Here is a 286,308-nt window from a genome sequence, read left to right as displayed (position 1 = left end):
CATATCCAGGTGTGCAACAAAAGTACTACCTAGCAGCAAGCCCCCACCACCATTTTGCATGTTTTAATATAGGCCTTAATTTGGGGGGAGGGCCTTAATTTCATTTCATGCCTATAAAACATGCTGGGACTTCCTATTGGGGGAGGCCGTATTGTTGGAGAAACAGGGTAGTTATAGTGATGTGGAAAGCCGGGAAACTTTCAGTCCTGGCTTTCCACTAGTTAGTGGAAAGAATAATAAACTGATTCTTTGAGGAACTGAAATGCCTCAGAGTTTGTTTTAGGATGGTTGCATTACTTGGAACCTGACGGTGATTTTCCAGCAGTTCAACTGGCAGAGAATCTGATCTCGACCCAAGTCTAGATTGAGCCAAATGGAAGGGGAAGTGATCCAGGTGGGAAAGGGAGAGGCAGCTGTTGGGGAGGGGAAATGCCAATAAATGGCCGCCTACAAACATGAACACCGATGCCTGCAACCAAGCTGAAAAGTCTTTTCACAAAGTCTCTCTGGAAACAAGGAAGGCTTAATTGCATTTAGAAACGTGCCAGTCGCCAATGTCTCTCTTTGGCAGAGCATAAAAAGGGGAACAACTGACATGTGAAATCACAATAGATCTTTTAATAATAGCACACCTGGGGAATTGCTTGGAAGAGAAATGGCAATAATTAGCATGTAGCTTTCCCTCCGATGCAGAGCTCGCGCAGAGCTTAGGAAAACGTGGATGTACCTGAGGTTGGTACCATCCTGCAGAGCTGATTGGACATATTGTGGTCAAAAGAAAAGAAAAAAAAAAGAAACCTGCTTGATTCTTGGCTTGGGAGGCAGAAGGTAAGATAAATACGATGGGATTTTTCCCTACTGTATCAAGGGGGAGGAGAGGAGTGGGAGGACAAGGAGGAGAAGAAGGAGGAAGAAGAGAAGGAGGAAGAAGAGAAAGAGGAGGAGGAGGAAGAGATTAAGGAGGAGAAAAAGGTGGTAGAAGAGAAGGAGGAGGAGGAGGAGAAAGAGTAAGAGGAGAAGAAGGAGGAGGAAGAAGAGAAGGTGGAGGAGGAGGAGGAGGAGGAGGAGGAGGAGGAGGAGACATCTCAGATCAGGCATGCACAGTTGCCCCATTGTTCCTCAAATCGGCCAAGGCATCTTTGCTTACCACAATATTCATCATTTGGACATGTTCACTGTTTATACACTTTTATAGGTGTTTCCTGAAAACACTTTATTTTCTTACTGTTTCCCCCTTGTATATGGATTCTTCCTAAATAGATCCCCATTTCAAACACATGTACATTTTGGCTGCACCTGACTGGCACCAAGGAAAAGTACAAACAAACAAACAAATTAATTAATAAATAATAAATAAAGAAGGGAGGGGGGAGGGACGGAGGGAGGAAGGAAGGAAGGAAGGAAGGAAGGAAGGAAGGAAGGAAGGCAGTGTGATGCTTCTCTTTCAATTCATAAGGACGTAAGCCTAAGAACATTAGCAGTGCCCTGTTGGATCAGGATAACCCTGAAGGCAGGACAAGAAAGAAGGGAATGGAAAGTAATCAAGGACAGAAGCAACCTAGGACTAGGTTTTAAGGAGAGATTAGACAACCATTTGCCCGAAACACTATAGGATCATCTCCTGCTTGAGCAGAGGGGTTGGACTAGAAGTCCTCCAAGGTCCCTTCCAACTCTGTTACGTTGTTGTTCTGTTTCTTACACGATGTTGATGTAATAAGACCATCGCATATAGCATCCTCCAATGTCAGACTAAGAAACTGGCCATTCCTGCATCTAATTCAAAGTGTTGGGCGGCTCAGAAACCCAGGAGAAAATATATACCTGCAGATAAGCGCATCCCCCCCACGCCCCTAAATTATCAAAGGTGTAATGGACTATCTAGTAGGGAATATCCAGGCCTCTGCATTGTGCATGAGGATAATGGGGAAGCCTTTTGCTTCCTTCGCTGATTTTTCTCTCAGGGAGGAAAAAACAGCAACTTTACACCACGAACCTATTGCGTTAATCGAAAGAATATCTTTGTGGCTAACCAAAGTCATTAGCCGTAGTGCTTTCTTGCCTATTATCCTCTCCGTAGGACAACTTTTTACCTGCATTAAGGAGATAGCAAGGTTTAAGACAGAGAGAGTGAATCAAATAATTGCTCCCTGATGCATTGCTCCCTCCACCCCCCGACTGTGGCCTTGTTTTGCTATGGAAAGCATCATTCTGGGCAGAAACGTCACCAGGAAGCCAAAGGTTGGACCTGGCAATCTTTATTTATTTGTCCAAATAATGGTTCAGTGTTTCAAAGAAACTGGAAAACTTAAATCAGGTTATTGGGTGGAACAGATAAAAAAAAAAAATCCAGAACATCTTATATTAACAGTTTATATTAACTTGTTAACAGAACATATTAACAAGTGTTAACATCACTTTATAAGGCCTGAGTAAGGCCGCGCTTGGAATACTGCATTCAGTTTTGGTCGCCACAATGTAAAAAAGAGATTGAGACTCTAGAAAGAGTGCAGAAAAGAGCAACGAAGAGGATTGGGGGACCGGAGGCTAAAACATATGAAGAACAGTTGCAGGAACTGGGCATGTCTGGTTTAACAAAAAGAAGGACATGATTGCAATCTATCAGTTTCTAAGGGGCTGCCACAAAGAAGAGGGAGTCAAACTATTCTCCGAAGCACCTGAAGGCAAGACAAGAAGCAAAATGGGTGGAAACTAACCAAGGAGAAATTCAACCTAGAACTAAGGAGATTTTCCTGACAGTTAGAACAATTAACCAGTGGAATGACTTCCCTCCAGGAGTTGTGAATGCTCCAACACTGGAAGTTTTTAAGAAGAGATTGGATAGCCCTTTGTCTGAAGTGGTGTAGGGTTTCCTGCCTAGGCAGAGGGTTGGAGTAAAAGACCTTCAAAATCCCTTCCAACTCTATTATTCTATTCTATTCTATTCTATTCTATTCTATTCTATTCTATTCTATTCTATTCTATTCTATTCTATTCTATCTTCCTTCACTTGAAAGGAAAGGATGGTTTTGGTCTGTCCTGGTGTTACAAGTTGCCCTTGGATAGGACTCACGGGTCAAGTTTTAGCGAGCAAGTGAGTTAATTATATTTATGAGAAATCTAAATCAGTTTTGCAAAATTGAATTCTCTAACCCTTAATAAAAAAAACATCTCCACCCTGGAACAACTGGCAGTGGTTTATCGCAGGGTGCCCAGATATATGGGAGTTAATAACGGCTCTATCAAAATTAATTTCAAAGCACAAAAGGTCTAATTTATTACAATGTATCAGCCTGCATTCCTTTGTGATATGAAAATCCCCTGTCCTGTAAAAGGTCATAATTTAATCATCATTCTTTTCTTCGCATTCCCATTAATTAAAGCCTGCCCTTTAGTCTGGAATGGAAAGGTTGCAAAAAGTACCTAGCACAATATCATGCACAATTCTTCAAAGGAGGCATGTAAAAGTAGAACAAACAAGGGAAGATATACGAAAACCGAACAGATTTATTTTAGTTTTTATTTCTTTATTTTGATTTGACAATCGCTTACAAGATAATAGCTATAAGTATACACATAGTTATGAATACAAGTAGGCACGTTGGTGTGCTTATGCACGCCCCCTACAGACCCCTTAGGAAAGTGGGGAGGTCAATAGTAGAAAGTCTAAGGTTAAAGTTTTTGGGGTTTGGGGAAGAAACCACAGAGTCAGGTAGAGGATTCCAGACATTGACCACTCTGTTGCTGAAGTCGTATTTCCTGCAATCAAGTTTGGTGCAGTTAACCTTGAGTTTGTATCTATTGTTTATTCTTGTATTGTTATGGTTGAAGCTGAAGTATTCATTGACAGGTAAGTCATTGCAATGTATGATTTTATGTACTATATTTAGATCAGACTGGAGGCGGTATAGTTCTAGCTTTTTAGGTCTAGAGTATGTACCATTAACAACTCCCAAAACCAGGAAAAACAGATTACCCATAACAATAAGGAAGCTTCAATCCAAAAAGAAATCACTTTGGCAGAAAAACAAATCTGGTCACGTTGCCAACTTCAAAAGCCGACACAAAAATCTATGCCACCAGATAAAAACTGAATGCACTAATTATCACATTAAACAAGAGGAAAAACTTCTACACACAAATTCCACCCGTGCTTTCTACAATTTTGTAAACAACAAACTAAAAGACTCAAGATCCATCCCACCCCTGAAAGGACCTAACGGCAAAGACTGCAACGACAACACCATCAAAGCAAACCTCTTTAACACATTCTTTGGCTCAGTATTTGTAAACAGCAACGGATCAAGCCCAGTACTTCCTAGTTGAACCACAGACAACTACAATGATCTAAAACATATCAATTTTACAAAAGACAATATTGAAAAAGCACTATGCAATCTAAAACCATCTCTATCTATTGGACCGGATGGAATATGTGCCTACTTATTAAAAAAGCTATTCACTGCCACATCAGAACCTCTAAGCATAATCTTTGAAAAATCTTTCAGGACCAGCTCCTTGCTAAAACTATGGTCACAACCCACGGTCATCCCCATCTTCAAAAAGGGAGACCCCAACCTAGTTGAAAATTACAGACCAATCTCTTTATGTTGTGTCACCTCTAAAGTCATGGAATCAATTATTAACCAATCCGTTATCCTCCACTTAGAGACAAACAACCTACTCTCTAATAAACAATTTGGTTTCAGAAAAACAACGATCCTATAATCTGTAACTCTTACACTGCAAAAACATATGGACTACACAACTCGATCAGGGCAAAGCAATAGACGCAATCTACATAGACTTCTGTAAAGACTTTGATTCAGTGGTACATGAATATCTTTGGATACCTGCATAATTGGATAGAAGCATTCCTGTCAAACAGACAACAAATGGTCAAAATTGGGAGTGTCCTATCAAATTCTGTACCTGTCAACAGTGGTGTTCCCCAGGGCAGTGTTCTAGGACCAACTCTCTTCATAATCTACATAAATGACCTCTGTGATCATATTAAGAGCAACTGCGTTCTCTTCGCTGATGATGTAAAGCTATTCAACACCACAGACAATACTGCTACTCTCCAAAAGGACCTTAACTATGTATCAGAAAGGTCAAACAAATGGCAATTTCTTTTTTTTTTTAATAAAGTTTTATTTGGGTTTTCACACATACAACATACAAGTAAAACATCTTTTTTGAAAATAGCATGGTCCTGGGTTGAACTTCTTTATACAGACACAAACTCAATTTCATGCTCATTTTTGTGTTCTATTGCATATTTTATACTATTCTACATTTTCTATATAGTTTTTCCCCTCTTTTAATTTTCTAAATTTTATTTTGATTATCTCATCTCAATTCAAATCATTATATTTATACCTTTGTCTGTTCTGTTTCAATTTCATATTATCTTTTCTCATTAAACAAATTTTCTCCTGTAGTTACTAATTGGAGTATGACACCTTTATATCTTTTAATTATATCCATTCAACTCTTATTTAAACTTCAATATATACCTTAAGGTTATGACCTTCAATATAATACATAATACATAACTTCCAATTGAATTCTGCTTGGTATATTCTTATAATACACACTATATTCTTTTTTTAAAAAGGATTATAAATATATGTAATTATAAACCCTCATTCCATTCCAATTCAGTTCTATCATTAATAATCATTAAAATCTTAACTTCTTTAAAATTTCTTTTCAATTAAATATCATACTTCCTTAAAGACACATATAATCTTCATAATTAATTTTTCCTTTATTTCTCTTCACATATGTTTTATAAATCATTAAATATTCCTTTTGTTACATTTATTTATTGACAAGCATTCCACTGAATTACGATAGCTATTTTATCAGACATTTTAATCACACATTGTTTCATATTTTCTAAAATGAATATTTTCTGTTTCTAAAATAGAAATATTTTCTATTTCTGTTTCTAATATAACCATACTATCTTATGTATCTTTGCGGAATCCCTTTTTCCATTAAGTTTTTACCTATTATCTCTAAATAGACCCTGTTTCTCTATATTTTGCTTCTGTCCTTTATAACTTCTTTTCCTTTCTTTCTTCCCTCTCATCTTCTCCCTCCCCTTTTTACCCCCTTGTCTCTCTACTTCTAATTCTCTCTTCTGCATTTCCCTCTTCTGTTGCTTTCTGATTTTATACTTATTTTTCACTCTATTTTTTTTTTTTGGAGTTGTTTTTCCCAATATTAAACTTTCTATTCTCTTTCCTCCCCTTTCCTTTTTTTCCGCCACCTAAGATTACTTGTTCATTAAAGATGGCTTCTTCTTTGTTGCAATTTTCTTGTTCTGCAGGCATTTCTTGTTGTTTCTCATAGTTCCAAATCTCCATTTCTAAGAATTGAAATATGAAGCCAAAAGAACCTCTCTCTTCTTGTGCATCTACTTTTTAAGTTCCATTTTCAATTCTTCTAAAAGTGGAGCCATTTTAAACAGTTTTAAACAACCACCTGATTGATTTTAGTCATTCAAATACAATAACCAAGAATCCAGAGATCACCAAATAATCCAAATAGTCCCAAGCTGTTTCTTCTTATTTCTTTTTCCACTTTCTCTTCCTGGGGTTTTGATATTTTGTTGCGATGTTTCAGTTAAGATGTATCTTTTGGAAGTCTTGTTGAGATTTTGCTGTAAGTTCTTTTTAATTCCAGGCAATCTCCTCCCTTCCAGATCCTTCCCTTTTATTCTTTTGCTCTCCTTTCCTGTTTTCAAAAGCTTTTAATTATCCAGAAATCTTTATTATCTCTTTGACTTTTTATTTTCAGCATTAAATGCCTATTAATGTCAATTAATGTCAGTGAATTTTTTTTCCAATTTCTTGCTTAAGTCTCTTAGCTGTCAGTATAGGAAAAGGAGAAAAAAAAACCCAAATCTTTTCCCTTTCTCTCTCTTTCGCAGCTTAAAAATCTTCTTAGGGAACAATGTTATTGGTTTTTTTTAATAGTTTCAATTCCAGGGTACCTTATTTGTTACTTTTGCTGTTTGACCTGGTCAACCAAAACTTTCTCTTCTTATCTTCCTCCTGCACATTCTTTTCCGGTTGAGTTCTTCTTTGTGGTGGCCATTTCTGACAACCGCTACAACCGCCTTCAGGAAAGGGAATAATGGCCAGCTGGGGAGGAGAGATGTGGCTCTCCTCAACCCCATAGGCAGTCTCCCCCTACTTCACCACTTCTACGGGGTGGCTTAGCCCCGAAACCAGCCAGCTCGGGGCACTCCAGTGGCGAGCACGGATCGAAACTGCGCAGAGAAGCAGTTTCGGTCTGTCGCCAAAGAAGCTCAAACCGGAAGTCTAAACAAATGGCAATTTCAAATCTCAACAAATAAATGCTCTGTCTTACATATTGGCAAAAAAAAAAAATATATCAGAAAATAAAGTACAAGCTAGGCAAAGCTACAGCAGAGATTTGAACCGACAGCAATACTCCTCCACTGAACAGCTCTTAGGAGCCATCTCTCCTTGAAATCAAATTATGTTTTGATTGAAAAACCATTTGCCTCTAAACTGCTTATATTTGTTTTGTCCCCGTTATCCAGCCATTGTGGAGAGAAGGCAACCTTGTCCAAGTATATGTTCAATTTTACATGGCATGAAATACGCTGTAAAATTGGTTTTGCAGGTTAGGCTTGCCAGATTTATAAGACAAGTATAAAATAAAAGCATGAGTTTTACTACATCTTCGGGAGATAATAAAATTTGATAGTAAACTATGTGCTATGGCAGCCGAGAGGAGTGAAGGGTTGGGAAAGACTGCAGGGCAGCTGACACATTGTGACTTTTTTGACCTTCCTGGTGTGGGGCTGTTTGTAATGTTGTAGCCTAAAAACAGCAGATGTTACTTACAATCTCCCCATCCAGTTGATTCTCACATTAAAGCTTTGGTATGTTGATAGCTTTGGCTAATTATAGCACTTTATGTCAATTCATTTTTGCAGTTTCATCCTAATGACATATATATTTATCTTCGAGGCATAAATTGAAATCTTATTTTAGAATGCTGGAATATACTTTAAAAAAGGAAGAAAGAAATGCTGAGTCCCTTATAATGACAGAGAGGAATTTTATTACAATTGACATGAGAGAGAGAAAAACTTAAGCTTTCAGGATGGAGAAAGAGAGTTATATTTGTGATATGTATAATTGACATATTCTTGGCCAAACATCATTGCAAAACAATTTCTCCCATTCTTATGTATTTTCCCCTCACCTAACCAGCATTTCTATGGTGATTTAGGAATAGCCAAATCAAATGCAGCTTTATTTTTCTAGTTACCGAATCTGATCAGGTTTCTATTGAGGAACAACTGTTAGGAATAGTTCACTTGTCTTACAGAATTAAACAATGGAGTGCTTCTTAATGATTTTGTCCTAAGGGGTCACATTATGGTTCTTAAAATCTCCAGCTAATCTATCAAAGTATTTGTTACCATATTTAAATGATTGCTGTAACCTTCTTACATCTAATACTCTTTTTTCATTATTTCATCTTACAATCTTACTATACTACTGTTACTATTATTTTTTTCATTATGTTATATAACGTGATCTGTGTGGTTACTTACATCATTAAACTTAACTTACTGTATTCAAGCACATCATTTCTCTGGATCTAGAAATTTATTTCACCATTAAGACCAAACCAGGCCTTTCGATCTTTGATTATATAATTTTTAAAATGTACTTAAACCAAAGGTGATCGTAAGCTCTCCAGTCTATCAGCTTCATTGGGTCATCCTAAAGACTAATTTTAGGGCAAAGAAAAAGAACATTAAATGTTTGCAACCTATTTGTCTGTCCTCCTGAATAATACAGATTTCAGTGATGTTATCTACCATAGAACATAGAATAACAGGGTTGGATGGTCTCCTACCTGAGCAGCTGCATTCTACATACATACAGAATGGAGCTGGAAAGGACTTGGAGGTCTTCTAGTCCAACCCCCTGCTCAAGCAGGAGGCCCAATACCATTCTGAATAAATGGCTGTCCAATCTCTTCTTGAAAACCTCCAGTGATGGTGCATCCACACCTTCCAGAGGGAAGCCGTTCCATTGATTAACTGTTCTCATTATCAGAAAATTTCCCCTTAGTTCTAGATACTAAGAGAACCATCGCTCTTTAATTTTTTTGCTGGAATTGGGTATGTCTAGTTTGATGAAAAGAAGGACTAGGGGGTGACATGACAGCAGTCTTCTAATATCTCAGGGGCTGCCACAAAGAAGAGGGCGTCAAGCTATTCTCCAAAGCACCCGAAGGCAGGACAAGGAGAGAAGCAACCTGGAGCTAAAGAGGAATTTCCTTAAAGTGAGAAAAATAACAAGTTGCCTCCAGAAGTTGTAGATGCTCCATCACTGGAGGCTTTTAAGAAGAGACTGGACAGCCATTTTTTTCTAGAATGGTGTAGGGTCTCCTGAATGAGCAAGGGGTTGGACTATAAGACTTCCAAGGTCCCTTCCAACTCTGTTATTCTACTCTACTCTACTCTACTCTACTCTACTCTACTCTACTCTACTCTACTCTACTCTATTCTACTCTAATGATCTTCCACCATTATTTCTTGTCCTGCCATCAGTGTTTTGGAGAACGGCTTGACCTCTTTTTCTCTGTGACAGCCCCTCAAAGTACTTGAAGTCAGCGATCATATCACTCCTAGTTCTTCTGTTCATTATTAAATAAATGCAATTCACTATTTACCAAAATATAAGTCCTAGGATAAAACGTAAAGTCAGCTGGTCAAAAATCTTTGCAGTGACCAAATGCATATATTACTATTCATCATTTCCATTCTTGGTAAGCGAGCGGAACTTTTTTGCGATGTTTGAACCTCGTGTTTTGAGTTCATATTTGCAGAACAGATACTGCATTCTTTGCATCGTGGCTTACTTTGTGCTTTCTCAATCAGCAGTTTTGCATATCTTAAATTATGCAGCCGATTTTTGTTAATCCCTTTAAAAAAAAATAATAAATCCCCATTTTCCAAGAAAATGGCACGGATGCATTTATGAAGTCCTCAAGAGTGATGCTCAGCTGGAGACCATCTTCAATTGGCTTGCCTTGTCTACAATTAACATACATTAGGAACAAAATCTGATTGATTTTCCCTTCTTCGCTTCACTTCCTGCAGCTCCGTGGTTCAATTTCCTTTTATTTCCATGTCTTAAGATACTTTTGAGCTTAGCTCTGTGGTTCACATTCTCAAACATTGCACCTTTTTCTAGAGCCTTACAAAACAACACTTGGAGGATTTTGCTCAGTTCCCAATGATTTGTCTCCAAATTCTAAATCAAAACACAGAAATACCTTTTGATATTTTTTTCCCCACACAGTTTTCCATACTATTTGCTTGTAGTGAGCTGGCAAACCATAAAATCTGCAAATTTGCACGCCACTCTTCCCTTCCCTCTTCAAAATCAGATTGGACTTTGGTTGGTAGGATTGGTTGTCATGGTGTAGGGCTTAATAAAACACACTTATAACTTCGGGATTGTGGTATTGTTCCAAAAACGCACTTGAGTAAAAAAAAAAAGACCAGATTTCCACCATGTTTACAGGTTTTAGAAAGGTTGCTCATAATTAGAAGATAACGTATACTGTAAGCCAAGAGTTTTAAAGAGGGGAGATGAGAAAAAAGGGAGAAGCTGGAATGCTCATCAGAATAGGGAATAATTTGGCTCCTGCTGGGAATGGTTTCGAAACCAGATTTGGAAAGTCGAAGAGAAAGAAGGAAAATATTACAAGGAGGATAGAAATACCTTTGATCAATTTCACTGAGGCTGTTCCAGTCCCTCATCCCCAAGCCAGCTCTGCCTTCTGTTGGAAGAATGTTTGGATTCCCCTGCCTAGTCCAATTTTCAACCAAGTTTCACCTATGTGTAATGCTTTGCTGCCGCTCTTCAGAAATAATAACGCCGGTTGCATCAAGATACCTATATCACCAGGCTTGCAATTTTGGGCTTGGACAACCTTGAACTATGCCGCCTATGGTTGGAACAAGCATAGTACACAAAATTATCTGATACAATGTCCTACCAGTCAATGACTACTTCAGCTTCAACTGCAACAATACAAGAGCACACAACAGATACAAACTCAATGTAAACCGCTTCAAACTTTATTGCAGAAAGTACGACTTCAGAAACAGACTGGTCAATGCCTAGAATGCACTACCTGACTCTGTTGTTACATCCTCTAACCCACACTCCTTTATCCTCAAACTAACCACTATTGACCTCACCCCATTCCTAAGAGGTCTGTAAGGGGTGTGCATAAGTGCACCATTGTGCCTAGCGTCCCTCTCCTGTTGTCCCCATTTATTCATACCTATTTCCTGTATTCTTACTCATGTTTATACTTATACCTAGTATCTTGTAAGCGATTGATAAATCAAATAAATAAAAAAAAATAAGATCAGAGGGATGAAATTTTCCCTGTCACTTTAGCTCATCCGGGTCAAAGCTCAAACTTCTGTGCTGGGCTGAAAAAAAGACAGATTTCATAACAGATTAACAGAGTTGGAAGGGACCTTGTAGGTCTTCTAGTTCAACTCCCCCTGCCCAAGAGGAGACCCTACACCATTTCTGACAGAGGGCAGTCCAGTCTCTTCTTGAAAGATTCTAGGGATGAAGCTCCCACAACTTCTGAAGGCAAACTGTTCAAAACAAAACCGACTTTGCAAGGCAGAAGACGTGTGGATGAAATGCGGGCAGGAGACCTCTTCATGGAAATGACGGGATTTGTACTAAGTACACTGTTGAATGCCGGGATCCAGAAAGTTGGGTTTTGTCTTCATCCTAAAGGCCTTGAAATACAGAGCCTATATATAAGTGGTCACTGAAAGACCACCTAGTGACTTGAAATCTCTGCAACACGGAATATGACGGAAGCTTCACCAAACGGGACAAAAAGCAACGGGTGGAAACTAATCAAGGAGAGTGTCAGCTGGTGCTCCATTCAAAATCCAAGAAAGAAATACTTAGACTCTTTTAATTAGAGAAAAGATATCTTTTACTGGAAGACAAGTGGTAGCAACAAGAGAATTCTGAATCTGAGGAAATAGGCATGTACATCCCATATATCAAGGGATGGAAATGTTCCCACCCCCAATAGTTCAAACGGTTCTTCCAATTAACAGTTGTGAACCTCATCATGTGGACATCTTCAGGTGGTGATGATTAGTTGACCTTGGCTTACTCAGATAAAGGTTTGCAGCTGCGCAGAGAAGAGAAAGCTAAGCAAGAAATAGAAACCCTCCTCAGTTTATACAATATTAGTTTGTAACACCTCCAGCTCGCTTCCCACACTCCCCCTCCCCCCCCCATTACTCATGACAGCCAGAAAGAAGCAAAGCAAAGGAAGAAGATCTTGAAAGCTGACATTCTGGTTGGGACAACCCTGCCCCCACAATGAGATCCAGATGATTCAGTGAGAGGCTTCTAAGGAGTTTCCATAAAACACCTAAAGCTCTTTTGTTTTTTGTTTTATATTCCTGAACCTTTAATGTGTTGGCCGTTCTTTAAAGAGACGACTGTCTCATGAGGGACACGGAAAATACTAAACTGTGTAAGAATGATTTCAATAAAAGGTGCAATCCTATTTTCTGGCTTGTTATAGATTATAAATGAAATTTCCCCTATAAAGATAAAGAGATGTGCTTTAGGAGAGAGAAAGTGAGGGAATATAATATATCTTCCACTTTTCCTCTTGATGTATTCTCCCTTCTCTTTTGCACCCTTCCCTCTTTTCCCTTCCCTTCCCTTCCCTCTTTTTCCTTAACTTTCCTTCCCTTCCCTCTTTTTCCTTTCCTTTCTTCCCTTCCCTCCTTTTCTTTCCCTTCCCTTCCCCTCCCCTTCCCATAGTTGTCATAACTTCAGCTAAAAATATACCTTTTTCTGATTTTTTTTCCAGTAAGGGTACAAACTGATTTGAATTATCCCTAGAAATATGTCAAACATGTTTGTATTTGGAAAAGTAGCTTCAAGTGTTTTTTTCTTTAACTACTGTTTACTTTAGAGGATGAGAGGAAGGAAGGAAGGAGGGAGGGAGATGGAGAGAGAGAGGGAGAGAGAGACCTTAACTTGCAGCTTGTCTCTCATGTTTTTGTTTAGAGTTACCCATTAGTGGAGCCAGTTGTCTTTCGAAGTGCTGAGTTCTACAACAGTTAAATTGCATGTGAATTTGGCGTATAATGTGCATGGATTTGAACACACACACACACACACATATATACATGCGAAGCAAATCTCCCTTGCAAAACATGGCATGGAGTCATTGGCTAGATTACAAAGCTCTCTTGAGAGTTCAGCCCTCCTTCTTGGAGAGGAGGTGAGTGCCTAGATTAGATTGCTCATAAATATTCATCCCTTGGTGAGTACTGAGTTAAATGACCATTTATATGCGCAAATGAGCCTTTTCGGATTGAATGGTACAGATTGGCTTTGCAAGGTAGCATGTGCTGCTGCTTCAAAACCAATTTGGCTCCTCTGGACAGTTCACAAACGATACCTCAGTCCTAAGGACACGGTTCACCCAGGCATGAGTGATGCCCGGTTCAATTCCAAGTCGCGGGAAAGCTTGGCAAGCCGAATTTGTGTAATGAAATTGAAAATGGCCTCTGTGGTGATGCGAGAAAGACATTCTGTAAGATGGAATAGTTTGCTATTTCATTTCATCCATAATGGCAATTAACAGGGGAATGAATGCTGGACGGCAGGAAGAAAGAGAGAAGAGAGACTATAAATTGTGACACATTGGAAACTAATCCCACCTCAACAGAATAACAGAGTTGGAAGGGACCTTGGAGGTCTTCTAGTCCAACCCACAGCTCAAGCAGGAGATCCTAGACCATTTGAGATAAATGGTTGTCCAGTCTCTTCTTAAAAACCTCAAATAATGGAGCACCCACAACTTCTGAAGGCAACTTCCATTCCACCGGTTAATTGTTCTCCCTGTCAGGAAATTTCTCCTTAGTTCTAAGTTGGATCTTTGCTTGATAAGTTTTCATCCATTGCTTCTTGTCCTGCCTTCAGGTCCTTTGGAGAATAGCTTGACTCCTTCTTCCTTGTGGCAGCCTCCCAAATATTGAAAGACTGCTATCATGTCACCCCTAGTTCTTCTTTTCATTAAACTCAAGATACCAAATTTCTGTAACTATTCTTTGTATGTTTTAGCCTCCAACCTCTTAATCATCTTTGTTGCTCTTCTCTGCACTCTTTCTAGAGTCTCAACATCTTTTTTATATCATGATGACCAAAACTGGATGCAGTATTCCAAGCATGGTCTTATCAAGGCATTATAAAATGGTATTCATATTTTATGTGATCTTGATTCAGAGGTGGTCTTCCAGCAGGCTCTGACCAGTTCTGAAGAACCGGTAGTGGAAATTTTGAGTAGTTCAGAGAACCGGCCAATCCCACCTCTGAGTGTCCCCACCAATCCCTTCTCTTCTCTGCCTCCCATTGAGCCCCAGCTGATTGGCTGGGTCTTCTTTGGTTGCCCTGTACAGGAGAACGGAGCTGGAAAGCATGTTAGTGGGGTGGGGAGGCAATGGGGATTTTGCAGTAACCTTCCCCCAGGAGTGGGGAGGGAATTTTGCAGTATCCTTCCCCTGCCACACCCACCAAGCCACGCCCACATAACCGGTAGTAAAAAAAAAATTGAATCCCACCACTGTCTTGATTCTATTCCTCTGTTAATTGATGGTTTCTCATAACATCTGCTTGACAAAATGGGGTTCAGCCTTCAAAATGACATAGGAAGGGGGGCCCTGTCCCAATGCAAGGAGGGAGAGTCATATCCCCAATTGCTCCTATCCGTGCCACACCACGTATCCCTCTCCTTTTCTTTCATTGGTTTCTCAGGTTCCAATTCAGTAGCTCACCTGACATGTTGTAGCCGTGTGTGTAAGGAATTCCTAATGCAGTTGATTTTATTTTGAATAAACAGAATGCTTTCCAATAGAAGAGGAAATGTGTAGAAGCTCAGAGTTGGACTGTGGAGTCCTTGGTGCTCTCTGAGCTTGGTTGTTGGCATGCAGATATTTTATCTCCTAGGTAACATCATCGCTGCTGGTGAATGTGGGGTTGGCTCCCTATTTATATACAGTAGCTTGCCCTGCCGGTGTGGTTTTCTGCTTGATTGTTTCTCTGGTGTTAATCCCTGCTTCACTGGGTGTTGGTAGCCAGAGAGGATGCCTTTTGATCTTTACGTTTCCTTCTGACCGTTTTTATGACCTCTTCTGAATGGTGTGAAAACATAGTTTATCTCTATGTGGCTATTGATAGCTGATGTGTCTGAGTGCCAAATTCCCAGGAATTCCCAAACATTTTTGGATTTAGATTGGTCTAAAATCCTCACAGTTTCTCAGCTGAAGCTGTGGTTGAGTCTCTTCTTTCTCTAGAAAGGGGAGGCCTTAAGAATGTTAGCTTTCCACTCTGGGAAAGCAGAATAAAACAATGAGAGAAACCACAAGAATCCATTGAATGTTATCTCTTGTTCTTTTGGGGGGCATTTTGGGGGCATTCTTGGCACTTGAGCCAAATCTATACAACTTAGATTAGCAGGCACACTTAGAACAGAAAGATTCAATCATCAAGTTCTCCCCAAAGCATGGCACTCTTCCCTCCTTGTTGGGCCCTGCCAAGCCCCTGCACAATCCCTAAATTATTAAATTAGGGTTTCCATGATCATCTGGAGGTCATGAGGACTAATGCGTCTTAATGTGATGGAACTGTCAGCTACAATTATCACCGGCAGTAAAACATGGTTTTATAGCTCCAAGTGCAATAAATTCACGTGTGTGTGTGCCGCTCTAACTGCAGTGGTCAGCAATATTTCTGCATCATTAAGGTTTGATGAGAAAGCTGGGCCTTTGCTTGGGGGAGGTAGAAGGGGGCAGGATAAAGCAAAAAAGTGGTTGCTTTCACCTGATGCAACTGTTTGATGCATTAGATATGGGAGACCCTCTCAGATTTCATTGCATCTCTTGGGGAAAAAAATTAAAACAAGCTCCCATTTTAGTGTGTTGCTTACAGCTGTCATTTTCTGCTGCCATTGCTTTGCTAGCATTTCTGAAATGCTTGAAAATAGAATCCTAGTTGCTTCACTGCAGCCAAACAATTTCCCTTAGGTTTGCCAAGATGTTGACTTTTTTCTCAGACCTAACTGGATGGACAGCCAGCATTTCCAGGATATGTTCTGCAGCCCAACACACTTTTAAGATGAATCATTGTAGTAGATTCCAATGTTTTGCCACCTGTTACGGTAGACAAGGAACAAAGGGACAGGCCAAATGAAGGGATGTGGCTGTTCCATTCAAGAACATTACCTCTTCTACTGATAAGGTTTCTTCAGATGAGAAATGGCTTTTGCACTAACTCAAAGGTTTGGGGAAATCCATCTTGCAGAATGGATAGTTTAATATTTCTCCTTCCTTCCTTCCTTCCTTCCTTCCTTCCTTCCTTCCTTCCTTCCTTCCTTCCTTCCTTCCTTCCTTCCTTCCTTCCTTCCTTCCTTTAAATGGCCTTAAATGCTGAAACCAACAGTATCATGACAAACCTGTCCAGTTTCTTAGATCATAAAAAGAGGTCCTTTTGAAGACCCGCTACCACCAAGGCCAGAAGCTTGGCTATATGTTACACTAGCTGGATACCCATGCTTCGCGATGAAACTTTGTAATCGGTCTATGCAGGAGAAATCCAGTTCACAATCTGTTGGCTCAGGGGTGGGTCGGTGATTGAAACACATAAGGGAATATTGCTCCTGCCACCTTGAATCTGGAAGCGGTTCCATAGATGGAAGGCATAGACATTTTGGTGAGGTACCAACATTTAGTACTGTAAGGAGCCCCAGGCTGCTCCTGAGTGAAAGAGTAGAAGAACATCTGCCAGTTTGAACTGGGATAATGGAATGTGAGACAACTGGCACTCTTTTCAGCTGGTGAGGGGGAGTGGACCTCCTTAGCATCAGAGCGTGTTAATTGCTTTATTAAGAAATGCTAATAATGCTCTGATGGTCATTTTGAAAAATCCTTTCTTAGTGAGCACCTAGAAGCCAAGAGGAACATACGTGACAAATTTCAAGTTTGTAGGATTTACGGTTCTGGAGATTTCATGATGAGTGAGTGGTACTTGGCTTTTATACACAGTATATAGATTGAAGATGTCTGGTTTCCAAGTAGTGAAATATTCTTCAAAAGGAAGTAAACTTTGCTCCCACTCTCTCAGTATACTGAAGATGGCAAAAGTGCTTCTTTTACCAAGCTTTTAATAGTTTATTATTTTAATACCTACTTTTAATTCTCATTTAGATTTTAATGGTACTAATTCTGTTCTGTTTTAAACTTTGATTTAACCCCGCCCCCAAAAATCTCTAAGCCACTTGGAGTGGGATAAATACATTTGTGTATCAATAGTACTGTAAATTAATTTCACCACCAATGACAAATGTGCAAAATTCTAGAAAACCGGCCTTGCCATTTTATTATAATTCATAATTTCTACTGTGCAACATTTTCCAGAGGCTCAGCTGAGACACTTTGATGAGGAAACTGTGGTGCACTCAATCTGAATCTTTGCGTTGCTGTGTGTGAGACCACCGATTTTAATATTTCTGTGAAAGTCTGACTCTCTTTTCCACAGCCTTGGATTTTAAAATAGGCATTTGTGATGCTTTGCGATAAACTTTTCAAACAAAGGAAACAAAACAGAATGCTATCCAGGTCACTTTAGAAAGCAAAATCTAGTTCTTTTCATTACTTCCTTACAACTATGTTTTTCAAGATGGAGGGTTCGCCCCCACCCCCCAGCTCCTTATCTCTTTCTTTAGAAAAATAGAGGTTTGACAATATTATTTCTTCAAAAAAAAAAAAAAAAAAGGAGAATTCCCTCGTCTAATTGTCTTGGAGTAGACTACTGTTTTTAATTAATTAATTGCCCCTTGCCTTTGCTATACATCTTTTCTTTCTTTCTTTTTTGCACATTAGAAATATTTAATTCTGTAGCTTGCAGCAATCACTCTTATTATGAGCATCCTCATTGTAACCATGCATGTTAATTATACGTGAAACCTTTTGGACTTGAGAAGAATGCTTTATTAAGAGAGCTCTGTGCTCCGTATAATTTTTTTTGTCAGTATTTAAGTACAGCTATGGGGTCTCCTTGGACATCATGCCTCGATTTAGATCCTGGGCTAGTCCTCCAAACTATATCTACTACTCATCTCTAATGAACTAAATGCTAGAGCCCACTGTAACATCATTGCCAAAAAGTTGTTAACTTAATCTTGCATAGCTTCTTCTCTGGTAATATTGTACTGCTAACTAGAGCATACACAACATTTTCTAGACCAATTCTCAAATACAGCTCATTTGTCTGGAACCTGCACTGCATATCAGACATTAACACAATTGAGAGAGTCCAGAGATATTTCATGAGAAGAGTACTCCACTCCTCTATTTGCAACAGAATACCTTATGCCACCAGACTTGAAATTTTAGGCTTAGACAACTTAGAACTATGCTGCCTTCAGTCTGACCTAAGCGTAGTACATAAAATTATCTGCTACCTGTCAATGACCACTTCAGCTTCAACCATAACAACACAGAAGCACACAATAGATACAAACTTAAGGTAAACTGCTCCAAACTTGACTGCAGAAAATATGACTTCATCCACAGAGTGGTCAATGCCTGGAACGCATTCCCTGACTCTGTAGTTTCTTCTCCAAACCCCCAAAACTTTAACCTTAGACTGTCTACTGTTGACCTCACCCCATTCCTAAGAGGTCTGTAAGGGCAGTGTATAAGCATTAGGACAGGGACGGTAGGCACGTTGGTGCGTTTATACACTCCCCTTACAGACCTCTTAGGAATGAGGTGAGGTCAACAGTAGACAGTCTAAGGTTAAAGTTTTGGGGGTTTGGGGAAGAAACCACAGAGTCAGGTAAAGTATTCCAGACATTGATCACTCTGTTGCTGAAGTTTTCCCTTGAAGATGTTTCACTTCTAATCCAAGAAGCTTCTTCTGTTCGGTGCGGATGGAAGGATTTTATGTTCCTTGCAGTCGTCTTCCATTCCCCACCATTCAGTAAAAACAGAAGAAGCCTCTTGGATGAGAAGCGAGACGTCTTCAAGGAAAAACCAAGAAAGTCCAGTAAAAAGGACTACTAAAAGGACTACTAAGGTAAACTCTGAAGGAAGCTTCAGTGTATCCCACACACTATTTTCTCAAGTATGTGAATATTTACAGATCCCTCACATCCCGGACATAAACTATTTCAATTCCTTCCCTCAAAATGACGCTATAGAGCATTGCACACCAGAACAACTAGACACAAAGACAGTTTTTTTCCTGAACACCATCACTCTGCTACAAACAAATAATTCCCTCAACACTGTTCAACTATTTACAAAGTGTGCACTACTATTACTTCTTCTCATCACTCCTTATCACCCATCCCCTCCCACTTCTGATTGTAGGACTGTAACTTTGTCGCTTGTATCCTTACAATTTATATTGACTGTTTCCTAGTGTGATTTGATTGTTGATTGTACCCTATGACTATCATTAAGTGTTGTACGTCATGATTCTTGATTCTTAACGAATGTATCTTTTCTTTATGTATACCGAGAGTATTTACACCAAGACAAATTCCTTGTGTGTCCAATCCCACTTGGCCAATAAAGTATTCTATTCTATTCTATTCTATTCTATTCTATTCTATTCTATTCTATTCTATTCTATTCTATTCTATTCTATTCTCTCTCTCTCTCTCTCTCTCTGTGTGTGTGTGTGAAAGAGAGGGGAGTGTAATTTCCCAAAGCCATGTGACAAGGCAGTCGAACTAGTGGCATGGCAACTTGTCGCATGTGATGCTGTGCTCTGATGTAGAGAGTCTCCATCACCCTGGAAACCGTGTGTGCACCTGCAAATGAAGGAGTGAGTCATAATGCTGGGATCTGGCATTTTCCTTTAGAGAGCACACTATAAGCTATTCATAGCCAAGGTTGCGGAAAGTGCTCTCCTTCCCACTTCTCTTATTTTTCTTTTTTAAATTAAAACCTGCAGATTCTTCTTCAGACTAGGATAATAAGCTAGAGTAACTGCCAAGGACAGTTACACTTGCCCTTGTTAGATCGTATTCAGATCCTATTCAAGTTTTTTATTGACAAGTCTTAAATAAAAGCCATCTTCTTACCGCCTCGAGGAGTTTCATTGGCGTTGGGCTGGGTGCTACTCAACCTCTCTCCCTTCAGCCTTTCTCTCCCCTTGCAAAAAGGGGTCAGTTTTGATCCCGAGCCCTGGGAAGATATATCAATGAGCAAGGTTACCCATTCTTGAGATTCTGCAAATAGTTGTAAGATGTAGTCCTCAACTTACAACAGTTCAAAGTGACAACGGTATTGAAAAATGTGGCTTATGACCAGTAATGGGATTCAGGTTTTTTTACTACCAGTTCTGTGGGTGTGGCTTGATGGGCATGGTAGGGAAGGATACTGCAACATCTCCATTCCCTCCCCACTCCAGGGGAAGGATACTGCAAAATGACCCTTCCCTCCCCACCTCACTAACCTGCTTTCCAGCTCTGTCCTCCTGTGTAGGGCAACCAAAGAAGACCCAGCCAATCAGCTGGGACTCAGGAGGCAGAGAATAGATGGGGGCGGGGTCAGTCAGAGGCGGTATTTGCCAGTTCTCTGAACTACTCAAAATTTCCGCTACTGGTTCTCCGGAACCAGTCAGAACCGCTGAATGCCACCTCTGCTTATGGCTGTTTCTCACACCTATGTCCTTTGCAGCCTCCCCACAATCTTGTGATCCAAATTCAGATGCTTGGCAACCGGCTCATTTTATGATGGTTGCAACATCCCTGGGGTCATATGATGCCCTTTTGTGACCTTTTGACAAGCAGAGTCAACAGGGAAGCCAGATTTGCTTAACAACCAGGTGACTAACTTATCCCCTGCGGTGATTCACTTCAACAACTATGGCAAGAAAAGTCCTAAAATGGAGGCGAAACTCACTTAAGAAATGTGCCGCTTAGCAACAGACATTTTGGGCTCAATTGTGGTCATATATCAAGGACTGCCCATAGGTTGTTTTTTAGTATTCAGAGTCACACAGGTGTCAGAGATCTACCCTTCTATGGTGCCATATAGCTGCTTGTCAAAAAAGCACAACAAAGAATATTCTTCCTGTGCCAACTCAGGAAGCTCAAACTGCCCAAGGAGCTGCTGATCCAGTTCTACAGAGGAATCATTGATTCTCTCATCTGCACCCCGATAACTGTCTGGTTTGGCTCTGAAACCCAACAGGACAGACACAGACTCCAGAGAGTAATTAGGACTGCAGAAAAAACAATGGCTAGCAACCTGCCTTCCATGGAGGACCTGTATAAAATGCACGAGTCGAAAAGAGGACTGTGAAAATATCTACAGACCCTTCAAATCCTGGACATAAACTGTTTCAACTCCTACCCTCAAAACGACACTATAGAGGACTGCACACCAGAACAACTAGACACAAAAACTTTTTTTTCCAGAAGGCAATCACTCTGCTACACAAATAATTCCCTCAACACTGTCCAACTATTTACAAAGTTTGCATTACTATTATTCTTCTCATCTCTCCTATTATCTATCTCTTCCCCCTTATGACTATAACTGTGTTGCTTGTATCTTTAGAATTTATGTTGCTTTATTTGTTCCCTAGCATGATTTGATCGCTTGTTAGTAACCTATGACTATCACTAAGTGGTGTATCTTATGATTCTTGATGAATGTATTTTATTTTTTCTTATGTACACTGAGAGCTTCGGCACAAAAGACAAATTCCTTGTGTGTCCAACCACACTTGGCCAATAAAGAATTCTATTCTATTCTAATCTAATCTGCATTCTATTCCGCATTCTATTCTGCATTTTGTTCTGTTCTGTTCTGTTCCATTCTGTTCCGTTCCATTCCATTCTATTCTAAAACCTGGAGTGATGCCTGAGAAGGCTTCCTTTGTTTTGCTTTAATCCTTCCTCATCTGGTTCAGATCACTTCATCTTCTTAGTTACCCCTGTATTTTAAAAAGACCGTTTCTCACTTCTGCGAGAGCGTCATTTATCACCCTCCCTCTACAAGATGCTGACGATGCTCTCTCCTCTTGATAAAACATACTATCAGCTGCCCTCTTCTGAACTCCCAAATTGCACCAGCTGCTATCTTGGCCCAACAATCGTGGCTTCACTTCCTTGCTCTCTGCCTCCCTACTTCCGGGTGTGATCTTACAAATGAGTCAATTCCTCATCGTGTGAGTTCATAGTAGGCACAATACCCTTTCTTCGCTATTTGCAGGGGTAACGGTGAGAGGGGGCAGGATGGCCCTATCATTTTTAATCTCCTGAATCTCCGCTGCTTGAATGTCACCAGATTAATGTCGCAACCCAGGGCAAGAAGCAATTCCATAAGGGATTCTGGGCGATGTTTGAGGGACCCGTGTCAGGAATCAATTTTCTGAAAAGCAGGGCTGGTTTTTCAATCAGCTTAATTATCACACTGCCTCTTTAGTCTCCCTTGCCCTGTGCACAAATAGCCCAGGAAACTGACTATTTCATTAAACATTGAATGTTAGCGTTAATCAATAGGCCACGTCCAATAACTTTATCAAGATACAGAGCCTTGAAATAGTCACCTTCCATCTATTGGCATTGCAATGTCCGCTACAGCTGATGAGTACAGAACAGAGGTGGTATTCAGCTGGTTTGAACCGGTTCTGGAGAACCAGAAGTGGAAATTTTGAGTAGTTTCAAGAACCGGGAAATCCCACCTCTGATTGGCCCCACCCCATCTATTCTCTGCCTCCCGAGTCCCAGCTGATCGGCTGGGTCTCCTTTGGTTGTCCTACACAGGAGCAAGGAGCTGGAAAGCAGGTTAGTGGGGTGGGGAGGGAAGGGAAGAGGGATTTTACAGTATCCTTTCCCTGCCATGCCCACCAAGCCACACCCAATCAAGCCATGCCCACAGAACCAGTAGTAAAAAAAAAATGAATTCCACCACTGGTACAGAAATCTGCAATACATTCAGAGAATGCTATGGTACTTATTCCAGATCTTTCTTTTCTGTAGAAGTCCCTGATTTAGCAAGTTTAACCTACCTTCTTCAAGCAAAGGTGGTTCATTTGATGGTAATTCATACATTTCAGTATGTTGCCTTTTTCTTGAATAGCAATAGCACTTAGACTTATATATCGCTTCACAGTGATTTACAGCCCGCTCTGAGCAGTTTAGAAATGTTGGCATATTGCTCCCAACAATATGGGTCCTCGTTTTAGTGACCTCAGAAAGATGGAAAGCCAAGTCAACCTTTAGACAGGATTGAACTTCTAGCTGCGGGCAGAGTTAGCCTGCAATACTGTATCTTAACCATTGAGCCACCACGGTTCCGAATGAATGATTCACGGCTTCTTCAACTGCTGTGCGATTCCTATGCAATAGTGTACTTTGTGCTGTCACTGAGTTTTTGTCTAATCATTTAACATCTATCAGAACTAAATCGAGTAAAATGGCCTTGAGTATTTGAGGCCCAGACCAGCTGAAAAACGATGATCATGAACTTCCCACGGTTGTCTTCCTAATGGATGTGGCCTTGAGATGTTTTGTCAGCGTCATAATACAACTCATAGTCAAGAGGCAATTCTGGTTAATCAAGGATCCCAGAGGGAAAAACTTGTTGAATTGCTCCAGAGCAGCCTCTAGAATTGTTAATAAACTGGATAGGATGAGAAAAGGAAGGGAGGGAGGGAGGGAGAAAAGAAAGAAAGAAAGAAAGAAAGAAAGAAAGAAAGAAAGAAAGAAAGAAAGAAAGAAAGAAAGAAAGAAAGAAAGAAGAGGAGGGAGGAGGGAAGGAGGGAAGAAGAGAGGAAAGAAGGAAGGGGGGTAGGTAGGAAAGAAGGAAGGAAGGAAGGAAGGAAGGAAGGAAGGAAGGAAGGTTGGTTATCTAAATGCCTACATTGGTAATGCAGTTAAAATGAAAATAGGATTGCCATCTTTGGAGTCAGCACAGAAACCATCATTCTAATTCTTCTGGGTTTTCATCAATGCTGGTGATGCATCTCTGATTTGCAACCTTTCTTCAGAATCAGCTAAAAAGCAAGGCCCTGATGTCAGAGATCCAGAAATATCTGCATTCTCATCATGAATCTGAATATCCAGCTGGGATTTCAAATTGCACCCCCAGAGAGCCCAAGGTAATGCATTAGTGTACATATCTCATTAGCAACTTGGGCTTCTATATTCAGTACACGCTGAGTCTAAAAGGGTTGCAGCACTGGAAAACAATGTGAAGAATGGAATGTAGGGAAAAATGAATGAAGCTGGGATTGTTAGATCTTTTCTCTAGGGGTGGTTTTTTTTTTTTAATTTTGCAATTATTGTTGAGTATATTATCCATCTCATCTTGATCCTTGCTGGAACTAATGAGGTTTTCAGAGTTAATCAGCACAGAAAACCATCTAACTTTAAAGGAGTTAGATTAAAAGCCTTCTAGTGACATCTTGACTTTGTAACCTGATCACTTCGATCTGACATGGTGGAATACATCCAATCTGAGTTGGTCACTGGGACCAGACAATGGAATGGTATAGAAGGGAATGGCATGGCATGGCATGGAATGGCATAGCATAGCATAGCATAGCATAGCATAGCATAGCATAGCATAGCATAGCATAGCATAGCATAGAATGCACAATGCAGAATGGAATGTGGAATGTGGAATGTGGAATAAGAATGGAATGGATTGGAATGGAATGGAATAGAAAAATAGAGTTGGAAGGGACCTTGGAGATCTTCTAGTCCAACCCCTGCTTAGGCAGGAAACCCCATACCATTTCAGACAAATGCTTGTCCAATCTCTTCTTAAAAACTTCCAGTGTTGGAGGATTCACAACTTCTGGAGGCAACTCGTTCCACTGATTGAGGTGTTGTCTTTCGAGATTTGGGATTCATGCTGGAGCCCACCTTCAGGGAACTTCTCTCTAGCACAGTGTGTGCTTGTTCTGTGGGTGGTATTTATAGTGCTTTTTACATGTTGATTGCGGTGTGTTGATGGCTGGCTTTTAAGTCATAAGCTATCGTTTGCTTCCCAGTCCTGGCCTTCTAAGTACTCAGTAGGCTGGTAGTAAATCAGCATTCCTACTGACAAACATGGGCTCTGTGTCCTAGGCTTCAATCTCTTTCCTGACTGTTTTTGTGCCTGCTCATCCAACAATCTTAGCAGCTGCTAAATTAATTGTTGGACAAGCAGGCGCAAAAACAGCCAGGGAAGTGATTGAAGCCTGGGATACAGGCCCTTCATCAGTCAACAGGAGTGCTGATTGGACAACCATTGGTCTGAAATGGTGTCGGTTTTCCTGCTTGAGCAGGAAGTTGGACTAGAAGACTTCCGAGGTCCCTTCCAATTCTGTTACCCTGTTATTCCTTTTCCACATGAGACCCAATACTTTAATCCATAACCATTTATAAATAGTCCTCCATACCTATTGAAGGCAAATTTCATGCAAAGTTACGGTTTCTTTATCCCTCTGCCTTTTGCTGAGTTTTCTTAAGTGATTAAACTTTACAGGTAGAAACAAAGAAGGGGGCAATAAATTTGTGGGCCAAGGCATTTCTATATTACTATTTATATTTATTTCTATGTCAGACTTACGAACTTCTCCCTCACTGAAGTGCTCTGGGCTGCGTACAGTTTAATCGACACAATAAAACATAAAAACCAAATAATTCAAGATTAAAAAATTGTAAAATTGTAAAACAACATTATAAAATTGCAAGAGACAAAGAGATCCAAGACTGCATTCCTGAAAAAAGGGATTATCCCACATTTAGCACCTCTTTCCTCTCTCTCTATTTTTATTTTACTTTATTTGGTTTGTCAATTGCTTACAAGATAATAGGTATAAGTAAAACATAATCATGAATACATGGATACATATAAGAAAAATAAAAGAAACAATAGGACAGGGACAGTAGGCACGTTGGTGCGGTTATACACTCCCCTTACAGACCTCTTAAGAATGGGGTGAGGTCAACAGCAGACAGTCTAAGGTTAAAGTTTTTGGGGTTTGGGAAAGAAACCACAGAGTCAGGTAGAGTATTCTGGACAGTTACCACTCTGTTGCTGAAGTCGTATTTCCTGCAATCAAGTTTGGTGCGATTAACCTTGAGTTTGTATCTATTGTTTGCTCTTGTGTTGTGATGGTTGAAGCAGAAGTATTCATTGACTAGTAGGACATTGCAATGTATGATTTTATATATTATACTTAGATCGGACTGAAGGTGGCATAGTTCTAGCTTTTCTAGGTCTAGAATTTTAAGTCTGGTGGCATAAGGTATTCTACAACGAGTAGATGAGTGGAGAACTCTTCTTGTGAAATATTTCTGGACTTTCTCAACTGTGTTAATATCAGATACGTAATGTGGGTTCCAGACTGATGAGCTGTATTCGAGTATTGGTCTAGCAAATGTTTTGTATGCTCTTGTTAGTAGTGTGATATTACCAGACAAAAAGCTACATTAGATTAGTTTAACAACTCTTAATGCCTTTTTGGCTATGTAGTTACAGTGGGCTCTAGCACTTAGATCATTAGAGATGAGTACTTCAAGATCCTTGACAGAGTTTGGATCATCAACAAGGTCTTGACTATTCAGACTGTATTTTATTTTCTGATTTTTTTGCCAATGTGTAATACAGAGCATTTATTTGTTGAGATTTGAAGTTGCCATTTGTTTGACCATTTTGATAGATAGTCAAGGTCTTTTTGAAGGGTAGCAGTATTGTCTGTGGTGTTGAATAGCTTTACATCATCAGCGAAGAGAATGCAGTTCCTCTTAATATGATCACAGAGGTTATTTATGTAGATTATGAAGAGAGTTGGTCCTAGAACACTGCCTTGGAGGACACCACTATTGACAGGTAGAGAATTTGATAGGACGCTCCCAATTTTGACCATTTGTTGTCTGTCTGGCAGGAATGGCTTTATCCAGTTATGCAGGTGTCCAGAGATACCATAAGATTTTAGTTTTAGTAGTAGTTTGTCATGTACCACTGAATCAAAGGCTTTATGGAAGTCTATGTAGATTGCGTCTATTGCTTTGCCCTGATCAAGTTTTGTAGTCCATATGTTTTTGCAGTGTAAGAGTTGCAGATTGCAGGATATCTCTGTCTCTCTCTGTTTCCATCTCTGTCTCTCTCTGTTTCCATCTCTGTCTCTCTGTCTCTGTCACTGTCTCTGTCTCTGTCTCTCTCTCTCTCTCTCTCTGTCTCTCTCTCTCTCTCTTTCTGTCTCTCTCTCTCTCTCTCTCTCACACACACACACACACACACACACACACTCTTCATTTCAGGGCCATATCCATCTTTTGTGTGACCAAAATATAACAAGTTTGTGGATGGGAGAAGATAGATGGGTACTTCCCCGCCCACTTTTTACAATAGAGTTCTCTTGCAAACAGCGCAAATGCCTTCTCCTTGCCAGACCCAGTGGCAGCTTGCCATGAATGCTGTAGGGAGGCCAGGCGAAGCCACATGATGAGAGGCTAAGAGAACTGAGGATGTTTTGCCTTACTTGAAGAGCTGTCCCAAGGAGGGGAGGGTCTATTTGTTTTCCAAAGCACCTGTGGGCTGGGCAAAAAGCGATGCGCAGAAGCTCCTCAGAAGGAGATCTAACCTGGAAATAAGGAGAAACTTCCTGACCGTGAGAAGCAGAAGTGAAACAGCCTGGGCACTCCACCTTTGGAGACGGAAAGAAATAGTGTGGTTTAGCACTCATTTTGCTGATGCTTGCAAGGCATTATCAAGTGAGTTTGTCACAGATCTATTGCAAGATTGATTTCTGACTTTTTGGAGACGGTAATTGAAGAACCACCCCAGAAATAAGACTACAACTGAAATCCCAACACCGCTTGCAAGCCATCAGATAAGGCATTGAGATGAATGTGTGAGTCCTTGGGGCAATGCACAACCAACTGTGCTTCACCGATGTTGCCTCTGCTTCTGACCTTCCTTTGTTCCTCTTCTAAGCACGTTGTGCTGACTAGGCATGAAATCTTTTCGTGTGTGCTGAGTTTGCATGCTTAACCCAACTTATGGCCCCATCTTGTGTTTGTAGCAGATGCCCAGAGAAGGATGTTGAAAGTGCAAATTGTACACGTATTGCTGGTTAGGGGGAAATACAGCGTAAGAACTTCACATTTCTGAGCATTAGCATGATAGCAGTAGCTGTAGCAGTAGCAGTTCGACTTATCTACCACTTCACAGTGCTGTACAACCCTCTCTAAGAGGTTCATTTGCCCCCAACAATCTGAGTCCTCACTTTACCCAGCTTGGAAGGATGGAAAGCTGAGTCAACCTTGAGCCAGGGTGAGAGTCGAACTGCAGGCAGCCAGCAGCCAGCAGAAATAGTCTGCAATACTGCATTCTAAACACTACACCACCATGGCTCATAATATAGGTAGATGATTGATTGATTGATGATAGATAGATAGATAGATAGATAGATAGATAGATAGATAGATGATAGACAGACAGATAGACAGTGGATGGATGGATGCATGGATAATGGATGATTGATCATTGATACATGAAAGAAAACACAAGTCCTTAGACTTATATACCATTTTATAGTGCTTTACAGCCCTCTCTAAACAGTTTAGAGAGTCAGCCTCTGGCCCCCAACAATCCTCATTTTACCCACCTCAAAAGGATAGAATGCTGAGTCCACTGCAATAGCAATAGCACTTATATACTTATATAGCACTTCACTGTGTTATATACCACTTCACTGCCCTCTCTAAGCAGTTTACTTCATCAGGGGATCCATGGAAGAAACATGATCTATTTTATGTATTAATTTATGATTGGGAGTAATGCCTACTTGCAAGCTTCCGTTCTCCCCTTTATCCGCCTAACTGTATTCTTGGAACTGCAGAAGAATAGTCTAAAAATATACTCATCAGTGGAAGAACAATCCTCAAAGCAAGGGTGGGATACGACAGGGTTAACTACCGGTTCAGGATTTATGAGCTTCCCTGCCCGCTGTGTAAATTGTCATTAGCATGCTGCATGCTGAGAAACAGTCTGTGAAACAGCCCTCTTTTCTTGTTTTTTTAACTGCAGCTGTGCCTCATTCGGCATCTGAAGTTAAGAGCCCAGATGGGCGGGTGGCCCAAAACATCAGCAGACACAGAACCGTTTTCTATGTCTGCTGCTCTTCAGAGCTACCGGTTCTACAGAGGTGGACAGAACCGGTAGAAACCCACCCCTGCCTCAAAGGCTAGTAGAAATGGTCCTAAACTTACAACTGTTTATTTGGTGACTGTTCAATGTTGCAAAGCATCTAACATGTTGTGACTTTCCCAACCTTCAAAACAAATTTATTTTACTTGGAACAAGATGGCGGGCTATAGGCTCATTTGTGATAACAGATTTCACAGATTAACAGAGTTGGAAGGGGTCTTGCAGGTCATCCAGTCCAACCCCCCAGCCAAGCAGGAGACCCTGCACCATTTCTGACCGATGGCAGTCTAGTCTCTTCTTGAAAGTTTCCAGGGATGAAGCTCCCACAACTTCCGAAGGCAACTTCTGTTCCATTGGTTGATTGTTCTGTCAGAAAATCTCTCCTTATTTCCAGGTTGAATCTCTCCTTGTTCACATTCCATTCATTATTCCTTGTCTGGCCTTCAGGTGCTTTGGAAAATAGCTTGACCCCTTCCTCCTCTCTGTGGTAGCCCCTCAAATATTGGAAGATGCTATCATGTCTCCCCTGGTCCTTCTCTTCAATAGAATAGAATAGAATAGAATAGAATAGAATAGAATAGAATAGAATAGAATAGAATAGAATTCTTTATTGGCCAAGTGTGATTGAACACACAAGGAATTTGTCTTTGGTGCAAATGTACTCAGTGTACATAAAAGAAAAGATGCATTTGCCAAGAGTCACGAGTCATAAGTTACAATAAGCAATCACATAATAGATTAGCCATGCCCAGTTCCTGCAACCATTCCTCACAGTAAAGGCGGATGATTTTTGTAAAGAGAGAGGGAGAGAGAGAGAGATTCTTGTGTATGAACAATCTTGAAACCCGCTCTCCTTGAAAAAAAACCTTCCTGACTTGTCTGGAAAAGAGGCAATATAAATAATTTTGGGTGTTCCATTTGATTACAGTACTTGATTTTTTTCTTCATCTTCTGAGGATATATTGCAGAGAAGAATGAAGGCAAGCAATGGAACAATTAGTTTTGATGGACAGGAGAGGAAGTCCAGTCAAATGAATCACAGGGCTTGTAACGGCTCCTGGTTTTTCTTCTTCTTCTTTTTTTTAAAACCTGGACTGAACGTCTTTCATCTGGATGTGCTAATCCATTAAATAACAGCCTACCGCTTTGAAAATCCAGATAGCTCACTGCTTGCTTGCACCTTTCCCTTGCTGTTAATTCACTGGGAAGTGGAAATGCCTGGATGCAAGACTGGAAGAGAGGAAACAGATGGTGTTCAGGCAACCTGCAATTTCAAAGTTGAGAATCGCTTCCTTCTTTTCCTCCTTAAAAGTTGCACGTGAATATAGTGTGCCTTTGTTTTCTTTGTAAGCCTGCTGTTCTTTCTCTAGCTGTGACCTTCACCTGGGTTCTTCTGTTTAATATATTGACAGAGAGGAAAGAGGAGTAGCATTTCCACCCCCCTCCTCCAAATATTTACCAGGGAGTGGAAGGCCGGTGGGTTTATCTCACAATTGGGGAAAAGAAGAGAGGAAGCTTTTGAAAATGAGCAGAGCTGCAAATGTCAAAAAACGCACATAAAAAAAATGGAAAGAGAAGGCCAGTCACCAAGAAATGTTGCAGGGAATGCTGAGGTTGGTCAAGAATGCTGTGCAAAAGGTCCCCTTGATGTATCTTTGGAAGAAGAGGAAAAGAAAAGAATCTGTGTACCAGCTGGTCAATAAAAATAACAGAATAATGGAGTTGGAAGGGACCTTGGAGATCTTCTAGTCCAACCTTCTCCTCAAGACAAATGGTTGTCCAGTCTCTTATTGAAAGCCTCCAGTGTTGGAGCACCCGTGACTTCTGGAGGAAAGTTCATTCCGCTGATTGACTGTTCTCCCAGTCAGGAAATTCCTCCTTAGTTCTAGGTTGCTTCTCTCCTTGATTAGTTTCCATCCGTTGCTTCTTGTCCTGCCTTCTGGTGCTTTGGAGAATAGGTTGACCCTCTCTTCTTTGCAGAAGCCCCTCAAATATTGGAAGACTGCTTTCACGTCACCCCTAGTCCTTTTGTCTAGACATGACATACTCAAATCCTACAACTGTTCTTCATATATTTCAGCCTCCAGCCCTCTAAAAATACGAACCTCTTAACAGGAAACAAAGGCTGAGCTGCTCAGCTCTTAGATTGGTTCACCATTCTTCACCAAAAAGATAAAAGGAAATTGTGAAGAGAAGGATCAAATGGAAGATTAGAAATGAGAACCCAGAACTGACAGAACTCACATTGACTGGTTAATACCTCTTTAGTTTGAATGTGCTTAATCCCCGAAGTCATGTGAATTGCACTGGACAAATTAGAAAAATGGGAATGGGTTTAAAGAAGAGCAATGAAGACAATCAGCAAACTCAAAATAGATCTGGGTGTGTTGATCGATCGTGAAATACACAGGGGAGATAATTACATATCTGCTACATGCTTGAGACTTAACTACTGTCAATCAGAATGACAACAAAACAAAACAAAACTGGATAGTAGACATGGCAGTACCTGGAGACAGCAGAAGAGAAGAGAAAAACTAGAGAAGATAACAGAATACAAAGACCTGCAAAGAGAACTAGAATGACTGCAACAAAAAAAGCAAAGATAGTATCAGGGAGCACCCTTTCCACACCATTCACAATCCTCCTCTTTTAATGACCCCATAATTCCTTGCGGGGTGGACTCTGGGCAACTGAATGGAGCTGAGTGTTTACTGGCCAGATGCCCTTCCTGTTGCCAATGTGGAATTTTGTTCGGCAGATATATTCTCATTGTGCCCAGAGAAAGAAATATCTGCCTCTACCTAGGATCGAACTCACAGCCTTCTGATTGTGAGGCAAGAGCTTCACCTCTAGGCTACCATACCACTCACCCTGTGAACATCATTGGCATTGACAAATTCATCATCGGTCAATTGCAAGAGGTGATTTTGCATGGAACAGCTTACATCCTGCAATGATACCTGCAACACCATCAAATATGCACACCTACCTATTGGGAAGTGCTTGATAGGTGGGCAAAATTGCCAAATCCAGTCTAAACATCTGACTGACCCACCATAATATATCAAATTTATATTCTACTCAACTCCCATGGATGACCCCCACAGATAGCACTTTTCAATTGCAAAATTGAAAATTTTGGGAAAAGAATTGCTCTCCAGTCAATCCCAAAAGCAAGACATGGAATACCTGGTTTCATTTATATATTCCATCTGTAATTCATTAATTAGATGTAGTGTGGTACTGGCATAAGCTCATGTCTTTAACATGCATCCAGGGGGAAAATGAGAGGGCTCTAGAATTGATTTCAACAGGAGTTGGCAAGATGAAGTCTGTCATAACATGGCCCCCAAAATAAATATTAATTTTGAATGACTGATAACACAGAACAGGCAAAAGAGAACTAATTAGGAATAAGGCAGTAGTCGGAAGGAGAAAAAGAAAGGCAACAAAAACTATTGAAAATAACACAGGGAAGAAGAGGGATATTCTTTTCTTCTCATGTGTAAATCCATTCCTCCGATGCAAATTTGTTAATTCATCTCAAATTCCCTAGAAAATGTAATATTGTAAAGGAACACCTTGGAAGTTGTCATAGGTTGCAGACAAATGTTTCTCTGAGCATGTTTCAAATAATGGAAGGATGCTTGCAATGAATTTCTCCTAACCAAGGGGAGAGGCAACCTAGATCTAAGGAGAAAATGATTGATAGGGAGAACAATTAATCAGTGGAACAACTTGCCTCCAGAAGTCGTGGTTGCTCCAACACTGGAAGTTTTTAAGAAGAGACTGGATAACCATTTGTCTGAAATGGTGTAGGGTTTCCTGCCTAAGCAGAAGGTTAGACTAGATTCTAGAAAACCTCCAAGGTCCCTTCCAACTCTGTTTATTTTGTTTTGTTTTGTTCTGTTCTGTTCTATTCTATTCTATTTCTATTCTTCTCTCTTCTCTTCTCTTCTCTTCTCTTCTCTTCTCTTCTCTTCTCTCTTCTCTTCTCTTCTCTTCTCTTCTCTTCTCTTCTCTTCTCTTCTCCTCTCCTCTCCTCTCCTCTCCTCTCCTATTCTATTCTATTCTATTCTATTCTATTCTATTCTATTCTATTCTATTCTATTCTATTCTATTCTATTCTATTCTATTCTATTCTTCTTGTTTGTTTAGAAACAGAGTTAGCCCACTAGACAAAACCCATCTGCAGAAAAAGCAAAGCCAAACATTGTCAGCTCACCGAATAAAGTTTGTCTATTTTTCTAGCCTTACATTCCTTGCTCCCTAGACAGCCCCGCTGATTATTGTCATTGAGATAACATGATAGACTATTCAAACACCTGCTGGGCTTCCTTTATACAACTGTTTTTTTTTCCCCCTCCGTCTGTTCCTTCCCCAGGAGGAACTTAAAACATCTCTCCGTGATAAGAGAAATGACTGTGAAGCTCAGCCTGTCAAATTCTCCGGAGTTTTGAATCCAGGGGAAAGCATAATTGCCATTAATGAAAATTATGAATCATTGAAAAAGCACTTTGGTATTTTGCAGTGACTTTTGTTCCTCAAAGTCCTGATTTTTTTTTTTTAAGAGAATGCTTGGAATATGAAGCTTTCAATAAAAGAGATTATTTGTAGCTCGGGGTTGAAATGAGGGGTCCTTGGTGCTCCCTGGGCTAAGGTTGTTTTTTTGCAGACATTTCATGACCCAACTAGGTAACATCATCAGTGCTAGAGGGTTTGTGGAGAGGAGGAGGAGGAGGACTAAGGGGCCTCTCTGTGAGCTTGGTTATTTTCTTGCAGATGTTTCATTGCCAAACTAGGTAACATAATCAGTGCTAGCACAAGGTCAGGTCCAGCATCTTGGACAATGTCATCTTCCATTTGAGGCTGATGGGTTTTCTCAACCCAAAAGAATCTTTTGGATTACTATTCGGTTTTTGGAGAGCAATAAGCAAGACAGCCCACATTCTTTGGCTCATTCCCAACTCTTTTCCCTCCTAACCAATGTTCAGGAATCAGAATGAAACCACTGGGATTTCCCAAAGCAGTTTGACCACTAAACATTTCTTCTTTTTAACAGGAAGTGAGGTTGTTGCAATGGTTGCCTAAAAATCTCTTGCCAGTATGAAGGGGACAGAAGGCAGAACCTAAATCTTTGCAGCAAGATGAGCCTGCTGGAGAAGACTTGGTGGTGCCTTGTACTGCTGCTTAAGTTTCACAAAATCATATGGTTGGCAGTAACTTTAGAGGTAATCTAATCACGGACATGGTTTGGTGCAGGATTTGCTAAAGGATAAGCCAGGATTTCTTATTACCCTGACTTATTTATGTCGACACTTGCCTCTTTGCAAAAGGGTAAATGCTTGGGATATTTCTGCATTCAAATATCTATTTACATATATCTGGGTGCTTAAGAGACTGTTGGATGATTTGAATCAAGTTGAAAAATTAAGTTGGCACATTGAATCTAGCCCAATTTGACTGGATTTTTATTTATTTATTTATTTATTTGGTTCATACGATATTGTTGCCCCTGTCACTAATTGACTCTGGTTGGTTTGCAGAATTTTTTTTAAAAAAGCTTGAAATAAGGCAAAACAAAAGACATCAAAGCCACTTAAAACCAATTAAAACAGCTAATTAAAGCCATCAAACTCATTTGCAGAAGAGTGTAATAAATTACTAGCAAGGCAGTCAACCAGTATGGTCTATGTCACCAATGGACACCCCCCCAGCACAATGACAAATCCATGTTTTAAGAACTTTCTGGAAGACCAGCAGGCTACCAAATCAACTCCCCTCCAAAATGACTAAAAAGACATCAATCTCATTCAATCTGAACCATCAATCTGCTTTGAAAAGTCATTTTGATTCAGAGATGAAATTAAATGATTTATACAAAACTCCAGAATAACAGAATGACAACATTGGAAGGGACCTTGGAGGTCTTCTAGTCCAACCCACTGCCTAGGTAGGAAACCCTACACCACTTTAGACAAATGGTTGTCCAATCTCTTCTTTAAAAACTTCCAGTGTTGGAGCTTCCACAACTTCTGGAGGCAAGTTGTTCCACTGATTAATTGTTCTAGCTGTCAGGAAATATTTCCTTAGTTCTAGGTTGCTTCTCTCCTTGATTAGTTTCCACCCATTGCTTCTTGTCCTGCCTTTCAGGTGCTTTGGAGAATAGGTTGAGACCCACCCCGCTTCTTTCCAGTTCACAGCTTCTATGTATGCATGTATATACTTTTTATTTCACTTGATGTGAAAATATTTCAAATTTTTAAATGTTATGTATTATTTATTAGCTGGGAAAAGATACATTAGATGCCCCCTGATACACAGCATGTGCTGGAGAGGTGAATTCAGCCGACACTGAATTCATAATAGCAACCAAGTCTTGAAAGCTTTCTGAGGATTAGTGTGATGTATTCAGAAAACAGTGTTTGCATTTGATTACTCCCATCTATGACTGCATCAAAACAAAAGAATTTGTTATTGTTTTCATACAACATAAGGCTTGGAAGAGATCTTGCAGGTCATCTACCCTGATCTCTCTAGTGCAGGAATCCAATTTTCAATGGAAATTATTGTGAAACTGCTTCTTTTTGTTTCACAGGGATATTTATGCCCCTAATAGAAGAGAAGGTTTAACAGGTTCTCGATGCTGATATAAGATTTATCTTTTCACTGTTTGTTATGCTTTCCACTCTTTTTGCTTGGGTGAGGAACAGCATAGAAGCCACTTTTAAAGGCACTCAAAATCTGAATGACATCCAGAGTAAATTAATACTTAATTGGTTTTCTTTTACTGAAATCAACAGTCAAAGACTCCTTAGAGATGTTCATGTTGTTTGCCTTCAATCTCTGTCATAAAAAATGAATATCTTTCTGATTCTTTTGCACAGGTGAGATTAAAAATTCCCCAAGACCCTTGATGTTGGTTTGGGGATACAATAGCTGGTATGAACTAGGACCATGTACCTGAAACTTCCATAGAATAGATTCAGACTTCCTTTGTGTCACAAAAATGGTGATTCTATCTGCACAATGTCCCAAGTTGCCTACTTGGGCTCATTGTCGAATAAACTCTTACAGTGGCTCTTTTGAGACAGTTTGGATCCTATACACCTATGGCAGAGTTTCTTTATCTCATTTTTTTTATATATTGTGTTTTGAGACCATATGTTACTGCTTTAGAAGCTAGAATTGATCTATATCGTGCAACCTTAGCAACTTTAAGACTTGTGGACTTCAACTCCCAGAATTCCCCTGCCAGAATTGAAATCTACAAGTCATAAGTTTCTTGGATCAGAAGCAAAATCATCATCTTCTTCTTCTTCTTCTTCTTCTTCTTCTTCTTCTTCTTCTTCTTCTTCTTCTTCTTCTTCTTCTTCTTCTTCTTCTTCTTCTTCTTCTTCTTCTTCTTCTTCCTCCTCCTCCTCCTCCTCCTCCTCCTCCTCCTTCTCCTCTGCCTCCTCTCCTCTTCTGCCTCCTCCTTCTCCTCCTCGTCCACCTCTTCCTCCTCCTCCAGGAAAAAGAACCAGTCCAGTTGCCTTTTGAAAAAAGCACCTTTGATACCAGTCTTAAAGATACCAAGGTTGGACACCCCTGATTTACATTTTCCATCCATCCATCCAGTCATTCAATTATCCACCCATCCATCCAGTCATCCACTCAGTCATCCATTTTAGACTTTCCTACGTAAGAGTGATTTGAGGATGTGGTGATCATATCAAGGGCAAAATACAGGAATAAGCAAATTGGTTTCATTAAAGAAGGGAAAAATGGTAATTCATGGCCAAGTAACGAATGGCTCCTCAAAACTTCACCCAGCAGCACAGAAAGTTCCTGTTATTTTAGCTGACTACATACCAACCTTTTTAATCCATGCTTTGCAGAAACATAAATACAGATAGTCCTCCACTTACAATATTTAGTGATCATTCAAAGTTACAACGGCACTGAAAAAAGTGACTTTCGACCATTTTTCACACTTATGACCATTATAGCATCCCTGCAGTCATGTGATTAAAATTCAGATGCTTCTGACAGACCTTCTGACAAGAAAAGCCCATGGGGAAACTGGATTCACTCAACAACTGTGTCACTAATTTAACAATTGCAGTGGTTCACTAAGGGACTGTGGCAAAAAAGATCATAAAACAGGACAAAACTCACCTAACAACGGTCTCATTAAGCAACCAAAATTTGGGGCTCAATTGTCGTACATAGAGGTCTACCTGTAGGTAACTTCTAGTACATCCGTGTGGTTCAACTCAACACAAATATGTTACCTTGTTCATGCTTCAAAGAAACTCCTTCCTGCTCTTTCCTTCTTCATTCCTGACTGTGATGAGGCCAGAAATGGATTGATTAATGGCTGAAGGATTTACTTGGCTGATTGATGCAGCCTTAATTCTGTCTCCAGCACTGAATTATGCTGGAAAGTGTCACTGTGTATAGACACTACGATGCCCCTTTCTCAAGACAAATCCTACTTCCTCCTCACCTGTCTTTTGGAGAAGCAGACTGGAGAAAACCTGACTTTGGATTATTCTGCCCCCCTCCTCCCCCTGCCTGCAAGCAATGCACTGTGCTAAGTGAGTACATCCATTTCCCCATCACCACCAAAGCCCTATAATGAACCTCAAATAGACATTGATGGGGGAGGAAATCAATAGCATCGCCAGCCCTCAGTTTTCCTGCCACGACGTTTATTAAACATAATATTGAGGGAAAGGGTCGCCAAAGGGGGTGGCCTTGTGGGGGGGAAATCGATTCTTCAGGATGGAACAGATGCTGCTTGACAAGCTGAACTTCCTGTCAAATCTGAGCGTGCGGGGTCACGAACCGCAACTAATAGAAGATCGGCCCCTGGGGTTGGTGGTGGGTGGGATAGGGATGGCATTGCTTTCCCTTGATGGACAGGAGTTGAGAAAAGCAATTGGCCAGGGTGGAGGATCAGACAGGCTTAAGGGATTTTGAAGAAATGCTAAAAGGGTGGTGGAGGCAATTTGATGTGGAGCCCAGAAGAGTGAGTCAGCAAAATAGCTTTTCAAGTTTGCTGGCCAGCTCAAGGCAATAGTAACTGTAGTAATTCTCCAATTCTGGTGTGGAAAGAACCACTCCTGGAATAAAATTAAGGGCTGCAGGTCGAAGGTCAATTCTGCACCGGGTAGATGAGTAATCCAAGGCTGCTAAAGGCTAAAAGATACCAATTTCATATTCTATCTCTATCTCGATGCCCCAATTGACTGACGGCAATTCAGCCCTGGATTCTACATTCCAAAGTCCAATGGGTCTAATTCTGATTAGCCAAATTGATAGGCATTCTTTAAATGCCTATTTGTAGAAGACTATAAGCTTGTGGGGTCCTTGTTGCTCTCCGAGCTTAATTGTTTTCTTGCAGATGTTTAATTACCAAACTATGTAACATCATCAGTGCACCAGTGTACTCAGAGCGCCTCAACACAAATATCTACTCACACACCTTTGGGTGCTGAAAAGACTATTTGTTGATTGGAATCCATTTGAAAAATTAAGTTGGTGTGTTGAATCAAGTCAATTTGAGTTGGTTTTTTTTATTTATACATTCATTCATTCATTTAGTTTCTATTGCTCTGAGAAGAAATGAACTTCAGCTCGGAGCTGAAGAAACTTCTTGGATGAGAAGCGAAATGTCTTCAAAGAAAACCCAGTCCAGTGGCCTCTTGAAAAAGCATCGTTGGGCTTCCGTAGCAATATTAGCAAAGTCCAGTGGATCTAATTTTGATTGCCCCCTTAGCCAAATTCATTGCCATTCTTTTGGCAGAGAAAGAAAAGAAGAGGAGAAAAGACAAGGCTCAAATAATCACTCTCAACTTTTGAACCTTTGCCTCTCTGCCATCAATTTGGTGTCCTGACATAAACCGTGCTTTGATGACTTCAGCTTTTCTTTCAAAGCCTAATTGGACTAGTCACTGAATTTATTGCTCTGTCCCTGCTCACAACACCCCTGGTTATTCGAAGAGAAAGTGATCCCCTCAAGGTCATTCAGATGTTTTAAAAGGCGAGTGGGCTTCTTCATTCAATATTTGAATCTGCTTGGACTCACCGCCTGAATCGGCTGGGCTGAAGTCTCAGCATCATAAATTGAGTCTCTGAATTCATTCTTCTCCTTTCAAGCAAAAGATGCTGCTTAAGGCACTATAGCTAGGAAAAGAAGAAACAAAAAAACTATAGAAAGACCAGGAATTAATGCAGGGTTTTCTATCCTGGGTTGGATGGCCATCTTGGATAAATTTCAGGGTAGAAAACCTGAACTTGGATAGAAAAATAATTACAGCTTTATTTTCACTAAACTCTAAATGAAACATAGTTTGTCTTGTAATTGACTTAATGAGATAAGGAAGATGCATGTATCTATATGTTGCTCTTTAATATTTTGATATCTCTCTGAGCATAATTGGTTCCACGATAACACACCTATACCTCCGTAGTTTATTTATGCATTTTTAGTCTATTGTCTTTTCCTGACAAAGGGCCTGTCAGTTTCTCCAGACTCTCCAAGGTACACAAAAATTAAGAACTTCTGATTTAGTGGAGCTTCTCTGTAACCAGACCAGGCCAACATGAGCTAGAAATCAGGGGTCTTCAAACTTGAACAGCTTTAAGACTTGTGGACTTCAACCCCCAGAATTCCTCCTCCAGTCATGTTAGCTCAGGAATTCTGGGATTTGAAGTCCACAAGTCTTAAACTTGACAAGTTTGAAGACCCTTCAGCTAGATGAAGAACAGCTAATGCCTGGAATGCAAGGAAAAATGTGTTTAATCCTTGGGACCACTTTTCTCCATTTCCTTCCTGTTAAAAATAACCTTACCTTGTGCCTTTCCCCCATCCTTCCTCTTACTGCTACACATCCATTAGAAATGAGTCATCATGTAAGATGGTTTCTGGTCAGTTGCTTGCTTGGGAAAATTAATCCGGCTTGGATCTCTTTGCGGCCACTCATGGTTCAGCCAGATTTCCACTTCTGGTAGCAGGGGCTCCCTAGTGACTCAGGAGGCATAAGTCTTACCTCCACAATCAATCAGAATGGGAAGGGACCTTGGAGGTCTTCTAGTCCAACCACCTGCTCAAGCAATAGATCCTACACCATTTCAGACAACTGGCTGCCCAATCTCTTCTTGAAATCCTCCAGTGATGGAGGCAAGTTAATCATTCCACTGGTTAATTGTTCTCACTGTCAGGAAATTCCTCTTTAGTTTTCAGGTTGTTTCTCTCCTTGGTTAGTTTCCACCTGTTGCTTCTTGTCCTTCCCTCAGATCAGAGGTGGTAGATTCAGCAGGTTCTGACCAGTTCTGGAGAACCAGTAGCGGATATTTTGAGTAGTTCAGAGAACCAGCAAATCCCACCTCTGACTGGAGATTTTCCAGTATCCTTACCCTGCCACACCGACCAAGTCATGCCCATAGAACCAGTAGTAACAAAATTTGAATCCCACCACTGCCTCAGATGCTTTAGAGAATAGCTTGACCTCCTCTTGTTTGGGTCAGCCCCTCAAATATTGGAAGACTGTCACCCTGAGTCTTTCTTTTCTCCAGATTAGCCATACCCAGTTCCTGCAACTGTTCTTCATTTGGTTTTTTTTTTGTTTTTTTGTCTCCAGGCCTTGAATAGGCCTTGAACACAAAGTTGTTAAATAGAAAATAAGGGTGCACTTATTAGACTGTCCAAATCTTAGACATTGGCAGAACAGACAATTTAATAATCATAAACAGCAAAGACAAAGCAATTAAAATGCAACAAAGCACCATTTGCAAATATTTCTAAAACCTCTCTCCCCGTGGTCAAACAAGAGAGTACTGTATTGTTAATGCAAATATAAGAAAATGAATTGACCTTATTCACAAATGCCTTAAATAAACTAAGTTCCTTTCCTTCCTTCCCAAATTTTCCCAAGGTTGTGCTTTCTTAGGGAGGTAATTAAAAAAAAAAACATAATAAAAAGCACTGCAACAATCAACACATAGCAACATGTAGACAGAATAAAATCCAGGAGATTTTTATTGTAATGTTTTTTCCCCTGTAACTCGGGCCTTTATCGCAGGGAATTAATCCAAGTATACTGGATTTCTTTGAAAAAATAAAAATTTATCTCTCAGCGAGGTAGGGCTGTTTTACTTCATCGAGTGTTCCCTGCGTAAAGTAACACTTAGCCCTTGGTTCTTTTGATGTGGGTCTCTGGATCTATAATGATAGGGATCAAAGAAATCTCACAGTGCTCATTCCTCTTTAAAGTCCAAGAGCAGTTTCGGGTGAGCAGGAGTAGTAGAACTAGAACTCAATAGCATCCCTGCAATCAGATTTAAAGTTTTAAATCCCAACCTAAGTATATATAATCTGATTTAACCGAAACGTGAGTCGATATGGCTTAAATTTAAGCAATCACTTTGAACCGAACAATTGCCGTGTTTGCTATTTTTTTTTTTAACATAAAATCAACTTAAGAAAATTGAGCTACTGGTTGCTACTGAGACGGTCGTTTTCTTTTTCTAAACTGCTGGGATAAAAACAAAGTTTGGAAGGTAATTGATTTGCTTGGGAAAGTAGGTAAACTAGGATCTTCAGATCACGTGACCTCAGGACACTGCAATCGTCACAAATATGAGTCAGCTGCCAAGCATCCAAATTCTGACCATGTGATTATGGAGATACTACAAAAATCGTACGTGTGAATGACAGGCATAACTCTCTTTTTTTTTTAGTGCTGTTGTAGCTTTGAATGGTCACTAAATGAGCTGTTGGAAGTTGAGGACTACCTATATTGACTTTGTCCTGGATGCAGCCAGGGGCAGAGTTCTCAAAATGGGTCGCTCACCTAGGAGTGATCTTTTGAAACCTACATTGACCCAGTGTTGTGGTCAGCCTGCGGAGCTGGCAGCAGATTCAGACAGTGAGGAGGTTGGGGAGGAGCATGGACCAGTCCTGGAGTCTGACAAGGGCTCTGCATCAGAGGCAGAGATGGGACCAGGGCCATCTGACAGTTATTAGCTGCCTTCAGAGTCAGAGATCAGTGGGGCAGAAGAACATCTGGAGCCTGTTCCCAGTGGGTGCATGCACAGAGCTGCCAGGAGAAAGGAAGAGCTAAGGAACAAGGGTTGATTCGGGAGTAAAGACACAGGTGGATAGTGAATGGCCTCTCCCATAGAGAATAAAGAGGAGCAGAACAGGAGTGGGGTTTGCAAGAGACAATTAGTTCATTAGGGTGAAGATCTGTTCCTAACTCTCCTTGCCAAATATTGTCTGCCAGTGTGGCATTTGGAAGATATCAGCCTGGCAGCTCTCCAAACCTGATAAAGGTCTGTAGTTGTGAAATCTCTTGAAAGACTGTTGGCTGGGATATTGCTGGAGAAGGATTCAGTTCAACCTAAATAAAAGGGGTTTTTATTGGGACGAGGAGTCGGCTTCGTGCTTTGGGGTAGCCTAGGTCAGAAGAGTGAGCTGTTGTAAGTTGAGGACTATCTGTATTGATTTTGTCCTGGATGTAGCCAGGGGCTGAGTTCTCAAAATGGGTTGCTCACCTAGGAGTGATCTTTTGAAAGCTACATTGACCCAGCTAAGGTAAACGGAGGAACTTAACATTGGACCTGTTCAACGTACACAACATTTTCAGATGGAAAGAATGAAGAAGTGGCATTCATTTAACGCTAACTAAAATCAGAGTGTAGTGTCCTTTATAAAGCCAGAATCATCTAGATGTCGCCACCTGCTATGAATATGGTAAAAAAATCTCTCGAGTCTAACTTTCTGTGTGATTTCTGACTTGTTTTGGACTTCTCAATCTATCTTTCAGCCCTGATATTTCTGATGTTCTTCTAGTCAAATATTAAATAAATTTGATCTCACTTATATTCTGAGCCCAGAGAGGTTCAGCTATCTGCTGCTTTCTGCTGAGATAAGGAAAGCATCACAACTTGATATATATAGTTATCACTTTTTTAAAAAAACGCAGTAGAATCATTTGTTGAGCAGCACAAAAAACTGTCAGTTTTCAAATATTCATTAGTGTTTGTTAACAGATGCCTTACGTGCTGAAAGATTTAATTAGATGTTTGTTTAAGTCCCGAAGGATCACGCAGGGAGGAATTGTACAGATCATCTAGGTAAGCAAAAACAAAACAAAACAAAAAAGAACCCAACAACAACAACAACAACAACACAAGGGTATCCAAATTAAAAATGGAGGACCAGTGTTTTTTTTGTAGCGCTGTTCCAAGCCAAGTGAGTTGCCTCTTGTTAATCATGACAGATGAAGCTGTCACCACATAAATGCAAGTGATAAAAATCTAAATACAGATTGCAGTTTGGCGCATGTCACCAATAATCTCAGGAGGTAGGAGAAAAAAATATTTGAAGCGCTTGTCGGTGATGATGTGGAGTAGAACAGATGCATGTAAGCTGGTAATTGTGTTAGAAATCCCTCATTGCCTGATGTTCTAAAAAGAAGGAGAACATCTAGCTGAATGTTGGGAGAGGCACTTCAGAATGTGTTGTCGCAGCTTCTCAACTGGAGATGATTGACTTTAGCTTGTGGAAAATGTTCTTCAATGCCTTATGATTTCCTCTTTGACTCTCGTAGAGCCAAACAGGAAATTTTAAGAAGTTGAAGAGTATTTTCCATAAGAAGTTCCTCTAGCTGGTTAAACTGAGGATGTCAGTCTCCCCAAACCAAGAAAGATAGATTATGATTCTTTCAAGGAGAGTTCTTTATTGTTCCTCACCTATGGACAAACTCTTGCCAAACTAAAGCAAACTATCACCACCACCACCCCTCCCCCCCATAAATGATATACTTTGGGAACTATTAGGTAAGAATCATCTTCAACTTCTTTCTCTCTCACACAAACTATCTGAACGGAGTTGTCTCTTGCTCCTCTGGGATGCAGCCCCTCCTTCCTGGGAATCCAGACTACATTCCACCACAGATGGTCAACCATCCTTCTTTTTATCTTCTGGTTATGGAATAGATGGAAAACCAGCTTGATTGAGACGGTTACACCATGCTAGAAACCAAGACACTATGAGTTCTAATCCTGTTCATGTTTTAGGCATGATACCAACTAGATGACTTTAGACCAGTCATTAACAGTCTTAGCAAGAAGGCAATGCAACAAAGAAAACTAGAGAGGCATATCAAAAATGGTATCCAGAAGGCATATGGATATAAACACTCAAATTAAGTATACTGTGTTAAGCTGTTGGGTCATTATCCAACCATGATGACATTGACATGATGATATGTACATGACAATGTTGACATCAAAGCAGCACTGCAATGACCTTAGAGCATAATGGTGTCTGACAAATATGCAGCAAAGTCTTTGCACAATGTTATCATCCCTCCTGCATGTTTCACCCTTAGACTCACCTGATGCTAAACCGCATATGACTTTAGGGGACAGCTAGATCATTATTATTTTTTTGACTTTATGTAATATCATAACAATTTTTTTTTCATTATGTAAGAGAAGGATCAGTGTCCAGAAAGACTTGTGTGAAGAACAGTATTATTTTTATTTCTCTCAGCATACGTTTTCTGCTATATAAAGCTACTCCTACACAGATGCTGTAAAATAATGACAGGGGTGGAGGGAAATCAGAAAAAATAAAAAATAAACCCCAGCTACAGAACAATTGATTGTGTTTTGGGGGAGCTTTAAAAGTCCAGTGGGGGCTATTTGAAAGGACCTGATTTTTTTAGGAGCCCCAACCTTCCCCCAAAAGGACAAAGTTAGGAAGGCTTGGCAACAGAGGCACATGAATTTGTGTTTCATTTTCTGTATATGAAGACTTCTGGGAGCTTTGATCCTTAGTTTGACTTTTATCAGGCTGATCAGAAAAAGAAAAATTATCCCATGTGCAACCTGAACTTTCAATAGTCTGCCACCATTGAAAGATAAAACCTTCCATGAATTTAGCCCAATTTCTGATGATTACATGAGTTCCAAAATGTAACTCACTGATTTTTCTTCTTTTTTGCTAGAGGTATCTGTGAAAAAACAGTTATCTTTTCATTTTCTTCTACATTGGACTCTGTATGTATTCCTACCATGTTAAGCAAGAACTGAAGAATGCACACACCTATAGCTTTTTAATTATAGGACTAAGTAATTCTTTGGAAACTTTGCTCCAGTTGTAGGAGAAGAGTAGGCAGAGCCTGGAGTGGGGTCAAGAGAGGACTCAGCTCAGAATAATTACATGTCCATAAATGCTCCAAATCCAGCCACCTCCTCTCCCCAGTATTCATTAATTTATCTAGCATCAATTTAGTGCTGAAATTGTTAGTTGACCAGATTCTTGTGTATAGACTTGAGCAATAAATTTTCTGAACTGGTACAGGTGATCCTGATTCTTCACACCTGATACCTCTCTAAAGAGTTACAGTACGTGCCAGCAGTTTGGTGATGCAGCCATACTGTTTCCCAGGAAAAGACATGGCTGCTTTAAAGAGTTGCAGATAGATTCTATAGTCACTCCCCACTGCATTTCACACCTTCTAAAGTATTTCTGGAAATTGCACATCCCTGTAGCCCACATGCATTCTGTCAAGATAAGTTTTACTAAGAATATGTAACCCATCTGCTGTAATAAAGCAAAAAATAATTTTACTTAATGCAATACAGATAGATAGGATAGATAGATAGATAGATAGATAGATAGATAGATAGATAGATAGATAGATAGATAGATAGATAGATAGATAGATAGATAGATAATAGACAGACAGACTGATAGATAGATAGGGAGAGGGAGGAAGGGAGATGGGGGGTTAGAGTGCAGTACTGCAGGCTACTTCTGTGAATGCCAGCTGCCTGCAATTTGGCAGTTCGAATCTTATCAGGCTCAAAGTTAACTCAGCTGTATGGTATATGCAATCTCATTCTAATTATTTGCTGATTTAAATGTCCAATTAGTTTTAAGGAATGTAATAATATATTCAGGCAGCTTAAATTAATAGAGAAAATGAAAGAAGCATTCTCGAAACAAAATGGTATTGTACTTAAAATTTGTCACTCTGAGTCTTTCACAATTCTGCAAAAGTACTTTAAAAAAAAAGTTTTATTCTGTCCTTAGGCATACTAGCCAGATTGATCTGAAATCTGGTACAATTTAATGTAAGTTCTTCCCTTCCCAAAGTTTTCAATTATGGCACCATTTCACTTTTATTTCATAGGGATAAAGGCTTCACATATTGAGTTTTATCTAGAAAAATACACTAGCGTCCGCCTCGGGTCTCCGGGAAATAGTCTGAAAAATGCCTTTAGGAAATCTCGGGTATATTAGCTTGAACTGTATTTATAGACCCAATGAGAGATTCAGAATTTATCCTGAATATTATTTTCTGCAGTTTGGGGCCAGAAGACACATGGACTGAAATGAAATGGAGGAACAAATAAGTTTGGATGGAAGCTTGAAGCAAAATGAACTTGCTTCTGTGCAGAGTATTTTTTTTTGTTGTTGTTAAATGTTCTGGTAGGATATGAAAAGAAGTTATTGTAAAATTTCTCCCAGGTTTTCAGGGACATGAAGAAAGTTATTGATTTCTTCTTCAAACCAGCCATTAGATTTTTTTCCATAGGTATCCTCAAAGTGTTTGTTTATCTATTAATTTATTTATTGAATCTATATAGCTGTCCATTTGTGACTCTGGGCAGTGCATAGAATAAAAACACAAAGCTAAATGGTCAACATAATTCTTCTGCAACCATTAAAAGCCAGTTAAAACCAGTTAAAAACTACAATAACAAAGAGATAGGGCGGGTGCATTCTAAACCCATTCACAATGCAGCCCTTTCATGGGCTGCAGTCCTCAATGCGATCTGCAGGCCTGATGGTATGATCCAAAATCAAGATGGCAGTTGGGATGCTACAGTTGAATCTCCACCAATTTTGTTATGTACATTGCACATCTAGCAAAAGGCAGGTGGAGTTTTGATCTCATCCTTTGGCCTTTAAAAAAAATCTTTAAAAATCTCATAGCTCAGATTTTTGCCAATCCTGAAATTTTTCTTCCATGGACAACCTCAATGTGGATATCCCAGAGGTGTTTTTTTTTCAGGAGACAACTGAACTTTCTTGTTTTTTTGTTTTGAAGACATTTCACTTCTCATCCAAGAAGCTTCTTCAGCTTTGACTGAATGGTGGGGAATTGAAGGATTTATACTCCCTGCAGACAGTTGGCCATTTGCATCCTTTTAGAGGATGATTGAAACACTTGGAGGTTTATCTGTGTCTTCGGGGTCTCCTGAGTCGTGTCTCAGTAGTGATAAACCTAAGTAGTGGTTAAACTGAGTGATAAACTGAGTAATGATAAACCTCCATATTGCCCCCAACAATCTGGGCCCTCATTTTACCGACCTCAGAAGGATGGAAGGTTGAGTCAACATTGAGCTTGGTGAGATTTGAACTGCCAAATTGCAGGCAGCTGGCAGTCAACAGAAGTAGCCTGCAGTACTGCATTCTAACCAGTGCACCATCACAGCTCTTGTATATAGCACTACGGAGAAAACAAGAGCACAGTCACCATGTGCTTCACTGCTCAACTGTTTAAACTGTAGAAAGAAACAAGAAACTCTGCTTAGAATAAAAAAAGCATAGAGTGTATACCATAGATCCAAACTTGTAAACACTGTCATCTACTGGCTGAATACTACCGCAGTTGTTGCACAGCAATCCATCCCAACAATGAATTCCAACAGCAGGCCTGAATAGCATCAAATGTAAATGTGATCAGATGACTCAACTTGTTTATGGGGTAGCGCGATGCCTCATTAATTGCTGTAGACCTTTTTCGTGGAAAGTATTCAAAGTGTATTTTATGCTTTGGGGATTCTACAGGAGGGTTCATAACTTTTAAGGGAGCACATTTCCCTCACTTTGAAACTCATTAAGGCATGCAAGTCGTTTGTTCGTCCCATCCATCAACTGTCGAAAGGCTCTTTCTGAATCCCAGGCACAATTCTCTCTGCAATACATTATAATATCAGAGGTGAAGCATGAGTTTGCATTTCATTTCTGTGCCAGCGTGAACACTGAATCTATATTATGAATAATGATCTGAAGTACATAAATCTAGTTCCATGTATGATGCCTGCTCAGGATTGATGCTCTGACACACCACTCTCATCGTACTGTTAGTCCTGGGGACAATTTCAGAGAAAAAGTTGAAAAGTTCAGTATTGCAAAAAAAATTTCTTGAGCTGTGTGGGCAAGAAACTATCCTGCAACCCTATGTCTTTTCCCTCTGTCCTGGAGTCAGGTCATGAGGGGTCCTTGGTGCTTTCTAAACTTGACTGTTTTCTTGCAGATAGTTCATTACCCCTAAACTGGGTAACTTCATCATCTAGCACTGATGATGTTACCTCGTTTGGGTAAGGAAACGTCTGTGAGAAAACAACCAAGCTCAGAGAGTACCAAGGATCCTCCTTCCCATTTCAACCCTGAGCTACAAATATTCTTCTTTGTGAGTCAACTCGTGATTGTGCCTCCATCCTGCTGAACAGATCTGAAGGACAGCTCTGCTACCTCTGTGTATTGTCTTTTTTCCACCTTACCAGGAAATAAAAGACAGCAATACAATAGCAAGAATAGGTGAGCAAGAGGTTGGTTGTGCAACCAGTTTTAGGACCACTACACTAGCCATGTAGAACAAGCACCGTTTACACTTTTTAGCAATAATGGTGCGGAGGGTTATGGGAGGAACAAGCAAATGCAATTTTGAGGGTCCGCAACTGTGTGAAAGCATGGGGTATGGAGAAGGGCCTACACATCCAAACTACACAAGACTTGAAGATTGAAAAGATCTATATCTATGTAGGCTTTCTAACTTGCAAAAATCCATTACATTTGTCAATGTATATGTATGGAGACATCTTTTAAGCTTTCAAAAGGTATAGCTCAGTGATAAAACCCGGTCATTGTACTGTCTTGGTCCCCTAACTTCACGGACTAATTCATTCTTAAAATGTTTTAAAAATCTTAATAACACAATTGTCCAGAAAAGAAACAAGTTGGGCACCAAACCTTTTAGAAAAGAATGAATGAGCTGGAAGGGACCTTTAAGGTCTTCTAGTCAAGCTCCCTGCTCAAACAAGAGAACCTATACTATTTCAGATAAGTGATTGTCTGGACTCTTCTTAAAAACATCCATTGATGGAGTGCCCATGATTTATAAAGACAAGTTGTTCCACTGGTTAATTGTCCTCACTGTTAAGAAGTTTCTCCTTAATTCCAGGTTGCTTCTCTCTTTGATTAGTTTCCATCCATTGTTTCTTGCTTCGGGTGCTTTGGAGAATAGGTTGACACCCTATTTCTTTGTGGCAGACCCTCAAATACTGGAATATTGATATCATGTTACCCATAATCCTTTTCTTTAGACTAACCAAACCCAAATCCTGCAAACTGTTCGTCATATGTTTTGGTCTCCAGGCCTTTGACCATCTTAGTTGCTCTTCTCTGAACTTTTCTCAAAGTCTCAATACCATTTTTGTAGTATGGTGGCCAAAATTGGTTGCAGCATGCCAGGTGTGGTCTTACTAGGGGTTTAGAAAGCAGTATTAATACTTCATGTGATCTTGATTCTATCCCTCTGTTTATACCACTGAGGACTGTATTAGCTTTTTTGGTGGCGGCTGCTCACAGCTGGCTCTAACGCTAACCTCTGTGGAAGCACCATCTATCTCACCCATCTCTATTATAGGTAAGTGGAGAATATAGTTATAACCTCATTTAGCCCAATTTCAGCCTTAGATTTGTTCTTAAAATCCACACATATATCTTCTTAAATTTAGAAAAAAAAATCTTTGTATTTTAATGTGTCTTAATGGAGGAAGCAGGATTGTATAACTTAATCATTAAGATCTTTCTTCACTTCTGTTCTTTCTCTAGTGTGTTCTTTCTCTAGTGCCTTCTAGTGTGTTCAGGACAAACAACAGAAGAGCTTTTTAAAAAACATTTTGAGAGGAAGGAAAGATTTCATCAACAAGTTTTGGTGCAAACAGAATTCTTACTTTATGTAATTGGTACTCTTGAGACTTTATTTTATTTTTATTTTACTTTGAACTTGGCAAAACTTCACCTACTTCCAAAACGATGAGAGCCATGATGGGGCATTTGTTAAGACGATGAGGTTAATAGCTCTGAGATGCAGGAGGCTCAAGCACACTTAACATTTCAGAGATAATGCTATTCTTTTGATTTGGCAAAAATATGAAGATACATACATACATACATACATACATACATACATACATACATACAGCCTCTTTTGTTCAATTTCTGTAGTTTGCATGTTCTCACCGTTATACTTAATGTGCTGCTTGCACTTTCAGTTTTTCTTTATCTACTGGCTATACCTTTGCATTGTTTGTGCTGTTATGATTTTTTTTACTTTTGTTTTTAATCCACATTTTAAATATTTGTTTTATTCTGCATTTTAAATATTGGAAATGTGTGTATTGTCAACTGCTTGGCAAGAGAGAGAGAGAGAGAGAGAGAGAGAGAGAGAGAGAGAGAGAGAGAGAGAGAGACTTTATGAAATCTGTTGTGATTTACAAGGACTTAATTGAGGTTGAATCGTAAATATTGGAATTAATATTAAATACGGTGTGTTGACAGCTGAAAGTAGAAAATTTATCATACAAAGTTTATTTGTATGATGTTTCCTCTCTTATTACTCTATTTCTGAGAACGCTGATAAAGTTTCTAAGAAAAAAATATCCTAGGTAGGAGTTGCAATTCAGAGAGTACTTGCTAATATGATCCAAAGCAGAAAACTTGATATATGTAAATGCATATTCTATACTCTATATGTGTATATGTATTCCTAAAGGAAACCAACAAGGACTGTCCTTTGGAAGGACAGATCCTGAAACTGAAGCTGAAATAGTTTGGCCACCAAATGAGAAGACGAGGACTCCTTGGAGAAGACCCTGATGTTGGGAAAGATGGAAGGAGAAAGGAGAAAGGGATGGTGGAGGTGCAGATGAGTGTCATTGCCACAATGACTATGAGTTTGGGTTAACTCTGAGACAAACTGGAAAACAGGAGGGGCTTGGAATGCTATGATCCATGGGATCACAAAGAGTTGGACATGACTTAGCATCAGAACAACAATATGTATATGTGTATATAGGTATGTGTTCAGTTCTCTCTGAGATCTGACATCCCCACCCTTAAAGTTCCCTCAAATCACCTCAAATGGGTTGAAATCCACCTCCTATGTGGTGACTTGGGACACTGGATGAGTTAGAGATTTTAATCATGCTAATTTACTGCCTACTTCTTAACTACTTTCACTAAGAAATAAACTTTAAAATCACATTATCAACTTTAGAATAGAATAACAGAGTTGGAAGGGACCTTGGAAGTCTTCTAGTCCAACCCCCTGCCTAGGCAGGAAACCCTACACCACTTCAGACAAATGGCTATCCAATCTCTTCTTAAAAACTTCCAGTTTTGGAGCATTCACATCTCCTGGAGGGAAGTCATTCCACTGATTAATTGTTCTCCCTGTCAGGAAATTCCTCCTTAGTTCCATCAGTTGCTTCTTATCCTGCCTTCGGGTGCTTTGGAGAATAGCTTGACTCCCTCTTCTTTGTGGCAGCCCCTGAGATATTGGAAGACTGCTATCATGTCTCCCCTAGTTCTTCTTTCATCAACATGATCTCAGATGTGAGGCCAGCAGATAGCTATGATAGTGCCAAGCCCATATTTAACCATATTTTCTTAGAAAATATAAAGGATCCACCTAAAACAGGGACTAATGTGAACAAGGTTTCCAAGACTGAAAAAAAACAACGCAACCCACATATTCTTTACGTTTATAACTTTGCTTTAGCAAGGAAAAGTCAAAAGCAAAACCGAGAAGGAAAAAAAAACAAACTTTACAAAGATGCCTGTTCTAATTAAAATACATAAAATCAAAGAGTATCTGTAAATTCTTTTTGAAAAGACAATTCGGCATCATGAATATGAAAGACTTTGCCACAAATGCTGCATTTTGTACAGCAAATATTAAGGGACCAAAATAAAAGACAGGAGTGAGTTTCTGAAACACAAATAAATCTAAAGGACCAGTTTTCTGATATCAATGGCTGTCATTTATAATAAAGGATGGATGGACACTGAAAGTGACCCGTGGACCAGGATGTTCATCTATAATAATCCTGAAGGAGTTAAGTGGGACATGGAATTGCCATATGTGGTTATTAAATGTGAGTTTCCATTTTCACTCTTCAGCTGCGGAATTGGCTATTTCGTAGCTCTGGCAATCTCCAAACATAGCATGCATCACCAGTTCCCTCCAGGCTCCTTCCTGGGATGCAAACCACGTAGAAGCACCTCCATATAACCTTAATAAATTAAAAAATGGCTTATCAATATTCAGTAGGGCCACCTTATTTGCCCTGGTTTCTTTTCTTTTTCTTCTTCCCTTCCACATTTTCAAGTTGAAATTGGCACCGGCCAAAATAAATGGAATTAAAATGCCATATACTCCTTTTAAAAAAAGTGAAATTAAATCAGCCAGCTACTAATGACATCCTAAAACACCTTCCTGTAGCTGGGTTGGTGTAATATGTAGTGGCAGATGTAATACAAGCAAATGCTCCTTTTCATTACAATACTGTTCTTCATCATCTTATCAAAGGTCTGATTTAATATTTCATTATTTCATACTGAAGAGGTGAGGATTTGCAGATTGGGCAGTCCTTTGCTCTCTCTCTCTCTCTCTCTCTCTCTCTCTCTCTCTCTCTCTCTCTCTCTCACACACACACACACACACACACACACACACACACACACACACACACAAGTGTTACCAAATAGAAGGGGAATTTTTCTCAGAAATTAAGCTTAAAGCATGGCAGCAACTTTACCATTTCTCGTGTGAGTTTCAGATATCCCTTCTGTTCCAAGTTATTCCTCCCAAAAACCCATCCTAGATTACTAATTAAATTCAACCACCTAAAAGAGCATTTTTCAAAAAATAAAATACAAATGGACTTTGTTTTTCCTTGAAGACATTTCCCTTCTCATCCAAGAAGCTTCTTTATTTCCGAAGTTCTGAAGAAGCTTCTTGGATGAGAAGCGAAACACCTTCAAAGAAAACCAAAGAAAGTCTACTTTCTTCTTGAAAAAAAATGCACCTTTGGGACAGCCATGATCTGGATCAAAGGTCTTCAAACTTGGGAAGTTTAAGACTTGTGGACTTCAACTCTCAGAATTCTTGAGCTAACATGGCTGGAGGAGGAATTCTGGGAGTTGAAGTCCACAAGTCTTAAAGCTGTCAAGTTTGAATATCCCTGATCTGGATAATGGAGAATCTCCATAGATAAACCACCAACAAGCAAGCAAAATGGCTTTTTGGTAGAGAGGGGCTTCTAGTTCAACTTGACACTATTAGCCAAGGGGAAGAAAAATGCGAGTCCTGATTATATACTTGGAAGATAACTCTATGCATGCAGGGACATTTATGAGGATCAAAATCTGCATGTACAACATCATCTTCCATATTTTGATCTCCCATGAATGCCCCTGATTGCATTAGGAGGTCTAGCCATGGAAATAGGGAACCTCAAAGTATATCAGGCATTACTTTCAAGATTCAGTCTTTCTCTGAATTCCCTCTCCCTTGTTCTACTTCTTCCCTGCTCTGCTCAGCCAGACTTTGCCCTTCCCTAGTTTCCTCCACAGCCAATGGAGCCGCACTCCCACTCCCTGTCAGCTGTTGATCTTCCTCCTTGGATTCAGACTTTGACAGGGGCATGACAAGGTCTTTTTAAATGTAATACGACTGGCTTGATTTAAAAAGGAATAAAAGAACATACATTTATCTAGTTTGTCCTTCTCTAAATTATTTTGTGTGGAGGAGGGGGAGAAGAGGAGTCAACATGATTACTCTTAAAATGATTACTGATTATTCTTACAACATGATTACAACATGATTACTCTTAAAATTCTTCAGAAGTAACTTTTCCTGAATTTGCATTTGTCTTCTGCAAAGACAGATTGTCTTATGCAGAGATTGGACTGCGTACGAGAGAGGCAACCAGACCGTGTTCGTTGTACAATTGTGTTTTTGCTGGGTTGTGCCAACTGGTTTCCATAGAAATCCATGGCAGATTTTTTTCTTTCCCCCATTCCTCTTTCAACTCTAAATGTGCACACACATATTTCAAGAGCTGGATTACTCTGGAGTATATAATGATGATTCATCTATTCGCCAGGAACCATCTGGTACCTTAACAAAGTTATATGAACCATAAACAGGTTCCTGCATTGAAGATTATGACCAGTTGTTTTGAATAAATGGATGTATAAAAGATGCACTGCTTATGTTCTTTGAGTTGATTTGATATTTTATCTCATAATTAAGCTTTTTTTCCCTCCAGAAAGATCAAATTCCTCATTGTTTTTCCTTTCTGTTCATGGTGGGTATTTTTTCATAATAAACATGATATGGCATTTGTTTTCCGGATTGTACTTCGTAAACAACTAAGTAAGCCCTAAAAATCATTCCTTAGAAGCAGAGTTGTTGTCTTGATAAACAGATTTCTGGAGATTCTTCTGCATTGCCCTTTTTGGGAATAGTTACAGCTGAGAGATATAGTATGCTTGGACATGTGTTCATTTGACAGTCTGATCTTTCCCATGTCTTAATGCCAAACACTGCATACTAAAAAAAGTTGATTGAAGATATTAAAGATAGGATTAATTTACATTAGAGCATTCCCTTGCAGGATGTTCAGTACATTTTATTATTATTATTAAATCTTGATGGCAGCTTCAGGAACTTCATATTCGTCTTGAGTTTTATTTTATTGACCTATTAGCATCAGTAATTGAGAAATGCCAGTGATATTAATGAATGAGTTAATATTATGCAGATAACTTTAGAACATGAGCTTGAATATTCTGTCACTCTCAATGAGATGCTGAGTAGGGATAGAAATGTAAATGATTGGATGGGAACTACAGCCATTCGGTATCTTCTCCACTCATCCACTTTCCTTGATGGGAATGACATTATATATGTCAAAGACAATAAGTCATCAAAGTTTCCATAAAACTTTGATTGTTTATTCAACGTTTATTCACCTTTTAAAAAATGAAATATATTTAATTGTTTATTCATCTTTTTTAAAAAATGAAATAATGCAGGATGAGTTGGAAAGAACCTTATGCCATTCTAGACAAAAGGCCATGCAATCTCTTCTTAAAAACCTCCAGTGATGGAGCACCCACAGCTTCCTATGGCAAGCTGTTCCACTGGTTAATTGTTGTCACCACTCTCTGGCAAAAGACTTGTGCATGTTTGAGATGATCCATGTATGTCAGAAGTACCCAAATAAATATTTCTAAAAAAACTACTGTGAATTTATGCGGACAAAAATAATTGAATTCTGCAGTGGAATGATTTGGATCTATATCTTCTTAGGGCTAAATCACCCTTCTACTTGCTCACTAACCTTCTAGGCTGTGTAAATTTAGCACATTTGCCTGACAGGTACTTAATAGTTAACTCCGGGGATTCCCTGACTTCTGAAATTTTCCTAACGAAGTACTCTTAGGCATTTATCTGCAATGGGGATGTTTCCATAAAAATCCTTCTCTATCCTCACCTCCCCTTACAATTCTCATGAGAAATTTGTCTGTGGGCACTTTATGAAGAAAGACTCTAATATATAATAACTAGCTGGATACCTGTGCTTGGCGATGAAACTTTGTGATCGGGCTATGCAGGAGAAATCCAGTTCACAATCTATTGCCTCAGTGGTTGTTGGTGATTGAAACACATGAGGGAATATTGCTCCCACCACCTTGAGTCCAGAAGCAGTTTCATAGGTGGAAGGCATAAACACTTTGGTGAGGTACCAATGTTTAATACCGTAAGGAGCCCCAGGCTGCTTCTGAATGAAGGAGTGGAACCTCTGCCAGTTTGAACTGAGGTGACGGAATGTGAGGCAACTGGCAGTTGGAACAGAGTTCTTTTCAGGTGGGAAAGGGGAGTAGAACTCCTTAGCATCAGAGCGTGTTAATTGCTGTATTAAGAAATAATAATGATCCGATAGTCATTTTGAAAAATCCTTTCTTAGTGAGCACCTAGAAGCCAAGAGTGACATACATGCCAAATTTCAATTTTTTAGGCTTTATGGTTCTGGAGATTTCGTGATGAGTGAGTGGTACTTGCTTTTATATATAGAGAAATGATAATAAGAGAGTGGTGATAACTCCAAGATCATTTCAGCCCTGAAATTAAAAAAAAATGTTTGTTCTTTGGGAGGAAAGCCTGTGGCAAATCTAGACAGCTTATTGAAAAGCAGGACAGGATCTTGTCGACAAAGGTCCATATAGCCAAAACTATGGTTTTCCCAGTAATGATGTATGGCTGTGATCGTTGGACCATAAGGAAGACTGGGTGCCAAAGAATGGATGTTGTTGGAGTTATGGTGTTACAAGTTGATCCTAAAGGAAGTCAACCCTGACTGTTCTTTGGAAGGACAGATATTGAAGCCGAAGTTCAAATATTTTGGATACCAGATGAGAAGGGAGGACTCCTTGGAGAAGACCCCGATATTGGGAAAGATGGAAGGCAAAAGGAGAAGGGGACAATGGAGGATGAGATGGTGTCATTGACTTGATGGACATGGGTTTGGGTGGACTCCAAGAGACAGTGGGAGGACAGAAGGGCTTAGTATGCTATGGTCCATGGGGTCACAAAGAATCAGACAAAACTTAGCAACTGAACAACACAGAGTGGTGATAACAGATGATTAAATTGGATGTAAACTCAAAGTTTTGTCCTGCCGATGACCCTGGTCAAAAGAGTTTGAAAAATTCCAAAATGTATTTGGTTAAAAGTAGTCATTGTTTCCTCAAAAATTAGCAATGTTAAATTTTTCCTAGATTTATGGCATGAGTGTGTGTAAGAAAATAATTCATTTTTGTTGTTGGCTAACTAAAGTACATCTTTCTTAGGTTCGGTATTTAAAAAATTGGAATATAGCATTGGCTGAATAATTAATAGCTAACAGTATTAAAGAAACCTTTTTATTTTATTCGCATATTATCATATTAATATGGTAATTTCTTAATGGATTACCTGTATACGAAAAAATTTTAGAATCAAAAGCTTGAGAATGGATGTTTAAAATTGCAAATCTATTCTTAAGATTATAAGCGTACTTTTTAAATTCTTCCAGATTGTCTTGTTTTTCTTTAACTGTTTTGTTTTTGTTCATTATCACACTTTTTAATTTGTTCAGTGTTGCACTCTTTAAATAAAATCAGAATGGAAAAAAAAAAAAACCCGATCACGAGTGCATTTTAAAATGTAAAATATGCAAATGGGGAGATAAGAATATAGAGAGAGGACAAACCCAAAATAGACTTCAATGATCATCCTAAGAATAGCTGAAGCAGAAATAGCAAATTGTGGCATGAGTTGCATTTATGATGAATTACAAATGTATACAAATGTATGTATTCCCAGTTTTAATCAATCCGCATTTGTCATACAGGAAGAGCACGGTGTGGTTTCTCACCCTAATTATGGATATATTTTTTTCCCTGCAGCTCTTTTTCTGCTTCCTCTTTCTTTCTGCCTGTGCTTTGAAAATTAGGGAGTGCCCGGTGTAAAAAAAAAAAAAAATATGAAACATATACTGAGGTATGAAATACACACTGAATGTTTATTTTTAATACCCTCTGGAAACTTTGGATGTTACCTGCATTTCTTAGAAACCGGCTCAAGCATGTTTTTTTCTTCCCCCAGTGGAAAGCTCCCCTCATTAAATGTCGTTGGGTCTCGATCCTCTCAAAATGCTGTATCACACCTCATGCCGCCCGTTCTACCTTGTTGCCTAGCAATTATCGAAACCCAGCAAAACCAGAAAGTAAAACCTGAAGGCTGGCTGAAGAAAGAGAAAAGAGAAAATAAAAAAAAAAACAAAACAAGACTCCTAAAGCTGGTTTCCTTAAAGGAGAGGCTTAAATCTATTCTTATTGGGATTCAAAATGTCAAGGATAGTTCAACATGTTTTTCTCAATTCTGCCATTAAACTGGGGTGGGTGGGTGGGTGGGGGACTATCTTCATTAACCTGGAAGCAGATCTATGAAGAAAGCTAAGAGCTGCATCACAAATCTTGAGGTCACCAACAGGTCTCAGCTCAACGGCCTTATGTGTCTGCGTAGCAAATGCAGCACTAAGTAAACTTTCTGCTTCCATCTTTCTTTTCCTTCCTTCCTTCTACTTTTTAAGTAGAAGATCTTTTTCTCTCTGGTAATATCACACTACCAACTAGAGCATACAAAACATTTGCTAGACCTATACTTGAATACAGTTCATCAGTCTGGAACCCATATCATGTATCTGATATTAACACAGTTGATTTCCTTCTATTGATTTCCTTCTATTTCCTTCCCTCTTTCTTCTTTCCTTCCTTACTTCCTCCTTCCCTTCCTTCTTTCCTTCTACTTCCTTCCCTCCTTCTTTCCTCCCTCCATCTCTTCTTTCCTTCTACTTCCTTCCTTCTTTCTTTCCTTCCTTCTTCCCTCCCTTCCTTCTTTCCATCTACTTCCTCCTTTCTTTCCTTCTGCTGCTTTCCATCCTTCTTTCCTCCCTTCTTCTTCCCTTCTTTCCTTCTACTTTCTCCCTTCTTTCCTTCTACTTCCTTCCCTCCTTCTTTCCTCCCTCCATCTCTTCTTTCCTTCTACTTCCTTCCTTCTTTCCTTCTAATTCCTTCCCTCCTTCCTTCTTTCTTTCCTTCCTTCCTCCCTCCCTTCCTTCTTTCCATCTACTTCCTCCTTTCTTTCCTTCTACTGCCTTCCATCCTTCTTTCCTCCTTCCTTCTTCCCTTCTTCCCTTCTACCTCCTTCCTACCTCCTTTCCTTCTACTTCCTTCCTTCCTTCCTTCTTTCCTCCCTCCCTCCCTCCTTTCTACTTCCTCCCTCCCTCCCTTCTTTATATGCTCCCATGTCATTGTTGCTAAGCAACATCATTTTGAAAAATAGTAGAATATTAAAACCTTAAAAACAACAGCATTTAAAGTTGACAAAAACTGGGTAAAAGTTGGAACCGACAGATCGAGGGGCAGGAGGACTCTCTGGGTGAATATCATCCCATTTCTGATCCTCTTGAGCACTTCTGATACACATCGAATCAGCCTGTGACACCAACCCATGGTGAGAAGATCTTTAAGGCATTCAGCAAAGTGAAATGAAGATGGAATTGTATGGTTTGTTTTCCTCTCTGCTGATGTTAAGGCATCAATGGTTTGTGTTCTTTCCACCAGCTGGACATCTGCAGCCATCAATCAAGAACAATACTAGCTGACTGGAGACTAACAAATGTTCAAAAATGATCCTAGATTACTCATTTTTTATTCATTGTTCTATTCTTGAAGGGCATGTGATATTTTAGCACATTCTTCTCACTGCTTCACCCATTCCCACTGTTTGTTTCCCTTTTAAGTTGTGATTTTTATACTGTTACTTCTAAAAAGCTTAAGGATATGCTCTTCTTCTTGATCTTGGATACATACAGATAAGGTGTGTGTAATTACCTATCCCACCTGATTTAGATGTTATTGTGCCTACTTATTGGAAATATAATCCATCAGTCCTTCTGTGTTAAGTCCAGTGCTCACATTTTTAGTCCCAGTGTCTTCTCTTGGGTACTGATTGTCATTGTATAACCGCAACGTCTCAATCCCTCGACCGCAGCCAAAAGTCGTCAAACATAGAATAATAGAGTTGGAGGGGAACCTCTGAGGTCTTATAGCCCAACCTCCTGCTTGAACAGGAGACCCTATCCCATTTCAGGTAAATGGTTGAGCAGTCTCTTTTTGAAAGCTTCCCACAGCTTCTGAAGGCAAGTTGTTCCATTGGTTGATTACTCTCACCATTAGGGAATTTCTTCTTAGTTCTAGGTTGCTTCTCTCCTTGGTTAGTTTCCATCCATTCTCATTTGTTTCTCATCTTGCCTTTTGGTGCTTTGTGAAATAGTTTGACCTCCCTTGTCTTTGCGGGAGCCTCTCAAATATTGGAAGACTGCTATCGTGTCTCCCCTAGCCCTTCGTTTCACTAGACTACAGATGTTCAATTCCTGTAACAATTTGCTCATCATTAGTTTGCTTATAATAACATTTGTTTGTAATCTTTTCCCCTTCTTACTGGTTCACATTATGAAGATACTGTTACATCTGACCAACATACGTTTTATTAGCAATAACTGCCAAGAGACCAACATGGCAGTTTTTGATCTAGGGATGGATTTTCTGAAAATCCAGACTTTGGGACAGTGGTGAAATGTTGGACTTCCTGCAAATTTGAAACAGCCTTGTCCGTACCGAAGGAAACGGCAAATTGGATGACCTCCTGTTGCTTTCTGATCAAATTCACTATTGGCAAAAGAGAGTCAGGATCAATATTGCATATTTTCAAGGTCTTCTGTTCTTCCTCAGAAAAGTCATCAAACAGGAAGAAAAGAATTGTGCCTCCAGGAAACTGTTAAAGTCTCTTGGAATGGATGCTTTTTAAGTTGGCTTGTCTGATCCAGAGTATCAGCAGATTCAATTATAGGAAACTCAGTGTGTTTCTGTAGACATTTATTATATATCTTCCAGTCTCAATATATCTTTCAGAGGCAGCTGAACATTTTGAAATCTTTGCTTGCTGCCACCAGAAACATGCACTCTGCACCCCATTTTGATCACATCTTATCTTCTGCCTGTTGATATTCATTCCTCTTATTATTCACATGAATGCATGATTTGCTGTTGTTATTGGTAGTGCTATCATAGCCTCCACCAATTATGTACATTTTACATGATTTCCAAGCATCCCACCCAAAGAATATGCGCTGAATAATGTGCTACCTGAAGCCATTTAACATGAAATTTGAACTAGAATCATACTGAAAAATCATTGGAAGGATATGCCACCTTAGATGAATGAAAGAAGCAACAAATAGTTTCGGCACAATTTATGTTTTGGCATCATGCCAAATGATGCCTTTAAAGAAATGATTAATCATTTCTTAGTATATTAGTGGCATATTCAGCAGAGAGAGGAAGAGATGATGGCAGGTTGTGAGAAGGAAGGAAGAAAGGAAGGAAGGAAAGGAAGGAGGGAGGGAGGGAAGGGAGGGAAGGGAGGAAATAAGCACATAAGGATGGCCAAGAAAGATTAAGGAAAGAAGGAATGTAGGTCAAAGAAAGAAGGAAGGAAAGTCAAGGAAAGAACGAAGGATGGTCAAGGAAGATTAAGGAAAGAAGGAATGTAGGTCAAGGAAAGAAGGAAGGAAGGAAAGGAAGGAAGAAAAGGAAGGAAAGGAAGGAAGGAAAAGAAGGAAGGAAAGAAAGTTAAAGAAGGAAAGAAGGAAGGTCAAGGAAGGAAGATTAAGGAAAGAAGGAAGGGAAGGGAAGGGAAAGGAGGGGAGGGGAGGAAGGAAGGAAGGAACCAAGGAAGGAAGGAACCAAGGAACGAAGGAAGGAAGACTGGTTGGTCTCCCATCTGGTTGGGACCAAGAGTGTGACATTAAGGAGTCCTTACTATTAAAAAAACATGTTATTGATTTGCAGCTCGGGGTTGTATGTATTTGGTTTGAACTGTCTTGTTCTTTGAAAGAGAGAGAGACACGATAGAACATCTACAGCAGGTATGGGATTCTACCAGTTCCGTACAACCAGTAGTTCTGAAGAGCAGCAGACAGAGAGCATACATACTGTAGAACCGGTTCTATGTCTGCTGATGTTGTGGCCCACCCACCCCCACCCGGGCTCTTACCTGACCTTTATTTCCTGCTTTTTCAACTGCAACTGCTTTGTACGACACAGCTGAGGTTGAAAAAGCAGGAAAAGGGGGCTTTTCCAACCGCTCCGCACTTGCACACAGCACTGCTCAGCTGTCCGGGCAGCTCAGCAGGTTGTAAATTGCACTCGCATGACTTGTGCAACTTGCGCATGCACGTGTGACGCTAATAGACAGAAGCGGTAGTTCTACCAGTCGGATCCCATCCCTGATTTACACTGATTTTACAAGTTCTACTCTGGAGGACAGTTTGGTGTATTTTCTTGGTTTTCTTTTTTCCTTTGTTTGTTTTATGACTCTATTGCTTTACTTTTCTTTGTTTAAACTTCCTTTTTATTCCTCTGTGATTGTTTTTTTTACAGTTGTAAGTTGCACAGAGTAGCACCGTGGTGAGATAGGTAGCAAATAAATTTAATAATGGTAATAATGATTTGATGATTTCCATTTTTGACCCATTCATTTTCCCATCTATTTTTTTAAAATCTGGTCCTTGGCCCACAATACATTGGTTTCCCATTACTTAAGATATGAGGGGCCCTATACCCCTCCTCTTCCTCACCCCCTACAGATCACAGTCCCTGATGATGGTCCTAGTTTGCTAATGAAATGTTTGCAAGAAACTCACCAACTCCAAGAGTGCAAAGGACCCCACAGTTTTCCTTATCCTTCCTTCTTCCTTCTCCTTTTTCTCCTCCTCCTCCTCCTTCTCCTTTCCCTTCTCCTTCCTCTTCCTTTTCTCCTGCTATCACATCCTTTAATATGCTCCTGAAAACTATATTTTTTATATAAACAAACTATTTAGTAAAGAGCAGGGGGGAACTTTCCTTTAAAACATCTTTTGGTCTTTTCTTCTCCTTCGTTTCTTTAGTGAAAACTAAACAAATGGAGTATGAAGGCTATTATCCGGGCTCCTAAATGATTGCTTTTGAAAAAGGCATTTAGCTGAGAAAGATGGAGTCAGATAGCAGAACCAGGCATTAAAACCGCACAATAGGGATGACAAAGGAAGTTTGATCAGCTTGTCAACAGAAACTGATTCAGATACATTCAGGTAATAGAAACAGATAAAAAGCAATTTCTCTGTAAATGAAATCTCTGTAAAATGTTTGGTTTAAAATGCCCCCTAGTGGTTCCACGCTCGTTTCTTGGTTTCTTGTTACAAACTGCTTTCATACAACTGGCAAGAAAATGCATAATTGTCTCATATTCGATCTGAAGGAGACTTTACCTTTTTAACTGTAACATTACTGAATGGACTTCTCCTTCCCCTTCTCCTCTTGCTCCTTCTGCTGCTCCTTCTCCTCCTTCTCCCCATTATTCAGCTAAAAAATGCCAAACTATTTCTTTGCAAAAAAAAAAAATCAAGGGTTGTTAATTTCATGCATTGTTATTTTTAAAAGAAATATGTTGGCCATCCTTCAACCACAGGGGGCAGTAAGAGATACGCATCTCACTTGCTGGCACCATCGCTGAGTAGTTGGATTCTTCTCTTAGGAAAGTCGCCTTACAACTCCTCTCCCAAAGAAGCAACCGGAGTCTCTTTCCTAGAACCAGACTATAACTACCAATATTTGGGTGACCACTACATGACTTCACTCTGATTTCAGAATAATAACAGAATAACAGAGTTGGAAGGGACCTTGGAGGTCTTCTAGTCCTTCCCCCTGCCTCCGTAGGAAACCCTACACCACTTCAGACAAATGGTTATTCAACATCTTTTTTAAAAATTTCCAGTGTTGGAGTACTCACAACTTCTGGAGGCAAGCTGTTCCACTGGTTAATCATTCTAACTGTCAGGAAATTTCTCCTTAGTTCTAGGTTGCTTCCCTCCTGGATTAGTTTCTATCTGTTGCTTCTTGTCCTTCCCTCAGGGGAAGGAATAGCTTGACCCTCTCATCTTTGTGACAGCCTCTCAAATACTGGAAGACTGCTGTCATGTCCCTCCTTGTCCTTCTTCTAGTGGTCATACATTTGCAGCCTAGACCCAGTGACCCTACCTTAGGGTTATACTGACTCTGAGAAGGTCCTAGGAACATCCCACAAAAATGAGATCTCGCCTACTTCAGATTTGCCCACCATAATGTCCCCTGACATTACAACTCTTTGGAATTGTTTGTTCTTTTTCCTTTCTTTTCTCTCCATGGTGGGAAAAAGAGGACAAGAAGTGAAATGCCTTCTGGCGATCTTGGCAGCTCCATTCCAGTCCTTGTGCAGGATTGACAGAAGAGAGAAAAGGGAGGTTGCAATCGTTGCTATGTGTGTGCGAGAGAGAGTGTGCGTTGCAGAGTAAGGGAGAATGAAATGTGGGGTTCCGGTTTTGAGGCTCAGTGGATTGTGAATCATGGGGGTTACAACCCCTGTGCTGTCATTTTGCAAATATCATCTGCAGTAAACAACAATTTTACCATGAACCAATATAAAATGTTTTACAGATGGCATCTTCCTCCATCTTGATTGGCCAAAATTAGTAAAAGTCCAGCTTGTTGAAATAAAAGCAAAAAAAAATACTGGTCGAAAATAAAGGTTTGGATAGAAGAGATGGTTAACTAGAAAGTAGAGTTCATAGCAGAAACATTTTTACTGGGAATTATTAATGAGAAATACAGTAAAGGAACAATATATTTAATGATACACATAATAACAGCTGCGAGATTGGTATGTGCCAAAACCGGAAGAATGAAGATGCCCCTACAGAAAGTGAAATAATAAGGAAAATATTAGTCTGTGCAGAGACGGACAGAGTAACTTTAGAAATCAAAGACAAGCGTGACACAGAGTATTATGAAGTCTGGAGTAAAATGTATCAATGGCTAAAGTCAAGGAAAAAGAAATAAAGGGTTGACACTTTATAGGAATGAAAGTTAAAGTTTTGTAAACTAAAGAGAATGGAATATAATGGACAAATTTGGGATTATACGAATGCATAAGTATAAAAGACAGTTTAAATATGGATATAATTGTTTATAAATGTAAACAGAGATAACATGCAGCCAGTACTATACTAATAGCATAAGGGGGAAAAGGAAATTGACTGTTATATGTATTTCTATACTATAGCTTGTATGGCCAAAATGATTGCCAAAAAGTTGTACTGTGTTCAATTGTTTTTAGTGTTTATTCAATAAAATTTATTTTTTTTAAATGATTTTACAGTGATTTACAGTGAGAACAATTAATCAGTGGAACAACAGCACTGGAGGCTCTTAAGAAGAGACTGGACAGCCATTTGTCTGAAATGATATAGGGAAGTAGTGTTTTTGAATAAGGGGTTGGACTAGAAGACTTCCAAGTCTGTTATTTTGTTAAACAGAAAAACAAATAACTCAGGAGTTCTCAGATGGAAATGAAGTGATTTTTGCAAGATGTGGCCCTCCAATGAAATCTCAGCCCTTTTTAATGAAGAATAATATACATTTGTGAGTGTGAGAGGTTGTGTGGATAATTCTATTTATATACATTTTCATCTTTGGGTGTGAGTGCTGCCAGCAGCTTCGTGCAATCACGTCCAAAGCAAATCATATCAATGGACCCATAACATTTTTTGGGGGGGGGGGAGGGGGGGAGATAAGCAATTATATTAGTTTTAAGTCTTTTGGTTAAACGCAGTTTCTGAATTTGTTGCACTGTTCTAAATTGCGTATTTGCATTACATTTTTTTTTTAAAGGCTGCATTTAGGCGTATTCATTAACTCCGGCAATCTATTACAATACTCAATTAATCATTCTGCTTCAACAGCTTAATCAAAGTAATTAATTGCCATCAAAATGGGGCTCAATCAGTGGCTTATTCTGATGCCACTTAAAAGCATCCTAAATAAATTAAGCTACATTGAACTTTGTTCATTACAAATGTATTGCTGATCCATATTCCAGCTGGATTACTTTGCCAATGAAAGCAAACCCAACGATAATCCCTTGGAGTGTAAAAACAACAGAACTCATTTTATCCTAGTGGGCTTTTGCAAAATTCCTTTATATTCTTACCCATTTCCCTCCCCCGATATTGTTTTCATCCCCACTCCTCCCTCCCGCCTTAGTATTGACAGAAGACAAATTAATCTTTTCCTTCCTTGCCTTCTGAGAACCTGAATTCCAGATAAGAACCTGAGAATGGAACAAGGATGACCAATCAAGGTCATGGGAAGGACGTCAAGGGAAGGGAAGGGATGAAAGGAAAAATGAAAGGGAGGGGAAGGGAGAGGAGGGGAGGAAAGGAAAGAAAAGAAAGGGAGAAAGGAAACGAAATAAATGGATAAAGAAGGGAAGGGAAGGGAGGGGAAGGGAAGGGAAGGAAAGTAAGTAAATGAATGAATAAGTTAATGGAAGGGAAGGAAAATAAGTAGATGGAAGGGAAATCTGAGAACTAATATGCTTTTCTAAAAGAGGGAGTTATTTTGGGGCTCTCTTCTCTTTCCCCACCCCCCAAAAAGAAAAAAGAAAATAGATTCTATTGAATTCAACTGTACCTTGGATTTAATATTTTTTTGGAAACAGATGGTTTTGCATATTTTGCTGCTCTTGGTGTTTTTATTGATGCTTGAAGGAGATTCTTGTTTATGTTTTCTTCCGGAAAGACCTTGAAAGGGATCTTTTGGAGTAGTATTAAATCAAGGTATTAAAGAAATACATATGAATTTATTTCATTCATACGAATAAGAGCTTACGCACTGGGACAGTCAATACTGGCAGAGAATCCTTCTACTTTTTATTTTAATTATTGAATATTTGCTAAAGGGTTTATGGCTTCCCTGGAACTGCATTTTATTTATTTATGCAAACGGTTTTTAAAATATGTACTTTTGTTCCTATGAAGTCATAAAATAGCAGTGATAAAATTTGATCAGGAGTTCAGCTGCAAATTCGGAAGCTGTGTTTCTGACGGGATCCTTACATAAATCCTAAAACTTCTGTTTGTAGATCAATTAAGGAGAACGTGACTGTTAATTTTTGAAGGAATATAAACAAAGGTAGACACTCTTTTTCCAAGCTTGCAACTACAGAGATGCAATCAGTTTTGGTCACCACACTATAAAAAAGATGTTGAGATTTTGGAAAAAGTGCAAAGAAGAGCAACCAGGATGATTAAGGGACTGGAAGCTAAAACATACAATGAACGGTTGCAGGAACTGGGCCTGGCTAGTCTAGTGAAGAGAAGGGCCAGGGGAGACAGGAGAGCAGCCTTCCAATATTTGAGGGGCTGCCACAGAGAGGAGGAAGGGGGTCAAGCTATTTTCTAAAGCACCTGAAGGCCAGACAAGGAATAATGGATGAGAGCTGAACAAGGAGAGATTCAACATGGAAATAAGGAGGAATTTCCCGACAGTGAGAACAATCAACCAATGGAACAGAGGTTGTGGGAGCTTCATCCCTGAAAACTTTCAAGAAGAGATTGGACTTCCCTCTGTCAGAAATGTCTGTAGGGTCTCCTGCTTGGGCTGGGGGTTGGACTAGATGACCTACAAGGTCCCTTCCAACTCTGTTCATCTGTATAATCTGTATATCTATTCAATCACCCTGTTTCCTCGGCGATAATACAAAAATACATTTGTAATTGCCTACTTTTGTGCCTTTTTAAAAATGCCTCCATCTAATCTCTATGCCCTGATATGGCATCCAAGTACAGGTATTGCTTGACTTACGACCACAATTGAGCCCAAAATTTACGTTGCTAAATGAGACATTGGTTAAGTGAGTGTTGCCTCCATCTTAACCACCTTTTCTTGGCACATTTGTTAAGGGAATCACTGCAGTTGTTGAGTTAGTAACATGGTTGAATTAAGCAAATCTGGCTTCCCCCAGACTTGTACTTTGTCAAAAGGTGGCAAAAGGGGAACATGTGATACCAGGATGCTGAAACCATCATAAATATGATTCAGTTGCCGAGCGTCCGAATTTTGATCATGTGTTGTGTGAAAAGTGGTCACAAGTCACTTTTTTCAGGGTTGTGGTAACTTTGAATGGCCACTAAATGAACTCTTGTAAGTCGAGGACTGCCTGTATTCCTCGGGTGCAACCCAATAAACACACATTCTCCCCTCCTACCCCCCTCAAGATTTGCTAAGCATTTAAATCAGAGGTCCCCAAACTTGGCAACTTTAAGATAGTTTAACTTTAAGCATAGCTGGCTGGAGAATTCTGGGAGTTGAAGTCCACAAGTCTTCAAGTTGCCAAGTTTGGGGACCCCTGATTTAAATAATCATATCTTTTGGGGGGGAACGGAGAATGGAATGCATGGAAAACAACAAACTCGGCCTAGCTGAAATTGAGTTCCGCTTCCTTTATTTATTTATTTTTAGAATAGCCCGTATCAATTTTCTCCTTTTGCTGATCTTTTTGCAGATGTCAAAGGAACGAGTTCTCTAAAGCAGCAGTTTAATCCCTTGGCTTCAGAAGTAAATAGATTGCCTTGAGATAATCATCTATCCCCACACCTATTTTTGAAGCAAGAGCCTTTAATCTTAATTGGCTGTCACTACAATTAAGGAGGGGGCAGGCAGGTTGGCGAGGTCTCCCATAAGCCAGGATGGCAGGTATTTTAGGATAATGCCATCACTTTATCTCCCATTCCTATCTCCTGTTTCTACTGATGCAATGTAAAAAAAAATGAGGGAGGGAGGAGGAAAAAATAAAACCCAATATTTTTTGACGTATAACAGGGCTTGAGAAGTCATGGAACTGACTGTTGTTGTTTTGTTTTGTTTCGTTTTCTCCACTGTAGGAAGCTTAAGAAAGAAACCACCTACAGCCAAAGGGAACACAAAGAGGCCTTGTTCCTTGCACAAAAAAATGGGTTGGCTGCGGGTTCTTAGCAAACCAGCTTCTTCTTCTAAAAAGATGGAGGAACGGGGATCATGGCAGATATAAAATGTTGTAAAATTTTGGAGAGAGGGAGGAGGGAGAGAAGAATGAATGAATTAATGAAAGAAAGAATGAAGGAAGGAAGGAGGGAGGGAGAGAGGAATGAGGGAAGGAGAGGGGAGGGAGGGAGGGAGGGAGGATGGATGGAAGGAAGGAAGGAAGGAAGGAAGGAAGGAAGGAAGGAAGGAAGGAAGGAAGGAAGGAAGGAAGGAAGGAAGCTGGAAGGATTCATGGAAGGATCCATGGAAGGAAGGAGGGAAGAAGTTGGAAGAATGCATAGAAGGATCCATGGAAGGAAGGAAAGAAGCTGGAAGGAGACTGGAAGAATCCATGGAAGGATGGAAGGAAAGAACATAGGAAGGATGCATGGAAGGATGGAAGGAAGGGAGGATGGATGGATGCATAGAAGCATGGAAGGAAGGAAGGAGTTATCTTTAGTGTTGTGTCTTACAAGGACTTAATTGAGGCTGAATCATGAGGCTCCTTAACTTGGAATTAATATTAAATATTAATATTCATTAGCCAAGTTGCCACAGCCAACTCTGCATGGGAGAACTCACTGCAGGACAAGAGTTGTACTAATACCAAAGAAACGGTGGAATAAAACCACTAAAGAAAGGATGCAAAAGGAGAGAGATACATAGAATAATAAGGTTGGACAGATCCTTAAAGGTCTTCTAATCCAACCACCTGCTCAGTCAGGACACTCTAGACCAAGGGGGTCAAAGTCACGTCATCACGGTGGCATCATGTGACATATCGGGACTTTTTTCCTCTTCACTAAACTGTGCACGGGTGATGCTAGCAAAACAAACTCAAAACAAAACAAAAGGAGAAATGTTTCCCCTTTTGCATTTGAGCACAGAAGAAGGGACAGGAATGGAGAAAGGGAAAGAAGAAAGACAAAGAAAAAGAAGGAAAGAGGGGAAGAGAGCAAGGAAGGAAAAATAAGGAAGAAGAAAGGAGAAGGAAGAGGAAAGGAAGGAAGGAAGGAAGGAAGGAAGGAAGGAAGGAAGGAAGGAAGGAAGGAAGGAAGGAAGGAAGGAAGGAAGGAAGGAAGGAAGATAGATTATAATGAGAGTGAGGGAGGGACTGAAGGAAGCCCTTCCTTAGCATTTGGCCACCACAGGTGCCCACAATACAATTGGTGTCCAGCTGGCCACACCTACCATGGCCATGCCCCCACAGCCATGACCTCATTGCCTCTGAGGTCAAACACAACCCTGATGCGGCTTTCATTGAAATCAACTTTGACACCCTTCTCTTATACCATTCCAGACTTGATGGGATGATAGAAAGAATGACTGAATAACAGAGTTGGAAGGGACCTTAGAGGTCTTCTAGTCCAACCCCCTGCTCAAGCAGGGGACCCTGGAATTGTCCAGACAAGTGGATGTCCAATCTCTTCTTAAAAACCTCCAGCGATGGAGCCTCCACAACATCTGTAGGCAGTTCTTCTTAATGTCCCACTAACAGACAAAATCGATCAGGCTATATTGTTTCTTCATAAAATTCAGCCCTCAACCATAGAAACAAAAAGATGAAGAATGGTTAAGTGACCTTAGTAGTGTCTTCTTGAAAAGGCCATCCAAGAGTCCCTTTTATTATTATTTTTATCCATGGCTTGGCCAAGAGTGGTTATTTAATTCTTTATTGAATTACAGGATTTACTGTGTATTTCAATTTAGAAGGTATTTCAATTGCTGGTAACCTATCACAAAATAAAATACAGTATCCACTGTAAAACAAAAACAAAGGTGATGAAACTTCCATACTTTAAAAGAAGTAATTAAATTTCCCCCTTCGTTATCCTTGTATTCCCTCTATCTTATATAGATGAACAGGAGAACAAAAGATGTAAGAATTGAGATGGGGGGGGGAAATTGATATGAAGTAAGATATACAAATCTGTAGGCACTGAATACCCAGAATGTCTAGGGTAATTTGGGATTTTAAAAGAATGCTTTTTACATAAGTTCCTAGAAAAGAGGAATAATTAAACCTCTCTGAATAGTCTCCTTCTTCAATAGGTCTAAATAGGTCTAAGTTATAAAACGTCTCTTCCTCAATTCTTTTCAAATTCTATAATAATCCACAAATTATCCTGAGATTTGTATAGCTTTAAAATTCAAAACTTCAAGGCTGTTTTTTTTTCCCCATTAGAAGTTTATCTTCTTTTCATCCTATCTGAACTGGCACTTTGGATAGGCTCAAAAGTTAATGTTAGGTTCCTAAGGATTTAAAAAAAGAGGGGCTTTTATCTCAACCAAAAAACATAGAATGCCTTTTTTACGAATAGAAAAAAATGATGCTGATATTAGAAAAGAGAAGCTGAGCTAGCAATGTTGTAGGCAACTATAGAAGAGAATGTTGTTATTAGAAAAGCTTCTCTTTTCTAATAACAGCATCAGTTTTCTGTCGGTAAAAGGCATTCAATGTTTGTTGGGTGAGGTAAAACTCCGCCTTTTTATAAATCCTTGGGAACATAACATTAATTTTTGAGCGTACCCAAAGCGCCAGTTCAGAAAGAGTTGAACTGTGGGGTCCTTGGTTTCATCACCCAACTAGGTAACACCATCAGGGCTAAAAGGGAGTCTAGTTGGGTAATGAAATGCAAACAAACAAACAAACAAAAACCCAGAGAGCGTCAAGGATCCCAACGTTATAAGAATTTGGCCAGGGTGGTTTGGAAGGGAGAGAAGGATACTTCCCGAAAATCAAAATAATGGCTAGGTAAAAGAGGGTGGGTATTGAGAATTAAATCTCATTGTAATCTGGATGGTGTGTTGTTGTTTTTTACACAACACTGTATGTATATATATAATATAGATCTCTCTCTCTCTCTCTCTCTCTGTGTGTGTGATGGTGTTTTGCAAAATTCTGGATTTGTTTAGTGTAATCCTGAAGAGATCATTCCGCAAAGTTATGAAACCTCAAGGTTCTATGTTTTTACTGCAAAGTGTTATAAAATCTTTGGGGGGCATTCATTCACACACACACACACCCTGTATTCTCCAACATTTCCTCATATCTGGCCTCTCCCTTTTTTTGACTGGAGGAATTCCATTTTTTCTAAGCTTTCAATCGGAAAGTCTAGGCTGTTCTTAAATTGACCTGGGGAGGAGGAAAAGTAAAAGACTGGGATATCACCTTGAGCAATCAGTTTGCACAACCCTTCATGTTGCCCAATCCATGACTGATATAAAATAACTCTTACACTGGGAGGAAGGTAGTTTCTGGGTGCCACATCTATTGTAGAAGAGAATCCAGAGCGTAAGTGCAGAGAAACAATTTGCTTGCAATATATGATAACTAATTAAGAACTGTGTAGTTACTAAGAGCCATTCTGCTGGATAGTCTAATGAGTGGGCTAGAAAGTATGCTTAATGTATGCTTGTAGTTTGTTAAATTAGTGGTTTGTGCAGATGTGTATCAAATATTATTAGATTGAGCTAGGATTGTATCTTTGGCTATGCATTTTCTGAGCAAGCTAGAACGTGAATTTAAAAACCACATGCATGCTACAATAACTTTGTCTCTCTGAATTGTACAGGTTATATGGTCAAAAGATGCATTTGATCCTCCTGCTGTCCAGTCTTCTTCTTTTGGGAACATCTCTGGCCAACGGACATGACACGGATCCTGAAGGAAAATGTGATCATTTTAACCTATATTTGAGAATGGGGAGGGGGCTTAGCACATGGGCAGAAGTGGGAGTGCATGGGTGCCGTTCCTGTTATCTGAATGCAGCACAGAGGGCAGAGATGATTGGTGGGGTGGTTAGAGGCTAAAACATACAAAGAACGGTTACAGGAATTGAGTATGTCTCGTCTTGTGGAAAGAAGGACCAGGGGAGACATGATAGCAAGTGTTCCAATATTTGGGGGGCTCCTACAAAGATGAAGGGATCAACCTATTCTCCAAAGCACCTGAAGGCAGGACAAGAAGCGACAGATGGAAAGCAACCTTGAACTAAGGAAAAACTTTCCTTACAATTAACCAGTGGAACTGCTTGCCTTCAGAAGTTGTGGATGCTCCATCACTGGAGGCTTTTAAGAAGAGATTGGAGAGACATTTGTCTGACATGGCATAGTGTCTCCTATCTGAGAAGGGGGTTAGACTAGAAGACCTCCAAGGTCCCTTCCATTATTCCATTATTCTGTTATCTGAATGCAAAAGGGTTCTGGAGAGCAGAGTTAGTTAAAGAGCTCCTTCGAGATCTTTCACTGATGAAATGAACAAACCAACAATGAACAAATCATGGCTCTAGAAATAAGCACAGCAAGGCGTGTAATGCAAGGTTGCCTGTTCTTCAGAAGAACTTTCCAGTGTGTGAATTCCCATCTGGAACGGGGTAGTTAGGAAAGCAGTCTTGCTAAAGTCCTTCTTGTTCACGGAGGGAGAGGTTCAAGGAGGCTAGAAAACGAGGCAATGATCTAATTCCCCACCCAAAGCCATTTCATGCATTCTTCTGAGGACCAATATCTATTAAGGCAAGGGGCCCAGTGTTCACCTGAAGGATCAATAGGCAGGTCCAAGAAAGAGTAGCCGCTCGTTGTTTGAATGCCCACCAATTTGGTTCAACTTGGCTTGCCTTCTGGGACTCCAATAATGGGATGCTGTTTTCCTTTCTAGTGCTGAATTCTGTGGCTGCCGCTGTAGACAGGCTTGAAAAAAAGATAAAAGAGGTGGAAAATGCCTTTTTGACAGTCCATAGAGGTAAGAAAACCTGGCTTTTCTCCCAAAGGTTGTGGAGAGGCCACCATTTTGTCTTCTCTGGTGGAATTCTGGTGGATTGCTGGGTTGCTGTCTAATCAAATGAAAACAGCAGAAACAACCTAGGCATCTTTCCTTAGCCCAGTCTGAAGCTTCCAAACCCATAGAGAATGGCCCCAAACTGGAAGAATCTCCTGATTTCTTGAACTGATTTACAGACATTTGAGATCCAACCTTACTCAATGCTGAGAAGCAGTCAAAGCAAGGGATACCAGATCTGGCTTGCAAAAACTCTGACGATCATAAGAGACAGAAACGGGCTGCCATTTTTTTTAATCTTTTGGTTGCCATCTGTTAGACATCTGAAGTTCTTGGTGGTCCTATTCCATTTTTTTTGAGGCAGGATATTTTTCCAATTACTACTGAGCTTCTGTCCAATGAGCCCGCCTTACTGTGGTGAGATTCCCTCAGTTTTTAGGAAGAGAACTGGAGAACTCTGATGGAAGTTGATTGCTCCTCTTGAGAGAACTGCCTTGGTTTCTCCAGAATATGGGCAATGAAATAATATTCATCATTTGGAACAAATGCTGTCCATTATGGCCTTTTCCCATTTCTCTATAAAAAAAAATTGGGACTCTTTCAAGACCCATCTTCGGGTGACTGAATGCATCCCTAAAATCACAGGATTTTTTTTTGTTCTATATTCTGGCTGGGGTCAGTTTTTTTTCTAGCCATCGTGTATTTTGGCGCCTTGGTTTCCTTTTACCGCTAACTCTTCCAAACTATAATTGATTTCTCCAATGAATTCCCCTACATGACATGGCCAAATGACGTGAGATGCTGAAAGATATAGATTTTTTTTGTATCACTTTCTTTCCAGATGTATTCTGGAGTGTGACAAGTGCTGTTGTGCAGAGTCTCCTACTCTTTTAGGATGCATTTGATGGTAATTTGAAAGTCTTTGAAAGAGCTTTCTTTCTTTTTTTAAAAAAAATGTTTATTCAAAGTTTCAAAAAAAATATTTTAAAAAGAAAGCCATGTTCTCACATTTTGCAGCGTTTTCATAAGTGTGCATGTTTGTTAGTGTCAATTAAAGTCATTTGCTACAAATAGATCTATAACTTAATAACTTTATAACTTAATTCCTAAATCCTTACTTATTTATGTTATTAATACATTATAATACAATATTTATTTAATTTTATTACTATACATATATACACAGCTATATATACATTTATCTTTATTTCTATTGTTCCTTGGTATTTCTTAAATCATTTTCACTAGACATCTTTACTTCCTTTTCATTCAACCATTTGTACCATGTATTCCATATTGTAAAGATATCTCCCTCTTCCTTATTTTTGAATAGCATGGTTAATTTGAACATTTCTGCACACTGGTGGATTTTATTAATTACTGCCAGATCTGTGGGTACCATTGTTGATTTCCAGTTTTGGGCAAAAGCTATTCTTGCCACCGTGATGATGTGTAGTATTAGATGCTGGTGTTTTTTGCTCCATGTCAATTCTGACATTCCTAATAAGAAGGTCTCTGGGTTAAATTTAACCTTTAGTTTTGTCATCTCTTCTAACCACACCTGTACCTTAGACCAGTACTTTTGCACTTTAGGACATGTTCACCACATGTGAAAATACGTTCCCTGGCTATAGTTGCACTTCCAACATTTGGGTGACAAATTGAGAAACATTCTAGTTAATCTTGCTGGTGGGAGATGCCAGCGATAGAACGTTTTATAAATATTTTCTTTATATGAAACTGATAACATTAATTTATAGTTAGTTGGCCATATTCGTTCCCATTGTTCTAATTGAATGCTGTGGCCACAATTTTTAGCCCATGTTATCATGTTCTCCTTAACCATTTCCTCTTCCGTTTTGAATTCCAATAAGCAATTGTACATTTTGGTGATCATTTTTTTCACTTTCTTGTAATATATGGTCTAATTCCTGATCTCTATTGTAAAATCCAAACTGTTCCTTGTCTTTTTTATGTTTTGTTTGAATTTGAGAAAGAGCTTGCTTAAGCAACCCACAATTCTTTTGAAGTGATGCCAGATGGCTTTCCTGTCATCTTTTTGTCCACATACAGTTTACTTTAAATGGGTCTCCTGGGAGGAGGGATATTTTCAGCAGGAAACTAGAATAAAGTCCTATTTCAGATCAGAAGCAGAGCAGTTTGGTTGGAAGTCCAGAACTGTTGAGTGCTTCTCTTCCAAATAAAAAAAGAGGACCAGATTTTTTTTTTAACTTAAAAAAAAACCCCAGAAATTATTAATGCTGTTTGGCCCATTTGCAAGTCCCTGATTGTTCACTCTCTCTGCTGATCTTGGAGGCATTTCCTTTCAGGACTAAGTAAAAAATCACCCTTGCTTTCTCTTCTTGTCAAAATATGTTTGTTGCCCTATATCTAGTGAAGGGAACACAAAAAAATAACACGAGTTGTGGAGCGTTTTCTGCAGTCAAACATGTACTTCTTCATTGTGTTTCTAGCTCGATCCTTTGCAACTGGCAGTGAGAGATTATATGTGACTAACAAGGAAGTAGGGAACTTTGCAGCCGTCAGAAACATATGTGCCTGGGCCGGTGGCCGGATTCCTTCCCCTCAGCTCCAAAATGAGAATAAGGCCTTTGCAAATGTTTTGGAGAGGCACAACAAGGGAGCCTATCTTGTCGTCCATGACTCAGCGAAGTTCACCAATTGGGCTGCGGGAGAACTGAATATCGTGGGTGGGACCAAGGAGTGCGTGGTAGCAGATGCGCAGGGAGCCTGGCACGCTGGGTCCTGTGAGGAAGACCTCTTAGTGGTGTGTGAATTTTCTTTCATCTGAGAAGGAAGACCAGCATCCTGTCCTGAAGAGATGAGCTGCCAATGATATAACAAGCCAAAAACCACCCTACCACGACGTCAAAACATAGAACACCTAGAAATGATTCCCCCTTGTGTTTCAAGAATGTTCAATAAATGCATGAAACAAATGTTACCTTTTGATTGTTTGTCCACCCATTTATTTAAAAATGAATTAAAAAAAAAACATAGGCCTCCTTTAAGGTAGGCCTTTCTTAACAACTGCTCTGTTTTGCAGCCATTTGAAGTTAGGACAGCACTAAAAAAAAAAAAATGCTGCACAACCAGTCCTTATGACCTATTGCAGTGAGCCACAGTCACACAGTTCCTATTTGTGTGCTTCATAGCTGACTCCCAAAAAGCGGAGTCAATGGAGAATCCAGCAGTGAAATTCAAAAAGGGAAAGTCGTGGTTTGTATGTCTTGCTTATGGGAAGTAAGTGTCATAATGGCCACATGGTATTTTGATAAGAGTTGGCAGTCGCAGTGGTGGTCACTCTGCAAAGACTACCCGTGATCAATCACGTAATGAGTTTGAAATAGCAATAGAACTTAGACTTATTTGTTACTTCACAGTGCTTCACAGCCCTCTCTAAGTGGTTTACAAAGTCAGCCTCTTGCCCCTCAACAATCTGAGTCTTCATTTTACCCACCTGGGAAGGATAGAAGACTGAGTCAACCTGGAGCCTGGTGAGACTTGAACTGCCAAATTTCAGGCAGCCAGCAGTCAGCAGAAGTAGCCCTTCAATACTGCACTCTAACCACTGCGCTACTGTGGCTTATAATGCACCATTTATTTATGCTTTGAAAACAGCCATGTAGCCTTCTAGAGCAAATTAGGTTTCCTAGGGCTACTAATGCATTTTTGAACCAATCTGTACTGGTTAAAAGGCATCAGGCTAGAAACCATTGACCATGGTCCTTCCCTTCCCTTCCATCTGCATCTCCTCCCATCCTCCCTTTCCTTTCCTTCCTTCCTTTCTCTTCCTTCTCTTCCATTTCCTTCATCTCCATTTCTGCTTTCCCTCACCTTCCTTCTCTCCTTCCCCCCTTTCTTTCTTTCTTTCTTTCTTTCTTTCTTTCTTTCTTTCTTTCTTTCTTTCTTTTTCTTTCTTTCTTTCTTTTTCTTTATTTCTTCCTTCCTTCTTTCCATGTTTTGTCCTCATTGCCTTCAATGCCTTACCCCTTTTTATTCCAATGAACAGAACTGGGGATTTTGTGAATAGGAACACAGTTGGTCCTGATTTGAAGGCACCACAAATAGTCATTTGAACCTTTTATCATGGGAACCATTTGGATGGGACAAATGCAGTCCTTGAAAGGAGCTCAAAGACCACCATGTCAACCATATCAAAATGGTGTTCCTCAACTTTTAGTTGTCTTTATCTTGACTATGAAACTAAGCAGGTCCAGGCCTGATTACTACTTGAGGGGAAACATAAAGAAATGCCTGGAGTGTTGGCTAAACAAAGAAGTTCAAAGAAAAAAAATAACAGAAGACAGAATTAAACTAGTTTACAAAGGTTGCCCCCAAAAGTCCTAAATGGTCAATGGACTTTCTTCTCTGACTTACCACAGTCAACATGATTTAATCTGCTCCCTTGTATCAAATGTGCTATTTTTAATATGCAACTTTCAGTTACATTTGGTACAACTGCTTACATTTGGTAGAACCTCACTTCGTAGTGTGGAGATTTTCAAACAAAGCAAATCATTCCTTTTGTTCAATTTTATCATATGGGAAAATAAAAAAGCTGTACTTTATTTGCATTTACCAAGGTGTCATTTTTCTACTGCTTTATAGCAATATCTTCCATACTTTAGGCTTCCCCCAGAAAATGACTTACAACCATTTTATGCATCAGAAAAAGTCAACTAAGGAATTTGCATTATTTCCAATTAAGATAAAAGAGAGAGAGAGAGATTTGTATTAAAAAGTAATAGTCTCTGGAGAATGTCTAAATATTTGTTTTCTTATACCATATGCATTATTCAAGACCTTGGAACTGCCAGTTCTTTTTGCTTGACAGCTCAAGGAACAAGCTGATTTATTTATAACAACAACAAAAAAATGATTTACAATCTATACTGTTTTACTGTCAAATTTTGATGACAGCCCAGGAGAGAACCAGCCAGCACAGTTTAAATTTTTGAAAGTATGTGGGGAAAAAATAAAATCTTGCCAAGCCAGTTATTTCAAGGGCTGGGCAGTTCTCTGTGGGGATGCTACTACAGAAACATTGAAGGGGACCCTTTGGTAGAACAAACAACTCTGTTGCTTGTAAAAGTGAAGTGAAGTAGCCAGGTGGATTTACTCTTTTCTCTTCTGTAGTTTCCCCTTGGTTTCCTTGAGTGCCTGCTGGAATCTCTTCCAGATTTTGCAAGATACAAAGTACTAGTATGAATACTACACTCCTCTGTTCTCAACAGAATACTTGAAATTCTAGGCTTAGACAATCTTTGAACTACGCCGACTAAGATTGGACTTAAGCATAGTACATAAACTCATATGCTTCAACATCTTATCAGTTAATGAATATTTCAGCTTTAACCACAACAACACAAAAACACACAACAGATATAAACTAAATGTAAACCACTCCAAACTCAATTGCAGGAAGTACGATTTCAGGAACAGAGTGGTCAATGTCTGGAACTCACTACCTGATTCTGTTGTCACCTGCTCAAACCCCCACTCCTTTACCCTCAAACTAACCTCCATTGATCTCACCCCATTCCTAAGAGGTCTGTAAGGGATGTGCATAAGCGCACAATCGTGCCTACCATCCCTGTCTTATTGTCACCAATTATTAGTTCCTATTTCTTGTATTTAAACTTATTTTTATTCTTATTTCTATTGAATTGTAAGCTTTTGACAAATTTAAAAATGTGTCAGAAGTGGAAGAATAACAGAATAACAGAGTCAGAAGGGATCTTGGAGATCTTCTAGTCCAACCTCCTGCTCAAGCAGGAAACCCTATACCCTTTTAGACAAATTGGTTATCCAATCTCTTCTTAAAATTTCCAATGTTGGAACAACCAACTTCTGGAGACAAGTCGTTCCACCAATAAACCATTCTAACTATCAGGAAATTTCTTAATAGTTCTAAGTTGCTTCTCTCTTTGATTAGTTTCCATCTGTTACTTCTTGTCCTGCCTTCAGGTGATTTTTTGCTAGTAAATTGACCCCCTCTTCTTTGTGGCAGCCCCTGCTATCATGTCACTTCTAGTCACTCCTTCTTTCCATTAAACTAGACATATCCAATTTCTGCAACTGTTGCTCATATGTTTAGGAAGCAATGGAGCTCCATAATTATGAGGCTACAAATATTTCATTGGGGCAAATTTTACCTCCTGTTCACCTTAATAAGATGAATTGCTTTGCCTTCATGGAGCAAAAAATAAATAAATCCCAAGTGCCTATTTATTTTACTTATTTGGACACAAGAAGAAGCTGGGTGAGACTGCTCTAATATGTAGATAATGAGAAATCTACATATTTCTCATATTAATGAGTAAAAGTTGGTTTGAATATGAACATACAGATCAACATAATCCTTTGAATTTAACCCACATCTTTTTTTCTCTCCATTCTAAGCTATTGTACTTTCTTGGAGCATTATCTAGAGTCCAACTCATCTTAAATCTTAACCCAACCTTAACCCTTTACAAATTCTTCATTTACAAAACCAGGATGATTAGGGGACTGGAGACTAAAACATATGAAGAACAGTTGCAGGAACTGGGTCTAGCTAGTCTAGTGAAGAGAAGGACCGGGGAGACATGACAGCAGTCTTCCAATAGTCAAGGTTCTGCCACAGAGAGGAAGAATGGGTCAAGCTATTTTCCAAGGCACCTGTAGGACAGACAAGGAAGAATGGATGGAAACTGAACAAGGATTCAACCTGGAAACAAGGAGGAATTTTCTGACAGTGAGAACAATCAACCCATGGAACTGAAGTTGCCTTCGGAAGTTGTGGGAGCACCATCACTTGAGACTTTCAAGAAGAGACTGGACTGCCACCTGTCAGAAATGGTGTAGGGTCTCCTGCTTGGGCAGGGGGTTGGACTAGATGACCTACAAGGTCCCTTCCAACTCTGATTATCTGTTATTTGTTGTCTTTTTCATACCTGAACTTGCAAAGATTTAATGAGTGATCAAGGATGCTCGGTTTGTAAGTTTACCTACTTTGCTTCTCAGTTTAATTCCCAGCCATGTCCATTCAAGTCACACTAAATAATCATTAAAATATAATAAGTATAAATTACTGGGTTCCCCCAGTAATACTGAATAACTGCAAGAATTAGACCATGAGGAAGGCTGAGCACTGAAGACTTGATGTCTTCCAACTGTGGTGTTGGAGAAGACTCCTGAGAGTCCCTTGGACTGCAAGGAGATCCAATCAGCCAATGCTGAAGGAAATCAACTGTGATTCTTCTTTGGAAGGACAAGAGACTGAAGCTGAAGCTCAGATGCTTTGTCTACCAAATGAGAAGAAGAGGACTCCTTGGAGAAGACCCTGATGTTGGGGAAGATGGAAGGCAAAAGGAGAAGGGGACAGCAGAGGATGAGATGATTAGATGGTGTCATCAATGCAATGAACATACATTTGGGCAAACTCTGGGAGACAATGGAAAATTGGGGGGATCCGGTATGCTATGGTCTATGGGATCATGAAGAAATAGACACAACTGAATAACTGAACAACAAAAAACCCTTCAAGTGCATGAACAGAATTGAAAGCAAACCAAAATTCGGGTTGAGTATTGATTACCAGCCATCATTACAACCAATTAAAGAGGATGAAAATTTTATGAAACTGCTGGTTCCTTCCTTACTATTCCATGTTTAAGGAAGGGATATCTGAAGCAGGAAGTATCCCCACCTCAATTTTTCCTCCCTCTAAGTGGGGACGGAGAAGGGGAACTGGAGGTGGTTAACAAAGAAAGAATTAATCTTCCAGTCCACACAAGAGCAATTGTGTGAGGCTTAATACCTAATATGCTTATGCGTCATGCTTACACAAGCAAGCATCAAGGACAATCCAGAGCAGAATGTGTGTGTGTATGTGTGTGTGTGTGTGTGTGTGTGTGTGTGTGTTAGGAAGTTGACTATGGTGACTTTCAGCTCAAGGTTGCCAATGAGTAATAAACTAAAGGAAAGTAAAATACTAGTAGTTTGAATTTAATCTTCCAGAAATTCTTTAATTATGTGGTTTATAGATTTTAGAATTGGGGCTAGAACATATGAAGAATATTTACAGAAATTTAGTACGTTGAGTCCAGTGAAAAGAAGAACTAGGAGTGACATGCCAGCTGTCTTCCAACATTTGAGGGGCTGTAACAGAGAAGAAGGGGTCAACTTAAGCACCTGAAGGCAGGAGAAGAAGCAATGAATCTCTCCTAACCAAGGAAAGAATCAGCCTAGAACTAAGGAGGAATTTCCTGTCAGGGAGAACAATTAATCAGTGGAACGACTTGCCTTCAGAAGGTGTGGGTGCTCCATCACTGGATGTTTTTAAGAAGAGGTTGGACAACCATTTGTCTAGAGTGGTATATAGGGTCTCCTGATTGAGCAGGGGGTTGGACTAGAAGACCTCCAAGGTCCCTTCCTACTCTGTTATTCTGTTATTCTCTTCTGTTTCTCCATTTCTATAAGCTGAATCTGAAGGTTTCTCCATTTGTTGGGAATATTGTGAAGAACACAGAAGTTAAAAGGTTTGAAGAACATTTTGGATTTGAAATGCTTGGGCTGTTTTGTCCTCCCACAAATGTTTTGAGCTTCAGCTCAATCACAGATGCTGAAATGGGTGTTTGGGGCTAAAAAGAAAATGTTGGAAAATTTCCAGAATAGTTGGAACTGCGCATTTCAAGCTAAAACAATTGCTTCCCGCTCAACAATCAAGCATTTTAATCATCACATGTTTGAAATTTGAAATGTTTTGCCCATCCCTAATAGCCAGTTTTCATCTTGAAGTATATTAGCACGATCAACATGGAATACAATATATATTATATATTATGATATATATGTATGTGTGTGTGTGTATTTCTCTGTGTGTATTTCTTAATTTTGATGGATTGTATTAACAATGTCTACTTTCACAATGCTTTTCAACACATCCAGCCTGATAGCAGATTTTATTTCCATAGTTTCTACATTCTTAACAGCCTTCAAGTTAAACTTTATTTTCTCTTGTATTTCCTAGGATTGTCAAACTTTTGTACTTCCCTAATTCTTTTAACCGGCCTGCAGAAAGTCAAATGTGAAAATATGCATTTGCAGTAATCAAATTATGTATAGTTTTACACTCCCACATATTTAATATTTAGCATGGGTAATGAAGACGTCAAGGTGGTGAATAGCTTTTGCCCTTTAGGATCAACTATCGGTGCTAAAGAAACGAGCAGTCAAGAAATGCCCTGCAGATTAGGTAGAACTTGATGGAACAGTTATGAAGGCCTTGTAAAAAGAAATATTAAGATCTTGTGATTTCTTGCATAACAAGAACCTGATTTTTTTTTAACCTTCCAGGCCAAATATGTTGGTTTGTTTATATGTACAAAGATCTCAATTATGCAAGCCAGGGCTTTCCTTGTGGCCCTTTATGGAAGCTATGGTGGACTTTGAAGAAGCAGGATAGAAAAAATTCTGATGCTTTTGAATTTAGATATTCCAAAAGCGAAGAAAACAAACATGGATCATTGGTGAAATCAACCTGAGTTCTCACTCAAGACTCAAAGGACCAGGTTCAAATTATCCTATTTTGGACACTTTAGGTGAAGATCTAACTCTCTGGGGGGTGGGGGGGAGAACTATAATGCTGGGAAACTTGAAAGGAAAAAGAAGAGGATGACCAGCAACAAGATCGATGGACTTCAGTTTTAATGATAATGGAGGCATCCTCAGATGACCTGAAAGATTGTCATGATGAAAATCTACCTATTGTCCCTAACAGTTGACCCCAACTGAAGGGCACATAATCAAATCTAATATTTTGCATATTTTTAGCATGTTAGAACCAGATCATTTACATTCATGCAAAATAAGTAACTCTAGGATTGACTGTTTCTGCACCCATAATACAGCTGCATAGTGAACTTCAAAATACATGGTAACACCAAGCAAACCACTGTGTATAAGAACATGTTGGTATTTTGCTTCCTGTGTCATTTGCTGTCCCTTAAATTCTGAACCAAAGGTGCTTTTTTTCAAGAGGCAACTGGACATTCTGGTTTTTCTTTGAAGATGTTTCATTTCTCATCCAAGAGCTGAGGAAGCTTCTTGGATGACAAGTGAAACGTCTTCAAAGAAAAACCAGAAAGTCCAGTTATCTTTTGAAAAAAACACCTTTGGAACAACCATGACCTGGAGGACTAAGAATCTCCATAGACACTTAAATTCTGAAGTTTTTTTTTTTTTCAGAACATCTTGTTATTCTTCCTTGCAGAAAACCAAACTGAGACTCTAAAGATAACAAAAAGCACTTGATCTAAAATAAAATGTCCATAGTGCCATAGCTGGTGCAAAATTGAAGATACCACCAGGACATGTAAAATGATGGTTCATTGATCTGGTAACCTCACATTCTGCGGGAAGGCCAAAAAAGGCCATTCAAAGATGCCACAGCTATAGAAGAATGCCAGCTGCTGGCACCAGTGTTGAAAAGGCTAAGCTCAAGTTAACATGAACCTATTTTTCTAAAGCTGTGGAGCTCTCTGAGTTTGGTGGTTTTCTTGCAGTTGCTTCCTTACCAAACTAGGCAGCACTCCTCTACTTACAATAGAATCCCTTATGCCTCCAGGCTTGAAATTTTGGGCTTGGTCAATCTGGAACTGCACCGCTTATGGTCCAATCTAAGCATAGTTCACAAAATTGTCTGCTACAACATCTTTCCTGTCAACAACTTCCTCAGACTCAATCACAATAAAACGTGGGCAAACAATTGATACAAACTCAAGGTAAATCGCTTCAAACTCGATTGCAGAAAATATGACTTCAGTAACAGAGCGGTCAATGCCTGGAATGCCCTACCCGACTCCGTTGTTACAGCCTCAACCTCTCACAGCTTCCACATCAAACTGTTTACCATGGACCTCGCCCCATTCCTAAAAGGTCCTTAAAGGGGGTGTGCATAAGTGCACCAGCATGCCTACCATCCCTGTCGTACTGTCCCCATTAATCTGTATTTACTGCCTTTGTTCCTGTTTACGTTCATACTTATACTTGTTATCTTGCGCATGTTTGACAAACAAGCAAACAAATAAATCATTTGTGCATTAATGAGATTACCTAGCTTGGTCATGACATACCTGCACCAAGGACCCCACAGTTCAACCTTGAGCTACAAATTTTATCTTCTATCAGTTTTCCAAAATGCTTAAAACACTTCAATTAAAACACTTCAATTAAAATTAAAACACTTCAATTAAAAACACTTCAAGAAGAAGATAGTCAACATTCTTTGATTAACATTCTTAGACTTACAATGTAGCACTTGTTTGGAAATGAATCGGTCACATGGTTTTGGGAAAAGACTCTTGAAAAAAAACCAATAAAGCCAGAGGACTGTGTAATTTCAACATTTAGTTCTTCATTCTATTGCCAGTTCTCTGATACCCTCCCCATTTGTCAATCTTCATCGTATCATAACCATGAAATCTCCTTCGTTTCACAACTGGATCAAGGAAGGAAGAAAACTTGTCCTCTGAAACAATCTCTCTGTAGTTTTGCTCAGGTAAACGTATTAGCTCCCTTATCTATCAGCTCCTTGAGTTTCATGCTGGTGCCTTTAAACCTCTTCAATTTGCCAAAACAAAGATGCCTAAATTATAATATCACCCCAAAAGATCATGGCGAAATGGAGTTATAAGACATGATAAGGACAAAGAATACTTTATGGGCTGAAGTGATTTTTTAAAAATATATAAACTTATTTCCTGGATTATGATAGGCTTCATAGTAATGGGGATGCTGGTTGAGTCTAATTGCAGAGTATTAATTGTTCCCCTAGAAGATTAGCACTATTATTCAAGAAAAAAGGTCTGGAGGCTAAATCGTATGATGAACAGAGCTAGGTATGACTACAGAGATGGTATTCAGCAGGTTCTGACCAGTTCTGGAGAACCGGGAGTGGGAATTTTGAGTAGTTCAGAGAACCAGCAAATCTCTGACTGAAGATTTTACAGTATCCTTCCCCTGCCACGCCCACCAAGCCACGCCCACGGAACCGGTAGTAAAAAAAATTGAATCCCACCACTGTATGACTAACCTACCAAAGAGAAGGATTGGGGTGGGGGTTGTGATAACTGTCTTCCAATACTTGAGGGCTAGTCATAGAGAAGAGGGGATTGACTTTAGATCACTTTTAGATTAACAGAGTTGGAAGGGACCTTGTAGGTCATCTAGTCCAACTCCCTGCCCAAGAGGGAGACCCTATACCATTTCTGACAGAGGGCAGTCCAATCTTTTCTTGAAAGACTCCAGTATTTGAGTGCATTCTCCAAAGAACCCGAAGGCCGGACAAAAGCTAATGGGTTTATCTCATTAAAGAGAGAAACGGCCTAGAACAAAGGAGAAATTTATTGACGGTGAGAATAATTAATCAGTAGAACAGGTTACATCCATGAGTTGTGGGTGCTCCACCAGTGGAGGCTTTTAAGAAGAGACTGTACAGCCATTTGCTTGGAATGGTATAGCATCTCCTGCCAGAGAATTGGACTGGAAGGGACCTCATCGATTCTATGTTCTATAGAAAATCTTCTGTTGGGTCAGAATTGAATTATCTGACTCTACCACTCAATATACTTTGTGTTCTAGTTTGCAACATTTTTGTGAGCCTTTCTGTTTATATGTCTCTGCATTAACCATGTGAACCCCACAAAACACTGCTCAAAAAAATAAAGGGAACACAAAAATAAGACATCCTAGATCTGAATGAATGAAATATTCTTATTAAATACTTTGTTCATTACATAGTTGAGTGTGCTGACAACAAAATCACACAAAAATTATCAATGGAAATCAAATTGGAGGTCTGGATTTGAAGTCACACTCAAAATTAAAGTGGAAAAAAACACTACAGGCTGATCCTACTTTGATGTAAGGTCCTTAAAACAAGTCAAAATGAGGCTCAGTAGTGTGTGTGGCCTCCACGTGCCTGTATGACCTCTCTACAACACCTGGGCATGTTCCTGATGAGCTGATGGATGATCTCCTGAGGGATCTCCTCCCACACCTGGACTAAAGCATCCCCCAACTCCTGGACAGTCTGTGGTGCAATGTGGCGTTGGTGGATGGAGCAAGACATGATGTCCCAGATGTGCTCAATTGGATTCAGGTCTGGGGAACGGGCGGGCCAGTCCATAGCATCAATGCCTTTGTCTTGCAGGAACTGCTGACACAATCCAGCCACATGAGGTCTAGCATTGTCGTGCATTAGGAGGAACCCAGGGCCAACTGCCCCAGCATATGCTCTCACAAGGGGTCTGAGGATCTCATCTTGATACCTAATAGCAGTCAGGCTACCTCTGGTGAGCACATGGAGGGCTGTGCGGCCCCCTAAAGAAATGCCACCCCACACCATTACTGACCCACTGCCAAAATGGTCATGCTAGAGGATGTTGCAGGCAGCAGAATGTTCTCCATGGCGTCTCCAGATCCTGTCATGTCTGTCACATGTGCTCAGTGTGAACCTGCTTTCATCTGTGAAGAGCACAGGGCGCCAGTGACAAATTTGCCAATCTTGGTGTTCTCTGGCAAATGCCAAACGTCCTGCACAGTGTTGGGCTGTAAGCACAACCTCCACCTGTGGATGTCAGGCCCTCATACCACCCTCATGGAGTCTGTTTCTGATCATTTGAGCAGCCACAGGCACATTTGTGGCCCGCTGGAGGTCATTTTGCAGGGTTCTGGCAGTGCTCCTCCTGTCCTTCCTTGCACAAAGGTGAAGGAAGCGGTCCTGATGCTGGCTTGTTGCCCTCCTACAGCCTCCTCCACGTCTCTTGATGTACTGGCCTGTCTCCTGGTAGCACCTCCATGCTCTGGACACCACGCTGACAGACACAGCAAACCTTCTTGCCACAGCTCACATCGATGTGCCATCCTGGATGAGCTGCATTACCTGAGCCACTTGTGTGGGTTGTAGACTCCGTCTCATGCTACCACTAGAGTGAAAGCACTGCCAGCATTCAAAAGTGACCAAACCATCAGTCAGAAAGCATAGGAACTAAGAAGTGGTCTGTGGTCACCACCTGCAGAACCACTCCTTTATTGGGGATATCTTGCTAACTGCCTATGCTTTCCACCTGTTGTCTATTCCATTTTCACAACAGCATGTGAAATTGATTGTCAATCAGTGTTGCTACCTAAGTGGACAGTTTGAGTTCATGGAAGTGTGATTGACTTGGAGTTACATTGTGTTGTTTAAGTGTTCCCTTTATTTTTTTGAGCAGTGTAATAGTAGACTACTTATTTCCATTAGCAAAGTCTGCAGAAAACATCCAATCATCATCAGTGAACAAGTACTTATTATTCATACTCTGGAACCACACATTTGTAGTCTATCATGATGTATTCAGTAAACAACTATCTTATTAAAGGGCTTGTCTTACAGCTTAATTTCTCCTCAACAAAAGAAGTGAAAACAAAGCCATTGAAAACAATCACTATTTTTAAGTGAATTTGGCTGGAGTGTTTGGGCTGGTAGTAGAGACAGACACAAACACATAAAGGGACCTAAGAGAGTGCTGACTAAAAGATGCCCATCTACAAAATGACTAGGTTCACCCAAAATGTTAAAGTTAAAACCAAAAGATCCCATAGATATTTTTACCCAGTATAAACTCAGTTGTGTTCTAGATTGTCGACTGCTACAAATATCAGCACACTGTTCTATTTTCTCCTCATTTCTTTTCCAGAAAGCTTATTTTTCATTCTCATATGATTGTGTCCATTTTTCTAGGTTATCTATGATGGAAACACAAACTACCCACAAGATTTTATCGATTCATATTTCCAAAGTGTGGAAGGCTCCATGTTTTGTTAATATGTAAGTTCTGGAACAACACTCCAGGGGTATCATTTAATCCAGGGGTGTCCAACCTTGGCAACTTTAAGACTTGTTGACTTCAACTCTCAGAATTCTCCAGCCAGCAATCTGGGGGTTGAAGTCCATATATTGTCAAGGTTGGACATCCCTGATTTAACTAGTTTGAGATTATTTTGGGACGCTATTTGAAGTATTAAAAAAACTGGCATTATATAAACCAGACAATATATTTGACCTGGAAGATTAAAAAAAATTAAGTTCCAGTTTTGCAAGAAACAGGGATGCTCTTAGTTAATTGATAAGGTCTAATTTGCAACGAAATCTTCAATTTCTCTAAACTTGACCCAATATCTATCAGAAAACCAGACTTGTGTTGAAATTGCAGAAAACTGAAAAGAGTTAGAGCCATACATTGTGAAATAACATCTTCCAATTTCAGCAGAACAACATATTTTAAAAGAAAAAGAGAGAGAGAAAAAAAGCAATTAGAGTCCAGCAAGAGATTGAAATAAATTAGCACCCAACTGTTAATCAACTTTTAAAACAATAAGCAAAATGAAATAATGAAATGAAAGAAGTCAAGAAGTGAAAGTTAAAATTCTGGAGAGCTTAGAAAATGAAACTGATTGACAGGAAGATGGATAAGCCCAATGACTTTTTGATCACTTCCAGAAGGATCTGGAAGGGAAAGGAAAATCAACAGATTATAGGTAAGAAAAAAAAAATAAACCATGCAGCAGCCATCATGAAAGGCACAAGTTATTTAATTCTTATTTTTATTGTTTGACTCCTGGTCTAGTATTAATCCTGATATTTATAACTGCTTATCTGGGTGTAGATTGCTGGTGAAGAAGTGTTTTGGGTTTGTTTGTTTTTTTGGTATCCTTCTTAGCTTTTGATTCTCTCTTTTGAATGATACGTAAATGTGGTTTATTTCTATGTGCCTGCTGATGTAACAGATAACAGATAATCAGAGTTGGAAGTGACCATGTATCCAACACCCCGCCCAAGCCGGAGGCCCTACACCATTTCTGACATGTTTGATTTGTTTGAGTGATAGGCTTCCAGGAATTCTCTAGCATTTTTGGACTTGGCTTGGTTTTGGATACTTCCATTTTCCAGTTGAAACTATGGTAAGCTTGTCTAATTGTTGTGCAATTAATGCAACCATTCTTTTCTATTAATTCTTAGTTTCCTAATTCTGAGTCTAACTGGCAAAATGATAACAGCCAATTTCTAAATCTGTTCAGTGCCCTTGAAGTCAAAGTTCTCACAGATCAGGGCTTCTGTGAACAATTCAGCTTTTGAATATCTGCTGGGATGCTATTGTTAAAAGAAAATAATGGTATGCCACTATGTCCATAGGGGGAAGGGTACATGCATATGGGCAGACATGTCTCTGTGGGGTGTGGACAGAATTGCCCATTAGCGATTATAAAATACTTGGAGTTCCTGAAGCCCTCCAGAAAGAACACCAAATTGCACAATTTTTGCAGCAGAATTGCTTATTCAAGTGAGCCCCATTTCTCCAAGGAGCGGTTGCAACTAAACCAGAAACTTGCAAAATTCTTTTGTGGTGGATATGGGAAGAACATCTTGTGAAATCATGGAGGAAGGCCTCACATCCTCCGTGACAGCATGGTTGGATTCTCGTATTTAATTTCCAAAATGCTCTCCTGCCTAAAATCAGGGCTTCTTCTTAAGGAAGACAGAGAGTGCAATTGTGTTTGCATTTATTTGGATGTGAACCCCTTTGGATTCAATAGATGTTATTTCCAGATAATAAAGTCTAAGATTATAACATAGTCATAATCATAATCATAATCATCTTCTTCTTCTTCTTCTTCTTCTTCTTCTTCTTCTTCTTCTTCTTCTTCTTCTTCTTCTTCTTCTTCTTCTTCTTCTTCTTCTTCTTCTTCTTCTTCTTCTTCTTCTCCTCCTCCTCCTCCTCCTCCTCCTCCTCCTCCTCCTCCTCCTCCTCCACCTCCACCTCCACCTCCACCTCCACCTCCACCTCCACCTTCTTCCTAGCATATTCCCACAGGTGCAGGGTCCGCTTTTCATATCATTGAACACCACTTTGTATGGTCAGCTGAGTCTCCAGGGTACAGGCCCACAGCTTGCCTATCTTTGTTGATGGTGTCTTGCCATCTCTGATTTGGGCGCATGCAAAGTCATCCGTCATTGACTTCTAGTTGGTAGGCAGTCTTGCCCATGGTGGAAGGTGCTGCTCTCTGGATGTGTCCATACCAGCGGAATCAGCTTTCTCTCATCTTCTCTTCAAGATTACAACCTGGTAATACTCTGCACATATGATTGACCTCAGGAAAATTACATATGATTCTTAATAATTTGTTGATTCAGACAGAGAGAATACTTGTTGGATCATGCGAAGAAACACATGTGAACCAGATGACGTGGTTATGCTTTCCAGCCCACAAGATGGGAAGAATTAAGGTTAAAACCATATACACGTTATATTAGATAGAACATAGAATCATAGAACTGGATGAGACTTTATACCATCCCAGTCAAATGGTTGGAAAATCTCCAGCAATGGAGCACTCAGAACTCCTGGAGGCAAGCTATTCCACTGATTGTCCTCACGGTCAGGAAAGTGCTCCGTATTTCTAGGTTGAGTCTCTCTTTAATAAGCTTCCACCCATTACTTCATGCCCTGCCTTCTGATCTTTTGGAGAATAAGTCAATCCCCTCAAACATCTTAGATTCATTTGGTATCAACTTTATCTCTAGCATCTTTAGCAGAGATTCTTTATTTTTGCATCAGTTTGAACGACTACAGTATGCGAATGAAATGCTATGAGGGAATGTATTCCATACTCTCAAAGCAATCCAGGAGAATCTCATCTCCGAAATGTCAGAAGATGGGAGTTCTTCTTTTGGAAAACCTTTCCTTCAGACCTTAATACCTGGGAAGGATCATGACTGGAGCAGAACTAATCTCATTTACTCGTTGAGAAACTCAAAGATAGTAGCAATTTCCTAAAATTGCTCTGTTCTTACTTTAAGTTCAGTGGGTCCATTAATACAACGAAGAGAATCTGAGCCTTGGATCTCATTCCTAGCAAGCAGGTTGCTCAAGTGTTCAAATGATTTCAGCTTAGTCGGTCTTCTAGCATAGTCAAAATAGTATGCCTTTTTGAGCTCTTGTCTTTGTTCTCTAAAATACTGATTCCATCTTCTTCCCAAGTGGCAAAAAATGGGGAAATCTTTTTTTTTCCCCTTTGTATCTGCCATTCACTTGGATGAATTCCTCACAGATTTCCAGTAAGGTCATATGATTGAGAAACTGGAGCTGATGTTACTTAACTCTCACGTTCTTTAAAAGGACAGCTAAGCCCTTTAGTGCATAATCTCTATTCAGGTCCTTCTCAGAACATCTGAAATTGCCAAGTGAGTGAATCCAGTTTTGCTTTGTCCTTTTCTGGTGGGTCTTTGGGGAAAATGGGAAAATGAACTGTGCTCATGAAATAGATTGTATTGATTATAGTGTCACTACTTCCTTATAAAAGCTGATCTTTTCCCTCTGCTCTATGGCTTTGATTAATTTCAACCGGTCCTAGCTCTTCCTAAGTCATTGAAAAGCTGCTTTCGGATTACTTTCCATATCTGATTCTAGATCTCTCTGGGCTTATCTCAGAATTATCTTTGGCTTTCATGGCTCTGCATCCAGTGACAGTATAATTTGTCTGTGTTTTTATTGCTTTGTCGAACACCTTGATTTAAAACACAGCTGGTCAGTTAAGACTTCCTTAGGAGATCTGCAGCAAAAGAAATTGTGTAACTTTTCAGAATTTCACAGAAGAGGAAAAACGAGCGTACAGGCTTTTCTGTAAAAAAAAACCAAGCTGGTTCGGCGATATTTGTCTATCAATCAAGGAACAAAGTCTGTTCGTCCAATCAGATGAAGACCCTATTCATTTTAGATTCCTGGGCTTTAATTTTTAATCAATTTGCTTTAGAGTTGGGATCAGGAAGAAGGATTATGAGCCACAGTGGTGCAGTGGTTAGAGTGCAGTACTGCAGGCTGCTTCTGCTGACTGCAATTTGGTGGTTCAAATCTCACCAGGATCAAGGTTGACTCAACCTTCCGTCCTTCCAAGGTTGGTAAAATGAGGACCCAGATTGTTGGGGGGCAAGAGGCTGACTCTGCAAACCACTTAGAGAGAGCTGTAAAGCAGTGTATAAGTCTAAGTGCTGTTGATATTGCTATGATAACAGTCCCTGGTTTGTGGGACTATAACTGTGGCCCCCAAAAGCAGCATTTAACAACCAGCATTTTTTGTGGACAGTGCAATGACTGGGTTAACATATTTTCCATACAGTGCTCACAGTAATAATATGATTACATACAAATTTTTTATCTTCCAACTTCTGTCCCTAAGGTCCTCATTATAATTCTAATATATTATTTTATATATCAATATATATTCTACTGTTTTACCAATTTATACTTATTTCTTTATTTTTCCCATTTGTTGGGGTTCTTCTACATTTACCTGATTATCTTTAAACAATACCCCTTGAAGAATTTCTAATACCAGCCTGCCTGTAAGCCAATCAGGTTATGGTGCCATCTTCAAACTTTATTTCTCTACCTAGTGGTGAGCAGAACGTAGCTGTAGAGTGCAGTTAGATAACTGGTAAATAGAGCTTTGCAAATCCTGGAATGGGGGATTTGATTCAATGAAGCGTCAATCAACTCTCCCTCCCAAAGTAGATTCACCAGATGAATCTCTTTCAAAGCAGTGGAATCAGGGAATCAATGTCTCCAAGGTATCTGAAGAGCTTCCTCAAATACTTTAAAGATTTAGTGGCTTTTCTGCTGCATTGTACAGAATGTTGTAATTTTCAGTTCCGTATTTGGAGAAAATATGAGAAGAAAGAGGTTGAGTATTGCAAGGGCATTGACGGGGGAAAAAAAAGCACCAGGTAGTATGATTTATCAACTGGTTCAACTCTCTATCAGAACTCTTCTGGCATGACAAAAGAATAACAGAGTTGGAAGGGATCTTGTAGGTCATTTAGTCCAACACTCCATCCAAGCAGGAGACCCTAACCCTACCTTGTGGGTAAAGCCTTGTTGGGATCTGAGACTTGGCAGGGTCTTGAATTCTCCAATGGGTCTATCAATTGTGCTGCACTGATTCCATTCAATTTTGGTGGAAAATCTTCTCCCAAAACACCAACATCTCTAGAGAGATCCAGACAACATTCCATTTCTCTGAAGCAAACAGGTTACAGTGACTGACTGGTCTCTCTTCTACTTAGAAGAGGTCAGAGAACTTTACATGCAGAATGTTGACAGGGGTGGTCTTCAAACATTTTAGCAAAGGGTTCTCTGCCTGGTTGCTGGGTGGGCATGGCCATGGTGGGCGTGGCCTAGGCGGCCTCCTGCATCATGTTGAGGGGGGCCTTTTTTCCCATCCCAGGCTCTGGAGGCTTTCCCTGAGTCTCTGGGGGGACATTTTTGCCCTTTGCTCCAGAGGGTTTCTGGAAGCCAGAAACAGGCCCATTTCCGGCCTTCTCAAACTTCCAGGAGGCCCATTTTTCACCCTCCCCAAGCCTCTGCGCACGCCCTGCACTTACCTGCATCCGAAACGGGCTGTGTGGGGAGTCCTGGGTGGGGAAGGGTGGGCAGGGCCAGTGAGGAATGGGATTCTCTGAACTGCACAGAATCTTAGCTAGAGGATCGCCCAAACCCCTGCGAATCCCCAGCAGCCCATCCCTGAATGTTGACCAAAGACAGTTTGAGCGTGGGTAGGCATTAACGGAGATCCCAGAAGAGAGAATCATGCTACAACTGATAAGAAAACAAGAACACACCAACATCAAAAGTCATGGGCATAAACACAATGCAGACCCACTCTTGAAATACACTTGAGTAGCTTTGATTTGTGACTTACTCCAAAGCTCTAATTTGTATTCTAACAAGCAGTTCCTGTAATTTAATGCAAAGAGAGATAAGAAAGTGGTGCAACACACATATTGTATTCTCTCAAGGCATGAATTCTACCACCAATTAGTTACTAACAGGCACAAATAGCTAAGGGGCACAATAAAGAAAATTCCATTCTTAAAAGTTTATACCAGAGCGATAGGTGCAAAAAGACACCTGTGAAATGGGGGGAGGTGGAGAGAGAAAGAAAAAAAGACATTTATGAAAAAGACTCCTATGAAACACAGGCATAGACTCAAGATCACATAAAGTATTAGTATCCCTTTACAAAGTCTTAGTAAGGCCACATCTGGAATATTGCATCCACCTTTGATCACCACATTACAAAAAAGAGGTTGAGACTTTGGGAAAAGTGCAAAGAAGAGCAACTAAGGTGATTAAAGGCCTGGAGACTAAAATATATGAAGAACAGTTGCAGGAACTGGGGATGGCCAGTCTAGAGAAAAATAGGACGAAGGAGGACATGATAGCAGTCTTCCAGTATTTGAGGGGCTGCTACAAAGAAAAGGAGGGGTCAACTTATTTTCCAAAGAACTTGAAGACAGGACAATAAGCAATGGTTGGAAACAAATCAAGGAGAGACCCAACCTAGAAGTAAGGAGAAACTTCCTAATAGTGAAGACAATTAACCAGTGAAACAGCTTCCCTCCCGAAATTGTGGGTGCTCCATCAATGGAGGTTTTTAAGAAGAGATTAGACAGTCTTTGTTATATTGCAAACTCCAATTGAAACATATCTTTGCATATCAAATTGCCAACTTTGATTGACCAACAGCTGAATCTCACATGTCCTATATCCCATATTTTTACATATTTCTCCTTCGCATTCACTTTTTTCTTCTTCTAGGTCCTACCTCTCAGCAATGCTCGTGGTCCTGCTCTTTTGCGCTTTAGTGTCAACAGTGGCATCAGTGTCCACCCCAGCGCCACAGAAAGTCATCCATAGCTGGAATGCTTGTTCCTTGGTGGTGTGTGAACCAGCTGAGAAAGGGATACCAGGACGAGACGGCCGAGATGGAATTCAAGGATTAAAAGGGGAAAAAGGAGAACAAGGTCAGGAATTCATGCCTTCATGGTGTTGTTTAATTCAGCTTTCTGGACATACATTAAAAGAGGTGTTTCCCTTTCATTGCATTTTCTCCAGTGCATTTACTGCATTGGGAGAGTGAAGTGTGTGCCAGTGGAATCATAAATCTCTTTTCTACCAACTCTTCCCCTTGTCCACTTCTTCCTGTCGCTCTCTCTCCTCAGTTGGCTCTTAATAGGCAGAAAGAAAGAAAACTCAACAATGCACTGATGGTGTTACCTAGCTGGGTAAGGAAACATCCACAAGAAAACCAACCAAGCTCAGAGAGTACCAAGGAATTCCCAAAGAAAACTCAGAACAAGTAATTTCAACCAATTACTTGTAAGATTGTATGTAATTGAGCCAAGGAACCTCAGAAATTTAAGGTGGGATTTGTAGGTTAGCCCAGCCCTTTTCTAGCCCTCCAGATTCATTTTTACAATGCTTCAACTGCTGCTGGTGACTCTCCTATAAGTAGAAATCAGTTCAGTACCATATGTAGAAAACATGGGGTTGGGTAGAGAACAGAATGTACATACAACTTCATCCTGTTCTCTTCCTTCAGAAGGACATTTGGAGGAGAGCTCTACTTGCCTTGCATGAACAGAAGGGCAGCCCTGGGTTGTATTGAACAACTGTTGTTGTATTTTAGAGAACATGGATACAGTTTCCCATCAGGCTTCTGGCTAAACATGTGGAGATAGAGCAGAATAGAAGACATCTGAATTTTTCAACGTATTTTATCAGATAGATGAAATAGATCTTTAATCTCAGAGCTTGACCCAAAAATTTCATATAATTAATCCCTGTTTTAAGTGTCTCTTGAACCACCCAGAGGAAGGAAGGAAGGAAGGAAGGAAGGAAGGAAGGAAGGAAGGAAGGAAGGAAGGAAGGAAGGAAGGAAGGAAGGAAGGAAGGAAGGAAAGCATTGAGACGGTCAGAAAATCTGGCTGTGGGCAGAATCAGCCTGCAATGCTGCATTCTAACCACTCGGAAGGAAGGAAGGAAGGAAGGAAGGAAGGAAGGAAGGAAGGAAGGAAGGAAGGAAGGAAGGAAGGAAGGAGGGAGGGAGGGAGGGAAGGAAGGAAGGAAGGAAGGAAGGAAGGAAGGAAGGAAGGAAGGAAGGAAGATCTATTTAGTTTGACTATATTTGCCCTTTTTTTCTATCTCATATCATCAACTAAGTTTTATGGACAACTCTAAAACATCTCCCTCACTTACTAAGTATCCTGTTTTCTAGCCACTGTCAATAAATAGGATGCAAACATACAAGAGTTAAGAAAGAAAAACAGAATATATTTGTTGTTTGTAAAACTGATAGTTCAAATCTTATTAAGATCAAACTAAAGGAAGTAGCAGGACTTGAAGTTACCCATTGGTGGAAAGGATCAGAATGGTCAAGTAATGACCGCTCAGAAAGCTCATCGCTTTCCTTAGTTTCATAGATATATCAAATCTTTATTTAAATTATGTAATACCGGCAGGCATGCCCCATACATATAATTTAATTTCAGGCACATGTTATGCAGCTCTATATTTGATGAGTCATTTCTTCACTTTTGAAGTTAGCTAACTGGAGGGAAACTGAGAAGCCTGGAGAAGAAAAACAAGGATTTAACAGAGAAGGGGGTGGAAGCAAGAGAGTATTAAAAGTGTAAGACAACCCCTTTTCTATTCTGGGGGATTTTCTTCAATTCCTAAATAGATGAAGGTGATTCAGGAAGTAATTTGAGTAGACTTCTCTTGCAGGCTTTTGAGCTTCGCTTAATATAATTTCTCTTGTGTCTTAAAAACATGGAGCCTCCCATCAACAACTTTCTTTAATTCCTATTATGATTATTTGCCTGGGAATTATTGGAACTGAAGTCCAACAAGGTGGTGGGAAAAAGCCAAGACAATTATGATTTCAAATATGTAAGTGAAGAAAGCACAGATGATGAAGGAAGGTAGACAGGACCCTATGACCTGCATGAGTCCACTTTCCAAGCTGCTTCCCAGATATTATCTTGGCTAATTCAGCAAGAATTGGGGACTAGACTTTTATTTAAATTAGGTTTAAATCAGATTGAGGTATACCCAGGGCACCTCTTAATCTCGGTACTAGCTGTAGTTTCTTTGGCCACAAGTCATTCTATTTCTGTTTGAGGCCTTTGTTTTTTGTTATCTTCTCCAGATCTTCTTCTTTCTTCTGCTGTTTTCTTCTTTCTTGCCACCTCCATCATCTGGATTATGCTCAACTGTAGCTGAGTCCATCCACCTTTCTGCTGCACTTCTTCTGCTTCTCTTTCCTTACACCTTTCAAGTATAAGAGCCTTGTTTCCGAAGAGCTGGGCCTTTGTATCATGTGTCCAAAGTAGGGTAATTTAAGCTCGAGCGTTGGCAGGGGTGGTATTCTACCAGTTCTGCCTGGTTTTGCCAAGCCAGTAGCAGCAATGAACAGCAGAGACTGAAGTAGGATAATTTGAGCTCCACCATTGATACCCCTAGTCAGAACCCTGGGTTTTTAGAGAAGTGGGGCAAATGGATTGGATAGTGTGGGAAGAAATATCCATCTGGTTCCGTTCCAAGATGGAAGAAAGACACTGGAAACATGGAGGTTGATTGGAAAGATGGTTTAATGATGAAGCAGATCCACATGTGGGAAACTGACAAAATGGAGTCAAGAATAGTTTATTTTTAACCTTTTCTTGAGCTTCCTGTTCCTGGGCAAGAACATGTGTTCTATTGGCTGTTGTCAGACTCCCATGGGGCCATGTAGGGGTTCTGTAGGGGTCATAGCTCGCTCTATAAGTGTTTTCTCTGAGCTATGTTTGGTTGAAGTTTGGATTGGTCTGGGGGTGATGCAATAATCCCCATTGTGGCTTAATGGCTTTGTCCTGTGTTGGATCTTGAATGATGGCTATTTGCTTATGAATAAAGCTGTCTAGATGCTTGTCTTCTTTCAATAAGCTCTTTATCTCTTAAGTGCTGGCATCTGCTGTGGGTTATTAAGAAAAGATGGAGGTTGCTATCTGCCTCTTTAAAAACATGTTTCTCAATTTCTCCCTTTGGGAAATATAATAATCTGCCTTTTTAAAAAAAACCTCAAAGTATTTCATTCTTCTAGGAAGGTGGGTTCTGACTTTCTACAATAGTTAGGTTTATTCTCTAGGAGGACTAACCCCTGTAACTTTTTCATGGACTACATAGACTTGTATGCACTTTTCCATTAACAATCCTTGCTTCAACTCATTTAAAGGATTGCAAGGCCCCAGAGGAAGCCTTGGTCCTCCAGGGAAGATGGGGCCAGCTGGACCAGCAGGACAAAAAGGGTCTCAAGGGAATACTGGACCGAAAGGAGATACTGGACAAATAGGTAAGATGCATCCTTGGCCACATTTATGGTTTCCAGTTTTTCAAGTGAGGCATCAAATGCACCCAATTTTACAAACTTTTCCCTCTACTGTCATGTACCATTGATATATCTAATCAAGGGTTACTGATAGCTAGCTTCATTGCTCAGAGATATGTCCAACACTATATTTTATCTGTAATCTTACAGACTCAAGAAGATTCAGTTAAAAGTTTAACAGATTTGGAAGGGACCTTGTAGGTCTTCTAGTCCAACCCCACCGCCCAAGCAGGAGACCCTACACCATTTCTGACAGAGGGCAATCCAGTCTTTTCACAAAAGCTTCCAGTGATGAAGGTCCCACAACTTATGAAGGAATGCTGTTCCACTGGTGGATTGCTCTCACTGTCAGAAAATTCCTCCTTATTTCTAGGTTGAATCTCTCCTGGATCAGTTTCCTTCCATTATTCCTTGTCTGGCCTTCGGGTGCCTTGGAAAATAGCTTGACCCCTTCCTCCTCTCTGTGGCAGATCCTCAAATATTGGAAGACTGGTATCCTGTCTCCCCTGGTCCTTCTCTTCTCTAGACTAGCCATGCTCAGTTCCTGCAACTGTTCATCGTATGTTTTAGCCTCTAGTCCCTTAATCATTTTGGTTGCTCTTCTCTGAACTCTTTCTAGAAATGTCTCAACAGTTCTATTCCCCCTGAAGTTCCTGGTTGAGCACAATAGATCATTGTTCTCCCAGGTACATTCCTCTCTCTTTTCTGACTTAGTTCATTTCATTTGACCAGGACCACGTGGAATTCAGGGTTTGCAGGGCCCTCTTGGAAAAGTGGGCCCTTCTGGACCAAAAGGTAACATTGGCCCACAAGGTGAGAAAGGTGTCAAAGGAGAAATAGGTAAGTTTGTTTAATTAAGAGAGATTGACTCCCTCTACTTATGCTCTGGAATTTGATTAAAAAGTAGTTATCGAAGAATAGCATAACAGGCATGTTCAATGGATCGATGTGGCTGTATTCTTCCAAACATCAGTTAAGAGATCACTGGCAATCCATTTGTAATCTCCCAAAGGGATCTCCTCTTCAACCATTACAGGGAGATCAGAAAGATCAGTGAGTTTATCCAAGCTGCTGAGCAAGATCAAAGCATTTTTCCAAATTCTGTCTTCAAACTCTTTTAGGCAATTAACAGTGTGGTTTAAATTGAGAAGAATTGGGATAAAAACGGCAATAAGATACGTGCGGGGAAAAATAGAACTGTATTTTCTCTCCAATGCATCTACAGCTGTTGGATCCTGAGTCTAGATTTGAATTTGCATATGCTTATAGTTGTTATAAATAATTCTTAAATAAATAGAGTGCTAGATCTAACGTCCAAGAATTTGGGAGCACATAAAACACTGAGGAAATGGAAGATATGATGGGAGACAGCCCACTCCAACATCAGATGCAAGAAATCTTACATTTGCTATTTTTCGATGGTTCTGATTGGTTTTGCTGCAATGCCATGACGAGTCAGGTTGGGTATGAATTTAGAAGCATCAGATTAATTTGATATAAACAGGGATTAGATTAGGAGGCTATTTGCCTATTCTTTTGTGCATTTCACAAAGTAGTAGTGCAAACTGGAAATGATGTTCTGTTTGGTGGATTGTTATTTTTTTGCAAAGCGCCTGTCTCATTATGAATATCAGTTTTCCATCTTCAATATCACTGTAGGTCTCAAAGGAGCCCTTGGCCCTCCAGGACCTCAAGGCAAAGTAGGTGCCCCTGGACCAGCTGGGGCCAAAGGATCAGTGGGTGAAAAGGGAATGAAAGGGGACACAGGTGTCAAAGGTAAGTCAAGAGTTGTGCCACATTGCGATCGGTTGAATTTCAAGCATGGCTTTCGTTTTTGTTTCAGGGCTTAGGTGTTGATCTGATTGGCAAATTGGTTGTTTAACCTACTCTCAACTTCTGGAACTGACAGGAGACAAGAGAGCTTTGAAATATAGACAAATAAAAAAGGGAGGGGTAATTCTGAAAAGAACAAACAGGGGCAGGAAGCAAAGTCTTGCAAGAGGTTTTCCATTTGTGCAAAACCAGAAGAGAAATAGATGTTCTGGAAAGAAAGAAAGAAAGAAAGAAAGAAAGAAAGAAAGAAAGAAAGAAAGAAAGAAAGAAAGAAAGAAAGAAAGAAAGAAAGAAAGAAAGAGGGAGGGAGGGAGGGAGGGAGGGAGGGAGGGAGGGAGGGAGGGAGGGAGAGGGAGAGGGAGAGAGAGACACACAGAGAGAGAAACTGATGAAAAAGAGGTGACTGTATTTCTCCAGACATAATTGTCCCAACTCTATCCCAAAATTAAGGGATTCAAGGGTTGTAAAAAAGGAGGTTTTTTTTAAAAAAAAAAATCAAGAACTGGAGAAGGGAGATAAGCCAAATGCCCTGTGATTCTCACCCAGGTTTCTTGACAAGATTATAGAAGCACTTGGCTTCTTCTTGAAAAGTTTTTCTCCCTGTCTCAACTCTCTAGTCTGCAATCCTGGTCTTCCTTCATGGTCTTCCACCCAGCTCCTAAACACGTCCAGTCTAGGACCAGTAGTAGTGAGCTACCCCAAAAAACGTTAGTTTCCTTTCCTACAACTTTTTGCTTCCATCTCACAATCATCTGCAGTTTCGCAGCCCAGGTCTGGAAGCCCAGAGCAGTAACAGTGCTTGAGGTCTTCTCCTATATGGAGTTTGTCCCATTCTTAGTTTTGCTGTGAGATTCCGATGCTGAAGAACCATTAGCTTTGTGACCTTAATCCTGCAATCTGGGAAACAAACTCTCACCTAAGAAGAAACCTGGCTTTGGTCCCTTCTCTTTGCTCTTTCTCTGATTGGTGGCCAGATGCTTGGGTTTTGTTTATTGGTTCATTTTAAGCAAATTAGCCAAGTTAGGTAGAAACCTCAAAAATCCCTTAATTGAATTCCATCTAATTTGGCAAATGAATTCTAAGAAGTTGAGAAGCCGCACAGATGTCACCCATGTTATTCATCAGGAGCTGATCCTGATCTTGAAGAGACTTTCTTTTCAAGTTGTAGCAGATGGCAGCTCCTAACCAACATTGGCTGATCTCCCAAAGCTAAGCAGAGTCAGGGCCACTTGGCAATTGGATGGCATCCACCAGGAAATCCCTAGACTGAAGGCCGAATTGAGAAGTTGGAAACCATCCCAGCAGGTAGCAGTGAGAAACTACATCAATATCTTGGCTGAGAAATAGGAATTGAGCTTGACTCAAAGAAGATTTAGTCTGAAGAAAGTTAGGTTTCCATCTCACTTGTCCATCCTTAGAAACATTTTTAAATGGATCCAACTTTAAAGACTTGCTGGTTTGATCTCTTGCAACAGGACTACAAGGACCACCAGGTCCCCAAGGGCCAGTGGGAAAACCTGGTTCCCCTGGGACCAAAGGAGATAGGGGTGCCACGGGTGAAAAGGGATTAAAAGGCGATAGCGGTCTCTCAGGTGAGTGAGATGAATGTTGCTTCCTTGTTAAAATTTCATTAAACAGCATTTGTTTTGAGTCAGTCCTTTTCATGTCATTGTGACAACCTTTCAGTGTCCTGTTTAGAGAAGACGTGGTTAATATTTGAGATCATCTGTTTGATGTTTCCATGAACTTATCTTCGATGTATTAGTTGGTAATACTAATACATTAATAATAATTAATTAATGATAATAAAGGGACATGGTGACTCTGGGGCCAAGACACTGAGCTTGTTGGTAAGAAAGGTTGGCAGTTCGGTGGTTCAAATCCCTAGCACTGCATAATGGAGTGAGCTCCCGTTACTTGTCCCATCTTCTGCCAACCTAGCAGTTCGAAACCATGTAAAAAATGCAAGTAGAAAAATAGGGAACACTTTGGTCGGAAGGGAACTGTGTTCTGTGTACCTTTGGGATTTGGTCCTGCTGGCCACATGACCACAGAGACGTCTTCAGACAAGGCTGGCTCTTCGGCTTTGTAACGGAGATGAGCCCCTAGTGCCAGAAATGACTAGAAGATATGTGTGAGAGGAACCTTTACCTTTACTTTATTAGTTGGTAACGGGATGGTTGAATCACCAATATTTTCAGCAAGGAAAAGGCACATGGGAAAAGAAGTCAATGTTTGGATTAGTCAACAGCTATCAGGCGCAAAGGTTCAGGTCCATATGTTAAATTGAAGTTCAAAAAAGATTTATTGCTCACGTATGCACAACAATCTAGTCAACTAAAATTGAAGGTTAACTTGGCATCAGCTAAGGGTCAACAGAATTCAATAGGCATTGGATCTGTGGCAATGTACCTACTCTAAGCTGATGATACATTTAACTCCACCTCCCAGTTCTTTTCCCTGCTCTTCTCCTACGTCGGTTTTATGCCAGTGTCTTCCTATTTATGATGCTATGGTCCAATATGGTACAGATTGTCATCATCTTGTTCTCTCTTAGAGGTCAATCTTTTGAAGACTAAAGTTAGCGCACTGGAAGGACAGCTGAAATCTCTGCAGGCCAGCTTTTCCAAATACCAGAAAGGTAAAAATGATGTCCAGAATCCACAAATCCCTCTGGATGAATTTGATCCCTCAGCAAAGAGTTAATGTATTAGAACAACTAAGGCATATCTGCAAGTGTACTGCAACAGCACTAGAGGTGGTATTTAGCAGGTTCTGACCAGTTCTGGAGAACCGGTAGTGGAAATTTTGAGTAGTTTAGAGAACCAGTAAATACCACCTCTGACTAGAGATTTTACAGCATTCTTCCCCTGCCACACCCACTAAGCCACGCCCACAGAACTGGTAGTAAAAAAAAATTGAATCCCACTAATGAACAGCACCGTTTTGCCCCAAACTACTGTAGAAAGCTTGTCAGATGGCGTTAATATTTGGGAAAGTGCTACTGCCCCATATTTGCAAATTATTCACAAGTTGAAGATACTCAACCTCTTTAATCATTGGGGTTGTGTAAGTATCAAAGAGATGCTTCATTTCAAAGAAAGGTCATGAAAAGCTTCCATCTTGTTTCATGGAGCAAGGATCCCCTACAAAACAATCTCTTGCATTTTCAATAACAAGTGTGCAAGGGGAACAGATGAGGTAGAGGTAAAACAACATTATTTCCAAGGAACAACCAGGTTTCTACACTTACTCCTATCCATGCAGTGATGATTTATTGCACATATACTTATTCTACTGTACAACACAGTGGATAAAATGAATTTGCAAGGACACGTTAAAGTTGCTTCCTGGGAAGATAATCCTCATATTTACAAAGATTTATAATGAAAGAGTGAAAAAAAAACACCTAATTTTATTTTATTTATTTATATTTATATGTTGTACTTATTAACTGCTCATAATGGTTTGGACGTATCTCCCATCCTTGCCACTTTTGTTTAATTTTAAGTTGATTTTAATATTTCTTATTTTAACGTATTCTCTGGTTGTAAGCCACTTAGAGGAGCCTCTAGCCAAGATGGGTAGCATATAGATATAATAGCTATGCAAACCATGGTATTTCTGGACAAACCACTGGAAATTTCCCAAGGCCGGGATGATTGGGAAAAAGACATATTGCTAACAGCAGTATTTTAAGAGCCAATGATCTCTTCCTATGGCAAGGTGACCTCGTATCAGTTTGCACCAGTGTAATCATTTAATCAACAGCATCAACGGCTGCTGTTGATGCTGACCTAAGAATGCACCTTTTTTATTTTTGTTCATTCTAGTTACCGAATTCCCAGGCGGACGCACAGTAGGCAACAAAGTGTTCAAAACCAGCGGCTATGAAGGCAACTTCGATGACTTGAGGCAGAGGTGCGCACAGGCCGGAGGCCAGCTCGCGACCCCGAGAAATGCCGCAGAGAACGATGCCATCCAAAAGATTGTGTTGCTCTACAACAAACCGGCCTTCCTTGGCATAACTGACTTAAAGATCAAAGGGACCTTTAAGTACCTGAACGATCAGCCGCTCACTTACATCAACTGGGTGCCCGGGGAGCCCAACAATAGTGGCGGCAAAGAGAATTGTGTCGAAATCTTTTCGAATGGAAAATGGAACGACAAATCCTGTGGGGAAAAAAGGCTCCTGGTCTGCGAATTTTAGACCCGTCTGTCACGCAGCATTTCAATCCAGGGAGGCTGCAAAGTTTTAATACCATGTTTGCTTCTTATCTATAGGCATTAAGGAAATCATGACTTAGCTAATCCTCCCTAAATTCTAGAGAGGGGGGAACTCTTGATTTCATGCATGCAATTAAAATAACTTCACCACCAAAGCCAGTTCCCAGGTATACTTACCACCTAATGAAGTCTATAATTGAGTTTCCTAATAACTTATAGGTGAAAAGGTTCATGGGAGGCTCACTGTCACAGAGGGATTCAATCAAGATCAAGTGAGGTACTACTACCACTCTATAAAGCCTTAGTAAGACCACACCTAGAGTATTGCATCCAGTTTTGGTCACCACACTATAAAAACGAGGTTGAGGCTCTAGAAAAAGTAAGAGAAACCAGGATGATTAGGGGATTGGAGACTAAAACATACCGAGAAAGGTTGCAGGAAGTGGGCATGACTACCCTAAGGAAGAGAAGGACCAGGGGAGACAGGATAGCAATGTTCCAGTATTTGAGGGGATGCCACAAAGAGGAGGAGGGGGTCAAGCTATTTTCCAAGGCACCCGAAGGCCAGATAAGGAACAATGGATGGAAACCGATCCAGGAGAGATTCAACCAGGAAATAAAGAGAAATTTTCTGACAATGAGAGCAATCAACCCCTGGAACAGAAGTTGCCTTCGGAAGTTGTGGGAGCTTCATCACTGGAAACTTTCAAAAAGACACTGGACTGCCATCTGTCTGAAAGGGTGTAGGGTTTCCTGCTTGGGATAGGGGGTGGACAAGAAGATCTCCAAGGTTCCTTCCAACTCTCTTAATCTGCTTATCTGTTACCATCATCTTCGTACCAAGGTTCCTTCCAACTCTCTTAATCTGTTTATCTGTTACCATCATCTTCGTTGTAGTTAGAAATATGCAAGCAGAAACTCTCCCTATGTATTTGTAAATGAACGCAGCCTGTTTGTAAAAGTAGGAAGCAGATGGTGCTGGTTGGGGGAGATTTTATTCTGGTGGGGAATCACAAACGAGATGGAGGCAAATATTCTAATTCATCCACACAGCCATTTTATGGGTTTGTTCAAAGGACGTGTAGATGCTAGAAGTTGTCTGTTTGCTTGCAGACGTTTCATGACCCACCTAAGTAACATCATCAGTGCTAGAAGTAAGTGAGATTTGCTCTCTGTTGTGGCTTGCCCTGTCAGTGTGGGTGAGAGTGGTGGTCATGGTGATTTTCTGAACAAGACTTTCTGAATCCGATGGCTATTCCACCTTGCAAAAGAAACTCAATTTGTGGTAACTGATCATCTGGAAGGGGATTGGATGCAAGAAAGGTGCCTTCAGCATTCATAGCAGTCAGACTATGTGCATACATCTGATTATCCCAAACCTATCAGTCAATAGGTCAAAAACAACACATGGAAATCAATATCTGGTTACTCTTATGAGTTATGTTGGTTTGAATCTCTTTTATTCTTTGAATCTCTTGGATTCAAAGAATGGTTCTAGCCATGCATAGCTGCTTTCCATAGCAGGAATATATATTGCGTGTGTTAGGGATACACCCTAGCAGAATCTGCACAGCAGTCAGTCAGGCAGGCAAAATATGTGAAATAAACGTTTTTGTAGCTTACACTCAGTAAAACAGATACACAGTGCTAATTAAATAGTTTATTCCAATAAGAGTTATAGCATAGTCAAGCAGTCCATATATCATTCACTAGTCCAGTCCGTCCAAGGATTATCCAGTTGCAAATTCCAGTGTCGAAAAAGAGAGGTCAATAAACTTACAAATATCAGTCCAGTAATATATCTCCTTGCAGTAGAGATATGAAGAACTCAAAAACTCCTCTCTTCCTTCAGCAACTCAGCAGTAGAGGAAAACACGCAGTTAACAAACCATCAATCTATGCAATCCAGTAAATGTCAGCAATCAATCAGGTTCTCTTGCTCCCTCTTATGGTGGTTTCACACCACACCCAAAATTACATGCTTTGCAGTTTTAAAGTGACACACACTTAAACTTACAATCATAGTTTATATATATTATTTTATCCAAACTACGTTAGGTAACCTATGTTATTCCTAACAGCGTGGGTCATATATATCCACCCATGTTGTAAGGCTGTATTCTAAAGTATTCTAATTCTTTCTAGCTATGAAAGGCTCTGTCTAATTTTCTGAAAGGTTATCAGGTGGATTCCGTACCTGGCGTTTTGGCTATCATGCAAATGTTTTTAATTGCCATTAGTCCTGGTTTATTTCTGTTTTATTTGTCTTTCCATTGTTACTTGCCAAAAAAACAATGGTGTCTCCTTGACCTTCTTTGACTTCTGAAACATTGTGATCTGCACAGAGAGTATATTGGAGGTGGTATTCAGCAGGTTCTGACCAGTTCAGGAGAACGGGTAGCGGAAATGTTGAGTCGTTCGGAGAACCAGCAAATCCCACCTCTGACTACTCTTCTCTGCCTCCGGCTGGGTCTCCTTTTGTTGCCCTGCACAGGAGAATGGAGCTGGAAAGTAGGTTAGTGGGGTGGGGAGGGAATGAGATTTTGCAGTATCCTTCCTCTGCCATACCCCACCAAGCCACACCCTCCAAGCCACGGCCACAGAACTGGTAATAAAATTTTTTGAATCCCACCACTGGAGCATATGCTCAAGAGAAGACTAAAAGTTCAGAAGCAACCTAGAACTAACCTAGAAATTTCCTAACAGTGAGGACAATTAACCAGCGGAACAGCTTGCCTCAGCTTGAAGTTGTGGGTGCTCCATCACTGGAGGCTTTTCAAAAGAGACTGGACAGCCATTTGTCTGAAATGGGACAGGGTCTCCTGCTTCAGAAGGGGGATTGGACTAGAAGACCTCCAAAGCCCCTTCCAGCTCTGTTATTCTGTTCTGTTCAGTTAGCTCTGGACAGAAAGTGGGTCAAGAAAAGAATCAGATCCAGATACAATATTTCCTGCATATCTCCACCTGATCTACAATTCCCCTCCCTTCGTTGTAATTTTCTTTTTAAAAAGCTACCCAGGAGAACTCATCAAATGTGGCCCTCAGAGGTACAATAAGTGAGGCTGAACTAGTTGGATTGATATGCCTGTTGGCAAGTTTGGATCATATGCACAACTGAACAATTAGAAACTACTTACAGTGGCCGTTCAATTTGCACATTTTCTCTTGGCAATTATCCATCTTACCTGGGCCGGGATGAAAATGACACAGAGGCTGCCTGCAAGACAGAAAACAGCTGTGACCTGCTATCTTGTTCAAACATCTTGTGGAAATTAAACATACTGAAGTGTGAAATTGGTTGATGCTGTCACTTCACACACTTTCTCTGAGCCTTCATTGGAACATGTGCCATTGTGGTGTGATCACATTAATTACTGAACACATATTGATTTCAAGCTATCTATCTAATTTATATATTTTTTCTGCTCTTCCCAGCACACTCATTATTCTGTGCATGCATTTTGCTTGGATCATTTTAGCCTGTGTTAAGAATCATGCCCCATGCTTTTAAAGCTACACAGAGTCATCCTGCAATAGAATAGTAGGAATTCATTCCCTCTGGATTTTAGGTTTCCTTAGTCGTGATGTTCTTATAAAGCAAGAGCACTGATTGGCACAGATGTCAAAACGTCACCCAAGCAAGTTTTTTTTTTTCTGGCATCACTCTGGACCTGGTCCTACAGGAGAGGAATGGGAAATGCAGGTGATGGTAGTTTAATATGAATAATTATATTTTTTTAAAAAAATGAAAGGAGAAAATGAATTACCTCTGGCTAATGTCATTAATGGAGATTGAACAGAGAAAATGTTTTAGTTGTCAGCGTTCCAGCTAACCAACTCCAAACCAATAAACTCTGAGACAAGCATTTTTTCAAGGTTCCATTTTTATTAGAATTGTCATATTGGCACATCTGGGAAAACCCAAATCTGAGAGTTCCATGTTTTCCTTTCCCCAAAGAAAAAAGATTAAAGATCCACCCCCTGCACCCATCAGTCCATCACACGGTCCAATCAAATCTTCATCCAAGCTGGAGACCTTCCTCCAGACCTTCCTCTCCAGGTGCAGGGCAACTTGTCCTTGACTTTCTGTGAAAGAATGTTGTTGAGTCTAATCTTCTACCTCTCTATGAAATCCCCCTTCCCAAATTCCCAGGCACTAAATGTGGCCACCTCGAAGTTTCCAAGTAAAATGTGGCTTCCAAGGCTGACATTAGTACTATGTAACATTTCCATAATTCCCCCTGAAGTCACTGGATTGTCACTGGATTGAAGGCTTCTGAACTGTTACGGTATCATTGCCCAGCTTCTACTAGTGGTGCAAGAATCATTTCCTTAATGTAGTCACAGCCATTGGAACATTCATGAAATCTCCTATTAAGAGGTGAACTACGGTTCTGCTGCAACTCCTCCACCTGCCTGGTGCTGTGCAGGGAAGAAAAAAAAGTAGGAAGTCCGGCCATGTCCTTTCATTTCAAATATTGTGGAAGAATGCTCAAGTGATTTGACCTAAAGTAAGAGGGTTCCATTTCTGTCCTCTCCAAGGCCTATGAGCAGCGTGAAAGCCATACCAGCCTAAGTGTAGCTCTTGAATGTCATGTTTCAAAAAATGCACATGGGGCATTCAGGAGCTTTAAGGGATGAAATGGATGCAATATTTTTTTTTTTTTTTACAAAACTTATAGTATCCATGGTTTGCTAAGAATGAAGGGGGAAGGGAGGAAGAAAGAGAGAGAAAGAGATGAACTGGCTGGCCCTTGTCTTCTGTTACTCTCCATGGCTGGCTTCACAGATTCTGTTTTTCTCTTTGCTCATTTATTCTCAGTTGGCAAACATGTTGGCAGGAAGCTATTTGAGTCTAATTGCTTTCCAGGCATCTCTGAAGCTTGAAAAACAACCAGCGCCTGGGCTGGTGGTCAGCTTGCTTCCCCCAGGACTCTCAGAGAAAACACAGCTGTCCAGGAAGCAGCCTTTAGCCCCACAAAGGTAGCAGATCTGGGAATGAATGACAAGCAGGGAGAAAGCAGCTCTGAATCTATTGACAACGGCCCGAGCAGAAACATATAAGCTGGGCAAATAAAGAACCCAACCATGCCAGTGGGAAATAAAAGTGCATGGCCTTTATCTGGAGACCATTGGAGTGGCAGGTTCTGCTCTGAAAGATAATTACATGTGTGTGGATCTCAATCTCATGGCTACTGTCCAAGGGCATGGTTCTCATCTTGACTTCATTCAACATTTAGAAATGTGTAATGGTAGCTCTGAACATCTATGGAGATTCTAAGTCCTACTCCCACGCCCTTCAAAGGGTGTTCATCCCGAATTGTATAGCTAAAAGTCTGCAGAGGTTCTCCATCATCCAGATCATGGTTGTCCCAAAAGTTCTTTTTTCCCTTCAAAAGGCAAGTGGACTTGTTTCTTCCTTGAAGACATTTTGTTTCTCATCCAAGAAGCTTCTTCAGCTCTGACCGAATGGTGGAGGATGGAAGGATTTAGATTCCTTGTGCTCATCTGCTCGTTAGCATTCCTTTTGAGAGTTATTGAAGCCACTTGAAGGTTTACCTGTGCCCACAAGGTAATCTGAGTAGTACAAATGGGTGTGGAGCCTTCTTGGAACTGTTGAAAGGACTGTGTTGTAGACTGGAAATAGATGAAGTTGTACCCTTCTCCCACTGTTGAGAGAGGGCTGTTCAATTTGGACATAGATGGTCTTTTTGACCCCTCTTTCAAATCAACAGTCCTCTCTGTCCAAACTATGGACTTTGCTGTCTTCAGAAGAGGGCCCTGGATCTTTTAAGTGCAGATGGACTGCTGAATCTAGTCCTAATGGGTTTCTTCTCCTATGTTATGCCATGCATTTATGAAGTGGCTGTTTTGTTTCCCCAATGGACAGATCTGTACATGTTTCACTGCATTGTATTGAGTGTATCACACTGCTCAGTTTGTAGCTCTGAATAGACAGCAAGTCAGAAGTTTATTGATTAGAACAATTAATCAATGGAATGGTTTGCCTTCAGAAGTTGTGGGTGCTTTCCATCACTAGAATTTTTAAATATGTCAACTGTCCATCTGAAATGGTATAGGGGCTCCTACTTGAGCAGGGGGTTGGACTAGAAGACCTCCAAAGTCCCTTCTAACTTTGTTATTCTGTTATTCTGTCATCTGGACCCACCTTAAAAACTGTTTATTGAGACATTTCAGCTGCTGGCTCTGAATTCATACAGAGAGAAACACCAGAATAATATATGGATTGAATCTTTTTTTTTTAAATTACAGTTCAACTAGAAAAAGGCAACTGGTGACTTCCGGCTATTTTGGACTACTGCTCACCTAATTCTTTGCCACTGGGTATTCTGGTGGAAGCCGATAAGAGCTGAAATCCAAAATATTTTAAAAGGCATCTGTTTATCCATGATCTCATTGTTAACTCCCAAAGTTAGCCACCATCTAACCCCGACTTCTTTTTTCTACCATTGCATTTATCTGAAAAGTAAGAGACCCTCAAATTTAAGATAATTGCCTACTTCAAAGGAAGATTAGATGGGGGAAAAAGAATTATTTTTCTTTTATTGAATGCACAATGAATTTAAGATAACCTCTCTTTCTGGAGATAAAGCATTTGGGAAGATAACTTTTTCCACTCTGCTTAGATGAATAAAATACAGTTTTGCTCACTCTGGAGCTGTGACATAATAGCAAATTCAGTTCTTATCAATGTTTTTCTACCTCTGCATTTTAACTAGCTTTTTTCTCAACTCTGTGTGTACGTGTATGTGTGTGTTTGTGGTATTTTTCTGCACAATTGTTTCAGGGCAGACAAGCACAGATTATTTTAGAAGAGGCAGGATTCAAAGAACAGGACTGACAAGCTTTCAATCTTCAAAGATTAATTTCTACCACTCCCTAGCCTTCTCTTCTCATTATTTCAGCCACCTTATTTTGTTGGGCAACATTCAAAGAATGGATTTTTTTCCCTCCCATTTTAATATTTGTCATTTCAATTGTTGGTCTTTTCCCTGTCAGTTTCCTCTTCCGTTCAGTTGGGCACTTGTACAGTTATGGGGCTGTGTGTGAAATGATCCAGAGTTGATGTTGTCATTTTATACTTGTTAGCTAGGGCGCAATGGCTCAGTGGTTAAAGACACTGAGCTTGTCAGCTAGCTGACATCCCAGATTCAAGAGCTGAGCACCGCAATGATGGGGTGAGCTCCCATTACTCACTCCAGTTCCTGGCCACCTAATAGTTTGAAAGCATGGAAATGGCACCACTTTGGTGGGAAGAAAACAGTGTTCTGTGTGCCTTTGGCGTATAGCCATGCTGGCCACATGAAAATGGAAATTCTCTTCAGGCAACACGGCTCCCTCAGCCAAGAAACAAAGACAAACAGCATGCCCAACAGCTGGACACATCTGGACAGATCTGGACGGGGCAACCTTCACCTTTTTTACTCTGAAGTAATCGTTCTGGAAGAAGGATGTGTGACCACCTCCTTTTATGAAACCTTGTCAAGGAACCTGCACAAATTAAGTCCAGGAAGGGATGTGTGGAGTCAAGATTGACTCGAGGGAAACTTTAATGTGGAGTTATCTGCATGAAATGCAAAAATGAACTTGAAGTAATCACATAAATTAATTGCATATCTTTCCTTATGTAGCCCATTTCACCAGCTCAAGGTTGACTCAGCCTTCCATCCTTCCAAGGTCGATAAAACGAGGACCCAGATTGTTGTGGGCAATAGGCTGTAAACTGCTTAGAGACATCTGTAAACCATTGTGAAGTAGTATACAAGTCTAACTACTATTGCTATTGACTCTGCCTTCCATCCTTCTGAGGTTGGTAAAATGAGGACCCAGATTGTTGGGGGCCATAGGCTGACTCTGTACACTACACAGCATTGTGAAGTGGTATATAAGTCTGAGTAGTATTGCTACTGCTACTCTTTTCGGCTTGGGCGCAAAGAACTTGCTTTCAACTAGAAGCTATTTGGACTGCATCAGCTACCACACCAGTTAGCAATTTGCAAGTTGTTGGTAGACAGGTAATTGACCTATAGTTGCCTGGTGATACCCCTTTTGTTGGGTCTGTCATTATCAGGTAGGTTTGGCCAGATCTTAGCCACTGTTCAATTTCACCTCCTTGCACTGTGTTGTAAAACTGCTGGGCAACGATTGGGTGCAGACTTCAACCCCAAACCATGCAGTTCATCTTCACCTGGTGCTGACCAGCTCTTGAGCTTCCTTGCCCATTTCTGCTCTTAGCACAAGTCCTTAAATTTCAGCTTCTTTCCCCCCGTTATTGTTTCTGTTTGCAAGCAAAGGAGGCCAGTTTTAAGAAAACTCCCTCCCGGATGATCTTATCAGCTTCTACATGGGAGGTCAGGGGAGTAGAGGATGGGTTGCCCACAGGAGAATCAACAAAGTGTGATCCCACACATTTTCACAGCCTGGAGTGATCAGATTAATTTGCTATCTTGGGATACAAAGAATGCCCTCCTTATCTCCTTCCTCCCAATTTGATTTTATTTTTACTTTGCCTCTTTCTCTGTGAACAGCAGGTGTTCTGACAGAACTGGAGCCCATGGGGAACATATGAGAGGAGAGTGTCATCACACTGGTGTTGCTTTTCTCCTGAAGCTCACATGGAGGAAACTCCCCTGCATTTTGTGTAAAAGTGAGAGTGGTAAAGCTAATCTTGCTGACTCCACTAACTTTTCCTCAGCTGAAAGTAGGACACACAAGAAGCACACGGAAGCACACAATGCTTTCACACAAGGCAAGTAGCTATCCCAGCCAGCGGTTATGCCAGGAGAGAGACCTACACTTGTCTGAACCAAAGTTTTAAATGAGGAGATGCACTAAAGATTTAGACAGAGGAAAGAATTACAAGGCTGTCAAATGTTGCAAAATACTGTAAAAATATATATATATGAAAATACAGAAGGAGACCTTTGAAGAACAGACTCAGAAAATAGCCACAATTCCACAACCTCAGCATTGCCTGTTTCTATGAATAAACTATGTCAAAATGTGTTGTTGAAGAAATGACAGATGTAGAACAAATTTGACAAGATGGAAATGCCATCAAAAATGGATTTACAACTGGAAGGCCAAGAAAATGACTCAGAAAAAGACTTTTACTGGATCAAGGGGGGCGGGGGGAAGAAACAGGTTGTGGTTTTAAAATTTAAAAGGGAAATACAAATGACAAACCAAAAGAGTAACCTGATATTTTTTTTCCTTTTGGAATGACAAAAAAGAATTGTTAAAGCCTTAAAGATCTGTGTGCAATGGGACATAAAAGAAATAGAGAAAATTCAGATCCTATGACAATACTTGAATGAACTATGAATGCTGTTAGACGTAAAAGGAAAAAATATAAAGTTGGTTTACTTGATCAAGGTTAAAACAAGACATATTATTACTTCTGGCAACCCCTTATGGACTTTCTGCTCACACCACGAAAGATTATGTTTTATAGATTTCTTTATAGACAAGAGATGGGATATGGAATGAAGAGATAAATGTGAAGAGAGAGTGAAGAGTTCTATATATATATATAAATTTTCTTTATATTTGTGATGGCAGTTGAAAGTCACCTCTTTATATATATTTTCCTCTTTATTATATTAACTTTTTTTCTTTTTTTCTTACACATTTTACTTTCTGTTCATGTTTCTATCTTTAATTTTAGTTAGCTTTATAATAAACATTCTTAATTAAAATGACATATCCTTTCTATAGTTGGAGATTCTCTAATCAGATATCATGTTCCTTTAGGGTTTCACAAAGGCCATCATTATTTTCTACCACTTGGTTTGCTTATTTAATTTTAATTTTTATTTTTAAAGAGAAAGGAAAATAGCCTAACAAGAACAACTTCATCAAAGATGGGCTTACATATCCGATCTCCTTGTTCCTGTGATTCATGGCCACAGTTTATATGGGCTGTGAGAATTAATTCGGTACTTAGGAATTTACTGAAATAAACGTAACATGCCATTATTTAAGAATCACCATTCACAGATTTAGAAAAGCACAATGTCAGGCATTTTTAAGATGGGAAAAGTTAAATGTGTAGGGAAAATAGCAACTGTAAAAATATTTTATTAAGGATCAATTATCTTTTTCAAATGACTTCTAGTAAGAATTGGAGAAAATGTATTAAATGTAAGGCAAAGACAACCAATTAATTTGCATTCAAACAAAAGACTGAAGATTAAGTTTAGAATTTTGCAAGGCATCTTGCAAACAACCGATTATTGATTTGATTATTATAATTAGTTAATATCATCTTAGATGGATAATTAATCTGACTCTCGCTCTTCTTATTTAATTTTACAGAGTTTGCAAATGCTCTATATCTATATATTAGCTCGACACCCATGCTTCACTATGAAACTATGTGGTTGGGCTTAGTTTTTGAGGAGGAAAATAAGGGGGAAAATTCTGCCTCTGCCTACCAGCATCCATCGGCATTCATCTGGCTAGTGTGCTGTCAGTGTGTGAGAGAGTTGAGGACTTGGAAAGTAAAACAGTATTTGCTATGTGAGCAAGAAGGTGACAGCAAGGAGCCTGGGCATGGCTTATCTCAACTGCTCTGTACTAAAGCTGCTTGGTGCTGTGAAACTGAAACTCCTCTCCTCTGCTTGTGTTTTGCATTTGGAAGAGATTTCTTTCCAGGTGGGGAGGGGGAGTAGAACTCCTTAGCATCAGAGCGTGTTAATAATAATAATAATAATATAGGAAATGCTCTAAATGCTCTGAGGGTCATTTCAAAAAACCCTTTCTTAGTGAGCACCTAGAAGCTAAGAGGAACCTATGTGCCAAGTTTCAAGTTTGTAGGCTTTACGGTTCTGGAGATTTTGTGATGATGTGTGAGTGGTCTTTCGCTTTGAGATAGATAGATAGATAGATAGATAGATAGATAGATAGATAGATAGATAGATAGATAGATAGATAGATAGAAGATTTGGAGAGCCAAATGGTCTAACGGCTAAGGCATCAGGCTAGAAACCAGGTGATTGTGAGTTCTAGTCCAGCCTTAGCAATGAAAGCCAGCTGGGTGATTTGGGGCCATCATTCTCTCTCAGACCAACTTGCCCCACAGCGTTGTTCTTGTCAGGAAAATAGGAAGAGGAAATAATATTTCATGTGCCTTGAGTTATTTGTAAAAGTAATAAAAGCAAGATATAAATAAAATACATACATAAATATCTATATTTTGCTCTTCTGTTTCTTCTTCCCCTTTTGTTCTTTATGGTGCTTTTAAATATTTGTTTGATGAAATGTTTTGGTTTTTTTTTTTTTTAAGAAAAGTGCCTGCATTTATGATTGAACAAAAATCTAAATTTCATTTAGAAGTTTGTGACATAAAATTGGAATTTCCCCCTCCAGGCAAGAGTCTAGAAACCCTCCTCTAGACAATGATACACTTTTGGTAATATCAATCAATCAGAACAGAGTTGGAAGGGACCGGGGAGGTCTTCTAGTCCAACCCCTTGCTCAGGCATGAGACCCCATACCAGATTAACATTTATAGCTTTTATAGCATTAATTCATAGACACCAGAGCCATGGGATCTAGCCCAATGCTTGGAGTGATTGTCTAATATCTTCTTTCCAACTTTTCTTGCATTCATTTCTTTTTTATCTTCTCCACAGTGTAGCTTTTTGCCAGTTCCCTGAGAAAATTATTTTTAGATCTGTTATGTCCTATCCTGTGTTGTAACATTTTGCAGTGCACAGACGTTCTTCTTTGTTTAAAGCAAAAGCTGGTTTGTTAATTTGCTTTTTCTAAAAAAAAAAAAAATGCAGTTTCCCGAGCTAACTCTTGCTTCATCTGTTCTTTTCTTCTTCTGCAAATCGTTGCAACATATTTAGAATGGTATTAAAGAGTGAATTCCACTGGAATTTCCCGCAGCAGGTAAAATAAACTGGGTGAAGTCAAACAACAAATAAATATTTTTCCCCTGTTGTTTGGATAATGATTAGTGAAAGAATCGGATTTTGCAAAATCACTGCCTGAGAAACACATACACGGAGAGCTGGTTTCTTTCAGTGCTGTGTAAGTAATTTATTTTTTCAGTATCAAACTAATCTTTTTTCTGTGATTTCTGAAGCAGAATCTTAATTATTTTTGATAGGTAAAAATGGGAGAGGGGATCCAGGTGAAGTGAGCAAAACACGACAAGGAAACAATGAGTAAACTGAAAGGGGAAAGAAAGAATGCCACAGCAAGGAACAGATGAAATTAATAAAGGGTTTTATTTTATTTTTTTATGGATTTATAAAATTTTATTGATTTATAAAAGTTTAGCTCAGGGTTGAAAGGAGGGGGGGGGTTTGGTACTCTCCGAGCTTGCAAATGTTTCATTAACTGTTATCAAACTAGGAAATATCAACAGTGCTAGGCTGGTTTGGGTAATGAACATCTGCAAGAAAGCAGCCAAGCTCAGGAGCACCAAGGACCCCGTAGTCCTCCTCCTGCTCCTCATCCTTTCCCTTTCTCCACCTCCTCTTCTTGCTCCTTCCCCCTCCTCTTCCTCCTCTTCCTCCCCACAACACCCCCTCTCTTCTAGCACTGATGATGTTACCTAGTTGGGCTAATGAAACATCTTCAAGAAAACAACCAAGCTCAGAGAGACACAAGAACCCCACAATCCACCTCCTCCTCCTCTTCATATCATCCTCCTCCTTTCCCCTCCTCCTCCTCTTGCTCCTTTTCCCTCCTCCTCCTCAGAGAGTGCCAAGGATCCCACAGTCATCCTCCTCCTCCTCCTCCTCCTCTCCACAACCCCCTCTCCCTTCTAGCACTGATGATGTTCCCTAGTTGAATAATGAGATTCCTGAAGAAAACAACAAACCTCAAAGAGCACCAAGGACCCCTTAAATATCAAGTTCTTTTTATCAAAGCCACTGTTTCTGAAACTACACATTCCCCATTTTTATTCACAGTGAACACAAGGTGCGAAATGTTTATTATTCCACAAAGCAGTCCCTTCGTAGCAGCTCTCAAAAGTATCAGATAATCTTCCGTAAAATAAAACAAATGTAGGATCAGCAAATCGGTATCTGAGGTGCAGTCAAGGTCAACAAACAGCAGCAGCCTGAAACGTTTTAAGCTAAGTGGCAGGTGTGAATTGATTATGGGGTTAAATATTTGACCTCTGCATTAAATTACTAGCGTGACAAAAAATGATTTTGTGAATCATGTGATAAGTAAATGATTCTATATTATGTAGAATACAAGTGCAACAAATTTAAGCTTTCGTAGGACTGTATTCCTATGTCTGGCTATTCTGGAATATTTGATACCTCCTATTCTATTCTATTCTATTCTATTCTATTCTATTCTATTGTAGCTCCAGCATGATTTCATGAGAAGATACCTTTCTCCACAAGTGCCAGTAATGGCTATTATTAGATTATATGCATTTGATGATCTATTGCATAATGCCCGACTCATTAACTTAATCAATACCATTTTCTTCCCCAATGAAGGGCTTTAAGTGTGCCATGTCTCAAATATGCAAGCTCAGTTTTTCCACCTCTCTTGTTCTAACATGACTGATAAATGTTGCCTTTTAAATGAGGGAAGGTTTGTTCCATTTTGTTTCCAAAACAATGCTAATGATTAACTAGTTCGGCAGCTATGGAACACATCAAATATTTGCACATGCAACTATCTGTGGAGCTTGCTCAATTGTTTTCTCAGAAACAAGAAGAGACTTTTTGTTGTTGTTTTCTAGTAGAAACAAACAGAGTCTTCTGGATTGTTACACTGTTATTGGGTGATGCGTGGTAGTAGTAGGCCTACAGCCCCATTCTTTAATTTTCATTTTCATTTTCATTATTATTAATTTCATTCACAGCATTAAAGTGCAACTTCCAAAACAAAAGAAAGAAAAAACACATAAGGATAAAGCAAAGCTAAACAAGACATTTAAAAAGTGCACAAGAAAAAAGAAAACCCCCATAGACATAGATTGCCCCTTCCCAGTTGCATACCGGTCAATATATTTCAAGAATAATAGTCATCCCCCTCTGCCGCCAAAGCAATTTATGAACTTCTACAACTCTGTTTATCTTCAGTCAATTGCAAAAGGCAGCCTGACTTGGATCAGCTTACATCCTGCAACGATATATGTAACACCACGAAATATCCACATCAGCCCACCCCAGGTCCTTGGGGATGGCTCGATAACTAGATAGAAATACTAAATCCAGTCTGAACATCTGGCCAACAGTGCGATGAAACATGATGTACAGTATAACTATCCCTTGATATAGAACCTGTGAAGCGCAAACGTTGCAGGTAGCATCTGGATGACATCTGTAATGCTGTAGGTGATATAATAGTAACTGCTTGAGTAGATATTAGAACAATTACTACTCTTCAATCCCTCATACAATATGTAAACAGACTACAATCCTCTTTGCCTCTGATGACCTCAAAAACGTAGAAAAGAATAGGGGGATACCATCAGCCAGGTAGTGGTTTCCCTCCAATTGATCAATGGGAAAGTGGAGGGAAAAAGGCCATCCAATCCTTGTTCCACCAGCTGAAACACCACAAGAGGTCAGAATGTTATTTCTTTTTTTAAAAAAATTCTTTATTGAAATTCAAAATATTAGAAAGTTTACAAACATTCAAAATATTAAAAAGTCAGAATGTTATTTCATCCCAAACAAAAGGAAAATGAAATATGTACCATTTTCCTCGGGGACGTGGTGGCTCAGTGGCTAAGACGCTGAACTTGTCGATTCGGCAGTTCGGCGGTTCAAATCCCTAGCACCGCATAATGGAGTGAGCTCCCATTCCTTGTCCCAGCTTCTGCCAACCTAGCGGTTCAAAAGCATGTTAAAAATGCAAGGAGAAAAATAGGGACCATTTTTGGTGGGAAGGGAACAGTGTTCCATGTGCCTTCGGTGTTTAGTCATGCCAGCCACATGACCACGGAGATGTCTTCGGACAGCACTGGCTCTTCGGCTTTGTAATGGAGATGAGCACCATCCCCTAGGGCTGGAAATGACTAGCACATATGTGCGAGAGGAACCTTTACCTTACCATTTTCCTCCTCTTTAGGTCCCATTCTTAAGATATGCTGCTTTGTCCTTTCTACACCCTGGTGCTGGCAGTGTCCCTGGTGAAATCATCAGATCCTGAGACATGCAGGTGTGAAGAGAAAGTCAACATTTGCACTGTGGTTCCTGGCATTAATGGATTGCCAGGAACCCCAGGGAGCAATGGCTTGCCAGGAAGAGATGGGAAGGAAGGACCTCCAGGGCCAAAAGGAGATTCAGGTGCAGCGCAAACAGCTCTTTATATTTTCTTAGATCTATGTTAACTACAAACATTAAGACCAGAGCCATTGTTCAGTGATAAATTCTACATCATGTAAGAGAAAGTAAAGGCAATAACAACTCGAGGTTAATCGCACCAAACTTGATTGCAGGAAGTACGACTTCAGCAACAGAGTGGTCAATGTCTGGAATAGTCTACTTGGCTCTGTGGTTTCTTGCCCAAACACCAAAAAGTTTAACCTTAGACTGTCTACTATTGACCTCACCCCTTTCCTAAGAGGTCTGTAGGGGGCGTGCATAAGCTCACCAACATACCTACCATCCCTGTTCTATTGTTTCTTTTCATTTTTCTCATATGTATCCATTTCATGTATTCATAACTATGTTTATACTTATACCTATTATCTTGTAAGCAATTGACAAAATAAATAAATCACAAATCTCAAAACTCTGATGTTTGCCACCAAACATCACGCATACGATAAACAATTGAGGGAAATATATTTATATACATATACATACACACACACACACACACACATATATGTATAGAAGCCTGATGATGGCAGATGAGATTCTGCTGAAACGTTGCTACAACTTTAAAAGCACAACTACCATGACGTGGAAAAATATCCGAACAAAGCTGAATGCCATACATATACAGATACAGATACAGATAGATATACATACATACATACACAGAGAGAGAGAGAGACAGACAGACACACACACACGTGTGTGTGTGTGTGTGTGTGTGTGTGTGTGTGTGTGTATGGATCTTTGGTTGTTCGGGTTTTCTCCCGCGTAAGATTCGAAGTATCTAGGCAACGTTTCGATGAAGTCTCATTCATCATCTTCAGGCTTCTGAATATATATATATTTTTATGTTTTTGAGGGTATTTATATGTATGGTATTCAGCTTTGTTTGGGTATTTTCCCACATCTTTACAGTTATGCTTTTAAAGTGGTAGCAATGTTTCAGCAGAATCTCATCTGCCATCATCAGGCTTGTGTATTGAGTTCGTCTTTGTTGAACTACAACAACTATATATATATATATATATATATATATATATATATATATATATATATATATATATATATATATATATATGAGATAGAGAAAGAGAGAGAAAAACCACCAATGGACAGTTACATTATGTACGATAAACGATTGAGGGAAATAGATATATATATAGAGAGAAGAACAACAAAGTATGAGAGGCTAAAATATACTAAGAACGGTTGCAGGAATTGGGAATGTCTAGTCTAATGAAAAGAAGGACTAGGGAGGACATCATAGCAATGTTCCAATATTTGAGGAGCTGCCCCAAAGAAGACGGAGTCAAGCTATTTTCCAAAGCCCCTGAGGGCAGGACAGAAAATGATGGGTGGAAACTAATCAAGGAGAGAAGCAACTTAGAACTAAGGAGAAATTTCCTGACAGTGAGAACAATCAACCGGTGGAATGACTTGCCTCCAAAGGTTGTGAATGCTCCAACACTGGAAGTTTTTAAGAAGAGTTTGGACAGCCATTTGTCTGAAATGGTAGAGGGTTTCCTGCCTAAGCAGAGGGTTAGACTAGAAGACCTCCAAGGCCCCTTCCAACTCTCTTATTCTATTCTAGTCTAACAATGAGAAGGACTAGGGGTGACATGACAGCAGTGTTTCAATATTTGAGGAGCTGTTGCAGAGAAGAGGGAGGAGTCAAGCTATTCTCCAAAGCACCTGATTGCAGGACAAGAAGTAGTGGATGGAAACTTATAAAGGAGAGATCCAATTGAGAACTCAGTGAAAATTTCCTGACAGTGAGAACCATAAATCAGCGGAAGAGTTTATCTCCAGAAGTCATGGATGCTCCATTACTGGAGGTTTCCAAAAAGAGATGGACAGCCATTTGCCTGGAATAATGTAGGGATTCTGCTTGAGCAGGGAGTTGATCTAGATTCTAGAAGACCTCTGACATCCCTTCCAATCATGTTATTCTATGTTCTATTTGGTGACCGATAATGGTTCCACGTTTCCTACACAAAATCTTTAGAGCAACTCTTTCATTGCTTCTGGTCTTGTGGCTGATGTTAGCTATGATGATAATCGGTTTCTTCACTTATCCTTTTGTGCCTTTTTTTTTATTTGATGGGCAGGATTAAAAGGAATACAGGGACCTCCGGGAAAAGCTGGACCGCCTGGCTCAAAAGGAGATGAAGGGCTGAAAGGGGAAAAAGGAGATCGTGCAGGTAAAGGTAAGAGGTAGTGAGGAGCTGAGATTTTACAGAATGCTTTTGGTTTTTATGTAGAATATTAAAGGAATATACAATGATTGTTTGCTCTCTTCACTTTGCATGGTGGAAAACACTCAATGCTATCATCTGGAAGTAACTGAATCTTTACTCAAATAAAGACACCATTTATAGCTCCTCTTCTTATCCATCTTTTGGTCTGCTTGATCTTCATCTACTCTTTCTATTTGTCTTTTGTACGGGTAGATTAATCAAATAATCCTTTAGTAGATCAGATGATTGCATGGATGGATCACCAAAGCACTCTATTAAGGCCCTAAAAACTGTCTCTTCTCAAGAATTGGGATCAGGTGAGACTGGAGCCGAGTAATTGTAGTTATTGGAGAGTATTGCTGTAGGACAGGAGTACTCAACCTTTTTATACCTACCGCCCACTTTTGTATCTCTGTTAGTAGTAAAATTTTCTAACTGCCCACCGGTTCCACAGTAATGGTGATTTATAAAGTAGGGGACAAAACCCCTACCGCCCACCATGAAAGCTGGAACACCCACTAGTGAGCAGTAGGGACCAGGTTGACTACCACTGCTGTAGGGCTTTTGGTGTTGCATTTTTGGATGTTGGTTTTTTATTGTTTCATGCATGTTTTTTATTGTTGTCGCTGTGAGAAATCCAGCTTTAGGTAAACAACAACAAGGAAACACTTTAGTGTACAAATGGCAGATCCGGTGCAAATTTATTGTTCTTCTGACCATATTCCTTCTGATTTTCGGCTGTTATAGACTAGCAGCTCTTTTCCTACAGCACATCTGGCTATCCTAACTGTACAACTGTTATCAACATTCCATGGAAAACAGAAATTTCACATATAAAACTTTCCAATGATCCCAGGAGCCCTTTTAGGCTTGTGAAAGTCAAAGGAGACTCTCTGTAATAGGTGACCCAAAAAGTATCTGAAATGAAATATCTGTTCTGGCTTCCAATCCTCCTGAATATCAAATCAAATCAAATGTTTATTGTCAATGCACAGCATGTGTGCAATGAAATTGAAATATTCAGGAGCTCAGTAGATTTTTTTCCTATTTGTTGCTTTGATAATTTTGACATCATCGTCTTGAATATTTTTTGATCTGCTTTGTGGAATTGGACTAGGGAGAAGTTTTACATTAGTTCTAGTTTTTGTTGATAGCCATGTCTAAAAGACATATTTAAAAGACAATATTTAGGCCATTGGCAGTACCTCACAGAAGTCCAAAGTGTTCTCCAAGGTGTTAACTGCTACAGAAGACAATTTGAAGTTTGGTCTTCCTGAAGTCCCTTCAATATGGTTAAGAGTAAGGAATTGCAAGAACTCCGAGCACCTCCGGATGTTGTCCAACTTTGATAGTAATGAATGAGATGAAGGTTAAATCCCAGGAAAGAGGGAGGGGTGGTTGAAATGGAAACCGGGGGGTGGGTGGATCTGGCTGTTTTGATGAAAGGTTTAAAATGAATATTTTTACGCTGCGGCTCTCCCTGTTTGGAAAATTTAGGATGGTTTACAATATAACCTAACATAGGAGAAAAAAAATAACAGGGCTGAAATTAGACTGAAAGGGTATTTATTTATGTTGTTTATCTACTCATCTCACACAAGTGACTCTGGGTGCATACAAGCATGAAAACCCCCTCCTCAACAACATACAACTCCAGGTGCCCAATAACAATAACCCTACACAAGGAGGAGGGGGCCTTTAATCACAGTTCCTGGGGAAACAGTCAGGTTGTCAGCATTCCAACGAAACTCCCCAATTATCATTCAGCACTCAGAAACCAAGTTCATCCAAGTAAGAATTTATTAGAAAAGTCATATTGGCACATCTGGGAAAACTCGAATCTGTGAGTTCCAGGTTTTCCCTTCCCAAAAGAGAAATCAAAGATCCATCTCCTGCATCCACCAGTCCATCACATGGTCCAATCAACCATCTATCCCAACTGGAGACCTTCCTCCAGTCACTCCCCTCCAGGTGCAGGGTGACTTGTCCTTGAGTCTCTGAGAAAAAATGTCTAATCTTCCACCTCTCTATGAAACCCCCCCTCCCAAATTCCCAGGCACTGAATGTGCTCAAAGCTTCCAAGTGAAATATGACTTCCAAGTCTGATACAGGTCTTAAGGAGGAGCGAACTGTTGACACCATGCAATGTATGAGCCAGCTTGTGTTTCAACTCAGTAAGTCTGTGTCACATTTCACCAGCCAAGAAGCTTTCAGACATTGTTTTAAAAATTTATTTTGGTTCTGACAGAAGTGCGGAATAATCCTTTCCTTTCATACCCTTTAGAGCTTGATGTTCTCAAAACTCAGATTCGTGATTTACAGGCAGAACTGAAGGTCCTGAAAGAGACTGCAAGAAAGAATCAGGAAGGTAACACAGATCAGTTTCATTAGGAATATTTGCAAAGACTTTCATAAATACTTTAGAGGGATCCTGTTGAGGTAATTCCCTGTTAGGAGAATGAGCACATACAGGGAGACGTATTGAGAGTAGTGTTTGAATAATACACACACAGCACACAGATACACTGTACAGTAAATGTAGGTTTTTACTTCCAGAAAGGTTTAAGCAAAGTTTAAAACAAGCAGTCCAAAGTCATTCACAGGTAAATCAGTCAATTTTCAATCCAGGGATAATTCAATAACAAAGTCCAGTATCAAAAACAGTTCAGTATCAGATTTACATCAAATCCAGGAATAGCAGTCAATTAGAAGAAACAACAATACTCTCCAACAGAAGGAAAAACAGAGACTCACTCACACTCTCTTCTGAGACTAAGGCTAGACTAAACAACCCAGGTTTCTGGCTCCATCTTATGGCCGTTTGAGAAACCACACCCAATTACACTTTTGCATTTTCTTAAAGATACAGTTTTAAAATGTCTATCCTGGTTTATATATTGTCCAACCCAAATAGCTGTTAGGTGACTTATATTCCTAACAGATCTTTCGTGCTCTCTGAGCGTGGTTGTTTTCTTGCAGATGTTTCATTGCCAACTTGATAACGTCATCATGCAATGATTCTACTACCTAGTTTGGTAATGAAACATCTGTAAGAAAACAACCAAGCTCAGAGAGCACAAACAATCTCTCATTTTAACCCCGGGCTACAAATTTTCAACTCTATAAATACTTTACTCTGATACTTCCTGATGTTCCTTCGGTTCATTTCGGGGGGGCTGCTGGGGGTTTGCAGGGGTTTGGGAGAGCTGCTAGTAAGATTCTATGCAGTTAGGAGAACCCCAAATCCCACTCCTGGCTGGCCCCACCCACCCCACCCTGCCCCTCCCAGAAATCCCTATACATTTTGGATGCAGGTAAGTGCAGGGCGCACATGGAGGCTCAGGGCGGGTGAAAAACAGGCCTCCCGGAAGTTCAGGAAGGCCGGAAATGGGACTGTTTACAGCCTCCAGAGCCCAGGGAGGCCATTTTCGTCCTCCTGGAGGTTCAAGGAAAGCTTTTGCATCTATCTTTCTTTCAGACAGACACAGACAAACATTTCGGGTAGAGATCAAGGTATCAGAGTGGAACTCTAGAGACTGTGGTGCAGGAGGCCGACTAGGCCATACCCACTATGGCCATGCCTACCCAGCAACCAGGCAGAGAACCCATTACTAAATTTTTTGAAGCCCACCCCTGGTCCATTTGATGTCAAGATCAGTATGGGTCCTAAAATGGAGTTCTCGCCATGAAAACAGCCGAGAAAGAATTCATTTCGGTTCTTTCCTTTCTTAGATATTCAGGAGTCTGCTTTCCCAACCTTCACCATAATCGGAACCAAAAAATTTGCATCTAATGGAGGTGAAGCCAACTTTGACACTGCCAAGGCCACCTGCTCCAAATTTAGAGGAAAACTGGCTTCTCCGAGAAATGAGGAAGAAAACGCTGCTCTAGCAAAACTGGCTTCCAAGTTTGGAAAAAACTCTTTTCTGGGGATGACAGACCAGGAGACAGAAGGTACTTTTAAGCACCTCAACGGGGACCCAATGCGATACTCACAATGGGCAGATGGCGAACCTAATGGAGAAGAAGAAGATTGCATAGAGTTGTACCAGGATGGCCAATGGAATGACGTTACTTGCAATGCAAATCGATTAATCATCTGTGAGTTTTAATTCAACCATCCTTCTAAGTTTGACTGGGTAGCAAGAACAGGACATTCACCTATAATTTCAGAACATGAGCCAAATGGCCTTATTCATTCTGATATTCTAAAAAAAACCTATCAAGGTTTCACAAGGCTGTACAAGGTTTGCTTGGGCAACTGTCAAAAGACGAACAAGCATTGGGGCCATTTCATATAATTTAATTCAGTTTGTTGCACTTTGGAGGCTACTTAAAAAATGTGGATTTATGAGAAATATCTGTGATAATAAAATTAATAAATAATGTACTGGTAATTCTCGTGTTCAGATAATCACATATTAAACTGTCTCCTTAATGTAATGTTTATTTGTGTTTTACTAGTTAAATATACTGTATGTAGTGTGTGCAATTATAAATTCCACCAAACCAATATCCCTTAATTGCCTTTTAACATTTTAGCAATCATCTTATACGAACTGCTTATGGCTTTCAATGCAAAATCCCTTCCAGAAGATGACAGGGGTTGGCAAAACCTTTTCCATTTTAAAAGAAGCCCAAATAGACAACAATTGTACTATCTTTTTTTAAAAAGTACTTTAATCAATAGAGTGATCAAATAAATCTCTAATGAATTTCTTAATGGGTAATCATCCTATCTGATTCACAGACTTTGCAGATACTGAAAGCATCCACATACAACCCTTCTAGTTATTTCCCTGCTGTTTTACTCATCCAAAATGTCCATCAAGGTGGGAAAAATGAAACTGATATGCACAGTAAGTTGCTTTAATGACCAGCTCATGTTACAAAAAGGAACCAAAGACTGCAGGATGATCTGAATTAACAATCAGTCAGTCCTGGACTAAATAAAGTCTGACTTTGATTCTCGAAGTGATCAACTGTAAGCAGAAACACAGGTAGTTTAGGGATGGGATGTGAGATGATGATGATGGACTAGGAGGTGGGGAATGATCATATTGGCAAGGTTACAGGAAGTAGAAGAGGAAGAAGACAAGGAATAAGATGGAGAGTGGGGGGGCTCAAGAATTTATATGGAATGTCCTAAAAGATGCTATGAATCATTCCATTGGGGTGGTTGACATATATCTAACAGTTCACCAACAGTTCAACAATTCACCAAGTCCTAACATATTAACTAGGATGACTCCACCAGGAACCATCTACTTCAAACATTCAAAGCAGATCAGCAAAGGGTTCTAGATTGTCCTTTGATGTAAGACAATGAGGCTTTCTTGTAGAAGCTACCCTGTGTGAAAAACAATCCATCTCACACATGCTATGGTGCATACAATGTCCTTCAGCAGAAGACCTCAAAGTAGTGAGAGAATATGCTGTCAATATGGCCCAATACTGGGCTAACATCACTTAGTTTTAATACTATTTATTCTACTTACTTTTTACATGTGCTATATTTCTATGACCTATTTTGTTTGCTTAGTGTTGAATGTTACATGATTATAATCTGAAGGTGCTTCTGACATGAATAAAGAAAGCAAAGGGTTCAAAGGTCGCAAATTCAAATGCTAGACTGCTTTTCCAAATTTCGTATTTCTTCTCTTCTCCAAACTATTGTAGAATGCTGTTGATGATGATGTCATTCTGTCTCACTGGCGGATTTATTTTTGCAGCATAATAGATAAGTTAAAAGAGAAACAAGCCATGGGATCCATTATATTAAAAACAAAAAACAAAAACAGCCCAGCTGGAATGTTGTTGTTTTTAGAAAAGACAGAAGACATATGATGCATTCTGACTTTTGGTGAAAAGAAAGGAAAAAAGGCTTTCTAATTTTGGTATACATTTCTCAGAAAGAAAGAAGGCATTAAATTAAGATCAATTCTCCCTGTCTCTACAAGTTTCCAGGAAATGAAAAAAGGGAAATCAGTGTTGAAATTTGGCAGAGAAATGACCAACTTTCAGTGGTAAATTTTGGATGAGAATTTTTTAAAAATGATAGAACTCACAAAAGTTCTGCAAACCAAAAGTCTAACCAAGCAGGATCTAGAAATTAAATTAGAATACAATCATCAAATCCATCACTAAGCCAAGGTCACAAATGGTCGATCATTTCCCCTTTGGAAAAATTACAGATATTGTCTCTAAGAAGAATTGTTTGTTCTGTTCCTGATTAACAATTGCCATTTGTTAAACCTTCCAGTGAATGGTAGGACTGAAAGAAATACAGGCTTGGCGGGGAACAATAGAGAAGAGCATTGGTTTTAAAAAATGACATTACTAATTGTGATAATCTAATCACATTGTAGTATTTAGTGGATCAATTCAACAAAATTAATCTGGGAACTGTTTAACAGTTACATTATAAAGGGCATTAGTTACAATCAATATTCAGACAAATATATCCCTTAAGAGAGCATTAATACAATGTCATTTCTAATATTTGTAATGTGATACAGTGGTGTTAATAATAATAAAAATATAGTTTCTTAAATAGAAGGTTTTAAAGAATCTATATAAAAGTGAAATACCACTCATGCATCATCACAAAAATCTCCAGAACCGTAAAGCCTACAAACTCTAAATTTGGCACGTATGTTCCTCTTGGCTTCTAGGGGCTCACTAAGAAAGGATTTTTCAAAATGACCATCAGAGCATTAGTATTTCCTATATTATAATTATTAACATGCTCTGATGCTAAGGAGTTCTTCTCCCCCTCCCCACCTGAAAAGAAATCTCTTCCAAATGCAAAACATAAGCAGAGGAGAGGAGTTTCAATTTCAGTTTCAGAGCAGCAAGCAGCTTTAGTACAGAACAGTTGAGCTAAGCCACGCCCAGGCTCCTTGCTGTCTCTTTCTTGCTCACACAGCATATACTGTTTCATTTTCCATGTTTCAGTTTCCAAACAGCCCTCAACTCTCTCCCACACTGACAGGACACTAGCCAGATGAATACCAATGGATGCTGGTAGGCAGAGGCAGATTTTTTTTCCCTTTATTTTCCTCCCAAAAAACTAATCCTGATCACATAGTTTTGTAGCGAAGCATGGCTATACAGTTCGTATTACATGAGATTTAAATTTGCTGTTGCATTATCTAAATCTTGAATCAGAACTGAATAAGAGCAGGAGGGACGAATTTTTCAACCATTAACTTACCACCACTACCAAGAAAAACAAACCATAATTTGATCTGAGAGCCAGTTTGGTCTAGTCACTAGTGGTTAAGGTAGAGTGTGAGTTCTAGTCCTGCCTTAGCTATGAAAGACAACTGGTGACCTCTCTCTCTCAGCTCAATCCCTCTCACACTGTTGTTGTTGTGGGGAAAACTGGAGGAAGAAGGTGTGTTGGATAACATCACCACTGAGTTATTTGTAAAAATAATAAAGGTGGGGTACAAGTAATCCACCCATCAATAATACTATAGCAATTTTAGCTTAAAATATTGCAGGATCATATGCAAAAAGTAATTTTTATTTTGATTAAATCCATGACATTTGCAGTGCAATTTTAATTTTCTTTTCCTCCACTACATTATTAAAATAGCTCTTTTCTCAATAGACTAAGCAAAAGCGCATCAGAGCAAGAAGTAAACCTCCCTCTAAAAATCTATTTGGGTCCACAAGGAAAGCAAATAATTAATTGTGTTGATGGAAATAAGAAATACGTAATGTAAAATCATTGGTGATCTGCCAGTCAGTCAGTTGGGAATCTTTAGAGACATTTCTGCAAGGCTGGGAATGGATTAAGAATTTATCCTTAAAAATTTGCTTGCACCAAATATAGAGAGACAACGTATCCCTTGCTTATGATTTAAAACCACCTGACAATACTTGCTTTGTCATTAACATCAATCAATCAATCCAAATAGAGTTGGAGGTCTCCCATTCCAGCCCCCTGCTCACGCAGGAGACCCCATACCATTTCAGACAAGGGACTACCCAGTCTCTTCTTAAAAACCTCCATTGATGGAGCACCCACGACTTCTGGTGTCAAGCTGTTCCACTGGCTAATTGTCCTCACTTTTAGGAAGTTTCTCCTTACTTCTAAGATGCTTCTCTCCTTAATTAGTTTCCATCCGTTGTTTCTTGTCCTGCCTTCCGGAGCTTTGGAAAATAGGTTGACCCCCTTCCCCCCCCCCCCCTTCTTTGTGGCAGCCTCTCAAATACTGGAAGACTGCTATCATGTCTCCCCTAGTCCTTTTTTCCTCTAGCCATACCCAATTCCTGCAACCATCCTTCATATGTTTTAGTCTCCATGCCCATAATCGTCTTAGTTGCTCTTCTCTGTACATGTTTTTTGTAACGTGATGACCAAAATTGGATGCAGTATTCCAGGTGTGGCCTTACTAAGGCTTTATAAAGTGACACTAATACTGTGATTTTAATTCTATGCCTCTGTTCATGCAACCAAGGATTGTATTGGCTTTTTTGGCTGTTGCCACAGCATGGTTGGCTCATGTTTAAGGGATCGTCCAGTAAGACTCTAAGGTCTCTGTCACAGTTAATGTTTTTGAGCCAGGTTTCACTTAATCTGTAGTTTGGTTCTTTTCTTGCCTGAGTGTGAAACCTTGCTTTTCTCCACATTAAATTTCATTTTGTTGGATAGGGTCCATTATTCAAGTCTGTTAAAATCTTTTTGGATTCTGAACCTGTCTTCTGGGATGTTGGGTAGTCCTCCCAGCTTAGTGTCATCTGCAAATTTGATGAGTTCTCCTTCTGTTCCCTCATCTCTTACATATTGTCTTACAAGAGTCAGTAAGGAAGAAAGTGAGCCATCATTCATAGCCCTACATGACACCAAGTTGTGCTGGCAAATGTGGTTTGAAAATTGTGGGTCAGAACATTTTTCCCTGAAGTTGCGAATGTGAAATGTGAGACTTTGTTTCATGTGCCCTTGTCTATAAAAGGAGACCTGAAAGTCTACCAAATTATTCTTCCCAAGACGCCTGCGAAACACTGGAAATCACACAGTAAGTGATCTGACTTTTGACTCACTCCCGAAAAGGGATGCTTCGTGTAAAATCATAGGTGGTTCTTTTCTAAATCTGTCAGTCAACAAGAGAACTTTCTGCAATCCTAGGAAGGAATTAAGGGTTTAATCTTAATATTTTTTTTTTGCTTTCATCAACTATAAAGAGGTAGTTAGGAGGTAGAAAGAGGTAGAACTAGAGTTAGGTTTAAAAAATTGCTGCGGTATTTTTCTATGCAGACTGTTGATTATTTCTAGATCTGTGCAGAGGTAAGAGTTTGTTTGATAGAGCAATGTTTTTTATTTATGAAAGACTTCAGAAAGGTAAGCCTCATTTCTATGTGCTATTTCAATGCCTTTAAACACATGCATTTCCTTTTGCAAGGCATGACTTAATTCCATGTATACTTTTTACAGTAATCAACACTGACTTGCTTATTCCATCAGCTATTCTTCATATAACTCTATTATCTCTGTCTATCTCTCTCTTTATTATAATCTCATCTGTCTGTCTGTCTGTCTGCCTGTCTGCTGGCCTGCCTGCCTGTGTCTAACTTCTGCTGTATTTTATTTCTCTGAATGTCTTGCAAAGATTACAAGAGACCCAGAGAAGCTGAGGGACTATTCTGCTGAAGGATCTCCCTTATTCAACTCATAATGAGGCTGCCTGCAAGGTATTATCTATTTATCTTCTACCACTGATTATTACTAGGTTAAGTAGGAACCTTTGACTCCTGCAATAGTCTTTCAATCACCTATTTGTCATTTTGTAATCTCCTTATCTTTCAGGTGGGCCTGTATTGGCCATCCAAATCTGCTTTGATTTTCTACTGGGGTACCTTTAACACTCTTTATCTCCTACTTCCTTAAACTCAAACATTCCTGATCAGAATTGGGTATAATTGGGAGTGGAATGCCAGATTAGCGGCAAATATATGCAGCTCAGGGTTCAGTCATTAGAACCTTGGTGGTTTCTAACCCTTTCTGCGTGCACTAATAATATTAGCCAACATTTCAGGAACTGCTCCCATATCTAGTAACTGACAACCCATGTAGGATAACTTGGTTTTATATCATTTTTGTCATCTTAGGCCATGCATCCCAACAAGGCTGACCTTCCTATTGCTACTTCAGCTGGCCTTCAAGGTCTCACTCCAAGAGGGGATCGCAGCTAATGGAGGGTATCCCAGAACAGAAATGGCCACTGAAGGTATCTAAATATTTGCATGAAAGTGTTCTGGGTTTGCTATTTTTTTCCTATGCATAGAAGGAGTATATGTGTTTTTTATAACCCTCTGAGCCAGGTTCAGCTTCCATGTTCTTTTCTACTGACGAAAGGTTGCCGAGATACAAAGAAGTAGAAGGAAAAAAATCCAAAATTATATTAGACAGTACAGTTATTAAAGCAACTTAATAACTGTAATGCTAATAACTCAGTTTGGCAATTTTGAAGGGATGCATTTTCTCAAATAAGTATATAGTTCAGATCGCTATAGTCAGATCCTGATCCAGTCTAAGCAATCATTCAGTAATGAATTACTAATGCGCATAGATGTTTGCTACAAGCCATACTTCTGTCGCAAATGTCTACACATCAGGTGTATCATTTGGCAGTTTGCATAATGGTGTTGTGACTTGCATGGTGTGGCTGGCCCTCCCTCACCCAACCAGTAGAGCAGAATGCTTAGGAAGAATTTGGAAGCAAAGTCAACTTAACTTACAACCATTTGCATATCGGACATTAATACAATCGGGAGAGTCCAGAGATATTTCACAAAAAGAATCCTCCACTCCTCTACTCGCAACAGAATATCCTATCCCCCCAGACTTGAAATTTTAGGTTTAGACAACCTAGAACTACACCATTTTTGGTCTGACCTAAGCGTAGTACATAAAATTATCCATTGAAATGTCCTACCCATCAATGATTACTTCAGCTTCAACCACAACAATACATGAGCACATAATAGATACAAACTCAAGGTAAACCACACTGAACTCAATTGCAGGAAATACGACTTCAGCAACAGAGTGGTCAATTGTCCGGAATGCCCTACCTGACTCTGTGGCTTCTTCCACTGACCCCAAAAACTTTAACCTCAGACTGTCGACTGTTGACCTCACCCCATTCCTAAGAGGTCTTTAAGAGGCGTCCATAAGCACACCAACTTGCCTACAATCCTTGTCCTAGTGTTCCCCTTTTATTCGTATCCATTTCATATATTAATAATCATATTTAGACTTATATCTGTTATCTAATATATGCTTGACAAATAGATAGATAGATAGATAGATAGATAGATAGATAGATAGATAGATAGATAATTGTTAGGTTCAAACTTACAAGAGCATTGTGAAAAGTGACTTATGGCCATTTTTCACACTTACAACCATTGCAGCTCCCCATGGTCATGTGATCAAACACCCCCTTCCCCTATTGAGGATCCAGGGAAGATGACGGAGCCAGGACTTCAGGCCCTTTCAGATTATGCTCTTTTTCTAAATACAATTTATCTTGAAAACATTCTAGTGAAATAGGCTAGGGGGAGAACTAGGAATCTGCTTAGCTCCCTTTCCTTTAGTGAGGTTTCTTGTTACACTGAGCCACAATCCTGCTCAGACCAAATCATAAGATATTAGAGTCACGTCAGCTTCCTTTTAGTCATTGTTTGCCGAAGAAATCGCAATTGGCTTTTCATTTACCCCTCCAAATGGTAGGTGGTTCTTGATGCATGTCGGTTGGGTTGCAACAACTGTGCTAATGTGTTGTGCAATTTCAGCAACTGAGCTTTGTAAACTCTTGTCTATGGCTCAGCGTTGTGTGTAAACTTCACCACAGAATGGCTTTTTCAACCAACTCTGCCTTGGTTTGTGTTAACTTCACAAGCACCAAGTTTATTCTTCCTGCTCCTTGTATTTGTACAAGGTCCAAACAATTGAACTTTGATATCCCTGTAGTGAGTACATCTGGTTTACAGGCCAGGGATTGTTCAAAGGATCAAAATGACAACATCCCTTCAGCTCTGACAGCAAAGTGACATTGCAGAAATTTCATTTCTTTTTCTTTTACCATCTTAGCTCTTTTCCTCCTCTAATCTATCTTCTGCTCCTCAAAGAAAAAGGAACAGGGCCTTTTGTTCCTCTATGGTTAGCCCATTCCTTACAAAAACATTGCCCAAATCTTCCTTGGCTAACAGTTTTCTTTTGTTTTTTTGTTTTCTTTTTAATTTCTTTAACTCATGCATATTTACACAAGGCTGTTTTACTTCCTGTTCCAAACAAGGGCGCAGTTATTTTACCTGCCATCCGCTGAGTTAATAAACTTGCTTCTCTGGCAAACGTAGTTGTGGCCCATCCAGAATGAAGGAGAGATTCAGAACTCAGGATTTTCTGCAGGCAAAACTTGTCCAACCAGATTTCCTATTAATAGCTGAGTTGAAATCTGCATAAAACACTAGAAGACAGGGTATCTATTGTTTTGGGCTGGTGCACATCCTTCTGTCTTACGAAGGTTACTCTGCTTCTTGTTCAACAAATTAAGACACTGTTTTCAGCAGTTCAATCAGAATGTTGATTGAACAGAAAATTCAGAAGGAAAAATAATATTTGGAACCAACAGAGATTATGCCACCACAAATTTAAATATGCATATAAGAAATAACTGCAGTATTAAGTTCCCAAATTCAAGGACATATAATCCCTGAAATATCCCTTTATACCATGAATGAGCATCTTCTCCATGAGTCAACTTCTGATGAATATCTACATGAGGGACTTCACAAGAATTTATAGTTGAGAAAGATATACAGTACTTCCAAAGATAGAATGCCATTTCTCACATATTCCTAAAAGGGGAATTACTGTTCATTTAACTTCAGTCATATTTTCTACTTCAAAATATATGAAATGACCCTCATGGTCTCCTTAAAAAGAGATTTAACAAATCCAATCATTAGGTGTCTGAAGTAAGAGCTCTAGGAATGCAGGTCAAGTTATTGAGTCCCTCTGGCTAGATGAAAATGTTCTCCTAGGTTATGCCTATTATAAACATTGTTCTTTGCATTGAAGAATCTCTAACTGAATTTGAGATCAAGGAAGACTTTTAATTCAATTACACTCCCATTCAGGTTGTGATCTTGAATTGCAATGTAAAGAACTTCGGAATCAGGTGGATACCATCATGAAGATTATTAAAGGTAAGGCATTAGAAGAAGGGGTTAGGCACTTCTGGCATGTGTGTTTCCACATCTTGATCTAGCTAACAACTGTGGGTTTCCCTGCTATAATTTTCCATCCAAATATGAATCAGGAACAACCCTATTTGGCTTTCAAGGGAGCTCTGAGATCAGTGGTCTCCAACAGTGGCTCTGATAACACAACAGGAATTCTCTCCTGTGGGTTTCCTCATTGTTTATTCACCACTGATAATCCTGGACTTACAACACTTTATTTAGTGACCTTTTGAAGTTCCAATGGCACTGAAAAAAGTGTCTTAGGACTGCTCTTCACACTTACTATCATTGCAGCATCCCCATGGTCACATAATCGTAACGTGGGGCATAACTCACTTAACAAATATCTCATTTGGCAACAGAAAATGTCAGTTCAATGGTGACCATTCCCCACCATTTCTAAATGGTGTAGCTAAAATTCAGGGGCAGCATCTGAAAAGTAGAAGAGGAATTGAGGGGCCCTTGATGCTCTCTGAGGTTGGCTGTTTCCTTGCAGACATTTCATTACCCAACTAGGTAACATCTTTGGGGTTAGACCAGCACTGATAACGTTACCTAGTTAGGTAATGAGATGTCTGTAAGAAAACAATCAAGCTCAGAGAGCATCATGACCCCTAAATTCCTCTTCCATTTTTCAGGGGCTGCCCCTGAATTTTCACTACACAATTTAGAATGTACATTTTGACAATGAAAGTAATAAACCCACAGCAGTGGGACATCACTGCTTCATTGTCCTGAATGAGAGGACAGACAACCATCACCCTTTAATGCTTTAATTTGGAAACCCTGAATGGAGCAGGATGCCCACACTAGGGTTATCTCTAAGGTTAGAATGACAAAAAGGAGAGAATGTTGTTATTTGTTAGAATAACAAAAAGCTACCTGTAGAGCAGATTTCTATCTTTTATATGTTTCCTTTTTTAAAAAAACTTTTTACTACAAAGTTATTTTGGACATCGGAGCACAGGTCCATCGTTTGATGAGCTATTTTCCAGACCATGTTTTATACTTTATTGAAAAGTCCACATAGAAGTAATGATGGCACACTGGCACCTTGCAACATAAATAAACATGGCATTTGAAAGTTTTGCAATTATCTTTCCTTCTAGTTCTCCTTGGTCCCGATAGAACGGTTGTTGGTCATAAAATTTTCAAAATAGAAGAACATCAGGGTACTTTTCAGAGAGGCAAAATTGGCTGCGATGACAACCTTGCCTTGCCAAGGAATAATGAAGAGAACCAAGCCCTTGAAGATTTATTAAAAAGGCCTGACCAAAAGGCATTTCTGGGAATCACCTACAACACAGCTGAAAATGGGTTTGAAGATCTCAACGGCCATCCCCTACAATTTTTCAACTGGGCTTCAGGAGAACCGAATATCCTTGGGGGGGGGAAGTGTGTGACAATCAACACAGAGGGAAAGTGGCACGTGGAAGGTTGTCTGTATGAAAGCGCAATCATCTGTGAAGTTGACATCTAACAGATGTTGGGTTAGGGGAAGGAAAAAGTTTCACCATAGAGTTGAAAAAGAAAGCTTACCCTGTGTATCACACATACAGTCTAGCATTTGGCAAGTAAGTCCTAATCCAATAGCTTCCCCTGTTTTCGGCAAGGAGATCTGGAGTCAAGTTTGACTCTGATGACATCAGCCTGGTCATTCCAACAGAAGTTGTCTTTTTCCACTTAAACCAACCATCTTGGAATCCTTCCTCAGTCCTCCACTGAAATAGTGACCAGACTTGATGCTGCTTAGCTTTTACAACTCAGCGCCCAATAGATGTTGCCATCTTAGCCTACCTTAGCCTAGATAGCAAAACCGGCATAGAAATGTAGCAGTTTATAGATCCATTTTTCCTCCATTTCTAAATAAATGCATTTCCTACCAGCATTTGTTGCTTGAGACTCTATTTTCATTTACATTGAGAGGTAGCTTATTTGACATGATCCTACAATACCCTTGCTACATTTCCCCCAAATCCTTGGACTGTTATGCAAAGGATTCTGCAGAGCCTTGGTGGTGGTGCTAGAATTCAGGGATATTCCTATATCAGGGAATATTATTTTGCATCGAGAGATCCAGATTTGAATTTAAAATGTATTACAGTTATTTTGTTGTGAGCCATGCAGCCCAAGAGGTCAGAGGTGAACCTTCATAAATCCCAGATAGCTTAGTAAAAGAAATTTGGCCTGGTGGGTTAATCAAAAGCATAATTGGACAATTGAACACATCTGTCTTAACATGCCCACTTCTTCTTGGGCACTCCACTGAGTCAACATGGGCATTCTTACTTGGCTGGGTCTCCACTGGTGTTTCTCTCCCTCCACTGGTCTGCCAGTGCTATTCCCCCACCCTTTCATCCTGTCATTCTCATTTGACCCTCCTGTCCTAGACCCAGTCAAAAGCTTGTTTTAATATCGGGTTGTTTGATTGGAATTAAAATATCTGGGTTATCTCACTGAAGACCCATGGGAATTGTTCACCCTAGTGATTTTCAGCATCCTTTGCAATCCTCAGCTTTTGTTTTCACATTTACTCCCAAATTAAATTTGCTTTTCATTGCCATAACCTACAGAAAATCTGACAGAAGATATATTCCAAGCTCAATCAGGGGGAAAAGGCACCAGAAAATGAAAAGCGGGAGAATGAAATTCCTGTCGTGGAAACCAGCCATTTTCCTCTCAATGTAGCATCTTGGCTTATTAGTGTCTGGTCTGATCTCTGTTACACCTTTTCCTGGCATAAATCTAACAGAGCGCAGACTGAATGGCATAAGATAGCAGTCAGTACTAAAGCAGCCAGCTATGATCTAGCACATCAGAAAGTCAGTCTGGTTGAGCCTTGAAGGCACCAGGCTAGAAAGTAGGATGTCAGAGTTCCAATGGATGCTCTAATTCATGAGCCTCGAGCCAAGTTTCAAAAGAAATCCAATTATTTATTAGGAGCAATATGTCGACACTTGGCCTACATAATTTACTGCCCACCTGTGACCCTGTTTCCCTGCTCCTCCCAGGGCATGTTATAAATCACATTCTCCAACTACACACTTTCAATGGCTGTAGAAAACACGCCTCTCTGGCTGGCTCTGGTAACCTGGGAGAAAGCTATGCGTGGAATGTGCTTCTGGTCATAGAAACTGAACTGCTCCATCAGATCTTCCCGCCCCTCCTTCTTGTGGCAACTCAAGAGCAAGCCAGGAATACTTTATGAGTTGACACAGGAGACCATAAGTTCAAGTGTCATTTTAGGCATAGCTGCTCGTTAATCGGGAGCCTCTTAAATCGCCCACCCAGTAGTGCTGAGGGCAAGACATTAAAGCGAGCTAGGGAGAAAGCTCTTCTATACTTGGGAATGATTAGAGTGTAAAAATAGGAAGCCATCCATTGCACCAAATATAAAAACCCAGACTCCTTGCTTATGCTTCAAAACTAGCCAACAATACTTGCTTTGTGATTAATACGGTCTTACAAGAGTCAATAAGGAAGCAATGGCCTAAGTGACACCAAGCTGTGCTGAAAAATGTGGTTTGACTATTGTGACTCAGAACATTTATTCTTAAAATGTGAATGTGAAATGTGAGACCTCGTTACACAAGCCATTGTTTATAAATGGGAACTTTAAAGTTTGCTATAATTATTCCACCCAAGACGCCTGTGAAACACTGGAAATCACAAAGTAAGTGATCTGATTTTTGACTCAACCCTGAAAAGGGATGCTTCGTGTAAAGTCATTGGTGATTTCCACCCCCCTTAAATGTGTCAGTCAATCAGCCAAGAATCTTCAGAGATATTTCTGTGAGCCTGGGAATCTATCTAATCTAGGGTTTAACGTCAAGTATTTGCTTTATAAAGAGCTAGAGTTAGGTTAAAAATGGCTGCTGTATTTTTCTATGCAGACTGCTGATTATTTCTAGATCTGTGCAGAACTAAGAGTTTATTTGATTGAGCAATAATTTTTATTTATGGAAGACCTCAGAAAGGTAAGCCTCATTTCTATGTGCTATTTCAATGCCTTTAAATACAAGCATTTCCTTTTGCAAGTCAGGATTTAATTCCATGTATGCTTTTCACAGTAATGAAGGCTGGGGTTGAAACAGGTGGCGTCTTATTCCATCAGCTATTGAATAGATCAGATAGATTGATAGATAGATTGATTGATTGATAGATAGATTGATAGATGGATTGATAGCTATAGATCAAGGGTCTTCAAACTGGCAAGTTTAAGACTCATGGACTTCCAACTCCCAGAATTCCTGAGCTAACATGACTGGAGGAGGAATTCTGGGAGTTGAAGTCCACAAATCTTAAAACTGTCAAGTTTGAAGACCCCTGATATAGATAGATGACAGATTGATATATAAGATATAGTTATAGAATATATGCAGAGAGAGAGAGAGACAGAGACAGAGACAGATTCCCACATTTTTAAAATAAATTGAAGGTATCACTACCTTATCCAGAAGGTTGAAATGAGAGAGCGTGATTGCTTCATCCTCACCCAGCATAATCAAGTGATAATTTGAACAATGACTTCAGCCTGGTTCTTCCCAAAGTTCAACAGCAATTTTATTCCACAAACTGAAGCATCATTGCAGGTTCAAAATATCAATCTATCTACCTACCTATCTTTTATCTATCATCTATCTACGTATCTATCTATCTATATCTATCACCTACCTAGCTATCTAGCACTGATATAGCTATCAGGTATAATTTCTGCTGCATTTTTCTTCTCTGAATCCCATCTTTTAAAGATTGCAAGAAACACAGAGGAGCTGAGGGACTGCTGAAGGATCTCTTCTATTTAGCCCATGATGAGTCACTCTTCAAGGTATTTTCTGTTTATCTTCTACGTAAGAAGGAAACTTTGTCTCCTGCAACAGATTTTCAATTACCTGTTTATTGTTTTATAATCTTCCTGATTCTCCTTTTCAAGCGGCCACGTACTGGCAGTCCAAATCTGGTTTGATTTTCTACTGTGGCACCTTTAACACTCTTCATTTCTCACTTCCTTAAAATCAAATATTCCTGATTAGAATTGGGTACAATTGGGAGAAGATTCCAAAATAGTAAAGAAAATATGTAGCTCAAGGCTCAGTTGTTAGGACTTTGGTGCAGAGGTGGTATTCAGCAAGTTCTGTCTCCCGAGTCCCAGCTGATGGTCGAGTCTCCTTTTGTTGCACTGCACAGAAGAGTGGAGCTGGAAAGCAGGTTAGTGGGGTGGGGAGGGAATGGAGACTTTACAGTATCCTTCCCCCGCCATGCCCATCAAGCCACACCCACCAAGCCATGCCACGCCCACCAAGCCATGCCCACCCAACTGGTAGTAAAAAAAATTTAATCCTATCACTGCTTTGGTGGCACCTGAGTTTCTTTCTCTTTCTGAGTGCACTAATGAATTTGGGAATGAAATATCCACAGATACCCAACAAGGAATCTACACTCAACTGTTCAGATACTTAGAAGACCCTTTAGAAACAGCATCAAAATTGATAGAAAAGATAAGAGACATATCGAAAGGTGGCTGGTTTGAAAATAAAGACAAGACAAGACAAAGGTTTTGACAAAGAATATGCTATTAAGACAAAAGGAAGAACTGACAGACCTATTGAAAATTCAAGTCATGAATAAGATCAAGTACTTGGGGATATATTTGACAGCAAGATGTAGTACATTAAAAGAGAATAATTATATTAAACTTAAACAGCAGATAGCGCTAGTTTTGGCGAAATGGAAAAACTTACAACTCTCACTAATAGGGAGAAGTTCAACAATCAAGATGAATATATTACCCAGAATTTTATGTTTGTTTCAAACAATTCCAATTAGGCTTGGAAAAGATTATTTTGAAGATTTAAATAAAATTGTGTTGAAATATATATGGCAAGGTAAGAAAGCGAGAATAAAGTTAAAACTTTTGCAAGATGCTAGAATTAGAGGAGGATTTGTTTTGCCTAATTGGGAATTGTACTACCAAGCTACACATCTGATGTAGGCTAAGGAATGGATAATGCTAAGAAATGCTAGATCGTTGACATTAGAAGGACATGATCTATTGTTGGGGTGGCATGCTTTTTTATGGTACAAAGGAACAAAAACACAGGGGTATTTTAGAAGACATTATATACGGGAGTCTCTGTGGCTAAACTGGGAGAAGGTTAAAAGACAATGTTATTTGAAAATTCCAGTCTGGTTATCCACTATTGAAGCATTTTCTTATCCTATAATATACAAAAAGGAACAAACAGTTAGATATGGTGAAATACGGAATGAAAAGGGTGAGCTTAAATCTATGCAAAAACTAGAGGAACAAGGTATAAAGATGAATTGGTTTTCATATGTGCAAATACATTCAAGCCGGAAAACAAAGTGCAGGAGGAAGTTAAGAAGTGAATGTTTTGGCTGACTGGGACAAGAAGCAACAACCAAGGTATCCTGGAATTTAAATTTTATAAAAGATACATTGCTCCCAAAGAAGACTCGGAAGCAGCAAATGAAAGTGAAAAGTGAAAGTTTTTTGTTTGTTTTTCACTCTCCTTCCTTACGTTGACAGCGAAGAGAGCTGAATGAGAAATCGGAAAAACCTGCTTTGGCACCAATAGGTAATTAAACTGGAAATATAATTAAATGCCAAGAGGACAATAAAGATTTCTGAACATTAAAAAATTCTTTTTGTTATAAGTGGGATGGGAGAGGAAAAGAATAAGATCAGGATTTGGAAGGAGGAGTCTGCCTGGAATTCAGAAGAATCTGAAGTTAAATCTTAATAAGACTTTTAAAAGATACATTTTAACTGGAACTTTGCAACTAAATAGTAACCCCAGGAAGAGAAAGTGAAAAAAGAAGAAAATGTTAAAAGAATCAGTTTGTGTGTATTTGGATTGCTTGGTGACTTTGGGATTTCTGGAAATTATATTTGAATGACTAAAAACAATTGGGTGGTTGTTTTAAAAAAAAAAATCTACAATGGCATCACTTGTGGATGAACTGAAAATGGAATTTAAAAAATATAAAGAAGAAACACAAGAAGGGAAGGACTCTTTTGGCTCCGTTTTCCAATTTTTAGAAATGGCGATCTGTACCTACAAGAAAGTACAAGAAATGACTGTGCAACAAGAAGATTGGGACAAAGAAGAAGCCATCTTTAATGAACAAGTAACTCTATCTGGGGAAGAAAGGGGAAAGAGAATGGAGAATTTAAGATCTAAAAAAAACAGGGGAAAAGGGGGAAAAATAATGTGAAAAGTGGATAAAATGTTAGAAAGCAACAGAAAAGGGGAATACGGAAGAGGGAAATGGAGGTGGAGAGACAAGGGGGTAAAAAGGGGAAGAAAGGGAAGAAGGAAGGGAAGAGAAGTTACAAAGTTTTAGAGCAAGATGTGAAGAAACAGGACTTATTCAGAGATAATGGGTGAAAATTTAACTTAAAAAGGGATTCTGTAAAGGTACATAAGATTGTATTGTTATATTTTGTATTAGAAATAATGTTAGAAAATTGGAAACAACATATGATTAAAAAGAGGGATAAAATAGTCAGTGTAATTCAGTGAAACTTTTGTGAATAAAATAAATGAGATGAAATAAATGAGAGAATTGAATTAGGAAGGAATGGGAACATTTTAACTACTCAATGTTTTATAAATTATAAGTGAAGTGGGGGGGAGTAACTATGGAAAGTTTATAAGTGTCCCCAGAGAAGTATGATATCTATTTGAAAAGTAATGTGTAAAATGTTTAAGATTTAAATGAATATTAATATTAATGATAGAATTGAATTGGTATGGATTGTTGTTTTAATTATATTATATATTCATAATTTTTTTCTTTTTTTAAAATACAGTGTGTAGTTTTAGAATGTACCAAGCAGAATCCGAACAGAAGTTATGTATTATATTCAGTGTTATAATTTTAGGGGAAAGATATAAAGGTGTCATACTCCAATCAGTGATTACTGTTTAATGAGAAAAGATAATAGACAGCTGAAATAGGACAGACAAAGAATATAAGTATAATGATTTGAATTAAGATGAAATAAATAAAATAAAATTAAGAAAGTTAAAAGAGGGGAGAAGCTATATAGAAAATATAGAATGGTAATAAGATATGGAATGTTATATAAAAATGAGCATGAACTTAAATTTGTGTCTGTATGAAGAGATGTAACCTGGGATCAAGCTGCTTTCAAAAAAGATGTTTTATGTTTTTATGTTTTATGTTTTATTTCTTTATGTTTGTTTTTAAAAATCAATAAAAAAATTTTTTTAAAAAGATGTTTTACAGATGGCATTTTCCCCCAACAAGAATAGCAAGAATGTTCAAGAATAAATCCGAAAAATGTTGGAAATGTCATCAGACACCTGGCTCATTTTACCATATGTGGTGGACTTGTGTGGATGATAAAAAATACTGGACTAAAATCCACATGTGGTTGGAAAAAATGACAAAAAAAAATATAGACTTGAAACCAGAGATATTTTTATTGGGAATTTTACCTGAAATATAAAGTAAAGACTTGAAATACCTGATTGTAAATGTATTAACAGCGGCTAGGATTGTATTTGCTAAAAACTGGAAAAATGAGAAGATACCATCACAGGAAGAAATCATCAAGAAAATATTGGAATGTGCTGAAATGAGTAGATTGACATTTGAAATTAGAGAACAAAAGGATAAACAATTTTATAAAATTTGGGATCTTTTCTATCAATGGTTAGATAACAAAGTACAGTAATGAAATATGTAGATTTCTAGAAAATAATAAATATATATAACGATGTACTTCTTTCTTATTATAACTACAAAATGAATTTAGGATAGATTTGGGATGATAATATGAACTTATAAAATAAATTAAGTAAATTATGGCTATCTTGTAAAACATGAATGAATAAAAGTATAGTCAAATGATTGATCAATAACGATACTAAGGTATTTAATTTTTGATTGACAATATGAGTTTATATGTAATGTAATTGTAATTGAAGACTACGAAATGGAAGCACAAAACAATTTGTAAACCAACCGGCACACTGTATGTCCACCTATGGAAGACGACTTGATGTTTTTATGTTTTGTTTGTTTTTAAAAAACTAATAATTTTTTTTTAAAAAAAACTGTTCAGATACTAGTTCTACATTCAGATTCTGACAATCCATTTGTCATCTTAGGCCAAACATCCAAACAATGCTGAAATTCCTAATGCTTCTTCAGCTGGCCTTGGAGGTCTCGCTGCAAGAAACCTCCACATCAAGTACTTCTCCTCAAGACTCGCTCCAAAATGCATGCACATTAATTATGTGTGCACCTAACAAAGGGGATCCCAGGAGAGAAAAGGCCATTCAAGGTATCTAAATATCTGCATGAGAGTGTGTTGCTTTTTTCCTGTGCATAGAAGGAGATATTTTGTGCCTTTTTGTAACCCTCTGTGCCAGGTTCAGCTACCATGTTCTGTTCTATTGATGAAAGATTGCAGAGATATGAAGAAAAATGCCAAAATTATGTTAGGATGTACAGGTATTAAAGCAATTTAATAACTATACTGTTATGAACTCCACTGATAACTCAGACATGCTGTTTTGAAAAAGTTTAAGTGGGCAGTAGAGGGGGCGTGCATAACGTCCCTGTCATTATATTTTTATTCTCTTATTCTTGTTCTCGTTTTTGTTTGACAAATTCCAATAAATCAATCAAAATAAAATAAGTAGAAAGTTCAAATCACTATACTCAGATCCTGATTCAATCCTTTGAATCTGTGTAGTCAGTGCATAAGCAATGATTCAGTAATGCTTACTAATGTATATAGATGTTTGCTACATGCCATAATTCTGTCAATAATATCCATGCCTCAAGGGCATCATTTAGTTTACTTTATTGTCATTGCACCTCATACAATGAAATTAAATGCCATCTTCAGTAACTATAAAAATAAAACACGAACACACATCCTTCACATTCTACACAACTGAATCTCGACATTGCATTAATATTGCACTATACAGTAGAATTCATAGGGTTCCTGCCCTGGGATAGAAGCAATTTTTCAGCCTATTTGTCCTTGTTTTTATTATTATCCTGTACTGTCTGCCAGATGGTAATAGTTCAAAAAAAAAAAAAAAAGGGGGCGCCCAGGATGAGATGGATCTTTGAGAATATTTTGAACTTTCTTAAGGCAGCAGGAGCTCTAAAGCTCTTCCAAAGCGGGGAGAGGGCAACCCATGATCCTCTGGGCAATGACATTAACCCTCTGGAGTGCTGTCCTATCTGCCACTGTGAAATTGGCAAACCAGACAGAGGTGCAGTAAGTTAAGATACTCTCTGTGGTGCAGCGGTAGAAGGTCACCAGCAGTTTTCCATTCAGTTGTTGTTTTCTGAGAAGCCTCAGGTAGTATAATCTCTGCCGGACCCTTTTGACCAGGGCTGCAATGTGAGCCCCCCGGTCAGGTCCTCTTTTAGGTAACACTCAGCAACTAAAAACTGGCCACTTGCTGCCTTCGGTCTCCATTTTGTAGTTTGCATGATGATGTTGTGACATGCATGGTGTCACTGGCCCCCCCTCACCCAACCAGTAGAGTAGAAGAAGGCTTAGCAAGAATTGGGAAGTAACAAAATCACTACATGGTTTAAAAAGCTTGAAGTGCAAATGCTATGTAATGAACCTTGGCTGATAATAACACTGTAGGAGTGGAAAGTCTTCCTTTGACTAATTGAACCCATCTGTCTTTCTCTTATAAAAATTACCAGGATTTCAACAGTTTTCAAGTCCATCAGAACTTCTGGCTCTCTCTGCACTAAACAGAGATAAACTGGGGACAGGAACAAGTGGTGAGATTCATTTTCCAGATAAGAAATTTACTGTGATGAAAACATTTTGTGACTCTACCACCATGGGATTCCCCCAAAAGAGCGGGCTGGAGGCCCTTTCAGATTATGCTTTTTCTAAATATGATTTATCTTGAAAACATTCTAGTGAGGTAAGCTAGGGGGAGAACTAGGAATCTGCTTAGCTCCCTTTACTTTAGTGAGATTTCTTGTTACATTGAGCCACAATCCTGCTCAGACCAAATCATAAGATATTAGAGTCACACACCATTTAGACAGCTTCCTTTTAGTCATTGTTTGCTGAAGAAATCGCAATTGGCTTTTCATTTACCCCACCAAATGGTGGGTGGTTCCTGAAGCATGTCGGTTGGGTTGCAACAACTGTGCTAATGTGTTGTGCAATTTCAGCAACTGAGCTTTGTAAACTGTTGTCTATGGCTCAGTGTTGTGGGTAAACTTCACCACATAATGGCTTTTTCAACCGATTCTGCCTTGGTTTGTGTTAACTTCACAAGCACCAAGTTTATTCTTCCTGCTCCTTGTATTTGTACAAGGTCCAAACAATTGAACTTTGATATCCATGTAGTGAGTACATGGGGTTTACAGGTCAGGGATTGTTCAAAGGATCAAAATGACAACATCCCTTCAGCTCGGATAACAAAGTGACATTGCAGAAATCACTCTTTTTTTAAAAAAATTTTTTTTGCCATCTTAGCTCTTTTTCTCCTCTGATCTATTTTCTGCTCCTCAGAGAAAAAGGAACAGGGCCTCTTGTTCATCTATGGTTAGACCATCCCTCACAGAAACTTTCCCCAACTCTTTCTTGGCTCAGGCTCACAGTTTTTTGTTTTTGTTTTCATTTCTTAAACTCATGCATATTTACACAAGGTTGTCTTACTTCCTGTTCCAAAGAAGGGCACAGTTATTTTACACTGCATTAATAAACTTGCTTCTCCGGCAAACATAGTTGTGGTCCATCCAGAATGAAGGAGAGATTTAGAACTCTCTATTTTCTACAGGCCAAACTTGTCTAACCAGCCTTTCTATCAATAGCTGAGCTGAAATCTGCATAAAACACTAGAAGACAGGGTATCTATTGTTTTGGCCTGGTGAACTGCCTTGTCTTGTTACAAAGGTTACTTTGCTTCTTGTTCAACCAATAAAGACGCTGTATTTAGTAGGAAAATTCATAAGAAAATCTAATATCAGGGATCGATGGAGGCGATGCCCGCCCCAAATTTAAATATGCATATAAGAAATATCTGTGGTATTAATTTCCTAAATTCAAGGACATATAAGTCCTGAAATATGTCTTTATATCATGAATGGGCATGAATTTTTGTTTCAACATTTGGTGAATACCTACACAAGGGACTTCACAAGAATATATCGTTATGAAGAATATACTTCCAAAGATGGAATACCATTTTTATATATTCCTAAAAGTGAAATTAGTCTTAATTTAATTTCAATTCTATTTCCTGCTTCAAACTATATTAGATGACCCTCATGGTTTCTTTAAAAAAAAAATCTGGCATATTCAATAATTAGGTGCCTGAAGTAAGAACTCTAGGAATGAGGGTCAAGATTTTGAGTCCCTTTGGCTAGATGAAAATGTTCTCCAAGATGAAAATGTTCTCCAAGGAGGCTATTATATTCTCCAAGGCTATTGTAAATATCATTCTTTTCACTGAAAAATCTCTAACTGAATTTGATATCGAGGAGGAAGTCTAATTCAATTCCATTCCCATTCAGAGCTTGAACTTCTTAAATTGCAAATGAAAGAACTTCGGATTCAGTTGGACATTTTCAAAGCTACCTTCATCAAAGTTCAACAAGGTAAGACATTTTGCAGAAGGATTTAAGCTCTTCTGGGATGTTTGTTTCCACATCTTGATGTAGCTTTGGGTTTCCCTACTCTTTCCCCATCCAAATATGAATCAGGGACAATTTGGCTTCCCAGGGAGCTCTGAGATCAGCGGCTCTGAAAACACAACAGGAATTCTCTCTTGTGGGTTTCCTCATCATACCACAGATAATTTTTGACTTACAACAGTTTAGTGATCGTTCAAACTTACAACGTCACTGAAAAGAGTGACTTAGGACTGCTCTTCACACTTACAACCATTGCAAAATCCCTATGGTGACATGATCGTAAAACGGGGCCCAACTGACTTAACAAATGCCTTATTTAAGCAACAGAACATTTTGGTCCAATTGTGGCCATTCCTCAAACGAGGTAACATCTTCAGTGTTACACTAGCACTGATGATGTTACCTGGTTGGGTAATGAAATGTCTGCAGGAAAACAGCCAAGCTCAGAGAGCATCAAGGACCCCCTCAAATTCCTTGTCTACTTTTCAGCAGCTGCCTGAAAAGCTACACAATTTTGAAAGTAGATTTTGATAATGAAAGCAATGACCCGGAGAAGTGGGATATCTCTGCTTTGTTGGCTTCAATGAGAGGATGGACAACCCTCTGTCTTTAAAACTTTAATTTAGATCCCTGAGTGGAGCAGGGTGTCCAAACTAAGATCGAGGTTGGTATAACCAAAAGGAGAAGTGAAAGCCACACATAGATGTCTAGGTGCTCATTCTTCTTTCATGTTTCCCCTTTTTAATGACACATTTTTAAAAAGTCCATAAACCAAGGTAGATAAAAGGCACGTAGAAAAGAATAAAAGAGTAAAATTAATGTTCAGTTACTTGCAGTCTAAAATGCAAGTAAGTAAAGCATGGAGATCATGGGAGTGTTACGGAGGTTACACTTTTCAATATATCATCAGTTGCTTCTCAAGTTGTGTAATGCATTATCTTACTTTTTAGACAAAAAAACCAGTTTAAAGTAGTTAAGGACATTTTTTTAAAAAATCCATAACCAATTTATATAAAAGGTATGCAGAAAAGAATAAAAGAGTAAGATGCCATTAATGCTTACTTACTTGCAATGTAAAAGGCAAGTAAGTAAAGCATGGAGATGGGGACCAGAGGTGGTATTCAGCCAGTTCTGACCAGTTCTGGAGAACCGGTAGCAGAAATTTTGAGTAGTTCGGAGAACCGGCCAATGCCACCTTTGAATGGCCCCGCCAACCCCATCTCTTCTCTGCCTCCTATTGAGTCCCAGCTGGTCAGCTGGGTCTTCTTTGGTTGCTCTGCACAGGAGAACAGAGCTATAAAGCAGGTTAGGTGGATGGAGAGGGAATGGGGATTTTGCAGTATCCTTCCCCTGCCATGCCCACCAAGCCATGCCACACCCACCAAGCCAGGCCCACAGAACCAGTAGTAACATAATTTGAATCTCATCACTGATGGGAACATCAAAGAGTAACCTCCTTCCATATATCATTAGTTGCATCTCATGTTGTGAGATGCATTGGCTTACTTTTTAAAGAAGAAAAAATGAAAAGCATTGTTAAGCTTTAAACTAAGAATATCTAGTTAACAAGGTATAAATCCCTAACTAGAGCAATGAGCTGTAATAAATCAGATCAACCCTAGGGGTTTTAGTTCTCTTCATTTGAAATATAATCTCTCAATCTAGAACAGTGGTTCCCAACCTTTTTTGCGCCCCGTACCCCTAAAGAAATTTCACTCAAACCTCGTACCCCCTGGAATAAAAATGCCAACATATAGCCAATATCCTATTATTTACCTGGACTTTTCTCGCACCCCCTGGAATATCATCTCGCATCCCCAGGTTGGGAACCCCTGATCTAGAACAACCCATGGTAGTCCATGAATGGCTCCCCATTAAAAATGAATTTGATGTCCGATTTGCTTGTTGATACAAAGTTATGTTGGACCATGGGCCCATCATTTGATTAGCTCCTGACCATGGTTTTATATTTGATTGAAAAACTTTCCTTTCCACTAAGCTGCCATAGACATAATAATGGCACAATGGCAGGTTGCAGCAAAAGTGAAGAGGGCACTTCAACATTTTGCGATTCTCCTTCCTTCTAGCGATCCTGGCTCCCAATGGAAGGATTGTTGATGAGAAAATGTTCAAAAGAGATGACTCTAAAGGAGATTTCCAGGCCGCTACCACCAAATGCGCACACATGAATAGCAAACTTGCCTTGCCAAGGAATGTGGCAGAGAACAGCGCCCTCCAAGGAATAGTAGCATTTCGTAATGAACAGGCAATTCTGGGAATCATTTACAACACAGCTAAAAAGAAGTTTGAAGATCTCAATGGCCATCCCCTACAATTTTTCAACTGGGCTCCAGGAGAACCAAATAACCTTGGCTACGAAAAATGTGTGGAAATGCACCCAAATGGCCAGTGGCATAATCGAATTTGTGATCTCGGCTGGTCAATCATCTGTGAAGTTGACATCTAATGGAAATTGGATTAGGGGAAAGAAAAGAATTCCACCATAGAGTTGAAAAAGAAAGCTTATTCTGTAGTTCACACATACAGTCTAGCATTTGGCAAGTAAGTCCTAATCCAATAGCTTCCCCTGTTTTCAGCAAGGAGATCTGGAGTCAAGTTTGACTCCATTGACTTCAGCCTTATTATTCCAATGGAAGTTGCCTTTTATCACTTAAACCAATCATCTTGGAATCCTTCCTCAGTCCTCCACTGAAATAGTGACCAGACTTGATGCTGCTTAGCTTTTACAACTCAGTGTCCAATAGATGTTGCCATCTTCCAAGTCTTCTCTAGCTTAGCCTAGATAGCAAAACCGGCATAGAAATGTAGCAGTTTATAGATCTATTTTTCTTCCATTTCTAAATAAATGCATTTCCTACCAGCATTTGTTGCTTGAGATTCTATTTTCATTTACATTGAGAGGTAGCTTATTTGACATGATCCTACAATACCCTTGCTACATTTCCCTAAAATCCTTGGACCGTTATGCAAAGGATTCTTCAGAGCTTTGGTGGTGCTAGAATTCAGGAATATTCCGATATCAGGGAATATTATTTTGCATTGAGAGATCCAGATTTGAATTTAACATGTATTACAGTTATCTTGTTGTGAGCCATGCAGCCCAAGAGGACAGAGGTGAACTATAATAGCAAAAGTCCTTATATATTGCTTCACAGTGCCTTTACAGCCCTCTCTAAGTGGTTTACAGAGTCAGCCTCCAGCCCCCAACAATCTGGGTCCTCATTTTACCAACCTCAGAAGGATGAAAGACTGAGTCAACTATGGGCCAGTCAGGATCGAACTCCAGGCTGTGGATAGAGTTAGCTTGCAATACTGAATTCTAATCACTCAGGAAGGAAGGAAGGAAGGAAGGAAGGAAGGAAGGAAGGAAGGAAGGAAGGAAGGAAGGTAACAATAGCACTTAGACTCAAATACCGCTTCATAGTGATTTTACAGCCCTCTGTAAGCGGTTTACAAAGTCAGCCTCTTGCTCCCAACAATCTGGGTCCTCATTTTGCCAACCTCAGAAGGATGGAAGACTGAGCCAACCTTGAGCTGGTCAGGATCAAACTCCTGGCAGTGGGCAGAGTCAGCCTGCAATGCTGCATTCTAACCACTGTGCCACCACGGCTCATCATAAATCCTAGCTAGCTTAGTAAAGGATGTTTGCCCTGGTAGTTTAACCAAAAGTTTTGTTTAATATTTTGATTGATTGGAATTAAAATATTTGGGTCATATCTCTGAAGATCCATGGGTCTAGTTAGCCTGTACTAATCAACAGCATCTTCTTCATCCTTTGTTTCTACAATCCATTCCCAAATTAAATTTGCTTTTCATTATCATCCCTACAAGAAAATACCGTAGGACAAAATAATATTCTAAGCTAAATCTGAGGAAAAAAGCATCGGAAAATGAAAAGGGAATGAAATTCCAGAAGTGGAAACCAGCCATTTTTCTCTCAACACACCATCTTGGCTTATTAAAGTGCCTGATTTTTATCTCAGTTAAGTCTTACACTACGGCACCGTTTGTGTCCTTAATTAATGTTCTGTGCGTTTCTTTCCCTTTTTTCTTTTCTTTGGTATGCTAAAACAAAAAAGAAAATCTCAGTGGTTCCTTTGAGAGGAAGCTACAAAGTTTTTCAGTCCACCTTTCCCTTTGAAAGTGTTCATGCCACGAGCTGGCGTTTAATGTTTTATTGATGCTAAGCAAGGAAACCCAAAGGTGTTTATGATGATATATACATAATGCATACCTGCAGATATTTCAGGATGACAGCACCCGATTTTGGGTAGTGGGGTGAGGCAAGAGCTTCTTCCTGAAAAGAAGAACCATTACAAGCTCTAGAGTGATTTGGTTGTAGATTGCAAGAAAAAATGATTCATTTTCTTTCCACAGCACCACCCTGAGACAGAAATAATTTTGCACGAAGCTCTCTAACGTAAACAAGGCTGTGAGAATATCAATCTCTAGAGTTTATTTTGGACAGATGCAGGTTGTCAAAAGTACTGTACTTCTGCTCTCATGCAGTGTTAATGAGACATCTTTGAAAAATCTCCAATGTGCCCTCAAAGGAAAAAACCCCAAAACTGTCAGAAGTTTTTGCATTAGCTGGATACAAGCAAACCTTGCAGGGAAAGAGGGCACGAGTTGTTTATATTTCTCACCAACTGCATAAAAGTAACTTTTTATATAGTGTAATAAAGTGATTTTTCCAACTTACATTCATCTCTGGCTCTTTCCTTTTTTGCTCCTTGTAAACAGGTAAAATCTCTGAAAAAGTAGGACGCTATTAAATTCCTGCCCCAAGCCCTGGAAAACATTCTCCACAGGAAGTACATCTTTTTGCGACAGGCCATTAGTGCCAGGACACACAACAATACAACACCAGAGTCTTACTTACTAGAGTTCTTGAACATCTTAACAAATCACCTTTTTTTATCTCAGCTGGCAGTAGCACCAGGCAGACACCTGAGTCCTTTCAAAACCTCCACATTTTTTTCCTAAATTGGCCCCTCTGGCAACTGAACTTTTTGATATCTTACTCACCACTCATGGCTGATTTGCAACACCTGATTCAGACCTTCCCTTACCTAGGACAACTTCTTCCTCATGGCCCACAATCCCCTCTCAGCTGAGTCACCATTGTCATCACAAACAGCTGGACCTGCCACCATAGTATCCCTATTAAGTTCAGCAAAGGGGCCATAACTGTTTTGTTAACACCAAAAGCTTCATGTTTATGGTCCACAGCTCTGACACTGCCCAGATCCAACCATTGTCCACACTGCAGGGTGCTTGTGGAAGACAGAGGTTGATAGCAGGGCAGCTCAAAAAAGCAATTAATTGGCCAACTGAGTTCAGCCTGAAGAGCACAAACATTCTAGACAAGCAATCTGTCCATGTAAACTAGTAATCTAGCAAGGCTCAGAAAAATATCTGATGCTTCAATGTACCTTCTGCTCTGCTTTCTCACAGCGTACTTATCCCAGGAGCTTCCATGAAAAGAGTTTGGCCCTGGATGTGACCTGTGGTTCCTTTTTTCCCCCATTTTGGATAATTGGGGAAGGTTAAAAGCCGTGGGTATCGTTAAGCCACCCATTGCTCAAAGAGTTGGATTGAAGTGGTTTATAAGTCTGATCAATCAGTCAGTTAGTCAATTCCAAAGAGTTACTGAATTCAGCCCTGTGCAAATGGATCTGATCTGGAACCTGAAAGTGGTTTTGTAATAGATAAACTGGGTGAAAGTTTATGCTAAGGTACTGCGCACATGTCAGTAAGTGGAACTATGCAAAGATTACTTTTGCAATCCAATATCTTGTGCAAGAGCAGAGATAGAGAAAAACACTTCTGCATACAATTTGCTTTTCCTGTTGCTTTTCTTGCTGTTGAGAAGAGAAGTGAATCTACTCCTTCTGGAGCGATCTTCATCTCTTTCCAGGGTGAAGGAACTGCTTCAGCGGATCAAGGAACGCTCCGGTAAGCAACGCTGATTTCATGTTCAGCTCAAACTCTGCTTTGTAAATCTCTATAGCAAACCTTTTTGCCATTTCTGCATCTATCTCCTTCTCCTGAGAAGCTTGAATCATAGGATCCCCTAAGATCTGGAGAACTCAGGCTGAATGACCAATTAAATAACTCAACAATGTCACTACTTGGTTTGTTTGTTCATTTATTTATTTAGCACATCGTCACTTCTACTTGGTGAATGTTGCTGATGAGGATGTAGCTTTGAACATCATCCAGATACCTCGCACAATCAATTTTGGCCTATGAACTCTAAATGATGAATAAAACTACGTAGCACTAAATAATCTCTCCTTAATTTTGTTCTTGATCCAAGGTACCAACCATGTTTTTCTGCCAACCTTTCCACACGTTGCTGCTGCTCTTCTTAGGAGCATCGCTGATTTTGGCTGCTGCTCCAGAGACAAGGAGTTCAGATCCAAATTCCTGCCCAGTATTGGCTTGTGGCAACCCAGGAATTGCTGGTTTACCAGGGAGAGATGGAAGAGACGGGGCCAAAGGAGAGAAAGGAGACACGGGTATAATTTCTGAAATCTCTCTCTTTCTCAATCACACATACAAAGTGTGTTCATTACATATCGCTATAGATTTAATCTTATTTCTGTATTTGAACAAAAAGGAGGAGGACCTTTAACACAAAAGTTATAGATTCTTCTTCACTTTTTGTCATGTTAGAAAACTGCCAGCTGGAAGGAGAGGTTAAGTGGGGATCTAGCTTAGAGACTTCCAAAGCAGCAAGCAGCAGAACACTTGACCTCCCCCAAGATCCATGAAGTTGGTCCATCTGGTCATTCCCATGGGAAGGCAAGAGTCTGAGGAAAATTGTAGAATAACGTTGTTTACTTTACCTATCTGAGAATGGCTTTGGTTTGCATGCAACTGATCCTTCAGCCTAGCAGAACATCATGTCATCAGCAGGCATCTTTTGAGTTGCTGATGTCTGATGGATAGATGCCGGGTGGGGTTCGGGGAAGGGGGTGGCTATTTTGGGGGAATGGAATCCAAGAGATGTTGCTTTGTCTCAAACCCCAGGCCTCCAAGTGAAGGGTCAACCAGGATTCCCCGGTAAGGCTGGTCCTGCTGGACCGAAGGGAAACACCGGAGCCCCAGGACAAAAAGGACAAAAAGGAGAAATGTCAGGTAGGAAATTTTTCTTTGATGGTGAGCTTTGCCTGCATGAGAAGGAAGGGGAGTTTCTGATATTTCCAAGAAGAGCTCAAATATGGCTTATTTTGCAATGTTCATCAATAGCAATTGGCAACATTGTGCCTCGCTTTGTGAGCCTCGTGTCACTTCTGGCGGGTAGGAATTCCTCATCTCCAATCTTGGAAGAACAAATGCAAACTCCTTGATTGTTCTAATTCAAAAAAGATCTTGAATTCCTGATTTAAGAGTGAGTAAGGTTACCTCAGCCAAACCGGTAAGAATTTCTCAATTTATAGCTGGCCCAAACTCGCATTTATTCTTTATTTTCATCTAAATCCTCTTATTTAAGCTAAACACTGACAAATCTTAAAATTATTTAAATGGCAATATGTTTTTAAGAAGCCCTCCTTTCTAATTATACATTTAAGAAAAGTAAATAAAAGCATTGCATTTATCTGTCAATATGTACACTAATTCATCCTATATTTGTCAATACCTGCATTCAGGATGGGCATTGAGTTATTGATTATAGGGGCTCCATTTGCCACAAGTTGCTTCTCGGTGGGTTATTTCTTTATTTTCAATACAGATTTTTCTGATCTAGATATAACAGACCAGGAGTGTCCAACCTTGGCAACTTTAAGACTTGTGGACTTCAACTTCCAGAATTCTCCAGCCGGCATGAAAATAAATGGAAGTTTTGGTGTTTGATTAGTTTTCTCTGTTTTTCTCTGTAGCTGTTGATACAGTCCAAAGGCAGGTGGCTGCTTTGGAAAAGACGGTCCAGACATTACAAGCTGAAGTCCGCAAAAGCCAAAAAAGTAAGAAAGAATATGGGTTTGGGGGTTAGCTGTTGGTTTGCATTTGTGTGCAATATCTGGAGGAAGGAAAAGAAAGTAACGATGAGCAGTGTGGCCAACTCACTCCCTTCCATTCAGTGATGAGGAAAGTAAGGCTCTACATTTAGGCAAGAAAATCAAATGCACAGAGACTTAGCTCAATGGCAGTAACTGCAAAAGGGATCTTGGACAATCACCTAAACATGAGCCGTCAGTGTCCTGCAGGAGCCACAAAAAGCAAATGCAATCCTGTGTTGCATTAACAGAGGGATAGAATCAAGATCACATGAAGTGTTAGTACCACTTTATAATGGCTTGGTAAGGCCACACTGAATTTTATTTTGTCAGGTAGGGCCCAGTGTCAATAAGAAAATGACAGACTCAGAAAGGACCTTGGAGGTCTTCTAGTCCAACCCCCTAATCAAGCAGGAGACCCTATACCATTCCAGACAAGTGGCTGTCCAGTCTTTTCTTTAAAACCCCCAGTGATGAGCACCCAACAACTCCTGGAGGGAAACCGTTCCACAAACAAATTGATCTCAGGATGTCAGGAAACGTCTCCTTAATTCCAGGTTGCTTCTCTCCTTAATTAGTTTCCATCCATTGTTTCTTGTCCTGCTTTCAAGGCTTTGGAGAATAGCTTGAGCCCCCCTCTTCTTTGGGGCAGCCCCTCAAATAGCGGAACGCTGCTATCCTATCTCCCCTGGTCCTTCTTTTCATTAGGCTAGACAGACCCAATTCCAGCAACTGTTCTTTGTATGCTTAGCCTCCAGACCCCTAATCCTCATTGTTGTTCTCTACATCTTTTTTTTATAATATGGAGATCAAAATTGGATATACTATTCCAAGTATGGTTTTGCACAGTGGTGGGATTCAAATAACATTGCCGCCAGTTCGGTGGGTGTGGCTTGGTGGGTGCACTTTGCACGCAGGCACACACTTTGCGGGCATGTGCGTGCAAAATATGCCCTTTGCGCAGGCTCAGAGGCATTTGTGCAGGTGCAGAGGTGTTCTAACTCACTCCTACAAGCCTGCACAATCCCAGTTGCTCCATCAGCTGCCCTGCGGCACTATTCTGTGCCGCGCAAAGCAGCTGTGCTTCAAATTCTGCAGATAAAAGTGAGTAAGGGAGCCCAGGTAGGCAGGTGGGCCCAACAGCAGAGCCAGCAGAGAGAACAGGTTCAGTCTCCACTGCTCATTGCTCCTACCAGCTCTCCAGAACTGGGCAGAACCAGTCGAATACCAGCACTGGTTTTGCAAAGGCTTTATAAAGCCTTCAACTCTATCAAAATCCATTTAGATTTTGCCTACCTGCTGGAGTGTAGTGAAGAGAAGGTCCAGGGGAGACAGTGTCCCAATATTTGAGGGGCTGCCAGAGAGAGGAAGGGGGTCAGGGTATTTTTCAAAGCACCCGAAGGCCAGACAAGGAATAATGGATGGAAACTGAACATGGAGAGATTCAACTTGGAAATAAGGAGGAATTTCCTGACGGTGAGGACCATTAACAGAAATTGGAACAGAAGTTGCCTTCAGAAGTTGTGGGAGTGCCTTCACTTGAGACTTTCAAGGAGACTGTCAGAAATGGGGTAGAGTCTCCCACTTGGGAGGGGGCTTGGACTCGATGACCTACAAGATCCCTTCCAACTCTGATTACCTGTTATCTGTGTTTGGGTTTTTTCACCAGCTTGGTGTTGTCTGCTCATTTGATAAGTTCCCCTTCTATTCCCTCATCTAAATCATGTATGAAGATGTTGAAGAGTACTGGGTCTAAGACAGAACATTGGGGTACCCCACTGCTTACTTCCCTCCATGTAGAAATAGTTATACATAAATTCATGTAAGTGTTTTCTGCCCAGTGAGATGGCAATATTTATTTTTATTAGCTGATGTCAAAAGAAACCCAAACAAAAAACAACAAGAAAACATTTTTTTTAACATCTATTAGATATTGATCTTGTTCAACTTTTCAAACCACATAGATATTTCCCCCTCTGCTCACCCCATGTTTTTGAATTTCCAAAAAAACTCCTTGAAGAGCATTCAAGAGATTTAAATCAGGTGGCAAATAAATAAGAATGGCTGCAGGGAATATAATCAATGGGCAAAGTGCTTTGCAGAATACACATATACACAGTTCCCCGAGGGGAAAATAAATTAAGCTGACAATGTCTCTATAAGGAAGGCAGAAAAGCTACAAGGATTAAGAATCCTATAGGGAATATCCACCCACAGCTATCCTAATGATTTCTGGACAAAACTCAGTTTTGCATTGGGCTAGATTGTGTTACTTGATTGGAAAGGGTGAACTGGTGGCCCTGGTTAGACTTGCATGGAGAATAGGCTTCACTGTGTGAATAAACCACAGTGAAGAAGGCAGTGGAAAACCTGGTTAGCTAGTGGGCCTGGTTAGTCTTGCATGGAGAATAGGCTTTGCTGGGGAATAAACCACAGTGAAGAAGCCATCACGAATCATTTTGACATGGTTGCCAGCTAAATCCCTAAGCTAAGTTAGAAGGAGACCTGTCACTGTGCACCTTCAATGTTTGCCTTGAGTTACGTTGATTTGTTGGATGGAAGCTGTTTTCATGGGTGATTTGTTTTCTACCTAGTCTTCGCAATGCTGGGGGCGACCACGGTTGGAGGGAAAACCTTCGTTTTTACTGGTCAGACTCACAATTTTGCCAGCGGGAAAGCTCTCTGCAGCAATGCCGGTGGAGCTCTGGCAGTGGCCATGAATGTGGCTGAGAACACGGCCTTGGCGGCCATGGCCAAGCGGAACGGCAAGCAGATATACCTGGGTATGAGTGACCTCCAGACGGAAGGCCAGTTCGTGTATTTGAACGGACAAGCGGTGAGGTACACTAACTGGAAACGCTCTGAGCCTAACAACTTGAACAACGAAGACTGTGTGGTACTCATTCCAGATACCCTGTGGAATGACATTAGCTGTGACCACCAAACCCACATCGTTTGTGAACTTTGATCTATCTAGAACGTCGCTGTTTGCATTCTCAGGGGGCGTCCATGGGAAAAGAAGGCAAGGGGCTCAAGGGATGCCATGCCATTGTCAGGCCATCATTGGTGCTCTTAATGCCATGACGCCATGACACATTTTTGACATCTTTGCGGCTTGCTATCCATGTTCTAGGAGAGGGCAAAATAACTGCATGAGTACATCAGTTTTGCTTTCCAGGCTGAAAATGCAATTGTGATAACAATACAAAAACAAAAAGACGCAAGAGAGGTACTGTCTCCATTTCTCTCCACACGTGTTTTGTCTCACAGTATTTCATTGTTATTATATTTTTGAGAAGCGTCCTTCCAAGTTTCTGGACTCTCAGGAAAAGCTGTTGCGCAGAATGAGAGAAAGAGCAAATTGTGGAATGAACGGTCCTCTCCTTTAAATCTGGTAACTTCTCGGATGTTTCGTTCGGGTCAAGCTTTTGAAAAGGCCTCCAAAATTCTGAGAAGTAGAACATCGAATAATAGAGAGATGGAAGGGACCTTGGAGGTTTTGTAGTTCGGCATTCCCCAAATTTTCTGGATTGGCGGCCCAGCGGGGGGAGGGGAGAGGCAATGGTTCTGCAGGAACAGCAGGGCTACGCACATACACAAGTTCATTTGTGTGAGTGGCATGCACGCTGACCCACTGCCAGTGGCGGATTAAGACTCACTGGTGCCCCAAGCACTGACAAATCTTGGTGCCTGCCCGCTCCTTTTTACTTACTGTACAAACGAAGACATATTCTCAACCCTAACCCTAACCCTAACCCTAACCTTTTGGGCCTAGTGCCTTAAGCACATGCTTAGTCCGCTTCATGGTTAATACGCTGTGCCCAATGTGGGTGTGAGTGAGGCTGAGAGTGCTGGTGCGCACTGCTCATGTGGACGGGGTGCAAGCTGGCCAGCACTCACGCAGCCTGGTTGCAAATAGGCCATGGCATGGTAGTGAGCCACAGCCTGCAGGCTGGGAATCCCTGTTCTAGTCCCACCCCCTCCTCAAGCAGGAGATCCTATACCATTCCAGACAAATTGCTGTCCAGTCTCTTCTTAAAACCCTCCAGTGATGGGGCGTCCACAACTTCTGGAGACAAGCTGGTCCCACTGATTAATCATTCTCAATGACAGGAAGTTTCTCCTTAGTTCTAGGTTGCTTCTCTCCTTGATTAGTTTCCACCCGTTGCTTCTATCTGGTAGGTCTAGTCATATTATTCACATGTATTAATAATTTTGGAGGTGGGGGGAGATTGAAAGTCTGTTCTTCTCAAAGCATTTAAGAGGACTAGACTTCTTTCTCTTTCAGAAAACCAAAGCTCCAGTTCCAACATAGGAATTTTTGACCTGTGTAGGATCCCTAGTATGGTAGACTAATAATAAGAGATTAACAGAGTTGGAAGGGACCTTGTAGGTCATCATCTCCAACCCCACCTCCCGCCCAAGCAGGAGACCCTACACCCTTTCTGACAGATGGCAGTCCGGTTTCTTCTTGGAAGCTTCCAGTGAGGAAGCTAATAACCAGAGACCCTATGAAAGGACTTCCTTTGCAAGTAGAGAACACTTCCACACCAGTAGTGTTCCATAGTTTATATGACATTCAGATTCACCCATCACACTCATATGCACAAACACAAACACAAAGACCAAAAAACTGTGTTCTGAACTTCCACACGCTGGCAAGACCAGTAAAATATTGAGACGGTAGGACTGGCTTGTTTGGGGAAAGAGTTTGCCTCCCCCCTTGTGGCCACCTTCAGAAGTATACCTGCACTTCTCCATGTGTTGTGTGATAGGACTTCCTATGAAGTCTGCTAGACCAGGGGGTCTCAATCCAGGGGCCACAGGCCACTAGTGGGCTATGAGGGGCTTGCAACTGGGCCACGGAAACAGCCAGCAAGCATGCATGTGTGCGTGGATTTAAATGAGTGGAAGGTGTGCATGCACGCTGCACACACAAGTGGAGTTGCACACTTATGCACACGCTTGCCAACCGCCCACATGGAAGCATCCCCTCTCCCTTTCCCACCTGTCCACAAAGCCATAAACATTGGGGAATTATGTGATGGACATCCAACATTAAACCAATGCTTCACCCTTCCAATTCTTCAGTGACACAAAAGGGTCGATTTCAGAGGTGGGATTCAGCCAGTTCGGACCAGTTCTGGAGAACTGGTAGCGGAAATTTTGAGTCATTCAGAGAACCAGCAAATACTGGCTCTGATTGGCCCTGCCAACCCCATCTATTCTCTGCCTCCCATTGAGCTGTAGCTGATTGGCTGGGTCTTCTTCGGTTACCCTGCCCAGGAGAACGGAGCAGGAAGGCAGGTTAGTGGGGTGGGGAGGGAAGGGGGATTTTGCAGTATCCTTCCCCTGCCACACCCACCAAGCCACGCCCACCAAGCCAAGCCACGCCCATAGAACCAGTAGTAAAAAAAATTGAATTCCACCACTGGTTGATTTGTGTCTGCTATGCTCACCATGGGGTCTTGTCAAGGCTTCTTGTGCACTTTGAGATCTCATCCATCCATTCTACTTCTTTATAATTAGATGATATGGAGAAGAAAGATCAGGTTAGAGATTTTAATAATAATATTTTACACTTTTCATGTACAGAGCTCTTCCCTTCATCCTGAATTGATGAATTGATAAACCAGCATTCGTTATGAAAGCCATCCTGCCTATGCTCGGATTGAGTGATTAATGATGATGTGACATCAAGTCCTTTTCAGCTCCTAGTGGCCACCAAGATAGATTTCCTCCAAGATGTTCTATCCTTAACTTGTTCTTTCAGGTCTTCCTACAACCCTCATTGTCAGTGGAATTGAGATATGCTCCAATGAAAAGGTCTTCAAATTTGACAGCTTTAAGACTGGTGGACTTCAACTCTCAGAATTCCTCCTCCAGTCATGTTAGCTCAGGAATTCTGGGAGTTGAAGCCCATAAGTCTTAAAGCTGTCAAGTTTGAAGACCCTTGCTCCAATGCAATGGTCAACCTCATGTACTTAGGATTCATGGGTGGCTAGGATACTGAAAATATATTAAGTGGAAGGCAGAATGTATAACACCAATTGTTAGAAACTTATTTGTTCTGACCAGGAGGCCATTCTTTTCCTCCTCCAAGAATAATGGATGGAAACTGATCAAGGAGAGATTTAGCCTAGAAATAAGGAGAAATTTTGTGACAGTGAGAACCATCAACTGATGGAACAGAAGTTACCTTCGGAGGTTGTGGGAGCTTCATCACTGGAGGCTTTCAAGAAGACAATGGACTGCCATCTATCTGAAATAGTGTAGGGTTTCCTACTTGGACTAGATGACCTCTGAGGTCCCTTCCAACTCTGTTAATCTGTTAAGGTCAACTTCAAACGTTTCCAAAAAGATTGCCAAATTTCTAATAGCTATTGCTCATTGCAATTGCCTGATGCCTCCTTCATACTACTAATTGCTTTTAGGCTGTGCAATGTTGTTTTATAACTTTAAGTTTGATATATAATTGCATTGCCATGTTTTCAAAAGTGGGTTAACAATAACAATAGCAATAAAGCTTCTTTGTATTCTACATCTACATAGCACATATCTTTCAACCACTTCCATACAAACAGAACTTGCTAGAGTTCTAGATTTTTCCAAGTGAAAAACGCGACAAATCAAATCCAGCTTCCTTATTTAAATGAGTGAATAGCAAATCCTGGACAGACAAGACCAGGCCGAGAATATTTTAAGTTTGTGCCTTGTGCTACTGCAGACTTCTAACAACTTACAGCCACACATATGCTGTTCACAGTTGTTAAAAGGGAAAGGTTCACCTTGCACATATGTGCCAGCTGTTTCTGGCCCTAGGGGCCATCGGTGCTCATCTCCGTTCCAAAGCTGACAAGCCAGTGCTGTCCAAAGACATCTCCGTGGTTATGTGGTTGGCATGACTAACACCAAAGGTGCACGAAATGCTGTTCCCTTCCCCACCAAAGGGGTTCCTATTTTTCTACTTGCATTTTTACGTGCTTTTGAACTGCTAATTTGGCAGAAGCTGCGACAAAGAATGGGAGCTCAATCCATTGTGCGGTGCTAGGGATTCGAACTGCCGAACTGCCGACTTTTCTGATCGACAAGCTCAGCGTCTTAGCCACTGAGCCACCGCGTCCCATTCATAGTTGTTACGTGACTATATAAAAGGATTTTGGATTGTCAACAGTCTGTTCTTTTCACTCAATGCCAACACAATGCAGGGAGCAAAGGAGAACCAGCACCTGATTAACTTCACAATGTATTATTTTTCAGAAACAGCTATCTGCATGACTCAGATGTGTACCGAACACTTCCCAGCCTGACCAAACAGATCCTTTAACAAAAAACAAATAAATGTCTTAAATAACACCAATTATTTAGAGAGGCTTTCTTTCCTTAGCCATTAAACTTTATGGAGAGTCTCTGCTCACCGTTTAATGTTGCTTTAATTATACATTAGCTCTCTTTGCCCCCCATTGAAGCTTAGGCATATGGTGCTAATGGGGTTTTTATAGGTGTTCCGATTAGCCAATTTGCACAAAGGAGAGGGACTTTTTTTGTTGGTCTGTTGTTGTTGTTTTAAAGCTACAAACTACTTCCTAGGTGTTTTGAATGAGGAAGAGGCCGTGCATTGTGCATGCTTGAAGAAGTGATCCCGTTGAAATAATTCAGAGGATCGCCTGAGGGCAGCCGAGAGTTAATTTTGGGTAACTCTTAGCTCCCATCTTAACGCCCAGCCAGAATTCTGCAATCCAGATACGACTCTCCTAATTATGCAATTGTAGATATTCCAAATATTGGAACACATAAAATATTCCAAATGGATGAGAGACATCCATTTCACAGGAATGGTATAAAGCCTCCTGCCTCAGGCAAAGGTTTGAAATAGAAAACCCCCACAAGGTCCCTTCCAACCTGATTATTCCGTGATTCTTTAAATTCAACTTTCTTAGATGCTTAATTGTACTACAGAATCATAGAGTTGGAAGAGACCTTGTAGTCATCTAGTCCAACCCCTCTGCACAACCCTTCCTGCCCAAGCAGGAGACCCTACACCATTTCTGACATTCCAGATGGCAGTCCAGTCTCTTCTTGAAAGCCTCCAGTGATGAAGCTCCCACAACTTCTGAAGGCAACTTCTGTTCCATGGATGGGTTGTTCTCACTGTCAGAAAATTCCTCCTTATTTCCAGGTTGAATCTCCCCTTGATCAGTTTCCATCCATTATTCCTTGTCTGGCCTTCAGGTGCCTTGGGAAATAGCTTGACCCCTTCCTCTCTATGGCAGCCCTTCAAATATGATACATGCAGTCCTCACCTTACAACAGAGCCCAAACTTTCTGTTACTGAACATTTTTAAGTGAGTTTTGCCCCATTTTATAACCTTTCCTGCCACAGCTGTTAAGTGAATCTGCCTTCCCTTTTGACCTGGCTTGTCAGAAGGGTAGAAAACTTGATTTCATGATCCCAGACACATTGCAACCATCTGTGATGACCCAAAGGGACGTGGCACAAAAGCAACAAAGTCACAAAAGTAAGTAAAGTCCCTTTAATTCCTCCAACTTGGCCTCCAGTGTCCAGTTATCCTCGGATAGAGAAAAAACTCTCCCAAGAACAGTCTTTAAAGGGAAGAAATTCAGTCCGAACCCAAAGTACATATAAATTATAAATAAAACCCCACAACAAACCATGTTGCAGCAATTAACGAGACAGGGCAGGGTAAGGAATTGCAGACTTCAAAAGGTAATGAAATACACACGGTTGGGAGCACACAGTTGGGAGGACGCCAGAACCCAGATAAGACTTGACAAACAAAGATAATTCACGCTTTGCTTCCAGCAAGGTGCTGTGCGCAAATACCCTTTATATCCTGTTTTCCCAGCTGCAGCTAATGAAGGGAATCAGGGCCCTTTTCTCCCCTGTAAGCCACGTTGCTCCCTTCTCCATTCCTCCCTGCATGCCCTAGGATGAAGAGGGGGTGGGCCTGGGTCTTCCTCTGAATGCCCAGCTGTGGGCATTGGAGAAGGACTGTGCCCTTCTCCAGTTTCTTTCATGGCCAACAGAGCCACACTCCCACTCCCTGTCAGCTGCTCGACCTCCCCCTCGGAATCAGATTCCAACAGGGGCATGGCACCATCATAAATATGATCCAGTTGTCAAGAATCTGAATGACATGACCATGGGATGCTGCAACTGTCGTCAAATTTGGAAAATGGACATAAGTCGCTTTTTTTTCAGTGCCCTTGTGACCTCGAACAGTTGTTGAACAAATTGCTGTAAGTTGAGAACTACCTGTAGAAAAAGATATACATACATCATTGCAAGCCTCAGAATGTAGTTTTGCATTTTAAAAAAAACCCACAAAGCCAATACAATCCTGGGTTATCTAAACAGAGGCATAGAATCAAGATCACATGAAGTGCGAGTAACTCTTTATAAAGCCTTACTAGGACCACAACCAGAATCCTGCATCCAGTTTTGGTCACTGCCTTACAAAAAAGAGGTTGGGACTTTAGAAAAAGTTCAGAGAAGAGCAACTAAGGTGATTAAAGGCTTGGAGACTAAAACATATGAAGAATGGATGCAGGATATGGTTTCGGCTAGTCTAGAGAAAAGAATTAGGGGCGACATGACAGTAGTATTTCAGTATTTGAGGGGCTGACCCAAAGAAGAGGGAGTCAAGCTATTCTCCAAAGCAACTGAAGGCAGGACAAGAAGCAATGGGTGGAAACTAATCAAGGAGAGAAGCAACCTGTGATAGAATTATTACAAAATTATTATTAATTAAAGAGGAACTTCCTAAGAGTGAGGACAATTAACCAGTGGAATGACTTGCCTTCAGAAATCATGGGCACTTCATCACTGGAGGTTTTTAAGAAGAGACAGGATTGCCATTTGTTTGAAATGGTATAGGGTCTCCTGCGTGAGCAGGGGGCTGGACTAGAGGACCTCCAAGGTCCCTTCCAGCTCTATTATGATTCTACTATATCCACCTTAGTTAGGACTGCTGTATCGTAGCAGGGAGAAACCCCAAAGACTTCTTTGGGCTGACCTCTTTGCTGCTGCCTCCTGGTCATGCCAACTTTTACAACTTCAGGCTGTGCAAAAAAATTGCAGCCACACCAGAAGCCAGCCTGGAATGGAACTGATTATTCCATTCCATTTAGACTTGTCAGGGGTTCAGTGATTTATAACCAAGCTGTTCAATGACCTTTGCCAAGTGCCATATTTCTTTCCTTCCTTCTTTCTATCTGGGAAGGAGACCATTCAAGTCCTTGCTTCCTAAAAAAAAGGCACACTGGAGGGCGGGGCCCAAAGGGAAAGAGTCTTAACGCTATCAGTCAAAATGCTTGATTTGGAAACCTGCCATAATAGTTTTGAAAGAGCACAGCGACCTGATTGTAGGGTGGAGCACCATCATTCATGCTGAAAAGATAACAGATAACAAATGTCCTTTCCTCTTGGGAGAGCTTTTGGGGAATTCCCAAGAATTTGGTCGGCAGCTGCTCTTCCAGAGCTAAGCAGTCCATTACCATTACCTGAGCCTGCAGTGTGCGGTGGCAGCCAAAAAAGTCAACACAATCCTAAATTGCATTAATAGAGGGATGCAATCAAGATCAAATGATGTACTAATCCCACTCTATAAAGCCTTAGTAAAGACCCCACTTAGAGTTACTGCATCCAGTTTTGGTCATCACACTATGAAAAAGATGTTGAGACTCTAAAAAGAGAGCAGAAAAGAGCAACCAGGATGATGAGAGGACTAGAGGCTACAACATAATGGCATGGCTAGAGAACGACCAAGGAAGACAGGAGAGCAGTCTTCCAATATTTAAGGGGGTGCCACAGAGAGGAGGGAGGGGTCAAGCTATTCTCCTAGGAACCTGAAGACTAGACAAGGAATAATGGATGGAAACTGATCCAGGAGAGATTCAGCCTAGAAATAAGGAGGAATTTTCTGACAGTGAGAACATCAATCGATGGAACAGAAGTTGCCTTCAGAAGTTAGGGGAGCTTCATCCCTGGAGGATTTCAAGAAGAGAATGGAGGTCCCTCTATCAGAAATGGTGTAGGGTCTCCTGTTTGGGCAGGAGGTTGGACTAGATGACCTGCAAGGTCCCTTCCAACTCTGTTAATCTGTAATCTGTAAAACCCTATATCATTCCCAACAAATGGCTGTTCAATTTCTTCTTGAAAACCTCCAGTGATGGAGCACCCATTACTTCTGAAGGCAACTTGTTCCACTGATTAATTGTTCTCCCTGTCAGGACATTTCTACTTAGTTTTAAGGTTACTTCTCTCCTTGATTATTTTCCATCCGTTGCTTCTTATCCTGCTCTTGAAAGGTCAAAAGCCACCCCTCAAATCTGAGCAGATCGGACCCTCAAATAAAATGGATCACAAGATTGTACAAGAAGCTATTGGCTATTCCACAAACTTGGCAGGATGTTTGCTGCATAAGAGGGGAAAGATATTTGATGCCACTTTATCTCTTTACAGGAATGCCACCGATTCTAACGTTTCAATTTAATTAAATTTAAATAATTCAATTTGCTTCTAATTTTTTTTCCATTTAATTGTCGGGAGCTCCACTGCTGGAGTGTTGGGGATCCAAGTAATAGACCCATAACAAGCAAACCTCCGAGGCAGGTAGATTCCTCAAAGAATACATTTATTGGCACAGATCTGGTGGAAACTGACTCTGTTTCCCACAGTTTTCACCTAATTAAAAGTAAAAGTTTTCCCTAAACCCCAAACAATCAGTCACATGGTCCAATCAACACACTCTCTGGTTGCCTGGTGATACTGCTCCTCTTTCCTCCAACCAGGTGTGAGAATGTCCTTGGTTCCCAAGAGAAAGTATTTTGTTTTGGCTACAAAACCCCAGCTATCTCTAATCCCCCATGAAGCTGAAGTTCCAAGATGGCTTCCATCAGGTGAGCTTCAGAGTTGACATGGAGGTCTTCAAGAAAAGGTTGGACAGGCACGTTGTCCAGGATGAAATAAGATCTCTTGCTTTTGGGAGGGGTGTGTGTGGATTAGAAGACCCTCATGATTCTATGATTCCAATGGATTTGGGAGAATGCCTGGGGGGGGGGGAATTATAGTTTATTTCATGTTCCCCAAGCAACAGCAGTTGGGCGATCATGTGGTGCCTGAGAATCAATAAGCAGAAGTAACATGCAACTCTTGGGACAAATGAACACAATGTTCTTTTTATTCAAAGCCAAGCTAAGATGATTATTTCCCACTTGATCTACTCAAATTATGAGAGATGTTTACGTTAAAAGAAGTACTGCTCTTAATCATCCCTGGTATTATTTGCGGACTATTCATACTTGAGAAAAATATCACACAGAAGAAAGAAGAAGATCAACGGAACCTTTGTATTCTTAGAATGGTTGTTCTGAGAGTCATTGCTGACTCAGTTCTGTTGTGGTTGCAAGATTGGAAGTGTGCCCTAATGGCCTGGGTTTCAAGACAGTGTTGTGTTTTTTTTTTTTTTTTCTAAAGCAATCTTCCTAACTTCACATCTTCAGGATGTGTTGGGACATTCTGGGTTCCAGCACATCTTCTCAATGTGAGGGAAAGCTTCTCTGGAAAAAAAAAATCACCAGAATTAAAACATGGTCTTCCTGTCCATGATATGAAAGAGTACCACCTTAGATTTTAGGGAGGAATGCTTCCTTCAGTTAGAAAACTACTACAGCAAGGAAGGAGACTAGATAGAACCTAACATTTCTGCATTTTTACTTAGAAGACAAAATCAAAGGGCTGGAAGGAACCTCAGAAGTCTTCTAATCCAACCTCCTGATCAAGGCAGGAGACCCTAAATCATTCTAGATCAAGAGTCTTCAAACTTCACAAGTTTAAGACTGGTGGACTTCAACTCCCAGAATTCCTGAGCTAACATGACTGAAGGAGAAATTCTGGGAATTGAAGCCCACAAGTCTTAAAGCTGTTAAATTTGAAGACCCCTGTTCCAGATAAATGACTGTTCAATCTCTTCTTGAAAATTTCTACTGATGCAACACCCTTAACTCTGAGAAACAACCCATTCCATTGATTAATTGTTCTTAAAGTCAGGAAACTTCTCCTTAGTCCAGGTTTGATCTGTCTTTAATAAGTTTTCATCCATTACTTCTTGTCTTGACTTCTTGAAATTAAATCAGTCCTCTGTTCTCTGTGACAGCACCTTAAGTACTGGAAGACAGTTTTTTTGTGTTTTATTTTTAGTATTTTATTTGTTTATCAAACAAGTACAGAATAACATGTACAGGATAACAAGTATAAGTATGAACATAAACAAGAACGAGGGAAGTAAATACAGATAAATGGGTACAGTAAAACAGGGAGGGTAGGCACACTGGTGTGCTTATGCACGCCCCCTTTAAGGACCTCTTAGGAATGGGATGAGGTCCATAGTAGACAGTTCGAGGTTGAAGCTGTGAGGGGTTGAGGCTGTTACAATGGAGTCATGTAGGGCATTCCAGGCGTTGACCACTGAAGTTGTATTTTCTGCAATCGAGATTGGAGTGGTTTACCTTGAGATTGTACCGGTTGTTTATTATTGTGATTGAAGCTGAAGAAGCCATTGACAGGCAAGATGTTATAGCAGACAATTTTGTGAAACTATGCTTAGATTGGACCTTAGGTGGCACAGTTCTAGATTGTCCAGACCCAAAATTTCGTGCCTGGAGTTATCAAGCTTAGCAGAAGTTCCTTTCTTTCATTGTCTCCATATCCAGAATGATATCCCACTGGCCTCAACGAATTGGGTAACCCAAGATCTCCACTACAAAATAAATCCATCCTACTCGTCTTCCATGTTGATCTCACTGCTGCAAGTTGCAGTCCATATGCTGGGACATGGGAGTGTGGTAGAAAGTCAAGTCGGAAACCGAAGTTCAGGAGATGCAAAAATTGATCTGTTTCCTCCTGCTGAGCAACCAGATCTTCTCCTCCTTCTAATACACCATTGCTGGATTGTAGGGAGATACTATATGTGAGAGGCAAACCGGTGAATGCACCCCAAAAATAAATTGTCAGACTGCACTGGGTTGCATGGCAATGGTGAATGTGAGCTGAATATGGAAAAGCAAGGATGTCAGCCTGGCAGCCAGATGTAGGTTAGTCTACTCTATCCTGTACCTTGTAGCTACCTATGGTTGTGAAAGTTGGACCTTAAAAAAGCAAGACAGGAAGAAAATCTATTCATTGTGGTGCTTCTGAAGTCAGAGGTGGGATTCAGCAGGTTCTGACCAGTTCTGGAGAATGGGTAGCGGAAATTTTGAGTTGTCCAAGAACCGGCAAATACCATCTCTGACTGGAGATTTTACAGTATCCTTTCCCTGCCACGCCCACCAACCCACGCCCACAGAACTGGTAGTAAAATTTTTTGAATCCCACCACTGTTGTGAAGGTTCCAGAGTATTCCTTGGACAGCAAGGAACACATAAGTACTGGAGAGTATAACACCATACATGTCACTAGAAGGCAAAATCACAAAACTGCATCTCACTTATTTTGGCCATGCCATGTGGGGGAACTTACGATCGGAAGGAATTATTATTGGAAGAGTTAGTGGTAAAAAGAAACCAGGTTGGTAAAGAACATGATGCCTTGACACCATCCAAGTTGACATCAGCCAGAGCATAAGACAACTCAAGGAAATAGTGCAAGATTGGAAGATGTGGAGAGAACGCCTGGCCCATAGAATTGCCAAGATTCGGACATGACTGAATGGGTAAGATCCTCATCATCATTGTATGAGAGGGTCAAGAAACACTTTAGAAGGAAAGGAAGGTTCTCCCCACATTCAGTGGGACTCAGTATGTACAGGGTCCTACATCTTTTAAACCTTTCCCCCTCGATAAATTTAATAGTTTATAGGTGTGTTTTGCCAAGTGAATTTCTCTCCACGTATTACAGTGTTGCCTTGTTGCCTTGGTTAAAATGTTCAGAGAAGAGCAACTAAGGTCAAAGGCCTTAACTAAAGAGACTAAAAACATATGAAGAACGGCTGCAGGATTTGGGTTTGGCTAGTTTAGAGAAAAGAAGGACTAAGGGGGATATGATAGTTGTATTTCAGTATTTGAGGGGCTGCCTCAAAGAAGAGGGGGTCAAGCTATTCTCCAAAGCACCTGAAGGCAGGACAAGAAGCAACGGATGGAAACTTATCAAGGAGAGAAGCAACCTAGGATTAAGGGGGAATTTCCTGACTGTGAGAACAATGAATCAGTGGAACAACTTGCCCTCGGAAATCATGGCTCCATCACTGGAAGTTTTTAAGAGGAAAATAGACAGTCACTTGTCTGAAATAGTATAGGTTCTCCTGCTTGAGCATGGGGCTGGACTAGAAGACCTCCAAGGTCCCTTCCAGCTCATTCATTCTAAAATACTCAACTGCTTTGAAACTTAGTGAATTTGGTACTTGATGCATTTTGACCTGATTTTTTTTTTGTCCCAGTACTCATTGCTTGTTTTGATACTCAAATACACAAGCTAGAACTTGTCTGTGTAGACTGCCTTATGATTCACTATATTATTCCTTACGGGAAAATTTTCTTTAGCCTTCATCATTTTCTGTACTCATCACGCCTCCAGGAATCAATTAACGTTGAGTACCAAGGTACCACTATATAGTGGAGAATAATCCTCTTGGAGAAGAAATTTGATCTGCACTTTCACAATATATTATTTTGTCCCCATGGTGGGTTTGTCACCCTGTTTAAAGTATTTGTCCAGTAAATCAACCTCACCCACCCATAGCTTTTATTGTATTTTACAAGCACTTACAAGCACATGTCCACTTAAGTTTGCTGTTTCCCAATCGTAAATACTACTATAAATCAGATGCTTTCAAAACCCGTTCCTTCATTATCACAGCAACAAAGAATAGTAAGTTGACCTGGGAAATCGTAGTGATTGCAATTTGCACGTAGCTGTCAGTCTTAAGGGCTATGTGCAAATTTGGGGTTTGGAGCAAGGCAATGCTGCAAGGCAATATTTATTTTACTTTGTTCTGCTGAGTTCTGTGGTGCACTTTTGCCACCGCAACCTTCTGTGGCTGGGTCAGATCAATGCAATGTGGAAAAAACGGCTTTGAGTGGGTGAAGGTCCCATTGGAAATGTTATAAGTAGGGTCTGGGATGGGTAATACGATGGGCGTCTCTTGTCCAGCAATGCTGTAAAATGTGAATGCACGTTCTTTTTCCTTTTTTTTTCTTTTCTTCCAACTAAGCAGAAATGACTTCATCGACGTTGCTTTATGTGGCATCAGTACTGGCTATTTTTTCCCTACCATGTCACGGGCAGGAGGGCAAATGTTCAGGGGCTCCAGGAATTCCAGGGACCCCGGGAGCTAATGGGCTACCTGGAAGAGATGGACGGGATGGCATGAAAGGGGACCCAGGACCACCAGGTATAAATGTTCTGCCCTTAAGAGTAGAGAACTGATCTGCAACTGATTCACATTACTCAAATTGTGGAGAACAGCAACGGATGGTGGTAGTGAAGCTTCCTTAAGTGACGAGGTTGGCTCAGTTGGCTTTGACTGTATAAATCTTGTGCCATCATTTTGCTAAAATGGCAGTAAGATCAGGCAGGGTATGCCCACTGGGATTGATGGCTCTTCTTTGGTCTGAGCATGGATGAATATGTTATTGCAACTAAAGGAGAGATGTTTCTCTGTGGTGGAATCCCACAACTGCACATATTTATATTATGGAGAAAGAAAGAAAGAAAGAAAGAAAGAAAGAAAGAAAGAAAGAAAGAAAGAAAGAAAGAAAGAAAGAAAGAAAGAAAGAAAGGAAGGAAGGAAGGAAGGAAGGAAGGAAGGAAGGAAGGAAGGAAGGAAGGAAGGAAGGAAGGAAGGAAGGAAGGAAGGAAGGAAGGCACAAACAGACAGACAGACAGAGTCCATTCAGTTCTGAAGTGCTTGTTTCTTGAAGGTTATTCCCAGCCTTGAATTTATTATTTATTTTAATTGCTGTCGATGCATCTTATTTCTTTATTTAAAACAATGTCTGAATTTGTTTCTTTACAATAATAATAATAATAATAATAATAATAATAATAATAATAATAATATGAATACGCTCTACTTTCAGCTTGCAATTCCTTGATTCTTGTTTCTTCCCAGGCCCCATGGGACCCCCCAATGGTTTGCCAGGTGCTCCTGGAAGAGATGGGCTTCCAGGACCAAGAGGACTGAAAGGTGAAACCGGAGAGAAAGGAGACCATGGACCCCCTGGGCCAGAAGGTAGTCCAAGAATTATTGCTTTCATTGTGATTCCAAGGCCCCACCAATTAATTGATCCTCCCCCCCCGCTTAATATTATGTCACCAATTTCATACTACCTGGGAGTGCATCATTATGGCATCCTTGGTGTTCTCTGAACTTGGCTGCTTGCTTGCAAACATTTCTGAGGTAGTCAGATAATGAAACATTTGCAAACAAACAAGTAAGCTCAGAGAGCATTGAGGACCTCACAGTTGTCCCTCTCCTTCTCTTCCACCTCCCACTCCTTCCTCTGCTTCCTCCAGCCCACCAACCCTACCTCCTGCCAGCACTGATAATGTTATCTGGGTGGGTAAAGAAACATCTGCAAGAAATCAACCAAGCTCAGAGACTATCAAGGACTCCGTAGTACAACCCTGAACTACAGTGATTCTGATACTGATTAACAGAGTTGGAAAGGACCTTTTAGGTCATCTAGTCCAACTCCCTGCCCAAGCAGGAGACTCGACTACACCATTTCTGGCAGAGGGCAGTCCAGTCTCTTGAAAGCCTCCAATGATGAAGCTCCCACAACTTCTGAAGGCAACTTCTGTTCCATGGGTTGATTGTTCTCGCTGTCAGCTCCCTAATCATTGTTGTTGCTCTCTTTCTAAAGTATCAACACCATTTTTATAGTGTGGCTACCATAATGGGATGCAATATTCCATGTGTAGAATACTTGACAGGCCACGGGGAAATTCAGTATTCTCCAGAGACAAAATTCTGAGCAAAGAAATGGGCTTGCTCTGCTGATCCTCGAAGCTAAATGGATTGTTTTTCTATTTATTTCCAGGCCGTGCAGCTTTTCTCGATCCAGATGTGCAGAAAGTGCTAAGAAGTCTGGGAGACAGGATCCTGAGGCTTGAAGGAGGTACACTGCTTGGTTTTCCTATTCCTAGAATTACAGAAAGCAAACGATGTCAGCAAAGCAAATACCTTTACCCAGGAGTAGCTTTCATGAAAGGCCAAAAATAAATGATATTTTTTTGAAAAGGGGATGGCGAGATAAGCTACATTTACCCTAAAATCTTGCATTTATTTGGTCTCTCCATTGCTTTTTGAGAAGGAAGCTTTGGCTTTACTTTTTCAAATGTAAAACTAAGAGAAATATTCATTTTCCTATTGGGGAATCAGAGGTGTAACCATTTCTCAAATCAAATCAAATCATTAAAGTTCAAGCACATTCAAAAAGTATTTGAAAAAAACGTTTGTAGGTTGAGTGCCCTAGGAAGCATTTTGATTGGACTGACATGTTTTTTGTTTTTAATCCATGTTCGTTTTGATAATTTTGATCTTAAATTTTATACAGTAAACTTCCAAAAGAGCAGTGTGGTTGCCTAGAGGTGGAGATCTCCCCTCACAAGTTTGATCCCAGGTAGCAGCAGATATTTTTCTCTTTCGGCGCAAGGAGAAACTATCTGCTGTGAACTCCACATAGGCATCAGGAAGGGTATCCGGCCAGGAAACTTTCAGCTCCATTCACTCAAGTCAACTCCATCCCTATGCAAGTGATCACAGAAGGGGGAAAATGTAAACTTCAAAAATCAGTTGAGCATGTAAAACTCTCCTGTAAATGATACATAAATGTATCTATCAACAATTGTTGTGGGAAAACATATTTAGGAGAGTACTGGGGGAGGGGAATAAGGATGCTATCCAAAATGTTTGGAGGTTTTGATGTTCCACTGCTTTTCCAATCTAACTGGAAGTGTTTCAGAAGTCTTAGTTCTACTGCAAGTGGTCAAATGTGAGATTCAATCAATCGGTATAGAGCTTGAAGGGACCTCAGTGGCCTTCTAGTCCAACTTCCTACTAAGGCAGGAGACCCTATCTCATTTCAGACAAGTGGTTGTCTAGTCTATTCTTAAAAAAAAACTCCACAATTTTTAACAGCAAGCTGTTCCACTGGATAATTGTCCTCACTGTTAGGGAGTTTCTCCTTAATCCCAGGTTCGTTCTCTCCTTGATTAGTTTCCATCCATTGTTTCTTCTCCTTCCCTCTGGTGCTTTGAAAAATAAGTTAACCCCCTCCTCTTTGTGGCAACTTCTCAAATACTGGAAGACTGCTATCATGTTCTTTTCTCTAGACTAGCTAAACCCAAATCCTCCAACAGTTCATCGTATGTTTTTGTCTCCAGACTTTTAATCATCTTAGCTGGTCTTCTTTGCACTTTTTCCAATGTGCAAACACAAAGTTCAAACATGGGTAGACAAGTATTATGGGGGTGAAACTCTGAAACTAACTCTGAGACATTTCAATCTGAATTTTCATTTAGAGAGATCTTTTTAGATTAGTACGGAAATGGGACAGATTTATAGAGGGACATCTGAGACAGTAGCATGGATCAAACCTGGACTAATTCAAATGTATTTAGTTAATGCATGCATAGTCAGGATCTGGAGTTGCAAAAACAAATGTTAATTTGCACTTTAAGAATTGCCGGATGATAGGACAAGATGGATAATTGTGCTTTATATTCTCTTTTTGCAGTTCTGGCCTTGAGGGGATTGATAAATAAGGTGGAGAACAAAATATTTGCTACCAATGGGAAGACCGTTGGCCTTGACTCAATAATCCAAGCATGTCAGCTTTCAGGAGGCTCCATTGCAAAACCCATGAATGAAAAGGAGAACAATGCTATTTTGCAAATTGTGAAGGAGCAAAATCAATATACCTACTTGGGAATTAAGGAGAGTTCAGTTCCAGGAGCCTTTGAGTATTTCGATGAAACCCCTGTGAATTATACCAACTGGCGTCGATATGAACCAAATGGAAAAGGGGTGGAAAATTGTGTTGAGATGCAAACTGATGGAAGTTGGAATGACAAAAAATGCAACCAGTATCGTCTCATTATCTGTGAATTTTAAATTTTCCTGTTTTAACATCTAAACCAGTGGAATTGGTGTGGCTTCTGGGAACTGTAGTCCTCTGAACAGATTTGTTGTAAAATCTTCATCAGCCTTCAGTTTTCTACAATTCCCAATATTCCAAAGCTTGAGAATCAAATCATGAGGATCAGGGTTTTGATAATGACATGGTGGCTACAATCAAGCATTTCCAATTTCTAGATGCTTAAAAGAAATTAAAATATTGATTTACAGATGACTAGGGCTTATTGATTGACTGATTTTTGTTACCAATTATTGGGGGTTATTGCTTTTTATGGTTTTTATATGAAATTTTTATCTTTGTAAGCTGTCTAGAATCATTGAGAGTGAGTTGAGTGGCCGTATAATTTTTTCTTTTTTAAAAAAAAATCAAGAACATTCTGGAAAAAGGCAATGGAAAAGGCAATTTCAGTATTGCTATCAAGAAAACTAAATGAATCTGACCAGGTATTGAGTTCAACCTGAGTTCATCTCCAAGAGTTGAGATACTACCAACTTGAGTTCAATCACCAGCACTTGAGTTCAACTGGAAGGAAGCTTTTGCTTCTGCTAAATATTCTAAAATTCTAATAACCCTTCAGAAGGAATGGATTCAGTGCAATTTAATCATTATTGGTCTTATCTCTTAATGATACCAAGAACAGAGAAAAAGAACAAGAAGTCTTTTTCAAACCAGGAACAAGAATGACTGAATATGAGTCCTGTAAAAAGTATATGAATAAATATTTTTTTTAAATGATGCTTTCTTACGACCATGATTAGTACACAAACAGGGTAGGGACACACTCTTAAATACTGTACACAGTCTGAACATCTTACAGCAAAACTAACACAATGGAAAGTTGCTCCTGTAATATTTAAACAGTCACCCAATATTTGTTGAGAGAAATCATTTCCATGGCAATGACCATGGAAGAGGTGAAAACATTGAAAGAGAATTTGTGGAGCTCTCCAGCTATTGCATTGCATGAAATAAAGAAATTATAAAAGGTTATTTGTAAAAGGTTTAATTCCCCATCATGGAGTCCAAGGTTTTTTTTACAGGCTGCTTGAAGGCGCAAAGGACTAAGAGCGAGGAATTCACTTATAACAAGTGGTTTCCCACTGATTGAAGTCCTTTAACTGATTGGACTTCAACTAGGTTTTCAATGTTTCAACTATGCTAGAAGCCAAGTTGGGGCCATTTTGTGTGATGCTGGGGTAAATATCTTCTTTTTCACTAAATGGCAATGAGAAAAAAATCCAGAAATCTTTCAAGAATGTCTAAGATTATTATTTCTTCTTCTTCTTCTTCTTCTTCTTCTTCTTCTTCTTCTTCTTCTTCTTCTTCTTCTTCTTCTTCTTCTTCTTCTTCTTCTTCTTCTTCTTCTTCTTCTTCTTCTTCTTCTTCTTCTTCTTCTTCTTCTTCTTCTTCTTCTTCTCCATCTCCTCCTCCTCCTCCTCCTCCTCCTCCTCCTCCTCCTCCTCCTCCTCCTCCTCCTCCTCCTCCTCCTCCTCCTCCTCCTCCTCCTCCTCCTTCTATCTGCTTACATACAGAAACTAACTTTATCTCTCCCAGATGGACATTTTACACTGTGCTCCTAGTTTCTGGGAAGGCTCCCCCGGGCACTCACAGTTCTCTTGCTTCAGCCAAAGTGGCTGCTGCTCCATAGGATCTCAGAAATTAGGATGGTGAGACATAAAGAGATTCCTGCAGAACTACCCCCATTTATCATATCCATACAGACTTCCAATACCACCCATTTGCTGAATTACAGCTAGAAATCATTGGTTTACCTATCACTCAAAGTTAAGAATGCCATATCTGGATTGCCAAAATAGAAGTGATCTGAAGGTGTCAGCAACAAGATTAAGGGCTCAAATTCTCTACTGACATCTTGGTGGTCATCCAATTTTTTGCATCCCAGATATGGTAGAAGCTAGAATGGCAACAAAGGTCATCTTACTGATTAGAATTAGAATAGAATAGAGCCGGAAGGCACCTTAGAGGTCTTCTAGTCCAACCTCCTGCTCAAGCAGGAGGTCCTTTGTCATTTCAGACAAGTGGCTGTCCAGTCTCTTCTTAAAAACCTCCAGTGTTGGAGCAGCCATAATGTTTGAAGGGAAGATGTTCCACTGGTTAATTGTCCTCACTGTTCGGAAGATTTTCCTCAATTCCAGGTTGCTTTTCTCCTTGATTAGTTTCCATCCATTGTTTCTTGCCCTGCCTTCAGGTGCTTTGGATAATAAATTCACCCCCTCCTCTTTGGGGCAGCCTGTCAAATACTGGAATACTGCTCTCATGTCCCCCCTGGTCCTTCTTTCCTCTACACTGGCCATACCCAATTCCTGCAACTATTTTTCATATATTTTTGTCTCCAGGTCTTTAATAAGTTGTTCTTCTCTACACTTTTTCCAAAGTCTCAACAAGAAGAGAGGAAAGGAGAGAAGAGAATGAGGTCCCTTTTCCTGTAATCCTCCCACATACTTTACTTCTTCAATTTCAACAGATTAGAAATTCTCATCAACGTATTTCATATTAGATTTATGTTCACCTAATATTAAAGTGTGTTTTAGTCCCAAAGAAAGTGATTCTCATCATCATGACGGATAATAATACCCTATCGATTCCTAAAAATATTTTTTGCTCCACTTCATTTTAGCAAAGTACAATTTGTGCAAGTTAGTAATCTGTGTTGTTTCCATAATGATTCATGAAATTCAGTATGTCATTATGGCTTCTATCAGGGCACAATCCCCTTTGCTGGAAGTTTTTGAGCAGTGGCTAACTGACTAAGATGTTGAGACTCTAGAAAGCATGCAGAGAAGTGCAACCAGGATGATTAGGGGAGTGGAGGCTCAAACATACAATGAACGGTTGCAGGAACTGGGCATGGCTAGTCTAGTGAAGAGAAGGACCAGGGGTAACAGAATAATAGTCTTCCAATATTTGAAGGACTGCCACAGAGAGGAAAGGGTCAAGCTATTCTCCAAGGCCCCTGAAGGCCAGATAAGGAATAATGGATGGAAACTGATCAAGGAGAAATTCAACCTAGAAATTAGGAGGAATTTTCTGACAGGGAGAACAACCCACCCATGGAACAGAAGCTGCCTTCAGAAGTTGTGCAAGCGACATCTCTGGAAGCTTTCAAGAAGATATCGGATATCTGTCAAAAATGGCATAGGGTCTGCAGCTTGGGTGGGGGGTTGGACTAGATGACCTACAAGATCTCTTCCAACTCTGTTAATCTGTTAACCACCTGTTTGGGATACTTTGTTTTTTATTTGCTACCTTGAGCAACAGTGGGTCTTTCTCACCTTATGGGACCCTTCCAAATGATGGATTCTGGGATTGCATAACTAATTTTATGTAGTAATCCTTCCTTTCTTTTGTGAAGCTTTCCATGCATTGTTTTTTTTTTTTTAATGTCTTCAATATGGAACAGGACATCCTCCTCATGGTATATGCTCTAAGTCAACCATATAAGATTTCTAATCCTGTTTTTGTTCCATCTGCCTGTGTACATACTGTTACTGTGTGGACAGATAATGTACACAAAGAATGTGCATTTTATAGTCAGTTGTCCAGAGAAGAGTTTGGATAGGCCTCAAAAATTACATGGCATATATCCTCATGAATGAATTAGATCGTCTTATGGAAACCTTAGATGTGCAAACAATTTCCAGGAGAAAGAATTACATTCTCTCTCTCCTTTGGTCTACTGTATTGTCCAAGAACATGGTTTATTTATTTTTTACATATTATATATATATCTTATTTCTTAAAGAAAATCAGTTTTGACAGATGATTATTCTATAAAATCTTTTTCCGTAATGGAACAAATATGTAAACAAAACAGAGGGGACGGGTTAAGAAAGAATACAAGACAACAATTGTATTGACATACACTATAAATTGAAATGTTTCACTGTTCCTCAGTATTTAGACCTGAAGTGAAAAGGGTAAGTTGAAATCCTTCATTCAAAGCTACAACCTCTATCTAGTTTGTTGTGAATGGGGTCCTAACAGTTTAGGACTTTCTTTTGAGTAGATATCTATGGCATTCGATGGTACGTTTTAGAATTCCACAAAGATGCATGCCATTTTTAAAATTAATACATCGTGCAATAATAGTAATTAATAGTCTGTTGTGCTGACTTAATTGGAATTGGAATTGAAAAGGGGGAGAAGGGCAATTTTAAAGTAATTTAAATATATAATTTTGGAATAAAGAAAGGTAGCCCTATGTTGTCATTTAGATATGTCCATCTTTTAATTTATCAATTTGAAGAAAACGCTGTTGAGAGTTTCATAACTACCAGTAGAATAAAGAGATGCAAATAATATGACTGGTTTAAAAAGGGAGGAAGTATCAAATATTTTCTAAATAAATGATAACAAAATGATTTCCAAGGGTCTCCTTTACTGCTGCAGATTGCAATTGTTAAATTTGTGTCGATTACCAAGTAAAATAAAACACAATGAGGCCATTTCTCTATAAAAAAAAAACATTTTAATGTTTGCTGGGATGGCCAAATAGACTGCTTTCATTAGGAATAATGCTTTTTGTGGAAAACAGAAAAGAAAAATGAAATTTTGATATACAGCTTTGAGGATTAGACTAAAAGTAAAAGACCACAGGAAAAACAAAAGCTTTACTATAACCAAAGGGTAAGAGGTTAGCTGATATACTGCTATCAAAGAAAATTGGAAATCACTTCTTTATAATCCTTTTGTTCCTGTTCTTCAATTTCTCCATTTTTGTTTTTGCTCTTTTCTTCCCTGGTTTTTTCCTCATTTTCCATTTTAAGGATTAGTTCTGATTAGTTTTTATTCTGTATTCACAATTTTAACAAACATTTTTTTAAAGAAGAAGAAGATGTTCACATATTGCTTGAATCATCATAATGGACTAGCTTTGACACGTTCCTATTGTGGTATGATAAAAGTTTGAACTGGGGGAACTTAATATATGAAAATCATCTGGGGAACTAATTTTGATTCCCTAAACTCGACCAGGTGTGGCTACCACTTGGTTAGGCACAGGAAAGTGAAAAAGGCAAAGGGAATCCACTTCCATCATTTTGCTACATGAATGTGTTTTTGAAGTCACCAGGAGTTGAGTTTAACCTGAAGAAGATCTGATCTTCCCATAGTGAAGTGGTATAACTTTCTGAGACATGGAGATGCGCCATAATGCGATGTTATGGATCTTCATCAGCCAAAATGAAGATTGTTAATATGCACTTATGCTTTCCATAAATACTCTTTCCAGCGTCAAATTGTTCACAGAAGTACAAGTAGCTGTTTTCATCATAAAAGTGAAAAACTGAGGTATGGATTATGAAGGAAACCTTGTTTGATGCACTGAGGGAGAAATGCTGCAACTCTGGCTGATGTTTTTTTTTTTTTTAACTGACTCCTTAGCCTATATTTTACTTTGCACCACTCACCACACCAACATTATTGATCACCATGCCATTCCCTAATTTAAATAACCTGCTCATTATATGTATGCTTAAGTCTCTTCAACCCTTTTTTTTTTAATTCATCGTAAAGCATTTTGGAAATAAAAGATTATTTGGATGTAAGGCCATCTGGTGAAAATACTTTTTTCTTCCTTTAGTTGGTTGGGAAAGGATGCTGTCCTCCCAGCTGGTTCAGATCCTTGCTTTAGCAGCTGCTTTGCTGATAGAAGCTCATGCGCAGATAAAATGTCCAGGTAAGCTTGGAAATAACAAAAACATCGATGGTAATGATTAAGTGACAAAAAAAAATGCAATTGTAAATAATCAGAGATTATTTTGTTGCTAAGGAACAGAAGAACATTCTGTGTGGTTTCTCGAGTCAACATTTTACTGGTGAATTCTTCAGGGGGACTCTATAATCATAGAGTGGAGCTTTAAAATGGGAAAAAGGACAGGAAGGGAAAAGAAAGGAGAGGAGAGGAATGAAAAGGAAAAACAAAAGGAAAGGAAAAGGAAAGGAAAGGAGAAAGGAAAGGAAAAAAAGAAAGGAAGGGAAAGGAAAGGAAAAAGGAAAGGAAAGGAAAGGAAAGGAAAGGAAAAAGGAAAGGAAAAAGGAAAGGAAAAAGGAAAGGAAAAAGGAAAGGAAAGGAACAGAACATCATAGATATTGTATATCCCAATTTGAGAGTTTGGGTTATTGAAGTTCAGGATATATTCATGTTTCTACAGCAGAACAAAGAACCGATCCCCTAAAACTCCAATGTTCTTTTATATCTGAAATTTGAAATTGGTGCCCAAGGATGTTAAAGAGTATATGTTTTCCTTTGAACAGGTCCACAAGGACCTCGTGGGGAAACTGGACTTCCTGGCCCTCAGGGACCAAAGGGTGATCCTGGCATCGGAGGACCTGCTGGTCCATCAGGTGATGGAGTATCTTCCTTTTCGTTGGCTTTCCTTGGGCTCCCAAACCTGAGTAGATACGCTTGTCCCAACCTCTAGCTTTGCCCAATTCAAAATTCCAGGCAAAACACATGAGAGTCCTCCTCTTCCCCTTTTTTGAAATCCCTTTGATTCCTATATTGCCCGATGAAACGTCGTGGTGTATCACTTGATGCACTCAACAGCTGGCAAAACACTATTTTGCAAGACTGCTTAATCTTTATAGAAGATATGCGCTCCGAAAGGGTTTAGAAGTGCCCCTATTTTTGTAAGCGAGTTTCTTCCAGACAATAATTAGTGCCTTTTTACATTAAGGCTATCATCTTCTAGGTATTTTCTTCAATGAAAAGGAGACCAAGCTGTCCTTGTGTTTTGTTGTGTTGCCTAGGCAACTGGGAATTTGTTTATCAATGTATTCAATTCATTTGCTGCCCATCTCTCTGATTGGGCGGCTTTCAATCTGATCAAGTGGCTTTTGTAAAATATTAAAATAGTAAGAGAATAAATACATAAAAATTAACAAAGAAATAGCTAAGATAGAGGGGCAGGTACACAATAGAGGTGGGATGCCTTAAAGGAGGAGCTGCGGTGGTGCAGTGGTCAGAGTGTGGTACTACAGGCTACTTCTGCTGACTGCCAGCTGCCTACAATTCAGCAGTTCAGATCCCACCGGGCTCAAGGTTGACTCAGCCTTCTGTCCTTCCAAGGTAGGTAAAATAAAGACCCAGATTATTGAAGGCAAGAGACTGACTCTACACCACTTAGAGAGGGTTGTATAGCACTGTGAAACAGTATATAAGTCTCAGTGCTATTGCTATCTTCCAATCCATTAATCATTCTCCAGGATGATACAGCCCTTTCTGCCCCCAGTCTCCGGGGCCAATTGCAAGCGCCTGGCTTTAAGGTCTTTACAGAAGGTCCAAAGAGTGGGGTCAGATCTCCTCTTGAAGCTCATGATGGGAGCACCATGGCAGAGACTGTTCTTCTCCTCAATCCTGCCACTCAAAATCCCTTGGCTAATGGGTTCCACAGGATGTCCCTTCTGTAAGTGCCAGTGGGGTGGGCCAAATCCATGACATGTTAATTTGGTAATCAAGTGCCCCCAAACTTGGAAGCAGGAGGGGTGAAAATCAACAGGAACTCATTCCACAAAATAAAGATGGATGAGACAAATGCTTTGAAAGGATTCACCCCTTCGATACAGCCTAACTTATGAGAGTTAGTATACAGATGCAAATCAGTTGGGAGAAACCTTGGCTTCGTGGAGATGTTTGCCTTCTTGCGATCCCGAAATGGTTATTAGTTTTGCTCCATAATCTGCCTTTACCTTCCCAGTATGCTGCTGTGGACTTCAAATCCCATAATTACTAGATTGAGACCTGCCCAGAGTTGGTTAAAAGATGGACCACTATAGAAATGGGCCACTGTAGAAATGTTTTACATCAATAAAGAAAAGAAGGTTTATAGATATCATGTACCCCAGCTTTTGAGAGTTTGGGTCATTAAAGATATATTTATGTTTCTACTACATAATGAACCAATCAACCAAAAATTCAGCGCTCTCTCTATCCAAAATTTGAAATAGGTACCCAAGAATGTTGCACAATAACATCTCTGTTTTCCTTTGAACATGTCCCCAAGGACCTCCTGGACAAAATGGACCTCCTGGCCCTCAAGGACCAAAGGGCAAGCCAGGTGTCAGAGGACCTGCTGGGCCACCAGGTGATAGAGTGTCATCCTTTGCGTGAACTTTTTGGGGGGTTCCCAGATCTAAGCAGATATGCTTTGTCCAATCCAGAATCCCAAACAACAACTATGCCAATCCTTCTCTTCCCTTTTGAAAATCTCTTTGATTCCTATATTACCTGATGAAATGTTCTGAACAACTTCCTGATGCCTTCAAAAACTATTTTTTGCAAGACTGCTTCATCCCAATAGAGGCCATGCCCTCTGAAGGGGTTTAGAAGCGTCTTATTTTTGTAAACTGTTTTCATCCAAATGATCATTAGTGCCACTCACTCCATCATCTTCTAGGTATTTTCTTAAATGGAAAGGAGATTGAGCTTTCCTTGTGTGTTGTTGTGTTGCCTAAGCAGCTGGATGTGACCAATGAATTTGGCCATCAGGCCTTCCACCTCTTGGAAGTGGGAGGGGTGAGAATCAACAGGAATCCCTTTTAGGGAAGAAATAGGGATGAGACAAGCTCTCTGAAACGATTCACCTTGAAGCAGAGGGTCAATTATGAGAGTTGAGTAGAGAGGGAAATTAGTTGATGAGAGCCCTTGACTTCACGGAGATGTTTGCCTTTTGTAATCAAAATATAGTCATTGGTTCTTCTCCACAATCCTATTGTCACCTTCCCAACCTGGGAAGCTTTTGGTTTCAAGTTCCATAATTGCAAAGAGACATCACTTTTTAGAAAGCAGGATGGAAAACTCCTAGGCTGGTATAAATACAAGCCATGGGTAGATGTTATGATTCCCCTTCAAAATTCCAACAAACAAAACAGAAAGCAGCCGTTTCAAATTAAATCAAACAGAAAGAAGTCTTACAAGATAACGGCTGGCAGGAATCTCAATCCACAGCATAAATCTTTACTCTGTCCGGCAAACCAGTCCTGGCAATAAATCTCTAGTCTCAGAGCTTCTTGCTGTAACGTCCTCACTCAAATAAGTCACTTTGTTCCTGGCAAATTGTACCAGCCCAGCTGTGTCCTTTTATACTCATTGACGCAACGTGCTAATTTACTGACTCGCTCTCCTCATTCGCTCCAGCTGATTTTGCCTTCTCAACCGTCTTCTGTTTTTTACATTTAACCACAAATTTTCCAAGTTCTCATCTCCACTAGAAGACTCTCTCAAAACTTCCCTGTCAGCCATTCCCGGCTGTTGATCAGATAAGGAACCAGAGGAGGTCAAAGGTCCTGACAATTCTAATACATCAAGTCTGTCGTCCTTTGTCACGTCCATCTCCTCATCCTGGTTACTAGTCCAATCACTGAGCCATGCCGGCTCATATTTTTCTGCCATGACCTCCTCACTGGAACTCATGTCAATCATGGGAGCTGAATCCAAGCCCGGAGCCACAACAGGTAGACATCTGAAATGTTTAGCAAGTGGAATGAGGTTGGTAAAGCAAAATCCATTCCATGTAGAATTGTATCAGCTTGATTTTCTTTCTCCCCAAAAAAAAGTTCTTTAATTCCAGCCTAAAAGATTTACTTCAGAAAGCCATTGGCAATTGAAGTTTGTTCAAACTGTATTGGGTATGTCTAGGTTTGATGAAAAGAAGGACTAGGGGAGACAGGATAGCAGTCTTCCGATATCTCAGGGGCTTCCACAAAGAAGAGGGAGTCAAGCTATTCTCCAAAGCTCCTCAAGGCAGGACAAGAAGCAATGAATGGAAACCAATCAAGGAGAGAAGCAACTTAGAACTAAGGAGGAATTGCCTGACAACGAGAACAATTAATCAGTGGAACTGCTTGCCTCCAGAAGTTGTGGTGCTCCATCACTGGAGGTTTTTAAGAAGAGGTTGGACAGCCATTTGTTTGAAATGCTGTAGGGTTTCCTGCCTAAGCAAGGGGTTGGACTAGAAGACCTCCATGGTCCCTTCCAACTCTGATGATGATGATGGCATTAAAGTCATTTCTGGATCACCCAGTTTTAACCTTAATGGACAATAATTCTTTGGATGCACCCTAAGGTCCATGCCTAAGCAGGGGGTTGGATTGGAAGAGGTCCCTTCCAACTCTGTTATTCTATTTCTGTTCAAAGTTTGATTTGTTAGTCTAAGCAAACTTAGTTCTTTTAACAACCAGAGTCCTACCTGTCAGTTAATTTAAACCATGAATGTATTGGGTTTAAATCTTAATTTTGCCTTTAATTGAATTGTTCCTTTTAGTTTTCTTACTTCTTGTATTTACTGTCTCCTCTTTAGTCCCGGCAGACACATCTACATTAAACCATTATGTAGAAACATCTAAACTACAGACTTCTCCACTCCCCACTGAAATACATGAACACTTGCTATACAAGTGTAATGTATGCTCACTGGGTATGTAGCCCAGAGAATTCCCAAAAGAGAAAAGAGAAAAATTGCTAGAATCTATCATACTGCAACCGTTTCTAGCTCTGAAATTTTGTCCATCTGCAATGCAAATCTTTCCCAGATCACAGACTTGGTGAGGCCATAAATTCCAAACTGCCAGCGTGCTGTGAAATGCAAAATTATGACTTGGATTTCAGCTGCAGAATATTAATTATTTGATTTATTGCCTCCTGAAGAAATGCTGCTAAATAAGATTCTTACTCAATTGGTTAATCTTGCATAAAGTGTTTGCAACATCCCAAATTCACTAGCCTTCCTATGTAAAGTTAGCCACTAGAGGGAACTATTTACTTTCAAACTAAAATACACCTGCTCCCAACTCCTTTGAAGTAAGAGCTGAAGAAATACACCTGCTCCCAACTCCTTTGAAGTAAGAGCTGAAGAAAACAATATATATTTTTTCCTGAATCAAAACAACAAATCTTTGGCGAGATTAGTAACTTCTTAAATGTTCTTTAATTGAGAATCCTTCCTTTGAGGTTCTATTGTCCCAGGAAATCGAGCATTTATATAACTCTGAGAAATTTCTTACATTCTCACAGGGCGGATGTAACTTAAAACAAAACATATTGCCATCTTTCAGGTTGCATTAGTGTTTCAGTGTAACCCATTTTTCCTCTCTTCTTTTTTTTAAGTTTTAAAAATAAATTTTATTAATCATATTTTCATCATAAAAACACATTTCCACTCTTTGCATCATTTCAGAATCGGTGGTCACTCACATTGACATATTTTCTAATTATGTAGATTGCTATTGCATTCAACATAAACCAACTATTTACAAGCTTACAAACAGTATTTGTCTCAACTTACTATAGCTCCTACATACCCTTCATCTATCAGCTTTGCATCTACCTTCCAACCAACTGTACCATAAATTCCAAATCTCATAGTACTCTGTTTCTTCTCTGTCTTTTAATTCCATTGATAATCTATTTATCTCTGCACATTCTATTGCTCTATTCTATATATGTTTGGCACTAACAATATCTAGAGCCTGAGAGGAGGTAAGTGTTTTTTCCCAAAAATGTTTTTTCCCAAAAAAGTTTTTCCCCCTATACTGTTGCTGAGAGCCAGTTTGGTGCATCAGGCTAAAAATCAGGTGACTGTGAATTCTAGTCCTACTTTAGGCCCAAAACCAGCTGAGTGATCTTGGCTAGCTAGTCCCTTTCACTGAGCTTTAGGAATGAGGAAAAGGCAAAGACCTTTCCAAAATTTTGCCATGAAATATATATTTATTGTGGACAGAAGTGTCAACAATAATTTGAAGACACACAAACAGCCACTCGTTGCTATCCTTGGCTTACCCATATTAAAGGACTCGGTGGGAGGGTTTGCAAGAGCCTCTAATTAATATCTTTTATGGATGACCAGAGTCTTTCATTTCAAAAAGTTGAATAATCAGTGTGACATTGGCTTCATGGAAGTATTCAGAGAAAGAAAGACATGAAACTGTGCTTACTACACAAAACAAAATCCATTTGCTTCAGTTGAAAGACTGAAGAAATATTCCAGGCTTACAAATCAATCAAATAATCATTCTGGGTTTTTTTTAATCTGTCAGACTATTGCCGATTTGTGTTCCGATTCATCGTTAAAGAAAAGAGACGTCCCAAATAATTTCACAGGATCAGATAGTCACGTCACGGTAACAATAACTTCAGTCAGACTGTCTGACAAGGAATTTCTATTATTTTTTTCATTTGCAGGTGTGCCTGCCAGCCAAGATCCTAAGCTACAAAAGGACATCAAAAAACTTCAATGCAGACTGGCCAGAATGGAAAAAGGTATTCTTTTTTAATGGCTTCCCTTTCTCTTTTTCAGATTAAAAAGTTCAAAGTTTGGATTAAAATACATCCATGCATTCATTCTTTCACTCACTCATTCATTCCATTTGCATAGTCAGCCACTTGCCAGCCAGTGTTCTGTAAGCACCAGACTACAAAACAGGAGAATGTGAATTCTAGTTCTGCCTTAGCCATGAAAGCTGACTGGGTGACTTTGGGCCAATCACCAGGAGACTGTGAGTTCTAGTCCAACTTTAGCCAGGAAAGCCAACTGATTGACTTTGGGCCAATCGCCAGGAGGCTGTGAGTATGGGTAGGAGGCTCAAGCACAGCAGGCCTTCAGTGGGGTGGGATAGGGGGAGAGAGCGAGAGCAGTAGGACTCTGCACCAACCCTGTGGTGGGTCATACCGGGGAGCTGCAGCCATTATAATTTTGAAAGGGGGCCATAAATAGCTCTTTGAAGGTCAGTCATAATTCCGAATGCTCACAAAATGGTCCGTTGTTCTTTGAGGGTTACTGTATATGGAAATGGAATCTATCCAGTTCAGGGTGAAACTGTGGGATCTTTGATGCTCTCTGAGCTTGGCCATTGGCTCGTAGGTGCTTGTGATAGTTGGAGAATGAAAAGTCTGCAAGTCAACCACCAAACTCAGGAAGCATCAAGGATTCCGTGGGTCTTCAGTTTTTATTCTTACAAAAAGGCTGGCAGGGTTGAGGCCATCTGGAGGATCTTAGCAAGGCTTTCAAATTTCTTGACAGCTTTGACCTTGGAAGGAAAGATAGCGATTGTTGGAGATAAGCTGTTCGCCTCCACTGGGAAGACATCTGTGTTTGGGCAAACAGAAGCGACTTGCCAAGAAGCCCACGGCTCCATTGCTGCACCAAGGAACCTGAATGAGAACAAAGCTATTCAGAAGATTGTGCAACATTATAACAGTTACGCCTATCTGGGTATTATGGAGAGCGATCAGCCGGGGAAATTCCATTTCCGGAATGGGGATCCTTTGAATTTTACCAACTGGTACAAGAATGAACCTTCAGGTCAAGGAGCAGAAAAATGTGTGGAAATGTACAATGATGGCACTTGGAATGATAAAATGTGCAACAATTACCGCCTTGAGGTCTGTGAATTTTAAGCCCAACCCAAGGCAACCGTTGAATGTTCCTTAAAATATAACTTGGTGTGATTTTTCTGTACCCCCCAAAAAAAATCAATAAAATTCCTTGGCATTTCTTTTGCTTTCATTCCATCTCCTGTACTCAAAAGGGAAGGATTTGCATGTTCAGAAACCAAAAGGCTACTTCTAGGACGTGGGTTAAGTGTCATAAAGACCGTGAAAATAAATTAAAAAAGAAATTAGACATACTGTCATCCTCCAACAGGGAAGATAATATCCAGCTAGGATAGAGAGGTGGGGTTATACAGGCTGCCCTTGATTTATAAAAGTTCATTTAGTGACCAATCAAAGTTACAACGGCACTGAAAAAAAGTGACTTCCGAACGTTTTTTACTCTGACGACTTCGATTTTGAAGCCACGATGTCCTCCTTCTTCGTCCTGGATCTTGTTTGCCTTCAATCTTTCCCTGGAGGATTAAGTGGATATGGCATATTTTTCCGGGTGTCACATTAAATGTCCGAAATATTCTCTTTTTTTTTCCATTTTGATTGGCTTTCCCAAGTATATAAAAGATACCAATTGCTAGGTATCAATTGCACACCTCTTAACATCTCACTCCAGATGATGTCCCCACACACCCATTGCTTTCATGTAGATGCTTAAGAGCTTGGGAGGCAGGATGAAACCCTGAAACACAAAGTATCAGTGGCAATAGGTCAGTCCGAGAACTATTCCTCACTCTGATTTTTAAAAAAGATAACATTATCAAAGCCAAGAATTGATGCAAACTCCCTGCTTTCACAAACATCTGAAAAAGCAAAAGGAAGGCAAGACTTTTTCTATCTTGAGGTGTTTAAATATAAGGTGACCAACTTTTTTACAATGAAAAGGAGGACACAAATAAATTGAGGGGGAAAAAACAAAGCGACTTGTGCACTGCACACTCTCTCAAAACAAAATTCTCCTGCATAGCGCATGCATCTCATAATCGCATCTCACCACACTGTACAAAGCCTTGACGAATCGTCATGTCAAATACAAATATGTCCCATCACACACAATGGATTGAATCGGCATCGATCAAATACAGAGATTTACAGATTAGTCTTCAATTATCAAAAAGGAGGACATGTAGGAGGACACTTTTTGAGGGAGGACAGAACTTACAAAAGGACTATCCTCCCTAAAGGAGGACGGTTGGTCACCTTATTAAATACAGTTATTTCCTTGGAAAATAGGGTGTTTATTAGAAATGTTTAGCTGTGCCAGTCCTGGGAAAACCCCAAAGGGCTGTTAGCAGGGACTATGTTAATGGATAATAACAGAAGGCCACAGGCTGATATTAATCACCACAGCAATTATTTTTACAATATCCAAACCATTTGCATGACCAGTAAGCTTTAGGGTTAACAAATGCTTCATTTGTCTTTCTTGTCAAACTCTGGGTGTGTTGGAGCAACCACTTGTCCGGGGTATTGTCGTTACGACCGTGTTGAATATCTGAGGAGGAACTGGGATAGAAGCAGCCTGAAATATTCATGATGAAGTCTGGGGAGAGGGGAAAAGGGACTGTGTCCCTTTAAGAACCAGGTGGGAGGTGGCACAGTATAAGCACTGGAGTTACCTGTTTAGTATGGTTATGACAGCTATTTCCTGGCTCATCGGTCTCAAGGCTTGCTTGGATTTGTATGGCTTTATTACCCAGATGGAGCATAACGTCCTTCAGAGCTGGGGAAAGTTTTGTCCTGCTTAGCAGCCTGAATGGAAACAGAAAAAAACACCTTTGGAGTGGTTACAGACACCTTTCTTCTATCTAAAAGGTGAAACAGGTGGACAGAAGGTAAGCAGCTGCTTCATCTAGTCTTATCTGTGGGTTAGATCAACTTTTGAAGTATGGAAATGGGAACCAAGCATCTTCTTTTCCAAATGCTCCATTTGGAAGAAATACATGGTCCATCCTCAAAATGGTCACCACACTATAAAAAGATGTTGAGACTCTAGAAAGTGTGCAGAGAAGAGGAACCAGGAGGATGAGGGGACTGGAGGCTAAAACATACAATGAAATGTTGCAGGAACTGGGCATGGATAGTCTAGGGAAGAGAAGGACCAGGGGAGACAGGATAGCAGTCTTCCAATATTTAAAAGGCTGCCCCAGAGAGGAAGAAGGGGACAAGCTATTTTCCAAGGCACCTGAAGGCCAGACAAGGAATAATGGATGGAAACCAATCATGGAAAGATTCAGCCTAGAAATAAGGAGAAATTTTCTGACAGTGAGAACAAGCAATCAATGGAATAGAAGTTGCCTTCAGAAGTTGTGGGAGCTGCATCACTGGAGGCTTTCAAAAAAGAGATTGGACTGCCATCTGTCAGAAATGGTGTAGGGTCTTCTGCTTGGGGGGGTGGGGTTTAGACTAGATGACCTACAAGGTCCCTTCCAACTCTGTTAATCTGTATAACGTTAAAAAATGAAAATATCTTTGTCTTTCCTAAGGTTGCTGGAGAGAATTATTTAATAGGTCAGATTTTTGGAAAATCCCTTCCCACCCTCAAATTTCTATATTAAGCTACGGCTATTAAAAGAAGAGGAATGTCAAAGGTTTATTTTATTTATTAAAGGTTATTTACCTGATCTGAAAAGAAACTAGAAGTGATTTGTTTGAACGGAATATTTCAACTCCTCTTGAATATTGCTCGCCGATAGCTAAAATGTACTGTTAAAGAACCAGTTTGGTATCATGGCTAAACTGGGAGACAGTTTGGCATCAGTCTAGAAACTGGGAGACAGCAAATTATAGTCCCTGAGCACAAATCCAGCTGGGTGACCTTGGGCCAGTCATTCTCTCTCAGCCCTAAAAAGGAGGCAGTGACTAACCACTTCTGAAAAACCTTGCCAAGAAAACTTCAGGGACTTGTCCAGAGAATCAAAAAAGAAGGACAATAATGTACTGATACTCAATTATCTACACAAATGAACTATAGATTTGGAATTATTCAGAACTATTCAATAAAAAATAATAATTCCCCCCCCCTCCAAAAAAAAGAAGAGAAATGTTTTTCCCCTGACATCTGATCGCCCTAATTATGCTTTCTTTTTAAAGTGTGTCATCAAGGGCCAGACCAGCAAAATTATCGTGCCATTCCTTTGCTACTCTTTTACTGAAATAGGGGAAATGCGTATTGATCTGTCCCAGAATAGCGCAGGCGTTCTAATGCAGCATTGCAAAATGTTTAATTTAGATGCTATTCCTGGAGCGACCTGGGGTTTAAGGGGATGAGACAGGACTTTAGCTGTTCATCTTGCAGGGAGCAATGTCTCTTTGCCAGAAACACAACAGGTTGCCCCTCAAGCGAGATACCCACCTCCTTGCCTGGGTCTCTGCTCCACCAGCCACATCCACCGGCATCAAAGTACTTTTGTACAGAGCGGCTGAAAGATTCAAAGAGTTTTGTGCACTTTAAATGGGTCGCTAGTCCTAAAGCCAGTCGGTTTGGCTGGCAGGGAAGAGTCGGTGAAAGGAAAATATTTAGATTCACTTCAATTCACTTCATCTTCGATTCAGTCTTCTAGTTCACTTTGGGATGAGAAAAAAATATTGTCTGTGGCTGAACCGACAACCATCCAAATTACCTAATCAATCTGAAGCATTGGATCAAATCGACCTGCCAGTTTGATCTACACCTTTTTACACTTAAGAGGTGTAATTTAAAAAATCAACCTTGCACAAGAGCCCTTATTGAATATTTATTTTTATTTATTAAATTTCTGTGTCTCCGATGAGTTTACTCTTGTGAGTCATTTTCATTTCTCTACAACCTTTGATCATTGTCTTCTTTACTTCCTGGATTATTTAAATTCCCCTACAAAAAATATAAGCAGGGATTGCCATTAATTGGAGGGAAAATTTTTTTAAGTATTTCCTAAATACATGGCAACCCCATAGAAGAAAGAAGGCTGATTAGAAGATATTATAGATGGGATCACAAACAAATGGAGTTTAGATTGAACAACAGAAACCTCTGTTCCCATCATCCATTTCTAACAGCCGTCAATCTTCTGTAGTACCTAAACACAAAATCTGGATTTTCCCTTTTTCTTCTACAACCATCTGCAAAAAAAAAAACCCCAACCCATAAATAAATAAAGAGGAAAGGGAAAACAGGTGATGAAAAGCTCAAACACGAAACATCAACTGGCACACAAAAGTACTTTTATTGTAAACACAGCTGGTTACACAGACCTATTTCCCACCTGTTTGTTTTGCTTGGTAAGATATACCTCACTGGGTTGCTCTTTTGTGTTTGCAGTCCTCTTACTTTTTTCCCTTCTGATTGGAATTGCAAATTCATCATCCAGGAGAGGAAACAGAAGAGGGTGAACAATGCTTTATATAATTCAAGCACAGGGTGAAGAAATGGAAACCTCTAAAAATTGGTAGAACTTCCAAGTTCTATCAGCGTAAGCATTAGAGATTCAAGTGGCTGAGAATGACAGTTTCATGCCATCTGGAGGATCCCAGTTACAGTAGGTGACCAGTGAAAGCCAATCACTTATGTCTTGATTCTTTTATGGGATCAGAACTCTGTCTTGCATTTTCTCCAGGATCGCAAGGTAGCATTTTTGAAAACCTCCATTTGGTTCCCACAACAACTATGTGAGGCTGGCATGTCCAAAATAATCAGAGAACTTCCAATGATAAAAGAGGACAACAAACAGATTAACGGAGTTGGAAGGTACCTTGTAGGTCATCTAATCCAACCCCCCCACCCAAAAGCTTCCAGTGATGAAGCTCCCATGACTTCTGAAGGCAACTTCTGTTCTGTTCCATGATTGGTTTCACTGTCAGGAAATTCCTCCTTATTTCCAGGTTGAATCTGTCCTTGATCAGTTTCCATCCATTATTCCTTGTCTGGCCTTCGGGTGCCTTGGAAAACAGCTTGACTCCCTCAAATATTGGAAGACTGCTATCATGTCTCCCTGGTCTTTCTCTTTACTAGACTAGCCAGGCCCAGTTCCTGCAACCGTTCATCATAGGTTTTAACCTCCAGTCCCCTAATCATCCTGGTTGCCCTTCTCTGCACTTTTTCTAGAATCTCAACATCTTTTTTATAGTGTGGTGATCAAAACTGCATGCAGTACTCTAGGTGTGGTTTTACTAAGGCTTTATGGAGTGGTATTAGTGCCTCTCTTGATCTTGATTGTATCCCTCTGTGAATGCAACTTAGGATTGCATTGGCATTTTTGGTTGCCACTGCATATTGTTGGCTCATATTCAGTTGGCTGTCTACTAAGACTCCAAGATCCTCACTCACATGATGGTGAGCCTCCCTAATCCTAGACAAACATTTTAGCAAGGGAACTGATTGCATCCTGACGTACGTATCTATGCCTTGTCTTATATACAACAATTTAAAGAAATATGAATATGTTCATACAAAAAGAAGTAAAATAATACACTACAGAATTTGGGACAGATGTAACTGCCAATTTTCCCATCAAGGGTGCCTTTAGATATCTCTTAGCAACTAGTAATATTTTATTTCTATGGCCCAAGATTTCGCTCCCAAATTTACACAAATCACAAGCATATTACCTCTTTAAAAAAAAAATAGGGGTATTTTTGGTATATTACTTTGTTTTTATTTTTCTCTCCCTCTAGGACGGGGGTCCCCAAACTTGGCAGCATTATAAGTTGCCAAGTTTGGAGATCTCTGCTCTAATCTAGGACATCAAATTGGTAGATATTACCTCTTATTCTGTTTTTTCTTTTTCTTTTTAAAAAATCTTTAGAGCAAAGACAGGATTGGTGCCTCACCGGAAATGTTTGTTAAGATTCAGCAGGCCTGTTGAAATGTCATTCAAGCGACATCAGATGTAGACAAAATAATATCATTTTCTACTTCTTTCTGGGTCTCTTTGGGTTTTTATGCAAAGCTTAGCCATCTGCTTTGTCTCATAATATTCAGTTTACAGGGGAAATCCATGTGCCGTTTTTCTCCTTATTTATTCCAAACAAGATCTGACACAAACAAAATGTCTTTTAGCAGAAATAATTGATGATCAACCCCATTCTGCTAAGCATTTTGCAAGGCAAACTAACATCCATTATCTTTCACTAACATCCATTATCTTAAGAGTTGCCTGGAAGCCACACTTGCTAAAACACCTTATTTGGTTTCAAAGGTATATCCCTAAGTCTGTGTTTGAATGTAATTCAGCTGCACTTCAAAGATCATCTGTAATATTATCTCTTCCAAAATTCAACATTTGGAAAGCTTGCACTTCTCCAGAACTGACTCAAATGGAAATTTCCCTGGCTTCAGTAGGCTGACCAAATGCTACAGCCAAACATGTGTAATGAAACTCATTCTGGAAGTCTTCCTACATATGACAACTGATCTTTTTATTACACCTATTGATTCCTCTCTCTCTCTCTCTCTCTCTTCTTTTTCTTCATACACCCCCTTTCTTCCTACTTTCTCTCTTTCTTCTCTCTCTCTCTCCCTTTCTTCCTTTCTTCCTCTATCTCTCTTCCTTCCTCTCTCCCTTTCTCTTCCTCCCTCCCTCTCTCCCTCCCTCTTTCTTTCTCTCTTTCTTTCTTCCTCTCTCTCTCTCTCTTTCTTCCTCTCTCTCTCTTCCTCCCTCTCTCCCTCTCTCTTTCTCTCTCTGTCCAGCTGAGAACTGTCAGAACAATGGACTTAACCCAACCGTTCCAACCGATGAACCCCTTCATAATCCTGACAAATGTCTGTCTCCTGTGACAATTGAAAATCAAGGGAAATATGTTTGGAAGTTCCACATACAGGTTGCTTAGCTTTTTTTTTAATCTATGTGATGTTTTTGATTCAAAATTTTAAAAAAAAAGCCATTTGGGAGAGGACACTATTTGATACTTTGACCAGTCTTTACCTCCTGTTTGACAAATAAGGATTAAACTTCCTGGCTTTATTCAAGAATACACTAATTTATCCTCCTGCTATCATAATCAAGTAAGGACTGTACTTAATCAATTTAAATTTAAATAAATTTAAAGGTAGTTGCTTGTTCAGGAAAAGAAAAGCTTGCATTCTCTCTCTATCTGACTTTCTGTCTATTTATCATCTATCTATTTATCTATATCTATCTATTTATCTATCTATCTACTATCTGTCTCTATCATCTATTTTTCTATATCTCTACTTCTATTTATCTCTCTCCCTCTCTCTCTCTCATCTCTCATCTTTACTACTATCTATAATATCTATTATTGCTCCAAATCTACTTATCATCTATTTCTCATCTAGCTAGCTAGCGTCTGTCTGTCTGTCTGTCTGTCTGTCTATCCATCCATCCATCCATCCATCCATCCATCCATCCATCCATCCATCCATTTATCTAATCTATCTCAATCATCTGGGCTATATAAATAGGGAGTTGCTGGTGTTCTCTGTCCTTGGTTGTTTGCTTGCAGACTTTTCATTACCCAACTAGCTAACATCATCCCTGTGAGGGGGGTATGTGGTTTCCTCAAGGACACTCCTCACCTTGCGACTGCACAAACACCCCATCCCCCATACTACTTCCACACCATACCCCAAACTCATAAAGACTCATGATATGACCTAGTCTGGTAATGAAATGTCTGCTTGAAGACTTCCAAGCTTAGAGAGCATCAAAAACCCTACAGTTCAATCCTGAGCTAGAGATATTATCTTCTATTGCACACACACACTCACACACTTCTATTTCCAGAAGTGCGTTCTGGAAGTTAATTAATAATGCACATTTCACAGAATTCTACAAAACCCATTGATAATCTGGATTCTTAGAAGGGAAAGAGAGACCATAAAGCAAACCAGTTCTTAAAAAGGCAAAAAAAAAAAAACCCTCTCCAATTAACTTGTTCATTTCCCAACTTTTGTAATGCATATTTACATGAGCCATGGAATACCTCTGGTATCCCTTTAAATTTTTTGCAAGTTTCCAACTTCTAAAGAGTGCCAACAACCTTGAAAATTCCAGCTTGGCTCAAGACTGTTCTTTCCAGATTTCCTCTGAATTCACTGGGCCATCAATTAACAAAAATTCTGTTCATCCTTCACTCCTCAGAAATAAAATAACCTGATAATGCTCCTCCTTATGTGGTTTTTTTTAAAACCATTTAGCACATAGTTTGCAAACAAAAGAAATTGATCCTTTTTTAGCAAGGACACATAGAGGCAAAAATCAATTACAAAGGTAAACAAATGGCCCCCAGGGGCTCTGGCACCACAGATATTATGTGTAAAGACACATGTCAGAGAAGCCCTTTTGAGTGGCTGTAATTATGGTGGCCTGCTGACATGGCAACAAATGATTCTGAAGTTTTTCCAAGTGGCTTCAGAGTTGAAAACATTATGCTAAGGTTTTGTATAATAAAAGTCCTTCTCAACATTAAAAAAAAAATCAGAAACATCTGGACTTTCATATCTCTCTATGGTAGAATCTCCATGTAGGTGGAAAAGGAGGACAGAGGCAGAAGAGAGGGAGGGAAGGAGGAAGAGACAGAGGGGGGGGGGGAGAGGGACACACACACACACACACACACAAAGAGAGACAGAGACAGAGACCGACAGACACACACACAGAGACACAGAGACAGAGAGAGACAGGGAGACAGAGACAGACAGACAGAAAGAGAGAGAGAGAGAGAGAGAGAGAGAGAGATGCTACATTCCACTCTAATTCATATGAACTCGAAAAATAGCTAAGCACAGGAGCTAGAAACGAAAAAAGGGTGACATGTCAGGCCTCTGGAAAATACACAACTCAACTCAGAGGAAAGGTTTGGTCATTATGCCAAAAGAAAAACTGAATTTTTGTAATTTGAGAAAAGCCAGAGGAGAAAGAAACTCTACTGTGGTACATTTTGGAGAGTACCTACTTCATGAAACTGCTTATAAGCGGGCCATTTTCTTGGCAAGCAGGCCGTTTCCTGGGCAAATATTACATCTGAAATGTAAGAATATAAGCGTCTTACAAGCTGAAGAAGCTTCTTGCAGGAGAAGTGAAACTTCTGCAAAGAAAAAACAAGAAAGTCCAGTTGCCTCTTGGAAAAAAAAGCACCTTTGGGACAACTATGACCTGGAGGACTGAGGATCTCCATAGACATTTACATCTGGGATACTATGACTGTTTGTCTGTCTGTCTGTCTGTCATCTATCTCATCTGTCTATCTAACTATCTATCTCTAATCTATATCATCTCTCTTTCATCTCTCTCTCATCTATCTACCTATCTATCTATCTATCTATCTATCTATCTATCTGTCACCTGATAAATAGGCATGCACCCCAAAACATTAATCAAGAATGTTCTTTTTCCCCCTTTTTATTTTCTTCTCCCACTATTAGAAGAAAAATGAGTCACCTGGTTGTGACAGAGATTCCAGAAATAGCTCAAGTTCTTTAAAGCTTAAAAATGGTTGAAATGACAGGTTGATTGGGCAGTCTTGATTCTCTCTTTTTTTGTTAGAGAGAGAGAGAGAGAAAGAACTGGTTTATCAAGATTTTTGGTTTCTAAAAAACAAACAAACAAAAACAAACAAAACATAAAAACATCAAGCTGTCTTCCAGAGGTGTACATACAGTGTGCCGGTTAGTTTACAAATTGTTTTGTGCTTCCATTTTGTAGTCTTCAATTACAATTACATTGTATATAATCTCGTATTGTCAATCAAAATTTAAATACCTTAGTATCATTATTAATCAATCATTTGACTATACTTTTATGCATTCTTGTTTTACAAGATAACCATAATTTACTTAATTTATTTTATAACAGTTCATATTATCATCCCAAATCTATCCTAAAATCATTTTGTAGTTATAATAAGAAGTACATCTTTATATATTTATTATTTTCTAAAAATCTACATATTTCGTTACTGTACTTTATTGTCTAACCATTGATAGAAAAGATCCCAAATTTTATACTCTTGTTCTCTAATTTCAAATGTCAATCTACTCATTTCAGCACATTCCAATATTTTCTTAATGATTTCCTCCTGTGATGATATTTTCTCATTTTTTCAGTTTTTAGCAAATACAATCCTAGCCGCTGTTAATATATTTACAATCAGGTATTTCAAGTCTTTACTATATATTTCAGATAAAATTCCCAATAAAAATATTTCTGGTTTCAAATCTATATGCTTTTTTGCCATTTTTTCCAACTACATGTGGATTTTAGTCCAGTATTTTTTAGCATCCGCACAAGTCCACCACATATGGTAATATGAGCCAGGTATCTGATGACATTTCCAACATTTTTCGGATTTATTCTTGAATATTCTTGCTATTCTTGTCAGGGGAAAGTGCCACCTGTAAAACATCTTATACAAATTTTCTTTATATGCTGTTGACATTGTCATTTTATAATTTTGAGACCGCAATTTTTGCCATTTCTCTAAATCAATCCCATATCCAAAATTCTTCCCCCAAGCAATCATAGTTTCTTTAACTTATTCTTCTTCTAGTTTAATTTCTAATAAATATCCATACAGTTTTTTAATCACCTTTTCATCAGTACCTGTCAAGTTGAAGATGTGGCATGAAAAGGCAACTGGAAACTACATGTTGCCATAGTAGTATTTGCATGGTTGCTTCAGGTGGTAAGGATAACCTTCTGAGGAACAATCTTGCTCAGTTGGTTCTTGACAATAACTCAAAAGGTCAAATCAAACAGGAAGGAAAGGGAAGATCCCAAGGGCATTATGTGTCCCAGGTCACATGAAATGTGAAATACATACATACAGGCTACTTAACAAAACTTAACAAAACAAAAGCTACTTAACTTTCTTCCTTTCTCTCTCTCTCTCTCTCTCTCTCTTTCTCTTTCTCTTTCTCTCCTCCTCTCCTCCTCCTCCTCCTCCTCCTCCTCCTCCTCCTCCTCCTCCTCCTCCTCCTCCTCCTCCTCCTCCTCCTCCTCTCCTCCTCTACCACCACCACCACCACACCTTAACAACTGTCTCACTTAGGAACAGAAATGTTGGACTCAGTTGGTGGAGGAGGTAAGTCAAGAGTTACCTAGCTTTGGAATGTGTGATCATATCCCCAGCTAGTCTGTTGATATCAATCTCAGTCCTACCAATTTCTCTTCACAGGACTCAGATTCTAGTCTAATTTCCTGGGCATGAAGGTTATGGGATTTGTAGCCCAGCATATCTGAAAAAATCATCTCGGTGGAGAAGGCACCCTTGGTGATTCAAGCAAGAAGAAAACATTCTGACCATTCCCAGTCAAGTATGAGTGATGACATCATTGGACCTTTTGTGAAGCTTTCCCCCTTCTTACAGATTCTGGAACCCAAAGAGAAAGGAAGCCATGGTGGAAACCATCCTAGAAACGTGGACAATTGTCTTGGTGATCCTTGCCACAGTGTTAATCATGACTATAATGACGTTTCTCCTTCCCGCTGTGGTATTGCTCTTGAGGATGAGGTCTTTGTCACAGATATCCTTAGATGGAACTGTCTAACCTGCCTCTTTACACAGTGCTGGGTGGTTTTTAGATGCTTTGGACTGCTTGGGAATTAAGACCAGGAAGAGGAAGCAATCTCCAAATGTGTGTGATGTCTCTCTTGGATGACTCCTCTGACTCTTCCTTGGGCTTGAGGGAGGATAAGCTCATTCCTGGCATGTCAGGAACTGGGATAATTAATGACTCTGAACAGCTGGTGGAAAGAGAGTTATAGGGAGCTGGGGGACAGTTTGCAAGTCAGCGAAGAGGAGGAGCTGCCTTCTGTGTTAGAGAGCACGCAGGGCAGTGAAAAGACAAGCGCAAAGGAGATCTGCCAAATTACTTGGGAGAAGGCCCTGCCTGTCTTGATGGGCTGCACCGGAAAACCGTTTATCATGTCAGCACAGAGGGAAGGCTGAGGGGAATCAAATCCTTCCTAACAGTAGCTATAAATATTGCACTTGTGTGTATGCATATAGATTATATATAGATGAATATGTAGATTTAGTGCAGGAGAAACCATGTCTCCCCCCCCCCACCCAAAAAAAAAATTCAATGTAAATATGAAACTTTTGCAATTAGGAAAAACATCAGAAGAAAGTGAGAGGTTGCAATGAACTTTTATGCTTTCAGTTCTTCACTCTGTCTTCCTATCACATAATGTGTGATCAGACTGTGGTTGGAAATGATTACAAAAAAAAGAAAAAGAAAAGAGGAAATCCGCTGATGAGATTTGGATAGATTGCTGATCAAAAAGAGTTTCCATTGTCCAGGCACTCAACAACAGTTAAAATAGAATAACAGAGTTGGAAGGGACCTTGGAGGTCTTCTAGTCCAACCCCCTGCCTAGGCAGGAAACCCATTTCAGAGAAATGGTTATCCAACATCTTTTTAAAAACTTCCAGTATTGGATCAACCACAACTTTGGGAGGCAAATTGTTCCACTGATTGATTGTTCTGTCAGGAAATTTCTCCTAGTTCTAAGTTTGATGCTGGTTGTGTCCATAAAGTTTGCATGGACATAGTACAGAAGTGGTTTGGCGTGGCCTTCTGGATTTTTCCCTGACTTCTATTAAGGGCTATTTAAAATTGCCTCCAGTTTTATCATTTCAGCATGGTTGTCTTTGGCTTTAGGATTACGGGATTGCATATTTTTAGGATTACCAGTAGCAATATTCACCTTGGTGGATGACTAAAAACTAATAAAAGCCCACTATACTCCCAAACTGACAGTTTACATAGCCCTAACTGTTCATTTTACTTGACAATGGGTTGTGACAGAGGTTTTCTGGGATTTTTTCCCCTATCCTAGGGCATTAATTCTGCAGTCCTAGTTTTGTCTGGTGGTCTCATATTCCTATACTGACAAAACCAAATATATTCCATTCCCTTTGGCCCTGAATAGGTTTTTAAGCCTTCAGTTTGACCTCAGCTGCTGGTAGCTTCATGGACATCTTCACATAGTTATCATGGGCCAAAAAAAATCGAAGTGGTCTTCAACTCCCTTGTTCTAAGATGTTTCTTCAACAATCAAGGATCAGGATCAGGCATGCAAGGAATTGATGGCTTACATATTAACATTTGCCAATAATTTACTCTGAGTAGTGGGATTTTAGTCTGTGGTTTGCTTTTCTTCCTCGAGCCCTTCCTGTAATACTTCTCATCTGTCAACCAAAGGTGTCTTACTGTAAAGATAAAGAATTCTTTGACCAACATTCGACTTGTGCTGACTTTATAAATACATTTAATAAATAAGTAGAGAGGCCTGCATACTTTACTTTGGGTAGGACTCTTGCCTTTTCCTTGGGCATGTTTACTTTTTTACTTCCCAGTTCAACCTACAGCCTTGGATCTCCAAGTGTCACCCCCAAGTAGATCTGATCCTGCTTAGCTTTTTCCAAGGCCCACTTCAACAGAATAGATTAGCAGAGTTGGAAGGGACCTTGGAGGTCTTCTAGTCTAACCCCCTGGCTCAAGCAGGAGACCCAACACCATTCTGGACAAAGGGCTGTCTAATCTCTGCTTAAAAACTTCCAGGGATGGAGCACCCACCATTTTTAGAGGCAGTTTTTTCCGCTGGTGAATTGTGCATTTCAGTCTAGCCTTCGGCATCCATTGGGAAGTTCAAGGGCCAAAAACATCGCAACCACAATGCAAATGTTGTGACTCGGATAGTCCCGTCCAAGGTCGGAGCACAAGTACAAAAGGGCAGAGTTTGCATTTTGACACCACAATGTCCACTTTGGAACATTTTCTCCATCACAGTTAGAAGCTGGTGTCTTTACTGGAATCCCCGACAACCTTTTTTACTCAGGTATATGGCAGGTTTAATCAACCTCCGAGATGAGACAAGGTCGGCTTAGAGGCATTTTTTTTCTTTTTAAAAAGAACACATTTAGTTTGACCCAACCTCACTGAAAAGCAACTGTCCTTCCTAGAATTGTCCAAGCAGTTTTGCAGGTTGCAGTCTAAACTTCCTATGTTATTTTAAAACTTTTGGGTTGTCACACAGGAAGTGCAAATCAAGCGGGATCTCTGGGGTTGGACTAGAAGACCTCCAAAGGTTCCTTCCAACTCTGTGGTTGTCTTATTCGGTTAAAAACTTGACTAAAGGTTCCCCTTGCACGTCTGTGCTAGTCGTTTCCGGCTCTAGGGGGCGGTGCTCATCTCTGTTTCAAAGCCAAAGAGCCAGTACTGTCCAAAGACATCCCCGTGGTCATGTGGCCAGCATGACTAAATGCCTTTGAAGGCGCACAGAACACTGTTACCTTCCCACCAAAGGGGTCCCTACTTTTCTACTTGCATTTTTTACATGCTTTTGAACTGCCAAGTTGGCAGAAGCTGCTGGGACAACGTTACACAGCGCTAGGGATTCGAACTGCCAAACTGTCGACCTTTCTGATCGACAAGCTCAGCGTCTTTGCCCCTGAGCCACCGCCTCCCTTTAATAACTTGACTAGGTGAACCCTAAACCAAGCTGGGCTATGCTGCCATCTCCTGGCCAAAGATCATGAGCGTAGCTGGTTTTGCAACAGATTTTATTTAAAAAGTCCTTCCGCTTCAGAGGGAGAGGCGCACTTCATTTCATCAGATGTGTGGATGGAAGTGAGAGGGAGAGCCCACAAACCTTGGTGCCTTTTGCACTTGTTGGCAGAAGAGGTTCTACCAGATTCCTGATTTCAGAAGAACCCAACACTCCTCCTGCAGGGTAATTCAAGAGGGTAAGCGATCTACCATCCCCTGAAATTGAAACTTTATTGAAATGTAATTAAAATTATGCACTTTAAATACATCGTAAAAGTGTCCTTTGCAGCCTTTCTCTCTCTCTCTCTCTCTCTTTGAAAATCTCCCCCTGCCAGACAACTTTGATGGTGATGAAGTTCGGATATGCAAGAAATAACCTAAACATCAGAAACGGCAAACCATCAACGCCAAGAGAGATTTTTGCAAGCTACCCATAAGAGAAGCGGGGGGAAAAGGAAGCCTATTCCAAATTTTAAAAATAAAAGACCTGCCAAGGCACTGATAGGATTTTTTTTTTCCAAGGCTGGGAGCAAACTACGCTTGTAATCCTGAGACAGAATTGTGATTGTTATGACACCAGCCTGTAACCTCTTAATAATAGCAATTGATATAGCACCATGGAGCATATGTGATGCTTTACACCATAAAGTAAAATACTGAATCTGAACTCGGAGGAAATGATGCACAGAAAAATCCTTGCACAGACGATTTCTTTCCCTCCTGATCCCAAGCAAGGGAAGCATTCCTTAGAGGCGATCAGAGGTGGGATTCAGCAGGTTCTGACCAGTTCTGGAGAACCGGTAGCAGAAATTTTGAGTCGTTCGGAGAACCGGCCAATGCCACCTCTGACTGGCCCCACCAACCCCATCTATTCTCTGCCTCCCTTTGAGTTCCAGCAGATCAGCTGGGTCTTTTTTTGTTGTCTTGCACAGGAGAATGGAGCTGGAAAGCAGGTTAGTGGGGTGGGGAGGGAAGGGGGATTTTGCAGTATCCTTCCCCTGCCACGCCCACCAAGCCACATCCATAGAACTGGTAGTAAAAAACATTTGAATCCCACCACCGGAGCCGACAGTCATATTTCAAGAAACACAGCCTATAAGGCAGAGTTACGCATCTGTATTCGTGTTCCCAGTTGAACTAAGGAGCATCCAATGGGACTTGAAACCAATTTGTTTCTGCAGAACCATTTCTCTAGCTCATGGGAGATGTTCCTCTTTCTGCCTGTTTTTTTTTTTTGAATTATTATTATTCTCCCACCCTTTTTTCTATTTTTAGAAATTACTCAAGGGTGGTGAACAGATCTAGTATTCTTTCTTCTTCCTATTTTCCCCACAACAATTCCGTGAGGTGAGTTTGGCTGAGAAAGAGGGACTGGTCCAAAGTCATCCAGCTGGCTTTCATGCCTAAGGTGGGACTAGAACTCACTGTCTCCTGGTGATTCACTGAAAGTCACCCAGCTGGTTTCCTCACCTAAGGCAGGACTAGAACTCACCATCTCCTGGTGATTGGTTCAAAGTCACCCAGCTCACTTTTATCCTTAGGGAAGGACTAGAACTCACCGTCTCTTGGTGATTCACCAAAACTCACCCAGTTGGTTTCCTCACCTAAGGCAGGACTAGAACTCGCAGTTTCCTGGTTTTTAGCCTGAGGCCTTCACCACTAGACCAGATTGGCTCTCTCTTTCATTACTGGTCCAAGATGTTATTCTGATCGAAGCAAACACATATCCTAGCTTTTTGGGTCAGTACACAGTGGTGATATTTTAAGTTAAACTCCTGGGGAAATGGTTCTTCTTCCCCCACTTCCCCGAGTCTGGTCTCCATGGGTGTCATTCCAGACACTCATTGCTTGACCAGCAGAACTCAAGAGCCATTCTCTTCCCATGCCCGTTTCCTCCTTCCCATGTCCTCCCTTGCCTCTTGCCACATTCATTCTACTGCTGAGAGTTTCTCTCCCAGTCAGGTGAATATCTTGAGCTTACCTTTCAATCACGCCAACTCAACCGTTGGCCAAGAGGCGCTCCTTGTACACTGCTATTCTGGCAATCTTTTTTTTTTTTTAAAGATGCCTTTTGTATCTAAAAACCGTTTAGGATGGGCTCCAGAATCACCAGCATCATTTAGCCGTATTGATAAGTCACCAAGCATGCATCTAAAATGTTTGCTTATGCAGGTAGTCCTTGACAAACAACTGATCACTTCGTGACCCGTTGAAGTCACAACCGACCCAAAAAAGGGGACTCGCGAACCAGATTCAACATTTTTTGAGTGTTGGAACCACCCTTCGGTCTTCAGAGGTTGGCAACATCTCGCTGTATTTACAGTTATTTATAGCCTCCCTCAGTCATGTCACCGTAAGGGTTTTGCTGAAAATGGGTACTTCCGGTTTTTTTGGACAAAAATTTCTCACGAGGGAACCATGGGCTCACTTAATGACAGTGGCTTCTGCTTAACAACTGCCACATTTGCTATATGACTACAGCTTTCATGACTGTTATGACATGTGACCGTAATGGACAAGCTCCTTTATGGTCATTTGTGAAGGACTATCTGGAAGGCAGTTGAGAAAAGAAAGAGAGGAAAGAGCAAGAAAAAATTAAATGCACATTGGAGCAGAATTAGTGAAATGTGGCAGAACCCCCCTTGAAAAAGATGCGTCTCCAATCTAGGGGAAATGTTCTGTTTTACTCCAAGAGTAACTACTCCTTGTAGCCCGGGGAAGCAGGATGCCAGAACCTTTGAACAGTCTTGTTGCAAAACGTCGAGAAATCATATCAAATCTGAGAAAAATTCTTCCGATTAGTTGTTTAGAAAGATGTAGTAGACTCGATGGCTTGGAAAAATAAAAATAAAAAAGTCTATTGTCTGATTGTAGGTTTAAGTCCCTTCTTGTCTTTTCCAGTGGAATTTCCTCCCCTATCCCAAAATAGCAGCATTAGACAAAATTAAAATGACATCCATCTGCCCCCAATTTATCCTCTGTTAAGTCTGCGTGGGCCGATATGTAGTGAAAGCCAAAAGGGAACCTTTCTCCGTTATTATTATTATTATTATTATTATTTTTCTTCAGCACTGACAATGGTCAATGGAAGCACCCAGGGTAATAAAATACTGTTCCTTTGAAATGGAGAGAGGTTGGCCCAAGAAAGTTAGAAGGCGAGCTTTTTGGGAACTTCCCAAGAAAATTCACTTCTTCCAAAATGGCCGTAACAAGCCGTCTTCTGATAAATGGGCTTCTTTAAATCCAGATCCCTAAATGTAAAATAAATAAATAAAGTTATTAAAGTTGGAGGGGGGGGTGTTCCTCCTTCCTTTGATGTAGTCTAACACAGGTAGTCCTCAACTTACGACAGCTTATGGCCATTCAAAGTTACGACGGCACTGAAATAAGTGACTTAGGAGCGTTTATCACACGTACAACCTTTGCAACACCCCCGTGGTCCCGAAATAGAAATTCAGACACTTGACAAATGACTCGCGTTCATGTCCTGGGGTCCCCTTTTGTGACCTTTCTGGGCAGGCAAAATCAACGGGGAAACTAGATAAGGCAGTCACTCATCCTCTTTTAATGACCCCATAATCCCTTGCATTGGGGTGGTGTCTGGGCAACTGAACGGAGCTGGGTGTTTATTGGCCGGATGCCCTTCCTGTCACCAACGTGGAGTTTTATTGTTCAGCAGATATATTCTCAGTGTGTCCAGAGAGAGAAACATCTGCCTCTTCCTAGGATCGAACTCACAGCCTCCTGATTGTGAGGCAAGAGCTCCACCTCCAGGCCACCGCAGCCACTGATATCCAATACCCGAGGAGTTTCCCTGCCCCACATATATTTATCTGACAAGCTATGAGACAAAAGTGTTGAACAGGCAAACTTTTCATTGGCATCTTGCTGACCATTCCCGGGCCAGAACACTGACTTCAATAGGCCTCTTGGTTCATCCAGCAACGTCGCTGTTATGAAAGGAGATACCCCGTGGTGGGATTCAGCTGGGAGAGCTGGTTGTTAACTTCCTGAGCAGTTTGCTGAACTGGTTCCTGGAGGAAATCATTAGGGCAGGGAACCCGGTTGTTAAAATTATTTGAATCCCACCACTGGAGATACCACAAGCCACTGCCACGACAAAACTGCTTTAAAAGGTCCAGGTGTACATGGAGTGAGTTACTAGTCAAGGTTACATTTTTTTTTTAAAAAAAGGCAGCCACCGTGATCATTTTGATAAGGGAATTTATATACACCTGTTTCTCTTCTGGATCATTCTGGGCCAGAAGAAAGCATGAGCTTCTTTGAAGGCCAACCTTTCCTTGTGACGTTCTCCGTGAATCTCTGGAACATTTTGTCCTACAGATGAGTCGACCTTCTTACTCTTTCAGGCTCTCGTTTGGATAATTAGCCCTTTACTGACAAAACTGCTGTCACTCCTATAAATCTACCCCTTGTCAGAGGTCAGGTTTTCAGCCCTGGAACTGCCTAACATTTGAAACCAAGGCACTTGGCCAAATGGGAGCAAGAACTATTTGAAGAGGGATTCCATGTTGAGCGTGAAACCGGAACCCGCCCAGATTGACATATTTGAAACGGTTTATCTTTCTCTCATTCTCTCTCTCATTCTCTCTCTCTCTCTCTCCAGGACCCAAGGATGGGAGAACACACCATAAACACTTCCCAATCAGAGCCTGATTCTTTGGGGGAAACTCGGAATGGAATGGAAGGAAGTCCAGATTTTTCATTCAGTTCCCAAGACTAGGAAAGCAACAGTGCCCCAACCTTCATTTCTACTCTGCCCCAAAATGACACACTTACTTGACAATGGCTCCAGGTCGAAGGTCAAAATTTTGGTGGACAATGTTGAGAAGCTCTTGCTCAGTGTAGGCAGAGGTACCATAGGTGAACAAGGAGATGGACAGTGGCTCGGCCACTCCAATAGCGTAGGCAACCTAGGTGGCGAGAAGAAGACATTTTGAGGCTGGCTTCGTGCGTGTCATCCACAGATTCATTTGGTGGCCACTCCTTTAGTCTAGGGGGGTCTTCAAACTTGACAGCTTTTAAGACTTGTGGACTCCCAGAATTCCTCCTCCAGTCATGTTAGCTCAGGAATTCTGGGACTTGGAAGTCCACAAGTCTTAAACTTGCCAAGTTTGAAGACCCTTGCATTAGTTGGTGAAAAGGTGGGAGGTCCAGGTTTTGGGAAGGAGGGAGAAAACTGTCCACGATTGCCCAAAGATTCAAATACAGAATGGCATTAATCACTCAGGAAGAACAGAGGACCAATTTAAATTTTAAAAGTTGAGGAGATACACAGAAGTGATTACAACTGAATTTTTTTAAATTTGTATTCTCTTTCTGGATTACAGTATTGAAGGATGGATGGATGATAGACAGGTGTGTGTGAGAGAGAGAGAGAGAAAGATGGAGAGAGAGACAGAGAAAGAGATAGAGAGAGAATACAAAGAAAGAGATTCTTTGAATACTACTAAAAATGATACAAGAATAGAAAAAATAGTGTACACAAACACACATTGTACAGCAAAAAAAATCGATACTAAACAATCTAATTTTTCAAACTGTATTCTATATACTGGATTACAGTATTGAAGAATAAATAGAGAGAGAATTAGAAATAGATGAGATAATGATAGACAGATAGATGATAGACAGATAGATAGATGATAGACAGACAGACAGACAGACGGTAAGACAGATAGACAGAGACAGACAAGGTGATAAGGTGATAGATAGGAGAGAGAGGGAGGGAGGGAGGGAGAGAGAGAGAGAGAGACAGAGCGTGATGTGACAGTTCTACTACTAGATATCTGGTCTTATGGCTGTAATAAATTGGTTTTTATTTGATTTTACGACTATCAGGTTAGCAAAAAGTCTCTTACCTGGACCAGAACCCGGCGACACAGCCTTGCTTTCACCAAAGATTTGGCCACCCACCGGGCTGCGTAGGCTGCCGATCGGTCCACTTTTGTGTAGTCCTTGCCTGAGAAAGCTCCACCTCCATGGGCTCCCCATCCACCATAAGTATCCACAATGATTTTCCGGCCAGTAACTCCTGCGTCACCCTGCAATATTGCAAGACCAAACGTGCCAATCTCGGTTTTTACCAGGTGTTTTTGGGAAATGTTTCATGATAGCCCCCTCCTCTCTCTCTCTCTCTCTCTTAATCTATCTATCTATCTATCTATCTATCTATCTATCTATCTATCTATCTATCTATCTATCTATCATCTATCTACCGGTATCATCTATTATTAGAGCTGTAGTGGTTAATTCTGTTGACTGTCACCAGTTCGATTTTCACCAGGCTCAGGGTTGATTCAGCCTTCCATCCTTCTGAGGTGGGTCAAACGAGGACCCAGATTGTTGGGGGTAAGAGGCTAACTCTGTAAACTGCTTAGAGAGGGCTGTAAAATCGCTATGAAGCAGTATTTGAGTCTAAGTGCTTTTGTTATCTTCCTTCCTTCCTTCCTTCCTTCCTTCCTTCCTTCCTTCCTTCCTTCCTTCCTTCCCCAATGATTAGAATGCAGTATTGCAAGCTAACTCTGTCCACAGTCTGGAGTTCGATCCTGACTGGCTCATGGTTGACTCAGTCTTCCAACTTTCTGAGGGTGATAAAATAAGGACCCAGATTGTTGGGGAAAACAGGCTGATTCTGTAAACTGCTCAGAGAGGTCTGTAAAAGCACTGTAAAGTGGTGTATAAGTCTAAGGGCTATTGCTAGTAGCAACTGCAGTGATTCACTTCACACCGTGGTGAAATGGGGCAAAATTTACTTAACAAACGTTTCACTTAGCAGGAGAAATGTTGGGCTCCCTTGAGGTCGTCCGTTGAAGGACTGCCTGTATTGGGCCCAAGGTGAAAAGGTGATTTTGATGGTTCGGGATGGGCGTGAGGCGAAAGGCGCACCTGTGGGCCCCCGATGACAAAACGGCCACTGGGTTGAAGGTGGTACACAGTGTTGTCGTCCAAGTAGTGGGCTGGCACCACGGCCTTGATCACGTGCTCCTGCAAGGCCTTGCGCATGGAGTCCAGGGAGATGCCTTCATCGTGCTGCACGGAGATGACAATAGTATGAACCCGCATGGGGATGACCGCCCCGTCTTCCTGGATGTATTGAACGGTGATCTGCGGAACAAAGGACGATTTAGACCACTGAGCTGGAAAGAGGAAGGGATGTGAGAAACCTTTGGTTGTTTGCAAAATGTCGAAAGGGACAGAGGATCTCCGGTATCGTCAGATGTTTCCTCCACTCTTCCGGTTCAAATAAACATTCCTCTGTGGCAGCAGCGGGATCTTACCTGTTCCACTACTGGTTCGGTGACATGTGCACACACACACACACACACAAACCTAATGCATGCGCACTTAACGCACGTGTGTCAGGGCTCCGGCATCCACCCCCATTTAAGTCACGAGTCTCTAGCCGCATCTCTCAGAGTTTAAAGAAGATTTATTAGAAGTGAACATGCCGGTGCTACCTGGGTACAGCTGACTCTGAGACACATCATTCATTTCCCCCTTGACCCTGACCTTCCCCCACTCCCTGGATGTATATTCTCCAATGGGACACCTCCATAGCCAAGAGTAATCTATCTTGCTCTCCAGTAATAATCTTGCGCGCCAACAGCTTTGGCTGCCTAGAAATTATCTGAAGCATTTAAGGAATGTCCTACTTTCCCCACTCCCTTTCTGCTGTCAACAGACCAGAGAAATATTTTTGAGTTGACAACACTAAATGCATGCACGCAGCTTTCCCCACACCAGCTGAGGTCTGCTGCGCCAATCAGCTGAGAGGATAAAGAAGAGAAAAGTGCAGAGGCAAGTAGGAGGGCTGATCCGGCGCTTTTCTCTTCTTTCTCCTCTCAGCTGATCCAACTCTAGTATGCCTTGCCTTCTCTTCTGTTTTCCTCAACCTTATCACAAATGATCCAGTTTTGCCACACAGATTGGCTCTAAGCCTCTAAGCAAATGATGTGTTGGGCTTGATCCAAACTTACCTGGGTTTTGGAGTCCGGTCGAAGCCAAGGGAGGACTCCATTCCGTCTCAGCTCGGCCATTTTGGCGTTCAGCTTGTGAGCAAGGATAATGGTTAGAGGCATGCATTCTTCCGTTTCATCGGTTGCGTAGCCAAACATCAGGCCCTGCATGGAAGGAAGGTGGGACTATTCTTTAGTACTTTGCTAGTTTATTAAAGGAAAACAAAAAGGAAAATAAATTGCAAAGGAACCTCAACTGATGGTCCATAAGATATTTTTTTGTTGGCATTCTAGTATCATATTTGTCTTTCCCGTTCGTTAACACCCTGCAGTATCTAGCCACTCTTTCATTCTTTCTTCCTTTCCCAAAATGGTACTTTGCATTGAAGAAAAAAAAACCCTCCTGGGCAGTTTTTGATACAGCCACTTTCCCTCAAGGTGGTTTGAAATCTTCAGAGGTTTGGATGGATGATCCATGAGATAGCAGCATTTTGCTGTGATCTCACTGATCATGGGGTAGGTCTACTGAAAAGAAGGACTAGGGCAGAGGTGGGATTCAGCTGGTTCTGGCTGGTTTTGCAGAACCAGTAGCGGAAATTTTGAGTAGTTCGGAGAACCAGCCAATCCCACCTCTGAGTGGCCCCGCCAACCCCATCTCTTCTCTGCCTCCCTTTGAGTCCCAGATGATTGGCTGGGTCTCCTTTTGTTGCCCTGCACAGGAGAACGGAGCTGGAAAGCAGGTTAGTGGGGTGGGGGAGAAAGTGGAGATTTTACAGTACCCTTCCCCTGCCACGTCCACAAAGCCACGCTCACCAAGCCATGCCCACAGAACCGTTAGTAAAAGGTTTTGAACCCCACCACTGAACTAGTTGTGACAAGATAGCAGTCTTCCAATATTTGAGGGGCTGACACAAAGAGAGAGAGTCAACCTATTTTCTTCCCAAAGTACCTGAAGGCGAGACAAAAAATCAATGGATGGAAACTAATCAAGGAGAGAAGCAACCTAAAACTAAATAATGAAGAGAACAATCAAGGGAAGTTGACCAGTGGAAGCCTTCAGAAGTTGTAGGGGCTCCATCCCTGGAAGTTTTTAAGCAGAGATTAGACAGCCCTTTGTCCAGAATGGAATTGGGTCTCCTGATTGAGCCAGGTTAGACTAGAAGACCTCTAAGGTCCCTTCCAACTCTGTTCATCTATTCTGTTGAAGTGGGCCTTGGAAAAAGCTAAGCAGGATCAGAATCTACTTGGGGGTGACACTTGGAGATCCAAGGCTGTAGGTTGAACTGGGAAGTAAAAAGTAAACATGCCCAAGGGAGCAGCAATAGTAGACCTATCCTACCCTAAGTAAAGTATGCAGGCCTCTCTACTTATTTATTAAATGGATTTATAAAGTCAGTAAATGTATATTATTAAATGTATTTATAAAGTCAGCACAAGTCGAATGTAGGTCAAAGAATTCTTTATCTTTACAGTAAAACATCTTTGGTTGACAGATGAGAAGTACTACAGGAAGGCCTCGAGGAAAAAAAAGCAAACCACAGACTAAAATCCCACTACTCAGGGTAAATTGGTGGCAAATGTTAATATGTAAGCCATCAATTTCTGCATGCCTGACCCTTTCCTCTGATTTGCCAAGTGGGGGGAAGAAAGAAAAGGTGACAGTTTGACCCCTGGAATAATTGCTTTCCACATTCCTGAGGTTTATCCCTCAAACTGTCGTATAAATTCTAAACCCAAGGTGCTTATTTGTCCTCTGAATCCACAACCAGGAAAGGATCTACTGTATGTCTTCAGTTGAGGGTGCAGGTCCTACCTGATCTCCAGCACCAACATCTTCTTCATTCCTGTGTAGATGAACGCCCTGGGCAATATCAGGCGACTGTTGCTCCAAAGCCACAAGAACGTTACAGGTCTTGTAGTCAAAGCCTACAGAGTAGAATTCCATTACTCGTACAGAAACAATTTCAACGGGTTATACAATGTAGAGCTTTGAGGAGGATCCCGACATTACCTAGGAAGACTATCTATAAACAGCTACCCTGGTTTCCTGAAAATAAGACCTATTCTGAAAATAAGATCTACCATGTGCGCCTAATATAAGCCCTACCCCCAAAATAAAGCTAATTTAAAAGCCTATGCAGCCCCTGGCCACCCATTCCTTCTGGTTGCTCATGGTGCCATGGCCACCAAGTGAGGCAGGGGTGCTGGTGGAACTGCCCCATGCGCCCCACACCAGCTTACCTCAGCGCCCCCACAGCCACCCCCATCCTGATACCTGCCTTGTGTGGCAGCACCAGCACAGGCGCCAGCACACTTCTGTTTGCTCGCAGCCTCAACGGAGCAGGAGGCCAAGCAACACACTGGAGCTGCTGCCACGAGGTGAGGCAGATGTCGAGGCATGGATGGTCTGGTTGCAGGATCCTCAGGTAAGCCGGTGCAGGGCGTGTGGGGCAGCTCCACCTCCCTGCCTCATCGTGGCGGCACCAGTGCACCAGGTGGCCTCCTGCCCTGCTGCCAGCAAGCAGAAGAAGTGGGCCTCCTGTAGATGGGGGAGAAACAACACACCCTCCAAAAATAAGCCTCGTGCTTATTTGGGGCCCCAAAAGAAAACAAGACCTGGTCTTATTTTTGAAGAAACATGAGTATTTGCTAGAAATCCTGAGGCCAGCTGGTCAAGTCAAGCAGGTTAGAAAATGTCAAGTGAAGAACAAATAGCAAGGTCGCTGGAAGAAGCGATTTGTGTGCGAGGGATGATCCAACCTTGAGATAACCTTCCAACCGGCTTATAAATAGCTTTCATTTCCCTATGCAAAGAAATTCTTGCTAGTAAAACCCGAGCATTGCTCAACCAAAGTTGAGCAATCAGTCTCTTTGGTATCCTAGCTAAGTAAACCAAGATAAGAGTCAGATTTCCTTTCCTTCGTCAAGATGGGCTCCTGTAGCCCAGCTCTTTTAGCGTTGCACCAACCTTTAGCTGAATCGTCGTAGCCTATGTTCATAATTGTGTCTCGCACAATCTGCTGATAGTCCACAATGGCTCTGGAGGTAATCTCGCCACAGAGGAGCACCATTCCTGTTTTACAGACGGTCTCTAAAGGTGAAAGAAAAGAAGTTGGATACAGCTGGAGAATGTCTTAAATACTCAGTAATAAACCACATGACTGAGTCTATGGAAGGAATTATCCATCAACCTGGTCATTTTTATCCCAAAGGTGCTTTTCCAACACGACTTTTTTTCTTTGAAAACATTTCAGGACTGAACTGAAGAAGCTTCTTGGTGAAAAGCGAAACCTTTGGTACGAAACTGTGAGTGTCTTGGAAGCAAAAGTGAGAACCGCCATCTGTTTATCAGTGAAATTATGTTGTCACACATTCTAAGACCCCTTTGTGTAACTCACATAAGCATTAGATTCGCTCTGTACATCATCATCCTGGTCTCGCTCACACACATTGTATTTTTCTTTGAGCCCTAGGAGAGGAACATCTGCCAATACCTAGGTTTGAACTCTCAACCTTCTGAGTGAGAGGCAAGCATCTTCACCACTCTGCTGATACCCACCCCGCTTGTCCCACCCATTTGTCTCTTGTCTCTGCCTCCAATACTAAAATTAGGTTGTGTTACAGTGAGAGAGCATGTTGGCCAATCTCAAACATTCTCCAACTGGATGAAATCCAGGATATGATTTGGAAATAGTAACTCCGCACTTGCCACGTCTGCTAAGGGTACCTCCCAACTTGTAGCACTACCTTCAGATGTTCTGATGGCCATTAAAAGTGGAATGTTTGTCTTGATAAGAAAGAGAAGAAGCCACCTCTTACCGCAAGCAACTTTGGCATCTGGATCTTGCTTCAAGTGGGCATCAAGGACGGCATCGCTGATCTGGTCACATATTTTGTCTGAAAGAGAGCAGAGTTGCGTATCTGAAATGAAAATAGCTACCACAGAAAATCGGGACTCTTTTTGTCCCACTAACCCACAAAAAAAGCAATCCGTTCATCCATTCTGCATCTGATTTTTTTTTTTTTAATAGTCAACAGCTCAGAGTCAAGGGAAATCAGTATCTGAACTTAATTCTGCCAGTCAGAAAGTAATGAGACTTGAAATTCTAGAACTAGAAAACCTTGAATTACGCCGTCTTCGGTCTGATTTAAGCATGGTATATAAAATCATACATTGCAATGTCCTACCTGTCAATGAATACTTCAGCTTCAACCATAACAACACAAGAGCACACAACAGATACAAACTCAAGGTTAACCGCACAAAGCTTGATTGCAGGAAATACGACTTCAGCAACAGAGTGGTCAATCCAATCCAATACTCTACCTGACTCTGTGGTTTCTTCCCCCAAACCCAAAAACTTTAACCTTAGACTGTCTACTATTGACCTCACCCCTTTTCTGAGAGGTCTCTAGGGGGCGTGCATAAGCGCACCAACGTGCCTACTGTCCTATTGTTTCTTTTATTTTTCTTATATGTACCCATTTTATGTATTCATAACTATGTATACACTTATACTTATTATCTTGTAAACAATTGACAAATAAAATAAAATAAATAAATAAATAAATAATGGTGGAACCTAACCTCAACCTATTCCATTCACACCTGGTGTTAGGATCGAAGAGGAAAAAACATCTGTGTCAAAACAAGCCCCTGGCATAGTTTTCAAATATACCACTCTTGAACCTGCTGCTCCCCACAGGATGGTTCAGATGAGTGATTTGTCCTTCTGTGGATGCCAAAACAAAGCATTTGGGTTTATCTGATGCCATTTCAAAGGATTAAAACTTGACTGGTGTGCTAAGGGGTTTTGATTTTGTGTACTGGTGACTCCTGCCATTGCTCTTGCTAACAAGTGATCCACAGTATTCCGGCATTTAGCCAACAGATGGAAGTAATGGGGCCTGCCCAAGGCTTGGAGCATAGATTGCATGTGCTGTTTTCTACAGGGCTACTAAACCTTGTTATCTTTTTACTTGATGACGTTTTGATGGGGAAAAGGAAAAGAGAGAGGGAAGAGGGGAGGAGAAGGAGGGAGAGAGGGAGGAATCCAATTGAACTCCTCCAGTTCAATTGGACTCAAATTCCCTTAATCCCTAGAAAACAAGGCTGATAAAGGGAAGGAAAAGGAAAAGGAAAGGAAAAGGAAAGGAAAAGGAAAGGAAAAGGAAAGGAAAAGGAAAGGAAAAGGAAAGGAAAAGGAAAGGAAGAAAATCAATAAAGAAGGAAAGGGAAGTAAATTGATAGGGGAGGGGAGGGGAGAAGAGGAAAGGAAAGGAAGGGAAGGGAAAGGAAAGGAAAGGAAAGGAAAGGGAAAGGGAAAAGGAAAGGAAAGGAAAGGAAAAGGAAAAGGAAAAGGAAAGGGAAAAGGAAAAGGAAAAGGAAAAGGAAAAGGAAAGGAAAGGAAAGGAAAGGAAAGGAAAAGGAAAGGAAAAGGAAAAGGAAAAGGAAAAGGAAATGTTTGTCTATATTCAATCTCTCCTTAATTGGCACACACTCACTGTGAATATATACTTTGAGGATCTGGTCTAGGGCACTGTGAACCCCTGCAATTGTTTGGTCTGTAAACGTTGATCATACAGAAGCTACATTGTAAAGTGGGATGTAAACCATTCAAAGATAACAATTATTTTAAAAATGATAGTAGTCTTCCAATATCTCAGGGGCTGCCACAAAGAAGAGGGGGTCAACCTATTCTTCAAAGCACCTGAAGGCAAGCACCTGAAAGCAATGTGTGGAAACTCTCTTCAAGGAGAGAGATGCAAACCTGGAATTAAGGGGAAACTTCCTAATGATGAGGACAATTAACCGGTGGAACAACTTGCCACCAGAAGTTGTGGGTGCTCTATCACTGGAGGTTTTTAAGAAGAGGCTGGACTGACACTTGCCTGGAATGGAATAGGGCTTCCTGCCTAAGCAGGTGGTTGGACTGGAAGACCTCCAAGGTCCCCTTCAACTTTTGTTGTTCCGTTAGTTAGAGCACTGATCTTCATGAGTAGGAGAAAGAGCCTTGCCAAGAGATAAGAGAATAACTGGTCTCATTTTGTACTTCGAACAGGATATTGTTGTGCAAGAATGCAACAGCTGAAGCTTTCATCATTGAGATAAAAGTTATCGGATTCTGATAATTGCCAACCTGGCTGCTGTTGTTGGAGCTCACCCATTGCCAAAAAAAAAAAAAAAAAAGATAGTCTCCTTGAACTCAGCTCAGCTGCTGGTGACTTCATGGAACATCCTCATGCTACTTTTCTTGGCAGCAATATAGACGCATCTTCTTGCCGTTGCTTTCTTTGGGGTTGCTTCTTCAGCTTCCTAGTCCAGCCTGCTGACCTGAGATTCTCTGGTGGTCTCCATCCAAGCTCAATCCTGCTTGGTTTTGGGGATGATCAGCCCCAGACTGGAAGGCGGTGCCCCCTATTCACTGATAAACTGGCACTCCACAACACCAGGAAAACAACCTTAAATAGGTCTAGTTAGTTAATGAATTAGGTTATCGGGATTACTGCAGTTCATAGGCATCGGGTTATCATGCTCCTCTCCCTGGAGCCTTACAGAAGCATGGATTTCAACTCCCAAACCTTCAAGCCAGCATAGACACTGATAAGGATGCTCCAAGGTGGTTCACGCATCAATGGAGCAAACAAGAGTAAAAATGTGCTTGCATTAGTTTTTCCATGTTGATAGGTCCCTAAATTGTGGAGAACGTTCTGTCATGGCCCTCAAGGGAGTGTGAGCCTTTCAAGAAGAAGCTAGGACGATCCTGGTTTTCAAAAGTGTGCTTTGTCCTGGAGTTGGGAAGAACGATTAGATGATGGTGATGATGATAGGTGGTATTCAGCAGGTTCTGACTAGTTCTGGAGAACCGGTAGCGGAAAATTTGAGTAGTTCAGAGAAGCAGCAAATCCCACCTCTGACTGGCCCCGCCAACCCCATCTCTTCTCTGCCTCCCATTGAGTCCCATCTGATCAGCTGGGTCTCCTTTGGTTGCCCTACACAGGAGAACGGAGCTGGAAAACAGGTTAGTGGGGTGGGGAGGGAATGGGGATTTTGCAGTATATCCTTCCCCTGCCACACCCACCAAGTCCACCAAGCCACACACCCACAGAGCCAGTAGTAAAAAAAATTTGAATCCCACCACTGATGATGGTGATGATGATTGATGTTGGTGATTGGTGATGAGGAGAAGGAGGCAGCTATCTATTCAACTGTGTATGATTCCTGGAGATTCTATGGGACAAGTGTCCCCGTATCTTCTGTGGTTATTATTCCTTTTGTATTATTCTGCTGTTATTATATCCTGTCCAGTGATGGCCAACTCCTGATGACTTTATGGGCAAAACCTCCACCACTGGCCTATCTCTGACCAGATTATATGGTTCTTATAGGTACATTTCTGTGGCTTTCGGTACTCCATTTCTCCACCTCATGCAATGTCAGTGTTTTTCCTCCTTCCATCTCGCATGATTGTCATCGTGGGCTTTTTGGTGCTCTCTGAACTCGGCAGTTTTCTTGCAAACATTTTATTCCCAAACTAGGTAACCAATGCATCGGATGTGGGTATCTATTTTGGCAACGAAACATCTGCATGGAATCCATCAAACTCAGAGAGCACCGAGGACCCCACAGTTTAACCCTGAGCTAAGAAATATCCACTATTGTTGTCTTTTTCATACATGTATCAGTATCAATGTTCGTCAACCCCTGACATGACTTCACAACTAACAACACCAACAACCAAAGTTTATTCTCTTGGTGGCTTGGAACACAGATTTTTTAAAATGAGAAATATCATGGAAAGAAACTCAGAAAGAACAGTTTATCCATCTCATGTCCTATGAGAGAGCGTTTACTTATGCCAATACATTGGTGCCAACAAAGCACATTTGTTTTGTCCCTACGGGAAAGACCAAATGAAATTCCAGCAACCAGATTACACAAGGGGGAAACTATTGACATTTCTGTGAAAACTTGGTGGAAGAGGTCATGTTTAACCTGACTTTATGCCAACAGATTTTACAGTGTCCCTATTCCATTGTCCCCAAACCAAGTAGGATGGTGTTAAGGACTCACTGAGGGAAAACTATTTGCTCTAATTGATGCGTTTGTCAAACTCATTGTGCACTCTTCTCTGACGTTAAACCCTAAGATATGTGGGTCAACCTATAACCAAAAGCCAAAAAAAAAAAAAGGATTCATGACCACAGCTTTGAAGGTTGACACTGCGTTTCTTAAAATTCACTTGCAATAAATATAAATACCAAGAGAGTTTAGCTTTGCCAATCTAGGTTAAACAAGGTAACCTAGATCACATCTGATCAGTACTCAGCTATAGGCTACTGGGAAGCTGAACAAACCATGACAGAAACCAAATTTCTATCTTGGCCAAGAAGACCACTTGAATATGTCCATGAACTTAGGAGTTGAGCTTGGCTCAAAGGAGATATCATCTTTCACACAAATGAAGAAACGTTGGTCATTATATAAACTATTAACCCTAATTTTTCTAATGATTGAAATTTGGATGCATTTTGAAAAGCATGGATCAGAACCTAACCAAGAGGTTCCTATGCAATCCTATGCATGTCTACTCAGGAGTGAGCCCAGTGTCGGAAAAATGAAAGTATACTCACAGACGAAAAGGTTAAAAATTAAAAAATATTAGAACATGCCGAAATGGACAGGTTAATGATGGAAATTAAGGATAAAGAAGAGAGTATCATTTAACATGGGATCTACTGTACAAATGGTTAGAAAACAGATGCAGAGATTAGTAACTCTACGATGGAAAAAGATTAAGAAAATATAGATAGATAGATAGATAGATAGATAGATAGATAGATAGATAGATAATTAGATGGATAGATATAGATAAGTACATATGCTATAACTAATATTACTAATGGATTGTATTTGACTACAAATTATAGTCTACAGAGTGACAGGAGGTGAAGACTACATTGTATAACTATGAGAATAATGGTTATAATTATGATATAAAATAATATGTATATTCAAAAGAAATTACATTGTATGAGAAAAAATGGTTACAATCAGAGTGTATAAAACTACAGTATATAAACTTAAATGAGATTTGATACAACAGTACACTGGTGTTGCAGAAAAGGAAACATGATGTATAATAAATGAAAATGTATAATATTTTTTTTTTAAAAAAAGTGAGGTGGACCCATTAGACCTTATGGTTGAGACCTTAGTTCAGAGGTCTCCAAACTTGGCAATTTTAAGACTTGTGGACTTTAACTCCCAGAATTCTGGGAATTGAAGTCCACAAGTCTTAAAGTTGCCAAGTTTGGAGACGACCCCTGCCTTAGTTCCTAGCAGATCTAGCAAAGTCAACAGATGATGGAAGAGATGATGTTGGGGTAACCACATGTTTTATGTCCCATCTATAAAGCAGCTGACTTAAGAAATGGCAGAAAATGCTGTTCTACTCCATGTTGAAGCAAAATTCAACTGCCTTGTTGGAAGGAAGATGGGTGCACAACCTTATCCCTCTTGGGCAACACTGAAAGAGAACTCACACATTGTACTCTTGGCCAACATGATAGCCTCCAAGCGTTTGGCCTACTATCAGTAGACCAAAGGTTCATGATTATACATTATTGAACACATTTATCATTAGGTCAGTGTGGAGATATTTTTCTTTAAAATCCCTTTCAAGCTGCTTTTAACTGCTTAGCCTTCTAGTGAAAGCAGCAGATCCATCAATGGGAAACCACTGTATCTGAACAAGGATGGGTCTACTCTAACCAGAAGCCCCCAAGATTAAAGAAAGTTATTCAAAAGAGTCTTGGAGTTGGCTTGAAGGCTTGTAAAAACAGAGGTGACTTTCCTCCCAAAACTTATTCTGGGAATATGAAGCCACTCCCCCAAAGGTCTCAACTCTTACACTCCCTGGTGTCTTTTAAGTCTTTTTCAACTCAATGGAGCTAACCAATGAGCTGGCCAAAAGGGAAAAAAAAATTGCTAACAATTGTCATAATTGCAAAATGTCTTTCTTCGCACTGTACCCGTCTGGCTGGTCTGAACTGTGTTGATTCTTGCTTTGCTTTGCCAGTTTTAGATCTTAAAGGATGATGAACTGGGACAAGCCCGCAAACAGCCTTTTAAAATAGAGCAAGAATCAGTGGGTCACATTTCCCTTAAAATAGTTTTTTAAAATACCACTATCATATTGCAATTAAGGCTTTCTCAATAGAACTTCAAACAGCTTCTGTATCAGAAAAGTAGGCAAGCAAGAAACATGCCACTATATTTTCTTTCTTTCTTTCTTTCTTTTTCTTTCTTTCTTTCTTCCTTCCTTTCTCTTTCTTTCCTTCCTTCCTTCTCTCCATCCCTCCCTCCTTCTCTGTTTTTGATTCCTGGAGACAGTCTTGACAAATGCCTGCAATTTCAGATTTAACAGATAATCAGAGTTGGAAGGGACCTTTTAAGTCATCTAGTCCAACCCTCCACCCAAGCGAGAGACCCTTCACCATTTCTGACAACATGGCAGTCCAATCTCTTCTTGAAAGTCTCAAGGGATGGCGCTCCCACAACTTCCAAGGGCAAACTGTTCCATTGGTTGATTGTTCTCACTGTCAGAAAGTTTCTCCTTATTTCCAGGTTAAATCTCTCCTTGTTCAGTTTCCATCCATTATTCCTTGTCTGGCCTACATGTGCTTTAGAAAATAGCTTGACCCTTTACTCCCTGTGGCAGCCCCTCAAATATTGGAAGACCTCTACCATGTCTCCCCTGGTCCTTCTCTTCACAACACTAGCCAGTTCCTACTACCGTTCATTGTATGTTTTAGCCTCTAGTCCCCTAATCATCCTGGTTGCTCTTCTCTGTACTTTTTCTAGAGTCTCAACATCTTTTTTATAATGTGGTGAACAAAACTGGATGCAGTACTCTAGGTGTGGTCTTACTAAGGCTTTATAGAGTGGTATTAGTACTTGATCTTGATTGTATCCCTCTGTTAACACAATTTCATTGGCAAAGTTTTTTTTTCAGAAATGGTTTGCCATTACCTCCTTCTTAGGGCTGAGAGACAGTGGCTGGCCCAAGCCACCCAGTTGGTTTTGTGCCTAAAGTGGCACTACAACTCACATTTCCCATTTTTGTCTTGTTGTATTCTATATTCTCATGATATTCTAATTTGGTCTGTACCTGCTTAGTTTTGACCTTGGGTCTCAAAAAAACCACCAAACCCAACATCGCCTATCATATAAGTATCTCAGGGAGTCTGTCCTGAGTTTTAAAATGATATTTTGTGAACTGTACCATTCATTTCCGTCACATCCGATGTGGTGGACAGTTTTGGTCCGACTAATCCACAAAATAGTTCATCCCAGTTAAGGAAGTTCAAACAACAACTGGTTGAACCTTTTCCTACAATAGTTACCCAAAACAATGCAGACATTTGCCTTGTCCTTCCAGAATTATGGATTGGGAAAATCCACTCTTAAATGTAGAATTTACTCTACTCCTCCTTCACTAGAAAGGAGCGTTCTACCTCTCGGTGAACAGAATTGATTAAAAAATAATTTTGCACTGCTCTTATAATTGAGCATCATTAAAATGTGCGCAAGGCACTTGGAGCAAGATCGGCTTGAAAGAAGTGCCACCATAACAGAGTTCACCAGCTTCCCTCCCCATTATTATTGTGGTTTGAATGGCCTTCTTTAAATGGGCACAACATGCACTATGATCTCTGTCACTGTTTCATGCGTCTTGTTTAAAGAGGTTGGTGCATTTACGATGACGGAGAGTTTGGCTCCTCCTTTATCTTCAAAGGGTCTGAGAGGCTGTTTTTGAAATCTAGAAATGAATAACTTTAATCATGTGATGAGTTGCACAAATGAGAGGCTGTTGCGGGTTGAACATACCCTGAAGCGGACAGCATGGAACCTGGAAGAAAACTAACATTACATCACCAGGCATCCAAGCAGAACCACAAAAAGGCCCATTTTACCCTGTTCATTAGATAGAGATTAACATCTGAAGCTTTAAATCAAGAGCAAGAAATATCTACATCCACAAACATTTCCGTATTTACGCCTTAAATTCTTTTAATGAAAGAATGTAGAAATGAGAAGCAGCCAAGCTGCAAAGAAAATAGGCCTTTAGGATCAGCCATGGACAACCACAGATAAGGCTCTGAAGATACAAATTGTGGTTGTCTAACCCCTTGTGCTGTTTCAAAGGGTCCCATTTTGTGTGGGGGAGGGAAGCAAAAAGTTAAATTTGGAGGGTAGAAAACATCCCAGAGAGTTTCACTCAGTAAAGTCATTGATGTCGTTTCAAGTCTGTTATTATATCTTATTCCTATTCTATTCCAGTTTTATTCTGTTCTCTTCTGTTTCATTCGATTCGGTTCCATTCCATTCTATTCTAATTTTATATTCTATATTCTATTCTATCTTACATTCTGTTCTACTCTATTCTATTTTATATTCTAGACACATATATAATGTGAGGGATGTATGTTTTTATTTTATTTTTTTATAGTTTTCTTATGTATAATATACCCTGCATTTAATTCCATTGTACAAAGTTCAGTGACAATAAAGTACTACTACTACTACTACTATTCTATTTTCTATTGTATTCTGTTTTCTATTTTCTATTCTATTATTCTATTCTATTCTATTCTATTCTATTCTATTCTATTCTATTCTATTCTATTCTATTCTATTCTTATTCCAGAATAGCGGGTATTCACGTACTCAAAAGAAAATCCCTACATTATGTCGCCAGCTTGCAGTCCTCAACCTGTATCTAAGTATAAGAGCTCCAGCACGGCCTGCCCTTCTGCAGAAGAACATTGAGTTATTTCCACCCGCTGTCCGCATGCACCTTGCCATGGCCATGTCTGCCCAGCAGAGAAAATAAACCTGGATGGAAGTATCAGGACACGGAGTTTGGCACACTGCCTTCTGCAGTCTGCTCAAGGAATCTTGTCGTAGTACTACTAGTAAGTAAACCAACCTTCGAGTTGGGTTGGCTTTGACAATTCAGGAGGGAAAAAAAAAAGTGAGGTGAGGCCACTGATCCCTTTATTTCCTGTCTCACACCAATGGGCAATTAAAAGGAAGAGGTGGAATTGGGAGTAATAATGTAGTGCGGTCGCTTTGGGCAATGGCTGTTTTGTGACAGAAGTTCCATGTGGGAGAAACCCAGGGGCCCAAGTTCAAGAGAAGGTGTTTGCCTTTCTCTTTCCTTTCCTTCCTGTCTCTTTTTCTTTCTTTCTTTCTCTCTCTTTCGCTCTTTCTTTCTTTCTTTCTTTCTTTCTTTCTTTCTTTCTTTCTTTCTTTCTTTTTTCTTTCTTCAAGGTGGACATCCTCAAGGGATCCTTCACGAAAAAGGATCAGATATGGTAAAGAAGCAGAAAGCACAGCTTGTTCTCTTCTAGGAAACCCCTCCCAAACATCACCGGACAGAAAGGGTGTAGGGTCTTCTGCTTAGGAAGGGGGGGTTGGACTAGATGACCTACAAGGCCCCTTCCAACTCTGTTAGTCTGTAATCTAATGTGAAAAAAAAATAGATTTCTTTCATGGTTGTTGGGGTTAAACAGAGCCAATCCTTATTAAGGTGTTGACTTGGGCAGGATGTTCTTTCTACACATGATCTGCCTGAGAACGAGCACCATGGAAATCAACCAAACGAATGCACAGTACTGGAGACGGAGTACTGAATTCTCTATGCTGAACTTAGCCCCACTGTTTTCTCCAGGCCTTGCTCTCCCAGATAAACCTGCCTAGTAGAAGGTGTAGTTGTTCTTGGCTCATGTCCATCTTCTTCAGGTCTGAAGGCGCCCTACCAGGCTTCCACCAGGGCTTCCAAGGCCCATCTGTCAAACACTAAAGGCAAGAAATAATTCCTGTGGCTGATGGGAGAAGATCATAACAGGGTTGGAAGGGGCCTTGGAGGTCTTCCAGTCGGATCCCATGCTCCAGCAGGAAACCCTATAACATTTCGGACAAACGGTTGTCCGATCTCTTTTGGCGGGGGGCGGGGGGGGGACGACGGACAAAAACACTCCGTTGTTGTTTAAAACCTTCTTAAAGGATTCAACTTTCCTGCCTTGGTCGCACGACCAACCTCGCCTTCTGACATCCCCCGGACTCCCGTGTCCAAGCCTTACCTGGATGTCCTTCTCCGACGGATTCCGACGTGAACATGAACGCCCCTTGCTCTTCATTCAGCGTGTGGTCCTGCAGGCAATCTAAAGTCCCGTTCATGATGGATTTTCGGACGAATTTCTTTGGGGCAGGAGGCAGGGGGAGAAGGCGGCTGGTTCCCGGAGGGAAGAAGATCTCGGTGAGGTAGTCGATGTCCCCCTCTTTCTAAAGGCAGAGCGGGGCGAGCGGGGCTGTCCCTAGTCCAGGCGCGCGGAGCCGTTCCAAATTCCCAGCTGGCTGCGTAAAAGCGCGTCGTTAGCCACCTTCCCTTGCTCGCCCTCGCGGGAGCTGTCACGCTGCCTGGCCTCTATATATGGAAAAGCGAAAATGCCTCGCTCATCATGTGAGGAGCACGGAAGAGCCCATTCCCTGGCAGGGTGGAGGGGAAACTGGCCACGCGTGGGGGGGAGAAGAGAGAGAGAGAGAAAGCAAGCAAGCAGCAGCCGAGCGCTCTCCTGGCACCAAAATTTCCGCCCAAAATTTCCTGGCAAAGGAGCAAGGATGCACCCGAGCTCTCGCCGCGGTTCCGAAAAGGGCCCGTCCACCCCGTCGCTCCTCTCTCTCTCACATACACACACACACACACATACCCCTCCCCTCCTTGAAGGAGGACGGAAAGCGAGGAAGGAGTCCTGCTCTCTCTCGCCACCCTCAGGTCCGCCAGGTTTTGTATAAGGAGCCGGATTAAATGGAGCGGGTGGCTCGGTTCTGTTTCGCCTAAGGCGCCCGGCTGATGCAATTGGGGAGGAGGGGGCAGTGAGCTGCAAAGTCACGGACGGCCCCGGGGGGGCAGCGCAAAGTTCAAAGGATCTGGGTGTGTAGGATGTCCGGGTTTTAGGGACGCAAGAGTGGATGGCCCTGAAGTTAGGGAGTCGTGTATTTCTCTCTCTCTTTCTCTCACACACACACACTTTGAGAAAGGTTAGAACGTGAGCACCGCTGGTCTTAACTCCGAGGGTTGAGTAGATGCAGTAGAAGAACGCGATTCGAATCGTGTCTGGATTAGTTTTCCTCCCGAGGGAAAACTCCTTTTTTGCCAAGCGCAAAGGGAGGGGAACCAACCAAGCTACCAACGAATGCATTCATAAATTTTGAGAAATTGGGAAATGCAGGCAAAAATGCGTGCATAAGCGCGCCAACGTGCCTACCGTCCCTGTTCCGTTGTTTCTTTTTATTTTTCTTGTATGTATCCATTTCATGGATACATAACTTTGTTTATTCTTATACCTATTCTTATAATCGCTTGACAAATAAATAAAAATAAATAAAAAGAATTCAGATGAGCCAAATGGTGTTATTAACGATTTATACAACTCCCTTCTAGCATTGATGATGTTACCTAGTTGGGCCCTGAAATGTCTGCAAGGAAACAACCAAGTTTAGAGAGCACCAAGGACCCCACAGTCCACCACCTCCTCCTCCTCCATCATCACTGGAGGTTTTTAAGAAGAGACTTGGACAGCCACCTGTCTGGAATGGTATAGGGTCTCCTGCTTGAGCAGGGGGCTGGCCTAGAAGACCTCCAAGGCCCCTTCCAGCTCTATTCTGATTCTCCTCCTCCTTCTTTCCCCTTCTTCTCCTCCTCCTCCATGCCCTGCTCTTCTCCTTCCTCCAATCCACAAACCCCACTCCCTTCTAGCACCATCCCTTCTAGATGATGCTCCCTAGTTGAATAATGAAACATCTGCAAGGAAACCCCCAAACTCAGAGAGCACCAAGGATGCCATGGTTCAACCCTGAGCTACAAATATTCTCTTCTGTTGACATATAACTTTTATTCTGACTTTTTACCATCACCGAAAGCTCACCTAAGAGATGATGGGAAGGAAGAACGGTTTTTAACTAACGCCAGTACATATGTAAACTTTGGGATGGCTTTGGGGCTGTAAGTGAAATTCAATCGAATGGAGATTCTAGCATTTCTAGGTGCTAAGGGGCCTCTTTGCACTTTGGAAAGACAAATACAGGGGTGTCTAATTAAATGTATGCTCTGGTCACAGCTTCTTCTCCAAAGTGACCCAAGGTCCAGAGAAAAAATGACAAGCTCCTGCTTTAAAGGTTTGACTGCATTCCGCAGAAATTCAACCCTACCTTGTAACATTTTCTCTGGCCAATCGAGGCCCTTATAACTTTTCCCAGATACTTATCATCATCAAGAAAAGAATGAAATCAATCTAATATCTTGGCCTCACAGGAGATGGGGCAAGATGAGCCTGGAATGTGCCTCCCTTTCCAAAAAGAAGCAGAGCTGGAAAAACCTGAAATGGTTTCATGTCCATTCAGCATGTTATTTAATTCATGTTGAAAGCCTCACAATATGTCTTTCATATCCTCCGGACCACGGAAAAACTTCTCTCCATGAAACCAGTCCCTGGTGCCCAAAAGATTGGGGGAAATTGTCCTAGTGAACAACCACTTAAGGATGAGCCAGCTGTGTGGGGCAGCAGCCCCCCAAAAAACTAATATGATCCTGGGTTGTATGAACAGAGGCATAGAATCAAGATTACATGAAGTACTGATACCGTTTTGTAAAGCCTTAGTAAGGCCGGACCTTGAATACTGCATCAATTCTGGTCACAAGAATAGAAAAAAAAAGATGTTGAGACTTTGGAAAAAAGTGCAGAGAAGAACAACTAAGATGATTAAAGGCCTGGAGACTAAAATATATGAAAAATGGTTGCAGGATTTGGGTATGACCACTCTAGAGAAAAGAAGGATGATAGAGGACAAGTCTTCCAATTTTTGAGGGGCTGCCACAAAGAAGAGGGGGTCAAATTATTCTCCAAAGCACCTGAAGGCAGGACAAGAAGCAATGGGTGGAAACTAATCAAGGAGCGAGGCAACCTGGAACTAAGCAGAAATTTCCTGACAGTTAGAACAATTAACCAGTGGAAGGTCTTGCCTTCAGAAGTTATGGGTGCTTCATCCCTGTCCACAGAGACTGGACATCCATTTGTCTGAAATGGTCTAGGGTCTCCTGCCTGAGCAGGGGGTTGGACTAGAAGACCTCCGAGGTCCCTTCCAACTCTAATATTTTATGTTCTATGGGTCACCGTTAGCTTTGGGTGGATTTGCAACTCTGTTCCTATTTCAAAGGAAGATTGTTTTCTTTCCAGAAACGGGCTGTGAAACCTTCTCAATGGCTGGGGTAAACAAATAAACAGGAAGGTCTCAACAGCTGCCAGACCTGTGGTTGGAGCTAGACAAATTAATACAACTCTGCAAAGCATTGGAAAGACATTCTGTGGAATGAACCTCAGCACGGAATGAAGGGCTTCTCTCAGAAGCGTGGGCCAGGACCACACAGCTGCTTGCAAGACTGTCCTGGGTTAATTCTCCATGCCTCCAAAATGCATTGGGGGGAACCTTCAAACATCTGCAAGGATTGAACATAGATTTCAAACTGAACTCTAGGAAAGAACTTATAGTTGGTGGTATTAATTTAACCTACGTTTCTTCCTCTTTAAGATCTGGTTTACTTTTCTTGGTGACTTTCTCTTAAAAAAAAAATTAAAAAGCTTGCATTTGGTTGAAGCTTTCCTTCTTTTTGTTCCTACATTAAAAGATTCTTTTTTTGGAGTGGTGGGGGGGAATTCGGGCCAGAAGAATTTGTGTGGCCTCCAGTGATTGGACCTAAGGAAAGTCCAAACGTTATTGGCTTTATTAGGTTAATCCATGGATTGCCTTTCTTCCCATATTAGCAATCAAGTCAACAACATTACAGTCCAATATATAAAGCACAGCTAAACCACCTGTTGTAAGTTGAGGACTGCCTGTGGTTTAACGGGTTAAAAAAAAAAGATTGGCGGTAGAGATGCATCCTTGCAATTTTCTCCAATCCTGGGTGAGTGGAAGCCCAAAGCCCCTTCTTAAGAGGGGGGTCACACTGGAGAAGGGTTTCTCTCATGCATTAAGTAGCTAAGCTTTGGCAAGCAGTCATTTTTTTTTTCCAGATCGGCTCTCCTGCTGATCTAAGCAACCCAGGAATGTCCTCGGTGTGGATCCAATATCTCTAATCAAATGTGTTGCAGATGTCCCAAGCGTTGCCATGTGCTTAGCCAATGACCCCTCTCCAAAAAACAATCATTCCCTGCACCCACCCCCCAATCACGGGCAGTTTGCAGTTCTCAACTGAATAAATAAATCCACCCCACTGCCTTCCTTCCTCTTTGACTCAGCTCTTTCTCTCTCTCTCTCTCTCTTTTTGCTCCTGGTGGTGGCAAAAACAACGTGGAAGTGAGATAATCATGAACCAAAGAGGTGTGTCCCGATCCAGCCAATTACTCGGGAATGAAACACTGCTGGGGAGGTGGGAAGGAATGGAAAGAAATGGTTGGTCAGCTTCTCACCAAACATTCCTGGGAGGCGAGGTTTCAAGTCCAAGAATTGTTTGACATCAGATTTATTTCCGTGCTTTGCTACTGGACTCGTTTCACTTTTCACCCCAGCTGTTTCTTCCTCCATCAGTCAAACCTGCTGCATTCCAGTTGGACATTTATGGTCCAAGGAGATGCTGAGCCATTGTGGCATTTTACTTAGGAAGGAACTTCTCTGTGTCTGAGACTCTCAGTCATACAGGATGTGCCAAAGGTGCTTTTTTTTTTTCCCCAAGAAGCAACTGGGCTTCCTTGGTTTTTCCTTGAAAATATTTGTCTTCTCATCCAAAAAGAACTGAAGAAGCTGCTTGGATGAGAAGGGAAATGACTTCAAGGGGAAAATCAAGGAAGTCCTATTGCCTCTGGCGGGGAGGGGGAAACATCTTTGAGACAACTATGACCTGGAGGACTGAGGTTCTCCCCAGACCAAATTAACAAAACCAGCATCAGAGTTCATAATTTTAGCTTCCTAGTCTGGTTTTCCTTCTGAAGGGCTGATGCCAGCATTATTCGCAATTGCTTATGAAGGCAGGAATGGCTGCTGGGTTCTCTCTTCTCATTATTGGTTTGGGAGAAGCAATCCTGGTTTGTTCATGAGAGGAAGAGACGGGGCTTTAACACATACTTTAACAGATTAACTGACTTGGAAGGGACCTTGGAGGTCATCTAGTCTAAGCAGGAGACCCTACACCATTTCTGACAGAGGTCAGTCCAGTCTCTTCTTGAAAGCCTCCAGGGATGAAGTTCCCACAACTTCTGGAGACAACTTCAGTTCCATGGGTTGATGGTTCTCCCCGTCAGAAAATTTTTCCTTATTTCTGGGTTAAACCTCTCCTTGTTCAGTTTCCATCCATTATTCTTTGCCTGGCCTTCGGGGGCTCCAACAGTGGAGGTTTTTAAGAAGAGATTGGAGAACCGTTTGTCTGGAATGGTCTAGGCTTTCCTGCCTGAGCAGAGGGTTGGACTAGAAGACCTCTGAGGTCCCTTCCGATTCTGTTATTCTTTTTTTTTTTTTTTGGCTGCAGAGACACATGCAGGCTTCCCCAGAGCATGCTTTCTGCTTCTTTTAGCCACTTTTTGAGGCGTTTGCACTCACCCAATCGTCCCCAGTGGGAAAATGGGGGAAAGTTAAAATGCTTAACTCTTTCAAGCTGGAAAAATGGCATGGGCATCCCAGAAGGGCCCTTCCTGTGTGTGCCAAAGAACATTGTTTGTTAAAGCTTTCCTCTCCCTTGAAGGACACGAGCAGCGTTGTCCTCTTCTGACCCCAAACGAACCTGGAATCAGTGGGGACAATCGGCAATGCTCACTGATCATCTCTGCCATTGGTTGACCCCTGTCTCCTCTTACGGAAACTCCCACCCACCTGAGTGGCTCTCAGCCAATCGGAGAGCCCTTCATAGCAATCCGTTAAGCAAAGAGCAGCTTTCTAAACTCAGACGAAGAACCAGATCCAGTTTGATCTGGTCCAAACCCTCAGATCAAAGGAGCAGGTCATAACAGGTAATCTTCAAGTTATGACACAGTTGAGCCCAAAGTTTCTGTTTGCTAAGCGAAACTTGAGTGGGGTTTTCCCCCCCCCCCTTCCTTTTATGTCCTTTCTCGCCACGATTGTTAAGTTAGGAAGACGGTTGTTCAGTGAATCTGGCTTCCCTGTGGATTTGGCTTGTCTGGGGATCAGGCAACCACGGGACACTGCAACCATCATAATATGAACCCCTTTCCAAGCATTGAATTTTGATTGTGCCCACCCAGGGATGCCGAAACAGTTGTGTGAAAAACAGGTCCTAAGTCCCTTTTTTCGGTGCTGTTCAGGGGTGGAATTCAAAATATTTTAGTACTGGTTCTGGGGGCGCACGGAGCGTTTGAAAACTGGCAATTTTAAGCATGGAAACTGACCTTACCGTCAGTGCTGGTGAGTAAAACAGCTGAGGTGTGGCAATCCCCTCTGCTGCGCCTTTCAGCTGAGCTGGAAACAAAGGAAATATAGGACAGGAAAGGGTGGGGCAGATGGGCGGGGCCAATTGCTGAGCGGCGCAACCGGATAACTAGAACCGGTGTGAACTGGCAGCATCCCATCACTGCTGTCGTCGTAAATTTCAACGGTCACTATGCGTGCTGCTATAAGTTGAGAACTACCTGCCCCAAAGGTGCCTTTCCCCCCCGCCCCCAAAGGCAACTGGACTTTGCTTGAAGTCATTTCGCTTCTCATCCAAGAAGCTTCTTCAGTTCTGACTTCAGATCTGAAGAAGCTTCTTGGTTGAGAATCAAAACATCTTCAAGGACAAAAATAAGGTCCAGTTGCCTTTTGGTGTGGGGTGAGGGAAAGCACCATGAGCTGGATAACTGAGAATCTCCATGGATTTTGAGGACTCCCTCAATTCCCTCTGGCGTCAGTCAGGCTCATCTTATCATGCCTTGGTAACCTATTTCTTAAGGCCATTATTAAAAAAGTGAGCAGCTGATGATCTGGAAAATCTGTGGTGTAGATGCTTTTCTGCTTTTTTAAAAACAATTCTGAAAAATAAATCTTTTACTTTTAGATGTGGACTCAGGGGCATAACTGGAGATCTTTGGGTTAGTCCCAAGTCAAAGTTTTCATCCTGCCCCCTGCCCACCCACTCCCACCCACATCCGTTGATGAAATTGCTCAAGCGTGGAGTTCCCTCTGGGCCGTAACAATTGAGAAGGGGCTGTAAAAACTTAAGTCAGACAGTGGATTGCTTTTCTCCTCCAGCAGCAGGTCTGATCTTTCACAAGACTCTCTCCCCTTCTCTGTCACTCCCTTTAAGATTGGGGTCACCTCCTCTTCTTTTCCATACTATTTCTGGATTGCAAAAGTTCAGGTGTCCACTAGATGGCATCAAAGCACTCGAAGATTGCTGAAGCACTTTGCTGCTGTCCAGTGGTGATTCCACAGCATTGCAGCCCGGCTCGAAGAGAGTAACAGAATAACAGAATTGGAAGGCACCTTGTAGGTGCTTTTTTTTTCAAGAGGCAACTGGACTTTCTGGTTTTTCTTTGAAGGCATTTCCCTCCTCATCCAAGAAGTTCCTCTGAAGGGAGCTAAGAAGCTTCTTGGCTTAGAAGCGAAACATCTTCAAAGAAAAACCAGGAAATCCGTTTGCCTCTTGAAAAAGCACCTTTGAGACAACCATGACCTGGAGGACTGAGAATCTCCATAGATGACAAGGGACCCTGAAGTCTTCTTCTCCATGCTCCTGCTCAAGCAGAAGACCCTATTCCATCCTGGATAAATGGTGTCTAATTTCTTCTTCAACCCCTCCAGTAGTTGAGCATCCACAACTGCTGAGGGCAAGTTGTTCCATTGATTAATTGTTCTCACTGTCAGGACATTTCTCCTTAGTTAGTCTCCATCCATTGTTTCTTGTCCTGCCTTCAGGTGCTTTGGAGAGCAGCTTGACTCCATCCTCTTTGAGGCAGCCCTTCAAATATTGGAGCACTGCTGTCATGTCACCCTTAGCCTTTCTCTTCTCATGAGACAAGATAGACTCCATTGCTGTGACTGCTCTTCATATATTTTCACCTCCAGCCCCCTAATCATCTTTGCGGCTCTTCTCCAGAGGTGGAATTTGGCCAGTTTGGACCAGTTCTCGTGTGCTGGTAGTGAAAATTTTGAGTAGTTTGGAGAACTGGCAAATAACCACCTCTGGCTGGCCCCACCCCTGCCCCACCATTACCTCTCCTATATTCTTTTGTTTTATTTAGCTCAGCTGGTTTGTGAAGCAGAGCGGATTGCCCTGTCTCAGCTGAGTTAAAAAACAGCCCAGCTTGTTAGGAATCTATCCACCAATTAGTTGCATTGGCAATATATAAACCAGCAATGTATGTTTGTAGCTTTAAGACAAAATCACTGTATTGATTTGCACTGTATTGATTTGTGTGTTCCGATTGGTTGATTGTATTGCAGATTGCCATAAGAGGGAGCTAGAGATCATGGTTTGCTCTCTCTGACATGCTCTATCTCTGACATTCTGTTGCTATCTAAGGTTCTCTGCTGTGCTTATACATTGATATCTTTGTTTACTGTAAATGACAAAGAAAACTGGTAAGAAGACTTTGTAATTGGATATTCTTTGGACTGTAAAACGTATATGACCTGGACCATTTATTGGACTGTGCTAGTTCTTAAAGTAAACTTTAACTCAGTTCAGTGTAGCTGTGTGTAGCTGGATAATTATTCATAACTACTCTCATAAACGTTTCCATGTTCCTCAAGGGTTATTCTGTACATATCATAACACAGCTCATCAGCATTGATAGAGAGGGTGGCCTTTGAGCTTTGCGCGCTCTCTGAACCAGTAGGGAAAACTCTGGGAAGCCGCCACTGCTCTTCTCGGCACTCTTTCTATAGCCTGAACATCTTTTTGGTATCGTGGCAACCAAAACTGGACGCTGTATTCCAAGCATGGCCTTATTTCCAAGGCCTTACAAAGTGATATTAACCCTTCACGTGATCTTGATTCTCTCCCTCTGCTGATGCAGCCTAGGACGGCATTGGGTTTTTTGGGCAGCTGCTGGCTCCTGCTTAGGATAGCTGTGTGATACCTCTGATCACTGTGATCATTATCAGCAATAACTAAGATAGGTTTTTACTGAATGTGATCAGGATTGTCCAAGACTTGAGGCTGGCATGAGTAGCAAGGGAAACTCCCTGCGTTTGGAGACCCCCAGGCAGCTGCCTCTCCTGCCTTATTTATAGCACTGCATGGATTCTGATCCTCGGTATCAGCCTGGCTGGTTAAACACCTTCATTGAATCCAGCTTCATTCTGGGCTCCCTATCAGTTTTCACCCTGCTCAGATCTGGTCAGATGGCAACAGCTGTGAGAGATATATAACTATCCATGCATTCTTTACAGTGGTCGTGCGTGCAGGACGTCTCAGGTTCAGCTAGATGAACCTGCTAGAATTAGTCGGAGGGAAGGAAGGAGAACCGAAATATATATAATATTTGCATTTTGATACCAGCGCCCCAAACATCCTCCTAATTATACCTGGATGATGTCAGGGCAGCCTTCTCCAAAACACGCCCTCCGGGTGCATGGAAATGTCAAAACAGTGGCAGCAAATTCATCAACATTACTTTTCCTCCAGTATCTGTACGCCAGCTCTAATTTTGCCATTCCCTGTTTTGAACATTCTGTTTCACTGCTTAGGGATAAGGGAGTCCTAAGAGTGGAAAATTTGACGTTACAGGAAAGTGGATCTGGAATAAATGAGGTGGGTGAGAGACTTTCCAAGAGCAGGACCATTTTGACAGAACAACCAGTTCTTTGGACAGCTTGTGGTCTACTGTTCATAAATTGTGTCCGGGAGTTCAAGTTTAGCACTGATGATGTTACCTAGTTGGGTCATGAAATGCCTGCAAGAAAACAATCAAGCTCAGAGAGCACCAGGGAGCCCTCTTCTTCTTCCTCCTCCTCCTCTTCCTCCTCCACCACCACCTCCTCCTCCACTTCCTCCTCCTCCTCTCCCCCATTTTACAAACCCCACTCCCTTGTAGCACTGATGATGTTATCTATTGGGTCATGAAACATCTGCAACAAAACAATTGAGCTTAGAGAGTACCAGGGACCCCACAGTCATCTTCCTCCTCCTCCTCCTCTCCCCCTTTCATTTTTCCTCCACTCCACACACACCCTCCCTTCTGGCGCTTAACTAGTTGGGTAATGAAACGTCTGCAAGAAAACAACCAAGCCCACAGACCCCACAATTACACGGACATATTAATTCACCTCTTAAAGTTGAAAGTGACTCTAAGAAACTCCACTTAGATTTGAGATTGACTCTTAAGATTTTATAATTACCATCCTTGTCATTATATCTTCCAATAAAAAAAAAAAAGCATGAAGCATGTTAGGCTGCAATTTAAGGGGTTTTTTTTATAATCTTTTTCAATTCACTTAACTGTATTAACTCATTCTAAGTCTCTTGGATGGGTTTCATCCTCGTTTTCAGAAAATCATGATGGTTCTGGAATAGACAGGAGCAGGTTTATTGTTCTTCCTCCGAGTCGACAACAGTAGTGAAGGCATGCTAAAAAAAAAGAGAGAGAGAAAAAAGGGGGAAAGAGAAAGACTGAGGCGATTTTGTAGGATTATTGGAATTTGTAAAGGCACCCTGATTATTTATTTATTTCTGTAACATCTTTTGATGCCACCACAATAAAAAGAAACAAAATGCAGCTTGCATTTTTTTAAAAGTACAAATTAAGGCATCCACGGGGGGGATGGGGGTGGGGGAATAAAAAGAAACAACCACGAAGAGAATGCAACAGTGAAAAAAATGTACAGCCTTAGAGAAGTATGAGAGAGAATTGCAGAGAGAAATTATGGCTGCCAGTAGCTTTCTTCATGTTTTGGTTCTTAAAGTTTGAATGAAACACAGGTAGTCCTCGACTTAGATCAGTTCGTGAAATGAAGTCACAACATCACTGAAAAAAGGGGACACGACTATTTTTCACACTTATGACCATCCCTGCAGCTTCCTCCCATGGTCACGTGATCAAAATCCATTGATGGAGCACCCACAACTTCTAGAGGCAAGTTGTTCCACTGGTCAATTGTCCTCACTGTCAGGAAATTCCTCCTTAGTTCCAGTTGCTTCTTTCCTTGGTTAGTTTCCATCCGTTGCTTCTTTTTCCTTCCTTGAGGTGCTTTGGAAAATAGGTTGACCCCTATTATACATTATAATGTATAGATAATAGATAGACGGATGGTAGCTAGCTAGATAAATGGATAGATAGCTAGGAGGGGAGGGGGTGGATAGAGAAGGAGGGAGGAGGAGAGGGAGGGAAAGAGAGAAATGGAGAGAAAGGGAGGGAGGGAAGGAGATGATATGACAGGCATGGATAAATGGACAAAGTAATTTTACTTACTTCAGATTGCTCCATTTCGTCTATCTCTTCAACCCGACTGAGATGAGGGGCTCCATATTTGTCACTTAGCTCTGCCAAAGTCTTTGAAACTGCCTCCTTCTCAGCGGCAATCTTGGCCTGCAACAAAAATCCATTCGATAACCTCCAGAGATTAGGGATCATGGGGAATGCGATCCAACTAACACGGACAAAAAATTTCTCAGTTGCAGCGGGCTGAGATGTCACCTCTTTTTCCATCCTCCTTTTCTTTAAAATGGAGAGAGAGAGGAGGTCATAAAATACGCACCTCATCCAGGAAAGGAAATCGGGTGAAGGAGTCGGCCTTTTTCTCTCCTAATGCCTTTAGTGAATTACTTTTATTTTTATTTATTTTATTTATTTGTCAATTGTTTACAAGATAATAAGTATAAGTGTATACATAGTTATGAATACATGAAATGGGTACATATAAGAAAAATAAAAGAAAAATAAAAGAAACAATAGGACAGGGACGGTAGGCACGTTGGTGCGCTTATGCACACCCCCTACAGACCTCTTAGGAAAGGGGTGAGGTCAACAGTAGACAGTCTAAGGTTAAAGTTTTTGGGGTTTGGCGAAGAAACTATAGAGTCGGGTAGAGTATTCCAGACATTGACCACTCTGTTGCTGAAGTCGTATTTCCTGCAATCAAGCTTGGTGCAGTTAACCTTGAGTTTGTATCTGTTGTGTGCTCTTGTGTTGTTATGGTTGAAGCTGAAGTATTCATTGACAGGTAGGACATTGCAATGTATGATTTTATATACCATGCTTAAATCAGACCGAAGACGGCGTAATTCAAGGTTTTCTAGTTCTAGAATTTCAAGTCTGGTGGCATAAGGTATTCTACAACAAGTAGAGGAGTGGAGAACTCTTCTTGTGAAATATTTCTGGACTTTCTCAATGGTGCTAATATCAGATACGTAATGTGGGTTCCAGACTGATGAGCTGTATTCGAGTATTGGTCTAGCAAATGTTTTGTATGCTCTAGTTAGTAGTGTGATATTACCAGAGAAAAAGCTACGTAAGATTAGGTTAACAACGCTTAATGCCTTTTTGGCTATGTAGTTGCAGTGGGCTCTACCCTGGTTCTTCCTGGGACTGACTTTCTTGGGGGTTGATGTATGGGGTGCGGGGCCTTTGCTTACCTCCATCTCTGCCTGACGCTTCTGCTCCTGCAGGAGATCCTCGGCGCGGTCTCGCTCCATCCGCTCCCTGTCCTCCTGTTCTCGTTCCATCTGGGCCTGCAACCATTTCATGCGAGTTAGCCAAGAGTCGCTCCCTCCAGGCTCCCTTGGTTCAGGTAAAAGAGTTTGCCTCAGAAGGGTACGCCTGTTGCATGCCATGGGGGGCGGCAGGGGAACAGCAGTGGGATTCTACCTGTCCCACTACCGATTTGGTGCTCGTGCACGCATGCACACCTTACACACACACACCTAACGTGCGCACGGCTTTCCACGCACCAGCTGAGGCCTGCAGTGCCAATCAGCTGAGAGAATAAAGAAGAGAAAAGTGCAGGGGAACTGTTTTCTTCTTTCTCTTCTCAGCTATTATGAAAGCTTTTTTCCCCACTCCTCTCAGCAGATTGTGGGAAGCTTTTTTTTCACTACCAGTTCAGTTGAACCAGACCGAACCAGTTGCATACCACCACCGGGGGGGGGGGAGGAAGGGAGGACATAGACATGAAAAGAGAGAAGGGAGCTCCGGGATTAAATTCTGAGCATAACGAAAGAGATACGTGGCATTCATCCTTCTGGTCATGGCATGAAGGAGGCTTTGCTAAGAGTTTATGATGCTTGCAACATCCTCATGATGTGGCCTTCTCCTTATTTAGATAGAATAGAATTCTTCTATTGGCCAAGTGTGATTGGACTCACAAGAAATTTGTCTTCGGTGCATATGCTCTCAGTGTACATAAAGGAAAAATAATACATTCATCAAGAATCATAAGGTACAACACTTAGTGATAGTCATAATAAGCAATGAAACCATACTGGGAAACAAATAGAACAATATCAATCGCAAAGATACAAGCAACATGGTTATAGTCATAAGTGGGAAGAGAGAGGTAATAGGAAGGATGAGAAGAAGAATAGTAATACAGTCTTAGTAAATAATTTGACAGTGTTGTGGGAATTATTTGTTTGGTAGAGTGATGGCATTCGGGGAAAAAACTGTCCTTGTGTCTGGTTGTTCTGGTGTGCAGAGTCCTATAGCGTTGTTTTGAGGGTAGAAGTCGAAACAATTTCTATTCCAAAGTGGGTTTTGGTCATCTTTAGCCGCTCCGAATTTTAAAATTGTGCTTTCCCCATTTTTTCTTGACAATCATACTGCTATATCAACGTTCTGTCCAGTATCATTAATGACAAGGTCCAAAGGCTAAGATCTACTCAGCTCTTCCTGGGTCCATTGGGCTGGTTATAGATATATACATTCCCTTTTCTCCAGCTACTCAGCATAGTCTCTGAGCCATAATACAAGCTCTGGTTTTGGACTCTTCCCCCCACCCACCCAAGATGGTTGGTTGTATTTGGGTTACATAATTACATATACCCAGGTTATATCTACTGAAAGCAGAAATAATTTCATGCTGCCTCTTTACTTTTCTGCCTTTCTAATCTACTAATCTTAGACAGTAGATTCACATGTAACAAGTTCATGGGGAGTACACAGTGAACGAATGAATAAAATGAACGGTAAATGAATAGTAAATAATAATACAGTAGATTGCAATGCTTAGTTCTCTGAAATGTATGTGACTTTAAACCACAAGATGTAGAGTCTGATAGGCAGCATATTTTTAGAGCAAAATCGGGTAGCTGTAATTGCTCTGCTAAATTAATACAGGTATACCTGGGCTAAATAACAACGTTTACATTTTACATCTACAAACCAGCATTGGGAGGCTAATTTGCCTTGAGATATAATCTATGGAATTGATTCACTTTAAGACGGTTTGGTGAATGTTGCAAAGTCAACATTGCAAAACAAAATATTTTAAACCAGGGAACACGCGTTTACCCGCAGTCTAAAACGTACAATCGGAAGACTTAAACAGCAATTATAACACAAATATGTCCTTTTTAAAAAAAAACATGAAAGCCATCCTACCTGTCTCTCTACTTCCAGCTTTTGCTGAATCAAAAGTTCTTCTTCTTTCATTTTTTCTAGCATTTCCACTTCCTTTTGAGCCTCCTCACGCTCTCGCTCCAGTTCTTCCCTGTCCAATTTCCTCTAAGGGTGCAATAAAACAAACATTTGACAGCTCCCACAACTGCAGGGCCTTTTAGAAAAATCAGGTTTTGTGGGTGGAAGTAGAGAGAACAGAAGGCCAGTCCTGCATACCAAGAGAGGGAAGAACAATGGAAAGAGAGGAGCAGGCAAGCCTTCCATTTTAGTTTCCAAGTGCCACCGGTTTCCCAAAAACTGAACACACATATGGCAAAAGGAGGGAGCCCCATCAGGCCTTCAAAAGGAGTTTGAAGGCAGTTCCCCTTGGACTTTTTTTCTCTATGTCTGACACCCTCAAAACACAGAGAATAAGAAGCAAAGAACATCATTTAATGTTGGCTCTGCCTGGAGCCTGAGTAGCAAAATTCCCTTTTCTTCACTGCGTGTGAGACTGAAATAAAATTGTGTTACGCCCTCTCATCTCACCTACAATGTATTTATGGTATGGGAAGGCGGGAGGGAGGGAGGGAAGAAAGGAGGAAGAAAAGAAGGAAGAAGAGAAAGAAAGAAAGAAAGAAAGAAAGAAAGAAAGAAAGAAAGAAAGAAAGAAAGAAAGAAAGAAAAGAAAGAGAGGGAGGGAGGGAGGAAAGGAGAGAATAGAAAGAAGAGGGAAGGGAAAATAAAGGAAGGATGAAAGGAGGAAGGAAAGATGAAGGGAAGAAAAGATGAAGAGAAGAGAAGAGGAAATAGAGGAGGAAGGAAAGGAGGAAGGAACAAGATGAAGAGAACGGAAAGCTGAAAAGAAAGGAAGGGAAGGTGAAACAAAGATGAAAGGAGGAAGGAAAGGTTGAAGGGAAGGGGACAAAGTTCTTTCTATGAGGGAGAACTGAAATGCCATCGCAATCCTTTCCCCCTTGAAAGATCTCAAGCCCAGGAGCTCACAGGCCTGGTGAAGCAGGAACTCCAGCTAATGGGACATCTGACTGTCCATGTTAAAGAACAAAAACTAAGTTCAGTACTTGAAAGAACGAGAAATACAGAGTCGGCTCTCAAAAACTGCCCACCCTATGAAATGGCAGAAATCCCAAGGTGCCTTCAAAATGGTGCAGAACCCCAAGCAGGAGATGAGAAGCCGAAAGCCCACCTGCAGTTCTTCAATCATGTTCTTCTTGTACTTGTAAATCCAGTGGGCCAGGTACAGGATAGGATCTGAGGGCCGATGCTCCGCAATTTCAGCAAGGCCTCCGGCTAAACAAGTGCCCAGGCTTTTTCTCAGGTAGGCGCTCTCCATGGTTGGTTCCCGAGTTTCTCTAGGTTAGAGAGATCTATTTAAAAAAAAACACCCAAGTTGAATAATAAATCAATGTGTACTGTACATGACTTGGTGTTTCCATTACCAATTATTATAAGTTGTTTTGCTGAGCCTCTGATCAAACACCATGGAGAAGAAGGAAGAGGAGGAGGAAGAGGAACAGGAGGAGGAGGAGGAGAAGAAGAGGAAGAAGAGGAGGAGGAGAAGTGGAAACAGAAGAAGCAGCAGAAGAGGGGGAAGAGAAGGAGGAGGAGGAGGAGAGGAAGAGGAAGGAGGAGGAGAAGAAGAGGAGAGGGAGGGGGAAGGAGAAGGAGGAGGAGGCAAAGAAGAAGAAATCGTTATTATAAATAAAAAGAGGACTTTGAAATGAAGCCAAGATAGAAAACTTTTACCCTTTCAGAAATCAGAATTGGAGAGCCCGCCTACAGTTGGGACTCCCCAACAGAATCTGGAATCCTGTTCAAACGGAAAACAAGCTAACTGCTACTTGAGCTCTGCTTAAGAGCATGGAAGGGCTACATACCTCCCAAAACCAGATCCACATTAGTTTGAAAAAGGAGCTTTATCCATTCAAAAACAAATCACAGAACATGTTCTTCTTGCTACTCTCTTCCAGGCCTTGGGAGAAGCTTTGTGTGGAGAGCTAAGGATGAAGATGCTCCTTCTTGTATCTTAGCAACGGAGCAATGCTGAATCTCTCTAGACACGCTCTATCTGATTTTGACCAGATATTATGCCTTGTGCCAGCAAGGGTGTGTGTGTGTGTGTGTGTGTGTGTGTGTGTGATATGTACCATACCTATGTGTTTATATTACATTTTTGCTGTGTTAATCTCAAATCAGATCTTTGCGCAGATCGAGGGGAAGACTATGGATGCTCACAGCTGAATTCACTACATGACTGATCATAAATTATTGCCTCCGTAAATTAATACAGGGTCATTTTTAAAGGCTACTTGTGATGAGAAGGAAAAATTGCTGGCTTCTTTTATGGATAATGATGTTATCAATATTCTTTGTCTGTGCATGTTTTTACCAATGTGATCAGGCAAGAAATTCATCCAAAATAAAGATGTCAACATTCACTCTTAATAATTATTGTTTGTACCCAAAATGGGTCCTAGCCTGGCATCAAAACCAATAAAGACACAAGGAATGGTATTTTCGGCTTCTTTCATTGGAATATTCTAGCAAAAGGGTCTCAGCAGCTATAGAAGCCAAGACCCCAAGCTATGCACAAATAAAATTTGATAAGAGTTATGATTATGGAAGTTAACACCCTAAGACATTGGTTCCTCTTGACAAGTTTCTTTTGACTGGCTTCTTCTACTTTACCCTATTTCTTCATACATGTTTATGTTAATAAAGCTTTCTTATCAAAAGAGGTGTCTTTTGATATTATTATAAACTAGAGGTTACCAAAGGATATACATCTACGTGATTTAGCTAGCATCCTTTTCTAGCGTGTCCTTCTAAGTATTTTTTTTTTTAATATCAACTGGATACAATATTCCAAGTGTGGTCTTGGAATATGGAATATGGTGTTTGGGGCACTGTGGTGGAGTGGCTTTCAAATTTCATTGTGTTTGTGGAATGCAATGACAATAAAGGTAAAATTCTAAATTCTAAATTAGGGCACCAGACTTTCCTTTGCTGTCTTTCTTGCAAGCCCAGGAAGGTTGCACAAGGTTGCCATCCATCTGGTTGCCCTCCAGATTATGGTGTTGTCTTTCCACAGCACCCCCTACCCCTTCCCCTGAGATCTGGGGGGGGGGGAATGTCCTGCTGGGCCTAGAGGTGCTTGGTTGGGCCCCAGTGGAACAGCCCAGATGGGCATTTTTCCTAGCATCTGTAGATCTCCAAAGAGCCTTTCAGAAAGAGAGCTCCCTTGGAAAACGACTTCACCTCCACGCATAGTAAGTAGCCTTCTCTGAGTTCTCAGGAAAAAAAAAAAAGTGGACTTTAAAAGAAAATGCATGCGATGTTCAGCGGGAAACAAACATTACACCCGGGAAAACAACGAATTGCATTTAAGCATCTTGTTTGGAAGTTAGTTTTTTCTCTCTCTCTCTCTCTCCATTCTTTGCAGCGCTTTTACGCCGTAGTTTTTAAGGCACGGCTTTTGTTCTTCTTTCTAAAGTTTCGTAAGCAAAACTCTCTCTTTCTTTTCCTCAATGGGACTCAGCAGCCAATGAGATTCTCCCTCCACCCCGGATTCACGCCACTGAAGACTCCATGACATCACGGGTCGGGTCACCACAAGGTGTTCGGTTGCCAGGCGACGAAGGAACACCGAGATCGCGCGCAAGGAGCAAAAAAAAAAAAAAAAAAGAACCCCCAAACCCTCCAGGTGTGAAGATTGCAATACGGTTAAAAAGGTATAAACGAGCGGTTGCAAGAGAGGCAGGTTTCCTTCCCAGCCTGGTCTTTTTCAGAAGTTGCAGAAAGCGATCAGCCTACGAGTTTCTTTCCGCCTGGAGGAATCAGAGCGCAAAGGAGGCTAATTTGAAGGTCTCGAGTAGCTTCGTTCCTTCCGAATGAATTCTGAGTTCTAAAAGGTTCCGAAAAGGAGAATATTCATTGGGGTGTTAGATTCTTCGGATCAAAAAGCTGACCAAGTATTTTTCGTCATTAATTCTATCGTGGGAACCTGGGAAGTTGCTCCTTGCAACATTTTGGGAAGACTTTTTTTTCTTCCTTGCTGAGTTTTATCTGGGTGGCAAATATATTTCTAGATTAGAGAGTGCCCTTTCATAGTTCTTTTCCAACAAGAGATGATGATTGATCACGATGATATGATATCCCTTCAGTTTCTATCCAACCTGACGATTCTATGGGCCAGCTGCCCATATTTTTTTTTAAAAAATGACACTGGGCACTGCAGCAAAAAATTACAAATGGAATAGACAGCAGATGAAATAAAACAGCAACAAAGCAGCCATCAATACAATACCATGGACTGTATTTGCAGTCAAATTCTCTGGTTTTCTTTTTTTTACACTTTTTTGCAAAGGTCGTAGATTTCTTTGTCCATCACTCTGGGTGACATGATAGCAGTCTTCCAATATATTTGAGGGGCTGCCCCAAAGGAGAGGGAGGTCAACCTATTTTCCAAAGCACCCAAAGGCCAGACCAGGAACAATGGATGGAAACTGATCCAGGAGAGATTCAGCCTGGAAATAAGGAGAAATTTCATGACAGTGAGCACAATCAATGCAATGTCTTGACTTCGGAATTTGTGGGCTATCCAACATTGAAGGGTTTTAAGAAGAGATTGGACAGCTATTTGTTCAGAATTGTATAGGGGGTTGGACTAGAAGACATCCAATGTGCCTCTCAACTCTCTTATTCAATTATTCTTGTGAATTTTGATTCTTCTACTTGTTGAGTATAGGTCTGTTATTTTAGGGTCATGGGTGTCAAACTCATGGTGTCATGTTGTCATCATGTGATGTTTCATGGAACTGGGGTGGACATGGCCTGCATGTGATGCATCTGGCCTATGGGACACCCCTGGTTTAGATGATGATTTATGGGAGGTACAAAAAGAAATGCTATTCTTTGAAAATGGTGTCCAGCATAATGTCTTCTCCATAAAAACAAGTGAAGGCATGTAATTAGGACCTAGATTCATTCTAAGGGCTGTCCTGAAAACAGTTTATTTTGTTTGTTTTATTTTGTTTTCCTGTAAACAGAGATCCTGATACTTCATCCAGCCCCTTGGATCGATGCAGAGTGAAAGGCAAACGATGGGAATGGACGCCAAATATTTCAAGGAAAACCTCGGAATGTGCTTGGCTGAAGGACTTGCAGAGGTGGCGGATCGCCGACCAATAGACCCCATCCGTTTCCTGGCCTCCTGGATTTACAACTATAATGAAAATAGAAAGAAAGAAGAAAAGGTGATACACTTGAAAAAAAAAAACAAATTTGAAGAAAGCTTGTCTCAACAATGATCAAATCAAATCGTCTTCTCCTCCCAATTTTCCTACCCCTTGTCCTCTTCTAGAAAAAGAGAGAAAAGGACCACCTAGAACTTCATTATGAAGAACTTCTTGCAGAGTTGGAGAATACAGAAAAGCTGAAGGCAGAAGAACTTCTGATGGCCCCCAAATCTGAAGAGCAGCAGAAGGTCTGGTTCTCTTAATTTTACACTAGAGTACACCACAATACAGTGGCCCCCATTTGGCTCATTGGTGTAATGAGAAAAATTGTTGGGAGCAGTTGTAAAAAAAACATATTAAAAAAAGTGTCTACTTAGAGGGTGGATGGATGCTAGATGGCTGAAGTAAACTGAATGCAGTTTTATTCTATAAAGGATCTTTTCCAAGAGCAAACAGAAGATACTCCTGAAAAATTAATGGAAATAGGTGGAGCATTGAGAGAAGAGGTGACTGATGAGAAGGCAGATGAAGTGAGTACCTATTTTAACAAATGCACTTGACATACTATTACTAACAGCAAAATCGGGCCTTTTAAATTCACATTAAAATGGTTTTTACCTACTGGAAGTCTCCTACACCCTTTGTTTTGAGGTTCTTCACAAGTTCAGAGAACTGGGAGAGGTTAAGGACACCAGGTAAAACATGGAGCATTTCATTCAGGAGGATTTACAGATATACAGATGAACAGAGTTGGGAGGAGCCTTGTAGGTCATTTAGCATTGTTGCTTTCTTGCCTTGATGGATAAATCCATTCAGTTCTAAAACTCTGTATAGAATCTGCAACTTAGATTTTGTGCAAGCTTAGTTCTTGTTCTTATTTTGAAGAAATGGAATCGGTCTTGTTTAAGCCTAGGGTGATGGAATATCTAGCAGTCTTTGAGAACATAGAGGAGGGCCATTACAGAAAATATTTCTTGTTCCAAAATAGGAAAAAAGCATGAGAAAGAGGCTCATAGCAATCCTGCCTTGATTACACTGGGTGTAAATGGAGCTGGACAATTGTTTTGGAGGCTTTCTAGATTGTTGTAAAGCCCTTCAAGATTTTTAGGTAGGAATTAAAAAAACCACTTGGATTTCTAGAGTGATCTTGTTTGCTAGTGGGGTAATGTAGCAGAATCTTAAAAAGCTAGACTAATAAAGATTGGGTTGAGAAGAGGGATTTTAATAACGTATTCATGTAGATGAAACTAATTTTCAATCATAGACAACAACTGGAGAAAAGGTTGGAAACATGCCAGAAGAATATGAAACTAAGTCAATGCAAGAGAGGTTAGAAAACAGAGTAGATCAGGATGACTTCAATGTTGAGATAAATGAGTTGGATGAACAACCAGGCCAGGTAAGTCCTAGTTTAATGCTCCAGGAAGCCTTGTTGGGAACTGCTGCAGATGAAGATTTAAATCCCAAAGCCTTGGATGACAAAGGCGAAGACCAGTTGGAACAAGACATAGCAGCTGAGAAGGAGAATGAAGTACAAGCTGAAGGTGACACTCAGGATGAGAACGACACATCTGCTCAGGATGGGAATTTGGAGTAATTCCATAATTCATGTATACTTGGAAGAAGATCCTGCTGTCTTCAAAAGGCTTTGTGCGTCAATATTGCTTTAGAAAATCAAACCTCATCTTAAGATATAACATCCTCTTTCTTTGGTATAGTATTGCACATTGTATAATTTTCTCATATATTGTTTATGCCACTGTCAGCCAGATGGGGTCGCTAAAGTTTAATAATCCAGGAATTCATCATTTCACCCCTTGCTCTAATCTGCTAAACTAGAGAACCTGCAGTTATAAAGATATTTGCAAAAAGTGTCTTAAAACAGATAAGATGGCATAAGCTGCAAATCTAAATCATCAGGCATAGCTTAACCAATATAGGTTGTTTACCCGTCAGCTTCCTTGAGGAGACTTTGTATTAGCTGAGCTGTAAAATATATGTATATACATATATATTTAATTCCAAAATATTTGTAGGAAGATATGAAAGTCCCAGGGCAAATACGGTATATGAGCACCAAGATTGATCATTTATTCCTAGATTTGCTGATTGATGGTCTTACAAGTGTTGAAAATGTAAGAATGGTTTGGTGTATGTTTCACTCAGTATAAGAAAAGCTTTATCTGATATTGTTTTTAAGAATTTTTAGTCTTCTGGATAACTTGGTGCAGTTGGTCCATCTTCCTTCGTATCCATTAGTCAATCATGGTATAAAACTGATCCCTGTATGATTTTGGCACCTTTTTTTCCCAAGCCAAAAAATATTTCATACTTTGGTATATCAGTATGAATAGCTTGTTTTTCAACAGGAATTAATCTAACTTTGACACAATTTCATTTTGTATCTAATTGACAATTGTACCCATCAAGAGAAAGTAACACTTATAAACTGAGGTGTTTTGTAAAACACTTTCTTCTTTTGTTGTGCAAAATGGATACAACCAATCTGTAGAAACATCAACCTGTCTAAGTCCAGCCTAGTGTCTTGTGGGTTTTTCCACTCTCAATTTCACAGTTTAGCTCGTATCTTTCGGCTATTAACAAGGTGCAATCCATGTTTTGTTTTCAAAATCCGGTAAGAATATAATCCAATCAAGAGTGAATTGATGTGAAGCTTTGTGCATACACTGCACTTCAGTACTCAAAACAGTATCCACTATTTCATTAAATTCCAAACATTTCCCCCACATTTGGAAGATGTTGATCAGACACCGAACAGCCTGAGGAAACACTGTTATTTGGATCACAGTGCTGGATGTTGAAAACATCTGTCTTTGAGGTATGTCTCCAAACTTGGTTACTGTTGATAATGTTGCATGCCAATGTCACCATTCTTTCCAAGAAAACTGCATGGGCTTAGGAGTTGAAGCTGCTTACTTTGCACCAGTTTAGGGATGATAATGCTTTGCCCTTCACGCACTCTCGTCTTTTTCCCAGGCTTTTACTGGCTTATTTGCCCAGAGATGGCCCAACTCACCAATGTCAGGCACAAAAGGACTTGTCTGGCCAGAGTTGAATTTAGAAATTCAAATGCAGGAAAATACTGGAGATTGATACAGACATGGGTGGAACAAATGGTGGGAGAGCATTTAAACCAGAATTATTTCTCTTGGGAATGACAGGTTATAGGAAAGGTGTAGCATATTTAATAATACATGTAGTCTGCGGCGAGAATGATATACACACAACATTGGAAGAATGAAATCATACCACCAGAAAGAGAGATCATAAGGAAAATAATGGCTTGTGCAGAATCGGATAGGCTAACCTTAGAATTGAAAAATAAGGGGGAATCAGATTATTATGAATCGTGGAATAAGTTTTATCAGTGGTTGCAAAAGAGAAGGGAAGGTTGGAACAGAAATAACCAGGATGAATAGAATTAAGTAAATAATGTATCAATAATATGTTAATGGTCTAGTAATATTTTTGCATGTATGGCAAATATAACGCCAAAACGGTTGCACTGTGTTGTACACTTAATGGTTGTAAATAATAAAAAATATATAAGCAAAAAAAAAATCTTAATCCACGTCTGCTGAGGTTAGATGCTCTTTGCACTCTTTGGAGGGATAAACACCCTCTATGAATGGTTGCTTAATCTCTCCAACCAGATAAAAGCAAGAGGATATACAAATTCAGTATAGAAATTGCAACTTTTTTTTGCAATCCGAAACATGCAGGTCTTCATGTGCGCGTGCGCAAGGATTCAAACTCGAGCACTTGGCAATCGCCTAGCGGCGGGAAAACGCTCCTTCTGCGCAGGCGCACGGCGGGGAAAGCGAAGGCCCGTTTTCTGAAATTATGGCGGGCGCCGCCACTTGCTTTGCCGAGACGCGGGTGGGGCAGGTGGTCATGCCGGGGGAAGCGTTGCTCTTGCCCGGCCAGGGCGTGGTGGACGGCGAGCGGCTGCGCCTGACTACGAGCGGGCCGCAGAAGGGGCGGTTGGTTTGCGGGCCGGGCTTGAGACGCGGCGCCGACGGCCTGCTAGTCACCAAATGCGGCCTGCTACGGTACCGTAGCCATTCCGCCCCGACCGGAAGTGGGAGCGGAAGTAGTTCCGGGGGAACCTATTGGGTGGACTCACAACAGAAACGGGTAAGAAGGCCGCGCGTGCGCAGTTCGGGGTCTTCCTCTACTGGCAGCCCCAGTTATCTGCAGATGAGAGCCTGGCTGTGCTATGAAAACGGAGGAAGAGAATAAAATATACACAGCAATTTTGTGTTAAATTAATTATATTAAATTATAAATTATAATGATATTTAAAGCATATACACTCATATTGTGACATATATGGTTATATAAAATGTAGTTTATATAAAATATGTAACTGATATAAATTTATATATTTAATTTTTTTATAAATGTATAACTGATATCAACATATTAAATTATATACAAACACAGATACTCATAAAGATAGAGATGGATGGATACATAGATTGTCTGTCTGTCTATGTGTCTATATCCATCCATCTCTATCATTGTCCTATCTATCTACCTATCTCTATCATCTATCATCTACTATTATCTACCATCTACCATATGTCATCTTTCATCTACCTGTCTGTCTGTCTGTCTGTCTACCTACCTACCCATCCATCCATCCATTCATCTATCCATCCATATCTTGCTGTCTATCTATCTATCTATCTATCTATCTATCTATCTATCTATCTATCCATCCATCCATCCATCCATCCATCCATCTATCCATCCATCCATCCATCTATCCATCCCCCCATATCCATCATCTATCTATCTATCTATCTATCTATCTATCTATCTATCTATCTATCTATCTATCTATCTATCCATCCATCTATCCATCCATCCATCCATCCATCCATCCATCCATGCTGTATTTATGTAGAATAGAAATAGGAATAGGATAGAATAGAAATAGAATTCTTTATTGGCCAAGTGTGATTGGACACACAAGGAATTTGTCTTGGTGCAAATGCTCTCAGTGTACATAAAAGAAAAGATACATTCCCCAAGAGTCAAGAATCATAAAGTGCAAGAAAAAAAACACTCTATATTCACAGTGGATTGCAGGGAAGAGGATGGTTGCATGATACCTCTGCTTTGTTTTCTGACCCTCTAAAACAAAACAAAAAATCAATTTTTTTCTTATTTTTGCCAGTATGTCCCAGTGAAGGGAGACCACGTGATCGGCATAGTGACAGCCAAAGCTGGGGACATATTCAAACTGGATGTTGGAGGCAGCGAGCATGCCTCTCTCTCTTACTTGGCCTTTGAAGGGGCCACCAAAAGGAACAGGCCGAATGTGCAGGTGAGGGATCCCCTCAAGCACCACGAGTGAGGAGCGGGAAAACATCCTGTTGTCCCCAGGGATTGTTTCTGAGCAGACCTGGGTGGGATTTGAGCCGTGACTTAAGGGTTTGGTGTTCAACGTCAGCATGTTTGGTCTGGCTTCTCGGTTTGATCTTGTGGATTGGACTGAAAGTGATTTGTTTCTGGCCAACGACAAAGCCAAAGAGGTGGCCTCATTTTGGCAGTATAGCAGTAGCCCTTAGACTTATATACTGCTTCAAAGTGCTTTGCAGCCCTCTCTAAGCAGATTACAGAGTCAGCCTCTGGCCCCCAACAATCTGGGTCCTCATTTTACCCACCTTGGAAGGAGGGAAGGCTGAGTCAACCCTGAGCCTGGTGAGACTCCAAACTGCTGGCAGCCGACAGAGATCAGAAGTTGCATGCAGTACTCCATTCTAACTATTCTGCCACCACGGCTCATGAGGTTTGATTTGGACATGAACTAAATAAAAAAACAGTGTGTTCAATCAGTACTGCTAATCCGGATAGAAATAGATGCGGCTGGGTTTATTCCTTGCAGTAAGACATAGCTATTTTAAGAAGCTGCAGTGGGGTCGGCTTTAATACCAGCACATTCATTATGGGTGATTTAAATTTCAAAGGCATTATCTTAAGAGCAGGCAAACCTTTGGGGAACATATGAGCATATGAGATAGCAAGCAGATTGTCAGATACATCTTCTGATTGTATGAGAATGTGAACTGGAAACGCAGCTCCTTGGTCTACTGAAGGCTAAATATTAAGTATAATCATAGTTATGTATTGCCGCTAAAAGCATTAGCTTCTCTTGAGGAAAACCTCTGGAGCCCGGGGGGACAATCCAGCAACCGGGCAGAGGAAACCCTTTGCTAAAATTTTTGAAGCCTCCCCTGATGAGGACCCAACCGAAGTGGGCCTCACTTGGCGCTTCTGGTGAAAAATAGCAGAACGCGAATCTGCCCTATTTGAATGGCTGTTTCTTTTTTCCTTCTTCAGGTGGGTGACCTTATTTACGGCCAATTCATCGTGGCCAATAAAGACATGGAACCCGAGATGGTCTGCATAGACAGCAGCGGCCGGGCGAACGGCATGGGAATCATAGGACAGGATGGATTCTTATTCAAGGTCTCGCTAGGCCTGATAAGAAAGTAGGTGTGGAGGAATTCATACTCCGGAACTACGTCGTGTATGCCTTTGCCATGTTTCCTAGTGTAGGTTTCTTCCTTTAAAAACCTTCGACCTTAGGCCTCATCAGTTAACCCAGGTTAACACAGGTAGTCCTCAGTTAACACAAGTAGTCCTCAACTTACGACAACCGAGGGAAAGTCGTAACACGGGGAAAAACTCACTTAACACATGTCTCCCTTAGCGTTGACTTCCAGCTCTTAGACTTCCAACTCTAGTGCAGTACAAGATAAACACACCCCAACCTCAACTTTTTGCTTTTACACCTTGATATATGACTTGCCATTCCTATATCACCAAATCTGTCTAATCCACAAAACCAAGGTCAATGTTTCATTTTTTCCCCGCTCCCAAGCACCAATTCCAGAAGTGATACCCAAATAAGAACATACTTTCCTCTTTGAATAAAATAATCAATTGAACTGTTCCAGCTTTACCTTCCTTGCTATGGAAATAACATGTATTTCTATTTGCATCTAGTTATCTTTGTGAGCTATCACCATTTTTATTTACAAAATTCATTGTATCCTTTGAAATTCTTTGACCTTACTGAAAAGAAAAAGGGGGGAAACCCCTTTTTCCACCCTTTTTCCCCTTCAAAGTACTAAAAAAGCCTCCCTTTCTTTCTGTCTTTCCCCTTGTATCTCACACCCCCTTTTCCCTGCTCCCTTTCGTTCCCTTAATTTCCTATTTTTTTCTTCTCTTCTTTGTATTTTATGTAATAAAATAAAACTTTAATAATAGTAAAAAAAACCAAATGTCTCACTTAGCAACATAAACTTTGGGTTCAGTTGGGGTCTTGAGTTGTACAGTAAATTTAGATTCCTGTTGTTGTTGTTTTTACTTCTGGTTTCTTTTCCCTTTTGTCTAAAAGTACTAAATGGATTTCACTCGCCATCAGCACTAGCTCTCTTCAATGCGCAGATCTCATCAGCATTTTCAGTTTTGCTACTCTGAACTCATACAAACACACAAACTAACCAAGGGAAAATTGCACACCAAAAGCTATAGAGAAATAGTTTTATATCTTTACATGAAACAATAGACTGCAGATCTTAGGCCTCATTTGATAACAATTCTACTTTTCCAGAAAGGAGAAATTAAAAGCAGTCTTAACAAGGATATTTGGCTAGGGTTTCAAAGGAAAATAATCTATTAGGAATTGAGATTGGATTGATGTCATGAATTGATTTCTTTTCTTTTTTCTCTCCCCATTGTTTTAATTTCAGACTCTTGGCTCCAGATTGTGAAATCATATGGGATTTGGGACAACTATATCCTTTTGAGCTAGTGTTAGGAATGAATGGAAGAATCTGGGTAAAAGCCAAAACAATTCAACAGACTTTAATAATAGCAAATGTTCTGGAAGCTTGTGAGCACATGACAGCCAAACAGAGGAAAGGTGTAATTGCAAAATTGTTAGAAAACTGATGGGGGGAGAGGATGAGAATGATGTCACGTGATAAATTTCCAGAGAGAGAAATAGAAAATGCTGCATATTTAAATATTTTATAGGTATATGGTAAATACAAACTTGAACCGTTACTGTCTATATTTTTAGTTGTTGTTTCTTATACTCTCTCCTGCTTATTTTTTAAATGGGAAGTTCTGTAGTTAGTAGTGGACTTTTTGTAAAGATTTCCAAACTACTACCTTGTAAATGTTGGTTGAAGATTTAAAGAAAGGAAATACTTGCTATTTTTTAACTTGATCTTCATTTCATTTTATTTGCAAATACTGGTGTGTACAGACTTTTTCAAGAGGATTTTTTTTTTAATTCACTGAGATGAATGTACATGTATCATGAGCATAAGACTGAGTTGGATTTTTATTCTGAAAAGTAGATGTTGTAAAAACAAAATATAAATAAAGATTACCAGAGAAATATACTGCTGTTAAAAAAATCAACCGCCAGAAAACTAAGTTTATCTCAAAGATTTAACCCTTCGGATACAGCTTTTAAAAAAAAAGATTGCAAAATTAACGTTTGGCATAGAATTAGATTTCTCAGTTACACATTTATTTTGCTTTTCTCTCAAAGCATAAAAATATAACCAAACGTTGCAGTTAAAACATGATCCATCTGTTTGTGACGAGCCAAAACAAGGACGCAACGTTTTAACTCAAATGGGATAAATAACAATGGCAGACGTTTTAAGAAAAACAAAACTTTAGTTTGACTTATGATGTGGTATTGATTTCTTGCTATTTTGTATCCCTGTGTTATTGATTCCTTTCTATTCTTGGTTTATCTGGTGTTGGTTACTTGCTATTTTGTACTGATTCCGAAAGTAATTGTGGAATTGTTTTCCTTGCTATTTTTTTAAAGTTAAATGCATACATGGCAGGTTAGAAGAATGGCTAGCCTTGAAGCAGCTGAGACAGCAGCTTAGAAATGCTCCAAGGAGCATTAAAATCTGGCATTTTTATGCTGCAGGAAGGGCTTTAAGGGCAGATGCAGCAACGAAAAGCATTTCAAAGCAGCCGTGCTTTTTCTCAAGATCATTGACTCTGGACATCGATTCTGGGTTTGGATCATTGCAGCTGAATCTCTCCTTTTCTAAAAGTGGGATCTGTTTGCCTTTGGTCAGCCATGGAGGAGATCTAATGCACGGCCTCTTCCCTGGTTTAAATCAGTGCCTTTTGTCTTGTGAAATGGACAAGGTTCTGTCAGAAATCTGCAAAAAGGTTGCTTGCCTGACTATCTTCTGAGCACACAACTCTCCAGAGCAAATATATATAAGAAAAAAAGGACATTCCTAAGTTAAGTACAAAGAAGTTGGAATGGACCCTCACTCATTGTTCTTATTTAGTGCTTTTATTTGATGAGTCAATTTCCGGTTAGGTTTTTGTTTGTTGGCCTGCAGAATATGTGTGTGTGCGCGCACGCACACACACATTCCTGCTCAGCAGGAGAGTCTATTCCAAAATTAATCTCTACCTAGGATCAAACTCACAGCTGATTGTGAGGCGAGAGTTCCACCTCTAATTTTATTTTATTATTTTGGGGCTGAGGATAATCCAAATCATGGCTCGAAGGAAGGAATTAAGGTATCAAAAATGAGAACGAAATCAAGTAAAAAAAAATTGAGGTTATTCTGATGTTATTCTGTGCTGTAAATGTGTCACTTTCCTAGATTCAGAAGGAAAGAATGCTGACCCTTGTGCCAGATTTATGGTTGTGTTATTTACACAGACCAAATCAAATTCCTGTCTGGCACGTCATGGTTATAGAGAAAATAAAAGTCACGTCTTCCCTTTCCTTACTTTCTAATTAATACCTTAGAAGGGTGAAAAAAAGGGTCACTTTCCAGCTATGGTTGGAGAATTAATTAGGAAAAAGAAGCTATTTATCAAGGTTGGGGCTTAAGTAAGTGGATGTCTTGGCCAGCTCTCCGAAGCAAAAGGAAGACGGGCAAGGAACATGAAAAATGAACCCAGCCAATATTCCAAATCTCTGATTTAAGTCCAGGGAGAAACATAAATGCAGGTGTAAATAATACACATACGTGCATCCAGTGGGCTGCCATATCTGGCTGAATTTGAATTCAAACTAAGGCAGGTCAGAGTCGGTTAGAGTCCTTGTACAAGGAGTCATCCTTACAACCATTTAGTGACCATTCAAAGTTACATCACTGAAAAAAGCAGCCAGGCCCAGTTTTGCAGCCAAATTTTTGCAGAGATGCTGTTCTTGTTGGTCATGAAGCCGTGTCCGACCCATCGCGACCCCATGGACAATGTTCCTCCAGGCCTTCCTGTCCTCTACCAGAGTCCATTTAAGCTCACACTGACTGCTTCAGTGTCTCCATCCATCCCCCTCCTTCTCTGCCATCTCTTCTTTCTTTGGCCCTCCATCGTTCCCAGCATTCGGCTCTTCCCCAGGGAGTCCGTCCTTCCTTCTCATGAGGTGGCTCCAAGTCTTCAGGATCTGGCCTTCTAAAGAGCAGTCAGGGTTGATCTCCTCTAGGAATGACCGGTTGGATGGCCTTGCAGGCCAAGGGACTCATGGGAGTCTTCTCCAGCCCAAGAGTTCAAAGGCCTCCATTCTTTGGCGCTCAGCCTTCCTGAATGGCAACTTTCCCAGACATACATGGCAACTGGGAAAACCAGAGCCTTGCCTCTACGCCCTTTTGTTAGCAGGGGAATGTCTCTGTTTTTAAGAATAGCAAAGATGCTATTCTTAGCCAAAGCCAATCGGGATGGTGTTAGCTGAGCTCCATTCTCTCTCTCTCTCTCTCTCTCTCACACACACACACACACACACACACCCCTCTCTCCTCCGAAGGACAACAGAACCATCAGCCGTGCAAACTACGCGGCTACAGCCCTTTTTGCGCATTTACGGATCAGAGGTCTCTTTTTGCGCATCCCTTGGTTAAAGGTAACCCGATCTGCTCCTGATGCTGGCTTGAATCGGCGCTTCACCGATTGATTTACTCGGCCTGAGTGGATTGATTAGTCGGCCTCCCCACCCCACCCCACTCCCCCCGGGCCCTGGGGGCTTGTGGGCTGTGGGAAGGCTGCTAGAGCTGCGGGTTGCGGGTGTAGGTGAGAGCAGGTGTGGGCTCTCTGACGGCGGTGGCGCAGGAGCGCCGGGGATGGAGAGCCGGCGAGAGCGCATCCTTTGCAGCTCTTCTGAATGTGAGTTCGCCAGCCAAGGCCCCCGTGTGTTTGTGAGTTTTTGTGTGCGTGTGGTTTTTGTGTGTGTGTGTGTAAAACTTTCTCCCCCCTTTAGAAGTGCCTGGGTGCCACACCGAGAGCGTGGGAAAGGGCTGCTGGCGGTGGGCTGGTGGGAAGAAACGAGTTATGGTGCCAAAGATCCACGCGTGGATTCGGCTCGGAAGTGCCAATATCCGGGCGGCCGCTAGAGGGAGGCAGAAAGAGGCGAGGCACTTGGGTGGGTTGCCGCCCTCTAGTGGCCATCCGGGGTTTTGCAGCCGGCAAAAAAGAAATAAAACCACTGAGCAGGAGTTAGGAGCAGCAGCAGCCTTGATGCAACACGGAGAAACCAAGGTTAGACTTTCTTAAACCCGTTTCCCACCTACCGTTTTTTAAAAAACACCCCCCCCCAAAAAAAAAAACACCACCCCAACGTTGACCTATATTTGCAAAATCCTCAGGAGTCCAACTTAGAGAGAAAGGAGGCCTCGGGTTGGCTCTTCGAACTGGCTGTTTTCTGCAGCTAAGGAGCGAGCGGTAGGGCTAGATGACCTCCAAGATCTTTTTTCCAACGCCGCGATTCTGGAACCCTGCCTTCTCCAGGCTTGAGTTAGGCTTAGGGGGTGGGGTTAGATGACCTCCGAGATCCCTCTGGAAGGGTCTTCTGCTTGAGCCCCGGGGGTTGGACCACATGACCTCCGAGGCCCCTTCCAACTCTGCGATTCTGTAAGGCTTGCTTTTCCCTGACTTTGTTTTTCTTAAAAAAAATATTTTATTTTATTATTACAAACATTCCATCTTTTGTTTAAACAGCGTGTCACCTGGGTACAAATACCTTGTGCAATATCCATTACAACCAGTACATGTTCATTACTACTCTATCATGACTCTATTCTTACTTCATACTACTGGGCATCATGTATCCCATTATAATAACAATTCTTAGCATGCTTGATTCTTATTCACACGTTTATCTGGCTTTGTATTTGGAGCGGCTCAGATGCAAGCCTGCTTTGCTGATCCAACCGCCCTTTCCACACACACACACACCCTTCTGCTGCTAGCAGTTTGGGTCACATGTTTGGGAATGCAATGCAGTCAGAGCAAATAACGCCAGTGCAAAGTGTCACAATTGTGCAATTAGGAAAACTTATGGGTATTTTATCGCCTTAGAAGGAACACTAGGAGAGAAAAGTGGGGCAAGCTTGGCTGTTTCAGGTTTCTTTTTTAAAAACACAAACTTTCCCTGCAGGTTTTTCAGATGGAAATGTGTTTCTTTTTTTAACGCTTGGGCTCCTAAAGAGGCTTAAGAAATAACACTATTTTATCCTTTGCCTTCACCCAAAGACAGGGAAACGGAACAACCTCAAATTTTATTTTATTTTATATGGCTGGGCCAGAGATAAAAAAAAATATTGAAAAGAGGTTTCTCTATTTCTGAAAGCCTGATGGTGCTTAATGGGGACACAGCACATCGCTTCAACCACCTTGAGAAATCAGACTCAATAAGAACAATAAACCATGCTGGTTTCTTCATAAGACATTTTTGTAGAAGACATTTTTGTAGAATCGGCTGCAGAGGTTTGATGCTTGCTTACTACAAAGTTTATTAGGGTTGCTGGTGGTGGGGTTCCCTCTTTTAAAAAAAAAAACCACAGGGTTTTGTGCTTAAATAAACCCAGATTGATTATCAAGAAGAAGAAAAAAAATACATACACCTCAAAAAAAAATTCTTCAAAATGTTTTTAAACTGGGTTTCTCCAACTTTGGCAACTTCAAGACCTATGGACTTCAACTCCGGGCATTCTTCAGTTGGCTGAGGAACTCTGGGAGTTGAAGTCCACAAGTCTTAAAAGTTGCCAAAGTTGAAGAGCCCTGTTTTAAACTAAATTATTGTTATCTATTGAATTCAGGCTTTGCTAACACCCCCACCCCCAGATTTTGCATTTAAATAAACCCAGATTCGACACAGAGAGAAAAGATCGGTTTCAAACCATTGTTTTTTTACCTATTTAATACATACTGTACAATCTTAATGCGTGGAAAAGTTTAGATTTTGTTAAATTAAAAAAACAAACAACTCTAGATGGGTTTTCAACACCTTAAAACGGCCCTGATAATTAACTGGGTTTGCTTGCCACTCTTAATCCGAAGCAAACAAATTGTATTGTGGGTGGGATTATGAAGCATTAAAGCTGCCTCATGTACTGTGAAATGGAATTAGAAAATACAAGGGTGAAGCGGAAGAAATTACCTTCAGAGTTGCGGAGGAGGCCTCAGGGGGCTGCAACCCTCAACATGTCTCAGTGCAGCTCAAAAGTCATGCATGCAAATTTTAAGCTTTTAAAAACCCCTGCAGTTCCCTTTTAATATGCAAAAATAGCTCTGGGTGCAAAATAAAAACAATTTTAAAAAACAGCAACATCAGTGCATTCCTTTCTGTGAAGTCAGTCAGTGAACACTCTAACATTCTTCATGTTAGAACAATTTCCAGCTAGTAATCCACTTAAAAACCATCCATTTAGCCAATATTTTAAGTCCATGGTCCCCAAACTTTGCAACTTTGTGGACTTCAACTCCCAGAATTCTCCATACAGCATTTCTGATTCCTCTAGAGAACTCTGGGGCTTGGAAGTCCACAAGTCTTAAAAGTTGCCAAGTTTTGGGGACCCCTGTTTTAAGTTATGACAATACTGGAGAGGGAAAAAAACCCAACAAACTTTCAACCGGTCCTTACGCTTGTGACCATTGCAGCGTGATCAGTACAGGTAGTCCTGGACTTATGACCACAATGGAGCCCACCTTTTCTGTGGTTTGAGTGAGACGCACTGAATTTTGCCTCATTCTGTGACCTATCTTGCCACGGTGGTTAAGTGAGTTGCTGCAGTTCAGTTCGTCACACGGTCACTAAAGGGAATCCAGCTTCCTCCATTGACTTTGCTTGTCAGAAGGTCGCAAATGGGGGTCGCGGGAGCCCAGGAAGAAAAAGAGCCGAAGAAGCTTCTTGGATGAGAAGTGAAATGCCTTCAAAGAAAATCCAGAAAGTCCAGTGATATTTTGAAAAAAGCACCTTTGGGACAACCATGAGTTGGATGGCTGAGAATCTCCATGGACATGTAGCCCATGTGGCTTCTTGGATGAAGCTAACTGGGTCAGAGGCTGGTATTTTTCTGAGAAAATTTTAATGGACAGTAGTCCTTGAAACTGGTTTGCAATTGCTTTCCTGCTTCTAACTTGCATGGATTTATTAGTGGAGTGACGCAACCTTCACCACAAATTTCTTCCATGAGAGATGGAGAGAGAGAGAAATTTTTTGAATACTACTGAAAAGGATACAAGAATGGGAAAATATTATACACAAACCCACATTGTACAGTAAATATTTCAAAATTAAATAATCTTGTTTTTTCAAATTGTATGGAGAGAGAGAGAGATGGATGGATGAAAGGAAGCAAACAGATTTCCTGCCTAAGTAGGGGGTTGGACTAGAAGACCTATTCTATTCTATATTCTATTCTCCTGGCTTCTTAGATGAGGAAAGATGGAGTGGGGGATTTTGTTTACGAGACAAAGAGTACCAGGGAGGACATATTAAGAGTTCATATCTTTCTGAATTAATCCAGTTCAGAAACTGGATCATTTCCAACCTGCTTTACACAATCCCTTCGCTGTCTTTGGGGTAGATTTAATATTGCATCCATTTCGAAAGAGGAACGGTTACAACAGGTTTTTTTTCTGCTGCTGGGAAAGCATTTTTTTTTTTTGTGGTCTTGACAACCCAGATCAATAACATCAAAAGTTCTGATTTAATTTGGTTGTTTAATTCGCAAATCTTTTGGAGAACACACAAGTCTGCTGTTGGATTTTTCAAGAGCTTCACTTGCTTCACTTAAAGTGAGCCTTGCAGGTATTCTGTATTATTATTATTATTTTGATCTTATAAACTGCAGGTTGATTGCTTCACAATCTCCGTTTAACACCTCGCCCTTAAATGGATTAGATTTCTGGTATTGGAAAAGTTGTGTAAGTTGGCATATGCGTGAAATTGTCTTGATGAAAATTAAGTCTCTTTGAGCTTGAAGATACATATTTCTTTTTCTTTTTTTATTTATTTTTTATTTTTTTAACTTGAACATATCATCTTCCATTAAACAGTGTGTCATCTGTGCTATTACAATTAAAATTTACAGTATTCATTACATTGATAATAGTTCTTTAATCTTACAATATTAGTAATCAGCATTATAACTCTATTCATTTCTCCCTCTTAACGTATCTTCTATAAATAGGGACCAGCTATACAGGTAGTTCTCCACTTAAAACAGTTCAATTAGTGACTGTTCAAAGTTACCACGGTGCTGAAAAAAGCAACTTTACGATCATTTTTAACACTTATGACCCCTATAGCCTCCCCACAGTCACATGATCAAAATTGAACAGTCACTAACAGGCTAGCAATCTATGGATATAAATCAATTCTGGAAGAAAACAGCTGCAGAAGAAAAAGTCTAACTTGGCTTCAACTACTTCAGAGATTTGGAACAGAGAACATTGTGAATAATAGAGTTGGAAGGGACCTTGGAGGTCTTCTAGTCCAACCCCTTGCTTGAAACCTTATACCATTTCAGACAAGTGGCTGTCCAGTCTCTTCTTAAAAACCTCCAGTGATGGAGCAGCCACAAATGAAGAAGCACACAATTGTGCCTACCGTCCCTGTCCTGTTGCCCCCAATTATTAGTTCCTATTTCTTATATTTAAACCTATGTTTATTCTTATTTCTATTGCATTCTAAGCTTTTGACAAAATTAAAAAAAATAAAATAAAAACTTCTGCAGGCAACTTCTGTTCCATACAGCTTTTCATGTGTTTTCTCATGTAAGTTTTCATGACGGGGAGATTTTTCAGAAAAATGCTTGCGTGTCAGATCAGAGCCGGCTTTATAATTAACTGAAGAAGACGCGATATTTAGTTGAATTTTCTTCCATCCATGCAATTTTCTAGTTCCTCAAAAATGACCAAAGGAGCTGCTGCCTTTGAGGAAATGTGACCTTTTCGCTCTCCGTGGGAATATTTTTTTTTTTTCCCAGCCAACAACACGAATATAAACTTAATCATCAAATCGTCGACATTTCTTATTACAGACTAAGAATTAAGTTACAGGGAGCCCTCAATTTACAACAATTCGTTAGTGGCTGTTGGAAGTTACACAGTGTTGTTTGTCACACGTATGACTGCTAGACAGCTGACGTGATCAAAATTCAGAGGCTTGGTGACTGACTCGCATTTACGACGGTTGCAGTGTCCTTGGGGTCACATAATTCCCCTTTTGCGATCTCCTGGCAAAATCAAAGCCAGATTAACAACCAGGTTACCAGCCACACAAGTGCAGCGATTTCACTTGTGGCAAGAACGGTCATAAAACGGGGCAAAACTCCCTTAACAAATGTCTCACTTAGCAGCAGGAATTTTGGGCTGAACTGTGGTCGTAAGGTGAGGATTACCTGAACTAATTAAGTTGAAACTTAAAAGCGAAGTAGAATTATGAGCTGGAGCATACAAAATAAAATATATGAGGTGGAAAGACGCAAATTGTTTTTGCACTAGTTCTCTGACAGTGGGATAGCAATTTTACAAGCTGCAAAAACAAACTTTACCCTGGGAAGTATTAATTCCTAGTGGGTTACGTATTTAAACTTGAAACAAATTTTTCGGACCGATCCAAACGAGGTAGAGGTTTCATTTTTAAGAGTTGAGGTAAAGATTGTTTGTTGGATCATTTTACCGGCTCAGTCGGATAGTATTTTACAAATGAATCTTCCTCAAACAATATTCTTTACTAGCTCGATACCTGTGCTTCTTTACGAAACTAAATGGTGGGGTTTAGTTTTTGGGGAGGAAAATAAGTTGGGGGCGGAATTCTGCCTCTGCCTATCAGCATCCGTCGGTGTTCAACCAGCTAGTGTCCTGCTGGTGTGTGAGAGAGTTGAGGGCTGTTTGGAAACTGAAACAGTATTTACTGTGCAAGCAAAAAGGAGACAGCAAGGAGCTTGGGCATGGCTTTGCTCAACTGTTCTGTACTAAAGCTCCTTGATGCTGTGAAAGTAAAACTGAAACTCCTCTCCTCTGCTTATGTTTTGCATTTGGAAGATATTTCTTTTTTTCAGGTGGGGAGGGGGAGTAGAACTCCTTCGTGTTAATAATAATAATATAGGAAATACTAATTCTCTGATGGTCATTTTGAAAAATCCTTTCTCAGTGAGTACCTAGAAGCCAAGAGGAACATACGTGCCAAATTTCAAGTTTGTAGACTTTATGGTTCTGGAGATTTTGTGATGATGCCTGAGTGGACTTTTGCTTTTATATATGTAGATGACAAAGCAGATAATCGTGAAGATAATAAGAGCTCAACTGGCTTTAGTTCCATTAGTCATTTCAGGAACCCTTGGAGAATATTTTTGGCCTCATATTCTCAAGGAACACCCAGCAACAGCTTTTAAATTGTACTAAGAAGGTTTTGTGTGGTTTGCTTCTTGTCATTTCTGCACTTTTTAGGTCTGATGCACCACTGATAACTTATCTTCCTTGTCCATATTAGCAACAGAATGTAGAGTTAGAAGTTATCTTCATAAAATTATGTGTTTGAGCCGCCTTCCTTCTTTCCAAAGTATTTGAGGGACTCATTTCAAATGGGCTTAAATAAGCAAAAAAAGAGGTGTGTGGTTGTGTTTAAAACAGGGGTTGGTTTTTAATCCACCTTGCTTTTAAAGCCATGGTTTAATCAGCTGAAAATAAGCCTTAAACTGCGTCTAATTTAGTTGGCAGCTGTAAAACAAGTCTTCCTTCATAAAATAAAATTAGGCTGGGAACTAATGCTGAGTAAGTTTTCAGGATCTGTTAAATTCCACAGGAGAATCCTGCAATCAAGATTTGCAAGAATGCCAACTGTGGAGGTGTTGGCATCCCTGCTAGAATTGTTGCAAGTTAAGAAGAGCAGCAAAATCTTGAGTGTAATGAGTGATGCTTTGAGTCCTGTGTCACCACAATCAACAAACAATACACAAAGATACAATTGTTTAAATTCCCCAATTCCCCCTCCCTCCCCCATGCCTTATGCTTCAAGTCCCAGGGCACGAGGTCATTCAGCCTTGCTGTCTAGGGATTATGGGGATTGGAGTATAACTGAACTGGAAAATATGATCTGACCTTTCCTTCCTTCCTTCCTTCCTTCCTTCCTTCCTTCCTTCCTTCCTTCCTTCCTTCCTTCCTTCCTTCCTTCCTTCCTCATTCACACTTCTATCCTTTCTTTCTGACTCATTCACTCTTCTCCTATCCTTCCTTTCTTTCTCACTCACACTTCTCCTTTTCTTTCTTCCTTCCTTCCACTTCTCCTTTCCTTCCTTCCTTCCACTTCTCCTTTCCTTCCTTCTTCACTCACTCATTCACTCACTCACTGTCCTATCTCAGACTTCTTTCTTTCTTTCTTTCTTTCTTTCTTTCTTTCTTTCTTTCTTTCTTTCTTTCTTTCTTTCTTTCTTTCTTTCTTTCTTTCTTGTCAAGCAGGCTACTAATGATTTTAATTAACATTTGTGAGTCTACCTGTGATGCCTTTTTACATAACTGGTGAATCGTGCCTAATTCAGATCGCTCCTGGTGATAGGCTCTCCCAAGACGCCCCATCTCTAGGGAACTGCCTCCTTCGTAGCATTTTCTAATCGACCAGCCCTGTTTCCACACAAGGCATGTTGTTGGGTAAGATCTTGCTCGGGGCAACTCACCAGAGAGTTCTTCTGGCTGGCAACCAGCCCCGTCCTGCCCACGTTTTCTCTTAAGAAGGGCTGAGTTAGCATTTCTCTGTTTGCTCAAGGCTTTTTATGTGCAGCCTGCCTTCTGCTTGTTCAGGGAGCTTTTGGCTTCTGCACGAGGAAGGACTTCAGGTCTCCCAAGAGCTCAGCATCCATGTGGGACCCGGTAGGTGTCTCCTATTATCCCTATGATATATTTGATATAAGGTACTGGGGGATATAATAGCAGTATCAAATACTATTATAAATAATATTTGAGGGGTTGCCCCAAAGAAAAGGAAGGGGTCAAGCTATTCTGCAAAGCACCTGAGGGCAGGGCAAGAAGCAACGGGTGGAAACTACTCAAGGAGAGAAGCAACCTACAACTAAGGGGAAACTTCCTAACAGTGAGGACAATTAACCAGTGGAACAGCTTGCCACCAGAAGTTGTAGGTACTCTTAACACTGGAGGTTTTTAAGAAGAGATTGGACAACCATCTGTCTGAAATGGCATAGGGTCTCCTGCTTGAGCAGTGGGCTGGACTAGAAGACCTCGAAGGTCCCTTCCAGCTGCATTCTTATTGATTGAATTGAAGCCAGACTCCGAAGATCGTCCTGGCTTCCTCCAATGTATTCCATGCTACTTCTCACTCGTGTTTCATACTAGAAGGAAGGAGGTGGAGTTACCCCTGCCTTGTCCCAAAATGTATTTATTTATTTTATTTATTTATTTTTATTTGTCAATTGCTTACAAGATAATAGGTATAAGTAAAAACATAGTTATGAATACATGGATACATATAAGAATGTATGTATGTGTGTGTGTGTGTGTATATATATATATTTGTTTTCTTAATTATATATTTCTGACTCACAGACGAACACAATACAGAAGCCTGATGATGGCAGATGAGATTCTGCCGAAACATTGCTACAACTTTAAAAGCACAACTACAATGACGTGGGAAAATACCCGAACAAAGCTGAATACCACACACACACATACACACACACATACACACACACACACATAAAATGAAGCGAAACAAGATACGAATAAATGGGGACAATAGGACAGGGACGGTAGGCATGTTGGTGCGCTTATGCATGCCCCCCTATAGACCTCTTAGGAAAGGGGTGAGGTCAATAGTAGACAGTCTAGGGTTAAATTTTTGGGGGTTTGGGGAAGAAACCACAGAGTCAGGTAGAATATTCCAGACATTGACCACTCTGTTGCTGAAGTCGTATTTCCTGCAATCAAGTTTGGTGCGATTAACCTTGAGTTTGTATCTATTGTGTGCTCTTGTGTTGTTATGGTTGAAGCTGAAGTATTCATTTGCAGGTAGGACATTGCCATGTATGGTTATATATAGTATACTTAGATCGGATCGAAGGCGGCGTAGTTCTAGGTTTTCGAGGTCTAGAATTTCAATTCTGGTGGCATAAGGTATTCTACAACGAGTAGAGGAGTGGAGAACTCTTCTTGTGAAATATTTCTGGACTTTCCCAATTGTGTTAATATCAGATACATAATGTGGGTTTCAGACTGATGAGCTGTATTGATGAATGTTTCCTCTTTGTTCATTTGAATTTGGTGAATGTTTCCTCTTTGTTCATTGGGGAAACTGCTTGGGCTGAATTTTTATACAGCCCCAGAAAAGGGACGCTGGCTATTTGTCATCGAAAGCACCCGGGCTTCAAGGAATCAAAATAATTCAGAAATTATGAAGAAGAGTTAAGGATTCCTGCAAAGCCGAAGCCTTAACGCTGGGGCAGCACACAATGCAATAGAATGGAATATATGCAAGAGAATAGAATTGAGGCAATGGGATACGAGGTACGGAGTGGTTAATACTGGTTTAGTTTGCTTGCTGTTGTTAAAGAAAGGTAGAGATTCTAATGATAAAATGCGTTTGTTTTTTTTTTCAGTTTTTGGTGCAAGTGATGGACGTTGTATTTGGATTATTTTATTCTTTTTTAAGTCAAAAGTGATCACAGGGCATGGATTCTATGCCCTTGCAAGGAAAATAACAGGAAGAAAAGGGATTTCTGCTTTTTTGCAGGGAAAGTCCATTATCGGCAGTCCTCAATTTAACGACAGCAGTTGGGACCAGAATTTCTGTTGCTAAGCGAGGCGGTTGTAGAGTGAATGATGTCTGACTTTATAACCTGTTTAGGCCACAGTTAAAGAAATCACTGCAGTTTGCGCAGTCGTTAAGTGAATGCAGATCCCCTCCCCCATTGGCTTAGCTTTGTAGGAGGTCAGTGGGGAAGGTCACGAATGATGGCCATGTGGCACCCCTCCCTACCATGGTACCCGTTGCTAAGCAACGGAATTTTAATGTGACCACGAGGATGCTGCAGTGGTCATAAGTGCAAGGACTGGATATCAGGTCTCTCTTTTTTTCCCCAACTTCGAACGGTCGCTCGGTAAATGATTGTACATTGAGGACTAGCTGTATAGCTAGTGCTTATATTTTGCTTTAGTGCGGTCTGAAGCCCTGGGAAGGTTCAACAGTTATCACAGTGCCCAAAATGCCCTGGATGATGTATGTAAAGACTTTATTTTCTTTTTCAATATATATGTCATTGATACATTTTTCTTTAATAAACATAAAAAACCTCAACATCTATAAGATGAGCGTGTTGTCTGAGTACAGTTTTAAACAACGAAAAGACAATGAGCATAATGGCAATCATAATATACACATCATTGATAATGATCACATAATACTAGTATTGGCTAAGAGTATTATTAAAGATTAACAGTGTTGGAAGGGTCCTTGTAGGTCATCTAGTCCAACCCCCACCACGCCCAAGCAGGAGACCTTACATTGTGTCTGACAAATGGCAGTCCAGTGTCTTCTTGGAAGCCTCCAGGGATGAAGCTCCCACAACTTCCGAAGCTTATCCAGGCCAGGTGACATATAATCAGAAGGAAACTCAGAAAATTATAAGGACCCAACAATTCAACCTTGGGACCATATATGTTCTCCATTGTGACACGCACATTGATGTTCTTGTCATGACAATTTCGTGGAGGCTCAACAAAAGTTGAGCTTGACTCAAGAGACTTTCAGAAGACATTGGATTGCCACTTGTCAGGAATGGTGTAGAGCCTCCTGCTTGGGCTAGGGGTTGGACTAGATGACCTACAAGGTTCCTTCCAACTCTGCTAATCTGATCATCTCACTTCCGTTCTTCCTGTTGCCAATTCAGGAGACATTGCAAGACAGATTTGGCACTGGGCGCATGTCAAAACATCTTCCTATCAGTTGTGTACTTCTGTGCAACCTCTACAACATCACAACATCAGTCGCTTTGAGCACTGTTGCATCTTTCCCTTTGCTAGTAGCACAAAGTATGGATTAATGTCACAATCAAGCAATTTTCCAGATTAATGATAGTCTTCCTGTTCCCATTACACATGCACAATTACGCAGTATTATGAGATGAACAAAGCTGTTTAAAAAACACCCTGTTTAAGCACTCTCACAAACGTTTGACAAGGGAATTTATATTTATAATTATAATTTATATTTCAGGAAAACGGGATGATGGGTTTTTAATTTTTTGATTTAATTTGATTTAATTTTTTGAATTACACGCTAGGCAGAAACTTAAGAGAGCCCCAGTGTCCAGTTCTGCTGTGGAAAGCATTTCCAGTCTCTTTTTTTTTTTTGCAGCAAAGCAAGTAAGATCATTTGGTTATCGAATGAGTAATTCTGTTGAGAAAACATTGCATGGACATATCCCTTATGGTCACTAGGATCTGCGTTTGACTCAACATAAACTTTTATTTACCTTCCAGATGTCCTGGAAGAGATTCATTCTTTTAATCCCTTTTCAAAATTAGATTTTTTTTTAAAAAAATAGTTTATCCAAGTATAAAATACAAAGGAAAAAAAAAGATGTGAAAACAAGAAAGGGGAAAAAAGAGAGGATAAAGGGAGAAAAGGGGAAAAAAGGCACCGCCCTCCAACTCTCTTTAGCTGAGTAGAAGATAACAACATGACAACCACAACTTTTTGCTTTTACACAATCTACAGGCCATTTCTGTAGCAACAAACCTATCTAATTTACGAAAGCAAAATCAGTTTTGTTTTTTTCCCATACTGCAAGCAACAAAATCCGGAAGCAATTTCAGAATAGAAACAAGGGTTAGGTATATATTCTCTTCTTTGGATCAAAGAACCAATTTGACCATCTCTGCTTTTCTTTGCATGTGGGGAATAATATAGCATTTTTTTTTATAATCCTAAAGGGAGAAAACTCTTTTTTTTTAGTTTGGGTATTTTACTAATTATAGGTCCAGTTAAGTCCATTTAGCTCATAACATTCGAATCTCTCCCTGGAGTTTATCCTCATGCAGTGGAACTTTTTTTCTTCTCTTCTTTTCAATTCCAATGGATAGTATTTTACAGACTTTGGAAATTATTCGGCATTACTTAAAGAAACAGAGGACATGCATTTATTCCAGGGGTGGGATTCAGCCGGTTCGGGCGAACAGGATGTTAAATTTACACCTGGTTCACCAAACTGGTAGTTGAACTGAGTGGCTGGCTCCGGTCACCCTGCCCCTCCCCTCCCAGGAGTCTCCAGGTGGCCCGTTTTGGATGCAGGTAAGTGCAGGGTCTGCGCAGAGGCTTGGGGAGGGTGAAAAATGGCCATCCTGGAAGGTCTGGAAGTCCAGAAATGGGCTTGTTTCCAGCTTCCAGAGGCCCTCCAGAGCCCAGGAGAGGCCATTTTCACCCCCCCAGAGGCCCGAGGGAAGCCTCGGGACTCTGGGGAAGGCAAAAAATGGCCGAACTGGAAGTTCTGGAAGTTCAGAAACAGACCCGTTTGTGGCTTCCGGAGCCCAGGGGAGGCCATTTTTCATTTTCCCAGAGGCCTGAGGGAAGCCTCCGGATTCTGGGAAAGGCAAAAAACAGTCAAACCGGAAGTTCCAATAGGCCATGTCCACCATGTCCACGCCCACCCGTCAACCGGTTCTCTGCCCGGTTGCTGGGATTTTTGAATCTCACCCCTGATTTACACACTTGTTTTGTACATACAAAAGTGACTTAAACCTTCCTTTCAGCGCATATACCAAACTTTTAAAACCCGTCCTAATTAATGAAGACATTCAGTTGAAGTCACTCCTCCCTCCAGCTTGTCTTCGTTTCCTTTTCAAAATTTTAAAATCTTTTGGGCTGCTGGAGTGACCGCTCCGTCCTTCCTTTTCTAGAGATGTCTTTCCCGATTGACCTCTCCGTAGCAATGTGGACGCTCGGACTAGGAGCCATCGGGGCTGCTGTGACGGGGATGATCCTGGCCAATACGGATTTGTTCCTCTCCAAAGCAGAAATGGCCTCCACGGAGTTCCTAGAAGAAATAGATCTGAAGACTCTGGGCCAAGGTAAGACTTAGAAGGAAGATCCTTCAGGCTCCTAATTGCGAATAGAGTAGAGTAGAGTAGAGTAGAGTAGAGTAGAGTAGAGTAGAGTAGAGAGTAGAACAGAACAGAACAGAACAGAATAGAATACTTTTTATTGGCCAAGTATGAATGGACACACAAGGAATGTGTCTTTGGTGCATAAGCTTTCAGTGCACATAAAAGAAAAGAGATTTTCGTCAAGAATCATAAGGTACAACCTTATGACAATGATAGTCATAGGGTACCAATAAGCAATCCAATTGTACTAGGAAACAGTCAATACAAATCATTAGGATACAAGCAACACAGTTAGTAGTATAGTCACAAGTGGGAGGGGATGGGTAAAAGGAGGGATGGGTGGATTAATGGAAATGCAGACTTAGTAAATAGTTGGACAGTGTTGAGGGAATTATTTGTTTAGCAGAGTGATGGCGTTGGGGAAGAAACTGTCCTTGTGTTTAGTTACTTTATAAATTATAGAAATGCACCAGAGTCACAAATCTACTTTTCTTTTTCCCCCCGGAGAGAATAAAGGTCTAAGCAAATCTCAGATTTTACTCTGCTAGAGAGATGTAGAGGTGGCAACATTTCCTCACTTGGAAAGTTATCTAGCGTTTCATTTCATTTACATGTGAGGGTTTTTTTTTTTTTTCAGAAAACATTTTCTTTCCACTCAAAATACAAGAATGTGTTCAAAAACACATCCCCACATATTCTTATTATTAATTTTATTAATTTTCCGTTGTTTACATGTGTTAGTGCTTAATAAACATCATGTTGCCATGGGTATTTAATTGGCTTAACAATAGAGATTACATTCTTATCTTCACCCCTTGTGTTAAAGCAAGAAAATTTTGGGCAAAAATACACAAGTGATTAGAAAAGATGATAGGAAAACGTGTAGATTTTAAACCTGAATTGTTTTTATTAGGCATAATATCAGAAAAACTCGATGAGCGAAGTATATACTGTATATTATATATACTGTGTTTGTCAAAAAATAAGGCCGGGCTTTATTTTCTTTTGACCCCTGAAAAAACAGCTAGGCTGTCTTTTCGGAAGTGACTCCCCGTCGCCCAGAGCACCCCGTGGGCAGCCACGCCTCGCCACCAGCCGCTCCTAACAGTCTATCATGGCGGAGCACGGAGAGCTCCCTACCCCCGCCAAGCGCCTTTGCTGCAGACCCGGGTATGGTGCTGGGTGCAGGCCGGGTCAGTGGGCGGGCGGCAGTGTGGATGTCGGCCTCGGTGGCGGTGGGGCACTTTGCATCGCGCCTGCCGCTATTGCTTCCTCCGCCGCTGTTGCTTTCCCTTCTGCCCATGCACTGCCGCGGTTGGAGTGCTACACATTCCTCCACCGGCAGCATTTCAGCTGCTTCTCGGGCAGGGAAGCCAGATAATTGGGATTGTGCAGAAATTAGATTGTGCAGAAATAGATAAACTTAACACTGAAAATTAAACAGAAAGAAGACACAGAATATTATTAAACATGGAAATTTACCAGTGGTTGGGAAAAAAGGGGTGGAGGTTTCCTCTTGTATTCTTGAGATCCAGTTGTAATTCTGCAAGTCTGTAGTGATTCTCAGTCCTCCAGGTCATGGTTTTCCCAAAGGTGCTTTTTTTTTCAAGAGGCAACTGGGACTTTCTGGTTTTTCTCGGAAGACGTTTTGCTTCTTCAGCTCAGAGCTCCTCTTCAGCTCCTCTTCTTGGAGGAGAAGCGAAATGTCTTCAAAGAAAAAAACAAGAAAGTCCAGTTTCCTCTTGAAAGAGCACCTTTGTGGTTCTGTAGTTTGAGAGCTCAGAAGGTGGGGCTTAGTTTGGAAAAAAAATAGGTGAATTTTAGAATCCAGGTGTTCTTCCAAAACACTCTTCAGGAGAAAAACATATCTCAATGGGATTAAAATAGCACAGACTTTTTTCAACTTGCTGCTCTTCAATATATTGGGATTATAACTCCTGGGAAGTATGGCTGTCTAGAAGGCATCGAACTGACCCAATAGATGGTAACAGAATTAATTGTCTGCAGATCAGGTCTTCATGATTTAAGGTGATTGATCTTGAAAAGCTAAGTAGACTTGGACTTGCTTAGAAGCTGGATGGGAGATTCTCAGAGTTAAAGGCTATCAATAGAAGCCAATACTTGTAGCTCAGGGTTGAATGGTGGGGTCCTTGGTGCTTTCTAAGCTTGGTTGTTTTCTAGGTAGGGTTCGGGGTCCTAACATGGATGATGGTTACCTAGTTGGGTAAAGAAACGTCTGCAGGAAAACAACCAAACTTGGAAAGTTGAGAAAGCGTCCATGTAGAAGGTAGAATCCAGTCACTTCCATCTTGGCTGCTGAAACAACAATGAGGACTTCTTCATGAGTTTACCAGGATGTGAGCATGATTTAAAGAAGCTTAATTTTTATCTTTCCTTCCCTGGACCTCAAGGAGAACAGAGAACCTTCAAAGCCAAGGATCTGTGGAAGACGAAGGGTGCTGTGATCATGGCGGTGAGGAGGCCTGGATGATTTTTGTGCAGAGAGGTAATGTATGTTCTCCAGTAGAACAGATTCTAAGAATTAACGCAAGGGTCTTCAAACTTGGCAAGTTTAAGACTTGTGGACTTCAATTCCTAGAATCCCTGAGCTAACATGACTGGAGGAGGAATTCTGGGAGTTGAAGTCCACAAGTCTTAAAGCTGTCAAGTTTGAAGGCCCCTGAATTAAGCAGGTTGCCCTCTTAACTTGCCTGTCCATTATCTTGAAACCCCAGCTTAGGGGCTTGATGTGCTGCCTACATTTTCTGAATGCTAATGTACCAACAAGACTCACCCAGGCACAAAAATGCAGGGCCCATCACTTATTTTGTGGTAATCACTCCAGCAAAAAAACTACGCTGTGATCTGATGCTGTGTGCAGGAGACTTATAATAGAATCACTGACAGTACAAACTCACAATGCAAGAGAAGATAATTCTCCATGTTGAGTTATAGGTTGCATTTCAAAATGCGTTGTTAAATGAGAATGGAATGTTCTACATATTAGTATCTAGGCTGTTTATCCAGTTAAATGCAGTATTTGTTAGTTGGAGAAAATCAGATTTTCATTCTCTATAAGCTTTCAAATGGCAGCTAGTCATTACAGGATCCAGTGTTTGGCGAGGAGCACCATACTCACATTCAGGGAAGGATCCTCTGCCCCAGTGGTTTATTTAACAACCGGTTCTCTGCTCTAATGATTTGTTCCAACAACCAGTTCACCAAACTTCTCAAGAAGTTAACAACCGATTCTCCTGAACTGGTGTGAACTGGCTGAATCCCACCACTGTTCTGTCCCATTTAAACAGTCTTAACAGGTGCCATGCAAGATGTAGATCCTATTCAGAGCTATTTGAATAAATTAGTAGAATAGCCAGAGCCCTTAGACTTATATACCGCAGGGCTTTTTAAACCCTTCTCTAAGCGGTTTACAGAGTCAGCCTGTTGCCCCCAACAATCTGGGTCCTCATTTTACCCACCTCAGAAAGATGGAAGGCTGAGTCAACCATGAGCCAGTCAAGATCAAACTGCTGGCAGTGGGCAGTGAGTTAGCCTGCAATACCGCATTCTAACCACTGCGTCACCACGGCTAATGAAGGACACGTCTCCAAGTTGATGCAACTTGGATCTTCTTGGACCGCGAGCCTTCTCGGTCACCACCACCTGTGCGCACAATATGTGGACATTAATTCCAGCCTGTGTGCACAGCTTCCTGGACAACCCACCGCAGCTGAAGGGAGCAGCACCCCGACTCCAGAAGTTGTGGGTGCACCCATCACTGGAGTTTTATAAGAAGAGATTGGACAGCCTTTTTATCTGAGACCGTGTAGGGTCTCTTGCTTGAAGACCTCCAACCTCCCTTCCAGCTCTTGTTATTTTGTTATACCAGGATGGAATGCAAGGCTTTTTCCAGTAATAAGTTTAGTAAGATTTATTGAAGGAGGATAAAATAAGATTATGGAAATCTCAGCAACCCAACTGATCTCCTGGTGTTCGAGGCAGATACTTTATCTCTCTTTTATTTATAATTCTCCCGTGAACAGGATTAGCAGTTTGTTTTGTTCACTGAGAACGGAGGAATGTTAGTTAGAATGCAGATCTTTCTCTGGTTTCAAGCGTAGCCATTACATCCTGTGTCCCTTCGCTGCCGGTCCTTTTGGGCAGTGGATCAAAAGGAGCACAGGAGAACAAAGCTTTTAAACATTTCTTAAATCTACATTAAAAAAAAACAAAACACCTGGCAGGTACAGGGAAATTGGACAAAAGTAAAATGATAAAGAACAAAAGGCTACATAATCTCTAGCAGCAGAAAAGGCAGAGATTTGAAAACATGGAACCAAAAAGAAGGAGCTGTGCAGCTTAGCAGAGACAGCAGCTTATTAAACTGGAAATGGGCCAGGTACCTAGCGGGATGTGATGGGTAGGACCTTGTTAAAGAAAGAGATCCAGTAAGGAGAAATTGCTTGACAGAACAACTGTAGAACAGCTTCCCTCCCGGAGTTGCTCCATCACTTTTAAGAAAAGATTGGACAACGTTTGTCCAGGATTCCCCAAAGGTGCTTTTTTCAAGAGGCAACTGGTTTTTCTTTGAAGACCTTTCACTTCTCCTCCAAGAAGCTTCTTCAGCTCTGACTGGATGGTGGGGAAGGGAAAGTTTTATACTTCTTGCAGGTAGCTGGTCGTTTGCATTCTTTTCAGAGGGTTGTTGAGGCCACTTGTGTCCCTTCATCAGTGCTCAATGTGTAGGGATGACACAGATCAAAAACATCCTGCAGAAGGCACAGCTCCACCACACAGTTGGACAGTTCCAAGAAGTCTCCATGCCCATTTGCACCATGCAAACAAATCTCCAGGTAGCCTCAATGACCCTCTAAAAGGATGCAAATGACCAGCTGTCTGCAAGGAGTATAAATACTTTCATTCCCCACCATCCAGCCAGAGCTGAAGAAGCTTCTTGGAGGAGAAGCGAAACATCTCCAAAGAAAAAAACAGAAAGTCCAGTTGCTTCTTGAAAAAGCACCTTTGAGATAACCCTGGCCTGGATGATGGAGAAGCTCCGTAAACATTTGTCCAGGATGGAACAAGGACTTGCCTTGAACAGGGGTTAGACTATAAGATCTCCAAGGTCGTTTCCAGTCTTCGTGATTCTACAGTCAGCAAAAAGTGGGCCACTAATCAAACTCCCAAGGCCAGGGATTTCTAGCAAGATGATGGGATTTGCAAACTCATTCCTTCAAGGACAAAATAATGTAGCTCTATGTTGAAGTAGAGTCTTACATTGAGATATCACTACTATTTTAAATACCTCCTGTTTGCTGCATTTGTCTTTCTTTTCTTACCTATCTTCCTCTACCTAGAAAAATAACGCACCAGAGGTACTGTAAGACAGAAGTCTCATTCCTGCAATCTGATTTTCCTACGGGGGCAGAAGGTTTATTTTGTGTGTGTCTATGTGTGTGATTCAGAGCATGAAATATTAGGAGCAACCTGAAGTTGTTTATCCCCAAAGTACAAGTGCTGGATCTTAGAACTAAATCCAGACAAGCTTAGACCAGTTTTTAGGCATATTCCCTTACATGCCAGTTGCTTGCTCAGGGCCCCAAGGAGCTTCTAGGAGTGACGGGTGTTATTTGGGTAGCTGGAAAGAAAATCAGCTTATGGTTTGTTAGCTTCTGCTTAGGAATTCAAAGTAAAATTTCCTTTTGAGTCATGCTGCGCTTTGAGTGAATTCACAAGCACATCATCTGTGTCATTTTCTGCTACTGCCGTCTTTCGAGATTTTTTTTTTTTTTTAAACCCAACAACTCTGGAATTTTGTGGTGGTTTCTCTCCTTTATGTATTAAACGTGTACGCCAAAGGCGGCTTACAGACAATGCCCTATAAAACATGAAAATGATTTTTAAAAAATCTTAAAATTAAAAATGCAATTAAAACTAAACAGGATAGAGAGGAATTGGGAGCAAAGTGCACACAGGATGGAGGGTAGGATGTTCTCTGTTCTAGTAGAGAACATTAAGAGTAGAGTAGAGCCATTAAGAGCCACGGGGGCACAGTGGTTAGAATGCAGCATTGCGGGCTAACTCTGCCCACTGCCAGGAGTTCAATCCTGACCGGCTCAAGGTTGACTCAGCCTTCCATCCTTCGGAGGTGGGTAAAAGGAGGACCCAGATTGTTGGGAGCAAGAGGCTGACTCCGTAAACCACTTTGAGAGGGCTGTAAAGCACTGTGAAGCGGTATATAAGTCTAAGGGCTACTGCTATTAGCCACCTCCAAAGTGCCCCACCCTCACTTGCTACAGCCATGTCTTCAAGGCCTTCCAGAAGACCAAATATTAAGCAGGTTTAACCCAGCTTAGTTTTCAAATCCAGCAAAATTCTTCCTACCTTGCACAGAAGGTGGTATAGCATAGTGGGCATAATCCCTACAGTAGCTTTTCTAATTTGGTACATGTGCCTTGGATTTCAACCAGAAGCATTTGCCAGCATAGCATTGGCAATAAAGGCGGGATGAATTTTAGCTTCCGTGTTTTAGCCTTTATTGAGGAAGTCTCTCCGTTGTTGGCTGTTTCATGCTACTTTCAAAGATGTAAATTAGAAGCTTCCAAGGTGCAGAACAATAGTTAGGTATCTAGTTGATCAAAGGAGGAGGAATTTGAGGTTGATATGGAAAGTTTAGTATACAAAAAAAAAAAAAAAAACCCTCAGAAAGGGAAGCTAAACTTGTTGTAACCCAGCTCTTCCCAAACCAACATTCCTTCGGGGAAGAAGATAAATTCAGTTAACTTTGCAGACATTTGCATCTTCCAGACCTCTTCACATTCAGAAAACCCTTGAGAAATTGGAACTTTTCACTTGGTTCAAATATCCCTCAAACAGGACGAGGCAGCAATTTCCCATGGGAAGACAGCAATAGCAACAGCACATAGACTTATATACCACTTCACAGTGCTTTCCGGCTCCCTCTAAGCGGTTTACAAAGTCAGCCTCTTGCCCCCAACAATCTGGGTCCTCATTTTACCCACCTCGAAAGGTGGGAAGGCTCAGTCAACCTGGAGCCAGTCAGGATTGAACTATTGGCAATGGGCAGAGTTGGCCTGCAATACTGCAGTCTAACTGCACCATGGAAGGAAGGAAGGAAGGAAGGAAGGAAAGCAGGAAAGCAATACAGACTTATATACCGCTTCACAGTGCTTTACAGCCCTCTCTAAGTGGTTTATGGTGTCAGCCTCTGGTCCCCAACAATCTGGGTCTCCGTCGATCCTTAGCCCCTGGCTGGCGTTTTACAACGGTGCTGAAAGAAGTGACTTGTGACCCTTTTTCACAGTTATGACCTTCCCAGCACCCCCACGATCACGTGATCAGAATTCAGATGCTTCTCCATTGGCTCACCGTTACGACCGTTGTTGTGTCCCGAGATCCTGCGATCTCTTTTGGTGACCTTTTCGATAAGCAGTAGGGAAGCAAGATTCGCTTCACGACTGGCTAACTAAACTGACCGACTGCAGTGATTCACTTAAGAACCTAGGCAAGGAAGGACATAAAATGGAGCAAAATTGACTGAACCAATGTCTTGCTTAATGAGAGAAATGTGGGGCTTGCTTGTGGCCGTACGTGGAAGATAAGCATCTATTTCAATAGATCTATTGCAGTTTGGTTGGGTGAGGGTTGACTCAGCCTGTCCTTCCCTTGGTAGGAGGCCGCTGAGCTGTCCTCTCTGAAGCCCCAACTCGACCAGGTAGGGGTCCCTCTTTATGCTGTGGTGAAAGAGAACATTGGGACGGAGGTGGCCGACTTCCAGCCGTACTTCAAGGGAGAGATATTTCTGGATGAAAAGGTAGGTCGGATTTTTTTTGTGTGTGTGTGAAATAAATTAAGAAGGAGGAGATAACCCGTCGAACAGAGGTGGCATTCAGCCGGTTCCGACCAGTTCTGCAGAACCAGGAGCAGAAATTTTGAATGGTTCGGAGAACCAGCAAATCCCACCTCTGACTTGCCCCGCCAACCCCATCTCTTCTCTGCCTCCCATCGAGTCCCAGCTGATCGGCTGGGTCTCCTTTGGTTGCCTTGCACAGGAGAACGGAGCTGGAAAGCAGGTTAGTGGGGTGGGGAGGGGGATTTTGCAGTAAACTTCCCCTGCCACGCCCACCAAGCCACGCCCATCAGAACTGGTAGTAAAAAAATAATAATGAATCCCACCACGGCTTAGGGAGAAAATATATTGAGAGAAAAAGTAGATCAGCAATTTCAAAAGATTTGGGGGAAAGGAAGGCTCCTTCTGCAACAAGAACCCGACTACTTGTTGATTTTTAACGTGAAGACATCTTGTGAGATGGATTTTTCTGGGCCTGCGGTTTCCCATTAAGTCTCGAATAGGGATCCCATCAGGTGAGCTACAAATAAAGAGGTTTGCAGAAAGAAGCGGCTGGCCTGGAAATTAGCCCCGCGGAGCTGCGCCTTAAGAGGTTAATCGGATTTTGCCTGTTGTGTCGTGAATGGTCACGGAAGGGAGTACGCTTCACCTTGGAACGGTTGGTTTGCTCAGGCAGGATCCCCCCTATTAAACGCTTAGATCAACAAAGAAAGATTAAGAGCGGCTGTTTCGCCCCGCCTGCCCTTTTCATCTTCTCTAGAAATGGAAGCGTGTTCCCCAGGGAGTCATCCCTTCTTCTCAAATGTTCAAGGAATGACATTAAATCAAGGGGGGCGGGGAGAGTTAACTGAACGTGGCAGTGCTTATCTTGGGAGGGTTGGTTGGGATGCCTCGCAGATACATCTCAAGGAGGAAGACAATGGGCGTCTCCATTGCAGGATTCTTGGCAATAGCAATAACAGTTAGGCTGATGTACCGCTTCACGGAGCTTTCACAGCCCTCTCTAAGCAGTTTACAGAATCAGCCTCTTGCCCCCAATAATCTGGGTTCTTCATTCTAACTTCTGGGAGGGAAGGAGGGAGGGAAGGAAGGAAAGGAAGGAAGGAAGGAAGGAAGGACAACAATCTGGGTCCTCATTTTACCCACCTCGGAAGGGTAGAAGGCTGAGTCAACCTTAGGAAGGAAGGAAGGAAGGAAGGAGGGAGGGAGGAAGGAAGGAAGGAAGGAAGGATAGCAATAGCACTTAGCCTTATGTATAGCTTCACAGAGCTTTCACAGCCCTCTCTAAGCAGTTTACAGAATCAGCCTCTTGCCCCCAACAATCTGGGTACTGCATTCTAACTGCTGGGAGGGAGGGAGGGAAGGAAGGAAGGGAGAGGGGGAGGAAGGAAGGAAGGAAGAAAGGAGGGAGAGGGGGAGGGAGGGAGGAAGGAAGGATAGATAGCAATAGCACTTAGCCTTATATACCGCTTCACAGTGCTTTACAGCCCTCTCTAAGTGGTTTACAGAGTCAGCCTGTTGCCCCCAACAATCTGCGTCCTGAAAAAATCACACTAGGGCTTATCTTCCTGTTGGGTCTTATTTTCAGGGAAACTCAGTTGTCCTTGACTTAGAACAGTTTGTTTAGTGACCGTTCGAACTTACGACACTGAAAAAATGTCTTGCTAACTGTTTTTCACACTTAACGACCTTTGCAGCTTCCCCATGCTCTCCTGATCACAATTCAGGCACTAGTCAATCGACTCTTACTTATGACAGTTGCAGTAGCCCGGGGGTGGGTGGGTGGGTCGCGCAATCCCCTTTTGTGACTTTCCGACAAGTCCAGTCCACGGGGAAGCCAAGATTCACTTAAGAACCGTGTGACTCACTGAACAACCGCTGTGATTCGCTTAATGCTTAACCCTGGCAGGGAAGGTCGTAAAATGGGACAAAACTCAGTTAACCACTGTCTCGCTTAGTAGCGGGAATTTGCGGGGGGGGGGTTCGTAAGTCGATGGTATCCACTCTACTGATGAAGTTGGATCCCGCCTCCCTTTTCCAAGATCACCGGGTCTTATTTTAGGAGGTCTTCTCCCTGGGAAGGCTTCTCCTTTTGCAGCCGAGTTCCTTCTTGTCCCCATTTCCCAGAGAAAATTCTATGGCCCTCAAAGGAGAACAATGCTGCTCCTGGCTCTTTTCCGCTGGAACGTCTGGAGGAACTTCTGGCGCGCCTGGAGGAGCGGCTACACCGGCAACATCGATGGAGAAGGCGTGATCCTGGGTGGGGTTTTTGTGATCGGCCCCGGGAAACAGGTAGAAGAGCGGAGAACGGCAGGGATATCCCGGGTCCGTCCTGGGAGCCTCGCTTCTCTCTGCAGGCTTTCAGCCCATGAAAACGGACCTTGGCAATTGGCTTTTTATTCTGGATTGAAGGATCTCTCTCTCTCTTGTCTCTCTCTCTCTCTCTCACACACACACACACTAGAAGCACACTTTCCGTCCCTCCATCTCTCTTGCATACACATACACATACACACACTTTCCTCCCTCCCTCTCTCTCTCTCCCTGCCTCTCTCTCTCTCTCACTCTCTCTCTCTCTCTCACACACACACACACACACAGACACTAGAAGCACATACACACACTTTCCCTCCCTCTTTCTCTCTCTCTCTCTCTCTCTCACACACACACACACTTTCCCTCCCACTTGTTCTCTCTCCTCTTTCTCTCACACACACACTAGAAACACACTTTCCCTCCCTCCATATCTCTCTCTCTCACACACACACACACTTTCCCCCCACTCCTTTCTCTCTCTCCTGTTTCTCTCTCTCTCTCACACACACACACAGTAAAAACATACTTTCCCTCCCTCCATCTCTCTCGTACACGGACACACATACACATACATATACTTTCCCTCTCACACACACACAGACACACCAGAAACACACTTTCCCTCCCTCCCTCTCTCTCTCACACACACACGCACACATCAGACATACACTCTCTTCCCTTCTGTTTCTTTCTGTCTCCTTTCTCTTCTGTGTTTCTCACTCTCTCTCCCTTCTCTTTCCCTCTTTCTATTTTTCTCCTTTTCTTTCTGCCTTTTTCTTTGTCTCTTTCTCTACTCCCTCTTGCTTTCTTTTTGCCTTGTCTCCTCTTTCTCTCTCTCCTTCTCTTCTATTTCTCTTGCTCTCTCTCCCTTCTTTCTACCTCCCTCTTTTTCTCCTTTCTCTTTCTGTCTCTCTCACTTTCTTTTTCTCCTTCTGTCTCTCTTTCTCTTCTATTTTTCTCCCTCCCTCTCCTCTTTCTGTCTATTTCTCTCTCTGAGTGTGTTTGTGTGTTTCCATTTCTTTTCATTGTTATTTTGGTGATATAATAAATCTTGTCTCTTGTGTGGCAGAATGTGAAGAATAAGGAACACCTGAAACCAGATTCCTATTTAATTTTGTAAAAATTACCACGGGAAACTGGAAGTCGATAATAGCAATGGTTTTTAAAATTTGAAAATCTCAGTGTAAAATTCTTCTCAAGCCAAGAAGAGGCTAACTAAGTAAATTGTGGAGATGGTAAAAGAGTTTTCTGATTGCTGTTTTGGGGTGAAAAAGCTTCTCCTGAGCTCTGTATCTTTTTTTTTTTTTTTTCAGGGGGTTCTCTTGGAACACCGTGAGAAAGAATTTGGAGACAAAGTCAGCCTCGAAGCTGTCCTTGACGCCATCAGGAAGATCAAAGTGCAACCTTCAGACCGTGGAGAATAAAGCATCCTTTCTCTTTTTGTTGCAAATGCGAATATTGCCACACAAATGTGGCCCCGTATCTCTGCCAGGTTTCTCAATTTCTCCCAAATACCCTCAGCGTAAAGTCCCAACTCCTAGTAGCTCTTTCCGTCTGCTCTTCAGATACCGCCGACTCCTTCCGTCTTTGTTCTGCTGGGTCCATGAAAGGCCAGGTCTGAAATTTGAAGATCTGACCACGATCCTTTCCAGTTGAAACAAAACATTCAGGTGCATCAGGGTATCAGGGGGATGATGGAAAGCTTAATAAACCTTGTTTGAAAGTTTAAAGGGTATGGCTTTTGGTTGTGGTTTTTGAAAACCTGGTGTGGGAACTTGCCAACTTTCTGTGTCTCCAATGGTGTCCAGTTTGGCTGGATAATTTCAGACCTGAAGGTCAAACTAGACACCTTAAAAAATGGTAAGTAGTCATTATCTTGAAGGCCCCTTTTGGAATATTATCATTTTTAAATAGAGTATTTTATTTTTAATACAAACAATCCATCTTCCATTTAAACTGTGTGTCATCTGGGTACAAATACTTTGTGCAATAACAATTAAAATTTATACCCATATTCATTACATTGATATTCTCTATTCTTATTTTAATACTACGGTAAAATATGTAATATGTCTAATTATTATAACAATCCTCATCTTATTTAATTCTATTAACATATCTATATATCTATATCTATATCTATATCTATATCTATATCTATATCTATCTATCTATCTATCTATCTATCTATCTATCTATCTATCTATCTATCTATCTATCTGTAAAAGTGAAATACCCCTCATGCATCATCACAAAATCTCCAGAACCATAAAGCCTACCAACTTCAAATTTGGCACATACGTTCCTCTTGGCTTCTAGGGGCTCACTAAGAAAGGATTTTTTGAAATGACCATCAGATTATTTAGTATTTCCTGTATTATTATTATCATATAACATGCTCTGATGCTAAGACGTTCTGCTCCCTCTCACCACCTGAAAAGAAATCTGTCCCAAATGCAAAACACAAGTAGAGGAGAGGAGTTTCAGTTTTAGTTTCAGAGCACCAAGCAGCTTTAGTACAAAACAGTTGAGCTAGGCCACGCCCAGGCTCTTTGCCATCTCCTTGCTCACACAGCAAATATTGTTTCAGTTTCCAAACAGCCCTCAACACACTCTCACACTGACAGGATGCTATCCAGATGAATACTGATTGGATGCTGGTAGGAAGAGGCAGAATTCCCCCCCACCCCTTTATTTTCCTCTCCAAAAACTAAGCCCAACCACATAGTTTCATAGCAAAGCACGGGGATCGAGCTAGTTTTCTATATTTTGCTAGTCTTTTGTTTCTAACTTCCACATCTATTTTCTGAACCATCGATAAAATAACCCTGTCATATAATACTCAGTTGGTTCCTTCATTTAATTGCAAACGTTAGTCTATTCATTTTTGCGTATTCTAATATTTTCCTGATCTCATTCTCATCAGTAGGGATCTCTTTTCCAATTTTGTGCAAATACAATTCTAGCTGCAGTTAGTAGAATATTATCATTTTTGATAATAACCACATATGGACATAACCTTATTGAAGCAGCCCTTGGATTCATTGGAACTCAAGTTCATAATGATGTAACAATGAAGGTGTTGAACGGTGGCTGGATACTCTCCCTTCAGCAGTGGAAAGGTGATTTGGGGCTGGTCACTTCCAGCCCACAACCGAAATCCCATGGTTCTTATGGCGGTGATGAGGAAGGTCGAAGGGAAAGTTCTGTGTCATCTCTCTAGAGCTAAATCAATCCAACTAGCAAAATAAGGAAATATTTTAAATGGTGCTATCTTCTTCAATCAAAATAATTCCCAAAGCTCTTATTCATTCAGCAAACAGGGCGAAAGTATTTTTTTTTTGAAAACAATTTTATTGGTTTTTTAAAAAACAAACAAAACATAAAAACATCAGCTCTTCCATACATATATACAAGCAGTGTGTCGGTTCATCAGTTTTGTGCATTCATTTCGTAGTCTCAATTACGGTTACATTACATAATAACTCTTATTATCAATCCAAACTTACATGTCCTCATATCATTATTAAAAAATCATTTGACTATAATTTTATTCATTCATACTTTATGAGATAACTATAATTTAGGTAATTTATTCTATAACAAATCATATAATCATACCAAATCTATCCTAAAAAACACTTTATAGATATGTTGTCAAATAACAGGGAAAAAAAAGGAAAAAACAAAGATATTCCTTATTATCTAACATTCTAAATATTCTATTATTGTATTTTATCATCCAACCATTGATAGAAAAGGTCCCAAATTTTATAATATTGTTTATCTTCTTGCTCTCTAATTTCAAATGTCAATCTCATCTCAGCACATTCCAATATTTTCTTAACGATTTCTTCCTGCAATGGAATTTTCTCATTTTTCCAATTTTTAGCAAATACAATCCTAGCCGCAGTTAATACATTTACAATCAGATATTTCAAATCTTTGCTGTATGCATCTGGTAAGATTCCCAATAAAAAAAACTCCGGTTTCAAATCTATGTGTTTCTTTGTCATTTTTTCCAACCGCATGCGGATTTTAGTCCAGTATTTTCTAGCATCCTCACAAGTCCACCACATATGGTAAGGGCGAAAGTATATTGATGTCTATGATTACTATCAAGGAAGGAAAAGAGGAAGGAAGGAAATCAGTACAAAGACAGAAGGAAGAAAGGAAAAAGAAAGCGGGAGGAAGGAAGGAAGGAAAGATGGAAGAAAAAAGAAAAATAGGAAGAAAAGCCAGGGAAGGAAGGAAGAAAAAAGAAAGAAAAGATTGGGAGGAAGGAAAGACAGAAAAAAAATCTTTTATATCTGGATTTGTGATTCTGCATTCTACCTTTATGGAAAAGCAATTTTTGGAAAGCATTTTAGTAAAAGGAGTTTCCATTCTGAACTGGGAGATGCCAGTTCAGAATGGGAGAAAATCGTAAATGTTTTTTCCTCCTGAAGCCATTAGTAAATGGATATTTTTACACAGAGTCTTATTGGCACCAAGAGGATAATTGGCGCAGTGGTGAAGGAACATATCCTTTTACATTATAGTAGGCCTGGGTTTAAACGAAATTATCTTCAAAATTAAAATAAAAAATGCATAACCCTGGACAGCATTGTAAGCCTTTATTTAACAGTAAGCGGTAAGAGTAAGTAGTAATCCACCTTATTTAACAACATGCATTTATTAAGGTTCTCTTCAGCTCAAGGCTGAGTTTCCACGAGTTCAGCTAATTTACTTACAAACTTTGGTAAAACATTGTGTTCTACAAAACTAACCAAAGTGCATCATGTACACCAAGGGTCTTCAAAGTTGCCAAGTTTAAGACTTGTGGACTTCAACTCCCAGAATTCCTGAGTTACATGACTAGAGGAGGAATTCTGGGAGTTGAAGTCCATAAGTCTTAAAGCTGTCAAGTTAGAAGACCCCTGATGTACACAAACAAACTGTTTAAATGAAAGTGTGTTGCTTTCAATCCCTGGGAAGAAATCACGAAATTCCCAAGGAATCTATGAATTATTAGAAAATGTTACTCAAGCATAGTTCTGCAATAGGGGTAGAATCAAGATCACGTGAAGTATTAATACCTCTTGATCATGCCTTGGTAAGGCCACACTTGGAATCCTGAATCC

At 40.7% G+C, this 286,308-nt stretch overlaps 12 protein-coding genes and 2 long non-coding RNA genes across 38 annotated transcripts; 11 read left to right on the top strand and 3 right to left on the bottom strand.

Moving 5' to 3' along the window:
* Positions 1 to 72,153: 72,153 nt before the first annotated feature.
* LOC113445421 (phospholipase A2 inhibitor alpha-like protein) lies at positions 72,154 to 76,724 on the top strand. The gene is made up of 4 exons (XM_026714564.2): positions 72,154 to 72,279; positions 72,560 to 72,660; positions 73,642 to 73,725; positions 76,236 to 76,724. The coding sequence occupies exons 2-4, from the start codon at positions 72,576 to 72,578 to the stop codon at positions 76,571 to 76,573; spliced, it is 507 nt and encodes a 168-aa protein (XP_026570349.1). The 5' UTR covers positions 72,154 to 72,279; positions 72,560 to 72,575; the 3' UTR covers positions 76,574 to 76,724.
* Positions 76,725 to 92,006: 15,282 nt separating this feature from the next.
* Positions 92,007 to 106,693, top strand: LOC113445423 (uncharacterized). 2 transcript variants are annotated; one of them, XR_015743398.1, is made up of 9 exons: positions 92,007 to 92,053; positions 95,466 to 95,671; positions 98,923 to 99,039; positions 99,808 to 99,915; positions 100,735 to 100,851; positions 102,384 to 102,500; positions 103,466 to 103,549; positions 104,742 to 105,925; positions 105,980 to 106,693. XR_015743398.1 is itself a non-coding variant. In XM_026714565.2 (8 exons), the coding sequence occupies exons 2-8, from the start codon at positions 95,482 to 95,484 to the stop codon at positions 105,116 to 105,118; spliced, it is 1,110 nt and encodes a 369-aa protein (XP_026570350.2). In that variant the 5' UTR covers positions 92,007 to 92,053; positions 95,466 to 95,481; the 3' UTR covers positions 105,119 to 105,952. The 2 variants fall into 2 exon arrangements, 1 of the variants encoding a protein (XP_026570350.2); XM_026714565.2 differs by lacking the exon at positions 105,980 to 106,693 and having other exon boundaries at positions 104,742 to 105,952.
* A 10,454-nt stretch (positions 106,694 to 117,147) lies between these two features.
* On the top strand, positions 117,148 to 127,145 carry LOC113445381 (mannose-binding protein C-like). 2 transcript variants are annotated; one of them, XM_026714511.2, is made up of 5 exons: positions 117,148 to 117,195; positions 120,217 to 120,434; positions 122,579 to 122,671; positions 124,992 to 125,075; positions 126,440 to 127,145. In XM_026714511.2, the coding sequence occupies exons 2-5, from the start codon at positions 120,233 to 120,235 to the stop codon at positions 126,817 to 126,819; spliced, it is 759 nt and encodes a 252-aa protein (XP_026570296.1). In that variant the 5' UTR covers positions 117,148 to 117,195; positions 120,217 to 120,232; the 3' UTR covers positions 126,820 to 127,145. The 2 variants fall into 2 exon arrangements, with proteins under 2 accessions (XP_026570296.1, XP_026570295.1); XM_026714510.2 differs by having other exon boundaries at positions 122,579 to 122,677.
* A 4,359-nt stretch (positions 127,146 to 131,504) lies between these two features.
* Positions 131,505 to 151,541, top strand: LOC113445382 (pulmonary surfactant-associated protein D). Of its 16 annotated transcripts, none has more exons than XM_087932166.1 (7): positions 131,505 to 131,736; positions 132,328 to 132,376; positions 140,763 to 140,795; positions 145,132 to 145,307; positions 146,705 to 146,785; positions 148,538 to 148,621; positions 150,745 to 151,541. In XM_087932166.1, exons 3-7 carry the CDS (start codon positions 140,776 to 140,778, stop codon positions 151,122 to 151,124), a joined length of 741 nt encoding a protein of 246 aa, XP_087788292.1. In that variant the 5' UTR covers positions 131,505 to 131,736; positions 132,328 to 132,376; positions 140,763 to 140,775; the 3' UTR covers positions 151,125 to 151,541. The 16 variants fall into 16 exon arrangements, with proteins under 16 accessions (XP_087788292.1, XP_087788294.1, XP_026570297.1 ...); XM_087932170.1 differs by lacking the exons at positions 131,505 to 131,736; positions 132,328 to 132,376 and adding exons at positions 139,484 to 139,640; positions 143,031 to 143,119 and having other exon boundaries at positions 140,719 to 140,795; XM_087932175.1 differs by lacking the exons at positions 131,505 to 131,736; positions 132,328 to 132,376 and adding exons at positions 139,520 to 139,640; positions 142,518 to 142,566 and having other exon boundaries at positions 140,719 to 140,795.
* A 2,979-nt stretch (positions 151,542 to 154,520) lies between these two features.
* On the top strand, positions 154,521 to 159,908 carry LOC113445389 (mannose-binding protein-like). The gene is made up of 5 exons (XM_026714523.2): positions 154,521 to 154,636; positions 155,001 to 155,202; positions 155,717 to 155,824; positions 156,568 to 156,651; positions 159,279 to 159,908. Exons 2-5 carry the CDS (start codon positions 155,010 to 155,012, stop codon positions 159,650 to 159,652), a joined length of 759 nt encoding a protein of 252 aa, XP_026570308.1. The 5' UTR covers positions 154,521 to 154,636; positions 155,001 to 155,009; the 3' UTR covers positions 159,653 to 159,908.
* Positions 159,909 to 172,000: 12,092 nt separating this feature from the next.
* Positions 172,001 to 177,579, top strand: LOC113445390 (pulmonary surfactant-associated protein A-like). The gene is made up of 4 exons (XM_026714524.2): positions 172,001 to 173,093; positions 173,814 to 173,933; positions 174,745 to 174,822; positions 176,443 to 177,579. The coding sequence occupies exons 1-4, from the start codon at positions 172,919 to 172,921 to the stop codon at positions 176,817 to 176,819; spliced, it is 750 nt and encodes a 249-aa protein (XP_026570309.1). The 5' UTR covers positions 172,001 to 172,918; the 3' UTR covers positions 176,820 to 177,579.
* Positions 177,580 to 180,561: 2,982 nt separating this feature from the next.
* Positions 180,562 to 190,356, top strand: LOC113445391 (pulmonary surfactant-associated protein A-like). 2 transcript variants are annotated; one of them, XM_026714528.2, is made up of 6 exons: positions 180,562 to 180,782; positions 182,447 to 182,542; positions 183,121 to 183,210; positions 184,869 to 184,949; positions 189,044 to 189,121; positions 189,882 to 190,356. In XM_026714528.2, exons 2-6 carry the CDS (start codon positions 182,461 to 182,463, stop codon positions 190,256 to 190,258), a joined length of 708 nt encoding a protein of 235 aa, XP_026570313.1. In that variant the 5' UTR covers positions 180,562 to 180,782; positions 182,447 to 182,460; the 3' UTR covers positions 190,259 to 190,356. The 2 variants fall into 2 exon arrangements, with proteins under 2 accessions (XP_026570313.1, XP_087788309.1); XM_087932183.1 differs by having other exon boundaries at positions 180,653 to 180,782; positions 183,121 to 183,212; positions 184,862 to 184,949.
* LOC148125740 (uncharacterized) lies at positions 189,986 to 191,967 on the bottom strand. Its single transcript, XR_015743400.1, has 2 exons — positions 191,866 to 191,967; positions 189,986 to 190,928 (listed from the first exon to the last, which is right to left on the bottom strand). It is a non-coding gene; the product is annotated as an uncharacterized LOC148125740 (long non-coding RNA).
* LOC148125739 (uncharacterized) lies at positions 190,914 to 205,187 on the top strand. The gene is made up of 2 exons (XR_015743399.1): positions 190,914 to 192,081; positions 201,362 to 205,187. It is a non-coding gene; the product is annotated as an uncharacterized LOC148125739 (long non-coding RNA).
* A 2,218-nt stretch (positions 205,188 to 207,405) lies between these two features.
* Positions 207,406 to 227,193, bottom strand: MAT1A (methionine adenosyltransferase 1A). Its single transcript, XM_026714569.2, has 9 exons — positions 226,871 to 227,193; positions 216,539 to 216,616; positions 215,688 to 215,810; positions 214,533 to 214,645; positions 212,741 to 212,884; positions 211,650 to 211,868; positions 210,623 to 210,805; positions 209,541 to 209,674; positions 207,406 to 207,991 (listed from the first exon to the last, which is right to left on the bottom strand). Exons 1-9 carry the CDS (start codon positions 226,965 to 226,967, stop codon positions 207,889 to 207,891), a joined length of 1,194 nt encoding a protein of 397 aa, XP_026570354.1. The 5' UTR covers positions 226,968 to 227,193; the 3' UTR covers positions 207,406 to 207,888.
* On the top strand, positions 225,647 to 250,005 carry LOC113445410 (uncharacterized). Of its 3 annotated transcripts, none has more exons than XM_087932182.1 (5): positions 225,647 to 225,700; positions 246,376 to 246,582; positions 246,690 to 246,812; positions 246,999 to 247,094; positions 247,829 to 250,005. In XM_087932182.1, exons 2-5 carry the CDS (start codon positions 246,409 to 246,411, stop codon positions 248,159 to 248,161), a joined length of 726 nt encoding a protein of 241 aa, XP_087788308.1. In that variant the 5' UTR covers positions 225,647 to 225,700; positions 246,376 to 246,408; the 3' UTR covers positions 248,162 to 250,005. The 3 variants fall into 3 exon arrangements, with proteins under 3 accessions (XP_087788308.1, XP_087788306.1, XP_087788307.1); XM_087932180.1 differs by lacking the exon at positions 225,647 to 225,700 and adding an exon at positions 244,852 to 245,058; XM_087932181.1 differs by lacking the exon at positions 225,647 to 225,700 and adding an exon at positions 245,081 to 245,880.
* On the bottom strand, positions 237,185 to 243,304 carry DYDC1 (DPY30 domain containing 1). The gene is made up of 6 exons (XM_087932185.1): positions 243,205 to 243,304; positions 242,514 to 242,694; positions 241,310 to 241,432; positions 239,347 to 239,442; positions 238,184 to 238,300; positions 237,185 to 237,342 (listed from the first exon to the last, which is right to left on the bottom strand). The coding sequence occupies exons 2-6, from the start codon at positions 242,658 to 242,660 to the stop codon at positions 237,301 to 237,303; spliced, it is 525 nt and encodes a 174-aa protein (XP_087788311.1). The 5' UTR covers positions 242,661 to 242,694; positions 243,205 to 243,304; the 3' UTR covers positions 237,185 to 237,300.
* Positions 250,006 to 250,404: 399 nt separating the features above from the next.
* Positions 250,405 to 255,012, top strand: EXOSC3 (exosome component 3). Its single transcript, XM_026714570.2, has 4 exons — positions 250,405 to 250,722; positions 251,771 to 251,920; positions 252,937 to 253,088; positions 254,355 to 255,012. The coding sequence occupies exons 1-4, from the start codon at positions 250,429 to 250,431 to the stop codon at positions 254,554 to 254,556; spliced, it is 798 nt and encodes a 265-aa protein (XP_026570355.1). The 5' UTR covers positions 250,405 to 250,428; the 3' UTR covers positions 254,557 to 255,012.
* A 2,168-nt stretch (positions 255,013 to 257,180) lies between these two features.
* On the top strand, positions 257,181 to 282,915 carry PRXL2A (peroxiredoxin like 2A). Of its 5 annotated transcripts, none has more exons than XM_087932164.1 (6): positions 257,181 to 257,506; positions 270,793 to 270,963; positions 273,411 to 273,505; positions 278,693 to 278,833; positions 280,997 to 281,161; positions 282,499 to 282,915. In XM_087932164.1, the coding sequence occupies exons 2-6, from the start codon at positions 270,795 to 270,797 to the stop codon at positions 282,607 to 282,609; spliced, it is 681 nt and encodes a 226-aa protein (XP_087788290.1). In that variant the 5' UTR covers positions 257,181 to 257,506; positions 270,793 to 270,794; the 3' UTR covers positions 282,610 to 282,915. The 5 variants fall into 5 exon arrangements, with proteins under 5 accessions (XP_087788290.1, XP_087788288.1, XP_087788291.1 ...); XM_087932162.1 differs by lacking the exon at positions 257,181 to 257,506 and adding an exon at positions 257,657 to 257,766; XM_087932165.1 differs by lacking the exon at positions 257,181 to 257,506 and adding an exon at positions 257,859 to 258,138.
* Positions 282,916 to 286,308: the final 3,393 nt, after the last annotated feature.

This window comes from Pseudonaja textilis, chromosome 4 (genome assembly GCF_049901715.1).
Source record: "Pseudonaja textilis isolate UNSWEBS1 chromosome 4, rPseTex1.2, whole genome shotgun sequence".
Taxonomy (NCBI): Eukaryota; Metazoa; Chordata; class Lepidosauria; order Squamata; family Elapidae; genus Pseudonaja; species Pseudonaja textilis.
Note: the sequence above shows the minus strand (reverse complement) of the source record. Positions and strands in the feature narration are given on the sequence as shown.

Coding starts and splice junctions, on each gene's coding strand:
- LOC113445423 (XM_026714565.2), top strand. CDS start 95,482: ATGCTCGTGGTCCTGCTCTTTTGCGCTTTAGTGTCAACAGTGGCATCA. Junction 95,672..98,922: donor AGGGGAAAAAGGAGAACAAG/GTCAGGAATTCA, acceptor ACTCATTTAAAG/GATTGCAAGGCCCCAGAGGA. Junction 102,501..103,465: donor AGGCGATAGCGGTCTCTCAG/GTGAGTGAGATG, acceptor GTTCTCTCTTAG/AGGTCAATCTTTTGAAGACT.
- LOC113445410 (XM_087932182.1), top strand. CDS start 246,409: ATGCAGAGTGAAAGGCAAACGATGGGAATGGACGCCAAATATTTCAAG. Junction 246,813..246,998: donor AATCTGAAGAGCAGCAGAAG/GTCTGGTTCTCT, acceptor TATTCTATAAAG/GATCTTTTCCAAGAGCAAAC. Junction 247,095..247,828: donor CTGATGAGAAGGCAGATGAA/GTGAGTACCTAT, acceptor TTTCAATCATAG/ACAACAACTGGAGAAAAGGT.
- EXOSC3 (XM_026714570.2), top strand. CDS start 250,429: ATGGCGGGCGCCGCCACTTGCTTTGCCGAGACGCGGGTGGGGCAGGTG. Junction 250,723..251,770: donor TGGACTCACAACAGAAACGG/GTAAGAAGGCCG, acceptor TATTTTTGCCAG/TATGTCCCAGTGAAGGGAGA. Junction 251,921..252,936: donor GGAACAGGCCGAATGTGCAG/GTGAGGGATCCC, acceptor TTCCTTCTTCAG/GTGGGTGACCTTATTTACGG.
- MAT1A (XM_026714569.2), bottom strand. CDS start 226,967: ATGAACGGGACTTTAGATTGCCTGCAGGACCACACGCTGAATGAAGAG. Junction 211,869..212,740: donor GACCGGACTCCAAAACCCAG/GTAAGTTTGGAT, acceptor TTTGTTCCGCAG/ATCACCGTTCAATACATCCA. Junction 210,806..211,649: donor TTGTCATCGGGGGCCCACAG/GTGCGCCTTTCG, acceptor GCAATATTGCAG/GGTGACGCAGGAGTTACTGG.
- LOC113445382 (XM_087932166.1), top strand. CDS start 140,776: ATGATGAGTCACTCTTCAAG. Junction 145,308..146,704: donor GAGAGAAAAGGCCATTCAAG/GTATCTAAATAT, acceptor AAAAATTACCAG/GATTTCAACAGTTTTCAAGT. Junction 148,622..150,744: donor CTTCATCAAAGTTCAACAAG/GTAAGACATTTT, acceptor CCTTCCTTCTAG/CGATCCTGGCTCCCAATGGA.
- LOC113445421 (XM_026714564.2), top strand. CDS start 72,576: ATGCATTTGATCCTCCTGCTGTCCAGTCTTCTTCTTTTGGGAACATCT. Junction 72,661..73,641: donor CACGGATCCTGAAGGAAAAT/GTGATCATTTTA, acceptor TTTCCTTTCTAG/TGCTGAATTCTGTGGCTGCC. Junction 73,726..76,235: donor CTTTTTGACAGTCCATAGAG/GTAAGAAAACCT, acceptor TTGTGTTTCTAG/CTCGATCCTTTGCAACTGGC.
- LOC113445389 (XM_026714523.2), top strand. CDS start 155,010: ATGTTTTTCTGCCAACCTTTCCACACGTTGCTGCTGCTCTTCTTAGGA. Junction 155,203..155,716: donor AGGAGAGAAAGGAGACACGG/GTATAATTTCTG, acceptor CTCAAACCCCAG/GCCTCCAAGTGAAGGGTCAA. Junction 156,652..159,278: donor AGTCCGCAAAAGCCAAAAAA/GTAAGAAAGAAT, acceptor TTTTCTACCTAG/TCTTCGCAATGCTGGGGGCG.
- LOC113445391 (XM_087932183.1), top strand. CDS start 182,461: ATGCTGTCCTCCCAGCTGGTTCAGATCCTTGCTTTAGCAGCTGCTTTG. Junction 183,213..184,861: donor GACCTGCTGGTCCATCAGGT/GATGGAGTATCT, acceptor CTTTGAACATGT/CCCCAAGGACCTCCTGGACA. Junction 184,950..189,043: donor AGGACCTGCTGGGCCACCAG/GTGATAGAGTGT, acceptor TTTCATTTGCAG/GTGTGCCTGCCAGCCAAGAT.
- LOC113445390 (XM_026714524.2), top strand. CDS start 172,919: ATGACTTCATCGACGTTGCTTTATGTGGCATCAGTACTGGCTATTTTT. Junction 173,094..173,813: donor AGGGGACCCAGGACCACCAG/GTATAAATGTTC, acceptor GTTTCTTCCCAG/GCCCCATGGGACCCCCCAAT. Junction 173,934..174,744: donor TGGACCCCCTGGGCCAGAAG/GTAGTCCAAGAA, acceptor ATTTATTTCCAG/GCCGTGCAGCTTTTCTCGAT.
- DYDC1 (XM_087932185.1), bottom strand. CDS start 242,660: ATGGAGAGCGCCTACCTGAGAAAAAGCCTGGGCACTTGTTTAGCCGGA. Junction 239,443..241,309: donor AGCTGGAAGTAGAGAGACAG/GTAGGATGGCTT, acceptor AAATGGTTGCAG/GCCCAGATGGAACGAGAACA. Junction 238,301..239,346: donor AGCGTCAGGCAGAGATGGAG/GTAAGCAAAGGC, acceptor TTTTTGTTGCAG/GCCAAGATTGCCGCTGAGAA.
- LOC113445381 (XM_026714510.2), top strand. CDS start 120,233: ATGCTGCTTTGTCCTTTCTACACCCTGGTGCTGGCAGTGTCCCTGGTG. Junction 122,678..124,991: donor AGGAGATCGTGCAGGTAAAG/GTAAGAGGTAGT, acceptor CATACCCTTTAG/AGCTTGATGTTCTCAAAACT. Junction 125,076..126,439: donor TGCAAGAAAGAATCAGGAAG/GTAACACAGATC, acceptor TTCCTTTCTTAG/ATATTCAGGAGTCTGCTTTC.